This window comes from Squalius cephalus (genome assembly GCF_949319135.1).
Source record: "Squalius cephalus genome assembly, chromosome: 7".
Taxonomy (NCBI): Eukaryota; Metazoa; Chordata; class Actinopteri; order Cypriniformes; family Leuciscidae; genus Squalius; species Squalius cephalus.
Window position 1 is genome coordinate 3,880,024 of NC_137128.1, and position 288,358 is coordinate 4,168,381.

Sequence of the window (288,358 nt, forward strand, 5' to 3'; positions counted from 1 at the left end):
AGCCGGTGGTGCCAGTTCCGGTGCCAGTTCCAGTGCCTGAGCCGGTGGTGCCAGTTCCAGTGCCTGAGCCGGTGGTGCCAGTTCCAGTTCCAGTGCCCGAGCCGATGGTGTCAGTTCCTGAGCCCGAGCCGGTGGTGCCAGTTCCAGTGCCTGAGCCGGTGGTGCCAGTTCCAGTGCCCGAGGGAAAGTCTCCGCCCTGGTCGCCCGAGGGAAAGTCTTCCCCCTGGCCGCCCGAACTCTGTGGCCCGCCCTGGCCTCCCGTACTGTCCATTTCCCCTGCCCTACTCTGGGCTGTCCCTGAGGCCGCTGCTGCGGAGGAGGAAGCTGTCCCTGAAGCCGCCTCTGCGGAGGAGGAGGAAGCTGTCCCTGAGGCCGCTGCTGCTGCGGAGGAGGAGGCTGTTCCTGAGACCTGTCCAGCTAATCCAGAGCCGGAGCCAGTCGCCTGCCTAGTCGATCCAGAGCCGGAGCCAGTCGCCTGCCCAACCGATCCAGAGCCAGAGCGGATTCCAGTCCTTCCACCCTGGCCGCCCGATGGACTGTTCGCTTTGCCCCGACCCCCCGATGGACTGTTCGCTTTTCCCCGACCACCCGATGGATTGTTCGCTTGGCCCCGGCCACCTGAGAAACTTTTGGTTTTCCCCTGTTTCCCCATCCTATTGTCCATGTTTCCCTGGCCCCTGTCTTATCCGTGTTCCCCCGTGTCTGTTCCCCTGCATGGACCTGGCCCCCCGTCCCTCCCCCGGATCCTCCACCGTGCCACCTCCCTCCTGATCTCTTGTTTTGTTCTGTGTTCCGTCTTGGAGTGTCTGGGAGCCACTCCGTAGAGGGGGGGTTATGTCACAGTGTCTGGTTGTGTTTCCCCGGGTACCCACTAGATGTCCTCCTTACCCCCACGGTGTCTGGCACTAGGAACTTCATCTCCTACAATTCTGTCTGTGAATTGCACCCAGGTGTCTGTATTTTGTAATCACCAGCTGTCTCTTGTTATCCCCTTGTCATTCATGTATATAAGCCCTGTTTGTCTTGTGTTCTTTGTGTATCAATGTTTAACGTCACACCGCGTCTGTTGCCCGAGTTTTTCCCTGCCTTGTCTGTTTCTTGTTTTGTTATTTGCCTACCTGGATTCTGACCTTTGCCTGTTTTTGGATTTCGCTTTTTGGATTACCCTTTTTATAATAAACATCTCACCTGCTGCACTTTGGATCCTGTGCTCATTCTCTTTGGCGGTCGTGACATATACAGTGGCAAGTTTACCTTCTGTTTGTTTAGCTCTACAGTCACATCCACGACTCCCAAAAGAGGAACAAGCTCACCTGTGTATGTTTTCAAGGTCAACTTCGCTTCCTTGAGACAGAGGTATGGCCACTTCTCTTGATAAGTTGACTCCGCCATGAGCGATACAGCGGCTCCTGTGTCCACTTGCATGGGATCAGCCTTTCCATCTAGCAGTGGCGTCACCCAGTAGCCATCAGAATTTGAAGACACAGACATTACATGTGAGTATTCATTTTCATCAGATTCATCCTCTTGTTGGTTACCTGTATATTCCACCTGATTTATGTTTTTCTTTTTGAATTTTCTGACATAGCTTTTCTTAAACTCCACAGGTTTAGCTGAATTTACTTTCTCCTTTTGCTTTTTGTTTTGGCATACACGTTCAATATGCCCTTTTTTTCCACAGTTTCTACAGTCTTTGTCTTTGAACCAGCATTCCTGTGCCAGATGACCACTCTTTCCACAATGGTGACAGGCTTTTTTACCATCATGTTTCATTCTTTCACTGTACACTTTGTGGACTTGACTGGATGTGCTTAACTCTTGTGCCTCTTTTGCAGCCATTTCCATGGATACACTGTTTTCCATCGCTCGCTCTAGAGTTAGATTACTTTCGCATAGGAGTCGCTTTTGAATGGTCTCACTACGCAATCCACACACAAATCTGTCTCTTACAAATCTGTGTCACTCAGTGTTGTGCCGAACTCACAGTGTTCTGACAGACGCTTCAGTACAGCAACAAATTGTGCAACCGATTCTCCCTCTAGCTGATTGCGTTTATGAAAGCGGAATCTTTCAGCGATGATGAGAGGTTTTGGTGCATAATGTTCCTGGAGCATTGTTACAATGTCCTTGAATGAGCTATCACCTGGCTTATTGGGCTGGACCAGGCTACGCACTAGATTATATGTCTTACTGCCCATTACACTGAGAAAAGTTGGTACTAGAACCTCATCTGTTATCCCATTAGCTTTGACAAAATAATCAAACCGCTCTGTTTACGAGCTCCACTGCTCAACAGTTTCATCATATGGTCCGATTTGCCCCACTAGACCCGCCATTTTGGTCTGTTTGTCAGTGTACTTTACCACTCACTCTTCTTTTGTGGCTGTCTCTTTTCCCTCCCGTGCCGTTTTGCGTCGTCTTCGTGATGTGCAGCTGTCGTTCCTTTTTCCCCCACGCGACAAGCGAGAAATTTCCCCCACGCGACAAGCTTCGCACTGACGCACTCGTTTTGTCTGTTAGCTTCCGATGACGGACGGCGTCGCGGTTAACGAGCCGATGTCCTCCGAATAGCACGTACTTTTACAAGTATCGCGGAGAGAGAAGAGAATGTTTATCCTCGTCGCCAGTTTTGTTACATTGTTAAACAATGAGCGCACGCTTGAGTGATGACACTGACACGATCATTTTCACATGGCAGCTTTTACTGACTCGTTCACTATACAGGTGACACACACACACCGTTGTTCTGCGCATGTACAATACAACAAGGAACCAGTACGGAGTGTCGTAAGGACAAAACAGGCAACTCTTAGAATGCAATACACAACAGTCTTCATGTACCAGCATCTACAAAGGGAAGAAAACGATTGACAGGATCAGAGGTGATACACTCTAGAAAAATGTCCTGAGTGAGAATCCACATGGAAAGGGCCATAGGAAAACTGAAGACATTCAGAATTCTGCGGAACACCCTGCCAGTCAGTATGGCCAAACGGAGAAATGATAACAGTCTTTGCACAATAGATAAAATATTAATTGTTTGTGCTGCAAAATTTTCATTTTTGGGTGAACAAACCCTTTAATTTGATACTTTTACCTAGGGGATTACTTTTTTTTTTTTTATTAAATATATTAAAATACCAAACACATGCATTATGATATTTGTAGTGCTGAACTTGTATCACAATGTTTCACATGGATTGTAATTATAAAATGAAATGATATATTCAGTAATGAACACCAACAACTATTGATTAACTGATTTATTGACTAATGAATAAAGTACTGTAGACTACGATTTCCGTTTTTAATGTATTTGTGTTTGATGTAAAAAGTGAAAAAGCTTGGTGCTCAAAAAGGCAGGAACAATCTATGCTTTAAGAAAAAAAAGTTTTCTTGTAAAACTGATTTCAGATTTTTTTTATTTTTTTTTATTTTGAGACAGTTTTCATGTAGCTGTCACTCAACTGCAGTCTTCCCTCTACAAATGCATCCACAACTTTTGGCAGCATGTGTTTAAAGTAAAAGCTACGTAGCCTTTGCATATATGTGGAGACAAAAGCATTGTCATAAGGCACATCAAGTTCCAGGTGCTGTACTGGGGTCCAAATAACCAGACAGGATGTTTTCAACCCGAGACAGTGCATCCCTAACTGTATCTGCCTGTAACCTCTGGGGCCTTTAGGGTTCACAATGTACTGCCCGCCCTCCACTCTGATGTCTTGGTTTGTGCCAGTGAGTGCATCATTAAGGGATGTGCAAGCAATGAGTGTGATAGGGCATTTTACAGCAGCTTGTCATCAATGATACCATCAGGGCTTGCTGCCAGCCATGGGTCTCCTGCACACACAACCCTTTGTCCATCACTATGCAGCCCTTCTCCCTAATCTACCCCTTAGCAAGTGCCTCGCTTTCTTTCCCATACCTTGTGGCCACATTCCCCTGGAACTTTGGGTAGAGGTGTTCAGTGAGAAACTTAGCCGGGTCAGTTGTCTCACGCTGAGGCACCTTGCTGGCTGTGCTTGCTGTTATGTGTAGCTTGCGCGCATCATACCAGAGTGGTTCTATGCTCTGTTTTCTAGTGTTTCTCTCTAGTTCCACCACTTGATCTGGGTTCAGTTTAATGAAGGCCTCATAAAATGTTGTGCACTTTGGACAGCTCAGAGCACTACCATGCTCACTGTGGGGCTGAGCTAAGCTGCTGAACACGCTGAGTTCCTCTCCCTGAGCATCCTGCTCTCCCTGACTGCTGGTGAAATCCTGACTAGCTGACTCAGAGGCTGTGTCTGTCTCACATGACGGAAAAGAGAGCACAGCCTGGCACAACTTCCTAAAATAAATGGTGAAAAGACCTTACCTATATATATATATATACACTCACCTAAAGGATTATTAGGAACACCATACTAATACTGTGTTTGACCCCCTTTCGCCTTCAGAACTGCCTTAATTCTACGTGGCATTGATTCAACAAGGTGCTGAAAGCATTCTTTAGAAATGTTGGCCCATATTTATAGGATAGCATCTTGCAGTTAATGGAGATTTGTGGGATGCACATCCAGGGCACGAAGCTCCCGTTCCACCACATCCCAAAGATGCTCTATTGGGTTGAGATCTGGTGACTGTGGGGGCCATTTTAGTACAGTGAACTCACTGTCATGTTCAAGAAACCAATTTGAAATGATTCGAGCTTTGTGACATGGTGCATTATCCTGCTGGAAGTAGCCATCAGAGGATGGGTACATGGTGGTCATAAAGGGATGGACATGGTCAGAAACAATGCTCAGGTAGGCCGTGGCATTTAAACGATGCCCAATTGGCACTAAGGGGCCTAAAGTGTGCCAAGAAAACATCCCCCACACCATTACACCACCAGCACCAGCCTGCACAGTGGTAACAAGGCATGATGGATCCATGTTCTCATTCGGTTTACGCCAAATTCTGACTCTACCATCTGAATGTCTCAACAGAACAGACTCATCAGACCAGGCAACATTTTTCCAGTCTTCAACTGTCCAATTTTGGTGAGCTCGTGCAAATTGTAGCCTCTTTTTCCTATTTGTAGTGGAGATGAGTGGTACCCGGTGGGGTCTTCTGCTGTTGTAGCCCATCCGCCTCAAGGTTGTGCGTGTTGTGGCTTCACAAATGCTTTGCTGCATACCTCGGTTGTAACGAGTGGTTATTTCAGTCAAAGTTGCTCTTCTATCAGCTTGAATCAGTCGGCCCATTCTCCTCTGACCTCTAGCATCAACAAGGCATTTTCGCCCACAGGACTGCCGCATACTGGATGTTTTTCCCTTTTCACACCATTCTTTGTAAACCCTAGAAATGGTTGTGCATGAAAATCCCAGTAACTGAGCAGATTGTGAAATACTCAGACCGGCCCGTCTGGCACCAACAACCATGCCACGCTCAAAATTGCTTAAATCACCTTTCTTTCCCATTCTGACATTCAGTTTGGAGTTCAGGAGATTGTCTTGACCAGGACCACACCCCTAAATGCATTGAAGCAACTGCCATGTGATTGGTTGATTAGATAATTGCATTAATGAGAAATTGAACAGGTGTTCCTAATAATCCTTTATATATATATATATAGTACTGAATTGTTTACATTAGACTAGTTGATTTGTTAGAGATATATGAACTATAACTTACTTTCAGGGCTTTAAAAAGCTTTTTCGGTGACCCATCTGGATTTAGTGGGGGGAGGCAGAGGGGAGCTTGTAGCTTGATCTTCTTGCCAGGTTTCAAGAAATCACACTGAGCTACTGGTTGTCGATCAGCCTGAAAGGATATTTGAAATGTACATAATACATAAATATACATGATAATAAAAAAAATTGGCATATGTAGTGTTGTACAAAATACCACCGATTGTACACTGATATTTGAAAATACTAGGATATAATTGTTGAATACAATAATTGTTAAAATGCTCCCCTTTTCAGTCACCCGTGACCAAACTCTTGGTTTTGAAGTGACAGATGGGCCACTCTGGAGTCCACCAAAACCGTACCCACATGGCTACACACCTCTCCATTGCTGCATAGATCCAGATAGACATTTTATCAACGGGATAAATGCAAGTATTAAAAAAGTGTATCTAAATGCTATTGTAAAATGTAACGTTAGCTAGCCAGCCATACTTACCCTGCCACGCAGGTGCAGTGCCCACTCTGGACTTCGCCGGACTTCTTCGCAATGATCCAGGCGGAGTAGCTCTTTGAAAGCGTCTGACCCGCCTCGATTTCCCCGTAAACGACACAGGTTTTTCCATCCGTGTGTGTTAGAATGTTTTTAACTTTTCCGGAATGAAAATAGTTAAAGGCATCCAAGCTGCGATATGCCTTGAACGCCTTCCTTGTGTTGTACACACATTCCTCCTCGACTAAGTATTCAAAGATATTTACCTGACTGACCTCCGGTAAATCAGACAGGTCTGTAGAAAAAAAAAGTTTGCCTCAAAATTGTGTTGAACGGGTCTGGTAGTGTAACGTTGTCACATTTAAGTTTGGCCAAGTAACGGCTCTTTTCTTCTATTGGTAGTCCCAAATAATACTGACTAGACATTCTTGCTAGCTAATGTAATTTGCTTGTTTCTTCAGATGAACTCTGTTGTTATTGATTCTACCGTAAGTTAAGTTTGGGCCACAAAAGTGTGCATGCGCAGTAACGTTTGTTATGTTGTTGCCGTTGAAACCGTGTATAGCGGCCGTTGGAGCCCTCTGCTGGTAGGGAATTGTAAGATGGCCGCTCGAACACTTCCGGTGGCTTCACTGCCTGCTGGCAGAACGTCATGAGCTATCCAGTCATTATACAGATCAGTGACCCCCACACCCATGAGTTCCCCATTACATGTGCTTCCCCAGACTGAGAACAGGAACGGTAAGTCTGGTCCTGCTCTTCTTCCCGTTCTCTGTCCGAAGCGATGGATGTACTCTTCAATCTCTCCATCAGATGCACTCGCAGTGCTTGCATTTCATTAAACTAAAAAACAAAACAAAAACATTTTCACAAAACAATACACTGTTACCAATCCAGTTTCTATCAACATCAACTAAAGCCATCTTTACCTTTATCTTTACCTTTAGCCATCTGCAAAGGTGGAACAGAAGTTGCATCTGACATGGAATTTATGCTTATTTACAGACTATTTAATGCTGTTCTGTACATGTATTTACATAAAGAATGCATGATGCAAATAAAACAACAACAACAAATCATTAGAGAGTGAAGCTCTAATATCGTCACAAAATCATTATGGTTGATTATTGCTCCTGGTATGGTAATAATGATCATTACTGTCGATTAATAGATTGCTTCTGTGGTGGGAAAAAAGCATGTCATATTCTGGCTACAGGCGAAGCAATACGAACCGTTTATGAATGTATTATAAAATGAAGCCTTCACACTGGTTAGTTTAGCTGGTGTCCTGCGGTGTTGCTCCAGAACTCCTGGAAGCTTTTGGTGGTCCTGGAGACATTGATTAGCTGTGTTTAATTAAGGTTAGAGCTAATGCTAGCACTGTCAGCCAACTCACAATAATAGCGTCATTATAAATAAACATCACTTTGGTATTATATGCGTAGAACGGCTTATAAACATGTTATTATATGTTAGATTATCAAAGGGTTACTCAACACGCTAGCAAGCAGTTCTTCTGGCGATTAGCAGCACAAAAGCCCGTCAGGTGTGTCTCGTATAGCAGAAATAATGTTAAAGTTCCCGTAACCACTTTAAACTGGTTTCATTATATGAATTAAATCATTAATTTACAAATTTAGTTAGTTAACAAAAAAAAAGAGAATGTGGAAAATGATTTTTTTTTTTTTAAATAGGACTTAAAATAGCCTAAACTAAATAGCGTTGACGGTCACTGCTACATAGAATTGACCACATTGTAAAAGGATTGCCATGGAAGGACACAGATGAAGTACATGAACAGACATTCAGTACTGAAAACACAACACAAATCTTCCATTTATTTCTGTTCAGTATGCTGAGATTGAGTGTGTGTGTGTGTGGTTGTGAAAATCACCAGTGACTTCAACAAGATCAAGTATAAATAATCAGAGCCCTTAAAAGTAGTGTGTGTCTCACTGTAGTGTGTACATGTAGTCAGCACATGTATATCATAACAGACTGAAACAGGCTTTACATGTGACAGCCGCTCACCGGCTCAGTTCTGTTAATGTGTAACAGTCCATTAATCCACAGAAGAATACAAGTCATAAAGCCAAGCCCAAATCTCAACAAACTTAATATAGATATTGCTGTACATCACATAACTGCCATCAGTTTATATAAGAAGAAACGATAAGATACACGTATATCTTAGAGCTGTAAGTTCACAATCACAGAAGCAGAAGATGTGAGGACTGACTCTGTCAGCACTGAGGACATTACCAAAGACTTGCACTGAGAAACTAGAGACATTTTAAAACATTTTATATGCATAACATTTCTTTTATATATGAAATATAAACAGTTCTGATTTTTTTTTCTCTAGAAAACTTGGCAAATGGAGATTTACGAGTAAAAAATATGATAAAATACTAAATATATAGACATCTAAAAAGCAATGACATTATAAAGACGTTTTTGGTTTATGTCATCAGTAGTAGAATACATTAAATCACAGAAAACTAAAAAATAATTTTAAAAAGCTCATACACGCATATATTGAGATTTATTTTCAGTAAGAATAATTCCTTTGAGTCTGTGTCCACGATACATACACTTTCAATACAAAAATATACAAAACAATGTACATGTTTCATTACAGAAGGTTGGTCATGTGATCAAAAACGGTCTTTCAGCTCATTGGAGGAAATCTGTTGATCAGCACTAGTCTCGACAGGCCACGCCCTCTTCATGACATCACACCCTCTGTGAGCCAATCATGACTCTGGAGACGAAGTTGACGATGGCGCTGGCGGGCTGCTCGGGGTCGTGCTCCGCGAACACATGACACTCGTTCTCCATGCCACTGCCCGCCTTCCGGGCCACGAACCCAAAGACCCTGCCGGGGGGGGGGGAGAGAGCTGTTACTCCTGTTAACATGATGAAGGATACCTGACCCGTTCTGGGCAACACCTGAAACACAGTCGTACTCACTTCGCTGAGCTGCAGCCGTCTCGTCTCCACCTGTGAATGAACACGGAGAAACAGTGAAAATGCCTATAGAAACTCAAGATGAAGTGCATGAAAGTGCAGAAGGGACTCACTTCCGGTCCTGAGGGTCCAGCGCACAGAATATGACTGTGCCGACAGCATAGTGTCTTCTGAAGAACAGTCTAGAAAGACAACAGGTTTCATCAGCTCCATGAATATTTTTTATATTTCATATCAGCTCCATGAATATTAAACTTTCCTGTAGCTCTAACAGTGGAGCGCTGGCGCTTGCAACGCCAAGGTCATGGGTTCGATTCCCAGGGAAAGCAAGAACTGATAAAAATGTAAATGTGTGTAAATGCTATGTAAGTTGCTGCCAAATGCATAAATGTAATGTAAATCTAATCTAAATTATTCACAAGTGCTGAAGCCCTCGCAAACCACAGCGACTTCAGGAACTACGCATCTAAATGTCTGTTTTGGAGACAGTAGCCACACTTCCATTACCCTTTAAATTGTGCAAATTGAAATTGAAATTGAAAATACACCTAATGGAAACACGTCAATTTAGCAAAAACTCACATAAATCACAAAACAAAATGTTACACTCGCATGAGGTGGTGTTGCAGGCAATTCGATAAAGGAATATTTCGCAAAACTGCAATGGAAACAGATGTTGTGCGTTCACAGGTCACATGACGTAGATGGAGCGGTGTGTTTGGACAGAAGACGAGACAGAGTTCTTCATTAAACTCATAAAAGACAAAAGTATTACGGAATATTGGATTCTAAACTACAAAGAAATGCCATAATTTATCAAGAGCTTGAAGCAGAAATGAGGGAGAAACTCCTCATAAATGCCACTCACAAGTGTAAGACTCTTTCCTGACCATTAATGTTGGAAAATACACCTACCTCTCCTTCCAGTAATCATAATGGTTAGTGGGTTGACTGTAATATACGTAAACCTACCAACATCCGATGCCATGATGTTTGGAATGGCTTATCGTGAGAGGAAAAAATGTAGTTTTAGCCACATAACGTCGGTTAATGGAAACACCGTCATTTCGCGGTAGTTTTTATCGTCATTTAGAAAATATCGCAGAAGTTGTGCGCACATCTGTAATGGAAACACGGCGAGTGTTACGCTACTGTACTGCTCAACACTGTGTGCTGAAGATCAGAGGGCCACGCCTGAACGCTGTATGCCACAGTGATCGACACCCGTCCATCAAGACCATGCTAAATGATGCATGCAACAGAATAATGATTTAGCATAATCAGACATGAATCAAATATTTGACATGAAACAGCAACACGAAATTGTTTATTTATATGTCCTTCTCAAACTGCTGTAAACTCCCCACTTTACTTCTGTTTTCACACTCCTCTTAAACCATGAGAAGTGGTGCAACGGCTGAAGAAACTGATGCTCAACTACACACACATTAAGAAATTAAGAACACAAAGGTTGTGTGTTCGTTTCCCAGGGAATGCATGAACTGGAAAAACGTATATAGTCAAACCAAACATTATTCAGACACCAGATACAATTTTTTACTAGTGTGTGCAGGACACTATAGTTCATTTCTGTAAGTGAGGAGAGCAAAATAAAGTAAACTGTGACATTTTATATCCAAAACAACTTCATACAGTGACTACCAGTGACATTTATACAGATTTGGGAGCAAAACTGATTGGGACACTTTGAGCTGATCATGTTTTGCTGAAGTGTGTTTTCTTTAATTGCTAATGCTCTTTTTACACACAGACTGAACACAATGAAGCATTGCTTGGTGATTGGTTGAGCTAAACTGGTATTATCTAATTGTGTAGTTAAATTTAACAGCTGACAGATATTCAACATAATTCATGTGTGAGACAGTCTAACAGAAGGACGGACAAAACCAGTCAAATATCAGCTGAGTTCTTGTCATCACCATTTTCTAAACTATAGTGAATAAACTGTGATACTGTGAGAAATGTTGAAGGTGTCTGAATAAACTTTGGTTTGACTGCAGCTCGAAAGCAAATCTCTTTGAATAACAGGCATGAGTGCAAGGTAATGTTTGATGTAAGGTAAGGTAAGAGCGAGTTACTTTCTCCGGTTGTCGGTGAGCGTGATTCCCTGCGAGGACACTTTGAAGTGCACTACGGTGGAGGCCGGGAGCGAGTGTGTGTTCAGGATCTCGCTGGTGGCCTTCTGCACCGCCTGATACCCCGTCAGAGACTCCATCTCCACCGAGCCCAGGAACCACACGTTACAGGCTGGGGAACACACATCACACACGCGATCTGAGACTTCAGCAGTCACGAGGACTCGTCGCTGATCCATGCGGTTATCGCTCAGTCATTGTGCTGAATATCGTGTTTTGGACTCACCTGCTCCTTGTTTCAAGAGTTCAGCTGCAGAATTGGTAATGGACTGTGAAGATGCACTAGCAGCCTCCTCTAGAGGATCTGAAGAGACACAACACTCATGTGATTAACCTAGAGCAGCGATGGGTGCTTTGAGGAGCTTCAAAACCTTTGCAAATCATCTGTGTATAAACCAGTGTATAAACTGCCAAAGTCATGTGATTTCAGTGAACAAGGCTTGGTTCGCCGGTAAGAGGCGATGATCTCTGTGAACCAATGAACCAGTGTCAATATGTGATTTTGACCTGATCTTGGATCATTTTTTCCCTTTGTAGACATTTAATTACACATTTGTATAATAAAATGGAAGAGTTGTAGTTATTACTCTCTTATTGGGCTGATTAATCAAGCTCTCCACTATGGAAGCTTGTTTCCGCCACAGAGTGAAAATTAAAAAAGGTAATTGCGACTTTTTAATCTCACAATTCTGACTGTTTATCTCAGAATTACGTGATATAAAGTCGTAATTGCAGGTTATAGTCAGAATTGCGTGATATAAAGTCGTAATTGCAGGTTATAGTCAGAATTGCGTGATATAAAGTCGTAATTGCAGGTTATAAAGTCAGAATTGCGTGATATAAAGTCGCAATTGTGAGAAATATACTTGAAATTCACTTTTTTTCTCAGAATTGCATGTTTGTGATTTTGACCTGATCTTGGATAATTTCACTCATCACTCATGGAAGAGTTGTAGTTATTACTCTCTTATTGGGCTGATTAATCAAGCTCTCCACAAAACAAACAAAAGAAGCCCTACAATTTAATAAAAGAACATTATACAGACACTTTATATTTTATGGTATAGGATGATTTTGTTCATTGCGTTTAGTAGATTACACTGTCAACTAACTATTTTCCATTGGTTTGTAAGAGGTGTTAAATGTGTTTCTGAGCTGCATTTACACTGTTCTGACCAGCAGAGGTCGCCAGCCTGTGGAGTTTCAATGCTTCAAAACTGGGAATTGCTTTGTGAAACAATTGGTTCAATGTTCTGAAAGCTTTGTTTCCCTTTCTGTCACTCGCTTCGACTCCTTGGAGCCCCAAACACCTCTGACGTATTCAGAATATCCGGGGAGTGTCCAGGCATGCAAATTCCACACACCAATTTCATTGGCCTTTTCTGAGTTTCGTCAGAGGTGTTTGAGGGCTCCCAAGAGTGGCCCCTGGTGTCTAACAAGTGGCCCCTGGTGTCTAACAAGTGGCCCCTGGTGTCTAACAAAGTCAAATTTAGTTCAAATTGAATAACATATAAATAAAGTTGTCCTGCTGTACCTCTGTCAGGTATGATGAGTTGGCATGGAAGAGCCAGAGGAGTGATGGAGTGCTGACAGACCAGAGCCGTCAGACTGCCTGAAGAGTAGCACACACACACACACACACACACACACACACAGCTGATGTGAGCAGTACTCGTGTATATATATGTGATTATGCCCATCTGTGGCAGGTTTGGTAGACTCACCGAAGTAGGGTTCATTGGGGCATCCCTTGAGCCGAACGCCCCTCGGGGTGCACTCGATGAGGAAGTGCCGCACCAGCTCGCTGGACGGGTCGGCTCCTGAAACATCACACACATCAGTATGACCCAGAGTGACGGCGGGCTGAGGAATACTGACATCTTCACCATTTACTCAAATATTATTATTTTTTTTGATTTTGTAAGCACATTGCATAGCTGTGCTTGGAGTCGACTGTTTTATTTGTGATAATGTAATGAAACTTTCCAAATTGTGCGATTTTTTGGCCAGAAATTATGAAAGTGCAAAACAAAAGCGAACCAACAAACTTATGTTGTAGTCAATGTTTTTCTCCTGACAGTTTCTTTTTTTTCCTATGATTTTTTTGCATAGTAAAATAAAACCTGTAGCTGTAGTTTGTGATTTTTGCTAAATAATTTTGTCAGATAAATACCTTAGCCAAGTTTAGTAGTGTTTTGTTCTTCCCTCATATTTAAAATAGTTAAAATATAATAAGTATTTTCCTTATATTTTGATGGTTTAATTGAAGTTGTAGGGTCATTATAAACAAACATCCCCTCTGGACACTACACTACACTTTAACTGTTGTATATTATGGAAACGGCACACATCAGTCATGACTAGCAGATCGATATGTTCAGCATGAGCAGGTAACGACGCGCGAGGAAACGCTGGGTCTCTCTGGAGGAGTGTGTGTGTGTGTGTGTGTTTGTGATGTTTCTCTGCTCACCTCTCTTGCCCTGCTGCAGTGTCGATGGAGGAGCTGTGGACACTTTCATGGCCAGGCCGTACGCGCCGCGGAACGAGTGACTGTCCCGAACGATGAAGGAGCCGGGCTCTGTGTCCTTCAGCAACGCTATAGCTGTCAATCACAAGCCAGAGGTCAGATGAGAGTCAGAAACACAAGCCAGAGGTCAGATGAGAGTCAGAAGCACAAGCCAGAGGTCAGATGAGAGTCAGAAACACAAGCCAGAGGTCAGATGAGAGTCAGAAACACAAGCCAGAGGTCAGATGAGAGTCAGAAACACAAGCCAGAGGTCAGATGAGAGTCAGAAACACAAGCCAGAGGTCACGGGGTTCGCTCGTACCTTGGTCTCGTGCGATGTCTGGCTTGTACCAGTATTTGGAGGTGTCCTGGACGAAGTTCACGGTCAGCTGCTTGCTGGAGAGCACCTCTGCCGCATCGGCGCGGGGGTCCGGAGCAGTCGGGGACGAGCCGGTCGGCAGCTCCGGCAGCACGCTGGGAAACGGGACACTGAGCGAGCTCCTGCTGTGAGGACTGGAGCAGCCGCTGGGAGATGTAGACGCTGACCCCTGCGAGGTCTCTCCGTCGAACGGCGGCGGCTGGCAGTCGAGTCCCTCCAGCGCCGGGCCCAGGCTGAACATCTGCTGCAGGGCTCTGGCTCTCGGCCCGCTGAGAGGAGAGCTGTGGGCGTTCGGCACAGGGAGAGAGTGCTGAGACGGGACAGAAGACACTGGGGCCAAGCTCACGGAGTCCGAGGGATGAGCAGAGATGGACTGTGGAGACCTGCATCAACCACAACACACACTATTGTTAGCTATAAAACTAGCACTGCAGGGGCTATTCTGTTACCTCGTCGTAGTGTTCACCTCTAAAGTGGACATACCATGAAAATCAGACTTTTTTCCATTTTTAAGTGCTATAATCGGGAACCCGGTGCTTCTAACAACCCAGAAAATGTAAAAACAGTGAAACCCAGTAACTGTGTCCTGGAGAGCCTTTCTCTGCAAGCATGTTATAAAATAAGCCGATCAGATCTCGCTCTCCTTCTGACGTATGAGGAGGATCTTATTATAATATTACCGGCCCTTAATCTGCACATTTACACACACAGCGCCGCTGAACACACACGACAACAGAGACCAGTTCTAACGCACTGATGAAGATCCAGCAGAGCCTGAAGCTGTTCTGTGGTTGAGCACAGACGAGCACTGAACACTATTGACCAGAACATGTCACCGCTGTCTTATAAAGACCTCAGGAACTGTGGACACTTGTGGAGAAGTTCAACATGATGATGAGATGATCAGTGTAACTCCACAACAACTACAGAAATGTCTCCACTAACATTCAGAAGCTCTTCCTGAGTCTCTCCGTAAGGCTGCACTCGCTACTGGTTATACTGGGATTCTGGATGAGGGAGATTGGCCTGTTCTGTTATTGCCGGAGTTTCTGAAGCTTGTGTAAAGACTCCGCCCTCTTCTGAACGGAGGCGGAGCTAAAGCTCATTTGCATTTAAAGGGACACACACAACAATGGCACGTTTTTGCTCACACCCAAAAAGGGGCAAATTTGACAAGCTGTAATAAACGATCTGGGTGTATTTTGAGCTGAGATTTCACACACACATTCTGGGGACACCATAGATACGTCACCTTTAAAATCATTCAGAGCTGCAATTGGCTCTTCAGGCAGTAAAAGCTCGATTAATGTCATGAAATTATTATGATGGCTCAATTAAAGTAAGTGGTAATTGTAACACAATTCACCAAAAAAAAAAACACATTATGAAAAATATTAAATCTTAACCTTTGAAAAAAAAGAAAGAAACAGTGAAACAAACATAACAAAATTATGACTTTACAAAAACTCATGACAAACATAAAACTTATGAGAGCATTTGAGAAATCTAAACACAGCCTGGATGGAGCGCAACTCTGACCTAAAAGCCAACAAATCCTCCAGTTTCTTCAGGGTTTTCTGCAGAACTGAAGGATCCTCAATCATTTAAAGTCCACGTGAAATCAAAATGGACAATTCTTGTTTATTTTATGGGATATTGTAGTGTTTAATATATATGATTTTGTTGTACACATCATTATATTGTTATAACTTCATTAGGCTCACAGGGGTGTAAAAAGTACAGAAAAAAAATATCCTCAAGTAAAAGTACCATTACTTTCCAAAAAATGTAGTGTGAGTAAAAGACCTTGTCCAAAAAACAACTAGAGTAAGAGTAAGAGAGCAGTTTAAGTACTCGTGAGTAGTGAGTCCTGAGGTGTGGATTCTGCCCTCGGATAATAAACACTGTGCGCACTGTAATTCACATTCTCTTTTGCTGTTTGTCAGAAAGAATAAATAATGAATAATATTGCGGCTACAATACAGCTGTACTGTAATGGACATGAAGACACACACTGTTTCAGTTTGCTCACCATCTTATTCTCAGCTTTTACTTTAGACAAACACACAATAAACAGACAGGCGGTTGATAGCGTGTGAATGATGATGATGATGATGATGATGACCGTACCTGTAGCTGTCGGAGAAGGACATGATGTCCCCGATGGCAGGCTGGACGTACGCTCTGTGCTGTGAAGCTTCATCTGACGCTGTGTGTCCCATAAACCCTGCAGTCTCTCTCGTGTCTGAAAGAAAACATGTGCACTGCTTACATACAGTATAAAACAGTGAAATGTGAAGTGTGTCAATAGTGGAATCACAGCTGTACACGCAGCATCAGTGTGACACTGCATCTGTCACTCCATGCACACAATCGTCTGTTTGAGTGTCACCATCGACCCGACCAATCTGTTCAATCCATCGACCCTGAGCCATTTGCTGGCAGCCAGACCAATGAGGTGATGGTGGGTGGAGCCATCTGTTGGCAGCCCGACCAATGAGGTGAAGGTGGGCGGAGCTATATGTTGACAGCCCGAACAATGAGGTGAGGGTGGGCGGAGCCATCTGTTGGCAGCCCGACCAATGAGGTGAAGGTGGGCGGAGCTATATGTTGGCAGCCCGAACAATGAGGTGAGTGTGGGCGGAACCATCTGTTGGCAGCCCGACCAATGAGGTGAAGGTGGGCGGAGCTATATGTTGGCAGCCCGAACAATGAGGTGAGTGTGGGCGGAACCATCTGTTGGCAGCCCGACCAATGAGGTGAAGGTGGGCGGAGCTATATGTTGGCAGCCCGACCGATGAGGTGAGTGTGGGCGGAGCTATATGTTGGCAGCCCGACCAATGAGGTGAGGGTGGGCGGAGCTATATGTTGGCAGCCCGACCAATGAGGTGATGGTGGGCGGAGCCATCTGTTGACAGCCCGACCAATGATGTGAGGGTGGGCGGAGCTATATGTTGGCAGCCCGAACAATGAGGTGAGGGTGGGCGGAGCCATATGTTGGCTTGTGTTTGAAAGCTTGTTTAAACTGGCTGTAACATGAATTAATGCATTTACTAATATTAATAACAAGCAATACATTTTTTTACAGTATTTAAATAATATTTGTGAACGTTAGGTAATAAAAATGCAACTGTTCATTGTTAGTTCATGTTAGTTCAGATCCATTAAATAATATTAACAGATACGACTTTGATTTTAATAATGCATCAGTAAATATTCAGATTAACATGAATTAATATTAATAAATGCATTTAAAGAAAAAAGTTCCAAGGTACTTCCTCCGGTTCAGAAAAGTTAAAAAGCATTAATTCAGTCATGACTCACTCTGGAAACACTAACAGTGAGTAAAACACTAGTGCATCTCCGCCCTTCAGCCTTCCCTCCTCACAGTGTGTGTCAATGAGTCAGTGTAGCTCACTACTCTACACATACCTTTACAGGGGGGCCTATAATATCATTAACCAGTACAAGTGTAATGTATTTGTTCAAAGTATAATGTATTTGTCTGTATGGGGTGAGCAGTGAGTGTATGAGTGTATGGTGTGTGTGTGACTTACCATGTTCAGCTCTATAGGATCCGAATGAAGGAGACAGAGTCTGTCTGAACGGAGGATAGTTCATCATCACACTCTTCCCTGAATCAACACACACAACAGCAGATCAGTCACACACCAGTGCAGCAGAGTGTGTGTGAGAGTGAGTGTGTGTGTGTGTGTGTGTGTGTGTGTGTGTGTGTGTGTGTGTGTGTGTGTGTGTGTGTGTGTGTGTGTGTGTGAGTGTGTTACCGTAAGGAGTAGATGGTGAGATGGGGAACGCTGGTGTTAAGGGCATCACGTCACTGCCAGTGTGAGAGTGAGTGTGTGTGTGTGTGTGTGTGTGTGTGTGTGTGTGTGTGTGTGTGTTACCGTAAGGAGTGGATGGTGAGATGGGGAACGCTGGTGTTAAGGGCATCACGTCACTGCCAGTGTGAGAGTGAGTGTGTGTGTGTGTGTGTGTGTGTGTGTGTGTGTGTGTGTGTGTGTGTGTGTGAGTGTGTTACCGTAAGGAGTAGATGGTGAGATGGGGAACGCTGGTGTTAAGGGCATCACGTCACTGCCAGTGTGAGAGTGAGTGTGTGTGTGTGTGTGTGTGTGTGTGTATGTGTGTGTGTGTGTGTGTGTGTGTGTGTGTGTGTGTGTTACCGTAAGGAGTGGATGGTGAGATGGGGAACGCTGGTGTTAAGGGCATCACGTCACTGCCAGTGTGAGTGTGTGTGTGTGTGTGTGTGTGTGTGTGTGTGTGAGTGTGTGTGTGTGTTACCGTAAGGAGTGGATGGTGAGATGGGGAACGCTGGTGTTAAGGGCATCACGTCACTGCCAGTGTGAGTGTGTGTGTGTGTGTGTGTGAGTGTGTGTGTGTGTTACCGTAAGGAGTGGATGGTGAGATGGGGAACGCTGGTGTTAAGGGCATCACGTCACTGCCAGTGTGAGTGTGTGTGTGTGTGTGTGTGTGTGTGTGTGTGTGTGTGAGTGTGTGTGTGTGTTACCGTAAGGAGTGGATGGTGAGATGGGGAACGCTGGTGTTAAGGGCATCACGTCACTGCCAGTGTGAGTGTGTGTGTGTGTGTGTGTGTGTGTGTGTGTGTGTGTGTGTGTGTGTGAGTGTGTGTGTGTGTTACCGTAAGGAGTGGATGGTGAGATGGGGAACGCTGGTGTTAAGGGCATCACGTCACTGCCAGTGTGAGTGTGTGTGTGTGTGTGTGTGTGTGTGTGTGTGTGTGTGTGTGAGTGTGTGTGTGTGTTACCGTAAGGAGTGGATGGTGAGATGGGGAACGCTGGTGTTAAGGGCATCACGTCACTGCCAGTGTGAGATGAGAACTGACCACCGTCTGTACTGAACACTGCCGCACACTGACACACACACACACACACACACACACACACACACACACACACAATCACTGGAGTTAACAAGCAATTCACCTAATGCAGGAATAACACAGATGTTATTTGACTGTGTTGGTATTTTCCGAGTGTGTGTGTGAAATGATTGATTACAGAGGGACTTCAACAAATCATTTGAATTACTAGAGGGAATTTCACTGACTCAGAGTGTGTGTTAATTTCTCTGATATTATTATAAATCAGGGAACTGGACGAGTAAATGAGTAAAATAAAGCGTGCGTACGAGTCGACATCCTCTTGATTTGTGCTTATAGGCGAAAGTGCAGTAATTCTGATGAAATGTAACGAAATTTCTCTCATGACAACAATCATGATCAGTATTCAAGATTACAATTTTGAGCAAAATAACTGAGATGATCAGTTTAACCATAATATAGCATGACTAAAACTATTGTAAAAAGCCCAGTCCATGAGGCAACTAGAACTTGACTGAACTTAAGTAAAGGTTATTGCTGTACCTGTGTGTGTGTGTCGCGGTCAGTGCTGGGCGTCAGTGTGTGTGTGAGATCCAGAGTCCAGGACGCGTGTCCACGAGCTGCGCTGGGATGAACACCATCTGAGGAAACACACATGAACACGGACACACACGGCGTTCACACACTCATCTGACATCACAACATCCAGAACTATGAAGACAACACCTATAATAGCGTCCACAACATCCCTCTGTTCACTATAAGCGCTGCAGTTTTATCGTCCGTCTCCTCTTTAAATGCTCGCGCTCTTTAAAGCAGGGTGGACTCTGGCCGGCTGCCATGTTTTATCCTTCATCAGCTGGAAAGAACTGATACCGTGATATCGTTTTCGGGTAAATAAATGCTTTTGCAATGTGCTGCTGTTGCGGCTAGTCAAGCAAATGTTTGTGCTTTGTTTCTGTTCGATATAACTGTAAATATATAAAATACTGATATTCTGGTCTTTAACTGCTCCTCGAACTCCCCGCTGTCCTGTATTGCTCTCTCATTGGCTGTCGGTCATCGCCGATGTAGTTTTCAGTCAGAACACATTCACACAGCAGGATTGAGAACCGCCGACAGCTCCAGATGTTCAGCATGCCGAACATCTCACGGGCGTCTGCGATTCTCTCAGATCGCGTCTTTGATCATTCACACGGCGTGATTGTCAAGATTTGACTTTGATTTCGGGCATTTCTCTGCGATCTCACAAAATCTGTCGGCAAGCGAAAATCGGGCCTAAAATCGTTCAGTGTGGATTCGGCATTAGAAATCAGGAATGCTGAGAGAACATTGTGCTTGGGATGTTTCTCATCTAGCGCTGACCCATAATGTTTCCGCATTAGGCGGAGAGAAGGCGGTCTTTTAGTGGCTGTTTGAACACATTCGACCACATGAGCGTTTACACTACGAAAGCAATCCGGTCGAATGTGTTTCAACCACCTCTGGAAGAGGTGAAAGTGGACAAGCTCAAAACGTTTTAGACCCGCTTACACCTGTCGTCCTCTTGTGATCCGATCAACAGAGACGCATCGTAACACCAGGTGGAAGCGGAGCGTTTGCTAACCGGCTAACCTGAGCAGAGCTGTAATACTGTGGGTCATTACAGATATATGATGTGAAGACGACTGCCAGCACAGGAACAGGGACACTTCTTCACACAGATTCAAAATCATTGTATTTATTAATGCGAGACATCTGCTTCATGTTCCCGATAACTCTTTCAGGCTTATTTTATGATGACCAGATGAATATGAATTATTCTGTGCTTGTTTGTGTCACACTCCGATACACAGGTTTACTAGTTACAGATCTGAGCTGCAACTCAAAGGTTTCCAGGTTAAGCCCCTGAAAAGGCCGTTACTGGACCTCATGCTGAGAGGAAGCACATAACCTCATGCTGAGCATGTTTGATCATGATCTTACCCATGTGCCGACTCCTCTCGCTGTCCTTCTGCGCATCCCCCGGGGCGGAGCTGGGTCTGGTGGAGATGGGCACGAAGCTGGGGTCCAGGTCCAGGATGAGCTGGTTGAGCTGGTGAATGGAGTTGTCGATGTCCAGTGTGAGTGAGCTGAACTCCTCGTCATGTTTGCGGTCCGGCTCCTGGATCCGAGGGGTTTCAGGCCTCACCGCGGGCTCTTTCTGCTCTGAAAACAGCCACATGACCGTCATTTATACTGGTCTAATCCAAAATCATGGTTTAAACCGGTTTTGTTCAGTTTTTCTAAGAGCAAATTAACACTCCCCATAGAAAAAAGGAAAAGAAACAGCTGACTTTAAATAGTATTTTAGCTTGATGTGCACAACAGATACTGGCAGCTTTACTGACTGCAGAAATTATTGCGGGTTTTATTGTATTTTTATGTTTTTTTTTTTGTTAGTCCGTCACAGAACATATGATGCATATTTTGAGAAGAGATCACAAGAAACATTAAAGTCCCCCTGTAGTCATTAATTTTATCCCTTAAAACTCATCTTTGATCACCAAAATGACATCTTTAAACGTTTTCCTTGAAAAAAAAATCTGTCATACCTTAAAATATCTTGAATGTAACTCGACACCCTTGCCTCATTTAGTATGCGTGGTTCTATGAATATGCAAATGAGCCCCGCCTCCACTCACTCACTCAGCTCAGAGATCCACTGGTTGACGATCACACGTTGATCTGATTGGTTACAAGGTAGTTTGTGACGTCAGAAACACCAGCGATTTCAAAGCGTGTTTTTGAGACTGTCTTTGGTTCACTGCAGTTTTAAGGAGGAAATACTCAGCAATGGTGTCGACTTATGAATTTACACATGGTTTGTCTTAAAGCAGATTAAAAACACCACATAAGCCCTATTCGGACGGGATTAGCTTTACAAGGGGAGATGGAGTAATGTAATTTTACCACAGGATGTCTGTAATAATAATGGCCAATTCGCACGGGATAAGATATAAGAATAAAACCAGCAGAAGTGGGAGAGTAACTCGATTTACTTGATTTACACACCGCCGTCACTCCTGTCATGTGTGTATTACATTGCTTCCTCATATCATGTGCGCAAACACATATAACCTATATTTATATATACATATATATATATATATATATTAGGGGTGTAACGGTACGTGTATTCGTACCGAACCGTTTCGGTACAGGGCTTTCGGTTCGGTGCACGTGTGTACCGAATGACCAAATGCAATATTTTGTGTGCGGAACATAGGTACATTTTCGTGTTTCCACACAAACATATTAAGTGGCGGAAGTCTCCGTGTTCAGCGCAAATCCCTCCCTGCAGCTGATTCTAAAGGTTTACCAGTTTTACCCGTCGTCACTCTAACCTAAACCAATGAAATCGACTGCAGGGCGAAAAAAAAGTTTTTCCGCTCCGTGTGCGCCGCCGCACTCTCCGTTCCGCGCGCGCGCGCGTGTGTGTGTGTGTGTGTGTGTGTGTGTGTGTGCGTCTGCGCCATGGTCTGCGCGCTGCGCTCTCTGCTCAATGTTCAATGTTCGACTCCGTGTTTGCGCTGCGCGTTCTGCTCTGTCGTTAACGGCCCAAACACTCCAATCATGTACCGATCACGCACTGGAAAAGCAAAGTCCGCTCAAATAAGGTGAAATTTCTCAGTAGTAGACTTCTGTTTGCTGAGCTGGTATAGTCATGCTGGCAACAATGGTAAAATGACCTGCTCTGATCACATGCTCTGGTAATAATAGCTTTGTAGGAATATATTTTATTTTGATAATTAGTAATAAAAAAAAAGAAAAAGAAAAAAAAATCTTAAATTGATTGTTGATTGATTATTGAAAAATAATAATACATTGATTTATATGTTTAATATTATTTTAATATAGGGCTATTTTCTGTTCCTTTTTTTCCCCGGTGTTTCATTTAATTAGGTGATTATAAGTTTAATTATTGATGATTACAAGCTTGGAGGAATTGCAATTAATTACAGCAAATTGTGCAATTAAAGTTCATTTTTTTTCCCAGTCTTAATTTTTAAATATGAGCAGGCCTACAAGCTGGGATTGGTAATGCTAAACTGTAATCATAGTTATTTATTTATATTTTTCATTAAATTTATTATGTGATATTGGTTTGAGACAGAGTATTTTATTTAGTGGAGAACTTTGCAGCAGTATTTTATTTCTTATTCTTTTTTTTATTTTATATATATTTTATTATATTAAAAAGTGTTTAAAAAAGTGTAAACAAATTGTTAAAAAAGTTTATAGTAATAAACAACCTGCAGTTTAATGTTTGCATTTCTTTTCCTTACTGTACCGAAAATAAACCGAACCGTGACTTTAAAACCGAGGTACGTACCGAACCGTGATTTTTGCGTACCGTTACACCCCTAATATATATATATAAAATAGTTATGTCCGGTCGAACGATATATTAATTAACTTCAGATTGGATTGTGTTGGTAATAGGCACTTATCTAACGCTAAAAGATGTTTCGTGCCTCTAACAAGTGCTTCAATCTTCTTTCTGATCTGAATGGTGTGTGGAAAACACTTGAGTTTTGCCACAGACTCGTCATTTTCAACAGGAAATGACGGAATATTTATTTACGTATTTACAGCGGGTCTATTCGCACAGGATTAGTATTACCTGAGGTCAATTTTTCCAGACCTATTTAATAAAGGTAAAAGTCGCCGTAATCTTTACTGACATTGTCCGTGATGATCACTGAGATGCACATTCGGACGGGATTAAAATCACAGAGAAGCTCTGGTAATTATTACTCTACCCCACCTCTCCATGTTAAACCGTCTGAATAGGGCTGGGCTATAGACATATAAACAACATTAAAAGCTGGATTTTCACCACAGGGGGACTTTAAGGTCTTTCAAAGTTGTCTTTGCTTATAGTAAGTAAACTAAATCAAACAAAATGTTTTTAGTTTTATTTTGAATGGAAACTTTACTTTCGTATTACAGCTAATTTAAGTTTAAGGTGAAATTAAGTTGTAAAAAAGTTATTATATTGACCTGCATTAAGTAACTGTCAAGATTCCCTGTGTTTAGAGTACTTGGACAATTATTTTGATATTCTTTTGTCTTGCTGTGCCTGTGTTCTCTCCCTGCATCTGTATCTGTCTTTGTTTCCATAGTTACTATTGTTTGTTACTATGACAATTAATTAGTCTCACCTGTACCTTGTTACCTTCTTGTTATCCAGTGTTTTAGCCTTTATGTGTTGGCAGGTTTTGTCTTTACTATCCTATGTAAAGCTGTTGAGTTTCTTGCTGTTGAGCTGTTGAATTTTTGCTCAAAATGTTGCTTACGTTCCAAAATTCAACAAAATATTCTGGGGGCCTTTGACGCTTTTGTGAAAAGGTTTAAACCAAAGCATAACTGTAATGAGAGAAAGCTGCGTGTGCTAACCGGCGTGTTTGAGCAGGAGCTCCTGCGTGTGGCTGTGGAAGCGCTGCTCGCCGGCGTCCTCCTCTGGCAGGTACAGGTACTGCTGTGCCGTGACCAGCTGCTGCTGATGGACCCAGGTCTGTGTGGAGTATCCCCCGTGCGGGAACGGGTGCCTGGGGCCCGGAGAGCCGGCGGGGAGGGAAGCGCCTCTGTGAGCGACTCTGCGCTCGTACTCCTCCATGGCTCCCGTGTGCGTCTCCTCCGTACGCCCGGGGCTGCCGAAGCCGTCCGACAGCAGCGAGTTCTGGCTGCTCTTGTGGTAGGACGAGGAGAGCGTGCCCAGGCTGTCCGCGCTGTGCAGGTCGTGCCGCGAGCTCAGGACTTCGTCGTCCAGGATGTCGGTCTCGCGCTCCTTGGGCCGCGGGCGCCCGTTCAGGTGGTTCTGCGGAGGGGCTCGGCTCGCCTCGTCCAGGCCGAAGCCGCTGAGCAGCCGCTTGAGCTCCACCCGCTCCTGCCGGCTGGGCTGCGGCGCTCGGGGCCCCGGGGTGGGCCAGCAGTCGGGGGCGCTGGAGAGGCCGGAGTCGGTGCTGGCCGAGAGCGTGTGGTCCGGGCTCCGCGGGGCTCCCGAGGGGGTGGAGCCTCGGCTGACGTCACGCTTCACCAGTCGCTCCAGGATCGGGCCCGCTGGGGGGGGACAAACACACCTCACTCAACACGCTAAACACTGCATGAAGGAAACAAGCAAGACATCTCACACTGCTCATGCATTTAGGGCCTGTTTATACCTGGTCACTTCATGTGTTTTTACTGATCATATATCTATCTGATTTATCAAAACGATTCCATTTACACCTGGTCACAAATGTGTTTTCGCAAAACGGATATAAATTTGATTTCCAATTCCCACGCTATATGCAGATTTCATGGAGTTCACGTCACCGAAAGCAACAGATATGAGCTGCATTTGATTGATCATCAGCTAATTTCAAGATCAAAGACCGCAATAAGAGAGAGCGGCAACAGCCCTGGTACGATCATTTCGTTTCTTTACTTTTAATGATGATGATTGTGTGTTAAGCATCTGCGACTTTCACTCTGATTTGCGATAGTTTGCGCGTTGGCTTGATGAATAGATGCTCAGCTGCTGTGATGCGTGTTGCAGTAGCGCTGTCATATCTGGCTATAACATGATATATAGCCTAAAACACGCTCTCACACGTTTATTTTTTAGCATTGTTGGGAGGAGTAAAATGTACATATGTGGTTTCAACAACCGGATGGAATGCGGCCCAGACCTCCTCCTGAAGTGGTTTGAGCGATCGGATTTAAATCCGTCTCGTATGTGTTTCGGAGGGTATTTACACCTGGTCTCTTCACGATCAGATAGCTATCCCATCACAGAAAACACATGAAGTGGCCAGGTGTAAACAGCTCCTAAGTGGCATGAAATGAAAACTACATTCCCCCTAATGTGAACCAATGCTGAAGTAAACTGTAACTGCTTTCTGTGATGAAATACTGCTTTTGGTGTCACGTCATCTATGAAATTAGTTGTTCCACCACATTAAATCAGTTTTTCTGTTTTCATTTTTTTTCCAAAGTTTTAATATTTTTGTTAATGCTCATGTTTTTGTCAATCTAAATGACAGTGTTTCTTATGCCTACAAAGACTCCAGTAATGCGCTTCTCATCTTGTCTTCCTCCTGAACTGCTGAAGGTGAATTAGTTGACTGAGACTCAGGGGCGGGGCTGTTCTTCCATTATGGATATTGGAATGTAAAGACAGGGGGAGGGGCATGAGAGAAGAGGGCGGGGCTGTTCTTCCATTATGGAGATTGGAATGTAAGGACAGGGGGCGGGGCATGAGAGAAGAGGGTGTGGCTGTTCTTCCATATATGGGGATTGAATGTAAGGACAAGGGCCGGGGCATGAGAGAAGAGGGTGTGGCTGTTCTTCCATATATGGGGATTGAATGTAAAGACAGGGGGCGGGGCATGAGAGAAGAGGACGGGGCTGTTCTTCCATTATGGAGATTGGAATGTAAGGACAGGGTGTGGGGCATGAGAGAAGAGGGTGTGGCTGTTCTTCCATATATGGGGATTGAATGTAAGGACAGGGGCGGGGCATGAGAGAAGAGGGCGGGCTGCTCTTCCATATATGGAGATAGAATGTCATGAAAGGGGGCGGGGCATGAGCAAAGAGGGCAGAGCTGGTCTTCCATATATGGAGATGGAATGTCATGACAGGGACGGGGAATGAGAGAAGAGGGTGGGGCTGATCTTCCATATTTGGAGATGGAATGTAAGGACAGGGGGCGGGGCATGAGAGAAGAGGGCGGGGCTGTTCTTCCGTATATGGGATGTAAGGACCGGGTGGCGGGGCATGAGAGAAGAGGGCGGGGTTGAGGATGTGTTATATGCAGTTCATTCAGGGTTTTCAAAATTTCTGTGTATTTTTTTTTTAAGCAACATTGAACACTAATATTTATTTAGATTATATTAGATGTTTTATCAGAGTTTGTGTCTATATATTGTACGAGTACTGGCCTTGTTTTATGGACAGGCAACTTTCTATTGTACCACCTGTATTATTATAGTGGTTATCATTACTTTGATCAAGGAGACTGCTATATTAACATTATATAAACTAATAAAATATATTGTTATAACCACACTTATAACTTTTGGTGTATGGCTATAGTAAAATATGCAGGCACTGATATGCCATTCAATAGCAACCTTGAGTGTTGTTTTACTACAGTCAGTCATTCCTTACAATGCCATTACAGTATTCCTTACAGTATCATTGGAAAGAATCGGTTCACAACATTGATTGGTTCATGAATCAGACGTCACTCAAAGGGCCTGAAACATGAGGCTGTCCTGTAAAGCTGAGATGAGAAATGACAAAGCAGAGCAGTTCTTCAATCCGAAGATGAAAGCAGACTTTTTCCACAACTAACAGATCATCCAGGCCTTCAATTAACAGAGGCTGGATCCCTCGCTCATTGCTGAGAGAGCAGATGTGCTCAACGTGTAGAGGAATGTCCAGGTTCAGTGTGAGTTCAGCTCCATCAGTGTTCATTAACAGAAAATACCATTACTGTCCATCAGTGTGAGAACAAGACACTGAGAGCTGAAGACTCTGAGCAGGTTTCAAAGCAGGAATGCCAAGCTCAGATTCTTATTAAAGCACTCTTTAAAAAGTTAATGGGATTGAACCCAGAATATTCTTTAAAGCGCTCACTGAAACATCTCAGCAACGTTCAGTCATTCTAGGATTTCGCCTTAGTCTGCAAAAGAAGTGCATTCATTTCTTGGCTTCCAGACGCATCTTGAGGGAGGCCGTGGGAGGAAGTTATATGGTGTTTTTCTTGTGTTTTGTCATCCGAAGCAGCCAGAATTAGCCAGCGAAAACAAAACACTGTAATTACAGTTCCAGGCCCTCTTCCTGCCGAAGCCTCAGCATCACAACTGTGTGAGTCAACACCAGTTCAGCTAAACACACACTGCGCTGACCAACACACTGCTGTCACTGTACGAAACAAGCAGGACTGAACCGTGTCAAAGCTTCATTACCGTTCTCATAGTGTCTGTCACAATACCAGTCCAATACAAGTCAACAGACATTAGAAACATTTTATGGAGAAAATGGCGTTGGCTTTTTTTTACCCCACTATGATGCTCAGTTGTTGTGGGTGGTTGCCAGGGCGTTGCTATGCAGTTCTGTGTGGTTTCTAGGTGTAAAGAGTCACTCCTGATCCTCTGGTCTGTAGATGTGTCTCGAGTTCCTCTTTCAATGTGCGATTGTGAAGTTTTTCCAGCTGTTTTCTCGTCCAGCGGGTGAAATCACTTATTAAAGCAGTAGCTCATTCTCCTCAACAAGCACACTAGGATTCACACTGGGATTCACACTGGGATTCACACTGGGATTCACACTAGGATTCACACTGGGATTCACACTGGGATTCACACTGGGATTCACTCTAGGATTCACACTGGGATTCACACTGGGATTCACACTAGGATTCACACTGGGATTCACACTGGGATTCACACTGGGATTCACACTAGGTCTGGTGGTCTGTTCAAATCACTTCACTAACTATGAGCAATAGTGGTGCTCTTCCCTAAGGAAGCAGCTTTAAAATCACACTCACAGCATGAGTCTGCCAGTGCTGTTTCCTCTAGCCCTTATTAACAGAGGCAGAGCTCAGGACGAGATGCTGAATTCCTGTGAGCTTTAGGCGTCTGCGTGTGAAAACAAGGCCTGGCGTTTGCCGCAGGAATGCACAGCTGTCTGTTTGTGCTTGATCAAACCCTCTTCATTAAAGGTGCTGCAACTAGTTTCCATCAATGTGTTTTATGCAAAACAGCTGTGAATGTGGCCAAACTATTCCTGTGCCTGCCAGTTTAAGAAGGGTGTGAGTTCTGTCCTGCCATAAGCCTCACCGCAGTCAGGAAAACATGCTGGACTTCTGGGGTGGTTTTAGTGTGTGTGTGTGTGACAGCACAGCCACAGTACAGAAAAAGACTGAGTTCTGCCCAACTATGCAATACAATAAACTGAAGTAGTGTTCAGAGGCAGCTAGTGCTGTACAGTGTACAGTATATATAGGGCTGCCCTCAACTAAAGTTTTTTCTAGTCGACTACTGATCGTTCATTTAATCGATTAGTCGACTAATCACACGTTTATATTAATAAGCCATAAATCATAATAATGAGCCTTTGATTGCCTAAACATGGCCTAATCAGCGCTCTAACGCATGCACACATGTTGCCACAGAGCGCCGGCAAACGTAATAATTATGAAAAAACAGAAGTAGACTGTTTAAACATTTTAACAATTTATTGATAATGTTTTCTGTGTTTTCGGCTGCAGAGATTAAGTCAATGATGCTAACCCGTCATCTATGTGCATGTTCATACGGATTACATAATCTGAGAATATCTATTTTCCATTTGAATGTGTTTATTTAAAAGTAGACAATTCAAGCTTTCTATAGATATATTTCTCATGTCTGTGAGGCAAGTATACCTGAGTTTTGGTTCATTTATGTGATGCGCTCAAGTTCACTGAGAGCGAGACGACAGAACGTGTCATTACTTTACAAAAGCAAAACGTTTTGTAGTTATTGTGAATTTACAGAAATAAAAAGTAGACCAGTTACAGTTTGCATTACTCTTATCTGAATGACGGGGTATTTTAAGTTAAATGCAGGGATGCACCGGCGTCTGAATGCCATGCAGTAAGCGTGCTCTCCACACAAACACAGATATGAACCTAATAACAGCGCACATTTATCTATGTTAGCATTAGAGCGAGCGGACTACTTACATGCTTCAAGTGATATGCCATATTTGAGGATGAACGATAGGCGAATGTTTGTATTTCCTGCCGTTAACGATCTGTCCGTTACAGCCTGCAGGATTTCGCCACTTCCTGTGGAGTGTTTTTTTCTGCAGCTAACCGACTAATAATATTTTGGTCGACCAAACCTCTTCGGTTGCACATGCACTATAAAACTGGAGGAAGTGAGCATGTGCTTCAGTCAGGACCTAAAGGCTCATACAGTAACAATACTAGTATCAGAAATGGCTTAAATAAATATCAAATTACCAGTCCCTCAATAAAAGTCTCTCTTTCAGTGGAGCAAATGACAGCATGAGTGAGTCATTGAATCATTCACTCAACCACATTAGTGTGTTTGTGTAGCCAGAGCTGAAGTGAATGTCCTTTACTAATAATCATTCGGACCATCCCTACCTTCACTGCAGATGTTTCCATACGAGTCCCATTTAGAGAGTGAATCTGTGCTGGTGTAGTCGACGGTCACATCTGGACCGTTCAGCCAGCGTTCTGAACCTGCCAATCACACAACAGAGAGATGCCAATTCAAAGTCAGCTGTAAAGCAGCTCTACTGAAGACAGTAGAGTCATTATTTAGATCAATTCAGTACAAGTTTTGTTCAGGACATGAAGTGCAAACAAGCTCTGATGTGGAGAAACGCTGGCATTCAACAACTTTAGGATTAGCAGTAAATTACAAACGAACCTGACATTGGTTCTGGGCCATCAGAGAACACTAGCTCCACTTTGCCATAATCTGGAAACCTGGCGTCTGAAAGAGAAACATCAGAGCATCGACAGATGCTGAAACACTGACAGAAAACATCTGGAAACCCTCTGATACTGTCGCTCGTGTACTGAACCGAACACCTCAGTTAAGGCCAAGGACAAAATACACTTTACTAACAAGACACTCGCTTTAACATTTAGACAAAGAGAAAATATCATTCATTTATAGCCTATATTCGCTGTATGAATGCTTCATATGTTTGTACTTTAGTTTGAGGCCTTCAGGCTATATATATATATATACATATCACAATCATGTAGAAGCTGTTTTTTGCCACAAAAATAAAAAGGTAAATGCGACTTTTTACCTTTTTACTCAATTCTGACTTTTTTTTTCTTGCAATTCCGAGTTGACATGTAAACTTTGAATTGTGAGATAAAAAGTCCTGGTAATGCTTTATTTTAATGGTCTTCTTTAGACATTCTATGACCTATCAGTAACTTTGCAACTACTATTGGGTTAGGTTATTGCTGTATCATATATTTCACTGCTCCCAGTCTGACTGTGAGATGTCCCCATGGTGATCACACTGTGTGTGTGGTGTTCTTGTGATGCAGTGTAAGCGGTGTGTGCGGTGACCTTCAGGTGACCCTGAAGCTGTCTGACCTTTGTTGGCGTGCTCCATGTCGTCCTTCTGAAACACGAGGCTGTAGGCCTGAACCGCTCCCGTGTGGAACTGAACCCTGAACATGACGTCTCTCTCGGACCGGCTGCTCTGCCGGAAGCCCTTCACCTGCAGACACAGCCATTGTGAGCAACACACAGTCTCTGGCTCGTCTGAGGCACACTCTGAACATCCCTTTATTCTTCAGCTAACTCATAAAGTCCTGTCTATAGGAAGTCTTTATCACCATTATCAGGCGTCTGAAGCTCTGACAGTGTTTGAAACTATCCATCTGTTGGTTGCTTCTCTGTAATGCTTTTAAATTCTGCAATCCTCTGCTCTGATGAACTCTTCCTGTTACTCACTGTTATCCACAGAAGTACAGTATAGAAAGGTGAATGTGTGTTTGGTGTTAGTCAGTACCATGATGTCTCCCTTCAGCATCTGTGCCGGCTCCAGCGCTATACAGATCCTGTCTCTGTGACCGGCTCCCATGTGGCTGAGAAATATCAAATATCATATCATACACGTCATGCCAACAACATGTCAATACAGGTCTGTCAGACCAGAGCTATCGTCCTTAGCTAAAGATACAACTATACACGTCTTTTGCTGTCAAATCGATTAATCACGATTAATCGCATCGAACATAAAAGTTTGAGTTTATATAATATGTATATGTATATATATATATATATATATATATATATATATGTGTGTGTGTGTGTGTGTGTTATAAACACAAACTTTTATGTTAGATGCGATTAATCGATTTGACAGCACTAAAAATACATTTTTAAAATAAAATAAACATCAATTGAAACATAAAAACATACTTTAAAACTATATAGACAATAAATATGACAAACACACACAACAAAAGTTAAATTAAAGTTTAAAATTAAACTAAAATCTAATTCAAAATATGAACAAAAACTATAATAGTACATCAATGACACTAAAATAAGACTGAATCAAATAAGACAGAGTCATTAAATCAAACCTGTAAATGATCGTAATTTTAATGGCAACACTGTAAAAGTGTAATCGGTTAAAAGTAAGTGGGAAAACTGTAATAAATCTAACAGGATATTTCATATAATTGTACAGGTTTTGGAAGTGTAAAACAACAAATCGTCTTATAATTCACAGTGAAAAGCCATAGACTGACACTCCCTGCGACTTCTGGAATTCTGTCTTCAATAATCAAGTTTCTTCTTGTTTTCTGGTCTCAGTGGGTTTTGTGTTGTGAAATCAGTGTGTACTGCAATACTTCAGTGTCGTGTGTGTGTGTGTGCAGTAATGCTGATGTTCAGAGTAACTCACTATATTCCTGAGACGTACACCAGCTGCATCGCCTGATACACCTTCACATACGGCTGACACACTGCAGGAGAAGCACAGGGTTACTGGGAGAATCACACTGGGAACCAGTGTTGAGATGATGCAGGGGTTTCATGGAGTCAGATCCAGCAGCAGTTAGACTGAGACTGAACACGAGTCAGCTTCAGTGTTAATGTAGTGAACTGGTGTTGTGTGAGCGAGTAAACACACACTGACCTGCGGCGCGGTCGAAGCCCTGAAGGATGACGCAGTGCAGGAACAGAGGACACGTGTTCATCTTGATGGAGCCGCTCAGGAGACTGTTGAGGATCCACACGTACCTGCACACACACCAGCACACACAGCTTATGATCATGTGTGTGTGTGTCACAGCTCTTCTCAAAACACTTCCTGTCTACTTACACACACAGAGTTGGGGAAAGTTCCTTTGAAAAGTAATGCATTACAATATTGCGTTACTCCCTTAAAAAGTAACTAATTGTGTTACGTAGTTACTTTTTAAGAAAAGTAATGCGTTACATTATTTGTGCGTTACTTTTTCTCCTCTGGTCTGGGCCTTTTATGATAGAAAAGTTATATTTTTGGGCAAATGTGAAGCCCTTTAACAGCAAAAGTTAAATAATAAGCCTCAGGCTGAAGGAAGTGCAGATTCTCGCGTGTACAGTAGAGGGAGCCGCTCAAACTAACCTTTCAACTTTCAACACTTCACCAATAAAAACTACAAATATTAAGTACATTTATGCATTTGGTAGACGCTTTTATCAAAGCGACTTACATTGCATTTCAAGTACACATTTACATTCTTATCAGTTCTTGCTTTCCCTGGGAATCGAACCCATGACCTTGGCGTTGCAAGCACCAATGCTCTACTGTTTGAGCTACAGGAAAGTAATTTTAGTAATATTTGTTTTATCTAACATATTTAATTTTTAGAGGTTTGCATAGTGTTCTGATTCACTCATTATATTCATTTTGAGGAATATTTAATCTTTTTTTTGTATGCAAGTGAGATGAGTAAATCCACATATTTAGTCTAGAACTACAATAACAAGATAACAATAAAAAGTAATCTAATTACGTAACGTCTCGGTTACCCTATGTTACCCTCGATTCCTATTCGTGGCGCCGGAGTGGCCGACGGAAAGGGAACTCAAGTTATGAGACTTGATAATGTTTTAACATTAACAGTTACTGCAAAACTAATTTCCTAAGGGATAAATAAAACAAACTGGTATATGAGCCATAAAAGCCTGGGGTATGATACATATGATACTCACAAAAAGAAGAAATTATATGTTCTCCTCTCCAGCCCATCAAGACTACCAACAGTTTCCATTATTCACAGAACAAGTGCAACATTTGGTAACACTTTATTTCACAGTGTCCTTGTTACAGTCATATGTTACATGTGCTTACTTACCATAGTAATAACATTTAATTATGCATAATTACATGCAACTAACCCTCAACCAAACCCTAATCCTACCCTAACCCTACAGTAAGTGCATGTAGTTAATTAATATTACTCAGTACTTAAATATATAATTACACTGTAACAATGACATCTTAAAATAAAGTGTGACCCAACATTATTTCAACACCACTACAGAACAGATCAGTGCAATAGTGTGTGTGTGTGTGTGTGTGTGTGTGTGTGTGTGCTCCTGTCAGGACTGATGATCCTCCGTCTACTGGAGTCTCTCCTGCTGTAGATGATTGTGTGTGTGTGTGTGTGTGTGTGTGTGTGTGTGTGTGTGTGTGTGTGTGTGTGTGTGTGTGTGTGTGTGAAGGGCATCACCTCCTCTGAGATGGAGTCATCAACGCAGAAACCTTGTCGTCGTAGAACTTCCTCATGGCGAAGCGGTCCAGCGCCTGATCTGCACTGTCAGGACCAGAACATCCACATCAGCTGGGCTTATCCAACTCATATCAATCAATCAAACTAAATACATTAATAACAGCCACTGAGTTAGATCAGCTAGAGAGAGCTCAGAGTGAAGATGTGATTCTCTACGCCTGTGACTGAAGAAACACTCACTTATTCAAACACTTCAAACGCTGAAGACGTCGTTTACGGACTTTTTAAATTAAATGAAAGTAATTAGAAATTTATTGAAATCACGAAACGTATATAATTTAACAACAATTTATTAAAAGTTTAAAAAAAAATTATTTTAGATCTTTTCCATTTTTAATTGGTTTAATTAAACTTAATAACCACAAATCATGTCTAATCAATTGAATTCATAAAACTCCAACTTAACTATTTAATTATTTTTTACAATAATAATTCCAATGAAGTGCTTTGTTTTCCAGAAATTATGTGTTGTGCATTGGTCATCAAATATGTAATATTAACAATTTATTTAATATTTACAAATGTAATCAAATAGTAAAAAAAATACAATAATAATGCCAATGAAATGTCTTGTTTTCCAGAAATTCTGTGTTGTGCGTTTGAATTTTTTTCTTGATTTATGGTTCAATACAAATTTATTATAAAAATGGTGGTAATCAAGTATATAATATTAACAATTGATTTAATCTTTATTTTTATTTTTTGGCAAACAATGTCTATTAGTAAAATTTAAACATGATAATTCCTTAAAGTTGTAATAATTGTACTACTATTATTATTACTATTGCTTTCAGAGGTACATTTTACTGTATATTTCTGTCATGATTTCTTCTAGTTAAACGTGTTGTGGTGCAGAGCTGTGTGTGTGTGTGTGTGTGTGTGTGTGTATCTGACAGTTTTCTCAGATGAAATGGTGAAATGCTGCTGAAGAGTGTCCATCCCTACGTCTGATTTATTCATCCAAATGTTGTCAGATTCTGTGACAGGTGTGTTTTTCTGACTGGACTGGTGTGTTTTGCTCCTGGCAGAGATCATGTGACACACAGCGTGTGAGTGAAGAGTGTGTGTGAAGAGCGCTAGTACCTGGCAGAGACGTCTGTGAAGTGAACGAATGAGGAGATGACGACTCCGATCCGACCCTTCCCACCCTGGTGGATCAGAGAGAGGAGAAGCGTTACACACACACTGATCTGTGTGTGTGTGTGTGTGTGTGTGTGTGTGTGTGTGTGAGGCGCCTCACCCTGCAGTGAATGACCACCACGTGCAGCGGGTCAGCGCTCAGCCAGTTCTCCATGGCCTTACAGACAGTGCAGATCTTATCCAGAGGAGGAGCGTGGAGGTCCGGCCAGCCCGTGTCCAGCGTCTGAGGAGACACACACACACACACTCTTAACACTCATCCTTCCCACTGGTCAGTCTGACCCGAAACTCATCTTTTCATTTTTTTTTACAAATTGAGTGACCCCTTAGGAATGAATGGAATGTGAGGAATGCTTCAGTTCACATAGAAAAACATAAAAATGCTCAAAATTCAAACTAAAAATCCTAAAACTTTACCAAAAAATTTATAATGTCCTCATGTGTATCTGAATGCACACTGAAGTTGACTGGCTTTAAGACCCAGAGGAACAGCTTATTTGCTCCATATAGAGATATAAGGCCAGCTAGAGTCATGAAATATCATCTTATATATTTATTTCCCACAAGAGGTCGGGAGACTCCCAATGTGAGATATTTAGAGCTGAATTAAAAGGGTTATTTTGAATTTAAGTTGAAAGAATGTGAGGAATGTGCTTAAATTATTATTTATTTATTATTTATTGATCAAATCTAGTAATTTAAAGGTAAATTAAAACAATTATATATAAAAAAAACTTGCATTAAAAAATAATAAAAGTATTAATGAAATAAAATAAGCTTTCTGGACAAAAAGGGCTTTTAGGGCTTCGGGACATTGTGACCCGTGAGGGAAAGTGTGTTACAAAGTGCGAGGGAAGGATGAAGGTTAAAAATAAAGCTTGTTTATTGGCATCGATGGTTCCACGAAGAACCTTAAACATCCAAGGTTCTTTATGATGGTAAAAAAGGTTCTTTAGGTTATTAAAATGTTCGTTGCACTACGAAAACATGGTTCTTTCCGGAGCGGATCCCTGAAATGTTTGGTGTGTGTGTGTGTGCGTGCGTGCGTGCGTGTGTGTGTGTGTGTGTGATTCAGCGGGTGCTCCACACTACCTTCGGGTTCATCTTGGTGAGCTCCTGCTTTCTCTCCGACAGGTTGATCACCTGAAACGCAGCGAGCGAGAGTTAGAAACACTAGCCGTGCCGATGCTCGGGGACACGGCGAAGGGAAAGACAGAAAGCGTGTTCACCAGATAGTTGTCTGCGTGTTTGGAGCGGAGCATGCGCGTGACGTCCCTCAGGTTGCGCAGGTACGTCTCCTCGAAGCAGTCCTGAGGGAAGGACACCGCGATGATGCGCTCCGTCACGTAGGTGAGGTCCAGCTCGTATCCCTCCTCCATCTGCACACAGCGAGACCACCACTGAGCCTCAGATCAGCATCATCTACCACGTGTCCTCTTTAACACTTCCAAAACATTCAGGATTTACCAGTTTAAGTGCAATTCCATTTTCAGGTATATACTTAAAAAGTGAATAAATAGATTATAACTACTACTTTAGTACCATAAAATCCCCGAAAAATACAAAATATTAAGGATTATCAAACTAAAATATAATACAATCATTTCATTGTAATAGAAAAAACTATTTGGTAATATTTGACTAGGGTTAAGTGCACCATCAGTGAGCGTTCATGTGTTCATCTGAACATACGTGTTGGGGGGGGGGGTATATTGTAGATTAAATACATTAATCTAAACAAGTTGTGTTCCAAATTTGAGGTTGATATCTATGGAAGCTTGTTTCCGCCACAGAATAAAACATTTTAAAAGATAATTGCAACTTTTTATCTCACAATTGCGAGTTTACATCTCGCAATTCTGACTTTATTTCTCAGAATTGCGAGATATAAAGTCAGAATTGCGTGAAAAAATGTCGCAATTGCGTGTTATAAAGTCAGAATTGCGTGTTATAAAGTCAGAATTGCGTGTTATAAAGTCAGAATTGTGAGATATAAAGTCAGAATTGCGTGTTATAAAGTCAGAATTGCGAGATATAAAGTCAGAATTGCGAGATATAAAGTCAGAATTCTGACATCTTTTCTCAGAATTGTGAGATATATATAAGTCCAATTCTAAGGGAAAAAAAAGACAGACTTTTTTTTTTTTTTTACCTCAGAATGGTTTATATCTCACAATTCTGACTTTATAACACACAACTGCGACTTTATATCTCACAATTCTGACTTTATATCTCACAATTCTGACTTTATAACACACAACTGCGACTTTATATCATGCGATTCTGACTTTATATCTCACAATTCTGACTTTATAACACACAACTGCGACTTTATATCATGCGATTCTGACTTTATATCTCCCAATTGCGTATTAAAAAGTCAGAATTGTGATATATAAACATGCAATTCTGAGAAAAAAGAATTTTCAGAATTTCAAGTAAATTTCTCGCAATTGCGAGTTTATATCTCATATTTCGGACTTTATAACACGCAATTGCGACTTTATATCACGTAATTCTGAGGTAAAAAGTCAGAATTGTGCGATGTAAACTCGCAATTGTGAGAAAAAAAGTCAGAATTGTGAGATTAAAGAGTCGCAATTGCCTTTTTTATTTTTCACTCTGTGGCTATCTGATAAAATGAGCTTTCAGTGAGGGTTTGTTTGTGCGCAGTACCAAACGCTTCCACTAGAGCAAATTCATTTATAAATGCGCTCATTTGTGAGCGCTAACAATACAAGAGCGACTTTTGTTTTCAGGACCATTAAACCTTTTCGAATCATTTTTTTTTTTTTATATTCACACAGCAAGAGGCAAAACCTTTACCAAGTTATGTACCACTCCAATCAAGTAATACATTCTAAACAACAAAGCGAAATATGTTTCGATCAAAAAACACTGTACCGACTAACATACTAAAGCACATGTAAATTACTTGATTATAATTTTAACTGTACTGTGTTATTCAATATTACATTTACATTTTATGTAGCCTATTTTAAAAGTACTTAATTGCAACATTTTAGTAACACACACACGTTTCAATAGAAATGACATTAAATTATACCATGCTTGTCAGTACATTCAAAGACAATAGAAGTAATTATTAAAATTGCATTTGAGATGTACATGTTAATTTAACTGCAAGTAACATGCTATTAAGTGTCCAAAAGCATTACATTGCCTCCGCACTGTATTATTTCCATAATAAGTAAGTTAGGCTATCCTGTTTTTAAAAGTATGCTAAAGTGCACTTCTTCTTCACAAGGGCAGAGCTTTAGACATATCTGAGTGTAAAACTATGGTAGCCTACTAATATATTCCCAATCATTCTTCTATTAATGTTAAAACCCGTTTGAACTTTATGTAAAGCATTTTGAATAACTGTTTTAATTTTCCTTTTTCTTTTAATTTTTCTTTTATTTTGTGATTATTTTTATTCCTATCTATGTAAAGCACTGTGAATTGCCATAGTATATGCAATATAAATAAACTTGCCTTGCCTTGCCTTATGTTCCACCAGAACAAGACCAAAACATGCTAACGTCTTTGTAGCTTCCCTGAACTCTGGTGTTTTGATGATCTTCTGGTTGTAAACACTCTTTACCTGCAGTCCAGACTCGCTCACACGCGTTGGCAGACGATAGGAGACATTTCCCTGTTTTGCTCACTGAATATACTTTAGTTTCTTATAAAGTATCCCGATTCTATTTCAGCTTGAAGAATCGCTGTAAATGATTCAGTGCGTGAGTGAACTGTCCGAGTGAATCACGAACGATTTCAAATCTTTCTACAAACCCGTTTCGCGAATCTTTTAACCGTCTTTGATTACTTTCAGAATAACTGCATAGCCTTTAGACATGAGATGCCATGATGACAATATTCTACCCAAAACTCAACATCTTCCTGCATTCAATTAAACTTGTAGTTTTACAAAAAAATATCATGTAGACTGAGCATTAGAGTTATGATCACATTTTCAGGGTGTATCATTCTTCACATTAGACTCATATAGGCTTGAGATTTGACCTAACCGATCTCACCAAACTTCACCAGCTGATTAATCACACTACATTCACACTTCATACTTTATATTACAATTTTCAGAAATGTTATGTTTAAATATGCAAATGAGGTATTATCCAATTAAATATGCACTAATTTCCGTACATTTCCAGAACTGAAATCTGAACACTGGATAAATCCAGGTTCCTAATTCATGTTTGATTTTGTTGACATTACAGACTTACAAGTTTTCTGTCAGGGTTAGTGTGTTGGTTAGGATTAGTCTTTACATGCTGTGTATAAAACAGTAGAAGCCTGTGGAATGTACTCATTTAGATAGCTGAGTAAACGTGTGTGTGTGTGTGTGTGTGTGTGGCTCATGTGTTGGGGTCAAGAGGTCATTCAAATGTAACAACCCTAATGTAGGGTGTGCAATATTGACAAAAAATTATATCTTAATATTTTCTGGGATTTTATCGATAACGATAATTGGACAGTATATATTATAGGGATTTTTTTCAAACCTAATTATATGTATGCATAATATTTTGTGTAAAATTCTTACATTTAACCAATAAATTAAATTTTAATAATAAGACACAATAGGGCTTTTACCAATCAAATTAAATCTGTCAACACCAGTAATCTTAGCAGAGGAAACAGAAGCTGCATCTGAAGTGATTTAGATGCATTTACACTGTTTAATGCAGATCAGAGGGACAGCAATGAATAAACTGCAATTACAAATGCATCACGTTTTGATGATTTAAACATGAAACGTTGAATATTGATATTTGAAACGATTTAAAAAATGAACAGCCAGTAGGTGGCAGCAAGTCACTGTTAAAGCTGGGGTAGGTAAGAATGGTCTAAAAAACTTATTTTTCAAATTTGTTTAAACTTTATGTATATATCAATACATAATTAAAATGTAAGTATTCTGAAAAAGAAAGTATAAAAATCGAGTGTATGTAGACCTCTAACGACTGTTTTAAAGACAGCTCATTATTTCCATTCAGTCCACCCTCTCCCTTCTGGGGTCCTTCCAAAGCCACGCCCCCAAAACACATGAACGCGCGACTCCGACCGCTGAGCTGGAAGACGCATTATTTACCTGAGACGAGCGGAGAGGAAGGAGCGCAGTGCATGTAGCATCATGTCAGAATCACATGTAATAAAAAAATCTAACTTTATCATTATGAATATAAACAAATAAGATTTATTTTAGTAGCCTACTCACTATCAAGCTATCATATCGATATTGGTAAAGTTTAAAATATATTTTTTTTGATTCGCTAACGAGCTAGTTATAACTATAAGGCAAAGCTAAAAACAGGTTGCATTGATACACGTTTTTCCATTTCCATTAGTTGCACTGTGATGAAGATGAATTTCGTGTAAGATTCATAACATATAACGTTAGGCCTACTAGCTGTTAAACATGTATTTTGTTATGTAAAGTTCCCCCCACAGCGGAGCCTGCCGTGAACGCGCAGGCTAGTAAACATGCAGGGTCACTGATGACGACGGATAAACAGTTATGGCACATTCACTGGTAGGGACGAAATGCTTTACATTGACTGGCCTGCCCATACTTTGACTACAAACTTGGTCCTCAAATCATTACGTATTATGCAATACATGTATTGTAACTTTATAACGTTGCACTCTTTCTATGAGTTATAAATAGCTAGTAAGATAATATAACGGTAACTAATGTTGCAGTAGGCTATGTAAATAATTATTCTAGCGATATGTAATGCTAAATAAGGTTTGCTAGTACATTATTTCAGCAACATGACAAGCCAGTGAATTAGCAGGTTTCAATTGTTGCTTTGCACAGTGCGTGACATTTTATCTGTATGTTATGCGGCGAGTTTTAACACTGAGTCAATGCGCTCCGACGGGCTTGTTTATCGTCATCGGTCTTTTTCCGTTTACCTGTCTTTGTTGTATGAGCAGGTTCCACTCGAGAAATTGGCAGTTTTGGTTGTTTGTCCGCCATTAGCACAGCTGCGGCACACCGGCAATCTTGATTTTGAATGACGGTACGCGCTGTGCAAGAGAGGGGCGATCAGCGCGTACGCGAACTTGATTGACACTGCTAAGACACTCCTCCTGGCTCTGAAGGCATCTGATTGGTTCTTTACACTCGGACTGAGTGGCTGTGATTGGTCAGAGTTTTTACTGTCCTGCAGCTGCTACAGAGGTCTGATTGTTTTCATTCCTTTTTCTGAACACATAATGTATTAACTACTCTCAGGATGGAAGGACCATTTCACCCAGTATAAAAAAAAGTGTTTCTGAACAGGATTACCTACCCTAGCTTTAATGAGTGAGTCATTGAGATTCAACCGATCCATTCAAACGGCTGATTCATTCAGGAACGAAGCATTTGTCTTAATGAGTGAGTCATTAAATCATTTATTCAACTGATTCGTTCAAAAAGCTGATTCATTCAGTAATTAAACACCGACATGTGTTTTAGAGATGCAATTGCAGTCCTGTGGCTTTGTTTCAAACTATTTCTGTAGGCGAAATAGAGCAAAAAATTTTACTTGTAAAAAATCAATAGTACATTTGTTTTCATGCTGATATCTGGAGAAAAACAGCACTCTTCATGTGATATTGATTAACTATATTAAATTATATAAATATAAAAAAACCATACAGTGGCATTTTTGCAGCCTGATGATGAATTTTGGGGACATTTTAGCATTTCAATAGACTACCTTCTAGTCTAATCTACTAGACTACACATAGTGTATGCGTGCGCTGTCTGGGTGTGTGTGAGGGATTTACTCGATAATGTCAGATTACACACCGTTAAAACAACAGTTACAATATTATGGCAGACGATATATATATCGCACACTCCTGAAGACTGGACCATTAACTGCGCCTTGCAAATAAAATGAGCATTTTGTATTTGTAATGTGATTAAATCCGATCTGACAGCACCTCATACTGGCTCAAATACTCTTACTTGACTTTTATTTCAGTTATCACAACTCTCAAAATATTGTTATTCAATATGGCAATGTTACTGTATTCAGTCTTGTTGGACTAGATCCGCTACACACACACACACACACACACACGCACGCTGCTGTGAGCCTGTAAGATCTGCTGCTGCATCAACAGACACACATCAGTCCTGTATCAGATCTAGACAGGTGGAGGCGTTCAGAGAGACTAGCTCACTGCATACAGCAAACACTGAGCCATGGCAATGTGTCATCGTAATGGTGGGATAACATGTAAAGGACCGAAATCTCTCAGATTTCATCAAAAAGATCTTCATTTGTGTTCTGAAGCTCGAAAGTCTTATGGGTTTGGAACGACATGAGGGTGAGTAAATCACTATCACTGCGAGTGGTGTGAAAATTCTAAATAAAAATAAGGCATGAGAAAACCAGGCATGAGTGGACAGACATCTTTATTGCTGATTCTGCTTATTAAGAGCTGGATCGTGTGAAAACGGCAAGACCTGAAAACCTTCGGCAGAACATTTATAGTCTGAAGACTCTGATATACGTCAAGTAACATCAAAGAATGAACTGCTGTGATGTCATCTCGAACAAAGTCAGGCCAAAACGAAGTTCGTTTGGAGTTTGAAACAACTTGTCAAAACGAACCTTCTGGAAAAGTTGTTGTGTGTCACTAGACACCTTCGAACTCCCAGTGGTTTATGTGTCAATTATGTAATAGGTGGGTGTGGCTTGAGGCTCCGCCTTCTTTGAGGTGTAAATCTTGTCTGGTTAATTTCTTCTGTTCAGACGCGAGTAAGTACATGAACACACTGAGAGCCGCTTTATAGAAGTAACTGAAGCTGTGATAGCAACTGAAAGAGACACTGTTTATCATGTTTAATACTGTGTAAAGCTGCTGCTTTAGATCAATCTATTGTATAAAGTGCTGTATGAATGAACATGACGAGACATTCACGAGGTCAAACATATCTACAGTGCATCTCTATGATCTGATGCTTTCTGAACTGCTGTTCTCTCACCACTGTCATTTCTGTTGTGTTTATTTTGCAGCACATATTTACATATTCATCTAAACGCCGGGATGGACGCCGTCGGGATGTTGGCTAACAGTAAATCACAGTGCAAGAGTATTTCATACTCCTTTTTAACCCTAAGCAAAGAATGAAGAGGAACTTTGCCATGAGAATATCTGTGCTTTGAGGAGACTAAAGCTGAGTGATTCGATCTGAAAGCCCAGGATCAGGGGTTTGTGTCTGAAGCAGAGGAAATCACATTGACTGTGTTGTTTCATTGAGAGGAAGGCCTGATCTGAGGTTGAACAGCAGTGGTGTGTGTTCAGTGACGTGCCTCCGCAGGTCTAACACACATGCCTGGGTGAAGGTGTGTGTGAGGAGCTTCACCTCCTGCAGGCACAGAAACACCAGACCACGTGTGTGTGATCCGGGCCTGTGGAAACAAGCTGCTGCTGGATCAGGTTTCTGTAGCCTTCAGCTAGAAGAAACACACAGGAACACACACACACACACACACACGACTGAGCCGACGAGAGTCACACCCACAGACTGCAGTCAACACCGTGGAGAACAGGGAACAGGGAACAGAGAACAGAGAACGGGAAACGGGGAACAGAGAACAGGGAACATAGAACAGGGAACGGGGAACAGAGAACAGAGAAAAGGGAACAGAGAATGGGAAACAGTGAACAGAGAAAAGGGAACGGGGAACAGAGAACAGCGAACAGAGAAAAGGGAACAGAGAATGGGAAACAGCGAACAGAGAAAAGGGAACGGGGAACAGAGAACAGCGAACAGAGAAAAGGGAACGGGGAACAGGGAACAGCGAACAGAGAAAAGGGAACAGAGAATGGGAAACAGCGAACAGAGAAAAGGGAACGGGGAACAGGGAACAGCGAACAGAGAAAAGGGAACAGAGAATGGGAAACAGCGAACAGAGAAAAGGGAACGGGGAACAGAGAACAGAGAACAGAGAAAAGGGAACAGGGAACGGGGAACAGGGAACAGGGAACAGCGAACAGAGAAAAGGGAACAGAGAATGGGGAACAGCGAACAGAGAAAAGGGAACAGAGAATGGGAAACAGCGAACAGAGAAAAGGGAACGGGGAACAGAGAACAGCGAACAGAGAAAAGGGAACGGGGAACAGGGAACAGCGAACAGAGAAAAGGGAACAGAGAATGGGAAACAGCGAACAGAGAAAAGGGAACGGGGAACGGGGAACAGAGAACAGAGAAAAGGGAACAGGGAACGGGGAACAGGGAACAGCGAACAGAGAAAAGGGAACAGAGAATGGGGAACAGCGAACAGAGAAAAGGGAACAGAGAACAGAGAACACGGAACGGGGAACAGAGAAAAGGGAACAGGGAACAGCGAACAGAGAACGGGGAACAGCGAACAGAGAAAAGGGAACAGAGAACAGAGAACAGGGAACAGGGAACGGGGAACAGAGAAAAGGGAACAGGGAACAGCGAACAGGGAACGGGGAACAGCAACAGAGAAAAGGGAACAGGGAACAGAGAACGGGGAACAGCGAACAGAGAAAAGGGAACAGGGAACAGGGAACAGAGAACGGGGAATAGCGAACAGAGAAAAGGGAACAGGGAACGGGGAACGGGGAACAGGGAACAGCGAACAGAGAAAAGGGAACAGAGAATGGGGAACGGGGAATAGGGAAAAGGGAACGGGGAACAGGGAACAGAGAAAAGGGAACAGGGAACGGGGAACAGCGAACAGAGAAAAGGGAACAGGGAACGGGGAACAGAGAAAAGGGAACAGAGAACGGGGAACAGCGAACAGGGAAAAGGGAACAGGGAACGGGGAACAGAGAACAGAGAAAAGGGAACAGAGAACGGGGAAAAGCGAACAGAGAATGGGGAACGGGGAATAGGGAAAAGGGAACAGAGAACAGGGAACATGGAACAGGGAACAGAGAACGGGGAACAGCAAACAGAGAAAAGGGAACAGAGAACAGGTAACAGAGAACAGAGAAAAAAGAACAGAGAACGGGGAACAGGGAACGGGGAACAGCGAACAGAGAAAAGGGAACAGAGAACAGGGAAAATGGAACGGGGAACAGAGAATGGGGAACAGCGAACAGAGAAAAGGGAACAGGGAACGGGGAACAGCGAACAAAGAAAAGGGAACAGAGAACGGGGAAAAGCGAACAGAGATAAGGGAACAGAGAACAGGGAACACGGAATGGCGAACAGAGAACGGGGAACAGCGAACAGAGAAAAGGGAACAGGGAACGGGGAACAGAGAACGGGGAACAGCGAACAGAGAAAAGGGAACAGGGAGCGGGGAACAGAGAAAAGGGAACAGAATGGAGAAAGGTGAATAGGGAACAAGGAACAGGTAACGGTGAAAGGGGAACAGGTAACGGAGAAATGGGAACAGGGAATGGAGAAAGGTGAACAGGGAATGGAGAACAGGGAACAGGTAGCGGAGAAAGGGGAACAGGGAACGGGGATCGGAGAAAGGGGAACAGGGAACAGAGAACGGAGAATGGGGAATCGGGGAATGTAACAGAGAACGGGGAACAGAGAACGGGGAAGAGAGAATGGGGAACTGGTAACAGAGAACGGGGAACGGAGAATGGGGAACGGAGAAAGGGGAACAGGGAATGGGGAACAGAGAAAGGGAACAGAGAACAGAGAATGGGGAACAGGGAATGGGGAACGGGGATAGGAACAGAGAACGGGGAACAGAGAACGGGGAAGAGAGAATGGGGAACAGGTAACAGAGAACGGGGAATGGAGAATGGGGAACGGAGAAAGGGGAACAGGGAACGGAGAAAGGTGAACAGGGAATGGAGAACAGGGAACAGGTAGCGGAGAAAGGGGAACAGGGAACGGAGAACGGGGATCGGAGAAAGGGGAACAGGGAACAGAGAACGGAGAATGGGGAACGGGGAATGGAACAGAGAACGGGGAACAGAGAACGGGGAAGAGAGAATGGGGAACAGGTAACAGAGAACGGGGAACGGAGAATGGGGAACGGAGAAAGGGGAACAGGGAATGGGGAACAGAGAAAGGGAACAGAGAACGGAGAATGGGGAACAGGGAATGGGGAACGGGGATAGGAACAGAGAACGGGGAACAGAGAACGGGGAAGAGAGAATGGGGAACAGGTAACAGAGAACGGGGAACGGAGAATGGGGAACGGAGAAAGGGGAAGAGAGAATGGGGAACAGGTAACAGAGAACGGGGAACGGAGAATGGGGAACGGAGAAAGGGGAACAGGGAATGGGGAACAGAGAAAGGGAACAGAGAACGGAGAATGGGGAACAGGGAATGGGGAACGGGGATAGGAACAGAGAACGGGGAACAGAGAACGGGGAAGAGAGAATGGGGAACAGGTAACAGAGAACGGGGAACGGAGAATGGGGAACGGAGAAAGGGGAACAGGGAATGGGGAACAGAGAAAGGGAACAGAGAACGGAGAATGGGGAACAGGGAATGGGGAACGGGGATAGGAACAGAGAACGGGGAACAGAGAACGGGGAAGAGAGAATGGGGAACAGGTAACAGAGAACGGGGAATGGAGAATGGGGAACGGAGAAAGGGGAATAGGGAATGGGGAACAGAGAAAGGGAAAGAGGATGGGGGAACAGGGAAAGAGGATGGGGGAACGGGGAAAGAGGATGGGGGAACGGGGAAAGAGGAAGGGGGAACGGGGAAAGAGGAAGGGGGAACGGTGAACAGGGAACAGGGGAAGGGGGAACAGGGAAAGGGGAAAGCGGAAGGGGTAAGGGGGAATGGAAAACGGAGAACAGGGAAAGGGGAAGGGGGAACGGGGAATGGGGAAAGGGGAAAGGGGAACAGAGAGCACGGAACAGGGAACAGAGAATGGGAACTGGGAACAGAGAATGGGAACGGGGAACAGTTAACAGGTAACGGGGAACAGATAACAGGTAACGGGGAACAGAGAATGGGAACTGGGAACAGAGAATGGGAATGGGGAATGGGGAACAGATAACAGGTAACGGGGAACAGAGAATGGGGAACGGGGAACAGTTAACGGGTAATGGGAAATGGGGAACGGGGAACAGAGAATGGGGAAGGAAGAACGGGGAACAGGTAACGCAGAAACGGGGAAAGGGGAACAGAGAACAGGGAACAAGGCAAGGCAAGTTTATTTATATAGCACATTTCATACACTATGGCAGTTTAAAGTGCTTTACAGAAAGGAATTAAAATTATCACAAAATAAAAAGCAAGGAAAATGAAAGCAGTTCTAAAAGAAATTAAAATAGATATATGATACAGTTATAAAATTAATTAAAAGAGTACAAAGATGATACAGGGAACAGAGAACAGAGAACAGAGAACGGGGAACATGGATTACACAATTACTTACATTGTTCATGGAACATTTTGTCCTGAAATATTTTAGTCAGACGTTCATCTAACAGTCTTTAAATTTTGCTACTTGTTTCAAAGATCATACAAATGTAATTTTCCCATAATTTATGAAGAATGATACAATGGAATGTTCCCTTAACAATCATATAACCAAGAAGAAACGCTTTTAAAACATTTAAAAAACTGGACATTTTGAAATGTTCAGAGAACATTCCAAAATAATGTTAATAAAATGTTAGAAAAACGTTGCTAGAATGTAATTTTGTGATCCGGGACGTCCAAGAAGGCCATGGTTGAAGAAATAGGAAACAACCCTTGATAGGATTTGATTCAGACAGGATTTATATTCATAAGAAACAGCAGAGAAGCAGATGGTCAGATCTCTCTCTCTCACACACACACACAACAACCTGCGTTAGATGCTGTGATTGACTGCTCACAATCCTGCTGTCCTACTGAATACACACCTGAAGCAGCTGAGAGAACAGGTGAACACACACACACACACACACACACACACACACACACACACGTTTACATCTGTGCCTCTGACAGACACCTGAACACACACTAACGGTGAACAGTTTGGGGTCGGTAAGATTTTTAATCTGAAAGAGTCTCTTCTGCTCAGCAAAGCTGAGTTTATTTGATCAAAAATACAGTAAAACAGTGAAATATCATTCCAGTGTAAATCATCTGTTTTCTATGTGAATATATAGTAAAGTGTAATTTATTCCAGTGATCAAAGCTGAATGTTCAGCATAATTACTCCAGTCTTCAGTGTCACATGATCCTTCAGAAATCACTCTAATATGAGGATTTGATGCTCAAGAAACATTTATGATTATTATCAGTGTTGACCAGTGTGGATCAGTCCATTTCTCGTTTCAGGGACAGACACTGAACTAGAGCAATAACAGAGTATTTGTAGAATAACTGAAGAATTATAACTTAATGCTTTTTAAATATGATAGAGCACTAAAGCGTTGGATGTGTTTCAGTCAGTGGCGATTTCTTTAAGACTGCAAGGGAAGCTCGGCTTCCCCTATAATGTAAAAAAATGAATGGTCAAATATGTACTATTGTATTAACATTTTATTGACTAAAAATGCGTTAGAAAACGTTCATCTCAAAGACGAGTTCATTCAGAATCAGTTACATACAGCAGGTCGGCTGACTCGATTTCCTTCTCATACATTCCCGTAGCGTCACAGACAGTGCATTTCCCTGTTGAAGCCCAGCGTCCATTGACTTCTATGGGGCTGCTTCGAATAGTTTTTTTCAGCGCTTCGAAACTAGACGGTCATTGGATAAATGCTGCGATTATGTCCCGCCCATGGAAGCTCAGCTTCTCTGGGGTTGAACGGGGAGTGGGCTGGCCTGGACTCCGGGCTTCCGCGTGATGATTGGAGGGTCTGTCGAAAGGCTGTGTCTGCTTTTGATTGACAGCGATTTCATACAATAAAAAGTCGCTGATGTTGAATCTGTTCGAGCTCAGTCCCATCGCGAATTTTTCAAAGACAAACTGCTGCAACCTATTTCTTGGTATTTGCTTGTCGAAATAGCTAGCCAATTTTTATAATACATTTCACGCAATTATACATGTATACCTTATATTATTACTTATATTTTTTATATTATTATTATTATTAGTAGTAATAATTATTAAAATAATAAAAAAAAAATCTCATTATTAGTAGCATTATTATTATAATTTATTATGTTATTTATACCTTTATTATATTATTACATTCATTTTTCACAGAGCATTTTCTTGAAAAGGAACGTAGAATTTACGTATAAATAAATGAATAATTTTATGATGTAGGCCGAAAATGAGCTTCCCCTCTTTGAAAGACCAGCAGCCGCCACTGGTTTCAGTGTATGAGGCGCATGAGCTGAAGCAGATACAGAGATGTGGAGCTGCACACACACACACACACACACACACACACACACACACACACACACACACACACACACAGACACACACACACACACACACACACACACACACTCATGTGTATCTCAGATCAACACTCAATCACAGCCTCATTCACTAGATGATGTATTGATCAGGTTCATACTGTAAAGGATCAGTGATGAAGCTCAGGTGAGGACGTGTTCTGACTGTTGTGTGTGTGTGTGTGTGTGTGTGTAACACACTGGTCAGTTTTCCCGGATGCTTCCCGTAGTGAGCTTCTGCTTCTCCTTCACCAGCTCCAGCTCTTTAACCCTTCAAACTCTCTCTGTATCATCCGCTGCACTGCTGTACATGTGTTTCTCTTTATGTGTGTAAGTGTGTGTGTGTGTGTGTGTGTGAGGGACTGTGATTTATCACTGCAACACAAACACTCGACAGAGTGTTCTTCTTGGGCCAAACTGAGGATCTCCAGTGAGATTTATCAATGAAAGTGGCTGTGATGGCAGTGAAGGGTGTGTGTGTGTGTGTGTGTGTGTGTGTGTGTGTGTGGATGGGTGGGTGGAGACACACTGAACATTCCTGGAGTAAAGCTTCTCGCAGCACTTGTCATTAAATGCCCAACCCTGAGGACACACACACACACACACACATCAACACCGAGCCTCCATTATTCCTCCTGCAGTGAGAGACAGTGAGCGCAAACACACACTTCTGCTCATGTCTCAGATGTTGCTCCTGAGAAACAGAAGCTTGACTCCAACAGAGTCTCCAAACAAACAACTGTGCTCAGATTCACCAAGATCTTAATGATCAGAACTCTATCAGAACTCTATCAGAACTCTAGCAGAACTCTAGCAGAACTCTAGCAGAACTCTATCAGAACTCTATCAGGACTCTATCAGAACTCTATCAGGACTCTAGCAGAACTCTATCAGAACTCTATCAGGACTCTAGCAGAACTCTAGCAGAACTCTAGCAGGACTCTATCAGGACTCTAGCAGAACTCTATCAGGACTCTAGCAGAACTCTAGCAGAACTCTATCAGGACTCTATCAGAACTCTAGCAGAACTCTAACAGAACTCTATCAGGACTCTATCAGAACTCTAGCAGAACTCTAGCAGAACTCTAGCAGAACTCTATCAGGACTCTAGCAGAACTCTATCAGGACTCTATCAGAACTCTATCAGAACTCTATCAGGACTCTAGCAGAACTCTAGCAGAACTCTAGCAGAACTCTATCAGGACTCTAGCAGAAATCTAGCAGAACTCTATCAGGACTCTAGCAGAACTCTATCAGGACTCTATCAGAACTCTATCAGAACTCTATCAGGACTCTAGCAGAACTCTATCAGGACTCTAGCAGAACTCTAGCAGAACTCTATCAGGACTCTAGCAGAACTCTATCAGGACTCTATCAGAACTCTATCAGGACTCTAGCAGAACTCTATCAGGACTCTATCAGAACTCTATCAGAACTCTATCAGGACTCTAGCAGAACTCTAGCAGAACTCTAGCAGAACTCTAGCAGAACTCTATCAGGACTCTAGCAGAAATCTAGCAGAACTCTATCAGGACTCTAGCAGAACTCTATCAGGACTCTATCAGAACTCTATCAGAACTCTAGCAGAACTCTAGCAGAACTCTATCAGGACTCTAGCAGAACTCTAGCAGAACTCTATCAGAACTCTAGCAGAACTCTATCAGGACTCTAGCAGAACTCTAGCAGAACTCTATCAGAACTCTATCAGGACTCTATCAGAACTCTAGCAGAACTCTATCAGGACTCTAGCAGAACTCTAGCAGAACTCTATCAGGACTCTAGCAGAACTCTATCAGAACTCTATCAGAACTCTAGCAGAACTCTAGCAGAACTCTATCAGGACTCTAGCAGAACTCTATCAGAACTCTATCAGAACTCTATCAGGACTCTATCAGAACTCTATCAGAACTCTAGCAGAACTCTATCAGGACTCTATCAGGACTCTAGCAGAACTCTAACAGAACTCTAACAGAACTCTAGCAGGACTCTATCAGGACTCTAGCAGAACTCTATCAGGACTCTATCAGAACTCTAGCAGAACTCTAACAGAACTCTAACAGAACTCTAGCAGGACTCTATCAGAACTCTATCAGAACTCTATCAGGACTCTATCAGAACTCTATCAGAACTCTAGCAGAACTCTATCAGGACTCTATCAGGACTCTAGCAGAACTCTAACAGAACTCTAACAGAACTCTAACAGAACTCTAGCAGGACTCTATCAGGACTCTAGCAGAACTCTATCAGGACTCTATCAGGACTCTAGCAGAACTCTAACAGAACTCTAACAGAACTCTAGCAGGACTCTATCAGAACTCTATCAGAACTCTATCAGGACTCTATCAGAACTCTATCAGAACTCTAGCAGAACTCTATCAGGACTCTATCAGGACTCTAGCAGAACTCTAACAGAACTCTAACAGAACTCTAGCAGGACTCTATCAGGACTCTAGCAGAACTCTATCAGGACTCTATCAGGACTCTAGCAGAACTCTAACAGAACTCTAACAGAACTCTAGCAGGACTCTATCAGAACTCTATCAGAACTCTATCAGGACTCTATCAGAACTCTATCAGAACTCTAGCAGAACTCTATCAGGACTCTATCAGGACTCTAGCAGAACTCTAACAGAACTCTAACAGAACTCTAGCAGAACTCTATCAGAACTCTAGCAGAACTCTATCAGGACTCTATCAGGACTCTAGCAGAACTCTAGCAGAACTCTAGCAGAACTCTAGCAGGACTCTATCAGGACTCTAGCAGAACTCTATCAGGACTCTAGCAGAACTCTAGCAGAACTCTATCAGGACTCTAGCAGAACTCTAGCAGAACTCTATCAGAACTCTATCAGGACTCTATCAGAACTCTATCAGAACTCTATCAGGACTCTAGCAGAACTCTAGCAGAACTCTATCAGGACTCTAGCAGAACTCTATCAGAACTCTAGCAGAACTCTAGCAGAACTCTAGCAGAACTCTATCAGGACTCTAGCAGAACTCTAGCAGAACTCTATCAGAACTCTATCAGGACTCTAGCAGAACTCTAGCAGAACTCTATCAGAACTCTATCAGGACTCTAGCAGAACTCTATCAGAACTCTAACAGAACTCTAGCAGGACTCTAACAGAACTCTAGCAGAACTCTAACAGAACTCTGACAGAACTCTAACAGAACTCTGACAGAACACTAACAGAACTCTAGCAGAACTTTAGCAGAACTCTAGCAGAACTTTAGCAGAACTCTAGCAGAACTCTAGCAGGACTCTATCAGGACTCTAGCAGAACTCTATCAGAACTCTAACAGAACTCTAGCAGGACTCTAACAGAACTCTAGCAGAACTCTAACAGAACTCTGACAGAACTCTAACAGAACTCTAGCAGAACTTTAGCAGAACTCTAGCAGAACTTTAGCAGAACTCTAGCATAACTCTAGCAGAACTTTAGCAGAACTCTAGCAGAACTTTAGCAGAACTCTAGCAGAACTCTAGCAGAACTCTGACAGAACTCTAACAGAACTCTAACAGAACTCTGACAGAACTCTAACAGAACTCTAACAGAACTCTAGCAGAACTTTAGCAGAACTCTAGCAGAACTTTAGCAGAACTCTAGCATAACTCTAGCAGAACTTTAGCAGAACTCTAGCAGAACTTTAGCAGAACTCTAGCAGAACTCTAGCAGAACTCTAGTAGAACTTTAGCTTTACCCCTTTTCCACCAGCATGAACCGGGTGCTATTTCAGAGCCAGAGCTATTGCCAGTTCGGAGTTGGTTCCACTGACGAGCCTTCTCAAAACCGGTTTGCCTTTCCGCAGGCCAGAGAGCCGCCACAGAGCCAGATCTTACGTCACTGAATACATCTCATGTTGCCCAGCAATGCTAGCGCGGCAGTGCCACACACAAACACACCAGGCTTGTTCGAGATGGTTCGGCTTCTCGCAGACCGATCGGCGCATGACATTGAAGCACTGCGAGAGCGGTCCAAAAGCACAAGGAGTCGTATGTTCTCCACACACTCCCGCAGCTCCGATCGGTCCGCGCTGCTCCGATGCATCTCCAACAAGCCTTCCATCAACAATGGCGGTCGTTGCGTTACTATTGATGCTCATGCCTTTGCGAACCTGACATCGGCATCCAAACACGGCGAATCCAGCGCGTTCGTGCAGCTCGCCATAACGTGCATAGATGGAGATTACAATCGAGCTGCTATTAACTCGATTAGCTGCTATTTAAAAAATGGCGTTCACAAGTTTGTGTTCGTCTTGTTGGTCACGATAACTCCGCCCCCAACCCCTGACGCAAGCGGTTCTTACTTCTAGACCAGCAATGTTTTGGGTCTACTTACGAACCACTTTTCGTGGTTCAGAGCTGGTGCTTTGGGAGTCGAAAGACAAATAACTGGTTTGAAACTAGGCTCTGGCTCTGAACCAGCACCAGCACTGCCTTGGTGGAGAAGGGGTAAACCAGAACCCAGAACTCTATCTGGACCATCAGCTAACAGGACTTCACATAACCTTCTCTCAGAGTTATGAACACACGCTCGTCCGCTACTCTTATAGAACATTTGTTCAAAGTTATCTGGCCTTTAATAATGATTTTAAAATGTTAGAACAAAAACATTATTGATGCATCATTCATGGAGTGCTTTATCTGAAACGTTTTAGATGGACATTTGTTTTATGTTTTTTAATTTTTTCTACTTGTTTCAGAACATTTAAAAGTAACGTCCTATAATGTTTGCTGAATAATGGAATGGAATGTTCCCTTTACACTCACATAACCTAGAAAACACGTTTTTTCAAACATTCAGAAATTACATTTTCATAACTTAATAATTTTCATCATGTTCTTAGACCATATATTTTGTTAGCAGGGACACGACTGACTCATTTGTGTCTTGAGATTTTAGGGGGGGAAACCCTCTGATGTGACAAACTCATGAAGCTCTGGAAGAGAACACACACACACACACACACACACACACACACACACACAGATCTGAGCCACTCAATACAGCTGTCATCAGAACCAATAAAAGCCCTGAACGCAGTGTGAAGACTGATTCATGAGAATAGAGAGAGAGAGCGGGCGAGAGAGCTGCTGCTTACCTTGGCTTGCTGGAGAGTTGGCTGGTCTTGTGTTTGTGAGATGAGAGGGAAAGGAATCTCACTTCACGTTGTCATAGTTTAGTTGTAAATCTGCTGAAGGCCGTCTGTGCTGAAGTCTCAAACTTTAGTCCAGATCTCCGAGCAGATCATTGCTTTCTCATTAGTCTCTTCCCAACTCAGATCCAGAGTTAGTGAAAAGAAAGACGGATCCTCCCTCTGCTCTCGTTCTCCCTCCACTGCTGTTCCCATGAGCCTCCCTGCCTCTCTCACACACACACACACACACACACACACGAGGATGGGGGAAGGGACTCCAACAATACCAGCAGATTCCTCCACACACACACTCACACTGATCGGCCGAATGAGATATTCAAGACAAACACAAACGCACTGAACCATCAATATGATGTGCTTAGAAACACACAAGCTCTCATTGTCACATCATTCAACAAGGAACAATCTCACAAAAACTGTCATCTTTTCAGCAACACATCAAAAACTAAGATGAAACTAACAGGAAACAAAAAGTAACAAAATGTTTAACATGAATTTTTAAATATTACTTTAAAATTTTACAAATTATAACTAAAAGGAAACAAACTAAATAAAAAGTTTTGTTTTTTTTAATAAAAAAAAAAAAACCAAACAAAAAAAAAACTATATATTTAAAAAATATTAAAAAGGAAATGTATAAAAATAAAAATGTGACAACATTAAAAATATGTATTTAAAAACTAAGATGAAACTAATAGGAAACAAAAAGTACAATATAACAAAATGTTTAGTTTTTTTTAAATATTACTTTAAAATTGTACAAATTACAACCAAAAGGAAACAAACTAATAAAAATGTATAAAACAAACAAACAAAAAAACTATATATTTAAAAATATTAAAAAGGAAATGTAAAAAAAATAAAAAAAATATATAATAAGAATAAAAATGTGACAACATTAAAAATATGTATTTAAAAAATATATGCAATATAAAAAAATTAACACTTTTTCTAAATTTCTTCCCTACAAAGAAGAAATTTGCAAGTTAGACCTGTAACCTTCCAGTTGTTTGTCAGCACTGAGATCATGTGGAGGCCTCAGATGTGTCTTATAATCTCACATATGTTTCAGAAGATCTCAACAGTGTCTCAAATCTGTGCTCACATTCTAAACTCACTACACATTTTCCATCAGATGAGACTTATTTTATAGCTCTATACACTGCAAAAAAAAAAAAAAAAAAAATTAGTTTCTCAGTATTTTGTCTTGTTTTTCAGTACACATATCTAAACATTTTTAAATCTAGACTTGAGGAGCAAATTTCTTGCGACATTGGGTTTTGTGTTTTGAAAAAATTTATCACAATGAAGTGGTTATGCTTAAAACAAGAAAGCATATCTGCCAATTGAGTCAGAAAAATAAACTTGTTTTCCCTTTGAATTAAGTTTCTTTTCTGACCCCATTGGCAGATATTTGTTCTTATTTTAAGAAGAAACTTTTTTTCTCCAGAAAACAAGACTTGATATCTTCAGTCATTTTTCTTCTCCAGTAAATGTATCTTTACTTAAGAATGTTTGTACTGGAAAACAAGACAAACATTCTGAGGAAGAACATCATTTCGTGCAGTGTAGATGTCATCTGGATGCCAACTATGTCTCATGTCTGTCTATTGTTATTTCCTCAAGGATTAAGTCTCCTGAGGTTTTAAAGAGCAGCATCTCAGTAATACAAGCGTCCTCTGGCTCAATATAACTTTAGCGTTCACATTTTGTTCATTGTTGTAGGTGTAACCGAACGCTGTTAGTCACATGAGCTCGGGCCAGACACTTGAAGACAGCCGTTCATTGGTCTTCCGAAGGCACAGGAATGTGGCATTACATAACATGGCTTTGTGTGTGGTGATCTCTGATAACTGGTCAATGATTTACCGCGGTTCCAGACATCAGAGAACAGCCCATGAGACGCTGATCTGCTTGTGAATGTCTTGTTCCTGCACTGATTCATGTGTAGGCTATAGTTAACCCTGATGAATGAGCTGCTTCTGTGTGCGATACGCCACCTACAGGTGAGCTGACAGCACTGCAGCCGTCAGGTGTTCCTGCCCTGATATTAATGTCTGCTGTGTGCAAGCTAAGACAGGTTTGAGACACGTTTAACACTGCACTCTGTATGAAACTGTACAATGGTCCTCCCTCGCCCTCAGAAGGAAAGTCCATTTATTGATTTGTATTGCTAAAGCACTAATGGGTAAATTACCCCTCTACATTTCAAATTTGCTTACTTACCAAAATAGTGTTTACAGGACAAGGTTGTCAAAAAAAATACTATTAATTATTCCATCAACAAGAACAGAACTTGGTAAAAAAGCTTTCTCATCATATGCACCAAATGTCTGGAATGAAGTCCAAAACACCTTAAATCTAGAATCACTTGCATCTATTAATACTTTTAAAAACCTTTTAAAGTCAACTCTTGACTGAACGGTGTAATTGCTTTTAACTAGGTACCCTTTAAATTGTATGTCTGCATTTGCTTATGTTAAGTATAATGTCTTGTTTGTGTGTGTATAGTGTACAGAGATTTGTGGTGTAGTGTGTAATCTTTGTCCTGTCTTTTATGTATTTTTTTTAAACTTTTTTGGCCGCCTGTCTTGGCTAGGACTCCCTGGGAGAAGAGTTACTGTAACTCAATGGGACTTTTCCTGGTTAAATAAAGGTAAAAAAAAAAAAAAAAAAAAAAGGAATTAAGGGAGTCTTATTTTACTTTTTTTAGTTATTTAATGTGTAAAGTTCTAAAGCACAAAGTCACTCCAAGTGGAGTAATTTTCTATATCAGTGTCAGTGTTTCTGAACTCCCTGAAACGAACACGTCACAATATTCCTCATTATAATAATTAATACGCAGAATAAAGGGGCGGGCCTGGTTGAGTTAGTTAGTAGTGTGTTAAACTGGCGGTTATGGTAAGGGGCGGGACAGTTCCCAAACACAATCAGAGCACAGTGTGCTTTTCAGAAGGAGGGGCTTCATAGAGACAGGTGTGTGGGCCAGTGGGGATTTCTTTAAGACTGCAAGGGAAGCTCGGCTTCCCCTATAATGTCAAAAAAATTAATGGTCAAATTGTACTATTGTATTAACATTTTATTGACTAAAAATGCGTTAGAAAACGTTCATCTCAAAGACGAGTTCGTTCAGAATCAGCTACATACAGCAGGTCAGCTGACTCGATCTCCTTCTCATACATTCCCGTAGCGTCACAGTGCATTTCCCTGTTGAAGCCCAGCGTCCATTGACTTCAGTGGGGCTGCTCTGAACAGTTTTTTTCAGTGCTTCGAAACTAGACGGTCATTGGATAAATGCTGCGATTATGTCCCGCCCACGGAAGCTCAGCGTCTCTGGGGGTGAATGAGGAGTGGGCTGGCCCGGACTCCGGGCTTCCGCGTGATGATTGGAGGGGCTGCATCTCCTTTTGATTGACAGCGATTTCATACAATAAAAAGTCGCTGCCGCTGAAGCTATTCGAGCTCAATCCCATCGCGGATTTTTCAAGAGATAGTCAAAAGACAAACTGCTGCTACCTCTTTCTTGGTATTTGCTTGTCGAAATTGCTAGCCATTTTTCATAATACATTTCACACAATTATACATTTATACCTTTATTATATTATTACTTATCCTATTATATTTTTTATAATATTACTTGTAATAATTAAAACAATAATTATTAAAATAATTAAAAATAGCCTATATATTATTAGTAGTATTATTATTATACTTTATTATATTGTTATTTATTCCTTTATTATATTATTACATTTATACAATTATATTTAACTCTGCTGGCCATTGAGAGGACACTGGTCAAGTCACTGGAAAAGACACCTAGTTGGAACGACAGGGTCACAGAGCATTTTCTTGAAAAGGAACGTTGGGCAGAATTTACGTATAAATAAATGGACAATTTTTATGATGTAGGCCGAAAATGAGCTTCCCCTCTTTGAAAGACCAGCAGCCGCCACTGGTGTGGGCCCTTGGAATCATCCAAACTCCCCTCCCACCTTCAACTCTCGTCTGAAGGAGACACACAGGTAAGCCTAAGGCATGGCAACAAAATGCAGCATCTTGTTCTCCTTCTCAGGGAACCGGGTTGCAGGGGAGCCGCTAGCAATTTGCAAGCCCCCTACCCATTCCATTAATAAAATCTATCTCTAGGGGCCCCAAAGGTGTGTGGGCCCTTGGAATCGTCCAAACTCCTCTCCCACCCCCAGCCCCTTAGCGGTGCCCCTGCCAGGTTGCATAAACAACTTGAGACATTCCCTCTCAAACGTGGATGGCTTCTTCCAGGACTTCTCCATCTCGTTGAGAAGATCTGGAAGAAAAGTAAGGCTCATGGGGGAGGGATGATCATGGCTCACCAGAAATCGCTCATCCAGTCTACCGGAAGTGAGATCCTGTTTTTCACGTGACCAGGTCAGATTCATCCTGGCTATGGCGCAAGCCATTACATCCAACAATTCCTGATATGCGGGGCTGACAGAAGGCTGAGCTCAACAAACTCACTCTCTTCACCCCCTCATACCACGTCAAACTCCTTTAGAGTTAGACGCCGCCAGCAACATGCTCTCTGCTGGATCAGAAGATGCCAAAGAGCAGGCTTCCGGATCCAGAAGATCGGCAGAGCCTATAAGATAGGACTGAGATAGCGAAATCCCTTTCTCAAATTTCTCTGCCAGCCCGACCTGTGAGCGCTATACCCTGCTCCGCTCTCAAGCAGACAATGCAAAAACCATGGGTGTCCTCAGGTGTTATAAAACGAGGACACAGAGACATGGACTTTCTAAAACAACGTGCTACAAACAAACAGCACCTGCAGACGAAATATTTGATGCTTGATATTGATATTCAATATTTGAACTCGGACAGCCATTTATCCTCACAGGCACTCCATGTGCAATGTCCTGGACTACCGTCTGTCAATGAATATCGCTGTGTGTTTACATGTGACACCGGTCATGCTGATGGCGTTCCCCATAGCATCAACACCAAGACGCAGCATCAGAGATCCACTTCGAAAAGTAAACTATTCTAGTAGAGCCCAAAATCAAAATCAAGACTTTGCAAAAGGGCATAATAGATCCCCTTTAAAGACTTAAAAATACGGTTCATTGGTCCAGAGAGCTGACACATACTGCTATGTTACAACTTCTATGTACAAATGCTATTCCAATTGCACATTATTACTTATTGCTTTTAAAACAGCAGCATGGATGTAAGTACAACTAATGAATGAATGGTTTGGCTTGTTGACACACTGTGGCTCTGTTTACAGCTGGTATTAAGATGCGTTTTGGTCGATCGGATCATAAGTAGACGACGCTAAATACAGGTGTAGACAAGGTCTAAAACGTTTTGAGCTTGTCCACTTTCCACAACTTCCAGAGGTAGTCGAAAATGCATTCGACTTGCTTTCATAGTGCAAACACTCATGTGGTCGAATGACCTGCAAACAGCCACAAAAGACCTGCAAAACGCCTACTCTCTGCCTACTGACCTAATGCGTCAACATTACGGGAAGCGTACTAGCCAGACGGGATTTATACTTTGTCGGCTGAAGACCCAAGTTTGGTTTGAAGATGAGAAACTTAAGCTGCTGCTCTCCGTGTGTTTTGTTTTTTTCTCCAGTTGCATTCATGTGTATGGTAATTTGCATGAGATTATTTCGTCCATTAGATCGAAAGATCTAAAAATACCCATACATTAACCCGCCCATAGACCCTTCCCTCGAAGAAATCAGGACAGAAGTGGTTTAAAGTGGACAAAAGAGACGGATTAAAACACCAGGTGTAAACGGGAATGTGTCTCCCTGTGATCCGATCGACCAAAACACATCTTATACCAGCAGTAAACAGGGCCTGTGTTGTGGATGAGTCTCATGACTGTTCTTTGACCCGCACGGGTCCAGTTCATCCACCTCTCTTATCACATCCCTCATTGATTCATCTCCACTGTCATGAGTCTGGCTTACGCTTGGGTTAGTCATTAACATACACCAGTGGAGAGAATCAGCTCTACATCAAAGCATTCTGGGACTCTGTCAGAAAAGATGGCAAAAAACGTCAGCTTGTCATTGGGGCAGAACCCTTAAAGCGACAAGTTTATACTTTATTCACCCTAAAAGTTCATAGTAGCACTTTAACCATATAACGGTATTATAATTGATATGCACATTTCTAAGGCGTCTAAATTACCAACATGATCAAAACTTTGCTGATTAAGCTCTTGCACACAATCTACTACAGCCCTTCTGTGCTTCGATTGATAGTTTAGGCTTTTTTAGCAAGTAAAATGCCTTTTGGTATTACAGTACAAACGTCCTCCTTCAGCGCGTGGTTCACGTGTCTTTTTGCTGTGAAATATTTATTATTTTTTATCCAGCAAATATAAAAATAACTTTGATATTGTTTTTAGTTATATTTCAAGAAGAACACTTACTGGACGGAAGCAACTGAGTTTTACTTGATTATCCATACATCATTTTATAGAAAATGGAGAAATGTTTATTTATTCATCTCTCAATCATCATTGTATTGCATTGCATTACATGTTTTAAAACTACAGAACTTTAATCATAAAACTAAGCATTATAATATCATCTTACTAAGACATATTATTGGCAGATATAAAGTGACTACCAATATGTATATGAATTTTATGTAAGTATCTGCTATACTGTTATAAAGATCTCATTGATTTACATTACAAGCATCAGAAGTTTATATAAATATCAGTATGTGCACCAAATTGCACATTTTTGCTCAGTTTGAGCCTCTAAATAAAATTGAGCTGTTTTCCCTCCATATTCTCAGGATATCAGAATATTTGAGCCATAAAAGCCTGATGTACCAAATATGATATAAAACCTAAACGCATATGCAAACAAATATTTGTCTTTTTCTTTTTTATATATATTTTGCCTAAAGGTTCAACAAACCTTAAATTGAAAAAAACAGTACACTTTTTGCTTTTTTTCTGAGAGTGTATGACGGTTGGTTATTTGCCGTGTGTGCTGTTAAACGAGAGCACTAAGCCGTCCCACTGGAGCATCCGGCAGGCGCTGGCCACTCTTTGCTCACGACTCTTTCTGATTCACTTCCATCCCCAAATTCAAAAAGAGCCTGAAACTTCACGCTGGTGCATTTAGTGAGTTTGCACTGAACGATTGCCTGGCCTTTGAAGTCTCGGAGTGAGCAGTGAACGCCACCATCGCCATCATCGCCATCAACTGGGATCTCGGTAACGTTTGTCTCGGAGGAGCTGGAGTTTTTCCCACAGACGATCCGCTCCTCGTCCACGGACACCAGGCTGTGCCCTCGGATATACTCGGGAGCTTGACAGTAAACCAGCGTCACATCCTCCACGTTCCTGATGTTGTTCCTGATCCAGTCGGAGAGGTAGCGTATCCCGCAGTCGCAGTGCCAGGGGTTCCCGTGGAGCTGAACGAAGCACTGGAAGTCCAGATCGTCGAAGAAGCCGTGCGGGACTCTCCGGAGCCGGTTCATGGACAGGTACAGCTGCTCCATGTCGTGCTGATCCTTCAGCAGATCCTCCTCCAGTGAGCTCAGGTTGTTCTTCTGCAGATGGATGGCTTTCACACCGAACAGCCCTTTGAAGACGGTGCCGGGAAGCGTTGTAATCCGGTTCTCGGACAGATCCAGCTTTTTCAGCGAGATGAGGTTCTGGAAGAGATTCGCAGGAACCTCGGAGAGCCGATTCTGAGACAAGTCCAGATAGGTAACGTGCAGCAGTTTGTGGAAGACCGAGGGGTGGAGCTGCACCAGATTGTTCTTCTTGAGGATCAGCTTCCGGAGGCTGGGCGGGAACACGTCGACGCTCAGGTTGCGTATGCGATTGCCTCGGAGGTTCAGCTCCTCCAGGAGATCCAGGTGGGAGAAGATCCCCTCCGGAAGCTGCGGGATCATGTTGGCCTGCAGCGAGAGCGCTCTCAGGAGAGAGTTGTTCTGGAAAACATCCGCCGAGACCGAGCCTATGTGGTTGAAGGACAGGTCCAGCTCCTGCAGTTTGTGGAGACGATGGAAGGGACGAACGGGAAGAGACAGCAAGTCGTTCCCTCTCAACTGCAGCACCTCCAGCTTCTGCAAAGAGTCAAAGATGCGGGCATCCAGAACGCCGATCTTGTCGTGGTTGAGCATCAGTCTCGTGAGGTTGGCCAGCGAGCCGAAGGTCTGCACTTCAAGCCTCAGCCAGGAGTTCCCGCTGATCTCCAGCTCCCGCAGCTCCGGCAGCCGGTCGAAGGCGTCGCCCGAGACAGACTTCACCTGGCCGTTGAGGAACACCAGTTTGCTGAGTCTGAGGTTCTCTCTGAAGGATTGTCCGTCCAGACGCATGAGGCCCGACGCCACTACGATCAGCTCTCTGACCTGAGCTGAGATGTTGAGCGGTAGTGCTCTCATGGCGTCGTCTGCGCAGACCACCTTAGCAGCCGAGAAGCACTGGCACAGTTCAGGACAGCCACGACTGCAGTGCAGCTGGATCAGGACCAGCAGAAGCGCAGGCCAGGGTTTGCTCATGACTTCTGGGAACAGAAAAGCCACAGGTCAGCTGCAGTCGCTGCGTCTCTTCCAGTTTCCAAAGATAATAGCATTTTCCTCTCATATGCATTTTGCAAATGTTACGTGAGGTCCAAAGATCTCTGCATTTTCATGAAGATTCATTACAGTGAGTAGAAGAAAACACGCTGGATGTCATCTAATGCACATTAGGCCTTGATGATTGAAAGCAAATGACAGGTTTTGCTTAACCTTACAGTATATTCCCTCGGAAATCAGACCCATTACTTTTACACACATTTACACTTCACAATAAGGTTTTACTTGTTAACGTTAGTTAACTACATTGACTGACATGAACTAAGAATGAAAAATACGTCTAAAGCATTTGTTAATCTTAGTTAATGTTAATGTCAACATTTACTAACTTATTGTCAGAAATAACATTTAATAACAATGAACAGTTATTTTTATGAACCAATATTAACAAAGATGACTAAATACTGTAACAGATGTATTGCTCATTGTTAGATAGTGTTTGTTAATGCATTCACTAACTTTAACAGGACCTTATTATTGCGTAAACAATGAATTAACAATGAACAACAGTATATTTATGAACTGACATTAACCTAGATTAATAAAAGCTGTAAAATAATGTTGTCTATTGTTCATGATACCCGACTAATGGTAATGAATTCAGTTTTGAATTGTTAAGATCTCATTTATCGGCTTATTTATTCCAATGAAAAGTATTTATATTAATAGTATCCAAAAAGGACATTTGGTAACACTTTACAATAGGGTTCATTATTTAACATTAGTTAACATTAGTTAACATGAAATAAGAATGAACAATACTTCTTCAGCATTTATTAATCTTAGTTAATATTAATTCCAACATTTACTATTAAAATCAAAGGATGTATTTGTTACCATTAGTTAATGCACTGTGAACTAACATGAACAAACAATAAACAGCTGGATTTTTATAAACTAACATTAACAAATAGAGTAACAAATGTATTGCTCATTGTTAGTTCATGTTAGTTAATACAGTAACTAATGTTAACTAATGAACCTTATTGTAAAGTGTTACCGAACATTTAAATTTGGTTGTAAAATAGGATCAGGGGACTACAAGTAAAAATGCATGAAATAAAGAAACAAAATGCATGAAAGTAATGCCTTGCTCTTCTTTGGAAATAAACAGTGTTGTGACGTACCGCTGTTGCACACATCAGCTCCAGGAGAAATGAGTGACTCTGAGGATCTCCGTCTGATGATATCTCTGTCTGAGGAAGCTCACTGTGATTGGTCGAGTTGATCTATGAGACCGACTGTGATTGGTCGAGTCGATCAGACTGCTGAAACACAATGAGTGCTGGTCAAAATATCATTCATTTAGTTCAGCATTAATGAAGAATTCTCCCGAATCCAGAGCTGATGTGTTGGTAATCCCCGGACAGAGGAAGGTTTGAGCGGAGCGAGACTAATGGATTGACACACACGGACCGTTGAGCAACACCAGATGTGCAGCCTTTGATTTATTTGCTTTTCTACAGTAAACAGAATTCAGGTGGATTTCAGAACTGACAGAAACTCACATAAATCAACATCATGTACAAATTCAATCTCACATTTTCACACGCCAAACATCTGTTAGTTTGTGAAAGTTTAAAGTTTCCCTAAAATGGATTTTTGAGATTGACCTTTCATGTAGTGTGTAACACAGCTCTAAGTGAATGAAAACATCCTGCAAAGTTTTAAATCTGAAAGTTCACCGTATTTAAAGTTATTGTCATTCAAAAGTATGAGTCGACTCTGAGTCAGTGAAGTGAATCGTTTTTCAAATGAGTCATGAGCCGTTTCGTAGTGACGTCAAGACGAAACATTAGCATATTGCCCGCCCACTTATAGCGTGCGCAGACACCAGGGAAAACTCAAACCCCAAACCTGCAGCTGATCCCTGTGGACACTGGAGAGCATCATGTCCAGGAGACGCTGTGCTCTACAATATGAAGGTAAAGACAGTGTTTTCACTGCCCAAGGACGAGCATGCGGAGAATCAGTGGTTAAAGTTCATCTTTACCACAGCAGTGTAATCCTAAACTTTTGCTGTGTTCCCTTTATTTTACTGACGACTGCTTTTCAGATCTCGGAGTTCAATGCAGGATTCGCACACCACTTTCTCGTGAAAAATGGTGTTCAAAATACTTAGTTTTGAGTTTTATATTGTGTAGGTCTCCTGCTAACTGGCTAACTCACGTTATCACTGTCTTACTGAAATACTTCAGCTGATCAGCTGTGGGCCACTATTACCTATAACTGTGTCTATTAATGCAGATCGTCTGTCGTTCTCACTACTTTGAGGAAAGATTAAGCATGGAGCAAGATTTGTTTTACGTTTATGTTACACCAGTCATTCACGCCTGAGCTCGGCTAATGTATGCACTGTTATTAATACAGTTTCCACATGTTCACCACAATATATTAGAAAAATACTCTGTAAATAAATAAGTAGGCCTATAAGTAAAATAATGGGTTTGTTGATGGACATGCACTTGTTAATGCTGATGGTGAGGAATTACAGTTGGAACATCTCATAATGTTCCTCAAACTGAGTAGAGTTTCACTGAGAAACACTGAGTCCTGCTCGAGTCGTCCTGATGGAGGTTCGGGTTGAATGACAGTGTTTCATCATCGGACTCGAGCTCGCACTGATATGGTCAAATCAACGTCCTTGTTCGTTACTGTGTTTAGTTTACAGTGTAGGAAGCCTCAGGACACGCAGAGCTGATGTTGTTATGGCAATGGGCGATTTTGTTTTCTTGTTGTTATTTTGCTGTATGGGTAAACCAATCACAACAGACTGAGCTGTCTGGCCAATCAGAGCAGAGTAGACCAATCACAACAGACTGAGCTGTCTGGCCAATCAGAGCAGAGTAGACCAATCACAACAGACTGAGCTGCTGCTGTCTGGCCAATCAGAGCAGAGTAGACCAATGCAGAGGTCTAATCCTCCAAAATATTTTCCCACCTCAGGCACAAAATCCTTGATAATAATATTATCCTTTTTATTCAGGCAAGGGAGTCTTTCTTGTACCACCCATAGACAGTATATAAACTGGACACAGCGACCCCATAGACTTCAACGGAGACAAGTGTTCGGAGACAATTAGAAGCTCTTCTTCCTGATGGCTGAGCGACTGCGCAGACTCACACTGAGCTTGACGACGTACAGTGCTATGCATAAGTTTAGACACCCATGCTAAAGTTGACTAAAGAGAGGAATAAAAAAATCATCTTTTGGAAATTGAACTTAATGCCCTAATTAAAAAAATTAGGAAAAATCCAACCTTTAAGGACACCAATTTTCTTTGTGAATGAATAATGTATCTTAAATAAATAAATGTTCTTTCTTAAAATACAGGGTGCATAAGTCTGGACACCCCTATGTTAAATTCCCATAGAGGCAGGCAGATTTTTATTTTTAAAGGCCAGTTACTTCATGGATCCAGGATACTATGCATCCTGATAAAGTTCCCTTGGCCTTTGGAATTAAAATAGCCCCACATCATCACATAGCCTTCACCATACCTAGAGATTGGCATACCTTATGCATAGCACTGTAGATGTGACGTGAGCAACCCGTCTGTCTTCTAGTAGCTGTGCCGAGAGAAATCTGAATCATTCCCTTCCGAAACTTGCAGAGACGGAGAGTGTGAGTAGGAGCTGTCCATGAGCTGGAGCAGGAGCAACTTTATGACTCTCTATGGGCTTCTCCCTTGAGTTTATCTGACTTTTTGCCTCCACATCCCCTCGATTGCCCGCAAGCTTCTCCTCCTGTCCATACGGTAATCTCTCTACTGTGCAACAGAGAGTCGCGTGGTTATGACGCAATCGTTAGCCTATATTTACAAAAACTGCTTCTACGGGGCCATAACGTAAGATACAAGGTAATGGAGCCTTTTATACATTTTCGTGTTTCTTTAGAAATAAATAATGGACAAATGGAGTCTTCAAACGCCTCAGATGTAAAGTTATTCGCTGTCAAAGTGTTGCCAAAATGAATGGGAGTCAATGGGATGCTAACAGCAGGTGATGGTCCACTAATCAATGGCGGCGCCCGGGGAAGCTTCGGTTTCTGGCTGATGGATTACCCCCTTGATGCCACCCCGTCACGGACAACATGTGTGCCAGTAGAGTAGTAAAAAAAGAAATGTATTTTTTTAAATCTAATGTTTTCCTAATAGTAAAATGTCCCTTTTTTGGAAACCATCAATAGAAAATCTTCTCATTGTTTGTACTGAAAAAATAAATACACTTAAAAAATACAAATAAAGTTACATTTATTTGATTAGTTCACACAACAAGAGCATCATTCAACATTCATTTATGTAAAATTTAATTTCTTTTACATACATTTTTAACAAAAGGACCCAGTGACGGGGTGGTAACCTATGGTTGACTGTGACGGGGTGGTGTGGAAAAAGTGTTTCTTTATATCATATGCTTGTTTTAAACTTTATAAAACTGGGGGAGGGAAACATTAAAATTGGAGATTTGATGGAGCACATGCAACTAATTTCTGTTTGGTGAGTGAAAGAGATAGTGAGTAATAAGTGAGTGAGTGAATGAACAAAACAGGGTTAAAGGTAAGTAGCTAAGTAACTTTTTTACCTTAACCGAACAGCTTCGGAGTCATTGGAATAGTTATATGACTTTTTTTGGGTTGAATGGTGGTCGTCTCTCAACCCCCCCCCCCCAGCGCCTGTGAGCCGAAAAACCACCCTTGCAACTTTGTCTGTTCCTGGTGCCTTAAGCAGTTTTAATCTTTTCTCCAAAGCTTCTGGATTGGTGATAAATCCTTCGAAAAGTGAAATTTTGTATGTGCATGATTCAGATAAAATTTCTGTTGATGGTATTAAAGTTAAACAGCAGGTAAAATATCTTGGGGTCGATATTTGCAGATCAGGTTCAGATCGTCTTCATAACAATTTTCAACCAAGGTTAGATAAAACCAAAAAAATTCTATGTTGCTGGCTGCAGAGAGACTTGACAATTTATGGGAGAGTCCTGCTGTCTAAGGCTGAGGGCATATCACGGCTAGTTTACCCTGCTCTTTCCTTATTTGTTGATAAAAAAACGATTAAATCTATTGACTCTCTGCTTTTCCGTTTTATTTGGAAAAATAAAGTGGAATGTGTTCAAAGGAAATCTTTGATAAGAAGTTACAAGGAGGGTGGTCTTAACGCTTTAGATTTTCAAACTATCAACCAGACATTCAAAATTAACTGGATTAAGTATTGTATTTCTAATAATAGTTTACCCTGGTTTTGGATCCCTAATTTAATCTTTAAACACTGTGGTGACCTAAAATTTTTATTATCTTGTAATTTTAAGTGCAGCAAATTACCTATTAAACTCTCAAATTTTCATAAACAAGCTCTAGAATCCTGGAAGATTGCTTTCAAACATAATTTCTCCCCACACACGTATATTATTTGGAATAATGAAAATGTACTGTGTGGTAACAAATCTCTTTTTTTCAAAGAATGGGTGGATCAAAATATTCTTTTTGTTTCTGATTTGTTCAGTGCTCAAGGAGACCTTCTTTCTTTTTCTGAGTTTATGTCCATGAGAGATGCTGTGATTTCTGTAAGAGATTTTAATAAGGTGACTAAAAGTATTTCTGTCAGTGTAAGAACTTTGTTTAAAGCTCATTTAAGATACAACTGTTTAAACAACTATACTCCTACACTTGCAATCAATGGTGTTAACATATTAGATAAAAAATGCAACAATCTCTTTATTAGAAATGTTCTTTCTTCAACTACAAGAACCCTTCCTAAAGTACGATCTAAATGGAGTATCTGTTATCCAAACTCTGATTTAAATAACTTATGGGCATTTTCTCACAAACTTTTTATCCCTAATAAAATTAAAGAACTCCATTTCAAAATTGTTCATAGATATTACCCTTGTAATTTATTTTTGAGCAGGTTTTCTGAGAATGTATCTTCTTTATGTTCCTTTTGCAATATTGAAGAAGAATCTATCCTACATTTATTTTATCAGTGCCCATTTTCTAAGTCTTTCTGGTCAGATGTTACCTTGTTAGTTTTTTGCTGTTGTAGCAAATTGGTGCAAATGTCAGAATCTATCATTTTTTTATCTGATTTTCATTCTAATGATGTTAATCTTAATAATACAGTATTATTACTTTGTCTTCTGGGCAAGTTTCATCTTCACAAAGCCAGAACCATTCATTGTAATCCTGATTTTAGAATATTCTCCTCTGATATAAAGTCCCTTTTCTCTTCCTTTAAGAAAATGTCAAAACCTTTAAACTCAAAGGTTTCTAAAACAAATAATATCCTTGAGTCTGTTGTAAAGAATCTTTAATGTGTTTTGACAATTTGTAACATTGTATTGTTGTGTGTAGCCTATCTCATTCTTTTTGATGTCCGTATACCCCCCTTGTTTTTATTTATTTTTATTTTTATTCTCTTCTTACTGTTAATGTATGAATCTTTCAATAAAAAAAAAAAAATAAATAAAAAAAAAAACTTTGTCTGTTTAAAGCAACATCATGTAGTTTTTGCTCTCGGGGTCCCCCTACAGTTGGGAAACAGTATTGTCTTCAATTACTGTCGTAAAATCTGTCATGGTAACACATTTGTTGATAAGCCGATACCCCGAACTCTGCAGAAGGAGTTCTCACGTCTTGGGCAGACTGCCTGCGCTGCGTGTGAAATGTCTTCATCCCAGGTACAGTGGCATATATTTCAGCATGTCGTATGAATATAATTTCATGGGTTTTGTTTTTTCAAACGCCAAAAGATCGCGTAGCTCACGTTTACAAGCCAGCGCCATTATAGTAGCCTATTGGCTACTGTTTTACAGAATGCTAATTCAATTCAATGTTTGTGTGGTAGGTAATAGCCATATATCGTCAATATTATAATATCAACCTACCATAGATGAATCTGCAAAGTTGAAAAATCGATTTGCATTATAGCCTGAGGCAAGACACTTTCACCAGAAAAATAAACAAACAAACATGACTATCAGCCTGCAGTCATTAGGCTAGTTAACCTAAAAGATGATTTTGTCTGTCTAATCATGTATTATTTACTTGCAAGAATGTAGACTCTACCAAACTTGTACACGCCGTTTAGACATACAGTAGGCTTACTTCTGACTTTTTTTTTGTCCGTTGCTGCATCGGCCATGACAAAAACATACGCACGAAAGCCGGAAAACAAATGCTGGTTGGCCTCTCAAGTCCGAATTTGAGGAGGTGGTGGGGGAAGTGACGTATGCAGTCAAGCAGTCGAATTTTGTAGTTCTTTTTGTGCTCGGGTTACTACCTGAACCCCGAAGTTACGTAGTGCCAGTAAAAGCGATACAGACCCCGTCAGGCTATGGCAGACGTGTCATTCAACCTACTGTAAGTCGATGTACCATCACAAGGGTCTTGGAAATATATTATGAAGGTTGAAAAGCTACATAGTGTTCCTTTAATGAACATGACTTTAAACTCATGACTTGTATTATCTTATGGACATTACTTTGCTGCCAGAAGATGCTCTCCAGTGAGTAGCAGTCGCATCTAGCTGATTAAAGGATGTTCTGCTATTGTATAGAGCTGGTAAGTCCCGCCCTTCCGTAAAACCCCGCTGGACCTCAAAGTTGAAAAACCGTCAATGCAAGTGAATGGGAGAAAATAATTATTTTCTGATCCCGTTTGAATTGTGCCATGAATTGAACATATGTTGTCTGTGAATTTTTTATATAACTTTTCATGTTACGAGTTTGACAGTATATGGTATGATTCTTCGGCTAGCAGCTGTGGTAAAGACATAACGAGAAAGACTACATGTCGCCTATGTGACGTCACCCCATAAAGTTGACTTACCCGTGGTTTTCGCCAACCTCAACGATTTTGTTCTCTCCCTGAAAGAAGGCGGTGAAGTGCACCAAAGACACAGCCATGTTTAGCGGGATCCGTGAGCTAGTGTCCGTGTGCTAGTGGTGTTGACGTTTCAAACGCGTCGAGAGTTGTAGTCCACAAAGTGCTCTCACACAAAGTCTAACCGTATCAAACTTCTACCCGCTAAATTGTATCATTCTTTACACGAAAAGTTATATAAAAAATTCACAGACAACATATGTTCACATTCATGGCACAATTCAAACGGGACCAGAAAATAATTATTTTCTCCCATTCACTTGCATTGACGGTTTTTCAACTTTGAGGTCCAGCGGGGTTTTGCGGAAGGGGCGGGACTTACCAGCTCTATAACCTTGAACATGCATTTTCTGTAAAGCTGCTATGAAACCATTTGTATTGTGAAAAGCACTAGGCTATATGGTTTTACTGTGGTAAAACGGTACCAACCATGTTATTGTTTTTTTTGTTTTTTTTCAAACCATGGTTCAATTAGTAATACTGCTGTAATACTAGAGTAAAACTATGGTAATCGTGACTATAACCATAGGTTTTGAAACCATGGTTCATTTTGTTAGCTACAGTACTGTGTTTTTACTGCAAATGCTGTGGTAAACCCATGGTTAATTTTCATAAGGGTACAAATATACTTAAATTCTCCTATAATGTACTTGACCTTATAGTCTTATTAGATAAAAGAATCTGATAAATGTATTCATTCAGCAGACGCTTTTATCCAAAGCGACTTACATTTCAAGGTACACATTTACATTCTTATCAGTTTTTCCCTGGTAATCGAACCCATGACCTTGGCGTTGCAAGCGCCTACTGTTCTCTAGCAAGCGCTCTACTCCGTGAGCGACAGCAAACCTGTAGCTCAAACATTTAATCTGTTCACTGGAAATTTAATACAAATAAATTTGCAACTGCTATTGAAACTGGTGTGCATTGCTTATTTTTTTATCCATTATAGTATCTGCCTTCTGCAAACAACCTCCAGATCATGTTTTCTGGAGAACACAAAACATGAAGATAGACTAAATCTCAGTTCGAGCTGGAACTGAAAACTGCTAATGTGAACACCAGTACACTTCATATTCTAAGCGCTGCAATTATACTGAGAGAATATTTATCTTAATTTAGATTATTCTCACTTTTGTTCGGGTAGATTTCTATGCTTTAGATTCTTTACTGTCTTTAAAGCGTGCACCATGTATTTCCAGTGACCAGTGTTTTTTGTGATACTCTGGAAATGTTGTGTAAATTCTGCGGGGGTGAGTGTAACCGGTACAGAAAGTATACTGTAAAATACATTTAGTAGACTTAACACAATAGTTAAGTCATTTGCAGCTCCTGATCAAAATGAGTGCTTTCCCTATTGTTGTGATGTCACTTCCTGTTCTGGCTCCTCCTCTTCCCTTTTGCATTGTCATCTCATATCTATATGTTCACTCCAATTCATGTGTATAATGTTAATTTACTTACCTATGTGACTGTCTTTGCCATTTCCCCCTGTCTGAGTTATGTTCTTGTCTTCTGCTGAAGATGTGGACATGAAGCACACAGTGACTGGTGTACATCAGATTTATTTAAGAGAGAACAAGTGCAACTCAGTCAGAGGCTGCTGGTTTGTTCTTCTGTATCGGCTATGGTTTCTCTGTTATTGTTTTCTTGTTTATTCAGTACTCATGAACTTATGTTTCATGCTTTTTCCCTTTTGCATTCTTAATGCATGACATAACAAGGGCAGGTTTGCAGGGAACGCTTGTTTGATTGTCTTTAACCCTTTCATGCATGAATTATGATATCCTCAGTCAGGATTTTTTTCCTATGTGTTTTTATTGCTCTTAGGGCATGAAAAACAAGAATTGATTTTTATTTTATTTTTTTACAAATTTTTCAAAGAGATCTTCAGATGTCCACTTGAGTGGACAGCATGCATTTGGTTTAAACTTAAGATATACTAGATTTAATATAAGACAATAATCAAACACATAAAGTATGTGAATTTAACGAACTAATCAATACAATTATATCAAATCATGTGAAAACTATAAAATATATACAAAAAATCTAAATGCAAAATATTGCAAAGGCTTCATACAACTTCATACAAGTTGCACTTGGCGTATCTTTGATATCAGAACATGAGGACATGATTCCATCAGAATTTTCTACAGTCTGTCAAGGTACAACTGTGGAAACCACTCAGATGCTCCCTCCAGTGCACCAGAGTATGGAGATTTACCCTTATTAGCTGATAATTCTGATTATGTTCAAGATGGACATGCACATTTCTATCATAGCCCTCCTCTGAGAAAACCTAGCGATACGTTTTTTCAATCTCATCTGAAATGATCAGTGTTGGGGGTAACGCACTACAACTAACATGCATGACCCATTCAGATTACTTTTTTGATGTTACAAGTAAAGTAATGTGTTACAAGTAACATGCATTACCTAATCAGATTACTTTTTGATCTAACAGGTAATTAACTACAAGTAATGTGCATTACCTAATCAGATTACTTTTTTATGTAACAAGTAAAGAAACGCATTACAAGTAACATGCATTACATAATCAGATTACTTTGTGATGTTATGAGTAAAGAAATGCATTAAAATAATGCATATTACATAATCAGATTACTTTTTGATGTTATGAGTAAAGAAACACATTACAAGTAACATGCATTACGTAATCAGATTACTTTTTGATGTTATGAGTAAAAAAACACATTACAATAACGTGCATTATGAAATCAGATTACTTTTTGATCTAACAAAGTAATGCATTACAAGTGTCATACATATGTAATCACATGACTTTTTTCAATGTCAATGAAAATTACTTTCTAATAATACAAGTACATTTATTTACAGTAAAAAAGTCACTGCAGATTAAGTTTTTAAGTTTTAAATTTCAAAAACAATATTCACATTATAATTATGAATTGTAGCTGAAATATAGCAGTTGATGCATGACGTCCACTACAGTGGACATGTGATTAATCAGATTTTTCTCTCAATCTAAAATCAAAACTTGGAAAATTTTACTGTGATATGACTCATTAGATATTGCTTGATGCTGCAATATTTTTTTTACCTCCAAGAGTCTCCTAGATTCGAAGGAATGGGTGGATATTCTGGAGCAACTTGGCATGTCTGACTGACCCTTGGCCATCTTAGTTTGGAGGGGGGAAAAATCGAAACACAAAGGCTTGCCACTTGATTGCAATTTATAGGATGATGCACAAGGGTCCAATGAAGAGATTGATGTGCAACTTTGCCATAAAAACCCGTGCAAATTCAAGAAAATGCATTTTTAATAGCTGTCCACTGTAGTGACCACTATGCGTGAAAGGGTTAAAGGTGCACTATGTAATTTTTTTTGCCGCTAGGGGTCGCTAACTTCTTACAATAACAAAGGCGTAGGTTGATGACACAAAGCATTAAGCGGAATTATGGATCTTGTCGTCAAGCTGATGGATCTAATAATGTACCGAACTTCCTGCAAGTGCTGAATTACTGCTCACACAGGTCAGTTCATCAGACGAATTAAACTTGTGAGGAAACGCAGCGATGTTTCACTTGGTCTAACGTTACACTATCACTAAACTGCATTTGAGTGTGGTGAAAGCTAAAATTTTATTCTGTGTTAGTTCGTTTGCTATACGAGACTAGCAGTAAGCTAGATCAACATTAGAATAACATACAGATCATATTCTAACATTTCATCATGTTGAGCTTTATAACATTGATTAGTTTTATGTGCATTTGCTCACCTGTCTAATAAAGTACATGCAACACTCTTGACAGACGCCGCTTGCGTCTCTGTCGAGTCGAAGTCAGTCACGGACGCATCACCATGTTTACTATGGCAGTACGAGCGGTAAACCGAGGGTAACGCGGTTTGACGCCATTGACTGGCGACTCCCTCACACGTCCTTGGTTAAAATTGCAATTTTCTCACGGTTTACAAATAGTTGGAAACATTTGGGATATTGTAAGTAATCAATTAAACAAAATATATAACACACACACACACATATATTTATATTTTTATATATATATATATATATATATATACACACACACAAATATAGCCAAGTGGTTTTTGGATATTTTACTTCATTATATTATATTATATATATATTATATTTCAGCCATGAACTTCAGTCCCCATAATCCTTTGCCTGGACTCATCATGAATTATTGCATTCACCTGTTTGTCATTATTGTTTGTCTCAGCCTATTTATACCATGTTCTCTCAGTCATTTCTCATCGAGGTTTTGTAGTTGTCACACTGCACGTCTGAGCGCTCTCCCTTGTCTCTTGTGTTTTTATTGTGGATTGTTTGCAAGTGTTTTGACCCTTTGTCTGGCATATGACTACGATTCTGGATTTTCCAATGAAGCTGCGCTTGGATCTCACTAAAGTCTCAGAGCGATCCGTGACGCGTTCCCCTCCCAGTCTAGGGGTCGGGAGAAGAGGTAACAAAGGAAAAGAAAGTATGATAACGTAGAGATGTAAAAATATGTGCAGAACACACTTCAGCCTCAGGCTCAGAGTGAAAATATAACACAACTTTAAGTAAAAGTAAAAGTATTTATTTCCTTCATATATCAAAAAGGCTTAACAAAAGATGGGAATAAATCTTCAGGAGAGAGTAATACCTAAAATAATAACATAAAAGAAGCAACAACACAAACTTCCCTGAGCTTCCTCTCTACTGAAAAAAAAAAAAAAAAAAAAAAAAAAATTATATATATATATGAAGCGTTCAGATGCAAAAGCCTCTAAGTGCCATCTGAAATTTTCCTCTAGAATGATCATTTTTATCAAGCTTGTATATTTAAGTTCAATAATTTCACTTAAATGGCAATGCAAATGACCTATTAATTGTCATTTAAGTGAAATTACTTAACTTAAATATACAAGCTTTATAAAAATAATCATTCTAGAAGAAAATTTCAGATGGCACTTAGAGGCTTTTGCATCTGAACTCTTCATATATAGACACACAAAAAAACTCGATCCCTACATTTCCCAGATAACCATAATCAAGTGAACCGAGCTAATAAGAAGTTATACAATACATTGTAATTACCAACAGAAAATGAAGTAAATGCCTCCTTTCACAATATCTTTTAGTTATCCACAGGTAAAGAGTCATCACTAAAATGATATATGTTCCAGGTCCCTCACAAGGACAAACTGGCAAGCCAACTAACCGTTGTTGGCACACAGCAAAGTTTGACAGTTTTTTTGACAAACACAGAATTAAAGACAATTATGACAAAAATTAGTCAAGGCAAATCAAACACAGACACAATAGAATTTTATCAGAGAAAATACAAATAGAGAATATCAGCAGCCTAAGCAAACAGAATATTAATATGCACTGTGAGTCAATCAACCAAAGGCTAGATTTAAGGCTTTACAGCAACTTACAGGGACTAATTAGCAGGTAGGTCAGTAGAACAGTAATGTGAAGCAGTGGTAATTATCACAGGAGATTACAGCGATTTCTTCTCTAGTTCATCTTGAAGGATTTCACACTGTTCATACAGTAACTCATATCCATCATGTTCTTCCTCCAGCTTATCCCTGAGAGCCCAAATCTGCTCCTTATACATTTCCTCTGCTTTAGTTCTGCCATCATATTTCTCCCGAATCCTGTATAATTACATTTCATACCATGTTGTTTTCTGTCTTTGAAGATCTGCCATCATCTTCTTCATTTGTTCTCTCCAGGGCCGGATTATCCATAGACGGGATTGGGCGAGTGCCCTGGGGCACCAGCCAATAGGGGGGCACCAAGTGATTAAGAGAATGACTAGACTTTAAAATATTTTTCATGTTTTGTATATATTATTTTGCTGGAAGAGATGCAGATACAAAATGATCAGTTAATAATACAATATACACAGAGAGAATATTAATTATATCCATAAAGAATTGCGATTGGGTCAGGTGACAGGTCACAGTGCATTTGCCCCTCCCCCAGTCCGAGTCGAGCCCGCCGATTTAAAACATTAAATTCAAAATGGATAGGCAGCATCATCTTAGCGGTTGTGCCAAACGTAAACTAAAAAAAGAGAAAATAACACGACAGATAGCCACCCTTCAAAAAGTACCTGCTATATCAAGTTTTTTTCTTCGAAATGAAGAAAAGACAGAGGCATCAGCATCACCAGCAGAAGGCACTAGCAGCAGCGAAACTAATGCCTCAAACGGTCCGACTGAAGCAGCTAATGTGAGCAATAACCAGGTGCTGGAGAGTGGAGGCAACGGAGAGGATGAGGGCGGGTTGGCTCACGGGATTGATGGAAATGCACGTAGGTTGGAGGATCAGGTGCAGCAGTCGCCGGCGCCGCCAGAGGATTTTACCATCTCAACGGACCCTGAACTATGGGGAGCTATCACGGACCACGTCAGGGAAGTTGCTGTTTCTCGAGGTCCTGCAGCCTATCAGAATAGGGCGCCTAAATACCCAGCATCTGTGCGGGACATCGGTATTGGAAGTGAAACGCGATCACTTACCAATGATTTATTGCATTGTTGCCTCCCAAACAACGAGGTAGTGTCTAGAGAGTGGTTAATATACTCACCATCAGCAGGTATGGTTTACTGCTTTGCTTGTAAACTGCTATCCTCACAATGTAATGCTTTTACGTCTGGGTTCTCTGACTGGAGACATCCTGAGTGAATTTCAGACCATGAGAAGAGTGCAAACCACAGGCACAGCATGCTGGATTTATTGCGCCAATCGAAAAATGTGGGCACAGTGGATGCTTCGCTCAGGCGGCAGAGGGATGCTGAGGGAAAATACTGGAAGGAGGTCTTGAGGCGCATTGTGGCTGTAATTAAATTCTTGAGTGAGAAGAGGCCTAGCATTCAGAGGCGATGATGAACTTTTGTGCTCTTCAAGTAATGGCAATTACTTCGGATTACTGGAACTTATTGCACAGTTTGATCCGTTTTTAAGAGAACACATAGAAAAGTATGGTCAAAAGGGACGAGGGACAACATCATACCTGTCATCCACTGTGTGTGAGGATTTCATTTGCTTGATGGGTGAGAAAGTAAAGAAAACAATTGCAGACGAACTACAGCATGCTAAGTATTTCTCAGTCATCGTAGATTCAACCCCTGATATGTCTCACGTTGACCAGTTGACAATCGTTTTTAGATTTGTCAGCGAGGAAGGGAAAGTGGCGGAGAGATTCATTGGTTTCGAGCCTCTTCACAGCCACACTGGAGCAAGTCTTGCTGAATGCGTAATAAAAATGGTTCATGATTTGGGGTTAGACTTGTCAAATTGCCGGGGACAAAGTTACGACAACGCTAGTAATATGGCAGGTAAATATAACGGTCTTCAGGCACATCTGAAAAAAGTTAACCCTCTGATTCATTATGTGCCTTGTGCTGGACATTCACTTAATCTTGTTAGTGTAAACAGCATTGACAACAGCTGTCAAGATGTGAGTGATTTTTTTTATCTTCTTCAGTCACTGTATGCGTTTTGTGCCGCATCCCCTCACCGTTGCAGTCGGATATTTAACAACAAGGATCTGAAGATCAGCTGTACTCTTAAACCACTTTCAAATACTAGATGGAGTTGTAGAGCAGACTCCACCCAAGCTTTGAGAGAAAACTACAGTGCAATAAGAGAGGCCTTGGGAAGGTTCGCCACAGATGCAGAGGAAAAAAATGACGCAAAGCGCGAGGCTGCTGCGCTCGGTCATAAACTTGATAAATTGGAGACTGCAATAATGGCAAATCTATGGGATACTGTGCTGAGTAGGTTCAAAGCCACAAGTGACACGTTGCAGAAGCGTGATATAAACTTGGATACTGCACAGCGTTTGCTAGAATCTCTGCATTTGTTTGTGGCAACACTCAGATCAATTTTCTCAGTTTGAAAAGTCATCACGGGACATGAAGTGTGTGACTCATTTCTATCAACACGAGACACAGCGGGTGAGAAAAAGAAAAATATTTGCAGATGAGTCCACGGAGAATGACGAGATCCTAAATGGAAGTCAGCGATTTAAGGTGGAAACATATAATGTGATCATTGACAACTTGCTGTCCTGTCTTTCTAAACGCATTGATGCATACAGGGACTTGAATGAACTATTTGGGGTTTTGTTTGATACCGATACAGACTGTGATTGTGTGCGCAAACGTGCTGCTGCGCTCTCATCCACATATCCACATGACCTGGACAGAGACTTTGGAGATGAACTTCTTCAGTTCAAGAATTTCGTGCGGGAAGAGAAAAATCGTTCACCAGAGGATATGATGCAAATTCTACGAAAAAATGGGCTACAGACTACTTTCCCAAGTGTATTCGTTGCACTCAGACTGTTCTTAACCCTGCCCGTTACCAACTGCGAGGGAGAGAGATCATTCTCTCAACTTAAAAGAGTGAAAAATGAACTCAGGACAACCATGAGACAGAAGCGACTGTCTGCACTCTCCCTGCTGGCTATTGAATCCGAACTAGTCAAGGGAATGGACTTTGAGGAATTAATTAACGATTTTGCATGCACAAAGTCTAGAAAAAAGATGTTATGCTAAAGGTAAGGCTTATTTGCCATTACTTCTGTGCACATATGTGACGATGTTGTTGAAAAGAAATTTGTGGAATGTTTTTTTTTTCTTTTAGCTGGTTGCTTTAGAGATGCTTGTAAAGTTCAGTATGTGTGTGTTGCTGCCATCCGTCTCTATGGTGCTGAATTCAGCTGTTGATATGGTTGCTTAGTTACAACAGTCTTTCTTGGGCTTGCTTATTTGGTATATGTTTGCAATGTTTTTTAGACATATAGTTTTGCATGTAGTATACATACATACAATTTTCGATGGAAATAAAGATATTTAGTATGACATGTTCATGTTGCACTAGCATTTGAGTTGTGGGGGGTGTGGGGGGCACTTCAAATGTGGTCACCCAGGGGCACTACACGGTGTTAATCCGGGCCTGGTTCTCTCTCACTCTTTTGTTGCTGAACTGAGCAGCTCTTGGACTAAAGATCTTCTTTATCAGGTCTACTGTGTCCATCTCTTCTCTTGTAAATCTTCCCAAACTCAACCCAATGATGAACACATGAGGTCCAGGTGACAACATGGAAATACATTTCAATATTTATTTTACTGCTTGATCATTCGTCAGTGTCGTGTCAATGGCCTCGTTTACACTGTCAGTGAAATGTGAACTAATTCCGATTTTTTGCTCATACGATTTTCTGAGGCATTAGGCGACGTCTCCGCGGTTTAATGATGAGAGAAACCCCGACGCGCGTCTGCAAAGGGACGGATGGCCCGACGAAACGTTGTGTCATCATAGAGGAATGTGGACAGGGGCACGGGAAGTGTTTTCACAGGATTGTAAATGTAACGAAAATTTGTTCATTTACATTTATTTTAAGCATTTAGTAATTTATTTGTAATAAACACTTTAAGTGGGCTATTTAAAAAGTGTTAGGACTATTTACATGTCAATTATATTTTTTAAAACATACAAGTAGAGCAGTGCTTCTCAATTATTTTCTGTTACGCCCCCCCCCTAGGAAGAAGTAAACATTTCGCGCCCCCCAATTCTCCGCCGTGACTGTAAATAGTATAATTTGTCTATAAAATTGTTATAATAAGTACACATCTGCATAACATTGTATCCTTATTAACATTAAAGAAAACAAAAAAGAAAGAAATATAGATCAACTTAAAACAAAGAATAGCTTTATTAACATTGTTTTTTAGTCTGTAACAGAGAAGACTTAGGGCCCTATCTTGCACCCAGCGCAATTGACTTTGTACACCGACGCATGTATCATTCCTATTTTGCACCCGCGCAAAAGCACGCCCTCCACAGAAGCACGTCGCTAAACTAGGGAATGAACTTGCGCTCCCTGGGCGGTTCACCGCAAAAAAGGAGGCGTGTTCCAGCGCAAACGTTCCTTCATGCTATTTTGCAGGTTTAGAAAACAGTTGCGCCACTAACCAGGAAAAAACGGTTTAAAGTCAGTGGCGCGTTGCGCATGTTATTCAGATGCTATTTTAAGGGCGCATGCTTGGCCATAATCAATGTAGCGTGTGCACAACGCGCATACACTTTGATTCTCTCATCTACACAGAAGCAGCAGTTTTCATTTTTGCAAATTATACATTATTACGATAGATAGATAGATAGATATACAATTTATTATAAAAGCATACATCTAGCTTACACATTTACCCAAATTATCATACGCCTTTTTAACCGAAGTTAATTTGGGTGGGTTTCTCCATCCCCAACGTCCCTGACGAGAGCGTTGCTCTCCTCGGCTGTGAACCGCTCCTCGCGTGCGTCTGGCAAATCCGCCGTTATAATAGGAATCCGCTTTAGAACAAGCGTGCCTGCTCTTAAAGGGAATGTGAGATGACGCTCTGATTGGTTTATTTCACGTTACGCCCAAACCACACCTATGAACAGTGGTGTGCCGTCAGAGCCAGCAGGGCCTTCTCTGCTGGCCCTGTCAAAATAAAAAATATATATTTTTTCTATAATTAAATTAATGTGTGTCTGAACATGTCTAAATTCAATTACTGTCTATCAGTACGTTACGATTATATTTTCAGAAAGAATATGGTTATTTTTTGTGAGTCTGAGCTGGATTTTACATATGTCATCTAAACGCAGCTCCGTGGACCAGCACTAGTAGAAGCACTAGCCTTCCGTTGAAGCTGCCGTTTTCCATTTGATCATAACTTTGACTGACGTTTTTTATCAGCCAATCAAATTGTGATGTGTATGACCGAACGCCCCACAGGCCCCGCGATGTGTCGACGGCTAGCCCGCGCTGATGTCATCGACATGGGTGGGCAGATACAATACATGTTTGTGAACAATAACAATTTTCAGGAAAAATAACATTACGATGTCCAGAAATCAATTTCATTAGTACATTGGGTCATTTTGGGTACATTTGTCATTCTAGATCTACTAATATTGTTAGTACCGAGAATTTCCACGTGACAAAATTTATTGATACTCCATTTATTTTGTGTATTGCGATGGTCAAGTGGTAGAACTTTTGCCAAGCGTGTCAGAGGTTCTGGGTTCGAATCCACATTCGTATAGTTTTCTTCTTTTTTTTTTTTTTACCGAATATGTTCATCAGTGGTTGTATATCAAGCAGGGCGTTTGTGTGCATTTTGTTTTGTAAGATTTCAACGAATAGAAAGAAAGTCTCCGCAACGGCGATAGATTGAAGCGAGCATCTGAGTGAAAACTTTGCGCGAGCCACAAGAGAACACTGTATCCGCGCCACTGATAACAGCGGCAACGAGCACTCAGCTTAAACAACACATTTCAGCGCTAGAATACATCTTATTCAACAAACGAAAATTAATGTCCTGCTAGTTGACCGGAGATGTTTTATTTATTTGTATTAGGTACATCCGTGCGCGAGATGTTTCAGCTCAGCTTTTATAATGTACAGTGGTGTGCGTGTGCGCTGAGGTTGAAGATCAGCTGTCTCATCGTTGATGTTACGCAGTAGTGCATACAGTGCATGATTGTATTTTGCATGAATCTGTGTTGTTATTATGTCGATGATGGGGGGGGGGGTTGGGGAGGGGGGGTTTAGATCGTTACTGAAGGCCCTGACTGAAACCCCACGGTACGCTACTGCCTATGAATAATGAAGCTACTTCAGACCAACCCATTTTAGATTTGCGCCTGGCGCAAGAGTCATTTCCCGCCGGGAAAATAGCAACCGCGCCAAGACCCGCCCACAAAGTTACTTGCGCTTTGTGCTTTGACACTTGCGTTTCAGATAGTTAAAATAGGGCCCTTAAAGTGCATCAATTTGCCTGAAATTAAAATATATAATCAATAAATAATTAAAAAAATTCAAATTGATCAGCAACATTAACTCAGGAGCACAATATATAAAACAATTTGATGAATAAAACAATTTGTGAAAATAAAATTAAATATAATCAATAAATAATAATTGGGGTGTAATGTCTTTAAGTGACGCCTTAATTTATTTGGCTTCATGCTGTCCGCTGCCAATATTTTTAGACACAGCAAACATACTGGTCGTTCTTAGTCTCCCACTGTAGTCACGGTGAAGCCAAGCGCAACATACGCTTCGTCATATTTCCTCATCTTAGCTTTCGGGAGACTTACTTTTGTCTCGTTATCTCCGTCTCTCTCCGCCTTTCTTTTCATCCCTGTTAAATATTTGTCCATGTTGTTTGTTATCTGCACTTCATATCTCCTGCTCTGTGCTCTTTTTCGGTGCAAAAAAACCCCCACTTCCTGAAAAAGCATGTTCTTCGGGGTCTCGCGCGCCCCCCCTGGCATCGCTCCGAGCCCCCTCCTGGGGGTCGCGCCCCACTATTTGAGAAGCACTGGCGTAGAGTGTGACAATATTGTGTGTGCATAGAAATAATTCATCAGCAGCCGCTCAAAAAAGAAAAAGAAAACAGCTGCTCTATTCCTGAGCGCTACTCCACTGTCAGTGTTAGGCTATATAAGTACAGGCGTTAGGCTGTTTTTTTGTGTTCATTTCTATTTCCTGTCGCTGTGCATGCTCTTTAATATTTGACAGTGAACAGCCCAATAACCCCTTTATTTTAAGGCTTAATTTATGTCCCGTAGATCAGTCCGTTGCATTGCGAATGAAAGCAGTATCAATAATGTCAAATAGCCATGTGATGTGTGCAGTCAAGTTCGATTGTGTGTGTATTCTGTTTTAACGAGTGTTCTCGCTGATACGCTTGTGATTCGTGGAGTTTAAAAGAGTTTTATAGACAATTTTTTTCTTATTCAAAAGTGGTGTTTGGCAACTTCGCATATCGCAGAGCATGAAGCATATTTCGTGTTCGTCCATCTGTGCAACAGAATTGAACCCTTTAAGCATGCGTGATACTGTATGTTTCAGATAGTAGCCAATGGCAAGTGTAAACTGTAAACACATGAATTGGATATGGGTCACAATTTAAAGAACGTGTAAACAGACAGTCTAGACAACAAATCAGAATTGGGCATCAAGACCTGCAGTGTAAACGAGGCCAAAGAGACCTGGAGTATCAACAACAGTTACTGGTCGACCATCAACTTCACCAACTCTCTTTTCACAAACTGAGTCGTGACTGAATCTAGTCTTAATTCACTGACAAACTTTTCTCTTCCCAGAATACTGTTTCCTGTTGCACTCTTCCCATTTCCTGTCTTCCCGATCAGAGCAATCCTCAGACACTCCTGATCATCTTGTTCATCTTCAGCACCTGAAAATCACAGCGGTAGAAAACTTAGTGAAATGAAGCTCAGAACTTTAATATTGTTATGTTGGATTGTAGAAATTGCAGCTGAATGCTAATTATGAACTGAAAAAAAAACTTGTCAAGTCACTTCCAATAATAATAATAATAATAATAATAATAATAATAAAAGCTGCAAGCAGCATTTATCGGGGTTCAAGCAGTTAAGGCCTTTAAGCACAAAAACATCAAAATACATCAAGTTTTATTTAGCAAGCATGTAACCACTGATATAATAGATGGAAAAGAGCATTTACAGCCAATATAGGCAATGTCCCATAGGAAATATATAGTTTTCAAAGCTTTTCGACAGTTATAGCGCCCATCATGATTCGTTCTGCTCGGCCTCCCTTAACCATGTCTTATAGACGCACAATCTTCATTGGCTGATGGCGGCCAATGTTTTTCGAGATAACTCGAAAACTAAGCATGCTTGAACACTCATGCACACACATTTTGTTGTAGATATAGATATTATATGGAATAAATGATAGGTAACAAAATTATTATTGCAAATCTCCTCTACACCATTTTCAGGTTTCACATTAATCATCAAGAGGCAGAATTGTCGAAACTAAGAGCTCAGTACAAATGGAGTTATAATAGTGATTTTCATGCAAGTCATTTTATATTGTCTAAATATGAATTCCAAAGTACATGTGAAAAGACTTAATTGATAAGTAGAAGGTCCAGGAGAGGGCAGTAGAAGACAACTTATTGGCTCACTTTAATTTTAAACTCCTTGGTTTCCACCAATAAAGCAAAGCAGTTTTTCCATGTGAACTCCATGAAGCATGCTTTCAAGTATGTTTTCAATGTTTTTGGGATATGTTATTGAGAAAATATATTTAATTGCCTATAGGCATTTCTTTGTGATCTAATAATATAAAACTTCATAATCATAATAAAAAAAATGTATACAAATATCATAAAATAAAAAAGCTTTTTAAAGCATTTGTTTGTTTCCCAATACTGAAGGCTAATGAAAAGATCATGTGTAATCTTGCTGCTCCGTCTAGTTGACAACAGTGGTATTACAGCTTACATCTTACAGTTGAAGTGATTGAATGAATGAATGAATGAATGAATGAATGGGAATTTGGTTTTTCATTTATATCTCGGGAACCAGAAGGCGAAAAATTCTGAAACTCAGAGCATAGATAGTGCTTGAGGAGCCCTGTTGAATGAGACCATTGCAGTGTTTTTGGGTGATTGGGGCCGGGAGTTATAACCGTTCAAAGGCATATCTTTTGGGGCTTTTAACTCTGGAATGTCCAGGGCAAATTACACCAAATTTGAATCAAAGCTAGTCAAGGATGGGCCCTTTCCAACGAGCTCTCACCAAGATTCTGGGTGCTGCTCTGGGTCGGGAGTTACGGACCACAGAGAGTCAGGATCTCGGTTTTACGTCTCATCCGAAGGACAGTATAGTGTCCCAGTTACTACACTGGGGCATTAGGACCCACACAGACCAAAGGGTGAGCGCCCCCTGCTGGCCTCACTCACACCAAATCCAGCAGCAACCTGGTTTCCCCAGGAGTCTCCCATCCAGGTACTGACCAGGCTCAGCCCTGCTTAGCTTCAGTGGGAGACCAGTCTTGGGCTACAGGGTGATATGACTGCTGACTCTTTAAGAGAGTCTATCATTCCAATGGCAGTGTCCATCGAGATGTTCACTGCTTGCACTGCCTTGCTGACATGGTGATCTCTGACAATAGATCATACCAAACCAAGAGGCACAAGGAACACCATGCTGACAATCTCGCCAGACAGAGACTTTGCCTCTGAGACAGTTTTGCCATCTTTTTCCACTTCCTCAAGCTTTTCCAAAGCATCAAGAATCAAGAATCAAGAATCCCCCCCCCCCCCCCAACTGGAAACGTACAGCTTTGACGGAGTTTATTTCCCACCAGGTATCACTCAGAGGTTTCAGTGTAATGTCCACAAATTCTTAATCAAGGTTTTTTTTATTGTTTTCAAATTATACAGAAAGAACAAAGATATACAAAACTCAAATCCCCATCCCTCAAACACCAGACAAAAACATAAAGATACTATACATGATCAGGCGTCCATAAAGAGATAGTTACAATAAATAAACAACATGAAGTAAGTGTGAATAATATTCCCCTCCCTCTTTCTTTTACAGTGTCATATTGTCTGCTTTCATTCCCTCCACAAAATTTAGAAAAGGTTGCCAGATATTATAAAATGCCCCAGTAGACCCTCTGACTGTATACCTAATTTTCTCCAGCTTAAGATGGTACATAACTTCTCTTATCCATTGACTAAATGTAGGTGGCAAAGGGTCTTTCCATTTAGTCAGTATCAATCTTCTAGCTAAAAGAGAACAGAAGGCCAATATTTTAATTTTACTTTTAGTAAAACTTGTATTTTCATGGGCCACACCAAACAATGCAATAAATGGAGATGGCTCTACTACCTCTCCAAATAACCCAGAGAAGGTCTCGAAGATATTAGTCCAGAACATGTAAAGTTTTGGACATGTCCAAAACATATGCAGTAGTGTTGCGGGAGCCTGCCTGCATCTATCACATGTGGAATCTATGTTAGCTATAATCTTAGAAAGTCTGACTTTAGACCAATGCAAACGGTGCACAATTTTAAACTGTATTACAGCATGTCTTAGGCAAATGGATGATGTAAAGATTCCCTGTATTATTTTGTGCCAGACTTCCTCTGAGATTAGTTCATCCAAATCTGCCTCCCATTTATTTTTGAGTGAATTTAAAGGTGTTGAATCATGAATGCTGAGTAATTCATAGATCCTACTTATAGCCTGTTTTTGGACTGATTTACATTCAAAAATTGAGTCCAATAAAGAAATTGAAGGGCATGATGGGAAATAATCAGAATTCAATGCTACAAAATTTCTAAGTTGCAAATACCTATAGAAATGTGACTTGGGAATGTTAAATTTCTGTGCCAACTGTTCAAATGATGCAAAATTGCCATCAATATAAAGTTCAGACATTGAGACCACACCCTTTCTTGCCCAAATCTCAAAAGCATCGTCCATCATTGATGGAGCAAACATGAAATTTTTAACAATTGGTGCAGCCTGTGATAAATCTTTAAGCGAAAATGACCGCCTAAACTGATTCCAAATTTTAACTGAATGTATAACAACTGGATTAGAAGACAAGCTAGAGATTGGCTGTGTGAATGGTATTTTAGAACATAATAAAGCTATTAAAGACGTAGACCCAACTGAGGCCCCCTCCAGAGTCGTCCAGGCAGGGACAGTGATGTCATTCCTTAACCAGAACAGCAGTGCCCTTATGTTGGCTGCCCAATAATAATACATGAAATTTGGAAGTGCCATCCCTCCTTTTGTACGAGGTCTCTGCAGTATACTTCTTTTAATTCTCGGTATTTTTTTGTTCCAAATAAAAGTCGATATCTGATTATTTAATTTGGAGAAGAAAGATTTTGTTAAAAAAAACGGAAGGCATTGAAAGATATATAAAAACTTGGGCAGTACATTCATCTTTACTGTGTTAATTCTTCCACCCAATGAGAGAGGGAGGTGATCCCATCGCTCAAAATCTTGCTTTAGATTAGTTAAGAGAGGTGGGTAGTTGGCCCCATATAATGTCCACAAATTCTTTAAGAATGTCCCACCTCTTCACCGAAGACGAACAAATGGCGTACAGTCTTTGGAGAGTGTCAAAAAAGGTTAGACACCCTCTCTTTGATGACGCAGCATCACATAACAGGAGGTTCAGACTGTGGCTACAGCAGGGGATAAATAGTGCCTCTGGACTAGAGGTCTGCACGGGCTTCAAACTTTAGCCCGAACCCGGCCCATACCCGAAATCATTTAACCCGACCCGACCAGAACATTACGATTATATTTTAAGCCCAAGCCCAACCCGAACCTGAGGTCTGTTTCTCACAGTAAATACCTTTTTTTTTTTTGGTGCAATACGCTGTATTTTATGATTGCTTACAACTATATTTAAAATTAAAGCTGCTAGCAGCCTCATAGGGGCCAAGCCTTCCAATGGTTCCCTGGGTTCAAAAAGTAGTTAAAAATACTTTGGTTTTCAAAACTTTATAAGAAACTTTAATAACCAAAGTATTCTTACTTCTTAACTTCTTACCTTACAGAACAAATGAGTTTATCCAGCTGCTGAGGTTCAGTAGGACAAGTGAAAATTAACTCAAAATGAAGATTTTTTATATCAATTTGCTGCATGTTATATTTATGGAGTTCCTTTCTCAGATACACATCATTTGTGGAACTAAAACAACTTTCCCACCACTTAAGGCCTCTTGTACCTAAGGATACTTAAGTACCTCTTGCGGTCTGGGCATGTTCCACACAGGATTCAAACCCACGACCGGAAAGATTCGGGATTCGTGACGTGGTTTAGCAACTTGCACCACTCAGAGGACGTGAACTACAAAGCTGCAGAGGAGAGGCTTCAGAGTAAGAATGAGCACACAAAATCATGTCAACCAGATTAGCATGCTAAGTTAGTTTAATGATAATGTAGCTTATGGTTATCCTGATAGCTGAAGAGCCACATTAGAAAGAATGGCATCTGGTTAGCATGCTAACCAATTATTATGCTAAGCTAAGCAACAAACACATGCTAGGTCAACTTTGCAGATTAATATCTCACGAACGGTAGCGAATATAAAAAAATCTGTTCAGTCATTTCTGTGCGGCTCGGTCCAAAGATCATCTGAGCAAACTTTGGGCAAAATTTAGCAAGATTTGAAGGAGGAGTAGCGAAAAAACTGTTTACCATTTGCTTCAATATGGCGGACAGTCACATTCTTGAAAAATGACAAATGAGATATCGTCAGGATCTGCATAATCCAAGGAACGTAATGACATAAAGAAATCAAATTTTGACCTGTTTTCAAAAGTTATAAGCGTATTTGCAAAACACCTTATACCTCTGAAACACTAGGTGGCGCTGTGTTCAAAGTTCTCAGGTACCTTCAGGCCATGCTAGTGATGATCCTTACCAATTTTTGTGCCGATATGTCAAATATTTTATAAGATATTGCAATTTATGACAAAATTCAAAATGGTGGACACATGGTTCATCCAATCTCAGATAATCCAGTATCCACGGATTCAGCATGACACAATGAATCCATAGATACCACATTTATGATTTTCTGACAAACTGTTCAAAAGTTATTGGCCAAAATAACCATTTTCCATATCTCATGACCCGCTGTTCCCAACTTTGTCATGGAATCTCAGAGCATACTTCCGATGAAGTGTACCAATTTTCGTTTCGATTGATCAATTTTTGGCTGAGATTTGGCTTAGCCAATTTTGGGTCGACCTTGTTAACTTTACGACATCATAACTTTTTTTTCCAGTATAGCAAAAAATTCTGTTCAGTCATTTCTATGCGGCTCAGTCTGAAGATCATTTGAGCACGTTTGGACAAAATTAGACCAATTTTGAAGGAGGAGTAGCGAAAAAACGGAATACTGTACTTTCCAAAATGGCCACTACTGTAATGGGTCGGAGTCTTAATGTAAGGTATTGCTTGTGATCAGCATGATGAGAGGAATCAGGTGTACTAAGTTTCATGTCTCTAGATCAAAGGGTTCAAAAGTTATAACCATTTCAATGTTGAATTTTTGAACTGCTGGTGGCGCTATGGAGTTGGTCCTAGAGACTCAAAAATTGCTACATTTACTATTCATGGCCATCACTACAAGTGTGCCAAATTTCATAATTATCCTACTTACGGTTCATAGGGCTGCCATAGACTTCCATTGGCGGAAGAATAATAATAAGAAAACTAACAGATACAATAGGTGCCTCAGCCCCTTCGGGGCTTGGCCCCTAATAAGAAAACTAACAGATACAATAGGTGCCTTGCCCCTACGGGGCTTGGCCCCTAAATAGGCTACATGTACAAACACCGTTTCACCAAGGCACAGTGGCCCCCTCAGCAGTCAGCAGCACACAAGAAAAAAAAGAGAGAAAAAGCACAGACTTACTAATTACGAAACTTAGATGTGGTTGAACAGGTGAAACAGTCACAAATTCTCCTGGAACCAAAACATTAAACTTCAAAACAAAAGTTTGCGCAGCTACACAACTATTTACACAAATATATCCTTCTCAGTAGGCTACGAGTTATGAAGGAAGAAAACAGCGTTGAGAGTTGATGGTTTCAGCGCCGCCCTCTGATTAGAGTGTTGTGTCTGAAATAGCACGCGCAGGTGCGCAAAACAGTTTTGTAACATGATATAGGCTATGATCAAATAAAAATGATTCATATATCATTTTACAAAACTTTAAGCATGTGCTCCCTTACGCACTATTTCGGTCACAACACCACAATCAGAGGAGGGCGGCTGAAACTGCGCACGCAACCTACTTTCTCTCTTGGGTGCTCATATAAATACGATAACAACACAGCAAGCAGCCAAACACACGGCACGCAAACTGTATACAGTGGGGAGCACAATGTAACCCAGGTCACTAGAGAGATTCTGTTGACGTGAGGAGAGAAAAAAAAAAAGACTAACACTTGTGAATATATAAAACAGTTATTTTATTAATATCTGTGGGGAAAGAAAAAAATATATAAAGTTTAAGATTCTAAGTGAAAATAAGAAAATGCATAAAATAAAATAATAAAACTCATTTAGAAAAGTTATCCAATTTAGCAAGACAAAGATTGGTTCAATTCAACGAGTGGGAGTTAGCCCCGCCTTAATAGGTGGACTCAGGGCAAGGGTGATGCAACACTTTTGACGAGACACTGAAGCGGCTAGTTCAAGTTACAGAAGCTGCTGGTGCGATCCTAAAGAAAGAAACGAGAATTAGAACAAACAAACCAAGATTTAAATCAGAGAAACAATAGAGAAACTTTTAGATTAAAGTGCGGATTGAGATTCATCAGTCAAACGTTACGAGTGAACGTGTTATTGACTGCTACGAAGAGAGTACATATCCAAAGTCGGGATTTTTGCCCTTCATAGCCGAGAATTGAGTTCTCTTGGTGAGTGTTGTAATTAAATAATTCTTTTTGTGTGTAAAATGCTTGATAAATGGTATTAAATTACTAAATTCTGATGTTATATGCAGTTGTATGTAAAAGAGTTAACCCTTTTTGTTTATAATGGGAAGAGTATTGCATGTATGTGTTGAATAATTAATGTTTTAGAGTTAAAAGTCACATCGAGTGGTTAATAGAGGTTATTTTAACGAATTTCGTCGTGTATTTGAGCTATGAGTTAACGCGCGATCATGACGCACATGTAATACGGGCAGATGAGGCCTAAGTGCGTCATCGGAAAAATAGCTCTTTGCACATACAAACTATATGTGCTAAAGTAAAACGGAATTTCAGTAAAAGGAAAAAAATGTTGAATGTTGTTTATATGCAGACTAACTGCTCTAATGATGTATATTTTTGAAAGGAATGTCTAATTGTATTTTTGGCCTTGTCTTTGCAAGGTTGGGTCTTTTCTTTCTTTCCTTTTTCCCCTTTTTCTTGTTTTTTCTTCTTCTTTTCTACTTTTTGTCATTTCTGAGTCGGATGCTGCACATTTCCTGGACACCGGACGATTTTGAAGAAGAATTGTATGTGAATTGTCCCTGCTTGCTTCACATCGAAAAAAAAAAAACCGTTGCGAGCGGGAACTGGCGAGCCATTTGCCCATATAAGGAAGGACCGAGCTTGTGAGTCAAGAAACGAACAGAGTGGTATGATTGTGCACACAACTGAATTGAACTGTGTTGATCTGAGATACATATACGGAAGAAGGATCTCGTGAGAGCGGCATTCAAACTGGAACTGAGAATTAGTGTGTATATACATATATATACATGTATACAAAAAGAGGAATCTGAATTGTATTGAGACTGCTAATAAGCAGTAAACTTTGACCTGTGATTTTATTTTCTCTACTGTTATTTTTTTCAAATCTTTCAAATTCCATTGTATTTCATTTCAATTCATTTTGATTTTATATTTTATTTTTATTTATTTTTCTTGGAGAACGAGAGTAAAAAAAAGGTATTCTTAAAGGGGTAATCATTTTGAAAGATTGTATGTGAATTTAAAACGTTTACTTAACCTTAAATAATCCAATTAGAAACAAATTGAATAAATAGGTAAATAAATAAATAATAGATATTAATAGAATAAGGGTAAATTAAATTTATTAGATTGAAACTAAATAGGTCATAAAAAAGAGAAACAATAATTATAAACTAAATAGGAAAAACAAATTAGGGTTTATTTTAGGGCTTATAAATTATTTGTTCCACGGCAGATCTGCTGTTCTCCTTGCCATTATATATATATATATTTTCTCTTTCCCTCCTGATGTGATGTGATGTATTAAATTTCACTGTTTTATTAATTACATTTTTTTTAAATACATCATCCTAAATTTTCTAACACAATTGTGTTTGTCATAAATTCTTTCTCCCCTTGCTGTTAGCGCAGTCTCTTGAGCGATTCTGGTCTTCTGGTCACTGGTCCAAATTTTAAGCGGTGCACTTCACGCTCATTTGCATATTTCGCTGGTTGTAAGTGAGGGTTGTACTGTCGCCGCGACGCAGGTTACAGAAAGTTGGCGAGCCAGCCAGGAGACTGTTGCTTAGCAACAAGGATAGTAGTAGGAAACAAGCTAATAAGTAACCAAATTTTTCTCAGAAGCGTTGATCTTGCGTTGTGACAATGGAAATCATTGAGAGAGAGAGTGTGGACGTAGCAAATGCGCTTCTTGTCAAAGGTCTCACGTTGACCGAAACAGATGATGAGCTGAGTACTTTCTTGCAAAGGTATGGCTCAGTTAAACGTAATTTGATAATTGACGATCAAACGTCTGAGTTCCATCAGCATGCCATTGTAGAATATGCTCACAGCTCTGCAATGCTGGACTTAGCGCCAATGTTACCCATAACTTTGGGAAGTCTTTCGAATCCAAGTGTCATGTTTCAAGTACGAGCTTTGGCTACAGTCTGTAACCAGACGGCCAGTGAGAAACCTCTTTCAAATGTGTTTCAGGAGGAGTTGAATGAACTCCAGGAAGTTCACTCTACCAACTGTACTCCAGAGAGAGCGCGAAATGTGAGCTATGATGATTCCAGTAAAGCAGAAACAGTAGGAATGCGAGATTTAGAATTCAAAGACCCAATCAAGAGACAGACGGGCCCTATGGCCTTTCCAGAAACCACCGTTGATGGTGTTACAGTGACTACTCGTTCTGGTTTCCCCATGAACGTTGTAGACCCACCAGGTATTCAGAAGATGGTTGTAGAGCACATAGTGAAGTCAGCTGATGCTGCGATGTTACAGCAAACTTCAGTCCGTCTTAGGAATAGCCCGCGTCCTCCAAATGAACCTGACTTTGACACTTGGCGAGTAAGTGTAGAACTCCTGCTAAGTGATCCGGCTATTTCCGATTTGCAAAGAGTACGAAGGATCCTAGATAGCTTGTTGTCTCCTGCCGCAGACGTAGTGAAGCACGTGCGACCTCCAGCTTTGCCTGCGGTGTACCTTGAGTTGCTAGAATCAGTGTATGGTTCCGTAGAGGATGGTGATGAACTATTGGCCAAGTTTATGGGCACTTTACAGAACCAAGGTGAAAAGTCATCCGATTTCTTGCACCGGTTGCAAGTTCTTCTGAGTTCAACGATTAAGAGGGGAGGTATCGCAGAGAAAGATCATGATCGTTGTCTTTTGAAGCAGTTTATGTGGGGATGTTGGGATAATGGTCTCATTGACAGCCTTCAGTTAGGGAAGAGCGGAACCCAGCCACACACTTTCGCTGAGTTGGTTGTGTTAATTCGAACAGAAGAGAATAAACGTAATTCCAAAGAAGAGAGAATGAAAAAGCACCTTGGGTTGCCAAAAACTCCTGTTGGTTACCCGAAACCTCGAGCTGCCACCCAGCAAGTGTCAGTGTATTCCCATGAAACACCAAATGCTAGTAGTTCTGAAACAGATTCTCTGAGAAAGCAACTTGCAGAAGTTCAGGCTCAACTTGCTACTTTAGGTAGAAATTCAGATCGGAAACGCCAGAGCGGATGTTCTGAGAAAACAGAATTTGATGCTTTGAGAAAAGTAGTAGAAGAGTTGCGCGCTCAGATAGCCGCTATGCAAGTTTCCATGACTCAAGAAGCAAAACGTGAAGATTCAGATAGTTTAGAAGTCGCTAACCTACGACGACAGGTAGCTGAACTGCAAGCTCAGAATGTTGCTCAGAGAAATTTTAGAGATCACTCCCGTGTGACTGCTGGTCCTCGAGTTTTTCCGCCTCAGAATTTGATAGAGACAGATACTGGTCGAGATGTTAGAAGGGCCCAACCAATGGTCAATCGGCCTCGTCCCGGATATTGTTTCCGATGCGGAGAGAACGGTCATTTGGCTGTTGCCTGTGATAATCCAGCAAACCCATTGAGAGTTGAAGAAAAGCGTCGTAAGCTGAGAGAGCAGCAGGCCCAGTGGGACTCTCTGCACGGGAATTCTTCCTTGTCTTTAAACTAAGGGGCGTTTCTGTAGCGGGGCATAGAGAGACGAGGTGTAACTTTAACCGCCCTAAGTGTTATAGACAAGCGGCCGTCGCGAGTAATCAGAATAGATCACCCTTAAAGAACCTGCCAGAGGGGTTAGTAGGAGTAAAGTGCACAGCGCATATTGTCATTGGGGGTAAAGAAATTAGTTGTCTCCTAGACACAGGATCTCAGGTTACTACCATTCCCCAGTCGTTTTACGAGTCGCACCTGTCTAATCATCCGTTGAAGTCATTGGGAAACCTACTAGAGGTAGAAGGAGCCAATGGACAAGCAGTTCCATATCTAGGGTACATAGAGTTGGTCTTGAAGTTTCCGAAAGAGTTCGTGGGTGCAGAAGTTGAAATCCCTACCTTAGCTTTGGTAGTTCCGGACCTCAATAGTCTGTCGCAAGTTCTAGTAGGTACCAACTCCTTGGATGTGCTTTATGGTCACTGTATCAACGAGAAACAGAATAATCCTTGTTCAAATCTTCGTGGGTATCAGGCAGTGCTTAAAGTCCTTGAAGCGAGAAGGAGGCAAGCTAGCAGTGAACCATTAGGACATGTGAAATTGATGGGGAGTATCCCTGAGGTTGTGCCTGCCGGAAATACAGTAGTCTTGAATGGCTATGTTCAGCTTCGGGAACCTTGCTTAGAGAAATTGATAGCTCTTGAACCGCCTTCAACCCCAGCGTTCAGCGGTCTTTCGGTGGCGAGTTGTGTACACACTTTGCCATCCAGACGATCCTCTCAGCTGTCAGTTCTGCTTAAGAATGACACTCGGACTGATATAACAATTCCTCCTAAAGCTATACTTGCGGAGATTTACGCTGTAGAGGAAGTGATAGAGAGCACCAAGAGTTTTTGCGGAGTAGAGTCATCAGCACCTACCTCTGCCAACCTTACCTTTGACTTTGGAGATTCTCCTTTGCCTTCACATTGGAAAGAGCGAATTTCGAACCGGCTAAATTCCATGCCTGAAGTTTTCTCTTTGCATGATCTTGACTTTGGTTGTACCAGTCAAGTGAAGCACCAGATTAGATTGGCAGATGAGACACCCTTTAAGCATAGGGCGCGTCCAATTCACCCTCAAGACATCGATGCCGTTCGAAAGCATCTTCAGGAATTGATTTCTGCCGGAGTCATTCGCGAGTCCGAGTCTTCCTTTTCTTCGCCCATAGTGGTGGTCCGGAAGAAAGATGGTTCGGTTCGGCTCTGCATCGACTTTCGGAAGTTGAACTCTCAAACGATTAAGGATGCTTACGCGCTACCAAATCTAGAGGAGGTCTTTTCTGTGCTTACCGGCTCAAAGTGGTTCTCGGTGCTTGATTTAAAGTCTGGGTTCTATCAGATTGAAATGGATGAGGCTGATAAGTGCAAGACTGCTTTCGTGTGCCCTCTTGGATTCTGGGAATTCAATAGAATGCCTCAGGGAATCACAAATGCGCCAAGTACATTCCAGAGGTTAATGGAGCGGTGTATGGGTGATCTTCACAGGAAGCAGGTCTTAGTTTTCATTGATGACTTGATTGTCTTTTCAGAGACTTTAGAAGAACATGAGTCGCGGTTAGTCCAGGTCCTAAACCGGCTTAAGGAGTACGGGTTGAAGCTAGCGCCTGAAAAATGCCGTTTCTTTCAGACATCAGTCAAGTATTTGGGGCATGTTGTTTCAAAGGACGGAGTAAAGACTGACCCGGCTAAGATTGAAGCTCTAAAAACTTGGCCGAAGCCCACAAATTTAAAAGAGTTGAGAGCTTTCTTAGGCTTTGCGGGGTACTATAGGAGGTTCGTGCGTGACTACTCGAAAATGGTCAAGCCTCTCACGGGACTCACTGTAGGGTACCCTCCACTGCGCAGGGGCCGCAGTGGGAAGCGAGAGGGGAGCGAGTATTTTAACACGAAAGAGCAGTTTGGTGATCGATGGACTGATGCATGTCAGAATGCGTTTGATGATGTTATTTCAAAGTTGACCTCTGCTCCTGTCCTGGGCTTTGCTGACCCCAGACTTCCGTATACGCTCCACACTGATGCTAGTACTACGGGGCTGGGTGCGGCATTGTACCAGGAGCAGGAAGGGCAGATGCGAGTGGTAGCGTTCGCCAGTAGGGGATTGACAAAAAGTGAGGCGAAATATCCGGCACATAAGTTGGAATTTCTTGCATTGAAGTGGGCTGTCACAGCTAAGTTTAGTGATTATTTGTATGGTACAGACTTCACTGTTGTAACAGACAGTAATCCCTTGACGTACGTTTTAACATCTGCGAAACTTGATGCTACCAGCTACCGTTGGCTGTCTAGTTTGTCAACCTACACTTTCAAGCTCCAATATAGGGCTGGGAGTCAGAATCAGGATGCGGACGGTCTTTCCCGGCGTCCACATGGTGAGCCTTTTGATGATTTGGTCTCTCAGAAAGAACGAGAAAGAATTGAGAAGTTTGCACTTCATCACCTTGCGGAGCCTGGAAACGAATCTGATTTTCTCATGGCAGATGTTGTGAAAGCCATTTGTGAGAGACATGAGGTGATTAGTTTACCTGAAAGTCTCAGTTTGACACACCCTTCTATTACATTGGTCGAGTCCCTCACTCATTGTGTTGATGCCTTGCCGAATGAGTTGCAGCACGAGGCTGAGCATGGTCTACCTGATCTCCCTAATCTCTCTAAGGCAGCATTGGCAGAATGGCAAGAGAAAGATCCAGAGCTCAAGGTGATAGTTGAGTGGATGAGAAATGGAACTAAGCCAGGTACCCTGAGGGGTCAGCCATCTGATTTAGCATTGTGGTTGAGAGAATGGAGTCGATTTGAGTTGAAGAACGGAGTGTTGTATAGAAAGAAGCAAGAGAACGGAGTCTCTCACTATCAGTTAGTGTTGCCAGTTGGACTAAGAGACATGGTGTTGCGTAGTCTTCACGATGATATGGGGCACTTAGGTATTGAGAGGACTTTAGACTTGGTGAGGTCCAGATTCTTTTGGCCAAGAATGTCCCAAGCCGTGGAGAAGAAGATCAAGACGTGTGAACGTTGCGTGCGTAGAAAAAGACCTCCAGACAGAGCCGCTCCCCTGGTTAACATTCAAACCAGTAGACCCTTGGAGTTGGTCTGTATGGACTTCTTGTCATTAGAGCCAGACCGCAGTAATACCAGTAACATATTGGTTATTACGGACCATTTCACGAAATACGCCGTGGCGATACCAACCCAGAATCAAACGGCTCGTACAGTTGCGAAGAGTTTGTGGGAAAACTTCCTGGTACATTATGGGTTTCCCGAAAAGCTACATAGTGACCAAGGGCCCGATTTTGAATCCCACACCATCAAGGAGTTGTGTCATATTGCGGGTATTCATAAGATTCGTACCACGCCATACCACCCCAGAGGTAACCCGGTAGAGCGTTTTAACCGGACGCTTCTCCAAATGTTGGGAACGCTAGAGAATGAGAAGAAGTCTAGGTGGAAGGAGTTTGTAAAGCCCTTGGTACATGCATACAATTGTACGCGTAATGATACAACAGGGTATGCTCCTTATGAGCTTATGTTTGGACGTCTTCCTCGGTTGCCTGTAGATTTAGCTTTTGGATTGCCAGCAGAATCTCCACCTAAATCTCACTCTCAGTACGTTAAAGATTTGAAAGAACGGTTGCGAGAGAGCTATGAAATAGCTAAGAAGAATTCTGCTAAGATAGCAAAGCGCAACAAGGGAAGGTTTGATAAACGTGTGGTTGATTCAACTTTGGAAGAGGGTGACAGAGTTCTTGTGCGCAATGTTAGGTTGCGAGGAAAGCACAAGCTCGCAGACAAGTGGGAGCAAGGAATTCAAGAAGTGGTTAGGAGAGCGGGCGATTTACCGGTGTACACTGTCCGACCAGTTGGGCAGAGTGGTCCCCTCAGGACATTACATCGTGACTTGTTGTTACCTTGTGGATTTTTGCAGCCGAGTCAACATGAGAAAAAGCCTAAGCAAAGGAATCGCAGGCCCAGAACTAGAGCCTGTGCAGATGATAATGATTCACAAGAGCCAGAATCTGAGTGCGAATACGAGTCTGACACTGATCGATTCATTAATCCTGCATTTAGGGATACATTGGATTTTGAAACCCGAGTTTTGGTGAGCCCCGAGCACTTACCTTGTCGAAATCCTCAGAAAGTCCCAATTGACTTACCTGCTGTTGAACCTGCAAGAGAGAGTATACCTACCTGTGAGTTATTAGAGGAGAATTCAGAGGAACCTGTAAGGGAAAGCTTACCTGAGTCTGGAGAAGTAGAAACGCCTTATGTTGAGCTGGAATCTGGTCATAATGATCCAGGGGTTTCGGTAAGGGAAGAGCCAGGATTGGATCTCTGTCCTAAGTCTGTAGGTGAATTTCCTTCTCAGGAGGTTGAAACAGACGTTGATAGTGAGGTTGAGAACATAAATATGAATGCTGTAGTTGATGAAAGTGAACGAGAGAATGACCCGGAGTCCGAGGAAGGAGTTATTCCCAGGCGTTCGCAAAGAGAGCGAAGACCTGCAAAAAGGTTTGAGTATCCCCAGTTAGGGAATCCACTTACCGTAGTGATTCAATCTCTGTTGCAAGGTCTAAGTATGGCATTCAGTACTTCTTTGGAGGAGGTGAATGCTTCTACTATTGATGATGTGCCTGTAGTTGTGGCTCAACCCAAAAAATATGCAGATGCAGCGAGGACGTGCATGTATTCAGGAGGGGAGGGTGTAACCCAGGTCACTAGAGAGATTCTGTTGACGTGAGGAGAGAAAAAAAAAAAGACTAACACTTGTGAATATATAAAACAGTTATTTTATTAATATCTGTGGGGAAAGAAAAAAATATATAAAGTTTAAGATTCTAAGTGAAAATAAGAAAATGCATAAAATAAAATAATAAAACTCATTTAGAAAAGTTATCCAATTTAGCAAGACAAAGATTGGTTCAATTCAACGAGTGGGAGTTAGCCCCGCCTTAATAGGTGGACTCAGGGCAAGGGTGATGCAACACTTTTGACGAGACACTGAAGCGGCTAGTTCAAGTTACAGAAGCTGCTGGTGCGATCCTAAAGAAAGAAACGAGAATTAGAACAAACAAACCAAGATTTAAATCAGAGAAACAATAGAGAAACTTTTAGATTAAAGTGCGGATTGAGATTCATCAGTCAAACGTTACGAGTGAACGTGTTATTGACTGCTACGAAGAGAGTACATATCCAAAGTCGGGATTTTTGCCCTTCATAGCCGAGAATTGAGTTCTCTTGGTGAGTGTTGTAATTAAATAATTCTTTTTGTGTGTAAAATGCTTGATAAATGGTATTAAATTACTAAATTCTGATGTTATATGCAGTTGTATGTAAAAGAGTTAACCCTTTTTGTTTATAATGGGAAGAGTATTGCATGTATGTGTTGAATAATTAATGTTTTAGAGTTAAAAGTCACCTCGAGTGGTTAATAGAGGTTATTTTAACGAATTTCGTCGTGTATTTGAGCTATGAGTTAACGCGCGATCATGACGCACATGTAATACGGGCAGATGAGGCCTAAGTGCGTCATCGGAAAAATAGCTCTTTGCACATACAAACTATATGTGCTAAAGTAAAACGGAATTTCAGTAAAAGGAAAAAAATGTTGAATGTTGTTTATATGCAGACTAACTGCTCTAATGATGTATATTTTTGAAAGGAATGTCTAATTGTATTTTTGGCCTTGTCTTTGCAAGGTTGGGTCTTTTCTTTCTTTCCTTTTTCCCCTTTTTCTTGTTTTTTCTTCTTCTTTTCTACTTTTTGTCATTTCTGAGTCGGATGCTGCACATTTCCTGGACACCGGACGATTTTGAAGAAAAATTGTATGTGAATTGTCCCTGCTTGCTTCACATCGAAAAAAAAAAAACCGTTGCGAGCGGGAACTGGCGAGCCATTTGCCCATATAAGGAAGGACCAAGCTTGTGAGTCAAGAAACGAACAGAGTGGTATGATTGTGCACACAACTGAATTGAACTGTGTTGATCTGAGATACATATACGGAAGAAGGATCTCGTGAGAGCGGCATTCGAACTGGAACTGAGAATTAGTGTGTATATACATATATATACATGTATACAAAAAGAGGAATCTGAATTGTATTGAGACTGCTAATAAGCAGTAAACTTTGACCTGTGATTTTATTTTCTCTACTGTTATTTTTTTCAAATCTTTCAAATTCCATTGTATTTCATTTCAATTCATTTTGATTTTATATTTTATTTTTATTTATTTTTCTTGGAGAACGAGAGTAAAAAAAAGGTATTCTTAAAGGGGTAATCATTTTGAAAGATTGTATGTGAATTTAAAACGTTTACTTAACCTTAAATAATCCAATTAGAAACAAATTGAATAAATAGGTAAATAAATAAATAATAGATATTAATAGAATAAGGGTAAATTAAATTTATTAGATTGAAACTAAATAGGTCATAAAAAAGAGAAACAATAATTATAAACTAAATAGGAAATACAAATTAGGGTTTATTTTAGGGCTTATAAATTATTTGTTCCACGGCAGATCTGCTGTTCTCCTTGCCATTATATATATATATATTTTCTCTTTCCCTCCTGATGTGATGTGATGTATTAAATTTCACTGTTTTATTAATTACATTTTTTTTAAATACATCATCCTAAATTTTCTAACACAATTGTGTTTGTCATAAATTCTTTCTCCCCTTGCTGTTAGCGCAGTCTCTTGAGCGATTCTGGTCTTCTGGTCACTGGTCCAAATTTTAAGCGGTGCACTTCACGCTCATTTGCATATTTCGCTGGTTGTAAGTGAGGGTTGTACTGTCGCCGCGACGCAGGTTACAACAAGTATTTGATAAATTGCAGATTTTGCAGGTTTTCCCACTTACAAAGCATGTAGAAGTCTGTCATTTTTATCATAGGTACTCTTCAACTGTGAGTGACAGAATCTAAAACAAAAATCCAGAAAATCACATTGTATGATTAAGTAATTAATTTGCATTTTATTGCATGACATAAGTATTTGATACATCAGAAAAGCAGAACTTAATATTTGGTACAGAAACCTTTGTTTGCAATTACAGAGATCATGCGTTTCCTGTAGTTCTTGACCAGGTTTGCACACACTGCAGCAGGGATTCTGGCCCACTCCTCCACACAGACCTTCTCCAGATCCTTCAGGTTTCGGGGCTGTTGCTGGGCAATACGAACTTTCAGCTCCCTCCAAAGATTTTCTATTGGGTTCAGGTCTGGAGACTGGCTAGGCCACTCCAGGACCTTGAGATGCTTCTTACGGAGCCACTCCTTAGTTGCCCTGGCTGTGTGTTTCGGGTCGTTGTCATGCTGGAAGATCCAGCCATGACCCATCTTCAATGCTCTTACTGAGGGAAGGAGGTTGTTGACCAAGATCTCACGATACATGGCTCCGTCCATCCTCCCCTCAATACGGTGCAGTTGTCCTGTCCCCTTTGCAGAAAAGCATCCCCAAAGAATGATGTTTCCACCTCCATGCTTCACGGTTGGGATGGTGTTCTTGGGGTTGTACTCATCCTTCTTCCTCCAAACACGGCGAGTGGAGTTTAGACCAAAAAGCTCTTTTTTTGTCTCATCAGACAACATGACCTTCTCCCATTCCTCCTCTGGATCATCCAGATGGTCATTGGCAAACTTCAGACAGGCCTGGACATGCGCTGGCTTGAGCAGGGGGACCTTGCGTGCGCTGCAGGATTTTAATCCATGATGGCGTAGTGTGTTACTAATGGTTTTCTTTGAGACTGTGGTCCCAGCTCTCTTCAGGTCATTGACCAGGTCCTGTCGTGTAGTTCTGGGCTGATCCCTCACCTTCCTCATGATCATTGATGCCCAACGAGGTGAGATCTTGAATGGTGCCCCAGACCGAGGGAGATTGACCATCATCTTGAACTTCTTCCATATTCTAATAACTGCGCCAACAGTTGTTGCCTTCTCACCAAGCTGCTTGCCTATTGTCCTGTAGCCCATCCCAGCCTTGTGCAGGTCTACAATTTTATCCCTGATATCCTTACACAGCTCTCTGGTCTGTTTGTTTGAGTGTGTGGACAGGTGTCTTTTATACAGGTAACAAGTTCAAACAGGTGCAGTTAATACAGGTAATGAGTGGAGAACAGGAGGGCTTCTTAAAGAAAAACTAACAGGTCTGTGAGAGCCGGAATTCTTACTGGTTAGAAGGTGATCAAATACTTATGTCATGCAATAAAACGCAAATTAATTATTTAAAAATCATACAATGTGATTTTCTGGATTTTTGTTTTAGATTCCATCTCTCACAGTTGAAGAGTACCTATGATAAAAATTACAGACTTCAGGAAAACCTGCAAAATCGGCAGAGTATCAAATACTTGTTCTCCCCACTGTATATGTATAAGCCTATACAGTTTTACTAAGTTATAAACCCGAACCTGACCCGAACCCAAGGCTATTCATTAAACATTAACCCGAACCTGACCCGAAACCCGTGAGCTTTTCGGGACCCGTCGGGCTCGGGTCGGGTAGCAGACCTCTACTCTGGACACTTCTGCTGCACCAATGCTTGCACACCCTTGTGTACCCCTCATATTTGAGCCATTGTCATAGCTCTGCCCCTACAGTTAGCCAACTCCAACCCAAGGTTATCCAGCACCCCAGTCAGTGTTTCTGTGAGGCCTTTACCAGTTGTGTCCTTCACGACTGTGAAGCCAACAAAAGACTCATTGATGGTGGCATTCTTGTTGTCGTCTGTATGAACATACAGGATTATTACGGAGGCCAGCTCCTGCTTTGAAATGTCAGGTGTGCAATCCAACTCCACTTCAAAGTACTTGGAGGCTTTGAGCTGGGCACAAATTTGACCTAGTACACATTCAGAAATTGAATCTAAAAATTAATTTTGAGTGCACCAGGAAAGATATCCTGTGGTTTCTTTAGAGGCTACCTTTCCAAGATGCTCTGCTAGTGTGACAACATATTGTGCTATGACATCAAGGACACCCAGGAAAGTTCCATTTTTAGGATCTCCTAACTTAGCATTCTTCCCCTTCAGTTGCAAGCATTTATGTGATCAACACTGATTTCATGATGCTGCAGCATTTTTTGAAAGACACTGAAAGTTATTGTACCCCACCACAAAGCGTGTCAACAACTCTAGCTCCACCAAAAAGCTTACACGCAAAACAATACACTTTATTTGTCCTTTTGGAGTACAGTAACCAATCCCACTGCACTTTTTCTCCATTACATTGAACAAAAACAGTATGCTTTGGAAAAACACTGTCTACTCTTGTCTGATCTTGGATACGGCCCATCAGGACATTTCTGTGGGCCATTCTCAACCATACAATGCCTAAATGAGTCCCCAATCTGGTGTGGTGGTGGCCAGTCAGATGGATCTTTTGAGTAAGGCCTTGTCTCAGCTCTCTCCTCTTCACCTCTCTGTTCCATTTCCACCTCCCTCTCCTCTTCACCTCAATGTTCCACATTCTCTTCCACCTACTCTGAGCAATGCCTGAACTTTGTATTTTGGAGCACTTCTAGCATAGTTTTTTGCCTCTTCACGATGACTTGCTTGCTTTAGTCCTCAGTTGTAAGTCACTTTGGATAAAAGCGTCTGCTAAATGACTAAATGTAAACCTCATCTTCACCTCTATTTTCCACATTATCCTCCAATTCCTCCTCAGTGGTGAGTGGCTTTCCATCTCTGTCTGCACTATTTTTTTACCCAAAAAGGACAGTGAATAGGTTGGTCAACAGAACTTCAGACCATACTGGACATTTAGTTTTGTGTGGTCTAACTAATAGAACTCCTACCTGATGTCATCACTGGTCTCATCTGTACTTGATGCCTGTGTTCTTCTCCACTAAGACATATTGTCAAACAAACATTATGTAATAGATTTTCCATATTACTTTTTCCATATTAATAATATTAAGAAATTAATCTGTTGGTATCAAGTGGCTCCCCTACACTTCCACCTAATGTTAGACCTACCTGTTGCCTTCCCCTGTCTTTCCTGATCCACCATCCTCACACCTGAATGAAATTAACTCACTGTTAAATATAGCAGCCTAAATTCAATTCTTAAATCAGCCTAGTGATGGCATCAGATCTCTTGAAAGAGTCCTGGCAGAAAGCGATGCATAAGTATGTAGTGTAACGACGCCCAGTTCCAGTAATATTTTGTTTGTTGTACCAGTTTGCAACAATTATTAGTTAACACTAAGTTGTCAACACTTCGGAAAAAAACAATAATTCGTCGTTACACTACATCCTTATGCATCGCTTACTGCCAGGACTTTTACATGCTTTTCCCAAATCACTGAAGTGACCTCGACGTCCGGGTTAGCAGTAGCATGAATCTGCCAGCTCTGTGTAGTAATGGTGTTGCGTGATCGAGATCGGCCCACGAGTAAACCGCTGTCTAGTATTGCTCTGAGCTGAAAAACTTTGCGCTGCACAGCTCAAACAAGTAGCGTGGTTTCATTCTGCTTTCGTTTGCCGTGTGCCAGGAAAAAAAGGTCGCAAAATGAGACCATTTACTCGCAGTCTAGAGCCCTGTATAGTGCTGTATTTCTGCTTTACATGAGCGCCACACACGAATTTGTGTTTTTTTGCATTGATCTGAACTGACAAATTAGACATTCCTGTTGGTTGAACAAGTTAATAGATATCAATCAACAAAGTGTCCTGTGCTCATCACACCGGCTATAGGTGGAGAGGAGAGATTTGGCTATATGGTGATGTGTGGCTAACTTACACAGAAGAGACTTTGTTGCTCAGCACACGAAAATAAACTACTTACTGTGATCTCAGACTGTGCTTAAGTGGTTTCTCCACTGCATGGATCTTCATGTGTAGATTCAAGCGACTTTTAATAGTGAAACTCTTTCCACACTGATCACACGTGTGCGGCTTCTCTCCAGTGTGGATCATCTCATGTGTTTTCAGATGTACTGACTGACTGAATCTCTGGTCACAGTGTGAACACTTGTAAGGTTTTTCTGCAGTGTGGATCATCTCATGTGTTTTCAGATGTTCTGATCGACTGAATCTCTGGTCACAGTGTGAACACTTGTAAGGTTTCTCTCCAGTGTGGATCCTCTCATGTGTTTTCAGAGATGATGAATGACTGAATCTCTTGTCACAGTGTGAACACTTGTAAGGTTTTTCTCCAGTGTGGATCCTCTCATGTGTTTTCAGATGTGCTGAATGACTGAATCTCTTGTCACAGTGTGAACACTTGTAAGGTTGTTCTCCAGTGTGGATCATCTCATGTGTTTTCAGATTTGCTGACAGATTGAATCTCTTGTCACAGTGTGAACACTTGTAAGGTTGTTCTCCAGAGTGGATCCTCTCATGTGTTTTCAGAGATGATGGCTGACTGAATCTCTTGTCGCAGTGTGAACACTTGTAAGGTTGTTCTCCAGTGTGGATCATCTCATGTGTTTTCAGAGTTGATGGCTGACTGAATCTCTTGTCGCAGTGTGAACACTTGTAAGGTTGTTCTCCAGTGTGGATCATCTCATGCGTTTTCAGATTTGATGGCTGATTGAATCTCTTGTCACAGTGTGAACACTTGTAAGGTTGTTCTCCAGTGTGGATCATCTCATGTGTTTTCAGAGTTGATGGCTGATTGAATCTTTTGTCGCAGTGTGAACACTTGTAACGTTGTTCTCCAGTGTGGATCATCTCATGTGTTTTCAGATTTGATGGCTGACTGAATCTCTTGTCACAGTGTGAACACTTGTAAGGTTTTTCTCCAGTGTGGATCCTCTCATGTGTTTTCAGAGATGATGGCTGATTGAATCTCTTGTCACAGTGTGAACACTTGTAAGGTTTTTCTCCAGTGTGAATTCTCTGGTGCAGTTTTAAACTGTTTGCTGTAGTAAAAGTCTTCTCACACTCAAAGCACATGTACTCTCTGACACCAGTGTGAATTTTCTGATGTGCGTGTAAATACAGCAGAAGTGAAAAACTCTTTCCACACACAGAACATAAATGTGGCTTCTCCTTCGTATGAACTTTCAAGTGTGTCTTCAGGACTGATGCCCTAAGAAATGTTTTGTCGCAGTGATCACATGAGAACGGCTTTTCTCCAGTGTGGATCCTCATGTGTTGATTACAATTTGCTCTGTCTTTGAAACTCTTCCCGCATTGATCACATGAGAACGGCTTCTCTCCAGTGTGGATCCTCATGTGAACATTAAGGTATGATGATTGACTGAAACCCTTCCCGCATTGATCGCATGAGAACGGCTTCTCTCCGGTGTGGATCCTCATGTGTTGATTACGATTTGCTCTGTCTTTGAAACTCTTCCCGCATTGATCACATGAGAACGGCTTCTCTCCGGTGTGGATCCTCATGTGATTCTCAAGATTTTGTTTGCTTGTGAAACTCTTTCCACACTGAGTGCAGGTGAAAGATTTCTTGGCTCTTATTTCCTTTAAAAATGTCAGTTCTTCACTCTCCTCCTTCACTTCACTCAGTTCTTCACTCTCCTCCTTCACTTCACTCAGTTCTTCACACTCCTCCTTCACTTCCATCAGTTCATCACTCTCCTCCTTCACTTCCATCAGTTCATCACTCTCCTCCTTCACTTCACTCAGTTCTTCACTCTCCTCCTTCACTTCACTCAGTTCTTCACTCTGCTCCTTCACTTCACTCAGTTCTTCACTCTCCTCCTTCACTTCCATCAGTTCATCACTCTCCTCCTTCACTTCACTCAGTTCTTCACTCTCCTCCTTCACTTCACTCAGTTCTTCACTCTCCTCCTTCACTTCCATCAGGTCTGACATGAAAGAAAAAAAAATATTCAATTTAATTTTCAGTACATCAAAATAATTAACCGAGAGAAATATAAAGTGAAAAGACATGAAAGTGAGCCCTGATGTAATGGTAGAAAGTGGACAACTGCTATAAAATATTATGATAATTTAATGCCTTTTTATAAATTGATTACATGTCCTTGAAACTTTCCATGATTGTGAAGAGGTGGAAAAGTTGGCGTCAAAATTGAATTGATAATTTGCATCTGCCTATTATCATCTGGAGATATACAGTCCCCTCCAAAAGTATTGGAACAGTGGCAATTCCTTTCATTTTTCTGTAGACTGAAAATATTTGGGTTTGACATCAAAAGATGAATATGACGGAAGAGATCAACATTTCAGCTTTTATTTCCAGATATTTTCATCTGGATCTGATACACAACTTAGAAGATATAACCTTTTGTTTGAACCCAACCATTGCTCATGTGACCAAAAGTATTGGAACATGTGACTGGCAGGTGTGTTTTGTTGCCCTGGTGTGTCCTATTACATTGATTATTCAAACAATAAATAGCACTGAATGTCTGCGCTCAGTTTCAGATTTTGATTTTGCCTGTGCAGACTGCATTTATAGTTAGACGTGTAACCAACATGAAAACCAGAGAGCTGTCTATGGGTGAAAAACAAGCAATTGTGAAGCTGAGAGAAGATGGAAAATCAATCAGAGCCATTGCACAAACATTGGCCATAGCCAGTACAACCATTTGGAATGTCCTGAGATTAACCTTTACCAAAGTGATGGAAAGGCTAAAGTTTGGAGAGAAAATAGGATCTGCTCATGACCCTAAACACACAAGCTCATCTGTGAAACACGGTGGAGGTAATGCCATGGCTTGGGCTTGCATGGCTTCTTCTGGGACGGGCTCATTAATCTTCACTGATGATGTAACACATGATGGCGGCAGCAGCAAAATGAACTCAGAAGTGTTTTGTCTGCCAATTTACAGAAAGATGCAACCAAACTGATTGGGAGATCTTTCATCATGCAGCAAGATAATGACCCAAAACACAGTGCCAAAACAACAAAGGAGTTCATCAGGGTCAAGAAGTGGAAAGTTTTAGACTGGCCAAGTATATCTCCAGACTTAAACCCTATAGAGTAGTGGTCGACCGATATGGGATTTTTAATGGTAGATGCCGATGCCGATATTGAGAAAGCAATCTGGCCGATTGGCCGATATGAGGCCGATACAATACATATAATACAGTAAATGAGAGACATAAAGAATATTGGTGAAACTAAATGAACATTTATTGTACATACTATTTATGCAAAATTATTTTTGCAATAAAAAATATTTACTAAGAAATTAAAATGTAGCCTAAACAAAAAGGTAAGGTACACTTCAATAAATAAAGTTTTAGTGCAGCTTCTTGTCTGCTTTAATATTTACAGTCATGTTTTCAGTCACATAAATAATTACTGCTGCTTACTGCAGGTTACAAATAACATTTATCATTAATGAACCAATCGAAACAATATTCATAAATTAATGACAAAATAGTATGTGAAATTACATACATTTTATGTACAATACATAGTTAAATATAAATCTCACATAGTTTATTTACACTATTTACTTTAAACAGGTTGTTTTACTTCAAGTATATTTAATAATGATTTATGTGTTTAGTTTTGCTTGTTTGTTTCTTTAAAACGTTGCAAGCCGTCACATGTATTTGCATGACATACATGAACATATGAAAATGTATACTACACACGATATTACGCCAATCATGGATAAATAAATACAGTAGATAGTGAATAACATTTTCAAAGTTTTATTTTCAAACGTAATATTATTACATAGTGTTCTCCTCTCATCCACCTCACGCGACCACTGATCTGTAATGCACGCGGCCCAGCTTTTCCGTGCACGCGAGTCCGTTGGAAAACAGCGTCTAGTTTAAATGTAACCCGAGAACAACGCGCATATCTGAGGAGCAGCCAGTCACAGGATTTTTGACTGTTTGTGAGGTAAAATGTTTTCAGTTTTGTTTGAATTCGTTTACATCGCATCTGTGACCCCCACTGGAGCTACCGCTGGGCTGCGGATCTGACATATCACGGTACTGTTTGAATAGACTCTGCTGCACGCCGGAGTGTTTTTGTGTGTAACACAGAAAAAGCACGCTTTTCACAGTAGAAAGCGAATGCGAATGGTCATTTACTGTGTCTGTCAGATGTCTGCTTCACTTCTGAGTGGCTTGTCTTATGTTGCTGGGCGGAGCAGAGCGAGTGTATTCAGTTCATTCACGCTCGCTCTGTTCGCGTCAGTGGAAAAAAGCGCTAATGCACAGTCACAAATTGTTTTGAAATATATCGGCCAAACGGAAAGATTTATCAACCGATGCCGATATCTAAAAAATTCCAAATATCAGCCGATATATCAGCCTCGGCGATATATCGGTCGACCACTACTATAGAGCATGCATTTTACCTGCAAAAAAAAAAAAAAAAAAAGAGACTGAAGGGAGTAACCCCCCAAAACAAATAACAACTGAAAAAGGCCCCGGTGAAAGCCTGGAAAACCATTACAAAAGAAGACTGCAGAAGTTTGGTGATGTCAATGGGTCACAGGCTTGATGCAGTTATTGCAAGCAAAGGATTTGCAACTAAATATTAAGTCTTATTCACTTAAAGAATAAGGACCGGGAACACTTCCCATAAATCCTGATGTACTTGGTACATCATAAAAAGGATGCCGTATATGCTAATATTAGTCTCTCTGTTTATCCCGAGGTTTACCGCTGTCCGCCGGATCCAGGCCGTATCCAGACCTGATGAAGGACCAGCGCCAGGACACAAAGACAACGCAGTCCTGAAGTGTCAACTAGTCTCTCCCCTGTGAAGGCCTCCTTCCCTTTACCTCTATACAGATAAAACGGTGTCGGGATCATTTTGGTTTGCGTGGCTACGCAGACGTGACAATTTCTGAATTAAAAATTAAGGCCCAACAAGTAGTTTGTTGAGGGTTGATCTGTGAAGGACTACACGTCTGCGCACATATATATTCAAACGTGCATACTTATCGACCAAACACGTGATGCGCATGTGCGCGCCATCTGCGTTTTTGAGGTTAGCGCAGAGAAAACGGATTGTTTGCTCTTTTGAACCTATTTCAGGGAGTCTGTTCTGGAGACACCAGGCACTTTTTGTGTGGATGGGCGGCCGGAACGCGTTAAGGGTTTTCTGTTAGAACAGTGTCGTGTAAGCGGCCCCTGAGTTAATGACTAATGATCTTCGCAACTTTACTGTTACGCTAATTTCTATTATCACTGTAAAGCTGCTTTGAAACAATCCATACTGTTAAAAGCGCTATATAAATGAAGGTGACTTGACTTGACTTAAAACACAATGGTCGAATGTGTCAAAGGCTTTTTGTAAGTCTAACATGACCATGCCACAGAAGTTTCCATTATCTACCTCCTTTTTTATATAGTCAGTTAGAAACAGTAAACAGGAATCTGTAGTGTGTGATTTACGAAAGCCAGACTGGAACTCATGAAGTAGGTTTTGTGATTTTAAGTAATTATCAATCAGCCCAAAAATGATCCCTTCAATTATCTTTGACAGACAACCGAGAATTGAGACAGGTCTATAATTACCAGGGTCTAGTTTACTCCCTTTCTTATATAATTGAATCACTCTGGCAATCTTGAGGTCATTGGGAAAGTATCCTTGTTCTTATTGACCTGTTTATAGTAATGCTCGGAGTAATGATCTCAGCGGCATCCCTCACGATTCTAGATGGAATCGAATCTAATCCTATGGCTTTAGAGACATCAAGCCTCTTCAGCTTCTCAAGAACAAGTGCCTCCCTCACCAGTTGTTTTGTTACACTTTAGTGCATTGTTATTATATTGTGTCTTTTTTGTGTGGATGTTTTGGTGAGATATGTCTTCGCTATTTATCTAATAATTTCTTCTATATTGTGATTTTTGACTATTCTATATTACGTAACCAGGTGATTGTCACATGACTAACTAATTGCTGCTTAAAAGGACTCTGAGTGTGTTTGCTACCCACACCCTGATGAAGGCTCAATAGCCGCAATGTGTTGGTGTGCGTTTTTGTGTGTAATTTTGTCAAGTCAAGTCATCTTCATTTATATAGCGCTTTGAACAATGTAGAAAAACTCTTTCCACACATAGAACATAAATGTGGCTTCCAATGTAATAGGAAATTAAAGCAACAGTAGGGGTGTGACGGTTAGTATATAACCGTGAGACACACGGTTATAGTTGAACACCGTCATTAGAACTCTATAACCGCCAAAACCGTGTTATTAAAATATTTTTTACAAACATTTTTTTATCATAGAGAATGTTTAAATACTAATTAAAAACAATTGTTAACAGTCTGTGTCATTAATGGTCTACGTCGTTTCCAACTGTATTTGATTCTTTGCCAAGTAGCCTACCAATGCAAGTTTTGTTTTGTAAATCGTCAGACATGATTTTTACCACTTAAGTTTTGCTTTTTAGAAAGCCTTTCTTTTAAGTAAATTTCGTTTTGTACAAATTGTATCTTAATTTTAATAAATGTTTTATCAACCAATTGCATGTATTTAATAAATAAAAAGCAGATATAGCAGACAATATAATAACCGTGACATTGAGGCGCCAACGCACCGCGTTCACTTGTAAGGAAAACACAACAGCCTACATTCATACGGATAAGAGAGAAAACGCCTCTTCTGGTTCAAGAATCTACTTGCTGCACTAACTGCCACAGACTTTTACAAAGGACTGCAGTTCTTGAAACAAAGTTACTTACGGGACCACCAAACCAGATGGAGCACACAACAGAGCTTCGTCTTGGACACCTTCAGCATATAGCCAGTGAGTCCCATGAAACTAGTGCTCCTCGACAGGTAGAGAAACAAGCCGAGCGACTTACAAATCGATGGCACAAACAGGGAGCGAGACCCAAAGGCACTCGAGACACCAGATTGTCACGAGCATCACATATTGCTGCAGTAGCATCCTCTACCCCAGATTCGGCTCTGACAAGGATTGCAAACACTGGTCTCCTACCACCGCCTATACATCTTGAGAACAGATTTAAAGTACTAATGAATGTAAATGAGGAATCCCCAAACGCAATGAATGTGATCGAATACAGACTGAATCAGCCAGTAGCTAACACTGATGCTAACTGGCGCTCAAGGTTGAGCAGACACCACTCAAACAAACTTGGTTCAAGAGTGCTAAAGGACAATATCTAGGCCTACTTCTCCCTCCATCATCCTTCTGCAGTGTGTGCCAATTCACTCAATCTGAACGGCACACACACACACCTGGACACAGTATGAAATCCCAGGACTTCACTTCAGCAGCAGAATGGACATGCGGTTGACATATAACACAAGGACAATGCTAACACCACTCCGCTACAACAACCTCTGCTCACGGACACAATCTCAGCTGAGCCCTGCCCACAGAGCTCACCACAGATAACTCACGCCTCCGATAACACCAGAGCAACAGCCCCTCTCACCAGACACTTTATCCCCCTCTCCAGCATCTCCACTTCTGTGCTTCTCACAGAAAATGGAAGAACTGGTGTATGCTGGAACCAAACTATCCCAGTCTTTTGCTGCAAGCCCCCAGATACCAACCAAAAAACGGCAGGCACCACAACCACCAAAGCCTGTGGCAGCTCGCCCTCCCCCACCTGTGAGAGCTCTTCGGCCTCTGCCACAACGCCAGGGCCCACACCCTCCTCCATCTGCTCGAGGTGAACCAAAAACAACTGATACCAGCTCTCAGTGATATGTGTTGGGTCCCTGCTATGATAACAGTAACTTTCTCAAATGTTTACAGAACAAGCGGGAACCCAGTGTGCCTGTATCTTTCTCTATTGCTGTTCTATTACAAGATAGAAAGTCTAAGGCCTTTAATAGCCGTACAGCAAACCCAACTAATCTGGTGCCTATCACACCTCAAAGATTGCTGTGGGGACAAAAAGTAAGACTGTTAAGTTAGCACTTTTAAACATATGCTCACTTAAAAATAAATCACTTCTAGTCAACAACTTAACCACAAACAACCTGGATTTTATGCTTCTAAATGAAACCTGGCTAGAAGACAGCTGCAGTGCAACAGTCCTCAATGAAACATCCCCTCCTAACTTTACTTTTATGAGTGTCTGCAGAGCTGTTAAGAGAGGTGGGGGTCTAGCTGCTCTTTTTAAAGATATCTATCAATGTAAGCAAATATCATTAGGGCATTACCTTTCGAATATCTGTTAAAAACTGTTTTAAAAACTTTTGATCTGACTCAGCATGTACATGGACCGACACACAATCGTGGGCACACTCTAGATTTACTTATCAGTAAGGGTCTAAACATTTCATCGATTGTTATTAAGGATGTAGCACTGCCCAATCATTTCTGTATTTTCTTTGATGTATTGATCTCTCCTGCCACTGAAGCTAGATCTGTGTCTGTCAAGAAGAGATGCTTAAATGAGAACACTAGTGTACTATTTATGAATTCCTTAACCCTCTGAGGTCGGCAAACGCGCTCGCGCGTTTTGCTGGATTTTCTTCACATTGTAGAACCAAAACTTAAATTACTCCGTCATTTATGGTCATACAGAAAAAATAAATATAAAAAAAGAATCTGTGATATTTCTACTTTTGTATGTCTCCACTTACAATCAAATCAAAACATTGTGCTTTTGTAAAATAAAGAAAATAAACAGGGTGTGCGTTCTGCCTCTCCGTCGCGGTGAACTTTTTTTTCTTGAGCACGTCTATAAACTGAAACAAAACTCAGCGAATACTTGTCACACATTTATGAGCCATATACCTTTATAAACATTTAAGTGTGTACTTTTAAATGATCGGATTCAAACTGAAAACAAATATTCTGTTTAAGTAATTTGTATAAAACCAACAAAATGTCCAGCTTCTCAAACGCTTCCTAATTACTTTTAATTTGAACACGCCCACTCGCGCAAAAGAGATTCACATGCAAATCTCCACATGGAACGCGATCGTGCTCATTACCTCAAAAACAAAACACCAAAACACTTCACAAGTCTCTGCTTTTTGTCGAGTTTCAAAGACGCGCCGTGAGCTTACATTGGATTTAGGCTACCTCAGAAGAAGAAGAATGCGATTTGAAGACAAGAAATATGTAAGGTAAGAAATTCTTACATATTAGTTTGTTATTGTTGCATAAATTTCACATTGCAGTTGAACTGTTGCTAGATATATGGTGAATATTATAATATTTAGACCCGTGTTTACTGTTACTGTGTTTGTGGATATCTGCTCAAACGTAGAAATGTATATGGTAACCATAATGTTTTATATTTGAGCGCGATCGCGTTTGAATGTATCATATTTGATACATTCGAAAAGCAAAACGCACCAAACGGCTTCGTGTTTTTACTTTTATCTCATTTCATATCATCATAACGAATGGAAACATTTGAAGTAACATGATAATCAATATATTTTTCTCTAGCTTAGTTGTTATATTTTGGAAGAATTATAGGCTGCTATGGTTATTGTTAGTATTATTTTATGCAGCACTGCCCATAGCCTATGCCTACAAGGCACAACAAACCTGGTGTTCATTATATTATTGTTGGAAACATTTTTGTGTGTGTGTGTGTGTGTGTGTGTGTGTATTCTGTGAATTTTAAAAAGCAATTTTAACCAGAAAAATCTAAAATGTATTCCCAAAATCGTGCAGGCCTTTCTCTTGATATCAGTATGTTCACTTTTTTTTTTTTTTTCAGGGCCCAGATGCCACTGAGTCCTGCTGACTTCAACATTCACACGGGTCTCTGTACATGAACATGGTAAAGTGAAAATCAAACACCTTGGAAATGAAAGGTATGTACAATGTTTTTAGGAATGGCACAAAGGTCTCTGTCTTTGGATCATTGGTTATCTTTGGATTATGTTGTGTTGTAAATTAATCAAACAATCTAAAAGCCATTCTTTTTTAAATCTCCTCATTGTTTGTGCAAGGTTGCTCAGAATGATAGGGCCTGATAGCTCCTAATAGGGCAGTTAGAGGAGGGTCTTTGTCTTTCTCAGGTGTGAAAAGCTTACATATTAATGAGCTCCCGCATAAAGCTTTGTGGCACAAAACACGTCGTAAAAATTTTAAATCAATATATTGTCTTATCTGAATGAGCAGTCAGGGTGATTTTCACATCGTTTTAGAGCAAATATTCTAAGCTACATCATACAATTTTCAAAAGTCTTGTGAAGAAATAATCAGTATGGGTTTCATGGCCTTATTTCAGTGAGAATTTTTTTTTTTGTATTTTCACAAACCACGCATAAATGTCATTATCTCAAAACTACAAACTTTTACATACATGCTTGTGATATATTATTGTAGCAGAGTTTGTGCTGAATACAGTGTAATTAGACTTTAGCCATGAAAATGTCACAAGTAACAGAAATAAGCAAATGTCAGAGCATGTCAGAACACCTCCAGGGCCCAGAAAACAGCTCAGACCCCAGAGGGTTAAATGAGAACACTAGTGTACTATTTATGAAGGCTATATCCTTAACACCAAGCATATCTGCCGACTCTGTTGATTTTCTCCTTGACTCTTAACTCAAAAGTTAAAAGTGTAATTGATGATATTGCTCCTGTTAAAGTCAGGAAGAAGAGTGGCAGACAAAAAGCACCTTGGAGAAACTCAACAGCAGTGCAAAATATGAGAAGACAATGCAGAAAAGCAGAGTGCATGTGGCAGAAGACAAAACTTGTAGTCCATTATAACATCTACAAAGACAGCATTCATGCTTTCAATATGGAAGTAGGCAAAGCTAGACAGACTTTCTGTTCAAATATTATAAACTGCAATTTAAACAACACACGCACTCTTTTTGCTACTGTAGAGAGACTGACAAACCCCCCAAGCCAGATTGCCAGTGAAATGCTCTCAGACAGCAAGTGCAGTGAGTTTGCTTCTTTCTTCTCTGAGAAAATCAATAATATCAGAAAGGTGATCAGCACATCCCTGAGTTGCTCTGGGGTCAGACAGATCAGACCACCTGAACAAGTAGTAGGGTAAGTGTACCCATTAAGCCCATGTACCCTTTAAGCCCACTTTCAACTCTGAAGTCAAATTAAAAAAAGAGAAAAAAATATTTTATGCTGCTTATTATTTTAACCAATTCAGTGATTTGTTACTTCCCTGGCATTTTTAATTGCATACCAATTACATTTGACAATGTTGAGTTAGCCCCACCCATGTGCATGCTGTCTCAGGGGACCTCACACAAAGTCACCCCAAAACTTTGGTGTTTCGGGACCCTTCAGAAATCAACACATTTCAGCAATTTTCAGCCATTTCTTTGGTAACTACATTGATATTATGTCAAATAAGAGATAAATGTATTGTTTTTTGTGTATGAACAAATAGTACTTTATCATTTTATATCATTTTCCTTTAACCTGTTAACCGTTGCCAGAGCGCGGGCGCACTGAAGCGTTTTTTTTTATAAATAGTTCAAAGTTACTATCAGATTTAATGTTATACCTTGACAAACTATACATCATTACAAAGATATAAGACTCAAGTTTCAGAATTTGACCACTATTGTATTCTGAGAAACTTATAGCGACAGTTATTTCTTAATTTGTGTCAGGAGTTATGAAATGAAAAAATGAGTCGATACCTTTGATATGAATTATGCGCGTCAGCCGCTTTCATTCATAAAAAAACTCCCGTGCCGTCGTCATGACAGCGATACACAAAACAACGTCCTTCCGGGCTTTTAGCTAAAAAATGTGCAGATTTGGAGAAATATTGATATATTCTCATAGGTTTACATCAGATTTCTATAGACAGGAATAATATTTATTGAATTTATACCCAAATGCGTCGATGTAATCATTATGAGCGTTTGTATACTCTGTTAATGTGTTTTCAATTCATACCAATAGCCTGAGGGCGCCCTCGCCGCCCTGTGCACAGTATTAGAACATGAAGAAGTGCCATAATCATGTGACAATCCAGGAAGCCTCGAACACACACACAGCTAACAACAGATCGCGCTGTAACTATGGCTGTAACATGGAGATACAGTCGTTTTGAAGACAATAAACATGTTTGCTATGATATTTGAGTTACCTGTGTTTTTCAATCCATGCCAGGTATTTCCTTAATAATAGATTATATTTATAATGTAATGCTAATCTATATAGACTATCATTGTGCAGAACAGTATACAATAGTATATTTTCTGTCTGATTTTTTTATCTGAAGCCAAATTAGATCACAGAAAATTATTTAAAATACTCGATTTGCTTTATAAAGTAAGTTTTTAAGCACAAACATGGTTTTAATCTCATAAATTGTCGTGTATTGATGGTGTGCTAAGCTAACATGCTAGCTAGCCCTAGGTGCACCTGCCACCTAGAAGTTATATTTTTTATTATTTTTTGAATGCTTACTGAAATGTTTCTTTATTCAAGAAATGTATTTAAAACAGTTTAGAATGTAAGGGTGAACTTTGAGAAAAGAAATTAGTGACTGAAACCATATGAATAGCATGTGAATAGCCAGTCGTTAGTAACTATAATGCAGACAAAAGAAATGCATATTTACAGCCATAACCAGGCTGGAGAGGTGTGAATGTGTGCAGGGGGAGACTGAGACTGAATGGGGCTCGTTTGCACCACAAAACAATAAAGACAATATACTGGATAGATGCTTAGAAGATGGCAATAAACATCAGTAGCATTTTAGCATCAAATCAAAATAAAGTCACATGACATGGTCTTGAAAAACATTTCACTAAATACAGAGTTTTGGACTTATTATCTTAAGATTTTAAACATAAAATGTTTAGACATGTGGCATTAGCTGTAGTGCATTTCTAGATTGCTCCAGGGCCAACTTCAATTTTATTTTCATGAGGATGTTTCATAAAAAATAATTTCTAATAACTTTACAAAACTTTGAAGCTATTTATAACAATTTTTGTCATTATGACAATAATTAATTCTATATTACAATAAACTGCCAGGTGTCAGCTTTCAAATGAGATCATACTTGTGCTTTTAGTACAAAGGGTTCATGAACTGTATCTGTTTCAGTTTGGGTATGTCATTTCTTGGGATTTTTCAAAAGTGGGGTTGCAGCTTAACAGGTTAAATGGAAAGATGAGTTTTATTAGCTTGCGTTCAAAGCTAATCTCTAGGTCAAACCATTAGCCTTACAGAAAGATAGACTGCCAAAAAATTAAGCATGTGAACTGCAAAAAATGAATGTTTTGTGATTCATTTTACATTCCTTTACAAATAAATACATCATAAATTGTTTTGTAGATAAGATTATTTTTATAAATTAACTTTTTTTTAAGATGGGCTTAAATGGTACAGTGCCACAAAACGCATGCAAACTACAGTCAATACAAGCTATCCTTGAATGAAAAAAAATTAACATTTCTCAATGTGGGGACAATGAAAATTACAATGATACTAGTCCACAGTATATTTAAGCTCCATGCATGTATTTGTTAACATATCTTACATTTTTAAAGGAAAACATTACTCACTGTGTACCATTTAAGCCCACCTTATGTGTTTCAATGAGGAATCCCTTTAATTGCAAACTTTGATACATTTTCTGAAAGTGTTTAATGATAACATGTCTTTGTGTGCTTTTACCTTACTAACCTTTTACCCTTACCTTACTTACACACAAATTACACATTCATTCAAATGAGATAGAGCCTGTTTTGTCCTAAAGTCCTTTATGTATAACTGGGCATGATTCGGGAGTCAAGCTGAGTTAACGCTTGTGATTCCGGACATGGAGAGCTCCCAGAGGGACCCTACATTCCCCACAGTCCTGAGCCCCTGGGACTGTTAGGGGGGCCCACTAGGAGGCCCAGAGTATGGAGCCCTAACTCAGCTTGGCTCCCGAGATACACCCAGTCTAACTTCCAGCTTGACTCCAGCTACAACTCCAGTCAAGCCAACTTAAGGCTCCAGACCACCGGCCACTAACACCAACCCATCCCACCAAGGGCTCTAATCAAACATTAGCAAAATGATTTTTTTTAATACTTCCCTGTCACTGAATAAATATATTGATGTTTTACTTCTTTAAAATCATTTATTTTTTTTATATTTTGTGAATCAAAGATGATGTGGGCTTATTTGGAACACATGCGGGCTTAAATGGTGCCAAAGTACCAATTAAGCCCATGCCAGACTTCTGACTTTATTCTTAAATTATCTTAATTTTATATTCTAAAATGTACATCAACTAATTAATATAATTTAAAATGAGAGATTAATCTAGCATTTTAACAAATTATTTTTCTTATAAACTATGTCAATATCTATGAAAAAAACCTAGACTTAGATTTTGGTGGGCTTAATGGGTACACTTACCCTAACTTTGTCTGATTTCAAAGAAATTGATGGCAAAATTTTGGAAGAAACCGTACAGCACCTTAAAACATCAACCCGCGCTCTTGACACACTCCCCACATCTTTTTTCAAAAGTGTGTTAAACAGTTTAGAAGCAGATCTTCTAGAACTGGTAAATGCCTCACTTCTCTCTGGGAGTTTTCCAAACTCCCTGAAAACTGCAGTTGTCAAGCCCCTCCTGAAAAAGAGCAATCTGGATAAGACCATATTAAGCAACTATAGGCCGATCTCAAATCTTCCTTTCATAGGCAAGATCATTGAAAAAGTTGTCTTCAATCAGCTGAACAAATTCTTATGCTCGAATGGATACTTTGACAATTTTCAATCTGGCTTCCGACCGCACCACAGCACAGAGACAGCGCTCATAAAGATAATAAACGATATTCGCTTAAATACTGATTCAGGCAAACTATCAGTGCTGGTACTACTCGACCTCAGTGCTGCATTTGACACTGTCGATCATAACATACTTCTTGACAGGCTGGAAAACTGGGTGGGGCTTTCTGGGATAGTCCTAAAATGGTTCAGGTCATACTTAGATGGGAGAGGTTATTATGTGAGTATAGGAGACCATAAGTCTGAGTGGACATCCATGACATGCAGAGTCCATCAAGGCTCAATTCTTGCGCCACTCCTGTTCAACCTGTATGCTCCCAATGAGCCAAATAATGAGAAAGAACCAAATTGCTTACCACAGCTTAGGGCTGCACGATTATGACAAAAATCATAATTGTCGATTATTCCCTTGAAATTGTAATTGCGATTATTAATTACGATTATCACAATTTACATTGAATATATATATAGGCATATTATTATACATGTTTGCTTAAAAATTGTGAACACACACACTGTCCCCCTTTACTTAACATATTGTAAGAATATGACTAATAGTAAAGACTACTAAGAAATAAACATTAGGCCTATGCTAAAGCTATTAAATATCAGTCCCAAACTAGCTTTTGTTAATACAATGTTGGTATGAGCCACCACAGTCATTTAAAATATAAAAAATAACACAAAGTGAAAATAAAGTGCCATTTTGGGGTTAATACACTGATCTATATAGAATGTCATTATATAGATCAGTGGGTTAATATTAAAACGACAGTTACCATGGTGATACACAATACTAACAAGAACTGTTAATGAAACATGGAAACTGCTCCTGGTGAATAGAATGAAAATCATCCCTGCATGCAAATCCTTCTCAGCTAACACACGACGTACCAGTAACGTGATTTATTGGTATTTTACTTTTGTGACTTACCAATTTACAACGTAACAACGTTGCATGCTCGTAGTTTCCTTTGCACTTTATACACAGCGCACGCCGCCGCATTTGCGCGTGCAATTGAAGAGTGTGCGCTACGAACACAGTAGCCTATAACGGCTGACATGACAGGAACGTCCGTTTTTCTGAGGTGAAAGACTTTTTATTTCAGCGTACAAATACGCCACTGCATGGTAGTTCCTATTGTGCTGGGTTTTCTGAAGTAGTTGTGATTTGCCTCTCACAACATGCTCTAAATGCACGCAGAGTGGATTTTTTTTTTTTTTTTTTTTTTTTGTAATCGCGGCTTTGAACGATTACGTAATCGTGGCATCCATAATCGTAATCGCGATTAGAAATTCGATTAATTGTGCAGCCCTACCACAGCTATGCAGATGACACACAGCTCTACCTAGCCCTATCGCCTAACGATTACAGCCCCATTGACTCCCTGTGCCAATGCATTGATGAAGTCAACAGTTGGATGTGTCAAAACTTTCTTCAGTTAAACAAAGACAAAACTGAAGTCATTGCGTTTGGAAACAAAGATGAAGTTCTCAAGGTGAACGCATACCTTCACTCTAGGGGTCAAACAACTAAAAATCAAGTCAGGAATCTTGGTGTGACACTAGAGTAAGACCTTAGTTTTAGTAGCCATGTCAAAGCAATAACTAAATTAGCATACTATCATCTGAAAAATATTGCAATAATTAGATGCTTTGTTTGCATACAAGACTTAGAGAAACTTGTGCATGCTTTCATCACCAGCAGGGTGGATTATTGTAATGGACTCCTCACTGGCCTTCCCAAAAAGACCATAAGACAGTTGCAGCTCATACAGCGATTTTGATATTCAAGCGTGAGTTAATGAAAGCTGAGGTCGAGTATTTACGTAAGAATAACTTTGCGAGTCCCAGTCAGAGTGCGTGGAGTTCGCCTTGTTTGTTAGTTCCCAAGTAGGGATGTTAACCGATGACCGTTTAACCGATGGTTGACCGTATCAACGTTAACCGATCAAAGCTGTAGGTAGTCAAAAAAAAAAAAAAAAAAAAGGTGATCTCTAAATTAGGCTATTATAGACAGTGGACTAAACGCTACTACAGTTAGCCATCTCATTCCAAGATCTTTTTGTGTGAAGTGAACAAATCCCTCACACTCAATTTTTCATAACTCGCCTGTTTGTAGCCTACTTAATAAACCAATAAAAACATTTGGCGCAGAAAGGCTAGGCTACAGGCTAAAACACTGGAGGTTAGAGCCAGGGCAGCACTAGCGGCGCCAGGATTTTGATTGTAGGTGGGCCTCCAGAAAACTGAATGGGCCAGTAAAAAAAAAGCCAAAAAATAAAAACAGGTTCCCCTTCATCTCCGTTTCAGCGCTTTTCTGCGGCACTGAGGACAGCGACTCAGTGGCCTACCTGAATTTAATGCGTAATTAGCATAGGTAAAAAAATAAAAAAACTTAAACAGGAATTTTTTTGTTGCTTTTTTAATACAATTACACTTTCATTTAATTTATTGTTTAATAAAATTATAGGACTATTATTTTTTGTTTATTAACAGCAACAACAGCTGTAAAGTTCAAGTTGACAATCGCCATCTCCGTAGTGAACGCGCCTATAGAGAGAAATGCACATCATGGATTACATAATCAGAGAGTAGCCTATTTCTTTTCGTTTTAAATTGTTAAAAAGACATTTCAAGCTTTCTTAAGATATATTTCATGTCTGTGAGGCATACGCTGAGTTTTGTTAAGTTAGGATGAGATGCGCTCCAGTTCACGTGCAATGCAAGTGACCGCGCGGGCGCCTCCATGATTATATCGTCTGCTAGGCTATATTTGCTTCTTATTTATTAAATCCAGGCAACTGGTTGATAAAAAAATATTAAAATTAAGATACAATTTATACAAAACGAAATTCGCTTAAAAAAGGCTTTCTACAAAACAAAACTTAATTAAGTGGTCAAAATCATGTCTGACCCACTCCATTCTCTCGAAATAGTGCGCATCCTATCTTACTCGTGTGGTTCACTTTTCATAATCAACAACAGATGAAAAAATAACATTATAATATTTTAACAAATATGAAACTAAAATTAGCTTATTTAATGGCTACAACAGGTAGGCTATAGTAGGACTCTATTTGTACAAATTGCTGCACATTCATTTTATTCTGAATTTTGCACACATAAGTTGAAAGGCATGATAATTTCACTGATAATTGTGCGTGCATTTAATAATTATTATCTTAATGAATAATGTAACAAGGACAAGCATGTAATCTGCGTTGTTTGTTTAGAATGGAATGGATCGCAAATGGATCCGAATGAAGAAACGTACAAAACCATAATAGAAAATGGGTAGCGCCGCGGCTGCAGGGCAGACGCCAGGATGAAGCGTGCAAAGAAAAGTAGTGTGTGGGACCATTTCACCAAAAAGAATGACAGAGATGTAAGTTGCAACTTGTGTGATACAGTGCTATCATCTGAAGCTTATTTACTTTTGTTTAATAAATTCACTTTTTCACTTTAAAGAGTGTTTTTGGTGTTTTGAAGCCTTGGGAGTGAGAGCGGGGACTCCAGGGAGTCTGTTGATTAGATCTCTGTTGATTGTTATGAATGGTTTTAATGCTCTTTGAGTAGAGATTTCACTTAATTCGTAACAGTATTATCAACTGGCTGGAATTTTGAGATCGCAATAGACGTGACGGACTATAATGCGTTAAGAGCTTGCTCAAGTACTGCGGAGCTAAACCATTTATTGCTTTGTAAGTAATCATCAATATTTTAAAATTTATACGATGTTTATTAGGGAGCCAGTGCAGTGTTGACAGAACTGGGCTAATATGGTCATGTATGGGCTAATTTTCTAAGGCCGTTTACACGAGAATGCTCGGGGGTGAAAACGTAAAAATATTTTATCAGATGTGCCTTTCGTTTAGACGGCGACTGCGTTTTTGGGGCTTCAAAACGCAAAAAAGTGAAACCACCCTCCAGAGTGGAAATCTTAAAAACGCTCCACCGGCTCCCAGTGTTTAAATATTACTATTAGGCAGCAAATGCCAGGGCTCTATCATATTGGCAGAGGGGTATTCCTAGTGAAACTTTCTCTGTGGCTGATCCTCTATCTATGGCTTAGGATAGAGACATTTTCTCTTACAACATCTTGTCTCCCAGTTTTACTTTTCTCAAAAGTCTCTCCCTCAACAAAAATAATTGGTACTAATATAATAGTTAAAAATTCAATACGAATATTAAATCAAATAAGGAAACATCTTAAATCTGACGTCTCGATCCTCACACCCATCGCTAACAATCACATGTTTAGACCCTCTCAGCTAGACCGAGGTTTTATTGAATGGAAAAGTAAAGGTCTGATGTCTATTGGGGACCTTTATATAGATGGTAAATTTGCATCTTTTAGCCAATTGCAATCTGCATTTAATCTTCCAAGGTCCGACTTTTTTCGATATCTACAAGTGAGACATTTTGTTCAAACGGTTATTCCACAATTTATTGACAAACCAGAGATTAACACAATTGAGGACACTTTTTTGGTAAATCCAAGCTCTAGACATCAGGTTTCACGCTGTGTTAATTCTTTCCAACTGCCTGTGAACACCAATCATATAAAAGAAGCCTGGACTAGGGATTTTGATGAAGAAGTGTCCGATGAAACCTGGAATGACAGTCTCAAAAAGATCCAAGATTGCTCAATAAATGTGAGACACAGGTTGATTCAGTTAAAAATGGTGCATAGATTGTATTATTCCAAAACGAAGTTGAGTAAAATATACAATTCTATTTCTCCAGTTTGCGACAGATGTAAAATAGAGGAGGGTTCTTTGTCACACATGTTTTGGTTTTGTCACAAACTGTTTAATTTTTGGACTGATATATTTGATTTTTTTTCAAAAGTCTTTCAAAAGGAGGTAAAGCCAGACCATGGTCTCGCAATTCTTGGATCCTCTGAGACATTGAATACTCTTCTAAGATCGCAGCAACGACCTCTATTGATGGGCATGACTCTTGCGAAAAAAACAATACTTCTAAACTGGAAATCTTCAGACTCTCCATCGTTCAAAGCTTGGTTATGTGAATTGTTTCATGTCATACAACTGGAGAGGATACGTTCCTTGGAGTTCCAATCTCATAGGCAATTTCAAACTATATGGCAGCCCTTCTTAGATTTCCTCAAGTCTGAATAGTGTATAATTATTGTTCTCACTGTAATAATTCATCTAGGATTAAGTCTTGTTTATGTTAGTCCAACCCCCCTTGGTTTTGTTTTGTTTTGTTATGGTTGTATTGTTTGGTTTTCTTTGTATTCTTAAATTTGTACACTATGTAAAATGTAAAACACAGAACACACACAGATACAGTCATACGATCTACAGCAAGTGTAAATGTAAATGTATACTGAAATGAATCCCCTTAAAGGTAACGCTATTATTATCAATGTTGAAACCAGTTGTGTACACATTTTTTCAGGATTCTTTGATGAATAGAACGTTCAAAAGAACAGTGTTTATTTGAAATCTTGAATCCGGGACGGGGCATAATTTAATTTTTAATTCATTATTAATTTCTCTGAAATAAAAAACATTTGGAGACTTTTGGGATATTGTAAGTACACAACTGCAGGAAATATAGTGATTTTGGGGATTTATTTTCTTACATATTAAATGAGAACACACACACACAAAAAAAATATATATAATAATAAATAAATAAATATATATACAAACCACTATTGTTATTTAAATTGTTATTCGTACACAACAACATTATGGAAGAAGCTGGATGATCATTTTGCTCATCCAACACATTATAACATGCAACACAACAAATTATATGTTTATTGCATTATGATACTGTAGGCTCAGCCATAAATTCAGCTTTTCTATAATGTCTTATTATGTGTGGGGGTGCTGCTGCTGCTGTACTTATTTGCTTTATATATCCAGATGTATTTCTAATATTCTGACCACCTCATGTAAATAGGGCTGACAAAACAAAACTATGAAGTGCAACATCACATTATTTAACTTTATTACATGGCGTGGCTGAATTCCAATGTAGAATGCGGTCTGTTATTTCTTGATAACAGACCGCTGCGAACTATAACAGACCGTTGCCATGAAAAACAGCGCGTTGCTATGGACGCGGAACGGACTATTTTCTTTGGCGGAAGCAATACAATCGTTTTTAAAACAATAAACGCCCTTTTAAATCAAAAATTTGTGTCAAATTAATTATTTATGTTTTAGGTAGCCATGTAATAAGCGGGATAATGTATAGAGAGGCGGTCGTTATAGCGAATAACAAGCCCTTCAGGCTGTCAAGACCCCGACGCGTCTCGTTCAGCCTGTCTGGCTTGTTATTAACGACCGCCTCTCTATACATTATCCCTTACATGACCTCACGACTGAATTTACACATTCCTGACTGGTAGCGAACATTAGTGTTGGTCACTAAGCTAGCTGCAATTAACTATTATCTTCCAATAAACACAATAAAGCTGGCTACATAGAATAGACTACTGACTAGATTCACGAGAGGACGGCTTAAGTGTTTAAAAGTGAAAAATACAGTAATTTCATCAACTTACCAGCGCGCGTGCTTCGGAAACACTGGAAATGAATGGGGTTCAGTGCTGGAGCTGTCGGTGTTTGCTGGGACTATCGGCTATGCTATCCATAGACAGTAAAAGAAATGGACACAGCGACCCAACGGAGACAAAGTGAAGCCAATTAGAAACTCTTACTTCCTGGGGGTCGAGCGTACTGCGCAGACTCAAACTGAGCTTGACGACGTAGATGTCACGTGAGCAAACCGTCTGTCTTCTAGTAGCTGTGCCGAGATCAATCTGAATCATTACCTTCCGAAACTTGCAGAGACGGAGAGTGTGAATAGGAGATGTCCACGAGCTATGAGCAGGAGAAACTTTTAGTAGGTGTTCTGATTAATTACTGTGTCATTTTGCCTCGACGTCCTCCCGATTGCCCGCGAGCGTCTCCTCCTGTCCATACGGTAATTTCCTACTTTGTGACAGAGAGTCGCGTGGCTATGACGCAATCGTTAGCCTATTTTTTACAAAAATTGCTTCTACGGGGCCATAACGTAAGCTACAAGGTAATGAAGCCTTTTATACATTTTCGTGTTTCTTTAGAAATACATAATGGACAAATGGAGTCTTTAAACGCCTCAGATGTGAAGTTATTCGCTGTCAAAGTGACGCCAAAATGAATGGGAGTCAATGGGATGCTAACAGCAGGTGGGGTTCCGCTAGCCAATGGCGGCGCCCGGGGGTACCTTCAAAATAATAGAAATCCATGCCCCCCTGATGCTATCGGCTGCTCCGCGACACGCGTCACTTCCGCATTCCAAAGTTCCCGCGGCGTTACGTACATGGCCCTGTCCCAAATGGCACACTCCGGACTTGTGGACTTCCTCAGAGTCCACACTTTGGTGACGTCATGTAGTGCAGACCTATAGGGCCCTTGGCGCGAGTCCACGAGGGCGCACTGAGAGGTATTTTTGGGACAGACTCCATCAGCACGCCGGAAATAACGGGCTGTTTTTTTTTTGTTTTTTTTTTTTGCATTACAATATAAATCATTACAATGGAAATAATACAAAACAATGAACATGAACATGTGGGGATACAGAGAAAATGAAAGTAAATAATAACAGTAAAAAAATATTTTTACAATTTATATAAAACTTGTTCTATAATACAGGATATTTTCGAAGCTCTTTTATTGGAGGGGATTTTTTGAAGTGAAGAATAACTGTAAATCATAAGCAAAAAATTTGCAACTAGGTTTGAATTTAAGGTATCTTGCTTTGTGAATATGATATTTACCCATCGTACAGAAAAAGTTTAATATATCATCTAGCTTTTTATTTTCAGAGACATCAGAGTGAAAAATAACCTTACTGACAGAAATATTACAGGCCTGGTTGTTGTTGGACAGGTGAAATCACATGTTTTGCGCTCCAACGTCTTATCTCCATGTCCACTACACAGCCTAATTTTACAGTTCTATATTTTAATATTGTGCATATCACCTGGGCATTAGACAATAGATATATCATGCTTATTTAAATGATGTATACAGTTGTACATAATAATAATGTTCCATTTGAACTAAGATTGCAATTTTAAAACATAATGAAAATGTGCATGAGTTTCAGATTAATTTACAGGTTTCAATATTCATACTATGTTTACATATGACTCAGTAAAGCCCCGACATTCGGTTCTATTTATTTAATGAATCATAATGCGATCGTATTATTAAACGTGCTATTATTATGTTTGAGACATCAACCACTGGTCGATGACCATAATGTTTGTATAAACTGTAGGTAACAACTGGTAAAATGTACATTTAGGTCATAAAAACCGTAATATTTTCTTCTCAGCCATGTCAACAATTATCCGTGAGCTAAATCTCCTCCCATCCGTTGTGTGATTGGCCTTTCGCAAGGATTCCTGGGTAGTTAAAGTGCGTGGAGCCTGCATCTATGCGGGCTTCGCTGAAGACCGCTTCAAGGGTACAAAGGGGGCGCTGCTGAGCACACTTCAGAGTGGTAAAATGCTGAATGGGACGGCCTACGGACTCGTAGACTCGGCGAGCACGCGCAATTCAAGTCCACGAGACCGAAAGTCCACATGAAGTGCGCCATTTGGGACAGGGCCCATGACCGACCGTTCCCTTAGAATTCCACTGGGGGTGATCGCGGGCGAGTGCAGACTGAATGGGAGTCAATGGGGCTAGATGGCTAAATGTGTCTCTTTCACCTGATTGCCTTTGAGAAATCTCAGATTTTATTGTAGATTTTGCAAGTTCAACATCGGTTATAGGTCGAAAGTTGAAGGAACGAGTACTTATTTCTTTTCGATTTCTCACAGGTTGAGTTGTTGTTGCCCATAACACGCTAGCATTCTGCTAATGACGTCAGCATTCTGACGTCATTGACATTTTAAAAGACTTTTTAAAGCAAATAAGTGACTCTAAAAAATCTAACAACCAGCAATGTGTAATTTCTTTGCATCTCCTTTCGAATACAACATTCAAATTACTAGACAAAAAATTATATCCTGAGAAAAGTGGATTTTGAGGGTTTTTCGCCATAGACCTCCATTCATTCTGCACTCGCCTGCAAGCGCCCCCGCATGGACAGAGACGTGTTACTGCAGCCAGTCCAGAAACCGGAAATAAGCAGAGAGTGCCAATTCTCTTCCTATTAGACATTCTCTGACAACACGCTGATTTCACGCAGCCGCCATTTTTAAATCGAAAGCGAGGCTCCGGTGTGAAGAACCCCGGAAGTAAAGATAAACAACAATGCCTTGGACTACCAACCTGAAGCTGCTGCCGCGATTTACACTATTGGATGTTAATATATCCAATATAGGATATTTATACCATGGGCTGTTTAAATACTCGATTCTGATTGGCTGGAAGGTGTGCAGTAAAACCGTTTAATGCACAGGTAGTTCCAGTCAGTTTGATTACAGTTCGAAATTAATCCGCTACATTGGTAACCATAGTAACACAGATACACTTGCAAGCAGAGTGAGAGACGCATATGAAAACGTTTAGGTAGGCTTAAGCAACGAGGGGACTGTAGCTGCTAGACTTTAAAGAAGAGATCGACGCACACAGGTAACGTTAACTCGTGCACGCATCTCTCTCTCTCTCTCTGTTCCTTCTCCTTCAGTTCTCTGTCTCTCTCTTTTAATAATTAATTTAAATAAATGTGAATTCATTCAAATAAAAGCAATCCGATGGCTCTACTTTATTTAAAGCGGACGGAGTGCAAGAACTGACGAGCCTAAACTTAAGAAATAACCGTCATTTTTACACGTCTGTTAAAAAATTACACTGTAAACATCAGTTACAGCTTTAACTTATTTTTAACTTGGCAAATAACCAAGGTATAAGCGGGTGGCTTATACCTTATAAGCGGGTGGCTTATACCTTATAAGCGGGTGGCTTATACCTCCGCTTCGCGTCGGGTGGTTCTTCGCCTCTACGTCGTGCATTAAAATTCTTTAATGCATGGCTAGCCGTGGATTATCCCTTACGTATATAATTCATTACTGCTTCTTTTTTTTTACTTTCTGAATTATATATAAACAAAAATGTTTTCTTTATAATCAGAATCAGAATCAGAAAGAGCTTTATTGCCAAGTGTGCTTGCACCCACAAGGAATTTTTCTTGGTACTGAAGCTTCCAGTGCACATATACAAATACAAATACAAGAAGAAACATAGAAATACAATTCTAAGAATAAAATATATTTAAAAGAATAAAAATAAAAATAGTATAAATAGTAAAAAAGTAGGGTCACAGTTGGGTTTAGTCCGAATAACATTTACATATAATGAACATATTTACAGTATTTGAGTAGTATGAATAATATAAATATAAATATCACCTGAATTAGAGAATATTACACTAGACAGTGGGAGTCTAGTGCATGTTACAGATTATGAACATATTTACAGTATTTTTGTAGTATGAATAATATAGATATAAATATCACCTGAGTTTATTGCACTAGACAGTGGGAGTATTGCACTTACAGGCATATGCTTTGGGGGGCATGTTAAGTGTTCAGGAGGGAAATGGCCTGTGGAAAGAAACTGTTCCTGTGCCTGGATGTTCTTGTGGCCAGTGATCTGTGTCGCCGTCCTGACGGTAACAGTTCAAACAGGAGGTGTCCAGGGTGAGTGGAGTCTGTGATGATTTTACCTGCTCTCTTCCACACTCTGGAAGAGTACAGGTCCTGGAGGGTTGGCAGGGGGGCACCAATAATCCTCTCTGCAGTCCGGACTGTCCGTTGTAGTCTCCTGATGTCCGATTTGGAAGCTGAACCAAACCAGACAGTGATGGAAGTGCTTAAAACAGACTCAATGACGGCTGAGTAGAACTGGATCAGCAGCTCCTGTGGCAGATTGAACTTCTTCAGCTGGCGAAGGAAGTACAGTCTCTGCTGGGCCTTTTTCACAATGGAGTCAATGTGATTTGCCCACTTCAGGTCCTGAGAGATGGTAGAGCCCAGGAACCTGAATGACTCCACTGCTTCCACAGTGCTGTTCATGATGGTGAGAGGGGCGAGTGCTGGGGTGTTTCTCCTGAAGTCCACGATCATCTCCACTGTTTTGAGTGTGTTCAGCTCAAGGTTGTTATAACTGCACCAGACAGCCAACTGTTCAACCCCCAGTCTGTAAGCAGACTCGTCACCATTTTGGATGAGACCGATGACAGTGGTGTCGTCTGCAAATTTCAGGAGCTTGACAGAAGGGTCTTTAGAAGTGCAGTCATTAGTGTACAGGGAGAAGAGCAGTGGGGAGAGAACGCACCCTTGGGGGGCGCCAGTGCTGATGGTGAGGGTCCTGGATGTGAGTTTCCCCAGTCTCACTCGCTGCTGCCGGTCCGTCAGGAAGCTGGAGATCCACTGACAGATGGAGGATGGCATGGAGAGCTGAGTCAGTTTGGCTGTGAGAAGATCAGGGATGATGGTATTGAAGGCCGAACTGAAGTCCACGAATAAGATCCGTGCATAAGTCCCAGGTCTGTCAAGATGTTGCAGGATATAGTGCAGTCCCATGTTGACTGCATCGTCCACAGACCTGTTTGCTCTGTAAGCAAACTGAAGGGGATCCAGCAGGGGTCCAGTGATGTCCTTCAGATAGGCCAACACCAGTCTTTCAAACGACTTCATGACCACAGATGTGAGAGCGACAGGTCTATAGTCATTAAGTCCAGTGATTTTAGTTTTTTTGGGAACCGGAATGATAGTGGAGCGTTTGAAGCAGCAGGGAACTTCACACTGCTCCAATGATCTGTTGAAGATCTGTGTGAAGACTGGGGCCAGTTGGTCAGCGCAAGCTTTTAGACAAGCAGATGAGATGCCGTCTGGGCCTGAAGCTTTCCTAGTCTTCTGTTTTTTGAAGACTCGGCTCACTGAGGAAAGTGAGTCGCTCGCTGAGGAGAGTGAGTCGCTCGCTGAGGAAAGTGAGTCGCTCGCTGAGGAGAGTGAGTCGCTCGCTGAGGAAAGTGAGTCGCTCGCTGAGGAGAGTGAGTCGCTCGCTGAGGAAAGTGAGTCGCTCGCTGAGGAAAGTGAGTCGCTCGCTGAGGAAAGTGAGTCGCTCGCTGTGTGAGGAGAGTGAGTCGTTGCTGAGGAGAGTGAGTCGCTCGCTGAGGAGAGTGAGTCGCTCGCTGAGGAAAGTGAGTCGCTCGCTGAGGAAAGTGAGTCGCTCGCTGAGGAAAGTGAGTCGCTCGCTGAGGAGAGTGAGTCGCTCGCTGAGGAAAGTGAGTCGCTCGCTGAGGAAAGTGAGTCGCTCGCTGAGGAAAGTGAGTCGCTCGCTGTGTGAGGAGAGTGAGTCGTTGCTGAGGAGAGTGAGTCACTCGCTGTGTGAGGAGAGTGAGTCGTTGCTGAGGAGAGTGAGTCGCTCGCTGTGTGAGGAGAGTGAGTCGTTGCTGAGGAGAGTGAGTCGCTCGCTGAGGAGAGTGAGTCGCTCGCTGAGGAAAGTGAGTCGCTCGCTGAGGAGAGTGAGTCGCTCGCTGAGGAGAGTGAGTCGCTCGCTGTGTGAGGAGAGTGAGTCGCTCGCTGAGGAGAGTGAGTCGCTCGCTGAGGAAAGTGAGTCGCTCGCTGAGGAGAGTGAGTCGTTGCTGAGGAGAGTGAGTCACTCGCTGTGTGAGGAGAGTGAGTCGTTGCTGAGGAGAGTGAGTCGCTCGCTGTGTGAGGAGAGTGAGTCGTTGCTGAGGAGAGTGAGTCGCTCGCTGAGGAGAGTGAGTCGCTCGCTGAGGAGAGTGAGTCGCTCGCTGAGGAGAGTGAGTCGCTCGCTGAGGAGAGTGAGTCGCTCGCTGAGGAGAGTGAGTCGCTCGCTGAGGAGAGTGAGTCGCTCGCTGAGGAGAGTGAGTCGCTCGCTGAGGAGAGTGAGTCGCTCGCTGAGGAGAGTGAGTCGCTCGCTGAGGAGAGTGAGTCGCTCGCTGTGTGAGGAGAGTGAGTCGCTCGCTGAGGAGAGTGAGTCGCTCGCTGAGGAGAGTGAGTCGCTCGCTGAGGAGAGTGAGTCGCTCGCTGAGGAGAGTGAGTCGCTCTCTGAGGAGAGTGAGTCGCTCGCTGAGGAAAGTGAGTCGCTCGCTGAGGAAAGTGAGTCGCTCGCTGAGGAAAGTGAGTCGCTCGCTGAGGAAAGTGAGTCGCTCGCTGAGGAAAGTGAGTCGCTCGCTGAGGAGAGTGAGTCGCTCGCTGAGGAAAGTATTGTCGCTCGCTGAGGAGAGTATTGTCGCTCGCTGAGGAGAGTGAGTCGCTCGCTGAGGAAAGTATTGTCGCTCGCTGAGGAGAGTATTGTCGCTCGCTGAGGAGAGTGAGTCGCTCGCTGAGGAAAGTGAGTCGCTCGCTGAGGAAAGTGAGTCGCTCGCTGAGGAGAGTGAGTCGCTCGCTGAGGAAAGTGAGTCGCTCGCTGAGGAGAGTGAGTCGCTCGCTGAGGAAAGTGAGTCGCTCGCTGAGGAAAGTGAGTCGCTCGCTGAGGAGAGTGAGTCGCTCGCTGAGGAGAGTGAGTCGCTCGCTGAGGAAAGTGAGTCGCTCGCTGAGGAAAGTATTGTCGCTCGCTGAGGAGAGTATTGTCGCTCGCTGAGGAGAGTGAGTCGCTCGCTGAGGAGAGTGAGTCGCTCGCTGAGGAAAGTGAGTCGCTCGCTGAGGAAAGTGAGTCGCTCGCTGAGGAAAGTGAGTCGCTCGCTGAGGAGAGTGAGTCGCTCGCTGAGGAGAGTATTGTCGCTCGCTGAGGAGAGTATTGTCGCTCGCTGAGGAGAGTATTGTCGCTCGCTGAGGAGAGTATTGTCGCTCGCTGAGGAGAGTATTGTCGCTCGCTGAGGAGAGTATTGTCGCTCGCTGTGTGAGGAGAGTGAGTCGCTCGCTGAGGAGAGTATTGTCGCTCGCTGAGGAGAGTATTGTCGCTCGCTGAGGAAAGTGAGTCGCTCGCTGAGGAGAGTGAGTCGCTCGCTGAGGAGAGTATTGTCGCTCGCTGAGGAGAGTATTGTCGCTCGCTGTGTGAGGAGAGTGAGTCGCTCGCTGAGGAGAGTATTGTCGCTCGCTGTGTGAGGAGAGTACGTATACAGATCCACCGCTGGCATATCAGTGGGAAAGTGAGTAGCTAGGGGCTATAGTATAGTGACTTCCCACGACAAATCATTAGTCCTATTTTTGAACCTTCCGGCCCGCCATAAGTTTAAAGCCCGTGCAGACCTCTACTGCAGTGAGAGGAGGAGTGAGAAAAGCGCAGGCAAGACGGACAGATCTCTCTTCTCGCAGTGGATCAGACAGACACCTGTGAGATCAAAGATGGATATTGCGGGATTCACGCTCGTGCACAGTGTTGCTAATAAACTGGATGGAATTTAAGTTCTGTTGCTTTTATATGAAAATAAATATAATGAACAAGACACCCAAAGTAGCCTACTTATTCAATTCCATTCCAAATACATGTTTATCAATACAGACATAGGCTATGTGTTTTTTTTCTTTTTTTTTTTTCTTTTTTAATAAAAATTACATTGCATAACCCATAGAGATCGCACTGTCAGATAGTTTGGGAATATTCACACATAACATATACAGATAAAACATGATATCAGAATTTTAAAATCAAACATTTTAAAAGAGAACAATATTTTGCGAGCATTGACAGCGCGTGAAAGGAGAGATGGCGAGGAGGTGGATTTTTGGTTGTGGCACTCACGGAACACTTTTCCCATTCCCTAAAATTCCCTTGTTACGGTCCAGATGGCTCGATTTTTTACATTTCGAGGAAGGAGGGATAACAGAGAGGTCACAGATGTGCTCGAAGCACTTCACGCGTGAATGCTTCAAAAATTGGACAGAACACGAAATGGGGTTTGTGAAATATCTGTCATTAACTGATAACGCGGTCCCGTCAGTGTACACCGTTGGTACCTCACAAAGTTTGACGGTAAGTTGAACTAGCTACAACCAAGCTCTTGAGACGTTGAACATTATACAGGGCTGCCAACATAACTTTCTCATATTATGCTTAATAAACTAAATAAATGTTTAGTGCGCGTGTTTTGGCGCCAACATCACCACTTAAATCAAGACAGAGATTCGACATAACGATCATCTCTTACTCTTTACAAAGGGTAACTTATGTTGAAAAATATAGATCAACTTATTGAAATGAATCATGTCTCATGCAATTGCTCAATTATTTTAAAAATCGACATATAATTGTATACAAGTTGTCAATTTTGATACCAACTGACAGGTTTCCCTGTATAGTTTACAACATTATTTCAGCGAATATTTTTTCCTTGAAAAAAAAATTGTATTGTAGATCCAAATGAATCGATATTGAATCAAGATCAGAATCTCAAGCTTATGAATTGAATCGTAATTCTCAGTCCAAATTGAACTCAAAAGTTGGCAGTCCTCTGCACAATCATCTATTTTGCCCTTGTACCCATATCATAACAAAATGCAATTCCTGTTATACAGCCCGTAACAAGAGACGTGGCCTGTCAATGTCATGCACCATCTTTGAAAAATGTGTCAGTTCAAACGGAAACCCACAAGCAGAAAAGACGGAGTAAAGTTATAGGCTACTAGTAGGGCTTGCATAGACTAGTCGAGTAGTCGATAGATCGACTACTTCAACCACTATTCGACGCTGTCGGAAACAATCGACTACTCGAGCGTCCATTAACCATAAATTAATTAAAAATGACGAACGTCACCAACAGACAACACACGTCAGATGTGTGGAAGTATTTCATCAAGGATGACAAAAATATTGTAATTGGCCAACTCTGCAAGAGGCCGTTCACATATTGCGTCTAAAAACGTGTGGAAAGCGCGCGTGGCCGTGCCGCTGTCTCCTACAAGCGCTTGCGCTCCCGCGGCGTCTGTCGTCGCTATGCAACTGTGACATACTAAAATATGTTAATTTTTTGGTTCTGGCTGAAATCATTTATTTTCTTTAATTTGCTCATTTTAATAGAGCATTATTTGGGTCTGTGAGATCGGGACTTTTATTTTATTTTTTTAAAGTTAAACAAGGACTGGGACTTTTATTCTAAAAAGTGAATTGAGGACTGGGATGGAAGAGCTGTATCGCGCCAGCGCCCTCACAGTTGCTGGAGATTATGTGCGACGCATACACGTTTGCTTCTGTCTCTTCAATTTTTCCTGTTTTCACAGGTATGCCTTTCACAATGACTAAACAATATGCATACAAGTCATGTGAGATCTTTGTGTATGTTCATGTTGTCATTTCATTGTTGTATTTTATGCATTAATGTTCTGGTTGGTGAAAATAGTGAATGTGTGTAGATCGTCCGACATTTTGTGGATGTTGTGATAGCATGTGCTCGTGTAATGCGTTTATTTTGATTCATACAGGCTCCAGTTACCAGGTATAGCGTTCATTCATTAGTTAACTTGTATTAAATTTGTGTTTTGGTTTATTAGAGTTCATGTGTATAAATATCAATGTATTTCTACTGCCAAATGTTTCAAACAGCCATTTCAGTGCAAACGCAGTTAATACTGTTTTATTTCCTGACAATTCAGAGGTAAAAACTAATGTTAATGTAATGTGATGGCAGTGCTGATTTTAAAATCAGTAACTATAATGTTTATGTATGGGTTACATATTTTTCTCAGGTTTCTAGGCCTTACATGTTTAGTCATGTGTTGATTTTATATACATAAAATACCCTTTGGCTCATTCTGAGTAGGTTTAAAAGAGCCATGTGAAAAGCTATAATGTATAATTTTATGTGGAGAGAAAAAAAGGAAAATGTACATGTGAAATGTGCATTGTTGTGATAATAGAGAAAATGAAAGAATGACACTTGTGTACTAATTAGGGAAAAATACTTTATTTGAAAACAATGTGGAAAAAAAACATTGAATAAACAGTTGCTGGAGATTATGTGCGACGCATACACGTTTGCTTCTGTCTCTTCAATTTTTCCTGTTTTCACAGGACTTTCTAATCTGTAAACAAGGCTTTCTGCACGGGGCCTGTAACAGATTTGTGGGGGCTCGTCCGAGATTGACTCCTGATGCCCAGAGAAGTCGATCCATAAAAACTGATCCTGAGGACCAACATAACGTGGACGCTGATGCGGTGATCCAAAAGACAAGGGGACGTCAGTGAGAAGAGGGGTCCCGAGAGCTGGATACTGTGAGAGTGGCTTGAGGGGCTGTGGAAAAGAGGTCATCATGGCTGATCGGGTACGCAAGAGCCTGGTGTGGGACATCAGGAAAAGGCTGCTCAACCTGTCAGCTGTTGAACTGTTTCAAGTTGCCAAAAGCATCGGTCCAGTACCAGAAAGGGACTTATCTGAACTTGACGCGGAAGATCAAGAGGGCTCTCTTGAATACATCAATGCTTTCATGTACAGCACCAACCTGTTAGAATCGGAGGACAGAGGTATGACTGAACTTTTGGTTTTGCAAGGGACTGTGGAGGCTGTTATACAAGAGCATAGTGCTCCAGTGTTCTATCATCATGGTGAAGTTGAGAGTAATGTTAAAGTTGATGTTAATGTAAACCCTGCACCCACTCTATATACACGCACCTCTACAGGCCACATGATCACTGCAGACACTGTACATTTAGAATCACCTAACACTGCAACTGACCTGGGGGGAGCTGGAGGGTTAGATACAGGCCCTAGCACCAATCCTCCTGTCATGCATTCAGATTTCGAAGAGCTGAGCAGGAAACTCCTTCAGTATCTTACACCACATACACAGCATTCCACTCCCAACCCACCCGTGATATACAGTGACACACCTTTGGCTAGTAATAATGTTGAACGTACCTCACAGGGTTTCACTGAGAAGATGGTCTCTTTACGAGATCTCTCCTGCCTGCAACGTCGTGAATTTAAGATACAAGGGGGACAAATTGGTGATTACGCATCTGATATCACATATGCCAGTCTGTGCCGACAAATCGACGATGGAGTCAAAGAGAATGTCAGCGAAGCTGAACTGGTCAGGGGAATATTGCGTGTAATTAAACCAGGTAACTTCAAAGAAATGATTATGAATAAGGAAGATATGACAGTGGAAGAGCTTAAGGGGTTCCTTCAGTCACACCTAGGGGACAAAAGTAGCACAGCGTTATTTCAGGAACTAATGTGTGCAAAACAGATGGAGACTGAAACTCCACAACAGTTTCTGTACAGGGTAATAGGCCTTAAGCAGAAAATACTCTTTGCTATCAAACAGTCTAACACGGATGTGAAGTACAGCCCAGCCACGATCCAAGACGTGTTCCTCCATACTGTATATCAGGGCCTGGGGCACAAGCATAAAGATGTTAGGAGTGAGCTCAAACCCCTGCTGGCTGATCACAGTATCACAGATGAGGCAATCGTGAGAAATGTGATGAAAATCACTAATGATGAAAACGAGCGAGCGCGAAGATTGGGACCGATAACTCGGCCTAAGCAAAACACTGCAAGCTGTGCTCAACTCGAAAGTGATCCAAACAAAGGGGTAAAAGAGACACCTGGTCAGAAAAGTAGGAGTGATCCAATTATGGAACTTACTGCTCGTATTGACGCACTTACCAGTATGGTAGACTCCATGCGACAGTCAACACTGAGGCCACAACCTGAACACACCTGTCAATGTTTTGCAAGAGGTCATCCTCCACAGCAAAGGGCGAGACTCCGTGGTTGCCCCAGATGTGTCGAAGCCGGACAACAGAGCTGCATTCATTGTTTTCTCTGTGGCGAAGAGGGGCACCAGGCTCGAGGATGTCCTGGGAAGCAAAGACTGCAGGGAAACGGGAAACGGTCACTGCCAAGGGACGACCAGTGACCAAACTCCCTATGTCCCAAAGCACTGAGGACCCCATTTCAGGAATTGAACCTCACCTTGTAAAGCTTAAACCCACAAGAATCTCTCCCGGTTGTGAGAATCAAACCCTCAGTGCCAAAGGAATGTATCAGGGTGTGGATGGTCCATTGCCATCCGGAACTAAGAAAGAAACTATTATCAAGTTGATAGGAAAGAAGGCGCTGGCCCAGTGTAATCTCAATGGCCTCGCGGTGACTGCTTTGCTTGATACCGGGGCTCAAGTAAGCATGATTGATCGAACCTGGAAGGACAAATACTTACCCACTGTAGAAGTAAGGCCTCTTGTGGAGCTCATGGGAATGACAGAGAAGTTGGAAGTGTATGCTGTCAATGGAGATCTAATACCCTTTGATGGGTGGGCTGTCATAACTGTCAACTTACAAGGGAACGACAACCCTGACCTCTCAATAAATGTTCCTTTTCTGGTGAGCCACATCCCAATTGAGAGGCCGCTACTCGGCTTTAATGTGGTGGAAGAACTAATTCAGGGCCAACCAGAGCGTCTGGTTCCTACTTTAGTTTCATTGCTCTCCAGTGCAATAGCAGTATCAAGTGAGCAAGCCCAGACCCTGGTTAGTTTTGTACAGACGCCCGAACACAGCGGACAGTGGGGGCGGTTGAGAATAAATCGAGATGGCGTTTTGATACCAGCAGGTCAGGTAGCCTGGGTAAAGTGCAGAGTGCCACCCACAATGGACCAGTCTGGCACAGCAGCCTTGTTTGAGCCAGATGAGGACAATGTGCAGTTGGAGCAGTTGGACCTAGGTGGAGGTCTTTTGGAAGTCAAGAGCTCAGGAAGCCCATACTTCGCAGTCCCTATCGGTAACCATTCTACATGCGACATTACCTTACCTCGCAACACAATCCTAGGATACGTCCATCCTGTTGAAACTGTATTGGAAGCGGACAGATCCACTGAGACAAAGGCAAGTGGGACGAGTCATGAGGCATTGGTGGCAGCGGTGGATGAAAGCTCAGCATTGTGGCACCCACCTGTTGATATTAGCCATCTGAATGAGGATCAGCAAGCAGTGGTTAGGCAAATGCTGAACGAGGAGTCCTCATCCTTTGCCAGGGATGGAAATGATGTTGGCTGCATCCCGAGTCTCCAAATGTCCATCAACCTCAAAGATGACATACCAGTACAACGTGCCTACTCCTCAATACCCAAGCCTTTGTTCAAAGAAGTCAAGGACTATATCCAAGACCTCCTGGCAAAAGGGTGGATTGTGAAATCTAATTCCCCTTACTCCGCCCCTGTAGTCTGTGTTCGAAAAAAGGATGGCTCACTGCGCTTGTGTGTAGACTATCGCCTCCTCAATAAGAAGACGGTACCGGACAGGCACCCTTTGCCGAGGATTCAAGACCTGATTGACACCCTGGGAGGGTATTCTTGGTTTAGCATCCTTGACCAAGGAAAAGCGTACCACCAGGACTTCATAGCCGAGGGTTCTAGACACATGACAGCCTTCATCACTCCATGGGGCCTATATGAGTGGTTAAGAATCCCATTCGGCCTGTCCAATGCACCTGCGGCATTCCAGCGCAGTATGGAGGGGATGCTGGACGATCTCAGAGATGAGTGCTGTGCCCCATACCTTGATGACGTGTTGTGTTATGCCCGGTCATTTGAGGAACATGTAGGAGTAATCCGAAAAGTTCTTCAGACTCTTAGGCACCACGGAGTAAAACTTAGGCCTGAGAAGTGTGAACTCTTCCGTCATGAAGTCCGGTACGTGGGTCGCCTTGTGTCAGCCGAAGGAGTGAGGATAGATCCTCGCGATCTTGAAGCAGTGACCTCACTCAAGAGTAACAAACCTCAGACAGTAGGAGAGGTGAGGAGACTCCTCGGATTCCTCGGATACTATCGGCCATTCCTACAAGACTTTTCACGTGTGGCCAAACCAATTTACGAATTGCTCCAGACTCAGCCGGGGGCAACTATGCATCCGTACAGTCAAAGGAAGAGAAAGTGTCCCCAAATGCCCTCTCGAACACCAGTGGAATGGACCGGTCAGCACCAGAAAACACTCGACCTGCTCATTGACATGCTGGTAAATCCACCGGTCTTGGCTTACCCGGACTTCGACCTCCCATTCGTGCTACACACTGACGCATCAGAAAGGGGACTCGGGGCTATCCTTTATCAGCACCAGGATGGAGGGCTGCGGGTCATCGCCTACGGTTCTAGGACCCTTTCCCCAGCTGAAAAGAACTACAGACTGCATAGTGGGAAGCTGGAGTTCCTTGCATTAAAGTGGGCGGTATGCGAGAAGTTCAGGGACTATTTGTTTTACGCCCCTCACTTTATCATTTACACAGACAATAATCCCTTAACCTATGTTATGAGCACTGCAAAACTAAATGCAGTAGGCCATCGTTGGGTGGGAGAACTGTCAGATTTTCGCTTTGAAATCAAACATCGACCTGGCAAAGCGAACATTGACGCTGACACGCTATCACGCCTCCCTCTTGACATGGAGAAATATGTCACGGAGTGCACGGAGGACCTGTCGGCAGAGGTGATACGAGCGGTCTGGGATGGAACTCATGCTGCTAGGAAGAAGGATGTGGCTTGGATTGCAGCACTCAGTATGGCTCACGAAGGCATGGACCAATTATCCCCTGCCCCCTCATTGCCACCTATAAGCAAGGTCGAACTCGCCAAAGCTCAAAGGGATGATCCAGTGGTCTCTAGGATAATAGAGATGAAAGAGGCGGATGAGGTGCCGGATGAAGACAGGAGGAGAAGTGTGACTGGTCCAGCCAGGAAACTCTTACGAGAATGGAGCAAGCTGTCTTTGCAGGACGGATGCCTAGGCATGTGGCTGGAAGGAAACAGCTCGTCCTGCCGACCAAGTATAGACAACTTGCCCTGGAGTACCTGCATGATAGGATGGGACACCTCGGCCAAGAAAGAGTAATCCACTTAATGAGAGAGAGATTCTACTGGCCCCATATGAAGAGAGAAGTGGAGGAGTATATCACCAAAAGGTGTCCATGCATCAAAGCAAAAAAACCAGTCACTCATGTCCGAGCACCCATGGGATGTATAACTTCCAGCTCGCCATTGGAACTTGTCTGCATCGACTATCTGCACCTGGAGCAGAGTAGGGGAGGATATGAGTACATACTAGTGGTTGTAGATCATTTCACACGATTCGCTCAAGCTTACCCAACGAGAAACAAGTCCGGACGGACAGCGGCTGAACGGTTGTTTAATGACTACATCCCTCGGTTTGGCTATCCAGGGAAGCTACATCATGACCAGGGCAGAGAGTTCGAAAATGAGCTGTTCAGAAATCTCCGACAACTGGCTGGAGTGCGTCATTCAAGAACATCTCCATATCACCCTCAAGGGAACCCAGCTGAGAGATTTAACCGGACGCTCCTGCAGATGCTCCGAACAATGGCTGAGGAAGAAAAAACAAAGTGGAAAGATCACCTACCGCAGATTGTACATGCCTACAATTGCACTCGGCATGAGTCAACTGGGTATTCCCCATTCTACCTGCTGTATGGACGACATCCTCGACTTCCTATTGACTTGATCTTCGGGCTGGTTGAAGAAGACGAGGGGCAAACGCCCAGAGGTTTTGCCGAACAGTGGGCTAGAAAAATGGGTGAGGCATACCATATAGCGAGCGAGAGCAGCAAGCAGGCAAGTGCACGAGGCAAAGCTCAGTACGACCTCAAAGTCAAAGGTGCAGTACTAAGACCTGGAGACAGGGTATTAGTCAGGAACCTCAGTGAGCGTGGAGGCCCGGGAAAACTCAGACCATACTGGGAGAAAACTATCTATGTGGTCAAAGAGCAAGTGGCTGAGAACCCAGTGTATAAGGTGACCCCTGAGAATGGATATAAGAAGGGAGAACGCACTTTACATCGAAACCTGCTGTTGTTGGTAAACGATTTACCTGTGGAAACTCCTTCAGATCTTAGGAAACCTGTGAAGCAGAAGCAAAATGGACAAAAGGACAGAGAAAGACAGAGCAAGGAGCTTACTTACCACGGGGGAGAGGAGACGGACGAGGACGACACTGGAGAGTATTGGTTGAGGATTCCTTCAAGTTGGGCCGAGCCTAGAAGGGAAAATACTTACCGTCCAAGTCCAGAACCAAGTCAGGAGAATCCACTGGTGGAAGTGGAGCCACCAGCGTCTGCAAATGGAGAGCAAGATCAAATACAAGTGCCACTACAAGAAGAATATACTCAAAACAGTAGTCGTTCATTGGATGAACCTGCTCACTGCTCCATACCCTCACAAAGGAGTGAAGAAGATGGTGAAATCGAGAGTCTTTGGATAAATGATACAAGGGACTATCCAGCAGAAGAAGATCCGGTTATACTGAGACGATCTGCACGAGAGAGAAAACCAAAGAACAGGTTCACATATGAGACACTGGGTCAACCTTCGATACAAACTCAGCCTGCACTCCACAGTATAGCAGCTTATACACTACCATACTTACCTGGGTGGACAACACCTTATCCCCTACCACATCCCTTTCAGAGTACACCTTACACTGAAATAAACACATTTACACCTTTCACCTATACAGTGCCAGTATATTGAGCAAAATAAGTGGTATTTTGAACAAAATTTATTGTATTGAATTGTGTGAGTTTCGTAACTGGAGCCTCTTTCATTTTGTCGGGGAGGATGTGACATACTAAAATATGTTAATTTTTTGGTTCTGGCTGAAATCATTTATTTTCTTTAATTTGCTCATTTTAATAGAGCATTATTTGGGTCTGTGAGATCGGGACTTTTATTTTTTTTTAAAAAAGTTAAACAAGGACTGGGACTTTTATTCTAAAAAGTGAATTGAGGACTGGGATGGAAGAGCTGTATCGCGCCAGCGCCCTCACAGTTGCTGGAGATTATGTGCGACGCATACACGTTTGCTTCTGTCTCTTCAATTTTTCCTGTTTTCACAGGTATGCCTTTCACAATGACTAAACAATATGCATACAAGTCATGTGAGATCTTTGTGTATGTTCATGTTGTCATTTCATTGTTGTATTTTATGCATTAATGTTCTGGTTGGTGAAAATAGTGAATGTGTGTAGATCGTCCGACATTTTGTGGATGTTGTGATAGCATGTGCTCGTGTAATGCGTTTATTTTGATTCATACAGGCTCCAGTTACCAGGTATAGCGTTCATTCATTAGTTAACTTGTATTAAATTTGTGTTTTGGTTTATTAGAGTTCATGTGTATAAATATCAATGTATTTCTACTGCCAAATGTTTCAAACAGCCATTTCAGTGCAAACGCAGTTAATACTGTTTTATTTCCTGACAATTCAGAGGTAAAAACTAATGTTAATGTAATGTGATGGCAGTGCTGATTTTAAAATCAGTAACTATAATGTTTATGTATGGGTTACATATTTTTCTCAGGTTTCTAGGCCTTACATGTTTAGTCATGTGTTGATTTTATATACATAAAATACCCTTTGGCTCATTCTGAGTAGGTTTAAAAGAGCCATGTGAAAAGCTATAATGTATAATTTTATGTGGAGAGAAAAAAAGGAAAATGTACATGTGAAATGTGCATTGTTGTGATAATAGAGAAAATGAAAGAATGACACTTGTGTACTAATTAGGGAAAAATACTTTATTTGAAAACAATGTGGAAAAAAACATTGAATAAACAGTTGCTGGAGATTATGTGCGACGCATACACGTTTGCTTCTGTCTCTTCAATTTTTCCTGTTTTCACAGGACTTTCTAATCTGTAAACAAGGCTTTCTGCACGGGGCCTGTAACACAACCAAACTGCGCTCTCCATGATGACGACGAGGAAGTATCATTCAGCAAAGGATTCATTTATTTCTAGCCCTTGCATTAGCTTTACTACTAGATATATTTCTGGAGATGAGAAGGAAAAACCCGCCTGGAAAAACTAGCGCACCATGTTTCTTTCATTATGAGCGCGCTCACCGCGCGCCTACATTTGAAATGACGACCTTGAGCGCGGAAAAGACGCGATATGTGAACGGCCCCTAGAAGCAGACGTCTGAAATGAAAGGAACGGCTATTTATTTGGCTTTAGACTTGTACATGAAAATTTAAAAATGAAATGTCATAATTATAATGTTTTGAGAGTTTACTTATGTAATTGTTGCATTAGGCTATGAATTAATAAATGTTTATTGATAAGATCTAGCTATTTCATTTACAGTAGCATGAACGACGAGTAGTCGAGTAACTCGAGTATTGTTTTGATAAGAAATCGACTAGCAGAAATCAGTAGTCGTGCAACCCCTAGCTACTAGCTATGTTTATCTTCATTGTATTAACTGGTAATAGTCTTCTTGTGTTGTTTCATGTGTTTGATTGTCATATGTGTGTGTTGAAAATTTCAGCTGTTCAGGTGAAGCCTTTAGGCCACTCTGTTGGTGTGAGTGTTGGTACAGGTATTGGAGCTCCGTGTCTCACTTCAACACCAATTAAAAGGCCACGCATGGAAGACACTGTGTTCGATGAGAGCTCAACATACACCTCAAATCAGTGTTCAGATGTCACCTATGAGCCTGACGTCACTCAAGAGAGCATTGAAAAGTAAGTCTAAATGTGGTTATCACTAAAACTTCATACATGTTAAAAAATGTCATGGTATCTAGGTCAGGTTTGAGATGATCAATCAAGATGCCTTGTTAGAAAGTATGATTTGATTTGCTGAGTTATGATTGTCCAGGGTTTGCCAACCACTATACAAAGCCAGGAGATACATGGTGTATGAAGACAATTTGCTACAGCTGTTTCGTAAGTGTCAAGCATGCTGCCATACCTGCACAGTTGATAAATTTGTAAATGGGACATTTGTATCCATCACGCAGGTGATCATAAATTTAGCACTGACAAATTGTTACAAACATAATTTTATTTATTGTATTATTGGCATATTGATACTTTGCAGTCACGTGATATCTGGCGGGCAACAAACGCGGTTAGTACATCCAATCGCACAACAACTATCTGGCATGTCGTGTACACCTCAAAACACCAACTTTTGTATATTAAAACTGGCAACGTCCTGGCAAGATCCTTGATTAGTTTACTGGTTTTCGTTGCTAGAGAATGACGTTCTTGCCCGCCAGCCAGTACAACTGACGTCACGTGCAAAGTATCAATTGTATATTGTTCATATACATTTTATTGCCTCAAAATCGAATAAATCTGTTCACACTGCCTCCAAAAAACAAAGTGGAACAGCCAGCCACACATCCAGAGTACACCAGCTGGGAATTTGCATTTGTCGGCAGCAGTAGCATTCAGTGGGGCTTCATACATACAGATCCACAAGGTTTTGTAAACAAAATAAATTGTATAAATTGGTTATTGTTAAACATTTTTTGTACTTATGTAATGTGATATCTTCCAGGTACTGTCAGCACTCTGTCTGGAATGTATATGTCCCAGGACATTTTTTAATCATCAAAAGACCTTTCTCCAGCCAACAATTTTATGGCACTGGAGGACTGAACAAAACACAATGCTGGAGATGGCAAGGCATTCTGGAAAGGCCGTTGTCTTGGGTGGTGACATGAGAGCTGATTCCCCAGGTTTGTTCATTCTGAGTGAAAAATAAGAACATTCAGTTTCATCTGGTCATTCCAACCACAGTATTATGAAATGTCTGAAGCATTGAAGAATTTTGCATTTTGGAATACACTGTAGAGACATTGGATTAAAATGTTGTTCAATGTGAAAATTTTGGTCAATAAACCAGTAACATCCTAAACTTTTTTCTGTTCTACTCTAATTCCCTGTGAAGGACTCTGTGCCAAGTGTGGAAGCTACACGATGATGAACCTGGAAGAAAACAAGGTGGTGGACATTCAGTTAATCCAGGTAAAAATGCAATTTACTATGGCACTGCAATAATCTATAATGGCATTGTTGTGTATGGCTTTCTCACAATGAGTGTGTATACAAACACAGCAACACTTCGATAACTATCAAAACTTAAAATCATTGTGCATGTAAACATACTCATTGTCTTGGTTTATATTAACTGACAGGATAAAAGTCTAAATGTCGTCTTTTTTTTTTTACATCTCAAAACAAGTCTTTTGTCTGGTAAATTGAGATTTTTTTCATTTCTCAGAGTAATTTCTGGAATCAGCAGGGTTAAGGGTTGGTGCGATCGTCACAGATCGGCATCCTTCGATACAAAAGTATCTGAGGGAGCAGCGACCTGAGATCCAGCATTATTTCGATACTTGGCATGTCTCTAAGGGTAACTGTTTGGCAGCATTTCAGATTAATCAGATATATACACAACAGCAACATAATATCACAACTTGTGACTCAAGTGACAAAAGCACAAATGAAATTGAACTAAGTTATAAGAACTGATAAAAGTATAATATTTTAATTCATTTCATTTTCTGTAATTGCTACTTAAGGTCTCGCCAAGAAGATCGATGCACTAGGGAAAGAGCGTAGTTGTGGAGAGGTTCTGGCCTGGAGGAGAAGTATCATAAACCACCTTTACTGGTGTGCATCCTCTTCCAAGACAGGGGAAGAAGCCGTGGAAAAGTGGAAGTCCATCACCAACCACGTGCAAAATGTGCACCATCACAACAGCGACTTGTTCCCAGTCTGCGCCCACCCACCTCTTGAGATGCGAGCTTGGCTGACACCAAGTAAGGATTTTGTTGATTCCTAATGCTACATGATTAGCCTAGTTTGGTAACAACCATGAAGATAACTATGGCTGGGTTGATAGAGTTTTTATGATTAAATTACTATTTACAAGCTATTGACTCATTTCTAATCTTAATTCAATTTGATATTGAATTTTATTCCCTTTAAATTTTCTATTATGGAAAAAAAATATTTCTTAAATATTGTTTTAAACTATAATACTGAAAAATGCTAAAAACTATAATACTGAAATCTAAAACTAAAATACTGATTCTGCTAAGAGTGAAACGATTGTTTTTTTTTTCTATAAGCCATGACTATAATATTAAAGGTTAAAATTCAAGTGCCATAGTGATATACAGATGCAATGGGATTTAATCATCTATATTGATATTTCCAGCCATAAAAATTACATTACAGTTATATGTTGATAAGGACTCACTGTCTTTATTAGGCACTAAAGCTTGTGAACGGTTTTGCTACCTGATGATAAACCAGCGACTCCTGAAAGACGTGGTAAAACGGAGCCCTCACCATCAGACCTCCTCAGTTAAAGGCTCCCATAGCCTGATATTGAAATTTGCTCCAAAAAATGTGGCTTTCTCTTTTGTGGGAATGTTGAACAGGTGTGACAGTTTAAAAGTTCATAAATAATGCTGTATGTGCATCTGTCACACTGTCCTATATTTGTAAATACATAATTTATCCACATAATTAATCACACTTTAAACAACCCCCCCTTACCAATTTTATCCTTTTCATTTCTTAATTTAACTATGTAGGTTGCACCTTGCTGCTCTTCACTATAATGAAAACTCCAATCGCGAGTATGCATGCAACCAGAGCGGTGAACCGTCTATCAGAGTGAAATGGCCAAAATACAAAAAGGGGGAACATTCCCTTCACTACAGAAAAACAGCACCAACCTACAGTAAGTATAAAAGGATAATGTTACCATACAATAAATATGGAAAATATGTAGATCTTCTGCAAAATTAGATATTCGATTAACACGTACATTATACATGTTGTTTATGGTAAATGCTGTTTGATTGACCACAATGTTGTTTGATCCCAATTGTAGAAAAATATCTACTTAAAAAATGCCAGGTTTATTGTATTGTTTGCATTATAGACTACGTGGAGAGTCTGCTAAGACTGTTTTTTGAGGAGGTGGTCATCAATCCTGGCCCATACCAAGAGCAGATTAATGAACTGAAGGTTCCAGACCACTTATGTGCTGCCTTGACAAGCCCGACCTACAGGAATCTGAAGTCAGACCCTGGTCCTGTTTTACACAGATGGAGTAGGAGCAGGTTTAGATAGAGTGTGTGTGTGTGTGTGTGTGTGTGATAGAGAGATTGTGTGAGAGAGTGTGTGTGAGAGAGAGTGTGTGTGTGTGTGTGTGTAATTTTTAGTGTTAAAATTAATCTTCAAAATGTAATAAATGAAACGTCAAATGTAATTAAAGTCCTTTGTCATTGTTTATTACATACAGTTGTCCATACATATCACTTGCTATTGTGGATGTAGTGAAGGCAGGGTTGCCAGGTGCCAGCAAGGTTTTCCAGCCCAAAACCTCGTCAAAAACCGCCCAAAAAACCGCCCAATTTTTTGTGTGGCTTGTTTCTCGTTTAAACACATTAAAATCATTAACAAGCTTTAAAATGACCCATTTTTCGACTTAGCCTATCCAATTTTAGAAACAATATTCAATCAAATTAACGCAAAAGTAGGCTACTGACCTCAATCAGAATATTCTACTAAACTATAAGCTTATGTTACGGAAAATAATGCGATCAACTTATCGATGAGTCTCTTTATTGTCAATAAAAGTCACTTGGAAAAAAAGCATTCAGTAACATAAAAACAGTGGATATATGGACATAAAAAATAACCCACTTTAACATTTCAGTTATTTCAAATGGCAACATAAAACATGCATATTAGGGCTTGGGGAAAAAAAATCGATTTTTTTTTGTGATTTTAAAATCGATTTTTTTTTTATTACAGATATTAATTCAAATTAAATTGCTTTTTTTTTTGCCCTTGCTTATAGATGAGGTTGACCGAAGTTATAGCCACTTTCGTTTCAACAGGATGAAATGTGTCGTTACAGAGCTGCTGCACCATTCTTTAAAAGTCTGTGATCTCGATTCAAACACTCACGCGTTCTTCTTCCATTTCGTCTGTCTATTAAACCTTTGACAAAATCATATCGCAACATTCAAATCTGTGTTGGCGTGCGTGCGTCACTTTAAGGTAGCGGGAGGGAGTGTTGTGAGGTTAGGGGGCACATCAGCCAGAGTTGTAGTGTGTGTGTGTGTGTGTGTGTGTGCGTGCGTGTGTGAGTGAGTGAGACTGCTGCCTGCTGAACATTGGGTCGCAGGAATAAGGATCTGAAGTGCCGGTGTTTCGGGAACAAAAACCCGCCGAACTGATCCGAAACCAGCCCAACTTTTATCCACCCGCCCAAACCCATTTTTGCCCGCAAAATAGATTGCAAAACCGCCCAATTGGGCGGTAAACCGCCCAATCTGGCAACCCTGAGTGAAGGTAGCTTAAAGCCTGTGTATCTCTCTGATGTGAATGTGGATTTTCACATTCACATCAGAGGACAACACGTATTTTTCTTCCCAAGTAGCCCCAACACCATCTGACAAAGGTCCTGTAGGCGGTGTGACGGCATCGCCTAAAGACAAAAAAAGGAAACTAGATAATAATGCATTGTTTGCAGGACAGAAACTGACTGTTGCAGATATGATTATTCACTTACTCTTCGATAGTAAAAACATCTTGGTCATAGTCGCCATAATACTGGACCAAGGATGCATATTCAACTTGAGGAACCCATGGGTTCAAGCAGACCGCTTCAAAACCTGGGTGTTGAGTCATGCATCCAGGTTGCAATTCTGCTTCTGCACATTTATCAAGAACCTATATACAAAATAATATAACAATTATGTCGTTGTTATGGGAAATTTTGATTTTCATTGATTTACAGTGTTGATTTTCATTATTTTCATTATTAAGACATTGATATGATCTTTGCTGGACTGTACGTAGTCTGCCAACATATGACTAATGTGTGTGTGTTTTTAAACACTGGGAAACAGGTGAGACATCAGGAGGAGGCAGGTTGAAAAGGGGCTCTGACCCCTAGGGTCAGAGGCCGCCCAATTTAGAATTTGTGAGTTTGTAAGAACAAACTTAGCAGTATCAGAAAACTAGCAGGGAAGCCTCTCCTTGTTTAGATAAGGGCCTGTAAGCAGAAGACCTTGAAAGCAGTATAAAGACTTCTCTGCCCTCCCTCTCCTGGTCGCACTTGTTTCACAGACTGTACTTTTGACTTCTGTGTGGCAACTGGGCCTTCTTGCAAGAATAAATACTTTTGAAAGACAATTTGACTCAGACATGTCTCTTACGCAGGTGATGATTGTTTAATGAATATTTTTACCACAACAGTCGTTTTAGTATTTTAGTATTTTACTCTAGTATTAGTAATTTATTTTAGACTGTAGTATATGTTATGTAATGTATTAACACATAGGCACTGTATTACAAATGTTAAGGTTTTTTGAAGTCATAGAGTTTGCTATCTTCAGTTCTACTCTGCTGCTGTGTCATTTATAGGCTGATTAATAACATGATACCCATTCTCTGCACTTCTGTCACAAACCTGCCTAACCTCCCTACAACATAGTCTTTCAGGACCAGTGTCCATGTGCTGGCAGTAGCCACAGGAGCACCTGAATGAAAAGCATAGTACAGTTTAAGTTGACAAATTAAAGTTGTGGTTTAATCGTGGTAAGCTTAATTATCTGTCAGTTATAGATGTAGGCAACTATTCTAGACAATGTACAACATTCAAAAACTTATGAAAACTGTCAAGTTCTGATCTATTTTTTGTGCAATTCCCCACTTGAAAAGGACAGTCCCTCCACATGAAGATCTTAACTGGATTTCACTCAATACACAGCCATGGAATCAGTTGTTTGTCTTTTATTTACCATTCTTTGGTTGGCAGTAAACAGGTGAAAAACCTCAAAAGAGATGAGACAAATACAAGATTATTATTTGAGTTGACAGCCAAATTAAATAAACAAAATTATTCACATTCACCTCAGATAAACACATTACTGCTATTACAAGGTTTCCATTTTTATTCTAATCAGTAGTTTTAAGCAGTATTTTCATAATAAAGAATTATTCTATGGTATCATTGTAGCCACACAACTAGATATGCTTTACCAAAACAAATCAGTTGTCAAAATGTATATTTTCTTATCTTTTAACCAAGTATCTTTAACCAAATAACTTTTTTACCTTCAATTGGTTTAATATTTAGGTTAATTAATAGATCTCATTATATTTTTAGCCAAAGATCTTTAGAGTATACATTTTTAACTAAATTAAGAACTTGGTTTATTAAGATTTCTACAAAGTTTTAATTACTTTTAACCATTTCAAACACATTCTTTGTCAAACAATGAATTTGGCTTTTCTTACTTTTCCTTTATACCCCACTTGTTTGATAAAACCAAACAACATTTGAAGTTACAAATATCAATGTAAAAGTCCTAACAAAGTCAACAAGAGTTAAGAGTCTGTTTTTCCAGAGTATCATTTGCACTGCACTGCTTAAGTCAGTCTAGCCAAACATGGCCAATATGGCGCTTACCGGCTGTCCTTCACTATTTTGTGGAGGGCTTGGTTTTGCACAGTCACCTTGATGACAAAGATGAAGTTTCCTTGGTCTAGTGGTGCTATAAATGCTCCTTTCACTGTGGTCTAAAGACAACAACAGCCAGGTACTGGCACGCCCAGATTGCCTCAGATTTGTTCCACCTGGTTCTCCACTGATTGAAGGAGGAGGAGTTTCACCACTGAGGAGCTCCCAGGCAGTTTGTCAGCACACCTCCCACTCGATCTTCCCACGGGAACCGATGGAAAGATCGTAAATCAGCACCTGCTTACTGCCGGTCAGCTCCGAGTTTGGTCCTCAACTGGTAGCAAGACAACCAGGCGTCGAACATCTCTGTGCAGGACCGTGGTTTGGGTAGCGTCTTTCAGGACTTTGGCCGATGGCCGGTTTAGTGCGGGTTTTGTGACAGGAAGGCATGAGCTCTGGACCACTTTGACGTTCACGTCTCGAACAATGCCCTTAGCATCTGGATTAACGCTCACCACCCGTCCTAGCTTAAATTGGCCCCTCACTGCATTTTGGTCGCACAACCAGACAATATCTCCGACAGCAACGTTGCGATGCAAAGTGTGCCATTTACTTCTCAGAAATAAGTTTGGGCCGGCAAGCTGGCTCCAAGACCTCCAGAACTTGTTGACCTGGTTCTGCATCTCTCTGAGTCTCTTGTAAGGGTAGTTCGCAAAGTCAAATGTTCTGATCTCACCGCTTGGAGAGGCTCGGCCCAGGAGAAGTGTGTTGGGTGACACATACTGCACGCTTTCTTCATGGCTCTGCACCCTGGCATCTATTGGGCATTCGTTGGCAAGGTTTGCAGCAAGTTGTAGTGTTGTCTGAAACTCGCTGTAGCTGAGGCCAGTGTTGTTGCCCAGGCTCTGCAGTGCCTTCTTGAGAATGCGGAAAGCGGCTTCAGCAGCCCCATTGCGGTGAGGTGAGTCAGCAGGGTGAATTGTCCACTCCCATTTGGTACCTTTTTGAGCCGACATCTCTTCTATTGAAGTTCTATTCTGAGAATCCAGGAACTGGTACAGCTCTCTTAGGACAGGTTTGGCGCCGATGAAGTTTGTCCCCGGGTCGGACCAGATCTTTCTTGGGTGCCCTCTAATTGCAGTAAAGCGTTGGTAAGCCATCAAGAAGCTCTCTGTCGACATTGTGTTGACCAGGTCTGCATGAATTGCCCTGCTGGCCATACAGCTGAAGACGACACCCCACACTTTCATTTAGACCCGTTTCTTGATGTCATCTTTGACAAGGTACGGTCCGAAGAGGTCGACTGTAGTGAACTCGAACGGAGCTGCAGGTGTGGCTCTTTCAGGAGGTAGGTCAGCCATTACCTGTTTGCACCTTCTTGCTCTTGACTTTTTGCAGAAAAGGCAGTTCTCCACTACTTTTTGGGCAATTTTCCTCCCTTGGATGACCCAGGCTTTCCTCCTCATTTTCAGCAGGGTTGCAGCCACACCTTCATGACCCTCATCGTGCGCCTCCCGTGCCAATAAAGTAGAGACCCATGCATTGAAAGGCAGAAGGGGAACTGCAGCGCCATCCTCCCTGAAGCCATGGATTCTCCCACCGCAGACTAGTAACCCAGATTCTGGCTCTCTGTACACAACCAAGCGGTCCGTAGTGGTAGCTGGGAACGTCACCCCTTCTTGAGCAGCAAGATAGATGTCTCTTATTGCCTCTTGACGTTCTGTGGCGGTGATAACTCCTTTTGTGGGAATCGCCTCCCACTTTGGGGTCTCGATGGACTTTGTTGCAGCTGTAAACTTTTTGGCGGCTCTTCAGATGAAAGCAACAGTCTTGATTAGACACTTTAGGCTACTAAAGCGCCTCTCATCCACCAAGTTAAGGACAGCTGCACCAGCAGGAAGTCGTCCCACAAGACTTGGAAGACTTCTTTTCGCTTGGGCTCTGGTGAGTGCTGCCACGAATGACTTCTTTTGCATATTGTTAATGCTTTCTCGAGCTGTCACAGACACATCTTTTGACGACATAATTGGCCACTCGCTCTCTGGCAGATGTAGAAACTCTGGCCCTTGCTGCCACTCTGAATGGGCATCAAGTTCCTTTGGCCCAGCTCCTCGAGTGATAATGTCAGCTATGTTGAGTGGTCCAGGGATCCACCACCAGTCCTGTAGCCATGTGCTCTCTTGGATCTCTCCAATTCTATTAGCGAAGAAAGTCTGAAATCCATAGCTTTCACGCTGGATAGCTCCAAGAACAGTCTGACTGTCTAACAAATGGTACCACCTTTTTATCTGGATCTGGGTATGCTGTTCAAAGTACTTTTTCAGGCGGCTTGCAAAGACTGCACCACAAAGTTCTGCTTTGACCGCATCCCCCTTCTGGTCTAGAGGTGTCAGCTTTGCTTTTGACTCCACTAGTCGAACTGTTAATTGTTTGTTGCAGTTCCACCGCAGGTAGAGGACAGCACCATAGGAGCTCTCACTGCCATCTGAAAAAGTGACAGCGACTGGTTCAGTTGTTGCTTTTGGTGGAGTAAGGGCTCTTGGGAACCTTACTTTGCTTAGCTGGACGTACTCCTCAAAAATTCCAATTGCATCTTTGCGGAGCTCATCCGACAGAGGAAGGTCCCATGTGTCCTTGACCATGCTGCACTTTGGTTTTGCCTCTTGGAATGCCCTTCGGACCAAGATAGCCCCTTTTTGCTTTGATGGCGTTGTCAGGCCAACTGGGTCGTACAAACCAGCAACTTGACTCAGCAGTTCACGTCTTGTCAGCGGGTCTGGTGTCTGTGCTCGTACTTCTTCTAGCAGTAAGTCTTTCTCAAGTCTCATCTTTTTCTTCCGCCTGGAGAAGTTGACCCTTACCATGACATGCAACATGTCTTCATCCACAATGTAGCCGAGACCGAGCGCCTTGTTGTCTTCCTCCTTAAGCTGGTTCGGCAGGACAACAATATTTGGTGATGCCTTTTCTCTTTCTCCTTTACCTTGGCCTGAGAAGACCCAAGGCTTCAGTGCAAACCCTCCTGCTTTTAGAATCAGCTCCACATTCTTTGTGATGACTTCGAGTCTTTCACAGCAGTTGTGGGATGTCAAGATGTCATCGACGTAGCTGTGCTCATGTAATACTTGGCATTCATCTGTGAGGTGGCTGAATTGAGGCAGGTTAGCCGTCTCCCTCATGGCAAGTTGTGCTATACAACCTGCTGGCTTGTCCCCGATATTCACTCTGGTTATGGCGTATTGTTCTAGCTCATCGCCCTCTGAATCACGCCACAAGAACCGGAGTAGATGGACTTCCCTCTCCTCGAGCCACACAGAATTGTACATTTTTCTAATGTCTCCTAGAGCAGCGAAGGAGCCTTGGCGGAACTTGAGGAGGACAGCTCGAATCGGGTTGAGAACGTCAGGGCCTTTCATCAGAAGATCATTGAGACTTTGGCCTTTGTACTTCTGACTGCTGTTCCAGACAAGTCTTACCGGAGTTGTAACAGAGTGAGGGTTGGGTGCGATAAGATGACTAATATACCAGACAGGTCCATTCCAGTTGGTTAGATCCTCTTTGGTCAGCTTTTTTGCAGCCCGGCGGTCAACCATTTTGTGGACTTGAGCACTATAGGGTTTTTTCCACTGTGGTTCTTTGGCGAGCTGTCTCTCTGTTCTAAGGAAGGTTGCCTCCACTGCTTTTTTGTTGTTTGGCAATGTAGATGGGTCCATGAGCCATGGATATCTTGCATGCCAGTGTGGACTATCACTATGGTCATCAGCACCAACATAAGTCAGGCCACCCTTTACAACTTCCAGCTCCCTTTCTTCAGCCAGAGTCATTTCTTTGCCACCAGGTTGACAACTGCCGCAGCGACATCCTCCACATTTTGGGGTGCAGGGGGCGCCAATGCTATCCCATCTCCACCACTCAATAAAATCCCGAGTGGTAACAGCAGAACAAGAAGACTTTATGGTAGGTTTGGCACAAATATGTTCTTCATACATCAATGCTGCTGTTCTCATGGACCTGGCGAAGTGCGCTCTGGACTGGTGTGCTGTAACTGTAGCCTCTTCAAAGAGACCAGGGTGTGTCCCTGCAATTGTCTTTCCCAATGGCCTATCCCATAGTACAAGGTCCCCAACGGTGCGTATTTTCTGTGGGACCAGTCGCCCTTCCTTATGGCTTATCAAAAGCTGTATCTGCCTTGGTCTCACAAGTTCATTTTGGGGGACATCTGGAAAGAACTTTTGGAGTCTTTTGGCTGTCACATGTTTGTGGATCTTTGCAATGCTGTCCAAACCATAGCAGAGGAGTTGGTGGGATCTGAAGTTGCCTTGCTCTGTGCGGACCCGGATCTTTAGGAGGTACCGTTTTGTGGTAACTTGAACTTTCATTCCTCCCACACCGTGGACAACAAGGGTTATGGCTTCACTTCTAAGGTTCAAACGATCAGCTGCATCATGAGTTATATAGTTTTTATCCGATGCCAGGTCGATCAAAGTCCCAACTTTTTGTCCTGCATTGGCCGTGACCTCTAAGAGCATCATGATGACTGGCCACTCCACTATTCCATTCTCTGCTAGAAGACTGGGTTGGTTGGACACAAGAGAGGTTCTGGCTATAGTGTTGCAAAAGGCATTGCGACACTTCTCTGCAAGTTCAGGTGAAAGGCTTTTAATGAACTCTTCTTGGGCTTGGGTGTAACGCTCTCTTGTGTCACCTCCCACTTTGCTGTTGTTGTTGGACCTCTGGACGAGATTCCCTTTGGACGTATCAGCTCTCGGGCAAAGGTAATAGTGGTGTTCTGCAGCACGCTGTTCTATGCAGTCTGGCCTCCTGCACAGAAACTCTGATTTACAATAGTCACCTTCATTGTGAATCTCCAAGCATTTTTTGCAGGCTCCCAGCTTCCTGACAGCATCTCTTTTCTCTGACAGCTTAACCCTCTGGGGACCAAAAACGCGCCCGCGCGTTTTGCTCGTTTTTTTTTTTTAGCAACGAAAATAAACACTAAATGCTCTGTTAATTTTGATCTTTCATTTTCGTGTAATACATCAAACAATCCTGTTCAGTTTCTATTTTTTTTCTGTATACTCACAATAAAAATAAAGTGTTTTGCTTTTTGACAAATAAAGAAAAATTAACATGATGCGATTTCTGCCTTCTCACTGTCAGTAAACTCCCATTTGAAACGCGTTCGAAAATGATCTATAACTCCGCGAAAATTCAGTCAAACAGGCAAACAGACCCACGGGCATAAAGCTTGAGATCGCATCTGTTAAATGAAGTAACTTATATAAAAAACAAATATTCTCATCTTCTGTAATCTGTATAAAAAGAGAGCGACTCCAGTCGAGCTCATTACGAGCTAATTCACAGTAATGTGACCACTCCCCGGAGAGCGCGTGCTATTCAAACGCAAATTCTGAGAACTATTGAAGATCTGTGAAACGCCCACATCAGCTGTAAACAAAGCGCGTCGCGATCGAGTGAGGCATAATATAGCCTACCTTATGGAGAAAAGACTCCTCAGAACAGTGCTGATATGAGGAGCAATATATCCTGATATGAGGAGCAGATCCTGCTGAGGAGTGAGGTAGGCTGTTTTCTTTTCTCAAGTGTGGAATAACGTTATGGAATAACGTTAGTGTAGGCCTATGCAAACCGCAAAAAGATGAATCGCATTTCTATAATATGACTCGCCTTTCTGTGAGATGAATGAAGGGTACATATTTGTAAAGACTGTTTAGCCTAAATATAAATCGCGCGTCTGTGTGTGAAAGAATAAACTGCTTTGCTATAGCCTACTGAGATGAGTAAAAATCGACTGGAATATGTTGAAATAAAATGTATTTGTATAAGCAACGTATTAAACTGCAAATTAGCATTTATATGCCCTAATATTTCATAAAAACAACGCTACAGTCAGTCACTTGTTGACTAGATTTGGGTACAGTTTTTAGGCTACTGTAAAATATACTGCCACATAAAATAAGCTTTTGTTTAGCAATTTCTGCTCATATCTAACGTTTTATATATATATATATATATATATATTTGTCAAAAATAAAGTCATAGACTAAGATGTTAGATGTTCCAATGCGGCTATATTCAAACTAATGAATACATATGATAAAATGTAGGCCTATAATCTTTTTTCTTTTTCTTTTTTACAAAGAAAGAGTACACTTGAAATATTGTTGAAATTGTAATTATTGTTGTAATTGTAACATTTTTAATAAAATAGCAAAACATATTTACAAGAGAGATGTAAGCAAAATCTTAAATGGTCAATATAAGTCTTCTTCTAAATACATCCTTTGTCCTTGCATTGTGGCTCAGTCAGTGTCACACCTGAAAGGATGGCTCATTAGGCAGAGTCATTATGCAGAGTGGGTGTGAACTACTCCTCCCCCTCGCATATTGGCTTTCCAAGCAAAACCTGTTTTACACCATTTAAATCAATGTATTTTTTTTTTTGTGAACGATAAAGCAAGACTATTTTCATATAATTTTGAAGCTAGAACTCAAAGGGACCACATCCATTGGTCAAAAGTCTTGTGGACACATATTTAATATGTGTTTTGTGGTCTTAATTCAGCAACTTTCATTTTTATTTTTTCCAATAACCACGCATAAACATTATTCTCTTAAAAATACAAACATCTACATACAAGTTGCTCGCATATTATGGTAGCCCTGTTTGTGCTATATATAGTGAATTTACACCTTTGTCATTAACATGTTTATAAATAACTGAAAAAAGCACAAATGTCAAGGCATGTCAGAACATCTCAAGGGCCCCAAAAACACCTTGGTCCCCAGAGGGTTAAGCGTGCGAAACTTTTGGCAGAAATATAGCCTTTTCTTATGCTTGCCGTCTCCGCAGACCACACATCCTTGAGCCTGGTTGCTTAGTTGGGTGGAGGTTCTGGTTCGAGCTTGCCGAGGTTCAGATTTTGGTTTTGGTTCCTCCTCTCTCAGTTGGTCCAGCTTCTCATAGATGGCTTCTTGACCTTGAAGAAACTTGAGGAGGTAGTCAAATCGCTTGTCTTCTTCAGCTTCATCACCTTTGCCAGCTACATGAAGAAGCCATTCCTTCTTCAGGCCATCAGGAAGTTTACTCTCTATTGTTTTTGTTACAAGAGGGTTCTTTATAGCACCGGTCTTGCCAAGCTCGTTCAGATCGACCAGGGCTTTTCCTACAGATTGTATGAGCTCAACAATCCTCCTGGGCTGGTTACCTTTAACTGCTTGGAGTCTTTGGAGCTCTTCTACTATCTCAAGGGCTATAGTTGTCTTATTTCCAAAGCGGTTCTCCAAGACCCGGAAAACCTCCTCAGCAGTTGTGTAAGTTGTAAGGCGGAGGTCTCGTATTGTCTTCTCATCCACGCTGTCGAGAAGTTGGAACTTTTTAACCTCTTTGGATCCAGTAGGTTCTCCCTGCATCTGGAGTGCTTCCCAATCTTTTTTCCACCGGTGAAACTCTCGGCGGATGCCAGAAAACTTTGGGAGGGCAGCTGGCTTTAATTAAATTGCTGGTGTGGCTACACAACTGATTGAAGTAGTACTCGATCTGCTGACGTGTGCCCCTGTAAAGTCTGCTTGTCTTATTGTGAGTTTTGGCAGGATAGTTTCAAGGCCTTTGATACGACTCTGGAACTGTTGTTGCTCTGCTGGGGGGCCCAGCACTTCCAATGTTTATGCACCTCCTTCGCAGCCTTCACAAGTTTCTCTAGTTGTCCGATCATGAAGAGATATGCATCTGGGTTTTTACTTGGGTCCACAGCTCCCACGTTTTCTGCTTGCGACTCTGCTGTTGTAATTGCTTGTGTCAGTTCATATTCCCCGAAATTGGCCCACAATGTCTTTTGTATGAGGTCCTTTAGCTCTTGCAGTTTTCTCTCACACTCATTGGCTGTTTTGACCAAGTCAGACTTTTGCTGCTCGCTCAACTCCTCTGCATCAGAGTTTTCTTCAATACATTGCCCCTCTACATCATCATTGGCTTCAAGGACTTTGCCAGCTTCTGCAGTGAGCTTCTTAAAAATGTCTCTGAGCTCCTCTTCTGACATCATTGTATGCATTCGTAGCACATTATTGGCCAGACGGGAAAACTGACGCTTCGCTGATGTCCTTGCGGTCTTTAGCTGCTCCAACAGTAATGAATCAGCCATTTCAATCACAGCAGCAGGGCGGGAACAGTCTTTATTTGTCTCTATGGACACGTGTGGTCACTTTTCTGGTCCTTCTCCAGTCTTCAGTGGCGGTTTTTCACTGTCAAGTTCTGATCTATTTTTTGTGCAATTCCCCACTTGAAAAGGACAGTCCCTCCACATGAAGATCTTAACTGGATTACACTCAATAAACAGCCATGGAATCAGTTGTTTGTCTTTTATTTACCATTCTTTGGTTGGCAGTAAACAGGTGAAAAACCTCAAAAGAGATGAGACAAATACAAGATTATTATTTGAGTTGACAGCCAAATTAAATAAACAAAATTATTCACATTCACCTCAGATAAACACATTACTGCTATTACAAGGTTTCCATTTTTATTCTAATCAGTAGTTTTAAGCAGTATTTTCATAATAAAGAATTATTCTATGGTATCATTGTAGCCACACAACTAGATATGCTTTACCAAAACAAATCAGTTGTCAAAATGTATATTTTCTTATCTTTTAACCAAGTATCTTTAACCAAATAACTTTTTTACCTTCAATTGGTTTAATATTTAGGTTAATTAATAGATCTCATTATATTTTTAGCCAAAGATCATTAGAGTATACATTTTTAACTAAATTAAGAACTTGGTTTATTAAGATTTCTACAAAGTTTTAATTACTTTTAACCATTTCAAACACATTCTTTGTCAAACAATGAATTTGGCTTTTCTTACTTTTCCTTTATACCCCACTTGTTTGATAAAACCAAACAACATTTGAAGTTACAAATATCAATGTAAAAGTCCTAACAAAGTCAACGAACGTTACTATCATAACGGTTAAGGTTGCAGCAGTAATATCAAATAAAAATAGTTTTATAATTACAATTAGTGTTACCATTGGGACACATCGAGATGCTCGCGAGTGTGAACTTGCTCCTGAGCCGCCACGTCCAGGTGACCATTCGAACTCTCCGCATGTTCAATTCAAATTTATTTGTATAGCGCTTTTCACAATACACATTGTTTCAAAGCAGCTTTATAGAAAGTGCATTTCAGAAATGTACATAGAAAAATAAAGTTAGTTAATCATGTATTAATTTAGGGCATAACATCGCTGGCGTCGAGTCATCTCTTCACAGGTGTTGGGGCATCTGAAGTCTCCATGAGAGGCTGGAAACAAACTGGAGCTGACGAACTCTATTTACTAGCGTCCCGAGATGACAACAGAAAAGCAGATGGGAAATGATTAGTGTAGCTGCTGTTCATAATATTAATGCATTGGATCCGATTTAACTGTAGTATAAAAGGTAATCTCTATGTGAATGCTTGGCTTAAGAGATGCGTCTTTAATCTAGTTTTAAACTGGGACAGCGAGTCTGAGCCTCGAACAATATCAGGAAGACTATTCCAGAGTTTAGGAGCTAAATGTGAAAACGCTCTCCCTCCTTTGGTGGACTTAGATATCCTAGGAATGACCAGAAGCCTCGAATTAAGTGATCTTAAAGAGCGCGATGGATTGTAAGGTGATAGAAGATCCGTTAAATACCCAGGAGCTAAACCATTTAGGGCTTTATAAGTCAGTAGTAATACTTTGTAATTGATACGGAACTTTATAGGTAACCAATGTTGAGAATTGGTGTTATATGATCATATTTCCTTGACCTAGTAAGAATTCTAGCAGCTGCATTTTGGACTTACTGTAGCTTGTTTATTTATTGTAACGTTTATTGCATGTAACGGCTCAAACATGTAAGGTCTGATTCCCGTGACGAAATGATCCTCCGTGTGCTCCTGTTCTTCTTCATCTTCCTCCTCCTCCTGCTGCAAACTAATTTCTCGATTGAAGGGGAATGCTGACGGTGATTCAGGTGGCGAGTAATCCTCAACAACCGATTGTAAACTTGCGTTTAGATCTGCCTCCATTTCTGAATGAAACACCTACTTTTCTAGATCCAATCAGGTGCTAGTTGGAAAAATAAGCCACGCCCCCTATTTTCCTCATTTAGTATTTCGTTTCTGTCGGAAATACGTCACAACACTGGAGAAAAGTCGTTTGCAACTTCCGGTTCACGGGGACTTTAAGCTGTGTCGTCAGTAAGTCGTTTCCCATCATGCTTTTGATCAGCGCAGTCGGTGGAGAGCAACTGCGCTCGACTGCAGAATCCGACACGTGCGCCTTGTGGTCGCGAGAGATTTCTGACATACGTCAGCATGACATCAGAGCAAGGCGGACCGCACTCGGACACATTTCTAACCGGCATGCATCTCGCGCTGATCACCGGTGATCGATTCTGCACAGATTTTGCTCATCTCAAACAAGCCTAATGAATGAACGGCGACTATATAGAGCTGGTAAGTCCCGCCCATCCGTAAAACCCCACTGGACCTCTAGGTTGAAAAACCGTCAATGCAAGTGAACGGGAGAAAATAATTATTTTCTGGTCCCGTTTGAATTGTGCCATGAATGTGAACATATGTTGTCTGTGAATTTTTTATATAATTTTTCATGTTACGAGTTTGACAGTATATTGTATGATTCTTCGGCTAGCAGTTGTGGAAAAGACATAACGAGAAAGACTACATGTCGCCTATGTGACGTCACCCCATAACACATTTCCCTCCACTTGTCAAATCACGGTGCTAATGCTGCGATAATCTATGGAGACAGATCGAGATGCCTGTGTGTTCTGTACCCAAATGTCACCATTCAAACCAAATGGGCTGTTCTTTCGTATATCAAACGCGTCGAAAGCAGCGAAGAGTTGTAGTCCACAAAGTGCTCTCACACAAAGTCTAACCATATCAAACTTCTACCCGCTAAATTGTAGCATTCTTCACACGAAAAAATATATAAAAAATTCACAGACAACATATGTTCAGATTCATGGCAAAATTTAAACGGGACCAGAAAATAATTATTTTCTCACATTCACTTGAATTGACGATTTTTCAACCTAGAGGTCCAGTGGGGTTAGAGGAAGGGGCGGGACTTACCAGCTCTATAAAGCAAAAGCTAAATCCCGGGCTTTTTGGGCGATCATTTTTTAAGGTCCAAAATTTTTTAAGGTCCAAAAAGAGGACATATCCAGGAAAAGGGGATGTATGGTGGTAGGGATGGGGAAATGAAGCCTCGTGAATCACTGATAGGCCGCTGTCGGTAGCCTAAAAGAGGCCTAGAATTAGGGTTTTGTTCCGACAAACGGGGCACTACTTTTTCTTTTGCTCAATATGTTCAACGTTAATAAAAGGTATCCAAGCAAAAAGTTCTCCACGCATTATCCTGCAGTTAATGGGAAATTGTAATTTATTGGCGCACTATATTGACTGCGTATTGAGACATATAAAACTGTTGAGCTAGATTTTCAACCAATCAGCATCGAAAATGTAAGTAGGTTACAGCCGAAATCAAGCTAATATCACTATGCACATGTAAACAGAGGAGGACGTAAGCAGCGCATCTTCATCTGATAGCGGCGATCAAACTCGATTAACACCCGTAAAGTGTATTCTTCATGTCGGAAAAGATGGTGGGAAAGGTCCGCAGCCCTTTACTGAAGTCCGATGAAAAAAAAAAAAAATCAAGCAATGTGCGTAGGAATGGCTCAAAACGTCGGACACTACGGAGCTAACGTTAGCTATTGCTAATAAACATGTTGCCCTCCTGGACAAACCGGTCTCTGATGTCCCAACAACCGTTCATTTTTCGTTTTTCAATTACGGGTTAAAAAAGGAAAAACGAATGGACACAAAATAGCCTACATGGATCGTTTGGACAGAATACGAGACAGAGTTCTTTATTAAATTCATTAAAAAAAAATACTAATAATTAGACTATAGGAATACTGGATTCTAAATCTCAAAGAAATGCCACAATCAAAACCTCGGAGCAGAAATGAGGGCGAAACACCCAGAAACTCCATGTGTCGTTCGCATTATAAGGGTCTTTCCCTGCCATTAATGCTTGGATAACACGCCACGTCTCCTTCCATTAATAATAATAATGTCTAATGCGGTGGCTGTGATATTATATAAACCAACGTCAGTTGGCGTGATTTTTGGAATGACTTATCGCGAGAGAAAAAAAGGACGTTTTAGTCGCATAACATCGGTTAATGGAAACGCCGTCATTTCGCAATAGTTTTTTATCGATATTTAGATAATAGCGCAAAACACTTGCGCAAATCTGTAATGGAAATGCGGCTAATGAAGTGTTAGCGTCAGATATAGGAGAAAACCAGAAGTAGTTACATTTAACAAACACTCACAGTTTCACTAAACACCATCTCTCTGGCACGACACTTCAGTCACAGTTTCACTAAACACTATCTCTCTGGTACGACACTCTTACTCAATTAAATAAAGGCGAAACGAACAAAGTTAAAGAGAATCACAATCAAATGGTACGAACGCGAAGCACAAAGGCATAAAGCACAAAGTCAACGAGGTGCAAAGGCAACCATTGTGTGTCAGGGGCGGTCCTTATATCCAGGTCAGGTGCATAGCAGGTCCAATGGTTAACAGAGGTAACACCCATCTGAAACACAAACTTGTCTACACACAGAGAGAGAGCGAGCGAGAAACACCCACACACAAGGACACTTGATAAAAACACACAAATATCTCAAGGTCCTAACACATACATACATTGGAAGCTATAAGCTCAAAATATTCCCAGATAGGGGAAGTCTTCCTTTTTTTGGCTGTTGCCATTGCTCTAAATATAAATAAACCCTTCACCAAACACCAACACCCTATCTGACACCCAAAGTGAAACGCGCACGTGATTGGACAGAAAGTGAGGCTTCACAGAGAATGTCTAATAAGGGGAGAACTTCCACTCTCGGTACACTTCCGGCTTCTGAATTGGCTGCAGTTCCACTCTGGCTCCACATGAGGGCGCTCACAGGACGAGTGCAGAATGAATGGAGGTCTAGGGCCCCACAACCCCACGGGCCAGCACTGGCAGTACGAGCGGTAAACCAAGGGTAACGCGGTTTGACGCAATTGACTGGCGACTCCCTCACACGTCCTTGGTTAAAATCGCAATTTTCTCACGGTTTACAAATAGTTGGAAACATTTGGGATATTGTAAGTAATCAAATAAACAAAATATATAACAATGGCCTAGTGGTTTTTTATTTTACTGCAAAAATCTTAAATAGTGCACCTTTAATCTTGTGTTCTGTCTCAGTACCCAGCTGGTGTGCCCTGGTCGGCCACTAGAGGGCACTCCTCCTCTGACCTTTGCCACTCAGCCATGAACTTCAGTCCCCATAATCCTTTGCCTGGACTCGTCATGAATTATTGCATTCACCTGTTTGTCATTATTGTTTGTCTCAGCCTATTTATACCATGTTCTCTCAGTCATTTCTCATCGAGGTTTTGTAGTTGTCACACTGCACGTCTGAGCGCTCTCCCTTGTCTCTTGTGTTTTTATTGTGGATTGTTTGCAAGTGTTTTGACCCTTTGTCTGGCATATGACTACGATTCTGGATTTTCCAATGAAGCTGCGCTTGGATCTCACTAAAGTCTCAGAGCGATCCGTGACGCGTTCCCCTCCCAGTCTAGGGGTCGGGAGAAGAGGTAACGAAGGAAAAGAAAGTATGATAACGTAGAGATGTAAAAATATGTGCAGAACACACTTCAGCCTCAGTCTCAGAGTGAAAACATAACACAACTTTAAAGGGGGGGTGAAATGCTCATTTTCACTCAATCTCCTGTTAATCTTGAGTACCTATAGAGTAGTATTGCATCCTTCATATCTCCAAAAAGTCTTTAGTTTTATTAAATTTATAAAAGAAAGATAGGCTGTACCCGGAAAAACCCGGAAAGACTCGGGTGACTTGAGGGTGAGCGGCGTGTGAGCAGCGTGTGAGCAGCGTGTGAGTTAACAATTTTGCGCAGGCCTGCTGAGAGGGAGCAAAATGCCAAAACCGACAAAAATAGAGGCGAAGCAACAGGCAGATTCGGCGGCGGAAGAGGACTATGTAAGCCTCAGTCGAGTCACGGAACTCATGGAGCAGCAGAGGGTCATGTTCAGGGAATTAATTCAACAACAGCAGGAAAACTTCAAAGGATTCATAAAACTCATCATGGAATCAACAAACACCCGCATGGATTCACAGTTAAAAGACATTCAAGAGCTAAAAACAAGCCTGCAGTTCACGCAAGGTGAGGTGGACACTATAAAAGAAGAGAAAAGGAAACTCACTGAGCGCACGGACACAATACAAAACGATTTCTATAAAGTATGTGACAATCTGCACGTCATCACAGATAAACTGGAGTATCTGGAGGGACAGAGCCGCAGAAAAAACCTGGTCTTTGAGGGAGTGTTGGAGTCGCCTGGGGAGACCTGGGCTGACGCAGAGGAAAAAATCAAACAATTGCTGAGGGTGAAACTACAACTACAACACCCGGTGGAAATGGAGAGAGCCCATCGCGTAGGGAAACCTGGCGGGAGAGACTGGCCGAGACCTATCATCGCCAAACTACTGCGTTGGAAGGATCGAGAAGCAATCCTGCAGCGCGCTAAACAACTCAAAGGAACGAAAATCTACATAAACGAGGACTACACGGACTCCATTAAAAGGAAACGAAAAGAGCTGATGCCGGAGCTGAGAGCTGCCAGGGAACGGGGGGACATAGCCTTCTTGCGATATGATAAACTCATTGTACGTCCGCGAACCAGTACACTAAATCAAGTTTAAACACCGGGAAAACGTATGGATTTTGGTATGTAAAAAAACATAATTTCACATGTCCTGTAATATACTGTATATACTCATACAATGACGTCCAATCATACTTCATATGCTACTGATGGCAGTGACCTAGGATTACAGCAAAGGATTTTGGACTGTGAGCTCTTAGAGCTGAAAGCTTCAGAGTACACCGAACATAATGCACTGGACTTGGAAGATCAGTTAGACCCAGATAACCGGTTCTTAACATCTAACGCAATTAATTGCAAATACTACACTGAGAATGAATTTAACATCTCTGTTAAAACAGAAGGGAAATTCTCAATTATCCATTTCAATAGTAGAAGCATGTACGCGAATTTTGACGCAATCAAAGAATACTTAAAACAGTTTGAGCAACCATTTAGTATCATTGCATTATCAGAAACATGGTTTAATGAGGATAGAGGCATTGTTTTTGAGTTAAACAATTATACATTAAACTATGTAAACAGAACTAATAAAGGGGGAGGAGGAGTTGCTATATATGTCCTCAAGAAATTTAAATTCAAAATATTGGAAAACATGACAGCATCAATAAACAATTTGCTTGAATGCTTATCAATAGAAATTATCAATGAAAAAAAGAAAAACATAATAGTTAGTTGTTTATACAGGTCACCAGGCTCATGCGTGGAAATATTTACAAATTGGACGGAAAAAACATTCTCAGAATTGAGTAATAAGGTATTATTTATCTGTGGGGATTATAACATCGATTTGATAAATCCAAATAAACATAAGACAACTGATGAGCATATTAATAGGATGTACAGTATGAGTTTATACCCGACTATCACAAGACCTAGTAGAATAACAACGCACAGTGCTACCCTCATTGACAACATTTTCACTAATAATATGCAGTTCACAAATACCAGCGGTCTAATGGTATGTGATATAACGGATCATCTGCCCATATTCACGGTGTATGATGATAATGAGTTAGATCAAAAATCACCTCAAAAATATTTTTATAAACGAGCAAGAACTGAGGACTCAATTTACTCACTCTATAGGGACTTAACAAAACAAGATTGGAACGAGGTATATAACAAGAATGATGTAGATAGTGCTTACGATACTTTCATGGAAATTTTCAGTGTAGTATACAATAAAAACTGTCCAATTCAGCAATACAGTAAAAACAGAAAAACGACAAAATGTCCGTGGCTAACCAAGGGTTTACAAAATGCTTGTAAGAAGAAAAACACTCTATATAGACAATTCATTAGACTAAGAACCGAGGATTCTGAAAGTAGATATAAAACATATAAAAATAAACTGACCAATATATTAAGGAAGGCTAAGAAACTATATTATGCCGATCTGTTGTATAAAAGCAAGAACAACATGAAAGGGGTATGGGGAATACTAAACACTATAATCAAGGGTAATGCAACAAATAATTCATATCCAAACTATTTCACTGATGGGATCAATGACAATCATAATATGAATGATATTGTGGAAAATTTTAATAGTTTTTTTGTAAATGTTGGACCGGATCTGGCAGCAGAGATTCCGGAGTGTAGTAACAACGAAATGGAGTCATTGATAGACATTAATTCAAAAACGATGTTTTTGTCTGGAGTAACTGAAACAGAAATAATAGATGTCGTTAACGGGTGTAAGAACAAATCGTCTACAGACTGTTTTGATATAGATATGACATTAGTTAAACAAATTATATATAGTATCGTGAAACCATTAACCTACATATGCAACTTATCGTTTCAAATAGGAACATTTCCAAATAAAATGAAAATTGCAAAAGTTATACCTATACATAAAAATGGGAACAAACACATCTTCACCAACTATAGACCTGTCTCTCTGCTCCCCCAGTTTTCCAAAATCTTAGAGAAACTTTATAACAGTAGAATGGATAATTTCATAGATAAGCATAAACTAATTAATGAAGGTCAGTACGGGTTTCGAGCAACAAGGTCAACTACAATGGCCATCATCGATGCAATAGAAGAGATTACTAATAGCTTAGAGGGAAAGAAACATGCAGCTGGAATATTCATTGACTTGAAAAAAGCATTTGATACACTTAATCATTCTATATTATTAAAAAAATTAGACAGATATGGCATAAGGGGAGTGGCTTTGAGCTGGATTCAAAGCTATTTAACTGGGAGACAACAGTATGTGAAGATGGGGGAGTTTACATCAGGTTATTTGGACATTGGTTGTGGGGTCCCACAGGGATCTGTCTTAGGCCCAAAGTTGTTCAATTTATATATTAATGACATTTTTAATGTGTCTAAATTATTAAAATTAGTGATTTTCGCAGATGACACAAACGTCTTCTATTCCAATGACAATTATAGTACTTTAGTAACTAACATAAACTGTGAACTAAGGAAATTAAAAACATGGATGGACATTAACAAATTGTCCCTCAACCTAAATAAAACAAAAGTAATGTTTTTCGGTAATTATAATAGAAAACCAGACTCAGTAAATATAGACGGTGTGGTTTTAGATACAGTATTAGAAATTAAATTCTTAGGAGTCACCATTGACAGTAAATTAAGCTGGAAACCACACATAAGACACATACAAGGTAAAGTCTCCAAAAGTATCTCAATCATTAATAAAGCAAAGTTTTTCTTAAATTACAATGCATTATTTTTGTTATATAGTTCATTAGTTTTGCCATATCTAAACTACTGTGTAGAAGTTTGGGGCAATAACTATAAAAGCTCATTACACCCCCTTGTTATACTCCAAAAACGGGCTGTAAGAATTATACATAAAGTAGGATATTGTGATCACACTAATATATTATTTCTGCAGTCTAAACTATTAAAAATGCATGACTTAGTTGATTTCTCTACTGCCCAACTTCTGTTTAAAGCAAACAAAAATGTGCTACCTGCAAGGATACAAATGCTTTTTGCACGCACAGAAGGGGGATATAACCTGAGGGGGTGTGATAACTTTAAGGTTCAAGCAGTGTCTTCCACTAGGAAAAGTATGTGTGTGTCTGTATGTGGAGTGAAACTCTGGAACAAATTGGGGGCAGAATATAAACAATGTCCAAATATTCATCATTTCAAATCAAGATATAAAAAAATGGTATGGTCAAAGTACCAGAAGGAGGAAATGGGTACTTGATTGCTGTTACAAAGTGCTGTGTACTTTAAAGGTCAGATCTAATTAATAATGAAGTATATTGTGGTTGTTACTATTATACTATTGCAGTTGTTACTGCCACTGTTATTGCTATTGCTGTTGTGTTGTTATCATCACTATTTTAACTTTAAACTTCAAATGTAAAAGTGTAGAATTAATACCAAACAATCTGTGGATTATTCTTAGAATCAAACTCAATCAATTCAGACAGAGGTATTGCTATTGATGCTGATGATAATATAAAGGAATTAAATTCTTAGAAGTAAAACATGCACATATCTATGTACTCCGCATTCAACATAACCCGTAGTATAGGGCAGACATGTGGGGGCCGGCAGCTCGAGGAAACCCTCTTCTGGCAGCAGACTCCTAAAATTTGTCTCTTTTAATGCATAGTATAGGACACTTAACAAATGATGGTCTGGTTGCTCGGGGGCTGCTCCCCTCTGGCAGCAGGTCCAGTCACAGAAAAGAAGGAAAAGCCCCGAATCCCTTTTAACACATATCATTAAGACTATTCTTGTTATCATGAGCATCAATCGGTCTGAGATTACTGTACCTTTCATGAATAAAAGTGGAGTATTTTATGTACCATTCAAACACTTTGATACAGAGTAATGCTATATGGGTTGTAATGGTGATGATGAATAACGGTAATGCCAACATGGTAATGAATTCTGTATGGGAGACAGAAATAATACACCGGTTGTAGCGTGTGAGATACTGTAAATGTTGACCTGGTATAATGCAGTGTCGCATTTGTTAATATGTAACCAACTCGGTTGATAGTTGTTTTGTAAAATGGTAAGAAATATGCAGTGTTGTTGTCTATTGTTATTTGGGTTTATGAACAGGGGTGGGAGTCAATAAGCTTGTCTTCTTCCCACTCCTTTTCGAGCTGTAATGTAAATTATTTTGTCTTTTTTTTTTTTCTCTTTTATTATGTATATATATATTTCTGTTTTTCTTTTCTTTAGCTCGAAATAAAATATTCAAATCAAATAAAATAAAAAAAACCCGAGCGTCTGGAGGCGGGCCGTGTGGGCGAAGCCAGAGCCATAGAGAGAATCCGTCGATCTGGGCTTTGTTTATAAAACATTCATCGTCGAAATGCAGGGAACAAACAGTCTACACAGCTACACAACAATCTGCATCCACTGTTCCTAATGCTGGGTTCTTTGGGAAGCTTTCCCTCACATCCAAAAACACACTTTGGAGACACTATGCAGCGCTGCCGATGATTTCCTGATGAAGCGCGTTGATGTGCGCGGTCTCGCTCTCCTCTGGTCGACGTGTGCGCGGCCGCGCTTTTCCGGGAGAAATGCTCATATAAGGAGTTCCACTTTGGTCTACGTCATTAGATCCACGGTCGAAAACAAAACAGCCGAAACTTGTACCAACCCGGAAGTAAGATTTTCGGCACAGAAATTCTCCGTTATTCGTCCAAAATATTTTTTAAAAACTTTGGCCATGTTATGCATGAGAATCCATCTCTTTAACACTGTAAACAACTCTGAATACATGAAACACCATTGTACCCCCCCTTTAAGGAAAAGTAAAAGTATTCATTTCCTTCATATATCAAAAAGGCTTAACAAAAGATGGGAATAAATCTTCAGGAGAGAGTAAGGCCTAAAATAATAAACAGAAAAGAAGCAACACAAACTTCCCTAAGCTTCCTCTCTAACCAGAAACTGTAGAGAAAAAATTAAAAAAAAAAAAGTATATATATAAAAACATAAAAAATATAGCTGCAAGCAGCAATACGGGGCCAAGCCGCTGTAGCACAGTAGGGCTGTTGCGCAATGTGGAGCCAGAAGAGCAAAAACAGCAGAAATAGAATGTACATGAAGAACTGATGGGTTCAGAAGTACAGATGAAATCAAAATGAACAGAAGTTCTGATGAGAACGAACACATAATGTAGAAAAAAAAACACTTATTTCTAATCCCAGTGTAGGAAACATTAGTACAGCTCTTATCCAGATAATAAAGGAATTCAAATGACAATTTTATACACAATTTCAAAGTTGCCCCAGATAGGACTCGAACCCACGACCAGAATGGTTCGGGATTCATGACACATGGTTGAACAGATTGCGCCACTCAGAGGATGCGTTTTACAAAGATGCAGAGGAGAGGATTCAGTGTAAGAATAAGCACACAAAATCATGTTAATGAGATTAGCATGCTAAGATAGATTAATGCTAATGTATCTTATGGTTATCCTGATAGCTGAAGAGCCACATTAGAAAGAATGGCATCTGGTTAGCATGCTAACCAATTATTTTGCTAAGCTAACTAGCATAAGGCAAAAAATGCAGGCTAGGTCAACTTTGAAGATGAATATCTCGGGAACGGTAGCGAAAATCAAAAATCTGTTCACTCACTTCTGTGCGGCTTGGTCCAAAGAACATCTGATCAAACTTTGGGCAAAATTGAGCAAGATTTGAAAGAGGAGTAGCGAAAAAACTGTTTTTCATTTGTTCCAATATGGCGGACAGTCACATTGTTGGAAAATGACAAATGAGATGTCGTCGGAATCGGCATAAGCCAAAGAACGTAGTGACGTAAAGAAATCAAAATTTGAACAATGTTTTCAAGAGTTATAAGCGTTTTTGCAAAAGACCTTATATCTCTGGAACACTAGGTGGCGCTGTGCTCAATCTTCTCATGGACCTTCAGGACATTGTGTCGATTATCCATACTAAATTTTGTGAAGATATGTCAAATAGTTTAAAAGTTATTGCAAATTATGACAAAATTCAAAATGGCGGACATGTGGTTCATCCGATCTTGGATAGTTCAGAATCCACGGATTCGGCATGATGCAAGGAATCCATAGATACCACATTTATGATTTTCTGACAAACTGTTCAAAAGTTATTGGCCAAAATAGCAATTTTCCAGATCTCATGACCCGTAGGTGGCGCTGTTCCCAACTTTGGCATGGAACCTCAGATCATGCTTCTGATGAAGTGTACCAATTTTCGTTTCGATTGATCAAAGTTTGGCCGAGATACAGCCTCTTAGACGATTTTGGGTGGACCTTGTTAAGTTTGCAACATCATAACTTTTGAACAGAAATGAATAAAAAAAATCTGTTCACTCACTTCTGTGCGGCTCAGTCCAATGATCATTTGAGCAAATTTTGGAGAAAATTGGACATATTTTGAAGGAGGAGTAATGAATAAACTGAATACTGTACTTTTCAAAATGGCCACTACTGTAATGGGCAGAGTCTTAATGTAAGGTATTGGTTGTGATCATGATGATGAGAGGAATCAGATGTATTAAGTTTCATGTCTCTAGATCAGGTGTCACCAACCCTGCTCCTGGAGGGCTACTGTCCTGCAGACTTTAGGTCCAACCCTGTTCCAACACACCTGCCTGTAATTATCAAGCAACCCTGAACAGCTTGATTAGCTGGTCCAGGTGTGTTTGATTGGGGTTGGAGCTGAAATCTGCAGGACTGTAGCCCTCCAGGAGCAGGGTTGGTGACACCTGCTCTAGATCATGGTGGTGGCGCTATAGAGTTGGTCCTAGAGGCTCAAAAATTGGTCCAATTACTATTCATTAGCATCACTAGAAGTGTACCAAATTTCATAATTTTCCTATGTACGGTTCATAGGGCTGCCATAGACTTCCATTGGCGGAATAATAATAATAATAACCCCCAATTTCCACCAGATGCGGAACGGCTCCGCTGCGTGACAGCTCCGTGTTCCGTCGTCCGTCAATACCCACCAGGTCCGGATTTGTTGCGGAACGGCTGCGTCCATGACTGACAGCTGAAGTCACGAGGACCCACGAGATCTCGCTAATTCACGTATGATCGCGCGATATATAGTTTCTATAAACAGAACGTTATGAGGAATGGCATATTATGACGTTTTCAAGGTGTAGTGTAGGGAAATATGATCCGCCATGATCACGGTGTATTTTATTTAGAAAATTAACCGGATCTTTTATTTTGTTTTGGTTTGTTCTGTTTTTTTGCTCAACTTCCTGTCCTGCGCATTCTGCCCTGTAGTGCTGCGTAGCTCTCCGGCATCCGGCAAAAATAGAAGCTCTGCGTATCTGCTCCGGAGGGCTGCGGATCGCCGGAGTCGGAACGCAGCTGTACCGCATTCAGTGGAAATACAGTCATTGACTTTAATGGAAACCTATTGACTCCGCTGCTGTGCCGGAGCCGTAACGCAGCTGGTGGAAATTGGGGGTTAGAAAACTAACGGATACAATAGGGGCTATCCCCTTCGGGGCTTGGCCCCTAAAAACACACTCGATCCCTACATTTCCCAGATAACCATAATCAAGTGAACAGAGCTAATAAGAAGTTATACAATACATTTTAATTACCAACAGAAAATGAAGTAAATGCCTCCTTTCACAATATCTTTTAGTTATCCACAGGTAAAAAGTCAACACTAAAATGATAAACTGGCAAGCCAACTAACCGTTGTTGGCACACAGCAAATGAGCGTAGGTCTCACACTCAACACACACACAAAAACAGAATTAAAGACAATTATGACAAAAAATCAGTCAAGGCAAATCAAACACAGACACAATAGAATTTTATCAGAGAAAATACAAATAGAGAATATCAGCAGCCTAAGCAAACAGAATATTAATATGCACTGTGTCAATCAGCCAAAGGCTAGATTTAAGGCTTTACAGCAACTTACATTGCGAGTGTGACAATATTGTGTGTGCATAGAAAGAATTCATCGACAGCCGCTCAAAAAAGAAAAAGAAAACAGCTGCTCTACTCCTGAGCGCTACTCCACTGTCAGTGTTAGGCTATATAAGTACAGGCGTTAGGCTGTTTTTTTTGTGTTCATTTCTATTTCCTGTCGCTGTGCATGCTCTTTAATATTTGACAGTGAACAGCCCAATAACCCCTTTATTTTAAGGCTTAGTTTATGTCCCATAGATCGGTCCGTTGCATTGCGAATGAAAGCAGTATCAATAATGTCAAATAGCCATGTGATGTGCAGTCAAGTTCGATTGTGTGTGTATTCTGTTTTAACGAGTGTTCTCGCTGATACACTTGTAATTCGTGGAGTTTAAACGAGTTTTATAGACATTTTTTTCTTATTCAAAAGTGTTTGACAACTTCGCATATCGCAGAGCATGAATTTAACCCTTTAAGCATGCGCAATACTGTATGTTTCAGATAGTAGCCAATTGCAAGTCTAAGCACATGAATCGGATATGGGTCACAATTTAAAGAACGTGTAAACAGACAGTCTAGACAACAAATCAGAATTGGGCATCAAGACCTGCAGTGTAATCGAGGCCAAAGAGACCTGGAGTATCAACAACAGTTACTGGTCGACCATCAACTTCACCAACTCTCTTTTCACAAACTGTCGTGACTGAATCTTGTCTTAATTCACTGACAAACTCATCTCTTCCCAGAATACTGTTTCCTGTTGCACTCTTCTCATTTCCTGTCTTCCTGATCAGAGCAATCCTCAGACACTCCTGATCATCTTGTTCATCTTCAGCACCTGAAAATCACAGCGGTAGAAAGAAAACTTAGTGAAATGAAGCTCAGAACTTTAACATTGTTATGTTGGATTGTAGAAATTGCAGCTGAATGCTAATTATGAACTGAAATAAAACTTGTCAAGTCACTTCCAATAATAATAATAATAATAATAATAATAATTAAAGCTGCAAGCAGCATTTATCGGGGTTCAAGCAGTTAAGGCCTTTAACCCCCTGAGGTCGGCTATCGCGCCGGCGCGATAGGCTCGTTTTTTTTCGTATGAGTGCAAAAAAAAAATAAAAAAAAAATATTAATTTTTATCTTATATGCTTGTGTTATACATCAATCGATCCTGTTTAGTGTGTATTTTTTTTGTGTATGCTCATAATAAAAACAAAGTGTTGTGCTTTTCGCCAAACAAAGAAAAATAAACATGATGCGAGTTCTGCCTACTCTCCGTCAGTGAAGTCAATTCTGAAACGCGTCCGAAAATGAACTGTAACTCAGCGAATACTCAGTCAAACAGGCATACAGTCACACAGGCATGAAGCTTGAATTATCTTCTTTCAAATGAAGTAATTTTTATAAAAAACAAATATTCACAGTTTATATAATATGTATGTAAAGAGAGAGATGTCAGTCGTTCTCATCTCAGCTAATTAAGTTTTAATGTGACTCCGCCTACGGAGACCGCGCTATTCAAACGCAAATGTGAGGCGATCCATACAAACCTGTGAAACGCCCACATCCGCTGGATAAGGCCGGTGAAACACTGTATGCGTGGCGTAAGCGTCTCAGCTGCGTGGCGTGTCCGTTTTTATTTCGGCTCCCATCCATGTTAACAGTTTAGAGTTTGCATACTGCCTGTGTGAGACGCGCGTCTCAGGCGCGGCACGAGCCACGTGGAAAACGCGTGCATTCTAGAAATAGAACCGACGCCTATTTTTCACGCGACACGCAAGCGTCTTGGAAGCGTTTCCATGCAAAATTGAATAGGAAAATCTGTTTATTTGTCATTTTGACACGAATACATATTAATAAATGTCCTTTTGATTTTTAAAAGTGTCTAGGTTTTGACATAAATGCAAATATAAATGTAATTTTACAAAATATGATCGATTTTCAAATACTGCTGTATTGAATGAAAAGCTTTTAGCAAACTCTATTGCTATACTGAGATGAGGAATATATACTGTATGTGTTTTGTCAAAAATAAAGTCATCAACTAACTAATGAATCCTTTACTTTGAAATACGTATGATAAAATGTATACTTTAGTTTTGAAAGACGTTGACTAGTTTTGAAAAGATTATAAAGTATGTATGTGCATGCATATATATATGTGTGTGTGTATATATGAAGAGTTCAGATGCAAAAGCCTCTAAATGCCATCTGAAATTTTCTCCTAGAATGATCATTTTTATGAAGCTTGTATATTTAAGTTAGCTATAGGTGACACGTCACCTGAATGAATGGCTCATTAAGTATGCAGGGACGTAGTCTCACCAGGTGTGAACTACTACATATGCATGATGCTGTTGGAGCGTTTACGCCCCATCCGCATATTGGCTTTCCAAACTAAAAGTGTTTCACAAAACTAAAATCAATGTATCGTTTTTTTGTGGATGATTAGGCAGGATGATTTTCATATCATTTTGAAGAAAAAACACTAGGCGATGAAATCCATTAGTCAAAAGTCTTATTGCCACATATTTAGTATGTGTTTTGTGGCCTTATTTCAGAAACTTTAGTTTTTAGTTTTTTCAATAACCACGCATAAACATTATTCTCTCAAAAATGCAGACATGTACATTCTTGTTGCTCACATATTATGGTAGCCCTGTTTGTGCTAAATAGTGTGTAATTTTTTTTTGCCATTAATATGTTTATAAGCAACTGAAAAAAGCACAAATGTCAGGGCATGTCAGAACATCTCAAGGACCCCAAAAACACCCCAGACCCCAGAGGGTTAAGCACAAAAGCATCAAAAGACATCAAGTTTTATTTAGCAAGCATGTAACCACTGATATAATAGATGGAAAAGAGCATTTACAGCCAATATAGGCAATGTACCATAGGAAATATATTGTTTTCAAAGCTTTTCGACAGTTATAGCGCCCATCATGATTCGTTCTGCTCGGCCTCCCTTAACCATGTCTTATAGGTGCACAATCTTCATTGGCCGAAAACTCGAAAACTAAGCATGCTTGAACACTCATGCACACACATTTTGTTGTAGATATAGATATTAAATGGAATAAATGATAGGTAACAAAATTATTATTGCAAATCTCCTCTACACCATTTTCAGGTTTCACATTAATCATTAAGGGGCAGAATTGTCGAAACTAAGAGCTCAGTACAAATGAAGCGAGTTATAATAATGATTTTCATGCAAGTCATTTTATATTGTCTAAATATGAATGCCAAAGTACCTGTGAAAAGACTTTATTGATAAGTAGAATGTCCAGGAGAGGGCAGTAGAAGACCACTTATTGGCTCACTTTAATTTTAAACTTCTTGGTTTCCACCAATAAAGCAAAGCAGTTTTTCCATGTTAACTTCATGAAGCATGCTTACACGCGCGCGCGCACACACACACACACACACACACACAAATATGTTTTCAATGTTTTTGGGATATGTTATTGAGAAAATATATTTAATTGTCTATAGGCATTTCTTTAAACTTCATCATAATCATAATTAAAAAAAATTATGCCCCTAAATAGGCTACGTACAAACACCATTTCACCAAGGCACAGCGGCCCCCTCAGCAGTCAGCAGCAAGAAAAAAGAGAAAAAAAGCACGGACTTACTAATTACGAAACTTAGATGTGGTTGAACAGGTGAAACAGTCACAAATTCTCCTGGAACCAAAACATTAAAGGAGAACTCCGGTCAATTTTAACAGTGAGCTCATTTTTTTGTACATTTGGAGTGCTGTCAATACAGAGAACAACGACAAAAATCGGTGTTGCCTACACCGTGTTATCCTCTTTTTAAAATTTGCACCCTGTTGACTTCAATGGGGCAAGTTTTAAACCTGCTTTTAGCCTCTCAATATCCTTGATGTGTCATTACAAGTGCACAGGTCATGTGAGTGATTCCTTCGGAGTGAACGCGGGTGAATCTGACTGCAGTAGATGTGAAAGATATGAATAAAAATTGTTTATTCAGCCAGCGCACATACCTGTATTTACATCCTGTTTTCGATCGAAGTCCAAAGTAATCGATTGTCGAGTTCTCGACAATCGTTGTTCTCTGTATTGACAGCACTCCAAATGTACAAAAAAATTAGCTCAATGTTAAAATTGACCAGAGTTCTCCTTTAAACTTCAAAACAAAAGTTTGCGCAGCTACACAACTATTTACACAAATATATCCTTCTCAGTAGGCTACGAGTTATGAAGGAAGAAAACAGCATCGAAAGTTGATGGTTTCAGCGCCGCCCTCTGATTACAGTGTTGTGTCTGAAATAGCGCGCGCAAAACAGTTTTGTAACATGATATAGGCTATGATCAAATAAAAATGATTCATATATCATTTAACAAATCTTTAAGCATGTGCTCCCTTACGCACTATTTCGGTCACAACACCGCAATCAGAGGAGGGCGGCTGAAACTGCGCAAGCAACCTACTTTCTCTCTTGGGTGCTCATATAATTACGATAACACTTCATCCTCGGTATGCATTAGACATGGGCTTTTGCAATTTAAGGTACTTCACATGCTCCATCTTTCTAGGAGCAAGCTGGCTAAAATGTATCCAGGGTCAGACGCAACATGCCCCAGATGTAGTCTGGATCCAGCAGACCTGAGTCACATGTTCTGGGAATGCCCCAGATTAATCAAATTCTGGGCAAGCTTTTTCAGAACGTTTTCATTTATATGTAACAAAGATCTTGATCCCAATCCTCTGACTTCCATCTTTGGGGTAGTGCCAGAAGAATTGCAGCTAACAACCAATCAGATAGAGCTCATAGCTTTCTCCACATTATTGGCTAGACGGCTGATTCTTCTCAGTTGGGAAAAGGCATTGCCACCATCTTACAAACGCTGGGTTGCTGAGGTGATGTCGTGTCTTAAACTTGAGCATCTTAAATACACTATCCGAGGTACCTCTGCAAAGTTTTATGGGGTCTGGCAGCCCTTTTTATCTTATTTGAATCTTCATTGGCCAGTATAGTATAATCAGTACTATTATGTGTATTATTTACTGACTTGAGCAGGGGGACCTTGCGTGCGCTGCAGGATTTTAATTCATGACGGCGTAGTGTGTTACTAATGGTTTTCTTTGAGACTGTGGTCTGTGGCAGCTCTCTTCAGGTCATTGACCAGGTCCTGCCGTGTAGTTCTGGGCTGATCCCTCATCTTCCTCATGATCATTGATGCCCCACGAGCTGAGATCTTGAATGGTGCCCCAGACCGAGGGAGATTGACCGTCATCTTGAACTTCTTCCATATTCTAATAATTGCGCCAACAGTTGTTGCCTTCTCACCAAGCTGCTTGCCTATTGTCCTGTAGCCCATCCCAGCCTTGTGCAGGTCTACAATTTTATCCCCGATATCCTTACACAGCTCTCTGGTCTGTTTGTTTGAGTGTGTGGACAGGTGTCTTTTATACAGGTAACAAGTTCAAACAGGTGCAGTTAATACAGGTAATGAGTGGAGAACAGGAGGGCTTCTTAAAGAAAACCTAACAGGTCTGTGAGAGCCGGAATTCTTACTGGTTGGTAGGTGATCAAATACTTATGTCATGCAATAAAATGCAAATTAATCATTTAAAAATCATACAATGTGATTTTCTGGATTTTTGTTTTATCTCTCATTCCATCTCTCACAGTTGAAGAGTACCTATGATAAACATTACAGACTTCTACATGCTTTGTATGTGGGAAAACCTGCAAAATCGGCAGAGTATCAAATACTTGTTCTCCCCACTGTATATGTATAAGCATATACAGTTTTTCTAAGTTATAAACCCGAACCCAAGGCTATTCATTAAACATTAACCCGAACCTGACCCGAAACCCGTGAGCTTTTAGGGACCCGTCGGGCTCGGGTCTGGTAGCAGACCTCTACACTGGACACTTCTTCTGCACCAATGCTTACACACCCTTGTGTACCCCTCATATTTGAGCCATTGTCATAGCTCTGCCCCTACAGTTAGCCAACTCCAACCCAAGGTTATCCAGCACCCCAGTCAGTGTTTCTGTGAGGCCTTTGCCAGTTGTGTCCTTCACGACTGTGAAGCCAACAAAAGACTCATTGATAGTGGCATTCTTGTTGTCGTCTGTATGAACATACAGGATTATTACGGAGGCCAGCTCCTGCTTTGAAATGTCAGGTGTGCAATCCAACTTCACTTCAAAGTACTTGGAGGCTTTGAGCTGGGCACAAATTTGACCTAGTACACATTCAGAAATTGAATCTAAAAATTAATTTTGAGTGCACCAGGAAAGATATCCTGTGGTTTCTTTAGAGGCTACCTTTCTAAGATGCTCTGCTAGTGTGACAACATATTGTGCTGTGACATCAAGGACACCCAGGAAATTTCCATTTTTAGGATCTCCTAACTTAGCATTCTTCCCCTTCAGTGGCAAGCATTTATGTGATCAACACTGGTTTCATGATGCTGCAGCATTTTTTGAAAGACACTGAAAGTTATTGTACCCCACCACAAAGTGTGTCAACAACTCTAGCTCCACCAAAAAGCTTACACGCAAAACAATACACTTTATTTGTCCTTTTGGAGTACAGTAACCAATCCCACTGCACTTTTTCTCAATTGGACATTGAACGAAAACAGTATGCTTTGGAAAAACACTGTCTACTCTTGTCTGATCTTGGATTCGGCCCATCAGGACATTTCTGTGGGCCATTCTCAACCATACACTGCCTAAATGAGTCCCCAATCTGGTGTGGTGGTGGCCAGTCAGATGGATCTTTTGAGTAAGGCCTTGTCTCAGCCCTCTTCACCTCTCTGTTCCATTTCCACCTCCCTCTCCTCTTCACCTCAATGTTCCACATTCTCTTCCACCTACTCTGAGCAATGCCTGAACTTTGTATTTTGGAGCACTTCTTGCATAGTTTTTTGCCCCTTTACACGATGACTCGCTTGCTTTAGTCCTCAGTTGTAAGTCACTTTGGATAAAAGCGTCTGCTAAATGACTAAATGTAAATGTAAACCTCATCTTCACCTCTATTTTCCACATTCTCCTCCAATTCCTCCTCAGTGGTGAGTGGCTTTCCATCTCTGTCTGCACTATTTTTTACCCAAAAAGGACAGTGAATAGGTTGGTCAACAGAACTTCAGACCATACTGGACATTTAGTTTTGTGTGGTCTAACTAATAGAACTCCTACCTGATGTCATCACCGGTCTCATCTGTACTTGATTTTCCATATTACTTTTTCCATATTAATAATATTAAGAAATTAATCTGTTGGTATCAAGTGGCTCCCCTACACTTCCACCTAATGTTACACCTACTTGTTGCCTTCCCCTGTCTTTCCTGATCCACCATCCTCACACCTGAAATGAAATGAACTCACTGTTAAATATAGCAGCCTAAATTCAATTCTTAAATCAGCCTAGTGATGGCATCAGATCTCTTGAAAGAGTCCTGGCAGAAAGCGATGCATATGTAGTGTAACAACGCCCAGTTCCAGGAATGCACTAATATTTTGTTGGTTGTACCAGTTTGCAACAATTATTAGTTAACACTAAGTTGTCAACATTTCGGAAAAAATAATAATTCGTCGTTCCACTACATCCTTATGCATCGCTTACTGCCAGGACTTTTACATGCTTTTCCCAAATCACTGAAGTGACCTCGACGTCCGGGTTAGCAGTAGCATGAATCTGCCAGCTCTGTGTAGTAATGGTGTTGCGTGATCGAGATCGGCCCATGAGTAAACCGCTGTCTAGTATTGCTCTGAGCTGAAAAACTTTGCGCTGCGCAGCTCAAACAAGTAGTGTGGTTTCATTCTGCTTTCGTTTGCCGTGTGCCAGGAAAAAAAGGTCGCAAAATGAGACCATTTACTCGCAGTCTAGAGCCCTGTATAGTGCTGTATTTCTGCTTTACATGAGCGCCACCTACGGTCAGAGCGAATTTGTGTATTTTTGCATTGATCTGAACTGACAAATTAGACATTCCTGTTGGTTGAACAAGTTAATAGATATCAATCAACAAAGTGTCCTGTGCTCATCACACCGGCTATAGGTGGAGAGGAGAGATTTGGCTATAGGGTGATGTGTGGCTAACTTACACAGAAGAGACTTTGTTGCTCAGCACATGAAAATTAACTACTTACTGTGATCTCAGACTGTGCTTAAGTGGTTTCTCCACTGCATGGATCTTCATGTGTAGATTCAGGCGACTTTTAATAGAGAAACTCTTTCCACACTGATCACACGTGTGCGGCTTCTCTCCAGTGTGGATCATCTCATGTGTTTTCAGATATGCTAAATGACTGAATCTCTTGTCACAGTGTGAACACTTGTAAGGTTTATTTCCAGTGTGGATCATCTCATGTCTTTTCAGATTTGCTGACAGACTGAATCTCTTGTCACAGTGTGAACACTTGTAAGGTTTTTCTCCAGTGTGGATCATCTCATGTCTTTTCAGATATGCTAAATGACTGAATCTCTTGTCACAGTGTGAACACTTGTAAGGTTTATCTCCAGTGTGGATCCCCTCATGTGTTTTCAGATTTGCTGACAGACTGAATCTCTTGTCACAGTGTGAACACTTGTAAGGTTGTTCTCCAGTGTGGATCCTCTCATGTTGTTTCAGATTTGCTGACAGACTGAATCTCTTGTCACAGTGTGAACACTTGTAAGGTTTTTCTCCAGTGTGGTTCATCTCATGTGTTTTCAGATGTACTGATCGACTGAATCTCTTGTCACAGTGTGAACACTTGTAAGGTTGTTCTCCAGTGTGGATCCTCTCATGTGTTTTCAGAGATGATGGCTGACTAAATCTCTTGTCACAGTGTGAACACTTGTAAGGCTTTTCTCCAGTGTGGATCCTCTCATGCGTTTTTAGATTTGCTGACAGACTGAATCTCTTGTCACAGTGTGAACACTTGTAAGGTTTTTCTCCAGTGTGGATCATCTCATGTGTTTTCAGATGTTCTGATCGACTGAATCTCTGGTCACAGTGTGAACACTTGTAAGGTTTCTCTCCAGTGTGGATCCTCTCATGTGTTTTCAGAGATGATGAATGACTGAATCTCTTGTCACAGTGTGAACACTTGTAAGGTTTTTCTCCAGTGTGGATCATCTCATGTGTTTTCAGATGTGCTGAATGACTGAATCTCTTGTCACAGTGTGAACACTTGTAAGGTTTCTCTCCAGTGTGGATCATCTCATGTGTTTTCAGATTTCCTAACAGATTGAATCTCTTGTCACAGTGTGAACACTTGTAAGGTTTTTCTCCAGTGTGGATCCTCTCATGTGTTTTCAGATTTGCTGACAGACTGAATCTCTTGTCACAGTGTGAACACTTATAAGGTTGTTCTCCAGTGTGGATCATCTCATGTGTTTTCAGAGTTGATGGCTGACTGAATCTCTTGTCGCAGTGTGAACACTTGTAAGGTTGTTCTCCAGTGTGGATCATCTCATGTGTTTTCAGATTTGATGGTTGATTGTATCTCTTGTCACAGTGTGAACACTTGTAAGGTTGTTCTCCAGTGTGGATCATCTCATGTGTTTTCAGAGTTGATGGCTGATTGAATCTCTTGTCGCAGTGTGAACACTTGTAAGGTTTTTCTCCAGTGTGGATCCTCTCATGTGTTTTCAGAGTTGATGGCTGATTGAATCTCTTGTCGCAGTGTGAACACTTGTAAGGTTTTTCTCCAGTGTGAATTCTCTGGTGCAGTTTTAAACTGTTTGCTGTAGTAAAAGTCTTCTCACACTCAAAGCACATGTACTCTCTCACACCAGTGTGAATTTTCTGATGCATATGTAAATACAGCAGAAGTGAAAAACTCTTTCCACACACAGAACATAAATGTGGCTTCTCCTTCGTATGAACTGTCAAGTGTGTCTTCAGGACTGATGCCCTAAGAAATGTTTTGTCGCAGTGATCACATGAGAACGGCTTTTCTCCAGTGTGGATCCTCATGTGTTGATTACGATTTGCTCTGTCTTTGAAACTCTTCCCGCATTGATCACATGAGAACGGCTTCTCTCCGGTGTGGATCCTCATGTGAACATTAAGGTATGATGATTGACTGAAACTCTTCCCGCATTGATCACATGAGAACGGCCTCTCTCCGGTGTGGATCCTCATGTGTTGATTACGCTTTGCTCTGTCTTTGAAACTTTTCCCGCATTGATCACATGAGAACGGCTTCTCTCCGGTGTGGATCCTCATGTGATTCTCAAGATTTTGTTTGCTTGTGAAACTCTTTCCACACCGAGTGCAGGTGAAAGATTTCTTGTCTCTTCTCTCCTCCTTCACTTCACTCAGTTCTTCACTCTCCTCCTTCACTTCACTCAGTTCTTCACTCTCCTCCTTCACTTCACTCAGTTCTTCTCTCTCCTCCTTCACTTCCATCAGTTCTTCACTCTCCTCCTTCACTTCACTCAGTTCTTCACTCTCCTCCTTCACTTCCATCAGGTCTGACATGAAAGAAAAAAAATATTAATTTTAATTTTCAGTACATCAAAATAATTAACCGAGAGAAATATAAAGTGAAAGGACATGAAAGTGAGCCCTGATGTAATGGTAGAAAGAGAACAACTGCTATAAAATTTTATGATAATTGAATGCCTTTTTATAAATTGATTATATGTCCTTGAATCTTTCCATGATTGTGAAGAGGTGGAAAAGTTGGCGTCAAAATTGAATTGATAATTTGTATCTGCCTATTAGACTGAAAATATTTGGGTTCATCAAAAGATGAATATGACGGAAGAGATCAACATTTCAGCTTTTATTTCCAGGTATTTTCATCTGGATCTGATACACAACTTAGAAGATATAACCTTTTGTTTGAACCCAACCATTGCTCATGTGACCAAAAGTATTGGAACATGTGACTGGCCGGTGTGTTTTGTTGCCCTGGTGTGTCCTATTACATTGATTATTCAAACAATAAATAGCACTGAATGTCTGCGCTCAGTTTCAGATTTTGATTTTGCCTGTGCAGACTGCATTTATAGTTAGACGTGTAACCAACATGAAAACCAGAGAGCTGTCTATGGGTGAAAAACAGGTAATTGTGAAGCTGAGAGAAGATGGAAAATCAATCAGAGCCATTGCACAAACATTGGCCATAGCCAGTACAACCATTTGGAATGTCCTGAGATTAACCTTTACTAAAGTGATGGAAAGGCTAAAGTTTGGAGAAAAAAATAGGATCTGCTCATGACCCTAAACACACAAGCTCATCTGTGAAACACGGTGGAGGTAATGTCATGGCTTGGGCTTGCATGGCTTCTTCTGGGACGGGCTCATTAATCTTCACTGATGATGTAACACATGATGGCGGCAGCAGCAAAATGAACTCAGAAGTGTTTTGTCTGCCAATTTACAGAAAGATGCAACCAAACTGATTGGGAGATCTTTCATCATGCAGCAAGATAATGACCCAAAACACAGTGCCAAAATAACAAAGGAGTTCATCAGGGTCAAGAAGTGAAAAGTTGTAAAGACTGGCCAAGTATATCTCCAGACTTAAACCCTATAGAGCATTCATTTTACCTGCTGAAAAAAGAGACTGAAGGGAGTAACCCCCCAAAACAAACAACAATTGAAAAAGTGTGAAAGCCTGGAAAAGCATTACAAAAGAAGAATGCAGAAGTTTGGTGATGTCAATGGGTCACAGGCTTGATGCAGTTATTGCAAGCAAAGGATTTGCAACTAAATATTAAGTCTTATTCACTTGATGAATAAGGACCGGGAACACTTCCCATAAATCATGATGTACTTGGTACATCATAAAAAGGATGGCGTATATGCTAATGTTGTATGCTATGTCTCTCTGTTTATCCCGAGGTTTACCGCTGTCCGCCGGATCCAGGCCGTATCTAGATCTGATGAAGGACCAGCGCCAGGACACGATGACAATGCAGTCCTGAAGTGTCAACTAGTCTCTCCCCTGTGAAGGCCTCCTTCCCTTTACCTCTATACAGATACAACGTTGTCGGGATAATTCTGGTTTGCGTGGCTACGGCTACGCAGACGTGACAATTTCTGAATTAAAAATTAAGGCCCAACAAGTAGTTTGTTGAGGGTTGATCTGTGAAGGACTACACGTCTGCGCACATATATATTCAAATGTGCATACTTATCGACCGAACACGTGGTGCTCATGTGCGCGCAGTCTGCGTTTTTGTGGTTAGCGCAGAGAAAACGGATAATCGTTTGCTCTTTCGAACCTATTTCAGGGAGTGCGTTCTGGAGACACCAGGGACTTTTTGTGCGGATGGGCGGCCGGAACGCGTAAAGGGTTTTCTGTTAGAACAGTGTCGTGTTAGCGGCCCCTGAGTTAATGACTAATGATCTTCGCAACTTTACAGTTACGCTAATTTCTATTATCACTGTAAAGCTACTTTGAAACAATCCATACTGTTAAAAGCACTGTATAAATGAAGGTGACTTGACTTAAAACACAGTGGTCGAATGTATCAAAGGCTTTTTGTAAGTCTAACATGACCATGCCACAGAAGTTTCCATTATCTACCTCCTTTTTTATATAGTCAGTAAGAAACAGTAAACAGGAATCTGTAGTGTGTGATTTACGAAAGCCAGACTGGAACTCAAAGTAGGTTTTGTGATTTTAAGTAATTATCAATCTGTTCAAAAATGATCCCTTCAATTATCTTTGACAGACAACCGAGAATTGAGACAGGTCTATAATTACCAGGGTCTAGTTTACTCCCTTTCTTATATAACTGAATCACTCTGGCAATCTTGAGGTCATTGGGAAAGTATCCTTGTTCTTATCGACCTGTTTTGGTAATGCTCGGAGTAATGCTCGGAGCGGCATCCCTCACGATTCTAGATGGAATCGAATCTAATCCTGTGGCTTTAGAGACATCAAGCCTCTTCAGCTTCTCAAGAGCAAGTGCCTCCCTCACCAGTTGTTTTGTTACACTTTAGTGCATTGTTATATTATATTATGTTTTTTTTGTGTGGATGTTTTGGTGAGATATGTCTTCGCTAGATATGTTATATTGTGATTTTTGACTATTCTATATTATGTAACCAGGTGATTGTCACATGACTAACTAATTGCTGCTTAAAAAGACTGAGTGTGTTTGCTACCCACACCCTGATGAAGGCTCAATAGCCGCAACGTGTCGGTGTGCGGTTATTTGTGTAATTTTGTCAAGTCAAGTCATCTTCATTTATATAGCACTTTGAACAATTTAGATTGTTCCAAAGCGACTTTACAGTGATAATAGGAAATTAAAGCAACAGAGATTGTTTTGGCTTTATAGCAGCTCTATAATAAAGTTATTTTCAGCTAAAGTTAGTTTTGATTGATTCACTTCCGTCGCAACGATCATTAGTTATTAACTTAGGGGCCGCTAACACAACACCGTTTTAACAGAAAACTCTATGTTCTTTCTGCACAAACTTAAATGCGAACCCGTAAGAACTAGGGCTGTCACTTTACGTTCGAAAATCGATTGCACAATCGATTGGACCAACCGACGCAAGTTTCAAAAACGAAAATAGGGAATCGATTTTAACGGTCTTTTCTAGGAGCGCGTCCAGCTCGTTACGATATGCCCGCAGCGAACGCGCATCACACAGCAACTGCAGGCTCTGACAAACACGCATAACAGCAAATTATACTTCTGCATAATGCGTCTCTTTTTACTACAAAACTGTGAATTCTGCCGGTATGCAGACAGTCTCATGCATTCAGATACAAATTCGGGCTACGCGTCTACAATCGCCTACGTAGGTGAAATTTGTTTGACATTTCTAATCGTAAACACAGCCATGTTGAAGACTGAGGTAATGTTTTTCATTTATGCTATGGCAGTCCACTCTGCTTATTGTTTTTCGAGAATGTTGCACTCCTGTTTGTCACTGTGTACGAAACTTAATCATCAGAAATATTGCAGACTTGTGCGCGTCTCAAGCGCCCTCTTTACGTTCGTCCTAATGCCTGTTCGTTGTCCGTGGATTTGCCCATATTTTGCGTTTAAAATGGAAATGTCTTTACACATGGAAAATCGATTTTACAATCGATTCAATGAACACTTATGTCTCAAAAATCGAACAGGATTTTTTCACAAAAGTGACAGCCCTAGTAAGAACGCTGATGGCGTGCACATGCGTATTGCGAGTTCAGTCTATAGGTATGTGCGTTTGAATATATGTGAGCAGGTGTGTAGTCCTTACCTACAAACCAACCCTCAACAAACTACTTGTCTGGACTTAATTTGTAATACAGAATTTTAACCGCTTCCGCGTAGCCACGCGAACCGGAATTATCCCGACAACGCTTTATCTGTAGAGAGGTAAAGGGAGGGTAGGGAGGCCTTCACAGGGGAGAGACTAGTTGACACTTCAGGACTGCGTTGTCATCGTGTCCAGGCTAGGGGTGTAACGATACACGTATTCGTATTGAACCGTTCGGTACGAGGCTTTCGGTTCGGTACGCATTACAAACCGAACGATTCGGTGCGACCAAAATTTTGTTAGCAGTCGTGCTGACACCACAACGTTGCCCAACAAGCGGAACGAAACTGTGCTAAGCTTTTTTTGACTTCCTGCTCAGCTACTGTTCGGACGCTCTTGCTTACTGCTCCGCGCTTCTATACTTTTATATTTTATCTCCTTTTATCACCTAATTTTAACTACAACAAATCAGCACAGTGCTCAAATGACAAAGTTTGGATTACTACAAAAACGCAGAATTCTTTCACCCGACCAGCTTACATTCCGTGGAAAGGAAAACACAACTGCCTACATTCATACGGATAAGAGAGAAAACGCCTCTTCTGGTTCAAGAATCTACTTGCTGCACTAACTGCCACAGACTTTTACAAAGGATTGCAGTTCTTGAAACAAAGTTACTTACGGGACCACCAAACCAGATGGAGCACACAACAGAGCTTCGTCTTGGACACCCTCAGCATATAGCCGGTGAGTCCCATGAAACTAGTGCTCCTCGACAGGTAGAGAAACAAGCCGATCGACTTACAAATCGATTGCACAAACAGGGAGCGAGACCCAAAGGCACTCGAGACATCAGATTGTCACGAGCATCACATATTGCCGCAGTAGCATCCTCTACCCCAGATTCGGCTCTGACAAGGATTGCAAACACTGGTCTCCTACCACCGCCTATACATCTTGAGAACAGATTTGAAGTACTAATGAATGTAAATGAGGAATCCCCAAATGCAATGAATGTGATCGAATACAGACTGAATCAGCCAGACTGAATCTGTTGGGTCCCTGCTATGATAACAGTAACTTTCTTCTCAAATGTTTACAGAACAAGCGGGAACCGAGTGTGCCTGTATCTTTCTCTACTGCTGTTCTATTACAAGATAGAAAGTCTAAGGCCTTCAATCGCCGTACAGCAAACCCAACTAATCTGGTGCCTATCACACGTCAAACTAAGATTGCTGTGGGGACAAAAAGTAAGACTGTTAAGTTAGCACTTTTAAACATCCGCTCACTTAAAATTAAATCACTTCTAGTCAACGACTTAACCACAAACAACCTGGATTTTATGCCTGGCTAGAAGACAGCTGCAGTGCAACAGTCCTCAATGAAACATCCCCTCCTAACTTTACTTTTATGAGTGTCTGCAGAGCTGTTAAGAGAGGTGGGGGTCTAGCTGCTCTTTTTAAAGATATCTATCAATGTAAGCAAATATCATTTGGAAATTACCCATCTTTCGAATATGTGTTAAAAACTGTTGATCTCACACAGCATGTACATGGACCGACACACAATCGTGAGCACACTCTAGATACTTATCAGTAAGGGTCTAAACATTTCATCGATTGTTATTAAGGATGTAGCACTTATTAAGGATGTAGCACTGCCCACATTTCTGTATTTTCTTGATATATTGATCTCTCCTGCCACTGAAGCTAGATCTGTGTCTGACAAGAAGAGATGCTTAAATGAGAACACTAGTGTACTATTTATGAAGGCTATATCCTTAACACCAAGCATATCTGGAGACTCTGTTGATTTTCTCCTTGACTCTTTTAACTCCACAACGTGTTAAAAAGTGTTTTAAAGTGTAATTGATGATATTGCTCCTGTTAAAGTCAGGAAGAAGAGTGGCAGACAAAAAGCACCTTGGAGAAACTCAACAGCAGTGCAAAATATGAGAAGACAATGCAGAAAAGCAGAGTGCATGTGGCGGAAGACAAAACCTGTAGTCCATTATAACATCTACAAAGACAGCCTGTCATGCTTTCAATATGGAACTAGGCAAAGCTAGACAGACTTTCTTCTCAAATATTATAAACAGCAATATTAACAACACATTAGGGCTGCAGCTATCGATTCTTTTTGTAATCGATTAATCTAGCACTTAATCGATCGATTAATCGAGTAATCTGATAAAAAAAAATTGTGTGTTTTTAAACAACCAAAACAAATAATGCATAACGCAAATGATGTGGCTGTAAAATGATCAAGCATTTGGCTTTTATTTCTAAAAAAAAAACAGAGGTATTTATTCCAACTCCAACATTTAACTAAGCCTATTTATTGCAATTTTTACCCATTTAGCGTTTATAAGTGCCAGTGCCAACAATTATATAACAATACAGTTAAGTCAACTTACTGTAAAAACATCTTCATTGCAGTTTGGTACGGCAGAAATACATACATTCGTTTTCAACAGAACGCTGCATTTGGCTTGCATCACTTGCATTGCGGTGCATTTTAGATGAAGCATCCGTTCGAAAAATCGAACGGATGCTTCAAATTGCATGCGTTGGAGACACCTACACTTAGTGTAACTTTGAAAAGGGGAATGTTTTATTGCAAATATGCATTTTGTTAAATAGAAAAAGAACAGCATTTTGTTTTTCACTTAGGCTTGCAAAGACTGCAATACAATATTTGTTCTTCCATCACGTCCCGGTGTATACAGTGAATGCATGCTGAATTGTTGCGTGTCTACATAAAAGTTTAAGCATATGTGATGCATTGCCGCAATTGGTCTGACTGGCGCGAGAGAGACGAGGGTGCATGCGTGTGTGTGAAGGGGTTCTCTTTTTTTAGGCAATACTCTCTTGTAATTGAACGTGAATACGTTTACTACTTAAAAACATCAAAGCTAAACATCATATCTAGTCAAACCGCATCACGGCATCGCTACAAATACAGTATGGGATTAAAATCAGCGAACATTGATCAATGCATCTAGGCTTAGGCTAAATTACCTTGTTTCAGCGACGCTTGGTGAAACAGCAAACTTTAGACATTCTCTGCCGTTAATGGACATCTTTACTCTCCGTCTCCGCGCCAACTAAATTCAAAATGTATCACGCGCTATGGTGTGCTTCCTGAACATTGAACAACAGTCCGTGTGAAACAATCAGATCCCTGTGCGTATAGTGCGTATAGTAATAGGAATTTAACGAGGCCTCGAGGAATTTTTGTAATCAAGTAACTCGATGAATCGTTTCAGCCCTACAACACACGCACTCTTTTTGCTACTGTAGAGACTGACAAACCCCCCAAGCCAGATTCCCAGTGAAATGCTCTCAGACAGCAAGTGCAGTGAGTTTGCTTCTTTCTTCTCTGAGAAAATCAATAATATCAGAAAGGTGATCAGCACATCCTTGAGTTGCTCTGGGGTCAGACAGATCAAACCACCTGAAAAAGTAGTAACTTTGTCTGATTTCAAAGTAATTGATGGCAAAATTTTGGAAGAAACCGTACAGCACCTTAAAACATCAACCTGCGCTCTTGACACACTTCCCACATCATTTTTCAAAAGTGTGTTAAACAGTTTAGAAGCAGATCTCCTAGAAGTGGTAAATGCTTCACTTCTCTCTGGGAGTTTTCCAAACTCCCTGAAAACTGCTGTTGTCAAGCCCCTCCTGAAAAAGAGCAATCTGGATAAGACCATATTAAGCAACTATAGGCCGATCTCAAATCTTCCTTTCATAGGCAAGATCATTGAAAAAGTTGTCTTCAATCAGCTGAACAAATTCTTATGCTCGAATGGATACTTTGACAATTTTCAATCTGGTTTCTGACCGCACCACAGCACAGAGACAGCGCTCATAAAGATAATAAACGATATTCGCTTAAATACTGATTCAGGCAAATTATCAGTGCTGGTGCTACTCGACCTCAGTGCTGCATTTGACACTGTCGATCATAACATACTTCTTGACAGGCTGGAAAACTGGGAGGGGCTTTCTGGGATAGTCCTAAAATGGTTCAGGTCATACTTAGATGGGAGAGGTTATTATGTGAGTATAGGAGACCATAAGTCTGAGTGGACATCCATGACATGCGGAGTCCATCAAGGCTCAATTCTTGCACCACTCCTGTTCAACCTGTATATGCTCCCAATGAGCCAAATAATGAGAAAGAACCAAATCTCTTACCACAGCTATGCAGACGACACACAGCTCTACTTAGCCCTATCGCCTAATGATTACAGCCCCATTGACTCCCTGTGCCAATGCATTGACGAAGTCAACAGTTGGATTTGTCAAAACTTTCTTCAGTTAACCCTTGTGTGGTGTTCACAACCCAATTTCCCCCGTGGTGTTCCCGGTCAAAAATGACCGGACTATAAAAAATAGCTTATAAATCACTCGTAATGCAATATTATCACCCAATATTGGATTCAGTCTTTTTGTCCACTTGTTCTCTTCCAATTAGGACTGTTTTTATATTTCTATTTGCATCTGATTAATTGTAGGCCTCATTTAATTTGAAAGTAGGCATCTCATTTTTTTAGTAAAAAAAACACATTATTTTTGAATAATTTTGTAAAATATTAAATAAAATCTGAAGAAAATTGGCACTGTTGATCACACTAGTCAACTTTAATTTTTCACCAGGAATTTTGTTTTGAAAAACTTATATTTTGTACAAAATGGCACAGAATTACACTTGTGGTGTTCCACTGGGCCATTGAGGGCCATTGTTTCAATTGTCCATTGAAAGTGAATGGGAGAGACATGTGTTAGAAGTCCATGAGGAATATCTTTAGATCGGAGTGATGGATTATGGTGAGTTTGGGCTCTTTTTAATCTTAACAATCTTATGTAAATAATGATGTGCTATTTTCCACATGCTTTATTGAGTTATGAGTTAAAACGCGATATAAGTGCTAGGCTACATCTATATTCAAGGCTCTGTGTGCGTCTGTTGGGGTTTGTGTGTTACAACTCCATTAGGAATATCTTTAGATCTGAGTGATGGATTATGCTGTGTTTTTAATCGTGATAGTCTGCTGAAATTAATGATGTACAGTTTTCTACGATCTGTGCATGCTTCGTGAAGTTATGAGCGAAAACCATAGCGAGTGCTTCATGAGTGCGTCTGTGGTATTTTCTGTGTTAGAACGCCATGAGGAATATCTTTAGATCTGATTGATGGAATATATTGAGTTTGGGCTCTTTTTAATCGTGAGCTCCTGCTGTAAATAACGATGTGCCATTTTTTATGATCGATGTATTTTTTATGAAGATACGAGTAAAAAGGCCTAAAAAGTCTAAGCTACCTTGCTTGGCTACGTGAGTCTGTGGATTTTTTTGTGTTAGAACTTTATGAGTAGGGCTGAAACGATTAGTCGACATTGTCGGCAACGCCGACAATAAAAAATTGTCGACAAAATATCTTGTTGTCGAGTAGTCGTTCGATCTCACGTGACCTAATGTAAGGGCCTGCAATATCGCAATTTGACCGCTACGGCGCTGTAACGCTAGAGTGTAATGCAGCCGTTACAAATGCTGTTGCGGTAGAGGAAAACACAGCGTGAATTATGAGTGTAAACGAATGCAAGTAACGAATGTAAAGTTTCACAAAACTTCAAACCAAGAATGCTGTTGTATGCAATACATGCAAGGCTGATCTTGCTTTTCACGTGAACACAACATGCATGTTAAAGCACTTAAAGAGGAAACAAGAGGAGCCGGTGAGAGGTGAATGTTCTCCAGCTGGAGCTAAATAACTAAGTTAGCAGTAAATCTCTTTATTAGAGAATGCAATACAACTAATAATAGTAATAATATTAACAATAATAAATATTACAGTAATGTGATGATTTATTTTTGCATAGAATAAAGCTTGATTGAGTTTAGGAGTCAGGGCTGTTTTTATTATTGTAACACTATTAGGTATTAGTCTCATCACTTGCCTGTATTTTGTTCCATATTCATGAAGACTTACAAAAGGAGATGTTATGAAGAATATCATGTCAGTTACTTTTTCATACTGTAAATTAAAAGGTGAATGAGATTGTCTGTCAGCTCAATTGTCATGTCAATTTTTATTTTATTCTTATAATTGTTTACAGATTAAGTTGGTCTGTAATGCAGCTCATTGATTTTTGTTTATTTTTTTTCTATTGAAAGAGAACAGAATATTTAAACAATGTTTAGAGAGCATTTGTGTGTGATTTGAGTTGGACAGAAATCTGAAAACTTAGAGAATGACCTGTTTAGTTGGCTCAAAGTTCATTAAAACAACCATTTCAAAAGCTGAAGTGATTTTCTTTTTATTATATTATAGTTAGAATATGTATAACTCAGTGTTTCTTTTAACTAATTGAAAAAGCTGAATAATCGTTCCAAACTTGCTGATTAGCCGGCGAAATAATCGATGATTAGTCGATTAATTGCCCTAATAATCGTTAGATTAATCGATTATCAAAATAATCGTTTGTTGCAGCCCTATCCATGAGGAATATATTTAGTTCTGAGAGAGGGATTATGTTGAGGACTCATTTTAATTGTAAGCATCTGCTGTAAATAATAATGTGTCATTTTCCACAATCGGAGCATGTTTTATGAAGTTACGAGCTGAAATGTGTCTAAAATTCAGCATCCATATATGGTTTACACATGGGTCCCTTGAAGGGATTCTTTTACAAAAACCTCGCTCAAGTTTAGTAAAAAGCCTGAAACAATTATGCTTGTTGTATTCTACTCATTGAGACCTTTCAAATGACATATGACACAGGACTATCTGAGCTGTATGATGTATTTGACATATTGCTGAATGTAGTACAAAAAAGTAGTTTATAAATTATGAATTTTATTTTTCTATTTATCAGCAAATAACTCAGCACTACTTAGGAGTTTATCAAATTGGCTACATTCATTGTAAATTTCAGACTCTAAGCTTTCAAATGACACCTATTTTAAGTTGATCAAGGTAATATTTTTGAAAAATATTATGATTATATATTTCACAGCTAGGTGGCGCCTGCAGGGGTACACTCCGTTTTAGAGTGATAACTCAGCACTCGTTAGGATTTGATCAAAGTAATTATGCATTAAAAAGCTGAGATTCTAAGCTTTAAAATGATACATATTTTGTGTTGTTCCATTCATTGATTGCATTGGCCTCTCCCATTCACTTTCAATGGCCCATTGAAACAATGGCCCTCAATGGCCCAGTGGAACACCACAAGTGTAATTCTGTGCCATATTGTACAAAATAAAAGTTTTTCAAAACAAAATTCCTGGTGAAAAATTAAAGTAGACTAGTGTGATCAACAGTGCCAATTTTCTTCAGATTTTATTTTATTTTTCAAAAATTATTCAAAAATGATGGGGTTTTTTTACTCAAAAAATGAGATGCCTACTCTCAAATAAATGAGGCCTACGATTAATCAGATGCAAATAGAAATATAAAACCAGTCCTAACTGAAAGAGAACAAGTTGACAAAAAGATTGAATCCAATATTGGGTGAAAATGTAGCATAATAAGTGATTTATAAGCTATTTTTTGTAGTCCGGTCATTTTTGACCGGGAACACCACAAGAGTGACAAGGTGACAAAACCCGCCCTAAAAAATTAAAGGGACACTGTGTGGGAATTTCTCCCATCTAGTGGTGAAATTGTATTTTGCATTCAAACAAATAGTGCTCTCTAGCGCCTCGCTTTTTCAAATGCGTGTTGCATCTACGGTAGCCGTTATGTACCAAAAAGCTATGACAGGATGTCTTAAAATAGCACTTCATCGAGCTTTCCTTCGGGTGAACTGGTTTGTTATTTCAAACAAACTGCAACTTGACACCACAAACAAACGAATGTTACAGTTTAGAACAAACAAAACTTACAACCTTGTTTTTAGGGCCTTCTCTACTTCACTCAATAGCTGCTATTCATCAAAGAGCCTGTTTAACTTTTAACTATAAATGTTCTACTATCTATATAATAAAGTACACAACCAAGCAATGAAAAAAAGCTTGTAATTAAGACCGTAACATTGACTTACCTGTCGAGAAGAAAGCAGGCAACTTCAGGGTCTCTTTTGAAAGCTTTCTCCTGCATTAGCTATCCCCACATTAACCCTTGTTTTTTGTAATCTCCGGTCACGTTTCCTTTAACGGTCTATTTTGGACTTTTTCGACGACGATGACTCCTTATCCTGTGACTCAGCATATGTATAAATGAACGGTGTATAAATAACTGTGCAGTGCATCCTTTTTAACTTGCCGGGGCAGTGACAAGCGCCTCTCACTGCTCTGCTCCTCCGCTTCTGCTGGCTTCAGTCATGTGACGCTGGTTCTGAATGAAAGCGTGTTGTGGAAACGCGTTGGCCTAGTACTTTTTGTCCCTCTCTGCTATTATAGTTTTTCAAGATGGCGGAACTACATGGAAGCCTCCGTGGACCTACCCGTCCCATGTATATAAAGATAATAAATTCTTCTTTTACGAGGATAAGTCAGATAATTAGCAGAGGTATTTGTACACAATTGAGGACATATTTATGAATAAAAATATTGATTTTAGATAATAAAATACCTAAAAACCTACACATTGTCCCTTTAAGAAAATTGTCACAAAACATTTCAGAAATATTTATACCATTTGTGAATCAAGTCACTAAGTTTCAGTCCAAAGCGATAACATTAACTAGTATTTTCGGGAAAAAGAAAATCTTCTCCGGGTCAAAATGACCCGAACACCACATGAGGGTTAAACAAAGACAAAACTGAAGTCATTGCGTTTGGAAACAAAGATGAAGTTCTCAAGGTGAACGCATACCTTCACTCTAGGGGTCAAGCAACTAAAAATCAAGTCAGGAATCTTGGTGTGACACGAGTCAGACCTTAGTTTCAGTAGTCATGTCAAAGCAATAACTAAATCAGCATACTATCATCTGAAAAATATTGCAAGAATTAGATGCTTTGTTTCCAGACAAGACTTAGAGAAACTTGTGCATGCTTTCATCACCAGCAGGGTGAATTATTGTAATGGACTCCTCACTGGCCTTCCCAAAAAGACCATAAGACAGTTGCAGCTCATACAGCGATTTTGATATTCTAGGTATTATCAACTGGCCGGAATTTTGAGATCGCAATAGACGTGAAGGACTATAATGCGTTAAGAGCTCGCTCAAGTACTGCGGAGCTAAACCATTTAGTGCTTTGTAAGTAATCAGCAATATTTTAAAATGTATACGATGTTTATTAGGGAGCCAATGCTGTGTTGACAGAACTGGGCTAATATGGTCATGTATGGGCTAATTTTCTAAGGCCCTGTTTACACGAGAACGCTCGGGGGTGAAAACTTAAAAATATTTTATCAGATGTGCCTTTCGTTTAGACGGCGACTGCGTTTTTGGGGCTTCAAAACGCAAAAAAGTGAAACCACCCTCCAGAGTGGAAATCTTAAAAACGCTCCACCGTCGCGTTCCCGTCTAAAGGGTAAAAACGCAAAAGTCAGCTAGGGAGAGAAGTAGAAGGAAGGTTGTACGCAGCCGCGCGGACTTGGTGTTGTTGTGTGGCAGTGCTTCACATTGCCGCCTGGAATGTATACGATACTACATCGAATTTCACACACTTTTGCGTCACCATATGCACGCAGATTTCCCCCCCATAACGCTCGTCTAAACGCAGAATAAAAAGTGATAACACAACGCCACTTTTGCGTTTTCTCTTCAGATCGTTTCCGTGTAAACATAGCCTAAGAGTATTTGATGATCTAAAGTGTCGAACGCAGCGCTAAGATCGAGTAAAACTAGTATTGAGATACAGCCTTGGTCAGAAGCTAGAAGTCTTTTTTCATTTTAACGAGTGCAGTTTCTGTGCTATGATGCAGCCTAAATCCAGACTGAAACCTTTCAAACATATTATTTTGCACAAAAAAGAGGCTAATTGAGCAGACACAACTTTTTCTAGTATTTTAGACGTAAATGGAAGATTTGAAATGGGTCTGTAATTTGCTAATTCATTTGGATCTAATTGTGATTTCTTGATGAGAGGCTTAACAACGGCCAGCTTGAACGATCTTGAACATGACCTAGAGATAAAGACGAGTTGATAATATTGAGAAGAGGCTCTTCCACTACAGGGAACAACTCTATCAGGGGTTTAGTGGGTGTTGGATCTGATAAACATGTTTAGGGATGCAATGGTACACGGTAAAATCCCGGACCGTTCGGTCAGCCCTGCACGTGACAATCTACCCTCGTGTCCCGCGGGACTTCGGTTTTGCCATTGAGTTCGTGCTGATCCTTTTAGTTTTTGCTTTAGGCGCCGTTCACATATCGCGCCTAAAAACGCGTAGAAAATGCTAGGCGCGCCGCATTCTCCTTTTTCCAAAGCGCTAGGGCGGTTGCGCTCCGGAGGCGTCGGTCGTTGCTAAAGCAACCATCAGCTGCGCTCTGGTTGGTTCTTGTCACGTGACCTACGGTGCGCTTGCGGCATTCTGAAAAGTTGAGAATTTTCTCCACTGCTGGGGACATCGTTAGTGCCAACCGGTCTCGCCTTGCACCAGACAGTGTTGATAGACTCATCTTTTTGCACAAGAATCTCTCAATAGTGGATGAGTAAATAACATTGCACTTTGTATCCTAAATGCAGTATTTTTTTATTATATTATTTTGCTCTGCTTTTTTTATTCAAAGCACAAGCTAATTTATGTTTGTTAAAGGTAAAAGTGCACTTTTTCTTTCACATTGATCACTTCATATACCAGTTATCAAGGTTTGGAATTGGGATCCACTTGAATATTTTGAAGTGTGTTCGTTTACATTTTGTATTTCATATAAGTGATAGTTGAAGAGGTTGTATTACTTAGTGTTGTTCAGTACAGACTAGAGTGTTAATTTATTCCATACATTGATGTTCTTCCTACTGTGACATTCTGTTTATGCTCATAAGAAAAATAAAACATATTTTTGGGAAGAAATAGCAGTCTCTTTCTGCACAAAACATGTACCGAAACCGAACCGAGACCGTGGCCCAAAAACCGAGGTACGGACCGTACCGTGGGCTATCTGTACCGTTGCACCCCTAAACATGTTGTTGGTTTAGATGCAGAGATTAGTTTATTTAGCTCTTCCTGTCCTATAGTTTAAAGCACTGTAATTGTTCTTTAGGGGTGGTATTAACTATAGGGGTGTAACGGTATGAGATTTTCATGGTATGATAATCGTCTCAGAAAATATCACGTTTTCGGTATTAAATGGTCAAACCGTTTTTGTATTTTTAATTTGTAAAGCATATTATATTTTGTTCTATTTCATTCATCAAAAACATCCAATCAATTAAATTTAATAATTGAATTACAGATTAGTTAAACTACTTATATTTATCATTAATAATTTATAAAAAATTCAGGAATTCTGGTTTGACTGTTTTCTGGCTTCTGTACTGATTTAACAAATACAAAATGGTGGCAATGAAATTAATGCATACTTTAAATAAAGTTTTAAAATGTAATCAAATGAAAATAACTTTTATCCTTTTATATTTTGGCAAAGTGCTGCACAACAGAGATTTACTCAATTAAATTATGGGGTAAAATGTATATTTCTTAAACAATGTTTAAATAAATTTCAATACCCTACTATGATTATTATAATTATTTTGAGAAGTACATTTTATTGAACAATCGCAATTACTGTCAAATTGTTATTCTTACACAACAACATTATGGAAGAACCTGGATGATCATTTTGCTCATCCAACACATTATGCAAATTATATGTTTATTGCATTATGATACTGTATGCTCAGCCATAAATTCAGCTTTTCTATGTCTTATTATTTGTGGGGGTGCTGCTGCTGCTGTACTTATTTGCTTTATATATCCAGATGTATTTCTAATATGTTGACCACCTCATGCATGTAAATAGGGCTGACAAAACAAAACTATGAAGTGCAACATCACATTATTTAACTATGACCTCACGATTGAATTTACACATTCCTGACTGGTAGCGAACATTAGAGAAGTGTTGGTCACTAAGCTAGCTGCAATTAACAATTATCTTCCAATAAACACTAACTAAAGCTGGCTACATAAAATACAACTACTGACTAGATTCACGAGAGGACGGCTGAAGTGTTTAAAAGTGAAAAATACAGTAATTTCATCAACTTACCAGCGCGCGTGCTTCGGAAACACTGGAAATGAATGGGGTTCAGTGCTGGAGCTGTCGGTGTTTGCTGGGACTATCGGCTATGCCATCGGCTGCTCCGCGACACGCGTCACTTCCGCATTCCAAAGTGCTTCTCTTCTTCTTTTCAAGTTTAATGGCGGTTGGCAAACCAAACTTAAATGGTGCTATTCCAAAGTTCCCGCGGCGTTACGTACATGACCGACCGACCAATGGTGGCGTGCGAGAAGGCGGGACCTAAAGCAATGCACGAACGCACACAATGAATGAACGGCGACTATATAAAGCAAAAGCTGAATCCCGGGCATTTTGGGCGATCATTTTTTAAGGTCCAAAAAGAGGACATGTCCGGGAAAAGGGGACGTATGGTGGTAGGGATGGGGAAATGAAGCCTCGTGAATCACTGAGGCTTTCCCCTGACTGTTCCGGGAAAGATTCAAAGCTTCGAGAGTGTGGAGAACAGCGCCACCTGGTGCTTATTTAAAATAAAGCAGCCAGAAGCCTGTGTTAGTTCTGGCAGATGAAGCAACCACAACACACTCCATAGTTTCAATGTTGTGTGTACAAATAAAAGCCAACATGTTTGTGTTTGATTTGTTCATTAAATAAATCATTTTACCCATAAAAGTGTGACAGTAAAATATAAAATGAGCTTATATGATTCAATAAGATCTAACGTAGGCCTACTCACTCTCTCACTCTACACACACACACACACAGTGTGTGTTTGAGCATTGTTTGTGCTGGTCTACAGCACTGTCCAACAGAAGACAAAGGTTTCCACCCCAGAAGTGTGAGGAGAAAAATGAATGTACATGTACATTGACTGAATATAAGACACATCAACGGTCAACAATTATAAAATAAAATAATAAAAAATTAATTAATAATAAATAAATAAATATATTTTAATTTTTTCTTCTTCTTTTTTAGAAATGCATACTGTTACGACCTCTAGGGGTCAGCCGCAACAGGAAAAGGAAGAGAGTCACACTACCAGAGAGATGACGTGTAATATGAATTTTATTGACAATGAAGGGTTAGCGTCAGATATAGGAGAAAACCAGAAGTAGTTACATTTAACAAACACTCACAGTTTCACTAAACACTATCTCTGGCACGACACTTCAATCACAGTTTCACTAAACACTATCTCTCTGGTACGACACTCTTAGGGCCTGTCTGTCCCAATACCTCCCCTTACCCTAGATTTCTGCCCTAACCCTTGTTTTTGCAAGGGTCACGCTTGGGTGTCCCAATACTCTAAAGAGCAAGGGGGAGTGCTATTCTCCCCTTAAAATCAACCCTCAAAACATAGTGCGGTCCAATGCAGGCTTTTGTTGGAGAAACATAAGAGGATTATGATCAGTGAAAATGGTAACAGGTTGTACACTCGAACCAATATACACTTCAAAGTGTTGCAAGGCGAGAATTAATGCGAGTGCCTCTTTCTCTATAGTACTGTAGTTCATTTGATGTTTGAGAAACGTTTTCGAAAAGAAACTGATGGGATGATTCAAATCATCTTCACCGGTCATCGGAAAATCAAGGACAGCTTGAATCTTTGAGTTCAAAGGGCAAATCTGACCACTACCGACCTCCTTACCCAAATATGTAACTGTAGCACAACCGAATTCGCATTTTGCTAGATTCAAGGTAAGATTAGCATCCCTAAGACGTTTGAAGACTTCCTCTAAGATTTTAAGATGTTCTTCCCAAGTGCTAGCATAACACACAACATCATCTAAATAAACTTCACAATTAGATATGTTGGATAACACAATCTTAATAATGTTCCATTAATACAGTGTTTACTTTTTTCTTGATATACACTGAAAGAATGGAAGTGAAATGTGACAACATGCCCCATAGGTGGTGCTCACTGTAACATGGCCATATGACAGATTAAAATGCTATCTGATCTAATCAAAACAATATACAAGACAAACTAAAATATTTTCTCAATAAAACACTATTATTAACTTTTTCATATAAAATGTCATCTTTTAATCATTCAAAATAAACACATTTCTGAGTTTGACAATAAACACATCGCAAAACACAGCTATACAGCATAGTTCAAAACATAATAATAATTCATAATTTCTGAACATTGACTATGAGTCCTTATGCACCTTTTTCTCATGGTTTCTCAATAGAATTAATAGAATCTAATAGCATAGTTCTAATAGGGGCTCATTGTAACACAGTGTGACAACATGCCCCGCCTGAGCAACTGGGGTTTAAACCCGGTGTTCCTGCTGGTTAGATCAGCATTAAACAATTATATCAACTGTTAAATAACAGATTTAAGATTTGTCTAATTAAAAAAAAAATAATAATAATAATAAAAAAAACAGAGATGAAAATTGACACAAGACATTTAGCCAGCTTTTGCTACTGTTTTCTAGTGTTAAATGTTCAGTGATATCTTCCAAAGCTTTCTGAATTTTGGCGCCATGTTTTCTAGTGTTGATATGGAAACTAGTAAACACTGAGTTTCATAATGCTGGCATGTGTGGAAGTATTAAAAAAAAAAAGTGTGTTACAACCCCAACTTAGTTAGTTTGTGCCCCACTCACCCCTAGCCTACTATTTTATTTTATTTATTTATTTATTTTGTCATTTAATTTAATTATGTTTTAATATACAGTACCAGTCAAAAGTTTGGAAACATTACTATTTTTAATGTTTTTGAAAGAAGTCTCTTATGCTCATCAAGCCTGCAGTTAAAAAAACAAAAAAAAAACAAAAAAAACAAAAACAGTAATATTATGAAATATTATTACAATTTAAAATAATGGTTCTCTTTTTTAATATATTTTAAAATGTAATTTATTTTTGTGATGCAAAGCTGAATTTTCATCAGCAAGTACTCCAGTCTTTGGTGTCTTATGATCCTTCAGAAATCATTCTAATATGCTGATTTGATACTCAGTTATTATCAATGATGGAAACAGTTGTGCTGTTTAATATATTTTTTTGGAATACTTTTTTCAGGATTCATTGATGAGTAAAACGTTAACAGCATTTATTCATAAAAACAGCATTTATTCAAAATAAAAACATTTCTAACAATATAAATCGTTACCATCACCTTTTATCAATTTAACGCATCCTTGTTGAATTAAAGTACTAATTTCTTAAAAAAAAAATAGTTATTGTTCCCAAACTTTTGAACGGTAGTGTATATTGTTACAAAAGATTTCTATTCTAAATAAATACAGTTCTTTTTAACTTTTTATTCATCAAATAATCCTGAAAAAAGTATCTCAGGTTATAAAAAAATATTAAGCAGCAGAACTGTTTCCATCATTGATCATAAATCATCATATTAGAATGATTTCTGAAGGATCATAAGACACCAAAGACTGGAGTACTTGCTGATGAAAATTCAGATTTGCATCACACAAATAAATTACATTTTAAAGTATATTAAAAAAGAGAACCATTATTTTAAATTGTAATAATATTTCATAATATTACTGTTTTTTTTTTTTGTTTTTTTTTTAACTGCAGGCTTGATGAGCATAAGAGACTTCTTTCAAAAACATTAAAAATAGTAATGTTTCCAAACTTTTGACTGGTACTGTACGTTTAGTTGTTGTTGTTGTTTTATTAGTGAAGCTAACGGATAAAGTGAGTAGCCTATATGAGTGTCTGTGAGCGGGCGCGAGCGGTAGGAGGCGCAGCGGATCTTCAGGTGTGGCTTCAGAGCTCCAGAGGAGGAGGATGATGATGATGATGATGATGCTGGAGGAGTTTCATTCATGTGTCAGCAGCTCTCAGCTCTTCTCACTCACTCCAGCGGGCTTTAACTCAGCGCACTGATGGCCAACGCGGGTCTGCAGCTCCTCGGGTATATCCTGGCCTCTCTGGGTCTCCTGGGTCTCATCGCTTCCACAGCCATGGCCGAGTGGAAGATCTCCTCCTACGCAGGAGACAACATCATCACAGCCCAGGCCATGTACGAGGGGCTCTGGCAGTCCTGCGTGTCCCAGAGCACGGGCCAGCTCCAGTGTAAAGTCTACGACTCCCTACTGCAGATACCAGGTGCGCGCGCCCGTTCATTCCGTTCCGTTCCGTTCATCAGTGTGTGTGTGTGTGTGTGTGTGTGTGTGTGAGAGAGAGAGCGCTTATTCCTGCGCAGGTTTAGACAAGTCTGGCGAATGCCGCGAATTCTTCAGAAGATTTAGATCACCGGAAAACCTCGGGATGTTTGAGAAAAATAATTTATTTTAACAAGGTTCTCTAAAGTTATGAACAAACGTTCTTCCTGTTACATTTATAGAACGTTCGTTCAAAGATATCTGGTCTTTAATAATGTTCTCTAAACGTTAGCACAAAAAACTCATGGAACGTTTTTCCAAAACCATTTTAGTTGGATTTCGCCAACACTTTTTAAATGTTACTTGTTTCAGAACGTTCAGAGAACATTCCATTTTATCATTATTCAGTCATTATGAGTAATTTAATGTTCTCTGAACGTTCTGAAACAAGTTGCTATATTTAAAAAAGTAACGTCAATCTAAAACGTTTCAGAAAAAAACACATAAACGATGAATAAATGTTTTTATGCTAGTTTTGAGAACATTATTAAAGACCAGATAAGACTTAACGAACGTTCTATTAACATTAACATCACTTGAATAACTTTTGTTCATAACTTTAGCCAAAGTTCACAGAACTTAATTTTTTTTTTATTTAACCCATAAAAATGTATTTTGCTGGAATAAATTAATGTATTTAGGTTGATTCAGCAGTATTAAAATACAATTTTAAACAATATTCTTTACTTGACTAAAACTCAACTAAATTTTGTGAATTTAACCAGTGAATGGTATCATTTTTAAGTTACCATTTTTGATCAGTGCAGCTGGGATATACTATTTTATATATTCAAAAGTAATGTTCCCATAATGTTTGAAGAATGATAAAATGGAATGTTCCCTTATCATTCGCAAAACCAAGATATTTTGAACATTCAGAAATAACATTCTTAAAACATATTTTTATTAGCTGGGCACCAGGTATTTTCAGTAAATGTATCAAATGCAGAGTTGGCAAAAATGATTCTCTTTTATGTTTTATTTCAGCATAACCAATTTAATAAACTGAAAGCAGTCACATGATGAGTGACTCATTTTCTTACATTTGATAAAGCAGGGCTGCCAACTTTTGAGTTTAGCTAGGAGTGAGATTTTTATTTTATTTTTGGCGGGGGTGGGGGGTGGGGGTTATGTAAAAACAAATATTGCATCACAATAAGTGTAATTGTGATTGTCAAAACATTTGGTAACTAAATAGAATTTTATGAAGTTTAGTGACAACATGTTACAATGTTTACATTGTACAATGACTGGTAGGATACAGTTTTTATTATTGCTTGACAAAAATTGCAAGATTTCAATTCCATTCTTGTGATTTGATTCTGATTTTGATTCAATATTGACTAATTTGGATACATGTTTATTTTACATTTTATTTAAAAAAATAATCTCACCTAATGCTGTAAACATAGAGGGCCCAATCTGCTGGTATTATTAAAGGTTGAAAACAACAAATTAAATTAAATATAATGCAGTTTTAAATAACAATTATTTAATGACACAAGTAAAAATATAATAAATATGTAATATAGTGCTCAGCAAAATCTCCTCTCTAGCTATTTTTTCTATTCAGTTAACATGCTATGGTCATTAAATGTCTTTCCTGAGCTAAATGTAACGTTATGTGTTCTCCTGCTGTTACATTGACCTCTTTCCGTGGTTGAAAAACACTAATTGGTCGATATTATGTATACTTTCGGTAAGTTGTACTGCATCTTTAAATAAAAAAGTAACAGATGATCGGTTCACGTGCACTTGAACTGAGGCGCTCAGTGATCTGTCCGAAAATTGACGGAATCTAAGAGCTGAGAATTAGTTTAATATTAAAAGTACCTCTTTGCTCCGCAATTTTTCTGTGTGTGAGAAAATGGATGTGTGGCGTGAGATGTGTGAAAAGTGTCAATTGCGTGAGTCTCACGCTCAATGCGTGAGAGTTGGCAGCCCTGGATAAAGTCATTGTGAAATCAAGATCTTATTTTTTTAACGGAATAGTGTTTCTTGTCAGGTTTAAGTGAACAAGGTTGAAACCATGGTTAAACCACGGTTATTGTAGTAGAACCATGGTTAATTTGCAGTTACTATGGTTTTACTACAAAAACCATAGTTAAACCATGGTAACTACAAAAAAAACACAGTTACCACAAAAAAAACATGGTTAATTTTCATAAGGGACTTGCTGTTAGACTAACGGTAACTTTACATATTATATTCAGCATTTTGGTATAAAAAACATACAAAACAATGGTAGGTGGTTCTTATCTTTATGTTTAATAAGCACATTGCATTATCTTCGTGAAAAATGTAACCTGCAATTTACACTTTAAGTGAACAAGCCTGGACTGTTGATGAAGCAGCCGATGCGATGGGATGGGATGGGATGGGATGTGAAGGGATGGGAAGGAACGGGACGGGACGGGATGCAATGGGATATGATGGGATGGGAAGGGATAGGATGGGATGCGGTGCTATGGGATGGGATATGATAAGGGATGTGATGGCATAGGATGCGATGCTATAGGATGTGATGGGATGCGATTCTATGGGATGGGAAGGGATAGGATGGGATGCGGTGCTATGGGATGGGATGCGGTGCTATGGGATGGGATGTGATGGGATGTTATGGGATAGGATGCGATGCTATAGGATGTGATGGGATGGGAAGGGATAGGATGGGATGCAATGCTATGGGATGGGATGCTATGGGATGGGATGTGATAAGGGATGTGATGGCATAGGATGCGATGCTATAGGATGTGATGGGATGCGATTCTATGGGATGGGAAGGGATAGGATGGGATGCGGTGCTATGGGATGGGATGTGATAAGGGATGTGATGGCATAGGATGCGATGCTATAGGATGTGATGGGATGAGATTCTATGGGATGGGAAGGGATAGGATGGGATGCGATGCTATGGGATGGGATGGTGTGATGTGATGATGTGATGGATGTGCCGATGCGATATGCTGATGTAATGGGATGGTATGCGATGTGATGATGTGATGTCTCTCGGTTCTCTCTCAGGGGAAGTCCAGGGCACCCGCGCCCTCATGATCCTCGCCACCTTCCTGTGTGGCATTGCTCTGTTGATCGCCGCCGTCGGGATGAAGTGCACAACCTGCCTGTCTGACAACAAAGAGCAGAAGAACAAGGTGGCCTTGGCTGGAGGCGTCCTCTTCGTCATCGCAGATATGTTGCTATTATATTCATTACAGAAACGACTCATGTGTGCCATTGCTCAGCTTAACGAGGTCAACAAACTTATGGAATTATTAAAGGGGTCCTATTTTGGTTTTCCACTGTAGTTAGTGTGTAATGTTGCTGTTTGAGCATAAAAAAGATCTACCGGGTTACGAAGCTCAAAGTCCACTCCAAAGGGAGATATTTTATTGAACAGAATCCACTTTCCAAGAACTACAACAAGTGGCTTGTTTGGACTACAACACGATTTTTCCGGATCTTATGAAGTCATAATGTTCCTCATTTAAATAATCCCTGCCCACGGAATACGCAGTAAGGGAGACGAGGCCTGGTTGAGCTGAGGAGACCGTGCTGTCGCTATGTTGAAGAGACGCTGTTTTTTCCATGTTTCCAAAACTCATTTGTTTGACCTTCCTAAGGCTGACGAACTTAGAGTGGTTACATTTTACTTTAAGCACTGTTCCTGAATGTTATAGCCTCAACGTTTATCTGTGCGCTGCACATTTTACGGAGAACAGCTTGTTTTCTGTTGCTTTTTTAAGATAGTTCACCGCTCCTTAGGAAAGTTATCCATGATTTTATGATCAATTACTGTTTCTATTACCACAGTTTTCCGACAAATATGATTAAATGGTGGATAACATTGTATCTATAACGTATAAGAAAATTATAAAAAACGTCCTGTGAAATCAGTGATTGCAAAGTCCATGAAATCTGTTCTGATCCTCTTGTTCGTTAACATTGTCAGGGTCTGAATCAGGCTCGAAATGGTTTTAAATTGACGCCATCATTAATTTTTACATCTGAGTAGAGCTTGCGGTTATGAAGGGGTGGGACATTTCCCAAACACAAGCCAAACACTTCCAATCAGAGGGAGGGGCTTCATCGAAAATAATGCGTTCAACCAGTCTGGGCAGAGAGGAGATACAGTATAATAATGTAAAATATGTGAAAAATAATGTGTTTATTGAACAATCAAGCATGAAAACACATTCTAGTGCACTTGAAAAACAAAATCAAGACTTCATTAAAGGACATAATAGGACCCCTTTGAAACAGGAACTCAGCAGCATGTTCATGTCAAACCTCTTCTTATTTCTACAAGGGTTTGTGCTCTTATCGCCACAAGCTGGTATGGAGAAAACATAAGACGGAAGTTCTTCGATCCGTTCACTCCAACAAATGCGAGGTAAGCGCCAGGAGTCCACGAGACGGGCAGCGTTCACTCTTCAAAATGATACTTTGGATGCTTTTAATTTATTACAGCCAAATGTATGAGTTTTTCTTTACCGTGTTATTGTTTGGTTCAATAATTAGCTTTGTGGCTAATTTGGCTTTACGTCTAATATCTTCATTTTTAACACCTCAATAATACACTGGTAAATCCATCTATTATAGTGCATTTTGTTTTTGATGAATTGAATTGAGTGTTGAAGTCATGTGACGTGTGTGGCTCTAAGTGGTCATGTGGTACAGTGGTCAGGCGCTGATGTTGTTGCTGGTGTGCCGACAGGTATGAGTTCGGCAAGGCTCTGTACGTGGGTTGGGGAGCGTCGGCGCTGACCGTCATCGGTGGAAGCATGCTGTGCTGTAACTGTCCCAGCAAAGCCGCTGGGAAAACCTTCCCGCCTCCCACACGTGCAGCAGCGCGGCCAGGAGCGGAGCGTGTGTGAATCAGGAACGGCAGAACACACACCTCTGCCTGCTTGCCAGTGATGTGCCAATCAGTTTTTGTATGTACTTGTATTACTCTATGTGTTGTAATACCAAAACTTCTCACGAGGTTTCAAAAGATTTAAATCAATGTGTTGCCTCATCAATACTCAATAAAATATTTTAATAAATAAATTTTCTGCCCTAATGTTAATTCATTATTTAGTTTATTATTACGTAAGGCTGAAGTGTGTCATTTCCACTAGTGTCACCAGAGCTGAAATAATGGACACGCCCCCTATCTGCCATTGGTCAGGAAAACTGATAGCTCTCCTCCTTCTTGCTTTCCCTGGGAATCGAACCCATGACCTTGGCGCCAACACTCTACTGTTTGAGCTACAGGAAAGCTCAAGTAATAAGTTTCTGTAATGTGGCTGTTTTTCCCTCCATCATAAACGAGTGTGTCTCGAGCATCAGACGAAACACAATAAACGCTGTCATGTTCTCTTGCGTTCGGATGCTGGTGTTCAGGAACACACTCGTGTGAGACGCTTCTGGAAGGAATTAAACCAAATCATTCTGATCACACAATTCGACTCCGCCGTGTCAGAATCACTAAACCAACATCTGAGATGCAGCGATGCCATTGGTCCGCTGGTTACTCCAGTTATCCAATCACAGCTGACGCTGAGGCAAAGTCACATGAGTGTTTTGAGGGATGTTGTAAGTAGTCCACTGTAGGTGAGTTTGATAGAACAACTGCAGTATTTATTAAATTCCAATGTGAACAGATACAAAATAAACAACTGACTTGACTTGACTGACAATGATTACAGGGACAACACTAGACAAAGTAAAGCTCAATGTATACTTCTGTGTCAAACTCACGCCGTAGCTGTGGTAGCTCGTAGTCTACATGTGTAATTGTGCGTCGACGCGGACAACGACGCAGAAGTATAAATGAGAACCAACGTGTAGGTCCAACGCATAAGTATAAATCAGCCTTAACAAGGCAAATATGAGGGCTAAAATATACAAGGACTGATGACTAAACAAGACACACCTGTGAACAATCAAGACAATGAACCAATGAAAACAACACAAGAGAAGAAGTACATGACGTGACCACATGAGGACAAGGAATCACATGACAAACCAGGGAACATGAAACAAAAACTATACATTCGGTAAATGTGTCTCCATCGTAGTTCATGCGCACGTCTGCTTATCAGAAGAATTGAGCGCACAAGTCTTTCATGCACATTTTAAGATTTCAATCCTATCTCGACTTTCCATCCAGCGTTTTTTTATGTGATATTGCAAAATTCACATTAAAAAATATATATGGACATAAACGCAGCTTGTGTGAGAGTGTCGGGCTGATGGTGACGCTGGAACACACTTCAGCTTTACTCTGTTCTCAGGTGTTGTTCAGCTGATCTGTGATGATAGTGGAAGTGCTTTCAGATGAGTTTATCTGCTAAAGATTCGTTCAGCGGGCTGTGCTGTGAAGTGTTTGTCCTCTATCGAGTGTGTGTGTGTGTGTTTGTACATGCTCCGGGTTGAACCTGTGTGGACCTGCAGCACATTCCTCCCTCATTCTCCCCCGGAATAGCAGCAGAAGAGAGTCAGGATGGAAACATCTCTCTCCACGGATGAGGTCGCGACTCTGATAATGAGGAGAGGTGTGTGTTTCTCCTCAGGCTACAGATGAGTCTCAGCAAACACACCATCAAACAAGCACACTACACATCACAGTGCAGAATAACACACACACACAGAGGTTATGTGGCATTATATTAGTTTATGCTCATTATAATGCAAGGTCAGACACATTAGTGTGTGATTGAGGATCTGATCTGCCTATTATTATGACCAGACTGGGACTGAATCATAAATTGAATCATGAATTTCCTCTTACACTTCCAGATGAAGAAATTCAACATGTATATGATGATCGGATCGTGTTAGTGTTTAGATTTTGCTTCATGCACTGAAGATGATGAAGCTGCTGTTGGTTTGTGTTTCTCAACCCTCTGGTGGCTGGAAAAGATAATTAATTAAATAAATGTAGAATTAAAATAAATTATTTTAAAGTAAAAACAATCAGAAACATAACCACAAGTGACGATCATCGGGGTCCGAACACCAGGATCATGTGGAGGATCACACAGAAAACAGGGGACGCTCTGGCACAGTTATGAACAAACATTCTTCCAGTCAGCCTAGCTATAGGCAGAGCAGGCGATTGCCTCGGGCTTTGAGGAGGGGCCTCCATAACCGTAATTATTTATTTATTTATTTATTTTTCAGACCCAGAGGGATCCATAATACAATACAAGACACATACATAGTAATACATAAAAAAGAAATACGAGTAAAAAAATCAGTACATCAAGTTACGTAAAACTGCAGCACAGGTAGGTACCCCAACACTAACAAACATATGGCTTGCACTGGAGTCTCTTGGATCTCTCAGCAGAAGCCTCATGCTGTCATTATAAGCCACTATGAGCTGTCTAATGCTGCCTTGCTTATAACGACACCACAGATAGGCAGTGTACAGTGGTGTACAGTACGTTCTAAAGAGTGAGATCTTCACAGGGACAGAGCACATACTAAACTTACGACACAACATGTTCGCTTGCACATATAGCTTACGACGCTGCCTATAAATATCCTTGTCATCGGACAGGTCATTTGCAATAATATGGCCCAGATATGTAATATCTGTGCATACATCAAGTACAGTACCAGGTAGACAGAAGTCAGGAAAGTGTGACTGTCTATCTTCTCTACTTCTTATAGTCATAATTTTACTCTTTTTAAAATCCGCACCATACTGTGTGCATAGTCTCAGAAGCTGTTGTATACCAGCACTATATGGGCTAAAAATGACCAAGTCATCAGCGTACATAAGGTGATTAATTAGTAAGTCACCAACCCTACAGCCTGTACCACAAGCATTTAAAAACACAGACAGATCATTCATATACACATTAAAAAGAAAAGGAGACAGAATTCCACCCTGGCGAACCCCATTGGTCACTTGAAAGGGAGCCGATGTTACACTCCCCCATTTAACTCTCATTGTCTGATGAGAATACCAATAGACCAAGATTCTAATCAAAAAACCAGGGATCCAACTTTTAATCAAATTTAAAAACAATTTTTGATGATTAACACGGTCAAATGCTTTAGAAGCATCAATGAAGCACAAGAACATTGTGGAATTTTGTTTATTATATTTATCAAAAATTTCCTTTAGTGCAAAAATACATAAATCAGTACCATGCTTTCGTTTAAAACCAAATTGATTATCAGTAGACAAGACATGCCTCTCAAGTCTACACAATATAACTGTCTCCAGCACTTTTGACATAACACTGGCCAGAGCTATTGGCCTATAGTTATCTGAGCTATTCAACTTCCCCACTTTATCTTTGATAACAGGTACCAGCTCAACAGACAGCATAGAATCAGCATAACCACCAGAGGACACAGTTTCATACTGGCAAGTTTAAGATGTTCAGCTGTAATATGATCCGGACCACATGCCTTATAATCTCTTATACCATGGTCTGGGTGAATACTCGATTCTGATTGGCTGCAGGGTGTCCGTTAAAAAGTGATAGAGGACACCTAGTCAAGGAGTTCTGGTGAAACTGACTGTTTACCGTTCGAAATTAATAAATAAATGCGCTGGCTATATCAGCTGTGAGTAACCATAGCAACAGGCGGTCAAAGTATCTGTCTACAATTTATTGTATCAAAACAAAACTGAAGGGTTCTACGAGCTGAGCGGACTAAATATCTCCGAAACCAAGTTATTGTTTGTAAAAACTTTAGATTTCGATTGTAAAACTAATTAAAATATAAACTAATGTTTTAAAAATGTGTTATTTGGCAAGTGACCATGGTATAAGCGGGTTAATGCCCTTCGAGGTGTCCATTGTCAGGTATTAATGGATCCGCTGCACGTCGGACGGTTCACGCCTCGCCGTCGTCCATTAATACCTGACAATGGACACCTCGTCGGGCATTAACCCTTACTTAAATTCAATATTGCTTCATGGATTTCAGAAGAAGTAATAACAACATCATCATTATACTCCACATTATCCACCACAAACAGATTACTTTTTACACAGTTTAGTAGTTCACAATAATGTTTCCGCCATAACTGTGAAATTTCATCAGGACCACTCACACCATCTATATTAGATGGAAGAAATGTTTTGCAATTATTAATAGTATTAATTTCTTTCCAGAAGTCATTAACATTATTATTTTGCAGCTTCCATGCCAGTGAATCAGACCTCATAATGTTTTCATTTCTTTTAATATAGCGAAGTGCATATTTAAATCTGGCATTAGTGCTTTTTTTTTTTGTTTCAAACAAGGGGCCATGCCTAATTTTGCCTGACTTAGCCCATTTTTTAATCATCGTAACATCGTAACATCCCCTATATATATAGTCCACCAGTCAAGACGGGCAGAAATACTAGCTTCATTGTTCATTGGATATTGTTGAATTGTCACTCATCTGCAGTTAAACCAATTAAGGCTTCCGTTTCAAAGCGGGTGCCGGCTTCTGAAAGTGTGTGTAATGAACGCATCCATCAGGTGCTGCGAAGCAAAAGCCTAAATAGGCACGCAAAGAAGCACAGCTCGTAATGCAGGTGTGTGTGAATTGTCGTCATCTATTTTGGAGTGATTGCAATCAGAGTGCAAATTACCCCACCATAATTGGGGGGTACTGCTCCTTCACTTCTTCTGTGACCATCATGGTCCACTACCATATCAGTGATTGCCAAGTGCAACATGTGTTGTGCAACACACATACAAGGTCTAAACATGCGACAAACTGATAATCAGTAGGCTACAGAATATATCATTGTTATTATATATCCAAAAGAGAACTGTTTTGATCAACTCCCAAAAGTCAGAAGTTAAGTGCACTGAAATAGCATTCTAATTACTAGTAAAAGTAATACCTTTACAAGAAGCCTATTGCCTATTTCAGGGTTTTTCCTGGCTCAAAATGAGGCGGAGGTGGTAAAATCATAATAATGTATTTTAATAATAAGATAATTAAATTATAAAAATGTCCCACATTTTTTTGTTGGTGGAGCTTGGTATCTCTAGGGGGGTCCGGGGACATGGCCCATTTTGTACATTTTAAAGATAAATTCATTAATCCGGTGCACTTTGAGTCACCCGAATCCACTGTTAAAAATAAATAATCCACCCGCAAACCGCCCATATTCTTTGATTTAGATATCTGCATCTGATCATCACATTACAATTGTTCAAATTCTTAGTGTTAAGCATGATAATATGGTAACATATCACACTGAAGTAGGCTGATTTAAAATGAACATTTATTTAAAATAAAAGTTCTTCTTTTGGCAAAATTACATTTCCTTAATAGCCTAAACAGAGGCTTTACTCCCTTCAAGCTTAAATTGTCAATGTTTCATTACATCACTGTTTGAAAACACTGAAAATAATTTTTTGTACCTTTATAAAGGGCATTTTCCCCTAATTTTTTTAAATGTATACTCCATCTTTCATTTCAAATTCTTAAATTTGATAAATATATTCAATTAAAATAATTAGACACTAGGCTGTTACCAATCAAATTAAATAATTTACATTGAAAAATTATAACTGTATTAAATTATATTAGATCGTGTCTTTCTCTTCCACTTGATTTGTGTATAGCATATTTAAGGTAACAATGCAATATATATCATATTACTGATTAATAATATGACAATATATCTGCAGTCAATATTGATTAAATGGGAGGGAGAAATCCTGCCCATACCGCAGCTATGAAAAAAATGATAAAAGCACTTATGTTCATCTACTGAAGTGGTATTCTGGAACTGTGAATAAACTGAATAAAACAGCAAAATAACAACCACAACAATAACATCTTCATTAAACAAAAAAGAGATTACCTTAGGTAAAGTTTGTTTAATATGTACATACAGTACCAGTAAAAAGTCTGGACCCATTACTATTTTTAATGTTTTTGAAAGAAGTTTCATATTATGCTCTACAAGCCTGCATTTATTTGATCAAAAATACAGAAAAAACAGGAATAATCAGCAAGGATGTGTTAAATATATAAAAAGTGATAGTGAAGACTTTTTTTAAAACAACTTTTTAATAATCAAAAAATCTAGAAAAAAAAAAAGTAAAATAAATATTCAGCGCCATTTCTAACATTTGATAATAAATCAGAATATTATAAAGTTTTCTGAAGGATCACGTGACACTAAATTCAGCTATTCATATATTTTAAAGTATAGTAAAATAGAAAACCATTATTTTAAATTTTAATAATATTTCACTATATTATTTTTCTGTATTTTTGATCAAATAAATCCAGGCTTGATGAGCATATGAGACTTTAACAAAAACATTAAAAATAGTAATGTGTCCAAACTTATGTACTGTATAAGTAAAAATATACTACATTTAAAATTAAATGTTGTATAAATAAAAAGGTTAGGAATCATATTTGTTTCAAGTGTTGTTTATTGGGGGTGGGGTGGGGTGGGGGGCTCCAACATCAATTTTGCCTATAGAGAGCCTAAGTCCCGCCCCTCCGCTTCCGGCTCATGGGACCTTATTTCGGAAAAAATATGTATGGAAGTCAATGGCGAGAGATAACTTATCTTTTTATTCTGTCTGAACTGTGCCCTGAACTACATATATGATGTTTGTCAATTTAAAAGGTAATTATGAAAGTCAAGAAAGTCGCAGTTTGTCATAAAACAGAAGAGTAACGTTTAGTTTTATGCGAAAATCGCTCAATGAACTACATCTCTCGTCTCGTACTATGTACGTCACAAGATCCGTTGCTCGTATGTGTGTATTCTGGCTCAAAACACTCAGGCATGACGGCGTAACGTTACGATTATAATGTAAGACTATAGAAAAAATGACAGACGTTAGCTTCAGTAAAGTTAGCTTCATTCATTGAGAGAAAAGGTATGACGTCGCATGTGCGCCTTCTGGGTTTGTAGTCTTTGTAATTACGTATTTTCACAGTCTTATACCTCAGCAGTTTTACATCAAGCTGCGACTTTCTTGACTTTAAAATGTATCTTTTAAATTGACAAACATCATATGTGTAAATCAGGGCACAATTCAAACGAGATCAAAATATTTGTTGTCTCTCGCCATTGACTCCCATACAATATTTTTCCGAAATAAGGTCCCATGGTGGTCGACCGGAAGGGGAGGGACTTAGGCTCTCTATAGGGGCCTCCTAATGTCTAGAACCGGCCCTGCTTCCAGTAACGTTAATAAAACGTTTGTTCAAAGTTATCTGGTCTTTAATAATGTTCTCAAAACATCAGCACAAAAACATTTATAATATCGTTCATGGAGCGTTTTTTTTGTGAAACTTTTAGTAACGTTTTTAAATGTTGCTTCTTGTTTCAGAACGTTCAAAAGTAACATTCCCATAATGTTTGAAGAATGATAAAATGGCATCTTCCCAATCTTCACATAACCAATTCATTTTTTTAAAAAACATTTTAAAACACTGCATGTTTTGAACGCTCAGACAACATTCAGGAATAATAATAATAATAAATTATATATTATGGGATGTCATAGGGATATATATATATATATATATATATATATATATATATATATATATATATATATATATTTGTTCATCTTGAATGTTCAGTGATGGTGTTTGATGCATCATGTCACAGAAACACACACTGCTGTCAGAAGAGACTGATGTTGGACTGAAAGAGAAGCAGTGTGTGTTCTGTGTCTGCGTGAGAAGTGAACATGTGGTGTGAGAGCGTGAGAACAGCGTGATCGTGGGCAGCCCTGCGTTCACCCATATCACTTGCCATAAAACCCACTGCAGAACTTAGACTGAAGAGATACAACAACAAGGTTAGAATCATTTAATGCATTTCACTGCACACTTTAACTAATGTCCAGTTTTGAGCTTCATTTAAAACCTAAGAGTTTACTGACTGAGTTAAACAGTCACAGTCGTGTTTATTTCTAGAGCACATATTTTCCCCTACCTGAAAATGCTAGTTTCTGTTATTACATTGGATTAAAATATACTGATTTTACACCCCCAGAGTCTCACAACTTCCCAAAAATGTTTTGAAACTTTTTGTGGGTTTGTTTCCACATTGTAACACTTGTAATGTTCCTGGTTAATAATGACCGTCCTACAAAAGATTGCTTATAAATCTCTCACTATGCTACATCACCAAAGATTGGATTCAATCTTTTTGTTAACTTGTTTTCTTTCAATTAGGACAGGTTTTGTCCTACACACACACACACACACACACAGTTGTATTTGTATAGCTCTGTAACCTCCAAATCATTCGCATAATCTGTAACGATCATAAATTGTCCTTACCTGCAGGTTAAAGATGCTGGACGTTGTTTCAGGTCCTCGCTGGTGTCCTTTAACCAGCTCAGTCCTGGTATCAATATCTAAACTACAACAAAAACATATTTCTTGAAAAAAAAAAAAAAATCACTCAGACTTGTCTTGAAAGTTTTCCAAATCACCAAAGGATGGCTTCGTTTTACTTAAGAAAAATTCAGAATAATACAAAGACAATAATTCAAAAAGGAGAAAATAACAGAGAAGCGTGTCTTCACCCGAATTGTGGCCCCCAGAAACAGAAAACAAAACCTTTTATTCTGTCCCTGGGGCCGTCTTAAGAGTTTGGGGCTCTCATTACAATGCGGCAATTCCTTACAAGGTGAACAACTGGCCTCGGAAATATCCAAGGGTAAGGCAAGTTTGCAAGAAGCACACATACACACACACATCTTATTTTCTGCAGCTTACGCTTGAAAGCGTACTATACATCTGACTGTTCACTCGCAGCTGTTAAAACCACATCCTAGTTCAGTGGTTCTCAACTCCAGTCCTCGGGACCCGTTGCTCTGCACATTTTGTATGTCTCTCTTATCTGACACACTCAGTTCAGTTCATGGAGTCTCTCTTAACGAGCTGATGATCTGATTCAGGTGTGTTATATAAGGGAGACATACAAAATGTGCAGAGCAGCGGGTCCCGAGGACTGGAGTTGAGAACCACTGAACTAGTTCATGCATCTGGTTTCTCGCCGCCCTCTCTAAGGTCAGAGGACACAAGTCTTTTTAAAGCAATGGCAAAGGTCAGAGAAGCAAGCTGAGCTGTTAGAAAACCACCATCACATGCAGACATTAATAACTACACCTTAGCTGCTAGGCAGGTCTGAGTCATGCCTCAAGCCATCCAAACCTCTCCTGCAAATGTAATATTTCACAATTAGGGCATTCAAATTGGCTTTCTGACATAAACCCTCTCACAAGGATGTTTTAATTGATAGAACCATTCAAGTAAGGGTGGGGTCATCATACTCAAAGATATATGCAATCGAAAATGGTACCCCCCAAGGTAGTGTTTGCAGCCCTATATTTATGAAAAATTATATTTTTGATAGTGTTGGGCCTGGGATTGGAAAATCGTTATATGCAGATGATGGTGCTTTATGGAAAAGAGGTAGAAATGTATCCTATGTAGAAAAAAGCATGCAGAATACTATTAAAGAAGTAGAAATATTAGCCAATAAGTGGGGATTTCGATTATCAGTGGAAAAAACTAAAGTAATATGTTTTTCAAAAAAAATAAGAAAACCCAATCTATCAAATTAAGGTTATATGATCAAGACCTGAAACAGGAATTAGTACTCAGATTTTTAGGTATTTGGATGGATTCAAAAATTACATTTGCAACTCACATCCAAAAGATAATAGATAAAAGTAAGAGGGGAGTGCATGTTTTGAGGTGTTTGGCAGGTATAGATTGGGCTGCTGATCGGCAATCTCTGAACAGAATATACTGTGCACTCATAAGATCTACAGTAGATTATGGGAGTATGAGTTATGGGACAGCATCAGCATCTCTGCTAGATAAAGTAAATATATTACAAAATCAAGCATTACCAATATGTAGTGGAGCATTTCAAACATCACCTACTGTATATCAGCTCTACAGGGTGAAGTGGGCGAGACGCCGTTGGAGTTTCGTAGGTTAAAGCTGGGCAACTGTAAAAGGGCATTCAGAAGTAAAAGATCCAGTTAAAAGAGTTTTAGAAAATTGTTGGGAACACGAGTACACCAATCTGAACAGTTTTGGCTGGAAGGCAAATAAAGAGGCTCATCAAACTGGAATAAGTAAGGCCCAATCCCAATTCTACCCCTTACCCCTTCACTTTCCCTTACCCCTCCGTTGTGCGAACTTCAGAAGAAAAATGTAAAAAAAAATAGCTGTAACCCACGCAATTGAGATGACTACAGCTGACGACGACATCTTGGAAGTTTGTGATAAACATCGGCGCATCTCCTGTGACGTAGGCGCTAGCGACGACGTATAATGACGTGTAACGGTGTAGTAGTGGTGTCCCATTTCCCTGGGGAATAGTTTCACCCCTACGCCTTGCCACTCTGTTTCAAGGGGCAAGGGTTAGAGGTAGGCGAAGGGTAAGGGGTAGGTGAAGGGGTATAAAATACAATTGGGATTGGGCCTAACTGTGAAGTTTGCTCTACTGTAGCATTGCCAGCAACACCTCCATGGCTATTCCCAATGCCTGTAGTTGATTTTCAACTTTTAGTGAGTATAAATGATAAAAACAGACAAGAACCTAAAGGTACAATAGTACATAATTATCTAGATCAGAAATATATATCAGTAATACATATATAATACATTTATACAGATGGATCAAAAGATCCTGAAACAGGACATGCAGCATCAGCAGTGTATATACCAAGGTTTAGGAGCAAAATAGCAAAAGAACATCTAATCATATATCAGTCTATACAACAGAAATGCTTGCAATATTACGGGCTCTTCAGTGGGTGGAAGAGATTACAATATGGTCATATGTTCAGACTCTTTTGCAGCATTATCAAGTTTAAAGAGTGGAAAATCATCCACTAGGCAAGACATTTTATCCGATATTTTACAAAGTTTGTTCAGAATATATCAAACAAGAACAGATATTTCATTTGTATGGGTTCATGTAGGGGTAGAAGGACATGAAGTGGTGGTCCAAATAGTTAAACAAGCATTAAAACACTCAGACATAGAGGTGAATGCTCCAGTGAGCAAATTGGAAATAAAATGGCTAATTAAAGGATCTGTAAAGGATATGTGGCAAAGAAAATGGGACAGTGGAAATAAAGGACAGCATCTATTTAATATTCAGAGAATAGTTGGGAGTGAGAGGAGAAGTCCTGGGAGTAGAAGGGAAGACAGCATAAGATCATGTCTCACAATTGGGTCCATTTCTTCTTCCTCTTCTCCATATTCTTGGCTTTATGGACTTTTCTGGCGTGGTCTTTCTGGAGTCGTTCAACTAAAAGATTGTCCATAAATATTTCAATTTTATCGGTTACTTTTGAGACATGTAAAAAGTCATTTAGGAGAGATCTCAGTTCAGGGCATTTATCAGAAGAATTCAAGTTCACTTCTTCTGGGCCTTCTCCCAACATGACAACACACACACACACACACACACACACACACACTCGTAAAGACAAACAAACTATTTTGAGTATTACAGGCTTTCTTTTTCACAGAGATGAACTTTATGCTAATGATTAATTAACACACACAACTGGAAGTTGAAATACATGGCATTGACCCTTAACACAATAATTTACAGTATTACTTAATACTATGTTATTAAGGAATTAATACATGATGACATTAATCTATTAATCATATATAATGTTTATTAGCAGCAGATGCAGTAGTCATTAATGAATGGTCTAGTTCTTCATGATTATCTGTGCATTAGTTAAATATAATTTGATATAATTCTCCATCATACACACTCCTCTTCAGCTCGCCTGTCATCTGACACCTTTAACCAAAGCTTTTCTGGCTTTCTTTTCTTGCATCACTCCAGGTAAAACAACAGCTTATTACTTCAAATCTGGACACATGATGGAAGTATTGGAGCTGAATGATTGTGAACACAAGAGGGCAGCAGAGCAACACTCGCTGCTGATTAAACCATCTTTCAGCTCTGTTCAGAACAATAACAGCTCAACAAGAAGTACAAACAACAGTAAGCTAAATACAAGAAGATATCAGATATATCATCAGTCCGATGCTTGCTTCAAGCGGTGATTCAGATGATTCAATATGCTTTCAGATGTATATATATTACCCAACATTAGAAGCACGAGTCCAGTGTGAGTTAAGCAGTGTGAAATACTTGATTACTGTAGCCTACTTTAATATTATTGTACGGGATTTGTACTTTACTCAAGTGAAATTTATACTGAATAATAGTGCTTTTACTCACATTTCAGAAGCAAAAAAACAGTAGCCTACACTTTACTCGTACTTTTTACTCCTACAAATGTACTTTGATTTGAAAATAACTGTGGAGCATAAGGTATCCATTGAAGTATTCACATTCAGAGATGAGAGTTGTGAGGGTGAGGGAAGAGAAGATGACACGACAGAGGAAAGATGGGCGGGAGAAAGTGAGCGCAGGTTTCGTCTGAAAGTAACTGGTGGTGGGGTTGGTGGTGCAGGGGTAGAGAGATGTAGACTGAAAGTAATGAGGAAATGATCTGAAACATGGAGGGGTTTCACCAGAATGTTGTCTGTGATGCAGTTGCGTGTGTAAACCAGGTCCAGTTGGTTGCCTGATGTGCGAGTACCTGTGGTGATGAGTCGTTTGAGATCGAAAGAGGCTAGGAGAGAGATGAAGTCTGTTGCACATGTTACACATATAGAAAGGAGCAGGAGTCATTTCTGGTGCAACACATTTAATAGGGAAATATTGCATGCAAACCTGCAAGACATGACAATATACAGTAAATCACAAGTGGAGCATCTCAAATCTGTGTGTATTATCTATCTGCTCGTCTCTGCATTAACTGCTATATTACGCGTTCTTGAGCAGACCTTGGCGAGAGCTCCCTCTAGCGGTTTGGATAGTTTATGCCGGGTTTGAATAATAATCAAACAATTCCCAGCGATCTCGAATAAATTTTTTGCTTGAAATGACCATCCCTACAAAATACGAAATGTCTTAATCAGACAACAGAAAAGCATCATAGCATAAGAAATAAAATATAAACAAAGCTACTGTTTGTACATCACACATGGGAAGAAACCGGCTCCAACATGAGATTGTAGAATTTTGTGAATGTGTTGCCCGCAGATCTGCAGGTGTGTGACAGAGAAACACCACACGCCAACGCTCGGGAGGAACACTCCTTGTAGAGTGAGCCCTCATCTCAAGGGGACACGGCACACCTTGGGACTGATACGCCAAGATGATGGCATCCACTATCCAGTGGCCAACCTCTGTTTGGAGACAGCTTTTTCCTTCTGCTGATCTCCAAAGCAAACGAAGATCTGTTCAGAACTTCTGAAGCTCTGTGTGCGGTCCACGTAAATAGGCAGTGCATGAACAGGACACTGCAACGCAAGGTCTGGGTCTCTGGGTCTGCCTCCTCCATGGGTGGCGCTTGCAAGTTCACCACCTGGTCTAGGAAGGGGGTTGTGAGAACTTTGGGCACATATCCGGGTCGGAGTCTCAGGATTTTGTGCGAGTCAGCCGGTCCAAATTCCAGGCATGTTTCGCTGACTGAAAATGACTACAGGACCCACACCCTCTATGTACATGTGACCACAGTCAGGAGTGCTGTCTTGAGACCCAGTCTTAAATTTAGAGAGATTTCTGGGTTAGTTAGTTTTTTGTTTTGTTTATTTTGTGCTATGCTCTCCCCTAAAGCTATTGTTTCTATTTTCATTATTATTATTATTTTATATTTCTAGTTTAGTTATTGTTGCCTTTGTGCCTTTTTTACCCATTATAACAGAAAATTAAAAGTTAATATTGGTGGAATTGGTGGTTGTGTTGTTGATTCTGGGACAGAAGGTTGAAATCCTCGTACTCTCCTTGGTTTTCTTTTTCTTTCTTTTTTTTGGTAAAATGTAATTCTTCACTTTGTTACCTCCTCATTGTAAATATCCAAATAAGCCTCTCTTTTTTGATCCAGAAACATACAATACAACATGCAATGCTGTAGTAATTTATTGATGTAGAAAGAAGAGAGATAAACAAAGATTTTTTTTGGATCAAACTGGGGTTAAGAGTCAGGTGCATTTTAAAAACCATTTCAAACCTTTACTGAATGTGCACTGAAACTTATCTTTTATCTTAAGAATAAAATTTGCATAGGTAAAATGAAAACAATGAAAAAAGTGCAATATTATTATTGCTCAGAAAAAAACGTAATTTGGTATTTTGCTTGTAGGATCAGTGGACTGTGGCGTAACATCCTCTCATTCCACTTAATCTGCCAATGAAATCAGAAAACATTTATTAAGGCAAAATACACATAAATAGTACAAATGTCTACACATCATGTCTCTCTCCTTTTATTGCTCACCTGAAAACACCTCAATCTCACACATATGGAGATATTCATTACGCCCAGGTATAATAATGTTGACATATTGCCCCTTAATAGGCTTAAACTCAAATGTTTTTGTCTCTCCAAGTGGGATGGACACAACAGTCGCAGCCCTGTGAAGACAGAGAGAGAAATAGAGAGGGGCGAATCAAAACGGCATGAAGCATATTAAATATACTTCAGTCAAAGACAAGTTTGAATGAAAAGGATTTATTCAAAGTAATGTTATCTTATTTACTAATTTTCAAACCATTTATGAAAGTATTAAGAGAGAGACAATACTTACAGCTCATTATTGTTGCCATTATTTTCCAGGCTGTTGCCGATACGGATCTGAGCACCATTTATCCTCGTTGCAGGAGCATCTGCAAGATAAGTGATGCTAACCCTGGTTACCTTGTATTTCTCCCCCAAGTCAACTCTCCACCAGGGGTCCCTGTCCGCATTAGTGTGACTGCATGACCCAGCACTGAACAGTGGATTGCTGTTGCCATCGACAGCCCTTTGAGCTACTGCTCCATTGTATGTGGAAGACTGGACAGCTGTGGCTCCAAGAGCAAGATTCCCTGTTTAACATACAATATTAATCAATAACTTTTTTCTTTTTACTTAATATATTCTCAATATAAATGGGCATAATAATGCTAAGATATGTAATCCAAATTATTATTACACGGCTCTCTGGAATAGTTTATTCTGATTGGTCAGTCGCGACATTCCGAGGTCTGATATTCCCAGATAACGACCGTCATCAACATGTCCATGTATGTCCATGTAATCATTTATTTGGTGTACATGACTGTACATTATCCCTTAAATGTTTTTTCTAGTGCTAGTAATTTATTTTTTTAATTAATAATTTTTGTAATTTTAGTGCTAGTGTTTTTGCGTAGCGCGTCTGTGTTGTACGTCACACGCATCACACACATGACCAGCGTCGGCCAATAGTGAGCCTACGTGTGACGTACAACACAGACGCGCTGCGCTTAAACACTACGTGAAATAGCTTGAGGCCCAGAGAGAAGGAAATGAATAGTGGAATAAAGTCGTTATTTTTGTTTACTTTTTGCGCACAAAAAGTATTCTCGTCGCTTGATAAACTTAAGATTGAGCCACTGATGTCACATGGACTACTTTGATGATGTCTGTATTGCCTTTCTGGACATGGACAGTATGCCGTCCATTGACTTTCAATGGAGGGACAGAAAGCTCTCGGACTCAATCTAAAATATCTTAAACTGTGTTCCGAAGATGAACGGAGGTCTTATGGGCTTGGAACGACATGAGGGTGAGTCATTAATGACATCATTTTCATTTTTGGGTGAACTAACCCTTTAACAACAATATACATTGTTTCAAAGCAGCTTTACAATGATAATAGGAAATTTTAGTAACAGAGATTGTTTTGGCTTTACAGAAGATCTAGAACTATCTATTTACTATCTATTTTACTATTTACTACAATCTAGATCTAGCTGACGGCGTGCACAAGTGTATTGCGCGTTTGGTCTTTAGGTATGCGCGTCTAAATATATATGTGTGCAGGCGTGTATAATTTATATATTTATAATTTATAATTTAATAATACATAATTTTATTTAAACTAATTAATGCTTTAATTTAGCCATGTAATAATAATCTGGAGTCCTGATCATCCTGTCAGGGTTTATTTTGCTATAACAACCATCTTGATATTATCCCTTATTGGTTAACAAAAATCAAGAAGAATATTAAACATGTGTTACCGACAACATTGAAAGTAATGAAGAACACTCACTTGGACCACAAATGTACGATGGTGTGTCACTTACTGTTAACAAAATAATAACAGTTACACACACATTAATAAGTACATCAATTCTATCCCAGTCTTCTCTCTGTCCCTTACCTGCCATCACCTCGACTTCACACAGAGTGAGGATTTCATCATTCCCAGGTAAAAGAATGTTGACATATCGGCCATTAACAGACTCAAATGAAAATGTTTGTGTGCCATTAGGAGCAGTGAGAATAGTTGCAACCCTGCAAATACATCAAGAACAGTGTTAAAATGAAAACGTACTCGGTTACCTAACGTAACCTCTGTTCTCTCTAGAGAGGGAACGAGTATTGCGTAAGTATAGCTTACGCTACGGGTAAAGTAATCTTTTCTCGAGATATGAAGCCAAAAAATTATCCTTAATTTTAAAATCTTGTCAACGCAGTGCAGCAGCAAGCAGACCTGGAGCAGGCATATTCGCGTGCTCATTGGCTGCCCTGCGGCAACTGCAGCAGCCTATCGCTGAGCCCTTGGCGTGACATCACGCCCAATGAGCGCGCTGGGCGCGCTCACGCGTCACGGCCCGTCAGAAGGGGCGTGGTTTAGCGTATAAAAAGAAGGCTCAGAGGCTGCTTTCTCTGATTTTTGTCTCTTCAGCGAAGCTCTACGCATCGCTGGACTCTGAGGAAGCCGCCAAGGTCTGCTTGCTGCTGCACTGCGTTGACAAGATTTTAAAATTAAGGATAATTTTTTGGCTTCATATCTCGAGAAAAGATGACTTTACCCGTAGCGTAAGCTATACTTACGCAATACGAGAGAACCTCTCGTAAGAGAACCAGAAGCTACACAACACAATTCACACGTCTAACAAATTCAATTCAGCTGTATTGAAATCAAATGGTTTTGTATAGCACTGCTACAAGAAACAATGGTCTAAATTTACCAATGTCAATCACAATCTGAATAAAATGTTGAAGTAAAGTACATCTCCATGGCTGTGGCTCGATGAGTGGTTGGTGTGTGGAAGATCTACAATATTGCCTCCTGTTTTATTAAACCAGACTGAACATCATAAACATGGGAAGATGATAGAAACATTTCTTACAGCTCATTGTTGTTTCCGTTGTTGTCCAGCTTGTTCCCAATACGAATCTGAGCTCCTCTAAGCCGCTCTTTGCAACAGTCTCCACGATTAGTGATGGTAACATTGCTTACACTGTAGACATTTCCGAGGTCAACTCTCCACCATGGATTAAACTCAGTTTTAGTGAAAGTGCATGACTCCTTCTTGTAATCTGAGTCTCTGTTTCCATCTATTGCATTCTGAGCATCTCCCTGTGGGTGGCCTAAGGAGGACTGCACAGCCATGCCATTAAGAGCAAGATTCCCTGTTCAATACCATATGAAATCGACAAAAAAAAAAAAGAAAAAAAAAAAAGGATAAGACAGGTTCAAAGCATTACAAATGCATATAAATAAATAAAACATTTTCAGTTACCATATTTCAGAGTATAATTTTAATAAATCAATCTGATCAAAATATAATACACAATGGTTAGAGATTTTTACTAGTATTATTCTAAACGTACCTTTGGAATCAGCGACGCACATCCCGGTAAAAAGTGTTAGAAACAAAATCACACGCATGTCCATCCTGATATACTACAGAACATAACACATCTCATATCAGCATATGAAGGAATCATTTTCAATTTCTCCTCCTCATTCAAACAAAGAAACATATATATATATTGCTATTGTAATGATAAAATGATATAGAAGAACCCCATGATTAATGTGACTAACCTGCCTCGTTCTTTGGATTTTAAATGCCTTTGTTGAGTTTGTTCTATTTTTAATTTATTTCATCTTCTACGCCCATGATATTAAGACAATTTGGTAAAATTTTACACTGTTATTAAAGTTAACTGAAACTTTCCTCTTCTTTCTTATGGTGCTGTATTGTTATTTTGTTATGCTTAAATCATCGCTGTATAATAATTAACTTCCTCCTTTCAGATTCCTCAGAGTCATTTTCAGATCGTGGTTCCGATTAAACGTGCCAGTTTTCATTTCGATTGATCAAAGTTCGGCCGAGATACAGCCTCTGAACCAATTCTGGGTCGACCTCGTTAAGTACACTTTTGAACAAATATACATTTAAAAAAAAAAACTGTTCAGTCATTTCTGTGCGGCTCGGTCCAAATGTCATCTTATCAGATTTTGGACAAGATTTGAAGGAGTGGTGAAAAACCAGAATACTGTACTTTTCAAAATTGCTGCTACTGTAATCGGTGGAGTCTTGATGTAAGATGTTTAATGTGATCAGCATCAGATGTATTGTGTTTTATTTTTCTAGATCAAATGGTTCAAAAATTACAATCGTTTGAATGTAACATTTTTAACATTTTTTTACTTTTCTTTACCATCACTAGAAGTGTGCCATATTTCATAATTTTCCTATTTATGGTTCATATGGCTGACATTGACTCCCATTAGGGAAAAATAATAATAAGAAAACTAATGGATTCCAATTATAATGTTTTCCCGCTGTAGAGAGTGCATAACCCAGATAGCATGTAACCATTGAAACAATGTTGAGTCAGTGTTGATGCGTCAACGCTGATTACATTGAAATAACGTTAGAAAGTGATGTTGTTTCAATGTCACTTTTGCACCCTCAGTTAATGCTGAAGCAATGTTGAGATTTCAACCAAAAATCAACGGTAATAGTATTGATTCAACATTACAAAGTGATTTTTTATCAACATCACTTTTGCACCCTCAGTTAATGTTGAATCAACATTACACTATGATTGATTCTACATCACCAATGCTGAATCAATACTGAAATTAACACAAATAATCAATGGTAATATTGAATCAACGTTACACTAAGATGTTGAATCTACATCACTGCTATTGAATCAACACTGAAATTAACTAAAATAAATCGATGGTAATATTGTTGAATCAACGTTACACTATGATGTTGAATCTACATCACTGCTGTTGAATCAACACTGAAATTAACTTAAATTAATCAATGGTATTGTTGAATCAATGTTACACTATGATGTTGAATCTACATCACTGCTGTTGAATCAACTCTGAAATTAACTAAAATAAATCAATGGTAATATTGTTGAATCAATGTTACACTATGATGTTGAATCTACATCACTGCTGTTGAATCAACACTGAAATTAACAGAAATAATCTTTGGTAATATGGTTTGATCAATGTTACAATGTGATGTTGATTCTAAATACATTTTGTTGAAACACTGAAAATACAACTGAAAAGGAATGTCAACCAATGTTGCCATCTGATGTACTAAGTTAATGTTGAAACAACATTAATATTTCAACTACACTTCAATGATGCGTCAACAAATTCCTGACCAAAAATTTGGCAAAAACCTTTTAAAATATAAATGACACCTTTCCAGCAGTTGAGTTAATTTATTTTATTCAATCAATCAATGACAAAAATATATTAAAAGATCATTCTTTAAAAAAAGAAAGGGGGAGAAATAGGACAAAAGCATTTCAACCTTTAAAAATAAAATTGGCTTCAGAAGTCTGATGTCATAACTACAGGTGGTCCAACGGTTCAGGTTTTTAAAAATCTGTCATACATCAGACTATATACTGCCTCTTTTCCTCTGGGTTCTCTGAAATCTGAAAAAGAAAGCATGATGTTACTCGAGAACAAGTCAATTCAGTTGCCACATTCAAGAATGTTAATATACTAAACACAATACGATTCACTTTTTAAAAAAAGTTGCTGAACACAAAATATTCTAACTATGATTAAAGTATCGTTAAATTCTGATTATTTCATTTATTTTTTTTAAATCTATTAATGCTTCAATACAAAAAAAAAATCACTACGGCAGGGGTGTCCGATTTTATCTCCAGCCCTAATTAAACACACCTGAAGCAGCTAATCAAGCTAATCAAGGTCATTGGGATCAATGGAAACTTCCAGGCAGGTGTTGGAGCTAAACTCATGACTTCATGAAGAGGAACAAACACCTATGGGCTATAGCCATTAACAACATCTCAGTTCAATTTCTGTGAAACTACATAGCATTCAAGTAACACGTTTATCTTGTAGAATAAAAGAACTTTGGTTTTAACAATGAAAATTTCTTTAAAGGGATGGTTCAGCCCAAAATGAAAATTCTGTCATCATTTACTCACCCTCAAGTTGTTCCAAACCTGTATGAGTTTCTTTCTTCTGTTGAACACAAAAGAAGATATTTTAAAGAATGCTGGTAACCAGAAAGTTGACGATGGCCATTGATTTCCATAGTAGAAAATAAATACCATGGAAGTCAATGGCTACCCTCAACTGTCTGGTTACCAACATTCTTCACTCTCTTCTTTTGTGTGCAGCAGAAGAAAGAAATTCATACAGGTTTGGAACAACTTGAGGATGAGTAAATAATGACAGAATTTTCATTTCGGGATGAACTATCCCTTTGAAACTGCAGATTCACCTTATGTAGACCTTAATCTATTTAAATATCACAAAATAAAATAGCCATGTCAGTCACTTTCTTAATAAACACAAGATGTTTTTTGTTATTGTGTTTCAGTGGAAATTTCTCAAATTTAATACAGATTCAGGAATATGAATGATTACCTGATTAAGCAGTGATAAGGCACAGGATATCATCAAGTCCCAGGTCAGGTGATTATGCTGTCGACAACAACTCGGTGTATAATCAATGTCAGCATTATCAGGAGGGGGGTGCTTTCTATTTATTTATTGTCCATCTTCGTCGGCCTTCATTCCTACTAAAGGAGCAATGTGCTCTGCATGCAAGCACTGATGGATGCAAGACATGGGCTATGTTTGCAGTGTAACTTTCTTGCTCATGTTCATGTCTTCTGCACTTCAAGAAATGTGTTAAATGACGTTAGAACTTTATTCAGGAAATTCGTAATAAACTTTACTAAAGTAATGTGCATTTTTTAAGTATGTAGATGCACCATTGTTTGAAACTGTGCTAGAGAAGTCATGTAAGTATGTCAGGTGCTTCAACAAACCAGACTTCTGTATAGGATGCACCTGTGTTTTCTCTCTAATGAGGAAGCATTACACTACTGAGAAGTGCACATGAGAAGTGCACATGCAAAACCAAAATGGGCGTTTACCAATCAGTGGCCAATTTCAAACTACAATAAATGTTTTTCAACCATTTTTCAACAGACTTGCTAAACCACCCCACCCCTAAACCAAGCCCCCAGTGGATTAGAGCATATCGGGTAAAGCGGTTGAAAATGCCCATTGTGGTTTGAAAACGCCCCACTGATAGACAAACACCCACTAGTGTTCTGCAGAGATACCTGCCTGAATGATCTTGTGCTCATCAACTACAAATCACTGTTAGTTCAATGTCACTGTCTCCACCCATGTGTGCTGTTGGCTTTCATCAAAATTTCAATGCTGATCCAACACACTTTAAACACTGAAATGTCAATCTCAACCAAAATTATGGTTTGGATCAAAACTCAACATTGTATTAATGTTCCCATGCTATCTGTGCGATTTATTTCAACACTTTACTTACTTTGAAAATTAATGAATGTTAGTAGATTTAGTAACAATAAATAAAATGCAAGTAAAAAGCATGCTAAAAACAGAAATACATTATATGCACCATTGTTTGAAACTCGGAGAGTTCATGCATGTCAAACACACAAGACTTCCGTATAGGATGCACCTTGTGTTTTCTCTCTAATAAGGAAGCATCAATTAACTACTGAGAAGCCCACTTGCAAAACCAAAATGGGCGTATACCAATTAGTGCCAACTTTTAGTGCAAACTACAATTGGTTTTTCAAAAGACTTGGGGCACGTTCAAGATCAAAACGGTGCGCAACGTTTTGCTACGGTTTCCGGGTTGAACGTCATGTTTCCTGGAAACGGCGTGCACCGGTGTGCAACGGGGTTTGAGATACGTTTTCTCTTGTTTGGTGGGTGTGTCAGAACTGCAGTCCAATCAGCAGCAACATGTAGCTATATAAAGCACGCGGTATTAAAGTGAATTGCACAATGGGTTCAATGACAGTAATTTACAAATGTGTTCGATGCAGCTCGGTATACGCAACAACTGAGGATATTAGAAGACATGTTTGTCGTAAGTTTTATTGTAAAAATATAGGATATCAACATAATGATGTAGTTGTTTATATTTTTAGCTTCATTGCAAGTGTATGACATTGGTATAGAGAAATAAACAATGGTAATTAAGTGCTTTTCCTAAAAATGAGAAAGAAAATACAGGGTATTAAAACAGTATGAACTACAAATAAAGTCTAAAGTGAGGCTAAATAGATGTTTTAGTCTGAATAAGGTAAGATGTGTGCTTCCATTTCAGTTTCAGCAATCCCTTCACTCGATTGGGATGTTCTCTTTTGTTCTGGGCGGCAAGTGCAGTAACTGTAACATCGGGCATATTTTGTAGTGTTAAACACATATTTATACCGACTTCATCAGTCTCAGAAAATTCTTCACAAAGAACACAAGAATGGCCTTCTCAGCTGCCATAGTTGCAGCTCTTGCGTCATCAGAACAGTGTGTTCAACGCATCACCGTTTCTGTTTAAAAAACGTTGTGCAACGTTTTGTCGGGGCTGAACGCAGCCCTGCTAAAATCATGAGGGCCCACCCCTAAACCAAACCCCCAGTGTATTAGAACAAATGAGGTAACACCACTGAAAGTGCCCATCATGAACTGAAACGCCCCACTGATTGGGAAACACCCAGTAGTGTTTTGCACAGATACATGCCTGCAAGATCTTGTGCTCATAAACTAAGACTCACTGTTAGTTCAATGTCACTGTCTTCAACCATGTGTGCTGTTCCCTTTCATCAACATTTCAATGCTGATCCAACACACTTTAAACATTGAAATTTTGATGTCAACCAAAATGATGGTTTGGATCAAAACTCAATATTGAATCAATGTTACCATGCTGTCTGGGAAACCTTCAACTCACCTGGAATTCGTCAATGTCTCAACCTCACAGAAGACCTTCACGATTCAGCAGGTATCTGCTTTTAAACTAAATATTACGTTTTTAAATAAACAACAAATAGCATTATTAATATTTTTTTATAAACAATTGCTATATTTATAGATTTATTTTTTATCCAATATATTAATCATGAGCAATATTATGCCGTCAAAACATTTCAAACCAAAAACGTGCTATTAAACATAGATATGAATATTGATACGAACCAGCAGTCTGAAGAAGGTCTAGTTGAATAATATTGAGCTCAGAAATGATGCTCTATTTATTGTTGAATTAAGGCCCTCCCAACCAAATAAATGAATCTGATATCTGTAAAATAAACATCAAATGGACACATTACTGTCAGGGTTATGTTTGTTTTTGATCTATTTCCCTGTTCTGGGGTGCGTTTTCCGTACGTCGCTAGCTCAGTTAGCTGGATTTGATTGTTGGCGATTTGGCATGATCTTGGTTTGTTTGGTTCTTCCTGAATTTGCTGTCATAGTAACATGTGCGTAAGCTTAAACCTGCTCACGAGCAGCTTATTTCATGTCTACAAGATTAGATTGCGGCTTTATAAGCGGAGCTGATGCGGGAAGTCCTTTAGCACAGCATGATAGTACTTTTTGATAGATAATGAGGGTCTCTACATAATTTGTTGGAACAACACATTCAATGTTCGACTTGTCGGAACGGCACAAACTGTGCATTGCTCTGCAGTTTTTTTTGCAAGTGGCACTTTCCTTTACACTATTAGAGAGAACTTGGTGAAAAGTGCTGTCTGTCGTGCCATTCGCAGAGTTTACCTGGTGCTCAAGCTGTTTTAGGGGTATTTCCAAGCCACTTAAGACCCAAGGTTGTAAAGCAGATTTTTTTTGCCAACGCAGCTAAACTATATTATCATTTTTAATGAAGATCATGCAATCATGGCAATGCCAGTAAGTATGACTTACATATGACTTATGTGTCCCTCAGGCTTCACTAATGTGATTGGTGCCAAAGACTGCACACACGAAAGGGGGTTCACAATGTAAATGTGCAGGCAAGTTTCTATTACGATTCTTAATATTCCAGATTAGTAATATATATATATATATATATATATATATATATATATATTTTAAAGGAATAAAATTGCAGTGGACTGACCAAATTCTCTTAGCTGGTGTGTAACCATATTACAAATGTGGAACTTCTCATCATGTAATCAGATACTTAATGTGTGATCTTGTGATCAGGATATGATCTGTGTAATTTTAGCTTTGTTTGCATTATGCCACGTGTTTTACAGGAATATCACGAATACTTTGGTCTCAGAATTTTTGGCAAACTTTTTTCAATAATCACCACTTTTATTTATATTAAAATAAATAACATTGGCCTGCACTTTTTTTTGTCACTTTCTGTCTTTTTTCGGGAAATAGTCTAGGACTGACAAACTTGAAGGCAAGTACAATTTTATAACATATTTGTCAGAACAAGACATCTAAAACACTGCAAATACTTTTGCTGCAAGTTCAGGTTACTTAATGAAATGAGACAACATTTAATTTCATTACACTCTATTTACTTTGTTTAAGAATCATGCTTTTGAGTTGGAATTACAAGAATAATTTTTTGTTGACAGCTGAAACTGTACAGTCAATTTCCCAGCATGCTCCACACGGGATTGGGATGCTAAACTTGGGATGCTAAACTAAAAACATCCTCCATTACATTCATGTTTGTCAATATATTATGATCTTACAATGCAAATTAACTTACAAAACACTTTGTTAGTGTGAAGTTCTTTCAACATGTACATGTTAACAGGATTTGAGTTAAAATCAGGTACAGTTCTATGAGGCGCCACGTAGGATTTAAATCAAACTTCGCTTATCAATACATACATAACACACGTGCATATACACCTATAAATTACTCGCATTTACATGTATACTATTGGATGTTCAAAATACATATATGAAATACACGTGCACACTAATATGAAATCCATACCAATACATATTATGTTAGTCATGAATGCATATACACTTGTGAATAACTCGCATATACATATAAACTTGACGCACGCATACACCTATAAACACTCGCATATACATATAAACTTGACGCACGCATACACCTATAAACACTCGCATATACATATAAACTTGACGCACGCATACACCTATAAACACTCGCATATACATATAAACTTGACGCACGCATACACCTATAAACACTCGCATATACATATAAACTTCCATGCATATACACCTATAAACACTCGCACATACATATACACTCGCTGCACGCATACACACCTATAAACACTCTTGTCAAGCATTGTCATTTTTTTACCATTGTTTAATATAATTATTATTATTATTATTATTACTGCGTTTAAGTGTGGAAAAGTTTCTGTCGCGGCTTATAGGTTTGGGATTATTTAATTTTTTTTTGCCTGACTTCACTGTATCCTGCAAAGTCTCCTCCTTTCTGGTGTTATAGAAATGGCCATTAGTGATCTCTCTCTCCACTTCCATGTCCCCCTTTGCTGCTCCTCCACGTGTACGTTTTACAGCGCTCACTTCATCGTAATCAAGAAAGGCAGTGGGTTACGACTGTTCTTGGATCTGCATGTCTTGAATCGGGCCTTTCACAAGCTTCCGTTTAAGATACTAAAGTGGAACACTTCCCACAAATCATGATGTACTCGTCTACGCTAATATTAGTCTCTTTGTTTATCCCGAGGTTTACCGCAGTCCGCCGGATCCAGGCCGTATCTAGATCTGATGAAGGACCTGCGACTGGACACAACGAAAACGCAGTCCTGAAGTGTCAACTAGTCTCTCCCCTGTGAAGGCCTCCTTCCCTTTACGTCTATACAGATAAAAAGTTGTCAAATAATTCCATTCACATGGATATGCGGAAGTGATAAAAAATACATGTTTAAGGCCAGACAAGTAATTTGTTGAGGTCAATTTGTAAAGAAAGAGTACAATGCCTGCGCACATATATATTCAAACGTGCATACCTATAGACTAAACACGCAATACACATGTGCACATCGTCAGTGTTCTCACAGGTTCGCACTTTTTAAGTTTGTGCAGAGATAACTTTTTTTTTTTTTTTTTTTTACATTTTTCAAGGCTTGAACCTTGGAATCTATTTCAAGGTTTGCGTTCTCGAGCCCTAAACACTGCTGTCGTGCGAATGAGCGTCTCTCCGGCAGATATTTGCAGAGCTGCAGGCTGGGCGATTCGCGAGATTCTACAATCAAGCATGAATTTTTGTTGACAGCTGAAACTGGACAGTGGACTTCCCAGCATGCTCTGCATGAGATTGGATTGGGATGCTAAACTCAAAACATCCTCCAATTACATTCATGCATGTCCTACACATTATATTATGATATTAAATGAAACCAAATAAATGAATCTGATATCTGTAAAATAAACATCACATGGATCCATTACAAAAGAGTCCTCATTTTAATAAGCTGTAACCCTAACCTTTACATGTCCTCCTACAATATTAGTCTTGGTTAAAGAGAGATGATTACATCATGATTGTCTATAATCAAACCCTCTCTATGGGGGTTAATCTCTAAGGTTAATCTTAATTATTAACCTTAATTACACACTTTTGTGATTTATTTTCTCCATTAAATAGAAAGACTTAATATATGCGAACAAAGTTAACTTTATATTAAGAGACACACAAACACATTATTCCATTATTGCATCTGCAGAAAGTGTCCGTTACACATTTTCCCTGTGTGTTATATCAATATTTATGTCGACTGTCGGACTTCTTGTCTAATGGATAGATTTCCTCTATTTTCTCGTCTTTTACCATACCTTAACACAACAAACTAACACAAACGCTTGTGCTTTCTGTTTTTTGTACAATGATTTTAAGTAATTACAAAAAAAACCCAGTATTTACTGATCAGTATAATAATGTGCTACCGTATTGTTTGGAATTAAAAACAAAACAAAACAATTGAAACCCTTTTCCTGGCATACAAGACAGAAACATGATTAATATGTTGTTTTGTAGATTTCCCATATCAATATAAAAAGGGTGTGCTCAGTGTAAACAGTTTTCATTTTCATTTGTCCAGTTAGGTACTTTTTGGTTGTGTTTACCATCTCGTTTAGCAAGGAAGAACCATATGGAACTCAGTAAATATAACGCAGTGTAAATAGAAACTAGTTTCACTTAGTATTTGCATTGTTTAAATAGCAATATATTGTATTTACACTATGTAAACTGTTTTATGGTGCATATTTCTAAACACCTTTTACCTTATTTTGATTATTCTCAGGTTAGGCAGAGTAAGTTAAATCTATTCTAAATCATAAGCATCTGAATTTTAAGACTTCTCCGTGGTCTGGTCAACTCACTTTTGTAGAAATCCAAGACTTTTGGCAGGCGAGCTTCTTAGTTTCAATTAAATATAGTTTTATTATTTACATGTTAACTGGTTTGCATATTGCATATTTTCCACAACAAAACATAGCAGTATTTTCTTTGCAATATGTGTAAATAGCAGTTAGATGTTTTTTATACTTATAAACTGGCAAAACAGTGCCGTAATATTTTAAAAATAGTGTTTTGAGCAGTTTAGGACATAAAAGGTTTTCACCCAACAGCTTCAAATAGCCTAAGTTCGACTGTATAAAACTGTCACGATCTGTTTGAATTCGACCTGTCTTTGCATTCTTCTGTTTCGTGACAAATACATTTTTCATCTCTCATTTGGCATCTTCTCCTGTCGGCCACCGTAACTTCTGTTGGTTGCACTTCGCAACCTCACCAATAGATGCTGCTAAATATTACACAGTGCACCTTTAGGGGACAGGACAAGCTTGACTGACTCCAGTAGCTCAAGCACTACAAAGGGGTCCCAGGAGAGGATGAGGTGCTGCTGAGGAGGATTTACCCCCCTGGCGCCTCTTAGGAACCTGATGATCAGGTCGTGCTTTACCAAGGACATACCGTCCATCTGCGATCACAGCAACATACACTTTGAATGTGGAGGGAGGCTGCCTTTGCTCCAACCTCTCCTGCAGGAAAGAAAGCACAGAGCTGATCTGGCATTTGTGGGGGTATTCCTAGCGGAAGGAACACCAATCAGCAAGCAGACTTCACTTCAAGGAATAATCTAGCCTAGTAGAAGGAGCTTAAGACTGCCGCGTCCCATCAAGAAGCCACACATGGAGGTTCCAGAGATCTGGACAGGGGTGCCATATGGTGCCCCGTCCCTGAGAAAGCAAGTCCTTCTCAGAGGAAGGTGGGCCAGTAAGGCGAAACCATCAAGACCTGCTCCTCTTCCTCCCTGATCTTGCACATTGTGCTAGTAGGCCCCGGGGCCAACTGTGTGCCAGTGCACCCATGCCGAGAGTCTCCTCGGTCAGGGAATAAAACATTTCATCTCAACTCCAGATATCTGGGGATGGAGTCTCCATTCTGCCAGGAGCGCGAGCTGTCGTGAGAGTGTGTCAGCCTCAGACGTCACGCCCACGGACACACACACTTTTCTGGAAACACTTCAGGAGTTTCAAAGTCGTGATCTGATTGGTTGAATTCTACAGGATGTCCATTAGATGTGTGTGTCGCGTCCTTTAACGGTCCGCCTGGAAACAAATGCGTGACACCAAAACCCCTCGTGGAAGGAAGCCATTGTGTTTACAACTGAGACAAATGAGCGCTTACCAGGATCAACTAAACGCTGGATTGTCAAAAGTATGTGAAGTTCGCGGCTCCACTGTTGCAGTAAACTTGCACAACGTTCTTGAATTAATCATTTATTAGATGCACGCCGGTCTGTTATTGTAGCGACATCAACATTATATTGCCGAACTGATTCAATTAAAATTGTAAAATAGAAATTAATTTATGGTGTTTTTGAGTTGGGAAAACCTGAACCATTTTTGTTGACAGCTGAAACTGGACAGTGGACTTCCCAGCATGCTCTGCATGAGATTGGATTGAGATGCTAAACTCAAAACATCCTCCAATTACATTCATGCATGTCCTACACATTATATTATGATATTACAAAGCAAGGTGAATTTTCTATACAAAAAACTTATACATGTTGTACAATTTAACAGGATCTGAGTTGAATCCAGGCAAATTTTTGTAGTATTCACAGATCAATGTAATAATAGTTATGCTATCATTGCAATTTTCAAATAATGATACCATTATGTTCTTCTAACAAAACACTTTTCCTTTTCTTTTCCAAAAAACATGACACGGATGTTGTGTAGTTTTGTCATGTCAGTATGAAAAGTATGTGTGCTTAATGTAAACAGTACTCTTTCATTTGTGCAGTTAGGTACTTTTGGGTTGTGTTTACTTTTAATAAAGGAAGGAATGTAGCGCTCAGTAAATATAACATGAGCACAAAGTACACAACATTGCCTTATCAAGACTTTGGATATGCAAAATCTCCAAGCCTTATCTTTAAGCCTCTCTATGTTTTCTTTAATTGCAATATATTCACAAATTTGTTAACTATACTGTGAAATAAATGATATTCTGATTTTCAAATATGTGCAAGACTATGCATCTTGTGGTAGTTACAATCTAGGTAGTTTACATGATAAAAAAAGAATCTTAATATTAAGATATACCTTTACAGGCCTTTGAATTTTGGGGGAATTAAAGTCCTGGCAATGTGTTTTCATGCATTTTTTTTTTTTTCCACAGCGTTGATGTGAGCTCGGTGATGAGACCGTTCACTCATCTGTATGTTTATTAATGTTTATTTTTTATTTGTTTATATTAATATGAAATAACATTGACTGTGCTTTTGGTTTTATTTGTGAACTTCTGTCTTTTGAGAAATACTTGTCAGCACAAGACACTTAAAACACAATAAAAAATGTATATTTGCTGCTTGTTCAGTTTCATTAAAATGAGCAATTGCAACATTTGATTTTATAGAATTAAATTCAATTAAAATTGTGAATTTTACAATGAAGTCCTACACATTATATTATGATCTTACAAAGCAAGGTGAATTTTCTATACAACACACTTTGTAAGTGTGAAGGTTTTACAACATATTCATGTTGTACAATTTAACACGATTTGAGTTGAATCCAGGCACATTTCAGTAGTATTCACAGATTAATGTAATAATAGTTATGCTATCATTGCAATTTTACAATAATAATATCTTAACGTTCTTGTATCAAAACCCTTTTCCTGGCTTATAGGAAAAATATGATAGAAATGTTGTGTAGTTTTGTCATGTCAGTATGAAAAGTATGTGTGCTTAATGTAAACAGTACTCTTTCATTTGTGCAGTTAGGCACTTTTGGGTTGTGTTTACTTTTAATAAAGGAAGGAATGTAGCGCTCAGTAAACATAACATGAGCACAAAGTACACAACATTGTCTTATCAAGACTTTGGATATGCAATTCAATCTTCAAGCCTCTCGGTTTTCTTTCTATACTAACTTTATAACTATACTTTGAAATAAATGATATTCTGATTTTTTAAATATGTGCAAGACTATACATCTTGTGTTTTAAACAGGCTACCTTTGTCACGTGTCTGTTCTGTCTTGTGCTGCACATGGGTGTTTGTTGTTTTGTGCCATGTGCTCTCCTGTCTATTGTCTAGCCCCTCCCATCTTGTTATCTGATTATTGGTTAATTTGTCCCACCTGTCTGTCTCGTTACCCTCCTTTGTTGTTCCCCTATTTAGCCTCCTTGTGTTTGTAGTCTTGGGCTGGTTCGTTCTGTCACGGGGCGAGTGAGCGAGAGACGAGGATTCAAGTGCAGAGGAGATTTAATTAACAAACACAGACAAAAAATACAGAAAACTCAGAACTCAGATAATCAACAGACAGGAACATCAAAGACAGGTAACTCGGACAACGAACCAGCACAAGACTACAAACACAAGGAGGCTAAATAGGGGAACAACAAAGGAGGGTAACGAGACAGACAAGATGGGAGGGGCTAGACAATAGACAGGAGAGCACATGGCACAAAACAACAAACACCCATGTGCAGCACAAGACAGAACAGACACGTGACAACCTTTATAATGAACATGTTAGTTGATCGCGCTGTGGGAGTGTTAGTTACACTGCATCACTGTTGAGGACAACATGCAAATTCATCTATTTCTCTCAAAATACATTACTATGAGTGGCTGGTAAAGTCCAGAGCTGCCAACTCTCACGCATTCACCGTGAGACTCACACAATTGACACTTTTCTGATTCTGTCAATTCTATTACCAAATTCAAACAATAAATACCGTTAAGCTAGTAGTAAATAAACACGAATGAACAATGTTGAAAGATACAGTATGACTTACCGAAATGTATATTCCTCATACATAATATCCATCAATCAGTGTTTTTCAACCGCGGAAAGGGTCAGTAAAACAGCTGGAGAACAATTGTCACATAACATTTACCTCAGGAAAGTCATTTGACCATAGATATGGGCTATAGCGCGTTAGTTGGCTAGAAAAAAGAGCTATAGAGAGTATTTAGCTAAATATGTGTAGGCTACTATATTACATATTTATTATATTTTTAATATCATTAAATAAAGTTGTTATAATAAAAAACACATTATTTAATTTGAGTTTTAACCCTAAATAATACTACCAGCTGATAGTGCTCTCTGTGTGTTTACAGCATTAGGTGATTTTTTTTTTTTTTTCTTGAGAAAAATTTCAGCCTATCTTGTGTCCCTAATATTTATACAAATGAGTCAATATTAAAGTAAATCACAATAATTTAATTGAATTGAAATCGTGATATTTGTGTCAAGCAATAATAGAAACCCATAGCTTACCAGAAATTGTCAACATGTAACATGTTGTCGCTAAACCTAATACAATTCTGTTTAGTTACTAAAATGTTTTCACATATCACAACACACTTATTTTGTTGCAAGATTTTTTTACACCCCCCAGTTTTACAAATTGTTTGCACTTCTAGTTGAATAGTGTTAATTTTACATTTGCACATAAGCTACCTCTAAAAACAAACAAACTGTAAGTGTTACAAATGTTGTTTACAATAGTTTTGTTTACATTTTGCACATTTAATCTCATTTACCTCCTTATGTCACAACTTTTGACTTTTTATTTATTTTAGGAAAGTTGCATCACAGAAATAATGACAGTAAGAGGCTGAAAAGACCTTTATGATGACTCTCTCCGGGTCAGCGGCCGGCAGAGCCAACACTGACTGAATGTTGCGATATGATTTTGTCAAAGTTTACAGAATGACTAGATAGAGTTTTAATGGTATAAAAGTGATATGATAAACTCTAGAAATAAATTCAAAAGGAAAACGTGTGAAAAAAAGACATGCATTACGGAGTGGAAATGGCTAATGAGCCAATAAGTGCTCCCCTGCTGCTTAATAAAGTTAATATATATAATATATACTTAATTATCTACTGGTAATAGTGGAAATTTCATGTCTTTTTTACATTTTAAAATAAGTGTTTGTTTTCCTCCAAAATGCTAGTTTTCCTACATCATGAAACTTTTATTTGTACAAATGGGGACATTTTTTGAAAGATGAACAAAAAACGTTTTTGGTCATTATATTAAAAGTAACATTTAGATGGAATAATATTCAAACTTTTGAGCTTTGAAGTGCTGGGAAAGGTTGTGTGAAGTCCTTCATTCTTAACAGTGGTCTGTAACGGTCTAATTTGCTGGATCATGATCAGAAATATAGTCTCATGTGACTCATCTTTAGACTCACCACACACACACCTGTGGTCTCATCAAGGGAATAAGATTTGATGACGCCATCTCAGTTCACCATAGCTTGGCTTTTGGTGAATTGACCTGTATCAAAACATTACAGACACCATCAGACTCTAACAAGGAGAATCTCTGGTCTATACATGAATATCAGTCACGTGACCTCTTACGTCATCCGCTCTTTTTCCAGGTGACTGCCGCCATCTTGAGTACCTACAAGCATTAGCTAGCTAGCTTGCTACGATTTACAGCTTCGTACGGATACAGTAAATGGCTACGAAAGACAATATCTCGCACCTCGACTGCCATGAAAAGAAACGCTACTTTCATAAAATATCATTGTTAGGGTGTGATCCCTACGTGATACCAGATGCGTACTTCCAGCCTCTGTCCGCTGCTACCAATCCTGATATCAATGATATTATAAGTTGATCCGACTACTTTAAGCGTGTATTTAAATGGTCCAGGGGCAGAACTTTTGCCAAGCGTGTCCGAGGTTCTGGGCTCTAATCCGCACTCATGGTTTTTTCTCTTTTTCTTATCAAAACCGATTATGTTTATCAGTGGTTGCTCAGCACAGAATCAAATTTGTAACTGCACTGCAATTATAGCAAAAGTATTGATCGTTGAACAAAGCAACATGCTTCAGAGTATTAATACATACAGTTATTCACAACCTAACCATAAGCCCTACTCTTCTGACCAATGATAACGATCTGAACTTTAACATAATAGAAACCTTTTCAAATGTCAAACATAATAACTGAACATTAAACATGAACAGATGTTTCCCTTTACTCAGAAACACTTAATTCCAGTATTTCCATTTCCAGCCATGTGCAAAGCATGCTGGGAACTAACAATGGTGTCTCTAAATCAAACTGCATAATTGAGCTAATTCTCTTAAAATAAATAGGTAGTCTTTTCCCCTTCATTTTATCAGCTTAATCGGTTCCTCAAATCAAGCCTCAAAATTGTGTGTTTACTTGAAAAAATAGGAAAATGTATCTCTTGGTTTTATTAGTGAGATGTTCTCAATATTTTCTATACAACACTGAACCACAATTTTCTTAATAAAATATACACAATATTTTTAATGATCACCTTATTTTTTTAAATGAATATTACAAGACGCATGATTCATTTTTTACAGTGTACTTTTTGTAATTTTTTGTGTTTTTTTTCCCCCACATTGTCATCAAAAATTATATTTGGTGACAACATCACCTAATATTGGATTCAATATTTTTTGTCAACTTGTTTTCTTTCATTTAGAACCGGTTTTGTATTTCTTTTTGGAAGTGATCGATTGTAGGCCTTATTTATCCGAGCTTACATACCCCAGTTGAGTGAAAAAAAGCTTATTTGTGGATCATTTGGTAAATTTGACATAAAATACAAAAAATTTGCACTGTTTATCACACTAGTGTGCTTTCATGTTTTACCAGGAAGTTTGTTTTAAAATGCTTTTATTTTGTACAAAATGGCACAAAGTCACACATGTGATGTTCCTGGTCAATAATCTGCAAAAAAACAACAAAAAAAAAACCTTATAAATCACTCGTTACGCTATTTTATCACCAAATATTGGATTTAATCTTTCTGTCAACTCTTTAAATTAGGACAGGATTTGGATACTTTTTTTAAACGGATTGCTTGTAGGCCTCATTTATATGAGCTTATATTTGTCAGGTTCTGTAAGAGAGAGAGAGAGGACCCAGACGCAGAACGAACGTGAAGGGAAGTTTTATTAACACTGTAGACAGGGCACAACAAGGAGAGTGAGGTGTGAAATAGTTCAAACAGTAGGGCAAGGCAGATGACACGACGACAGGCAGGAAGAATGATCACAGAAACCAAAACTGGGGTGACGAAGAGCTTGAAGACTGCAGAAGAGGCCAGCACCAGGTGGGATGATGGTGTGGAAAACAAACAGGAACACAAGGATCCAGAGGCTTGATGATCTCTTCGATGTGGAAGGTGGTACAGTCTAGCTGTCAGACAGTGGGGTTCAATGGTCAGTAAATCTCAGGATGCAAGGCCGGGCAGGAACACACACAAGACTCACAATGAACAAGAAAAGACAAGATAAACAGACAAGGCACAAGAGTATAATTAAATAGGCAAATAAGGAATTAAAACTAAAACAGAACAAAGACTAGAAGAAAAAGAAAAGAGCTAGGACTAAAACAAAGTGAACTTGCAATCAAAAAATAAATAAAACAAAATAACTAACTTATAGGGAACTAGAAACTGGAGAAGATAACCTAGAGAAGAAATAAAACTAAAAGAGAGAAAAACAAAGCAAAGCCTAACTAGAACAAAACATGAAGGAAAAAGCAAAAGGATACACAACTGCTAGAAACGATCAAATACTCAACTAGACCAGGAACTATGTTTAACCATACAAAAGGCAGGCAAACAAGACTACACCACAAAGCACACAAAACGAACCAGCAAAGACATGAGGGAAAAAGGCACAATATAAAGGGACCAGAGCACACGAGGAACAGGTGAGCACAATTATTGAAACGAGGGCAAGATGTGGACTAAACAAGGGGGCGTGGTAACAGGAAACAAGGAGGCAGGACAAGAGGAGCACATGGCAAACACAAACAAAGACAGAGCCATGTGCTCAGACACAAGACAAACAAGGAAACATTAAACAGTGACAAAACAGACAAGACTGTCAGAGCAGGACCCTTACAGTACCCCTCCCCCAATGGACGCCTCCTGGCGTCCAAACTAGCCAATGGAGTCGAAGGAGGTACTATCTGGAAGGGTGGGTGGAATGGAGACCTGGAAGCCCCATACTGGCCAGGAAACACAGAGGGTGGAACTGGGTGGGTGGGAATAGGACCGGGTAAAAAGTTCAAGGTTGACCAGGGAGGCACTGGCTTAGGGAAACTGAGATGACCATGAAAAACAGAGGGTGGGATAAGAGGGGTGGGGACACGGTTAGTGGGGCCTCTAAAAACAGGCACCCTCTCTACTGGTGAGGACTTCTTACTGAACTTGGTGTCGGGGGCAGACTTGGACTTGGGAATAAACTCAGGGACAGTCTCTGTGGGCATGGCATGACTGTCAAATGACTCCAAGGTGGCCTCCATAGCCTTAATGGGCAGGTTAGAGTACTCAGGGAAGGCCTCTGTGGCCAGAACAGGAACAATCTCTGGAAAAACACAATCAAAAACAGGAACAGTCTCTGAGAGCACGACATGACTGACAGGATCAACTTCTGTTGGCATGACCTGACTGGTTAGCAGCTCAGATAGGGCCTCCGTGGCCATAGCAGGCAGATTAGAATGCTCTGGGCAGGCCTCTGTAGGCTCTGAGGAGACATGACTGACAAGACAGGCTCCTGTGGGCCTAACACAGCTGAGTAGAACCTCAGGGGTGGCCTCTGTGGCCAAAACAGGCAAAACAGGATGCTCTGGAATGGTCCCCGTGGCCAACACAGGAACAGACTCGGGGGACATGACATGACTAGTATGATTGCCCTCCTCAGATGTGACAGGACTAACAGGTGGTTCTGGTAAAGTTACACTGACAGTCTCTGATTCCTTCACTAGGCCAAAGACTACTGGTGAAGTAGGCAGCTTTGGGTGTGGTTCCACCAGACTATGTGCTTCTGGGACCACTGGATATGGGACCATTGGAGTCGGATCCTCCAGGACCACTGGATTTGTGACCTCCTGACTCTGGTCCTCCAAGACCATATAACTTAGGGCCTCTTGATTCAAGTCCCCCTGGAGCACTGGACTCGGGGCCTCCTGACTCGGGTCCTCTTGGATCACTAGACTCGGGGCCTCCTGACTTGGACCCTCTTGGATGACTGGACTTGGGGTCTCCTGACTCGGGACCTCCCGGACCAATGGGCTTAGGACCTTCTTACTACAAGGAGTGTAAAACGGCACAATATGGGCCCTCCTAGGCTTCTGCTTTCGGGGGCACGACAATGCACGATCGACCGATTCTAAGGTGAATGCAGTAAACTTGACTGCCCTTGGGGTGACTGCTGCTATCCTGTCGGGCTCTGGAAGGACTGGAGCGGGCTCGGGCTCTGGCAGGACTGGAGCGGGCTCGGGCTCTGGCAGGACTGGAGCGGGCTCGGGCTCTGGAAGGACTGGAGCGGGCTCGGGCTCTGGAAGGACTGGAGCGGGCTCGGGCTCTGGAAGGACTGGAGCGGGCTCGGGCTCTGGAAGGACTGGAGCGGGCTCGGGCTCTGGAAGGACTGGAGCGGGCTCGGGCTCTGGAAGGACTGGAGCGGGCTCGGGCTCTGGAAGGACTGGAGCGGGCTCGGGCTCTGGAAGGACTGGAGCGGGCTCGGGCTCTGGAAGGACTGGAGCGGGCTCGGGCTCTGGAAGGACTGGAGCGGGCTCGGGCTCTGGAAGGACTGGAGCGGGCTCGGGCTCTGGAAGGACTGGAGCGGGCTCGGGCTCTGGAAGGACTGGAGCGGGCTCGGGCTCTGGAAGGACTGGAGCGGGCTCTGGACCTGGAATGACTGGAGCGGGCTCGGGAAGGACTGGAGCGGGCTCGGGAAGGACTGGAGCGGGCTCGGGCTCTGGAAGGGCTGGAGCGGTCTCGGGCTCTGGAAGGGCTGGAGCGGGCTCGGGCTCTGGAAGGGCTGGAGCGGGCTCGGGCTCTGGAAGGGCTGGAGCGGGCTCGGGCTCTGGAAGGGCTGGAGCGGGCTCGGGCTCTGAAAGGACTGGAGCGGGCTCGGGCTCTGGAAGGACTGGAGCGACTGCCTCAAACTTAACCACCTCTGAAGTAACTGCAGCTGTCTTGTCTGATTTAGGGGTGACTGCAGCAGTCTGGGCTGCCCTCCTCCTTCTCAATCGTCGCTTGAGCGTGGGAGTCAGTGTAGAATCCTGAGCTTTACTTAAGGTAAGAGGGGTGTGATGGTCCCTGAAGACAGATTCTGGAGGTGTTGTCGTCTTCCCCTCTTTGCGAAAACACAGGTATCTGGAGAAGCCCCAGAAATCCAAACTCCTCAGCAGCTCCATCTCCCACTGAGGTAGTGGGTCATCCAGACAGAGGTTAAATACATCCTTAAGGGCTGCGTTATTATAATCAAGGCCCCTGGCCATTGTCCAGAAAAATTGGGCAAAGGACTGAACATCCCTTCCCTCCTGGCGAAGTGATCCCAGCCCACGCTGGAGAGCCTTTCTCTCCCGGGCAGTAGTAGGAGGAACTATCTTGAAACTCATTCCGCTGGGTCCTGTGGGGCTGGTTCGTTATGTCAGGTTCTGTAAGAGAGAGAGAGGACCCAGACGCAGAACGAACGTGAAGGGAAGTTTTATTAACACTGTAGACAGGGCACAACAAGGAGAGTGAGGTGTGAAATAGTTCAAACAGTAGGGCAAGGCAGATGACACGACGACAGGCAGGAAGAATGATCACAGAAACCAAAACTGGGGTGACGAAGAGCTTGAAGACTGCAGAAGAAGAGGCCAGCACCAGGTGGGATGATGGTGTGGAAAACAAACAGGAACACAAGGATCCAGAGGCTTGATGATCTCTTCGATGTGGAAGGTGGTACAGTCTAGCTGTCAGACAGTGGGGTTCAATGGTCAGTAAATCTCAGGATGCAAGGCCGGGCAGGAACACACACAAGACTCACAATGAACAAGAAAAGACAAGATAAACAGACAAGGCACAAGAGTATAATTAAATAGGCAAATAAGGAATTAAAACTAAAACAGAACAAAGACTAGAAGAAAAAGAAAAGAGCTAGGACTAAAACAAAGTGAACTTGCAATCAAAAAATAAATAAAACAAAATAACTAACTTATAGGGAACTAGAAACTGGAGAAGATAACCTAGAGAAGAAATAAAACTAAAAGAGAGAAAAACAAAGCAAAGCCTAACTAGAACAAAACATGAAGGAAAAAGCAAAAGGATACACAACTGCTAGAAACGATCAAATACTCAACTAGACCAGGAACTATGTTTAACCATACAAAAGGCAGGCAAACAAGACTACACCACAAAGCACACAAAACGAACCAGCAAAGACATGAGGGAAAAAGGCACAATATAAAGGGACCAGAGCACACGAGGAACAGGTGAGCACAATTATTGAAACGAGGGCAAGATGTGGACTAAACAAGGGGGCGTGGTAACAGGAAACAAGGAGGCAGGACAAGAGGAGCACATGGCAAACACAAACAAAGACAGAGCCATGTGCTCAGACACAAGACAAACAAGGAAACATTAAACAGTGACAAAACAGACAAGACTGTCAGAGCAGGACCCTTACAATATTGGTCAGAAACGACCACCCATTGAAAATTAATGAGAGGAGGGGCCCTATTTTAACGATCTAAAACGTATCAAGCGCGAAACGCAAGTAACTTTGTGGGCGGATCTCAGGCGCTGTTGCTATTGTACCGGTGGGATAAATGACGCAAATCTAAAATGTGTTGGTCTGAAGTAGCTTCATTACTCATAGGTGTGGTTTGGGCGTAACGTGAAATAAACCAATCAGAGCATCATCTCACATTCCCTTTAAGAGCAGGCGCGCTTGTTCCATGGCGGATTGCTATTATAACGGCGGATTTGCAGGAGCGGTTCACAGCCGAGGAGACCGACGTTCTCGTCAGGGCCGTAAAACACAGAGAAGTGACATTGGGGATGGAGAAACACACCCAGATTAGCTTCGGTTAAAAAGGCGTATAATAATTTGGGTAAATGTGTAAGCTAGATGTATGCTTTTATAATAAACTGTCTATCTATCTATCTATCTATCTATCTATCTATCTATCTAGCTTCAAACCTTATCTATCCATCTATCTATCTATCTATCTTCAAACCTTATCTATCTATCTATCTATCTATCTATCTATCTATCTTCAAACCTTATCTATCTATCTATCTATCTATCTATCTATCTATCTTCAAACCTTATCTATCTATCTATCGTAATAATGTATGATTTGCAAAAATGAAAACCGCTGCTTCTGTGTAGATGAGAGAATCAAAGTGTATGTGCGTTGTGCACACGCTACATTGATTATGGCCAAGCATGCGCCCTTAAAATAGCATATGAATAACATGCGCAACGCGCCACTGACTTTAGACAAGTTTTTTTCTGTCAGAGGCGGAATTGTTTTCTAAAACTGCAAAATAGCACCAGGGAACGTTTGTGTCGGAACACGCCTCCTCTTTGCGCTGAACCGCCCCGGGGAGCGCAAGTGTATTTCCTAGTTAACCGACGTGCGTCTGTGGAGGGAAAAGTCCGCTGTGCGCGGGTGCAAAATAGGAATGATACATGTGTCGCTGTACAAAGCCAATTGCGCTGGGTGCAAGATAGGGCCCGAGATGTTGAAAATCAGAAGAACATTTAGTGTTCATCATGTTCATCTTCACGTATGTTCATGTGGGCTTGTAGAAATAAAGGCCTCGGACCTGTGCTCCGAACACACACACACACACACACACACGTTCACGTTTTTTTGAAGGCCGGTCATTTAGACCGGTTTAAAGTGAGACTTTGCGCCATTTTGTAAAAAAAAGGCATTTTTCCTAGTTAAAAACAAAAGAGAAAACACATTTCCTAGTTAAACATTAACGCACACTAGTGTGATAAACAGTGCATTTTTTTCCATTTTTTATGTAAAATTAAATAACTCTTTTTTCACTCAAAAACGGAGGTAAGCTCGGATAAATAAGGCCTATGATTAATCAGTTCAAAAAATAAATACAAAATCCATCCTAATTGAAAGAAAACAAGTTGACAAAAAGATTGAATCCAATATTTGGTGATGATGAAGCATAACGAGAGATTTATAAGGTTAAGAAAACAGAAGTTGACCAAAGTGATGTACATCATACAGAATCATGAAATGAACAAAGAAGCCAAAACAGACCACAGCTCTCAAACTGAACTAAATGCCAAAGAATAAAAATATGTGTTTCATGATTATCTGTGCATTAAGTATGAATTAATAGTGTTTCCACACACAGCAGCTTGAGATAATTCTCCATCATACACACTCCAGCATGATGGAAGTATTGGAGCTGAATGATTGTGAACACAAGAGGGCAGCAGAGCAACACTCGCTGCTGATTAAACCATCTTTCAGCTCTGTTCAGAACAATAACAGCTCAACAAGAAGTACAAACAGCAATAAACTAAATACAATAAGATATCAGATATATCATCAGTCCGATGCTTGCTTCAACCGGTGATTCAGATGATTCAATATGCTTTCAGATATATATATTACCCAACATTAGAAGCACGAGTCCAGTGTGAGTTAAACAGTGTGAAATACTTGATTACTGTAGCCTACTTTAATATTATTGTACGGGATTTGTACTTTACTCAAGTGAAATTTAGACTGAATAATAGTGCTTTTACTCACATTTCAGAAGCAAAAAACAGTAGCCTACACTTTACTCGTACTTTCTCCTCCTACACATGTACTTTGATTTGAGAGTGCTGTGGTGTTCAGAGGTTTTACAGTCAGGTCTTTATTACACAACCAGGTTTTTTGGGACATTAAGCCTGAGCAAAATACAGCAGCAACATGATTTCTGGAAGTAAAAAATAATTCTTTATTCTTTATTTTATTCTTTATTCTTTGGCAGAAACAAGGGATAACAGAACTGCAGTTTGTCTTTACAGCTGTAAAAGTGCACAACGATCCTCATAACATCACTGATCAGTGTTTGCCAGTGTCGTGATCTGGAGCGTCATGTTTAGTTGTGATGAATCTGCTCAGATCTACGGTTAACTCCATGTCTGATGATAGACTGACCGTCTGAATAAGATCATTTCTCATTTCCTCAGGCCTCTCTGTGTTTGAACGTTCAGCTTGACAGGAATAAATGAACGACTCTCTGAAACGCTGAAGTAAAAGCACGTTTACTGGGACACAACCGGCTACAGGACAGCAGAGTCCTGCTTATTCCAGTGTATCATGTCTAATATTTCAGAAAGACTTTATAATAAAGTGTATAGGTATAAGGAACTTGTTGCCACATGATGTGTGAAACAGTGAAAGTCTTGTTTTCAAATCTCATGTTTTAAAATCTCGCCTTAAAGGAACACGCCGACTTTTTGGGACTCGCCGTATCCCCCAGAGTTAGATAAGTCCACACACACCCTTCTCATCTCCGTGCGTGCCGTAACTCTGTCTGACGCACCCACCGCTAGCCTAGCTTAGCACAAAGACTGGAGGTAAATGGCTCCAGCTAGCGTAGGAGGAGCAGAGAGTTCCTCAGAGCTGGAGTAAATCCCTCCGCAGAAGTAGCAGTGCTTCGCCTTCTGAGAATATAGTTCCCAGTGTGTGTACGGTTAGAAGACGGCTGTGTCTCATCTAGGGTTGGGTACCGAAACCCGGTTCTAATAGGGAACCGGTTCCGACGTAAACGGTAGTAACCAGACCGAATAAGAACGAAACTTTCGGTGCCTGATTTCGGTGACTGACGTTTTTTACCGCCCCCTATAAAACATCTCGCGGCACGAATGATCCAATAATAAAACATCAGTAAACCAGCAGAGCATTCATTTAGTTCGTTTGTTAAATAAGAGAGGATCTAACGCTGAAATGTGTTTTTTAAATCAAGTGATCAAAGTGCTCGTTGCCGCTGCGATCAGTGGCTCGGATACAGTGTTTTCTCTTGGCTCGCGCATCGCACTGTCTTCACTCGGACGCGCGCTTCAATACGTTGCGGAGATCGATCTATTTATGAGGCGCCGTCTATATGATTATGTGCGCGGAGTGTTTGTGTGTGCGTGCTCGCGTCTCAGATGAGTATTTGCGCGGAGAGTTTGTGTGTGTGTTTGTGTGTGTGTGCTCGCGTCTCAGATGAGTAGCCTATGTGCGCGGAGAGTTCCGCGCGTCTCGTGTGTGTAGAGTTTGCGTGTGTGTGCGTGAGCATTGTGCATTTCATATGTATTAGTTTGAGCATTCAGCAGTATACATGTATGTGTGACTAGTATATGTGTATGCAAGGGTTTCATATGTGCGTGAATGAAGTTTGATTTAAGCCCTAGACGGCACCTCATATCTATTCGTTCTGGTGAAATCTCAAAATATAATGGACACGAAGTGTCCCTGCTTGATATACAACCACTGATGAGCATAATCGGTTTAAAAAATAAATTAAAAAAATAAATAAAAAAATTACGAATGCGGATTAGAACCCAAAACCTCTGACACGCTTGACTAAAGTTCAAGTTCAGCTGCCAGTGTTCCTCTTCGGGTAAGTCTAGCATTTTAATGCCAACTGCAAATCTTGCATATCAAGTATGAAGTATATCAATATCAAGTATATTTATATGAGGCTATACTGTGTGTGTTAAATATTTCTGCTCAGTGTCAGATATTTCTCTGTTTTGTAAAAGTCATAATATGAGAAGACAAAATTTTGATCCTAACTCAAGTGTTTTGTGCTACATCAGTAGCCTTTTAAAGGGCACAATTTTTAATTTAATCAGAAATCAGAAAATCTTTTTCACACACACACACACACACACACACACACACACACACACACACACACACACAGAGGTATTATTTTTTTGATAAAGTGTGTGCAGTTTAGTTTTCTTAAGTACCGTTTCAAGAACCGTTTAAGCACCGGAACCGTTTGAAAAATACCGAGTAGGTACTGGTATCGGATAAAACCCAACCGATACCCAACCCTAGTCTCATCTGACCTTGTTATTCGTACACACTGTGACTATACAAATCACAACATGCAAATAGGAGAATTATTTTGTCACTTATTGGGAGCGGTGTGCTAGCTGGAGCCGTTTACCTCCAGTCTCTGTGCCACCATGTTCTTACATTACTATTTCTGTGGTTAATACATTTATGAAGACAATGTTCTTCATTCATTGTCACTGTAATTAACACACACTCACACTCTCTCACACACACACACACACACACACACACACACACACACACACACACACTCGTCTGCAGCAGGAGAGACTCCAGTAGTCGGAGGATCCTGACAGAAGGAACACACACACGCACACACACACACACGCACACACACACACACTCACACACACACACTCGTCTGCAGCAGGAGAGACTCCAGTAGTCGGAGGATCCTGACAGAAGGAACACACACACACACACACACGCACACACACACACACACACACGCACACACACACACACACACACACACACGCACGCACACACACACACACACACACACACACACACACACTCATCTACAGCAGTAGTCGGAGGATCATCTACAGAGGTCAGTGACTGTAACTTGATTTCTGCTGCTTTACTCTCTAATCTTTACTCTGTTGATACTTCTGTTGTCATAGACATATAAATGAATTATTACACACATCTAAATATACACACTTTTATTAATGTTGGATTGCATAACACAGTGAAGTCATGAATGATGGCTGATGACTGTAGAAACAGAAGAACATTTATCTGCATAATAATCCTCTGAATGCTCGATAACACACCCTATAAAGTCCAGATGTGTCTAGACTGGGAGGAATGCTGGAGGAGTGGATGTTGTGGAGCCGCCGTTCACCTCACGCCTCAGACACATGTAGAGTGAAATGTTTGCACTGCTTGTCTATGGGTGTATTAGATGCATGTCAGCCTTTATGCAGAAGGACAAACTGTCCCTTCATCACGTGATCTTCAGAAACCAGAATGAAAGTATTAGTTCTTGTGTGAGTTTAAAAGCAAGCCTTGAACCGGCTTCAGGCGGACGTAACCTCATCCGACTGGGGTTTTCCAGCGAGACCGTGCAGATTCCTCACAGCTCTCAAACACGGCTACTGTGAGTAACTTTTTCCACCCTGGTTCAGAGTCTGCTAGCGCATGGATACGCTTTACATGTCTCACATGTTCATGTGCAGATGAAGAGGCTTCATGGCTGTACGTGTAGAGTAGTTCACTCCTGACAAATCTGCACATGCTTAAGCAGGATTACTAGTGTTGTTGAAATTAACAAAAAGTGACATGCAAAACTTCTGAATGTGTGTGTTTTTAACAGTTAATTTTCCATATTCTCCAGGTGTTTTTTATTATTATTCATACTCAACAAATGTAAACAATACAAGTCTGAAAAGTGTCAGTGTTTTGCTAATTTTTGTGAATAATTGGATCATAGTTTTATAATATCCAGCTGCATGCACACAAGCCCAAACATCCTTTATTCTTCAACAATGTGCATTTATTCTCAAGTGCTTCTTTACTTCAGCAGCAACTGAGTTCCAGAGCATCTCAAAAAAATATTTATTATTTGACTTTTCCATCCCTGTATGACAGAGAACTACAAGAAAATCTGACCTAACTTATTTTCTTTTTCTTTGACTCGGGATGGATCCGTTCCCTCCCTCGTTCTGTTTTCCGGACATTGTGAAAGAGCAGTGTTCGTGATGGAAAATCCTGAAGCAGCCAGTCACCAAACCGCTGGAATAATGTTCACATTACTGTGACTGAACTCATCAGTCGTGCCAGGCGCTATTTAAGGCTGCAGTTCTGCTCACGACAAACACATTTCTATTTCCCTGTACAGACTATCCTTCAGACTCAATATGACAAACACACAGCCTACACTTACAGTAAAAGCTCTTGTTGTAATGTCATGTCCTTCATTTCTAAGTAAAGCTGCATTAAAGAAGCTAAAGCATCACTGGCATTTAGAAAGCAAGTATAAATGAAGCAGCACTGAAGCCTGAAGCCACTGTGAATGACAGCGATCGCTACCTATGCTGAAGGAGTCACTGGGTTTCTTATGAGAAACCAAACCTTTCATGAGCAGAGAAGGGAAAACTGGACCACTAATAAGATGGAAAGCAAACTCACCTGACCGTGAGCTGACATGCGACGGCCAAGCGCTCCTCACAGAAACTCCAACACTAAATGGTAAATGGACTGCATTTATATAGCGCTTTCACAGACCCAATGGCCACCAAAGCGCTTTACAATATTGCCTCACATTCACCCATTCACTCACTCATTCGTACACCGACGGCGGTGTCAGCCATGCAAGGCGATCCAGCTCGTCGGGAGCAGCTGGGGTTAGGTGTCTTGCTCAAGGACACCTCGACACTTGGTCAGGTGGAACCGGGGATTGAACCACCAACCTTCCAGTTTGTAGACAATCTACATGAACCACTGAGCCACTGCCGCCCCACTAATACTGCATTCAGACTCACTGCCCCTGACTGTGTGATGTTAGAGGAGTAGTAAAATCTCCTGATAATTTACTCTCCCGCCACGCCATCCAAGATGTCGATGTCTTTCTTTCTTCAGGCAAAAGGAAACTAAGGTTTTTGAGGAAAACACTCCAGGATTTTTCTCCATATAGTGTCTTCGATGGGGTCCAACGGGTTGAAGGTCCAAATGTGAGTTTCAGTGCAGCTTCAAAGTCTCTACATGAGACTCTTATTCCTCGGCTGGATCGTGTCGAGACTTTGAAGCTGCACTGAAACTCACATTTGGACCTTCAACCCGTTGGACCCCATTGAAGACACTATATGGAGAAACATCCTGGAGTGTTTTCCTCAAAAACCTTAATTTCTGTGCGACTAAAGAAAGAAAGTAAATTATCAGGAGATTTTACTTCTGAAGTGAACTACTCCTCTAATCACACTGATGCTTCTTATAACTGACATAGCAAATCTTTCATAGTGTTTCTGTTATTTCGGAAGTGTGTCACTGAATGGAAAACATACAGATGTGCAGCATCATCCAGTAAGTGCAGTGTGTGTGTCTCTGTGGTGTGTGTGTCTCAGGGTCGGTCTCCTCCTCTGCTGTGATGAGTCCTCATGCCTGGCTCTTGTGCGCTCTTCTCTGGGTCCTCACCGGTGAACGGAGCCAGAGCGCTTCCAGGGGGCCCGTCCCGAGCCGAAAGAGGAGGCTCGCAGAAGACGGGGAGCCCAAAAAGTGCTCTTACACGTTCTTGGTCCCAGAGCAGAAGATCACAGGGCCGATCTGTGCCAGCCAGGGTCCGTCTCTGCCCGATGGAGAGCGCGTGACGCAGACGGACGTGGCCAACGTCCGCGAGATCTTGACCAAGCAGAGGCGTGAGATGGACACGCTGCGGTTGATCGTGGACGTGGATGGAAACATGGTCAACGAAATGAAGCTTTTGCGTAAAGAGTCGCGCAACATGAACTCGCGCGTCACCCAGCTGTACATGCAGCTGCTGCACGAGATCATCCGCAAGCGGGATAACTCCCTGGAGCTGGCGGCGCTGGAGGGCCGGGTCCTGAACGGCACGGCGGAGGCGCTGCGGGTGTCCGGCCTCTACCGGGAGCTGGAGCAGCGCTTCTCCACGCTGGCGGCGCTGGTCAACAACCAGTCTCTGCTGATCGCCGCTCTGGAGGAGCGATGCCTGCAGGTGTACGGGAATCACCCACGGGAGCCGCCGCCTCCGCCGCTCCTGCAGGTCGTGCCGGAGAACCTCCCCGTGTACGTGCCCCGCCTCTCCAACGAGATCCAGAGGAGCCCCGGCGTGCCCGCTCCAGAGGACAGGCCAGCTCGTCAGGCCAACGCCAGTCTGGAGGGTAACACATCACTGATCAACTCATTACACACTCATCATTTCCATGACACCCATGACCAGACGCCACGACACACATGATACAAGGTGTCTTTTATTTAATGTTAAAAGCATCTGATGTGAGTTTGAATATCATTTATAACCGTACTGAAAGAGACAATGAATAACTCACCTCAGATCCTCAAAATAAATTAAAGGAAGCGAGAACATTCAAACTGTGAACAAACAAGTGTAATATATGATTGATTCAGTCACTCAGTATGTATTTTTTATAATGTTAAAATGGTGTAATATTTTTGAATTTAATTATTTATCCATTTGGTTGTACTCGCCCACACTCTCTTCTGATTGGCAGTGATTTTGGATTGATTTGGTTGCCAGTGCAGTGCGCTTGGAGAGAGACTTCGCCCACACTTTCTTCTGATTGGCTGGGATTTAGATTTTAGATTTCGTTTAGATTTCTAAGACGTGCACAATAAATTGAGATTAATCATAAATAGTAGGTGGTGGCGCTTGCAACGCCAGTGTCATAGGCTGATGTGGCGTGAAGCAGGGCGGGGCCGAGAGCAGTGAGATTGGAGTGAGGAATGTTAATGAGCATCACCTGCGTGACACAGCGGTCTCGAGTCCTACGGAGGAGCTCTGGAAGGATAAAAGGAGGAGTGATGACAGTGGAAGACGACAGAGGACCAGGCCTGGACTTTATGTTGTTGTTTTGTTTTCGTTATGCGGCAGTCGTCCGTAAGGGGCTCTCGCTTTACTTTCACTTTGTTGTTTGTTTAGTTTGTAATTAAACATTCACCGCTTCCCTCCTCCTTCTTCCCTGAACCTTTTCCCCTTCTTTTCCCCGCCATTGACTGAATTTTCCATCTTTCCGTGTTTTCACTGTTATAGGGGGAGCTATTATGCATCGACTGAAAGAGTACAGAATCTCCTGTGCTTTGATCAGGAGATTCTGTACTCTTTCAGTACAGAATCCACCGAGATCCACCGAGTAGATCGAGTCCATCAACACATCAAAACTGCCTGATGTCACAGAATGAAATGTCGACCCAGGACGAGCTACAGGACTGCGAAGCTTTGAGGTGTTGATGGACTCGATCTACTCGGTGGTGTTGTTGCTATGGTGTCCTAGGTTGGCGCAAGTGATATGATGTCACGAGAGGGCGACAATGAAGCGCCAGTGAGTTGTATAACATTGCCTAAAGAAAGTAAAGAAACACGTTTACACAGTTTGAATCCAGAGTCATTATTCAAAAGACACGATATACTCCATCAGTGTTTTGATCATCGCTCTGAATCTGATCTGATCAGCTCAGCTCTTTGCTCAAAATGTAGATTTTTATTTATTTTACTTACCCACATTTAAGTGTTGATAAAAAAAGAAGAACACTTTGAATGAAATGCAAGTCGCTTTAGGTAAAAGAGTCTGCCAAATGGATGAATGTAAGTCAAGCATATCAGAACTGTACAATATAAAATGTACCAAAGCCTAATCAGACCCAATAAAACCTTTAATACAATAGGCCTATGCAGACTAATAACTCGATCTAGAAAACTGAGCTAGTACACTCCCTTGTTAACTGTTATCCTTAGGCATGTTAAGCTGTATCTGGTAATCTACAGAGAACAAAAGGACAGTCTGAAAAGAACAACAGCACGAATGGAGACTACTGTCAGTATTGAAGAGCACCTTTAAGCTTGGTTTATACTCGCCGCGTCCGCACGAGCAAAAATGTTGTCATCGTGATGTGAGCGTCGTGCGCGTTGAGTGCGCGATACCTCTTTTCGCTTGACGCCATTTTTTAACTTTCCGCGCGGCTCTGCATCCGAAGATGCACGACTTTGAGCACAATCTGGTCGAGCATATACATATCACCGCACCGGCACCCAGTTTGTGCGTCTCATATCCATTTAAATTTTGTTCTAATGTCACAAGTAATAATCTCAAGGTTTACTGCTTTACACGACTCTTTTGGAGTGTGGTTTTGGTGAAGTGTACTAAAATAAACATTCAGGTGTGTACCTTACTTCTTCTCACCGATGATTCCTGATGAGGACAATTACTCCGAGTCGCCCCCTGTGGTTTCAAAGAATAGTACAGCGGCGAGCGCATTAGGTATAAACGGCGCGTGTGTTTGGGGGGGTGCGCGCGGAGGCTTGCGCTGCAGTGCTAGGCTAAAGTATAAACAAGGCTTTACTGCTCCTTCCCTCCTCATCAGCACTCATTAGTGTGTTCTGGTGTCCCGAGGTCCGTTCCGGGACTGTGTGCAGGTGTTGCAGGCGGGACACACCGCCAGCGGGGCGTACCTGCTGACGCCGGAGGGCTCGGAGACACCTGTACAGGCCTGGTGTGAGCATGACGTGGACCGAGGCGGCTGGACCCTCATCCAGAGGAGGAAGGACGGGTCCGTCAACTTCTTCAGGAACTGGGACAGCTATAAGGTATAGCGATGGCCAATGCATCAATGAAACGCTGAGTTAAATGATTCTGTAACGGATGAATTATCCAGGAATAAAACTAGAGGTGGAGGCCCCTCTGTGCTAACAACACTGGTAAATAATATTAAAGAGGTCATATTCTACTTCTTTTCCCCCATCTTCATCTCTCTTTAGTGTGTAATGTTGCTGTTTGATCATGAAAAAGCTCCAGTTCTTCTCTATATCAGTGTTAGTGTTTCTGAACTCCTGAAACGCCTCCATTGTAGTCTTGAGTTTCTTCCGGGAATGAACAGTCATTATAATAATTCATGCGCAGAATAAAGGGGCGGGGCCTGGTTGAGTTAGTTAGTAGTGTGTTGAAACTGGCGGTTATGGTTCCCAAACACACTCGAAGCGCTCGGCCAATCACAACACACTGATCCAACTGGCCAATCAGAGCACAGTGTGCTTTTCAGAAGAAGGGGCTCCTGTATAACAGTCTTTTGGGTATATTGGTAAAGTTATACAGAATATAATAATTGCTTGATCTGGATCACGTCTTTCTGAGCTGCGATATTATTAGAGGCTTTCAGAGAATCACAGACGCTGAGCGTGTCTCAGAGAGGCGTACGCTAACATTAGAGATAAACAGCTGGATCTGGTTCATGTCCGTTTGTTGTGATTGCGCTCATGTGTCAGCGGTCCTTTCGCCTCGGGCGCCACACACACACACACAGTGAAGTCTCTTAAACCTCACCGTAACACACATCCCAGTGTTGACGAGCCGCTTCGGGGGTGTTTGAGTTGTAACTAAACTCGTGCACTCGTTCACTCATGAAATAATAATACGCCGCAGTATGTGCTGAAATCAGCAGGGTAAGGTCTGGTGATATCTGAAACATCCATCATCAGCTAAGCCCAGCTGATCAAAGAAGCCTTTCCAGTGCTTCAAAGGCCAGTGCGATGGTAAAGAAAACAGCGTTTTCAACGGCTCTCTTTTCCTTTTCCTCCAGAAAGGCTTTGGCAGCGTGGACGGCGAACACTGGCTGGGTCTGGAGAACATCTATAACCTGGGCAAGCAGGACGACTACAAGCTGCTGGTGGAGCTGGAGGACTGGATGGGGAAGAAGGTTTACGCGGCGTACAGCAGCTTCTACCTGGAGCCGGAGAGACAGGCGTACCGTCTGCGTCTGGGCTCGTACCAGGGCAACGCTGGAGACTCACTGACCAGCAACAACGGCAAACCCTTCACCACGCTGGACCACGACCACGACGCCTTCTCAGGTGCTTTCACACGCCACACGGCTAACGTTGTGTCGAACCAGATCCATGCTGTTCACACAGTTACACTCACTACACCTGAACACCCCGGGTGGAGGATTGTGAAGTCTTGTGTTCCAGTACAAATACTGGACCTGTTAGCAGGGTGTGGCCTCCGCTTGTACATGTTCGTGAAGCCCATGCGGTCATTTTATGACTCAAAGCAAGACTAAAGCTCCTTGCACACTGAGTCTGAAATTTTCGTATGCGTTCTTTGTATTTGTCATCCGAAAAATCTGTCCCACACAGAAACCTTGCACACAATAGTCCAATGCCTATTAATTAATCAGTTGCGGGGAAAAAATTGCAAAACAATACAAAATAGAGTCTTCAAGCAGTGAGGATGATTTTGTGGTCCTCTCTCTTCTTAAAGAGAGGAAAAGAAAGAGGAAATATTGGGAGGAAGGAGAGTTCGCGGCGGGATTATCCCGAGAGATTCAAAGCTTACTTCAGATGTCAGTGGCTCAGTTTGATGCTTTGCTAGCAATACTGGAGACGCATATTAAAAACAAGACCACCAATTGTCCGCTTGTACGGTGGCTCTGAATTGTCAAAACACATCTCAAAATGCTTGTTACGGATGCGAAAAACACAGAAAATTGAACCCAATCAATCAAATTTTTTTTTTTTAATGACGAACGAAAGTTTCGGAGGCAGTGTGTAAACGTGATTGACACGACGTGAGATCGTATTTATTTTTTAATGTGCGAGAATCCCGGGCTCAGTGTTCAAGGACCGTAAAGCACATTTATGAGTGAAATGCCCACACTGACGTCATCAGTCCATGTTTATCCACCAGTCGTTCAGACAGCGCTGACTACGGGTCTTATTCAGGGTCTGAAATTAACTTTTTCACTCACCGGCCAATTTGTATTTGTATTTGGACAATCAACTAGATTTTTAAGTTACAGACCATTTAGAATTTCTGCTACCAAAAAAAAAGAAAAAGAAATGAGCCAGATTAACTATGTCACGGCTTATATACAGGTGCTGGTCATAAAATTAGAATATCATCAAAAAGTTGATTTATTTCAAGAATTCAACTTAACAGGTGAAACTAATATATTATATAGACTTATTACATGGCTTGGCTGATTTCCAATGTAGAATGCGGTCTGTTATTTCTTGATAACAGACCGCTGCGAACTATAACAGACCGTTGCCATGAAAAACAGCGCGTTGCTATGGACGCGGAACGGACTATTTTCTTTGGCGGAAGCAATACAATCGTTTTTAAATCAATAAACTCCTTTTTAAATCAATAATTCGTGTCAAATTATTTATTTATTTTGTAGGTAGCCATGTAATAAGCGGGATAATGTATAGAGAGGCGGTCTTTATAGCGAATAACAAGCCCTTCAGGCTGTCTCGTTCAGCCTGTCGGGCTTGTTATTCGCTATAACAACCGCCTCTCTATACATTATCCCTTACTCATTACATGCAAAGTGAGATATTTCAAACCTTTATTTGTTATAATTTTGATGATTATGGCTTACAGTTTATGAAACCCATGAAATCAAAATCCCAGAAAATTAGAATATTCCATGAAATCACACAGTAATTACACAGTGATACCATGGTCATTGAACCAGGTTTTGGTTATTTTGGCAGTGTGGGCCGGTGCAAATCCTGCTGGAAAATGAAGTCAGCATCTCCATAAAGCTTGTCTGCTGAAGGAAGCATGAAGTGCTCTGGAAATGTCCTGGTAGACGGCTGCGTTGAGTGGACGGCACAGTGGACCAACACCAGCCGATGACATGGCTCCCCAAACCAACACAGACTGTGGAAACTTCACACTGGACTTCAAGCATCTTAGATTGTGTGCCTCTCCATTCTTCCTCCAGACTCTGGGACCTTGGTTTCCAAATGAGTTGCGACATTTGCTCTCATCAGAAAAGAGGACTTTGGTCCACTGTGCTTTATTAAATCCAGAGTCAACACAGCCGTCTACCAGGACATTTTCCAGCAGGATTTGCACCTGCCCACACTGCCAAAAGAACCAAAACCTGGTTCAATGACCATGGTATTACTGTGTAATTACTGTGTGATTTCATGTAATATTCTAATTTTCTGGGATTTTGATTTCGTGGGTTTCATAATCTGTAAGCCATAATCATCAAAATTATAACAAATAAAGGCTTGAAATATCTCACTTTGCATGTAATGAGTCTATATAATATATTAGTTTCACCTGTTAAGTTGAATTCTTGAAATAAATCAACTTTTTGATGATATTCTAATTTTATGACCAGCACCTGTATATATATATAAAGTTTTGGATTTCATACATTCATTTCTTATTCAAACTAAACCCTGTCATTACAGCATCTCCTCTCTTCTTCTTTCATCCTCTCACCATAAATGTGTTTAGATGGACAGATCAATAGAACAACAAAAAATGTAGGATATCAATGTCTTTTCTGTGAACCAAACTCTTTTTAATCTCCGCTATTGCTTCAGTGCAAATGAACAAGCGCGCCGTTATGTGTTGTGTAGTGACGTGTGTGTTCAAGTAAGCCAGATATGAGCAGATTCTGCACAATACGCTGTATTTAATATATCATGACGACTATTTGCGCTAAATCTGCACAGATTTGGCTCACACGAACTTCCCCAGCACAGTGAGTAAATATAATAGCGTGCCAACTTGGCCCGTGATTCGACAGCGTTTCCCGCCACAGGTGATCTTTATCCGCATTTGGCAGGTGTTGATGTGAAACCCTGTCGTCTTGTCTTCCAGGGAACTGTGCTCATTTCCACAAGGCCGGCTGGTGGTTCAGCGCCTGCGGTCAGACCAACCTGAACGGCGTGTGGTATTCAGGAGGAGTGTATCGCAGCAGGTTTCAGGACGGCATCTTCTGGGCCGATTACGGAGGGGGGTTTTACTCCATGAAGTCTGTGCGTATGATGATCAGGCCCGTTGACTGAAGCTCACACAGGTCGTACTTCATCTTCATCAGGGTCCAGCGGGAAACACCAGTGATGAATTCATCTGTCCTCGTGCCTCCGGTCTCAACCAGTCTGTGTTAGGAATGTTTGAGGTTAACTTGAGATGAAAGATTGATGAAAGAAGAGTTTTTGTAATGAAACTGAAATAAAATAAAAGAGATTTCTAACATCTGTTACAACTATTATGAGCTTTCCATCCAGAAGAACAAGTAGAAGACTTGGACTTCACATGGGAACCTGTCATGTAAATGTTCTTATTGCTACAGTACACCTACATATATCCCGCTGCTTATGAAGCATTCCCGGAAAACAGGGAACGTCTTCTGAGAGTTATGATCAAACACTCTTCCAGCAACATTAATAAAACGTTCATTCAAAGTTATCCCGTTTTTAATAATGTTCTCAAAACGTTAGGAAAAAAACATTGTTGTTGGAACTTTTTTCTGAAATTTTTTAGATGGATGTTCATCTAATGTTTTAAATGCAAGTTGTTTTAGAACATCATCCAGATTGAAGAATGATACAGTGGAATGTCCTCTTGACGATCACGTGAGCAAGAGAAAACATTTTTAAAACATTAATAAACTGGACGTTTTGAATGTTCACAGAACGTTCAGAAATAATAGCTCAATGGGAATGTTCTCAAATTATAGTTTTGTAGGCTTGGTTACCCTTGATTTCTGAACACATCATAACTCATGTGTCTTGAGGTTCCTCTCTGCGTCAGCATTGTGTCAAGCTGTTCATTCAGACTCAGGGAACGTCCAGACGTGCAGACGACACACAGCTTTAATACACACACAGCTTTAATACACACACAGCTTTAACACATACAGCTTTAATACACACACAGCTTTAATACACATACAGGTGAAATAAAGCGTTGGTTTCTCCCGTCTGGAGGAGTCAGAGGTTCTTCAGGTGAGCAGAAGAACAGATCAAGCACAATGAGAAACATATTGCTGAGACCCAGTCGCCGCAGGGGAGTGTGTGTAAGGGGAACCGCTGGCAGGGAAATGGGCCAAATGTCTGTGGTTGTTGTGTGTGTTTTCCTTCTGCTCCATCAGTCCAGGACTGGCTAAAGCACACGTTCCCTGCTTTACCTCACTAACTCAGTGTCAGATCCATCGACCGCAACCACCCAATAAAACACAGAAGAGGCAACTGCGACGTTTAATCTCACAATTCAGACTTTTTTCTCAGAATTGTGAGAAAAAAACACATATAATATGAGGTATAAAGTCACATTTATCATATTCTTTACCATATTTTTCAAGCTTCCATACTTTGTAAATGCAGACAAGCTGATAATGTTAATGTATCGTCTAAAACCCCATCCTGTTCCTGTCATGTGACCCTCGCTACCGTATTAGTGTCTGTGCTTCCCAACCGCACACATTCACATGACGAGAGTTGGCTCGGTTTCACCGCTGCCATAATCACACGTTACAAGAGGCTTTTGATTAGATCTTGACATTCTTTTTCATTCTCTGGCTCTCAGAAACGCAAAGACACTCTCGATAGCTTGGCAGGAAAGCTGACGCCCTGAGGGATCCAGAGCAGTGTTGTTCTCGGCGTGAGAAACACTGAAGGAGAAGGAGTCATACGTGCTGTCAGAGGGTTTATCTCGTAGAAAGATGACCATCATCCCAGCGCCTCGACGGGGAAACACTCGGCCAGTCCATCACAGCTGATTTACAGTCACAGACCATCTGGGAAGAGTACAGACACTTTAAACTAAAGGAAACTTGAGCATTTTAACAGCTTCTTCTCACACTGACAATCACATGGACGAAGAAACAGCCAAGAGACCAATAACACACACCACGGAAACTTCAACACGCCTTTACAGAGTGTTTATTGCAGTATAAATGGTGGAGAGAAATCCCACAATAGGGTTTATAGGTTATATTCTGCGTTTTTATTAAACTGGAGCTTTTTTTTCTTGCTTTTTTTAACTGCTTACACACAAAATCCTCACTTGTCACACAATTTCTGAAACCTGACACTCAAACACCAGAACCACACACCAAATCTGCAAAACCACAACACACACTTCTCTATGTAACACACAACAATTTAACAGACAGTCTCTTGATTTCCTTTTTCAAACACAACCTATCAAAACACCACACTAATCAGAGCCTCACACACACACACACACTCCTCACATGTGCAAACACTCATTGCTTTACTGAACACCAACCAATCGTGACTTTAGAATAGGTTTATACATTATGTTTGGTTTCTGTCCAACTAAACATGGCTGATGTATTTCTCTTTTCCTTCGGACTGTGTATTACTCTATTCACAACCACAAACGCTACAGTAAAGAAGTAAATACTCTGGTTTCAATCTTGCTTTCGTTTTTACCAGGAATTTTTCAACATCTCTCTGCCAATTACTGTCAGTCTTGTCCAGAAATGTACAGAGGAGCTCATGAAAGAAGAGCTTTATGTTCTGAATAACTGTGTGTATATGATATATCCAGAAATATAATATTATGGCAAAGGTGTTTGAAACGTAACACAAGTGTTTGCTTCTGAGATGTGTTTGCGATTATTCTGAATGCAGTGCTTCATTTTGCAAGAGTTGTGAGGCATTTTGCATTTTGTGTGTGCAATTCTTGGATTTGTGTGTAAAAGTTGAAAAACTGTAATAAGCAGTGCCGTGTGTGTGTGTGTGTGTGTTATTCCTGTGTGTCCGGAGTGAAAGAGTTGCTCCTGATCTTCTTCTGTCTGTGGCGTTTCTCTGTGTTTCTCAGTATCCGCCGGTGAAAGTGTTCTTCTGATCAACACACCTGACCTGAGGACAACATCACACACTGTTTCTTCACTACTGTCCGTCTCAATGGTTCTCCTGTCTGTCCGCAGCACACGAGTGACGCTCGCAGTCATGTACACACACACCTGAGAGCGTCCGCATGCAGAAGTGCTAACCTCAGATTAGCATAGCCGTGTTGAGCCTCAGCACACAGTGAGATCCAGTGTGTCCGAGAGGAAAAGCCTCTTTCAGGAGAGCCGGTGGCAGACGCTGGACTCTCGGGAGCTGATGCTGCGAGCAAGGTGACATCTTTGGCCCGTATGCAGAGACCACACACACACACACACGCTTCTGAACGGGCTGAAGAGAGCCTTTGTGTGTGTAAGAGCTGAGAGATGCTGTGGAAACACTCGTGGTCTCTCTGGAGTCTGTGGAAGACGTGTGTTAACACACAGATGAGGAGATGATAATGAAGTCACTCACTCCTGAACTGATCCCACAGCAGTTTATAACTGATGGAAACAGTGTAGAGATCAGTCCAGTTCCTCCTCAGCATGATCATCACAGGATTAGTCAGTCACAGCTGCATCGGACACCCCTGTTACTGCTGTCAGTGGACTGATGCATCACACAATATGGAGAGCGGGACGGGATTTATCATGAGGAATCCAATCGAATTCATAAAAATTGTGCTTGAGTCACTTACAAGATAAAAATCCACAAACCTGTGGTGAGTGCGTGTGTGTGTGTGTGTGTGATTGTGTGTGTGTGTGAGTGTGTGTGTGTATGATTGTGTGTGTGTGTGTGTGTGTGTGTGTGTGTGATTGTGTGTGAGATGTGTGTGTGTGTGTGTGTGTGTGTGTGTGTGTGTGTTTGTGTGTGAGATGTGTGTGTGTGTGTGTGTGTGTGTGTGTGAGGCTCACCTCTGTGAATTCAGACCACTGACAAGAACCTGCCCACAAAAGTGGGAAAGAAATGATGTACTATGCGATGTAATCTATGAAAGCTTGTTTCTGCCATGGAATAAAAACATAAAAAAGGTAATTGTGACTTTTTACATTGTTATCAGTTCTTGTAATCACTTAACTTTAAGTGAGTTTCTCAAACTCGGTCCTGAAGGGCCACTGTTCTGCACAGTTTAGCTCCAACCCTACTCAAACACACCTAGCTGTGAGTTTCTAGTGATCCTGAAGACATTGCTCAGGTGTGTTTGATCAGGGTTGGAACTGTGCAGGACAGTGGCCCTCCAGGACCGAGTTTGAGAAACCCTGGTCAGAGCCTGACTCCACCCATTTGAAAAATGCTGGAAAAGTGGGCAGAGCCCAGCGGAGATGTAGGGGACGAACCGAGGACAGGGCTGAGTGAAATCATCCGCCCATCTGCACAACAACAGTGCCTGGCGGCTCGAGAGCGCAAACTTTGAAATAGGTTCCAAGGCACAAGCGTTGAGAAATTAAAAAAAACGTTATCATCTTCGCGTAAACTTTAAAACGTAAACTATGAAAACGCTGATGGCGTGCACACGCATATTATGTGTGTAGTCTATAGGTATGTGCGTTTGAATATATATGTTTCTTTACATATTGACCTCAGCAAATGACTTGCCTGGCCTTAATAATTCATAATACAGAATTTCCAGAACTTCCACGTATCCTTGTGAACTGGAATCATTTTGACAACATTTTATCTGTAAAGAGGTGAAGGGAAGGAAGGAGGCCTTCACAAGGGGGAGACTAGTGACACTTCAGGACTGCGCTGTCGTCGTGTCCAGGAGCAGGTCCTTCATCAGATCTGGATCCGGGCGGACTGCGGTAAACCTCTGGATAAACAGAGAGTCTAATATTAGCGTAGATGCCATTGGTGAGAGCGAGGAGGATCTAAATCCACCAATATCTGCAGTCTACCCAGTGCACTCCTCTGAGCCAATCCAGCCCTTCCCTGAACCCGACATGATCATGAGCATGAGCCGACTGCAGACACAGAGCCAGAGCCTGGAGCCACGTCCGTACCGGAGTCAATGCCCACTGCCACGTCTGACCAGCTGTGTGAGCCAGTACCAATGTCCATCCCAGTGATTTCCTCCTGTTCCCAAACCCTTCCTCCTCCACTGCTTCCATCTGGCCTCCAAGTCTCCTTGTGTCTGCCATTCCCTCCCAGCTTCCAAGACTCTTCGTCTCTGGTGGATTTAACCAAGCTCCAAGTCTCCTTCATCGGCACCAGTCTTGTCAAACTTCCAAGTCTCTTCGTCTCCGCTGGTTTGCCCAAGTTTCTAAGTCACCTTCGTCACCTCATTACTGCATCAGTCGGCTCCACTTTGGCTCCTTGCTCCTTCGGCTCCACCGGGGGCCGTCGTCCTTCTGGCTCTACCAGACTCCCTTGTCTCTCCGGCTTCTCCTCAGTCCTCACTCCGACTGGCTCCACCGGGGACCGTCGTCCTTCTGGCTCCACCAGGCTCCCTCGTCTCTCCGGCTTCTCCTCAGTCCTCACTCCGACTGGCTCCACCGGGGACCGTCGTCCTTCTGGCTCCACCAGACTCCCTCGTCTCTCCAGCTTCTCCTCAGTCCTCACTCTGACTGGCTCCACCGGGGACCGTCGTCCTTCTGGCTCCACCAGACTCCCTCGTCTCTCCAGCTTCTCCTCAGTCCTCACTCTGACTGGCTCCACCGGGGACCGTCGTCCTTCTGGCTCCACCAGACTCCCTCGTCTCTCCAGCTTCTCCTCAGTCCTCACTCTGACTGGCTCCACCGGGGACCGTCGTCCTTCTGGCTTCACCAGACTCCTTCGTCTCTCCGGCTTCTCCTCAGTCCTCACTCCGACTGGCTCCACCTCGGTCGCTCAAATTGTGAGATAAAAATTTGCAATTAAGTTAAGTACGATCCTGCTTCTTCTTTTTCATCCTGATATTTCAGACCATTTAGATAATTTATTTAGCGATTTTTTTTTTTTTTTTTAAATCAATTTTGTACACTGAGGAATTACAATATTTTCCAAACACTGTCTTTGTCACAAAAGCATACGTTGAAAAAACGTCCACTGAGGGGCCAGAATGAAAGTTTTTTAAAAAATGAAAGTCTTTTTTTTTCCGTGTTCTGCACATCAGATACAGGCATTCACGGAACCTCCATACAAGGTTAAAAACTAGTTCAAATGTGGTCATTGTGGACATATTTACAGGGTCATTTAAGGTCTCATTTAGACAATTTATACTGTTTCTGGACCAAATAAACACTCTCAGGATGCATTCAATTAAAACTCACGTTTATTTCAATGTAATTCCCATCTGTAATTGCAAAGCAACTCCGAGACAGTGTGTGTTTGTTCAAAAATCAGGAAAATAAAATAAACCACACACCCCTTTAGACAACTTAGCATCTATTTTGAAATCACCATTGTAGTGGGAAGTGTTTGCTTTAGTTGGTCCCTGTACTTCTTTGTTAGCTTTTCTTTGGCTGCTATAGCTGTTATCAGCTCCTTGTTGATGATGACAAAATAATCACAAAACGAGCATCCAATGTGTTTTATAATTGGCATTTATAGCAAGATTATGCATATGAATTACAACAGTGACAATCAAAACAAAAAAGCATTGGAATCAGGGATGAGTTTTGTACTATAAAGCCACCCATCATACATTGTAGCATGACGCTTTTTTGTTTTGATTGTCACCGTTGTTGTGATTTATATGCAAAATCTTGATGTCTGTGTGTGACTACATGGTACACTTGCTCAAAACTTTATATCCACCTTCAGATAAGTGCAGTATTGGCACTAATAGCATTAAAATGATCAGTTTCACAAGGTTGGCAGCTATAAATTCCAAATATAATCACAAAAATAAAACCACAACATTTGATGCTCTTGTTGTGATGATTTCGTCACATGATTGTTGTGAACACCTGATCTCACTTGATCTTGGCTTTCTTTGCCACAGCAATTGTGTTTTACAAACACACAGTTACAGCAGCCAAAGAAAAGCAAACACAAGAAGTATAGGGACCAAGAGTAACCTTGTAACCTACAAGAGTAACCTTTTAACCTTGTACAGAGGGTCCATGAACATCTATATCAGATGCAGTGGCGGCTCCTGCAAAATCTCTCGGGGGGGCAAATGTTTGGATGATTGATAAGGATAAGGTTCACCCATGCAATGGATAAATTAACAGCTTAAGCATGTAAAGGCAACTTCACTACTTTAATATTAATGAAAAATAAAGTGACTCTTACAAATAAATAAATCTTTATTTACAATAAATAAATCTCCTTGTTTGTTTCTATATGAGTGTTAACAATTCAGCAGCAAGTCAAAATCAATTCAAACAAAGCCCAGCCAGGATGCGAATTTCCAAAAACATTTACTCCAATTTCAATTTAATAAGAAACACCTGAAATCACATAACTCACTATTTACGCTACTTGCTCTGGCCAGCGTAGCGCTAATCGCTCTGAATGTGAAGGGCTACATTTTATTTCTCCATTTAATAAACAAACTATTCCGTCAGATAAATATTTGTTGTGAAAGAAATAGTTACATTTTCAAGCATTTTATCCAAAATTTAAGCACTTTTCAAACCTTAAACACATCAAAATTCAAGCACTTTCAAGGATTTCAAGCACCCGTACGAACCCTGCACATTACTCACTAGTTACACTAACTGTTACTCACTATTATTACACTGCTTACATCACATTACTCGCTTAATACACTGCTTACTTACTGAAAATTTGCTCTTCTCTCTTTCAAAGTAGCAAAGTGATCAATTACTCTCTCGTTGAAAACAGGCATGTTCCTGACTAGTTCCCTCTCCATGGAAAGCATAGCCAGTGCAGACAATAGAACTAACTGCGTACGCCATGTTCAAGTTCAACTGGCCTCAACTCGCGAGATGTCCTAACAGTCTCTCTCGCTCTCGCTCTCGCTCTCGTTCTCTTTTTTATTTTTTTAATCACATTTGATAAAGATATTAAAGTAGTGTTTCATTTTTTCTTGTTGTTCAAATTCAAAATTGTTTTCAAATATTATTTGTCACTTAATCTTAAAGATTTTAATAGTGTATGTTTGTTCCCACCAATCGCTGCACAAGGGTACGTATGATGACGTAAGCACGTTAGTGCGAGCCCTCCCGGAACCCATAGAGAATGCATTGCAGTGCCTGCAGTTCGAAAAAAACATCTTTGAATGTAAGTCTATGGGAAGACTCTGGGCGATTCTCAGCCAGAGTGAAATCGCCCAAAAAGAGGCGGTACCCCACAGAACGTGACTTGGCGCTGATTGGACTATATCCAGAGGCAGAACATACAGTGACGGCTAGCGTAACTCTGTGGTTGAATGAGATTGTGAATGTCCCTTTCACACTTTGGTGGTGCGTCGCCCGATCGCCCTAATGAAGAAACCGCCCCTGATCAGATGTGCAGAACACGTAAAAAAAAAGTAAAAACATAAAAACTGTAATTCTGGCTCCTCAGTGGACGTCTGCTTTTGTGACAAAGACGTCTTTTGAACATAATTTTGCTTAGTGGGTTTCTGCAAACAGTGAACTTTCTGCAAACTCATGTGTCTGACATCATTCCTCTCACAAAATCTTCATGTCACAGCAAATTAACTTCAGGATTAGCTCACCTCACAGAAGCTTCTTTAATACAGACTTCACCAGATCACGAAATCCTAAAAGATGCTTCAGCTGAGGCCACTGAGCCGCTTTTACAGCACAAGAGCTTCAACACTGAACAGCTCAGACTTACAACTCATTCTGCTTTCCGAAATGATAGATATGTGCACAAATACACACATTTTTAATTAACAACCATGTTGATATGTCTGTTCAGACAGCCCTCATCAGTCACTCAGGAGCAGTGCGCCCTCCGCTGGCACAGATGAGCAATGCCCTCCTACAAGCTGGTTACTCTGACACCTTCAGTTTAAGCCTACAAATCTGTAGTTCTGTAACTGCAAATCTTCAGGTTATATTGTGTCATGCAGGTGTAGTTAAAAAACATGTTTATGTTTAACGACATCCAACTTTTGCTATTTGTTTTCCATTATAATATATCATTTTTATGAGCTGCTTTCATACATTAGGCTTGTTAAATTACTGTCAAGCTGACGAGTAAACACACACAAGCAGCGCCAGCACCATGTCAATCAAAAGAGAAGGGGGAGAAACACATATGCTATTTACAAATGTACAAATAAATCGTGGGAAATTTAGGGAAGAAAGAGAAGAGTGGTTTATCAAAACCGGAAGGAAATGGGATTTTAAAGACTAGATACTAGAAACAAGAAATCAGTTGGTATATTTAATATAGTCCCTTATTTTTTGTTCAAGAGACTTGGGGGATTAAACTTGTTGTTGCAGTGTCCTTATATGACCGGTAAACTTCCAATTGCTTTAGCTAACTATCACAAACAAACATTACTTTTCTGGTCCCTTTTGTACAAACACAATTTTTCTCCCAGTAGGTGTTTTATATGGAACAATAGTAATATCATTCATAATAAAAAATCTTTGTACATGTAGAATTGGGTCCAACACAACATTTTAATTGTTAGCCAACTAATTGACAAAAATGGGCAATTTTACACCTACCCTAATTTTATTTCAAAATATGTTTTTTTTGTAAATGAAAAAGAATTTAACAAAGTAATTAAGGCTATTCCTAATGGCATACTAATATTAAACAAATTTTCAGATGTAGATATCAATAATACATCTTTACAAAATCCTCAACTCTTTGTAAATGGTCTCTCTTTATTTGATAAAGGTTTTAATAACAACTTTATAAGAAACTCCTTTAATGTTGGATCCAGTCCTCCATGTAAATCAAAGTGGCTTAAACCTTATTGTATATCTTGGCGCAACATTTGGACTATGCCCTATAAGTTTATTATTTCTAATAAAGTCAAAGAAGTAATGTACAAAATTATCCATAGATGCTATCCTGTAAATGCAACCATTAGTAGATATATTCACGCTGTTTGTGATAAGTGCACTTTTTGTAACACATCACTTGAAGACATTGAACATTTATTTTTATATTGCCCTTTTTCTATTTCTTTTTGGACTGACTTTAAAATAGATATGACAAAAAAATTGAACAGATGTCTAAATTTAGACCCTCATGACATTTTACTTTGTTTCCAAAACCCATATTTTTCTGAAAAACAAAATTATATAATTAATCTTTTTATCATTTTGGCGAAATTTTATATTCATAAGACAAAAATAACTCAAAAGAAACCCTCCTATATTGCCTTCTATAACACTGATCTAACAATATATTTTGAAACTCTTTCAAACATGAGATCACAAAATAAAAAGCTTATAAAAACAATACAAATATTAAAGCTTTTCAAATACATATAACTGCCCTGATATTTTATACTTATATTTTTGTATTTGCTCTTAAGTTTATGTTTATTTATTTTTATTTTTTTTTTATCTGGTAAAATATTTTGAGCTGTATTGTTAATACTTTGTAACCTTTTTTTTTTTTTTTTTTTTTTTTTTTTGCATTGTACTGAAATGTTTTTGTATTTGAACTGACTAAATAAAAAAGAAGAAAAAAAAAGATTAAAATAAGTTCAAATAACTGACAAAAAAAAAAAAAAAAAAAATCATTTGGAAGTTATAAGAGCATTAGTTGAATGTTTACATGAAACTGGAGAATAAAACTAGGGATTAATAAAGCCATGCTTTTACACACATGAATACAGTAGGTGGCGGTGTGAACCTTGCGATGGTCTGTAACGCGCCAAGAAACGAACAGCGGAAGAAGAAGAACGCGTCATCGCAGCTTCCGGTGCAACAATGGCCGCTCACGCGAGTGAACTAGAGATCGCCAAGAAGAATTTAACCGATGCTATCGGAGATAATGTCAAACAGTGAGTGTTTGTGAGCGGTAAATAATGTCAAACAGTGAGTGTTTATGAGCGATCAAACAGTGAGTGTTTATGAGCGATCAAACAGTGAGTGTTTATGAGCGGTCGCTGGCTCAGCAATACTAACATGTGAGCTGTTCAGAATGAGCGATGACTGTAAACACTGACCGAGTAACTGTTATAAGGTTTATTAACACTTTTCTTTTGTGTCTTCAGATGCTTCAGAGTTATTTTAATGACAGCATTTGAATATTCGGTGAATATGAGCTTTTCTGCTATATGTTTTGCAGAATATTGAGCTGCAAACTTTGTTTTGAAGATCATTTTAGCACTTTTATGACATTTCAAATAAAAAATCTGTAAATCTCAGTTTGACTCTATATTGTTTGGGTTTTAATATAACTCAAATAGAAATGTAATTTCACTGCTTCATTTGATGGTAATCTAGTTTTTAAAAAACATTGTCATTATCCTCAGTTCTGAATCTGTCAGACTGACTGTGATCGCAGTGCTGGTTTTGAGTCACAGCACAGAATAATACTATTAAAACATCAATATTTCACGTATATTCTTTTATTAATGTGTTCAAATAAAGTGAATTAAATCATGTTTTGGCAAATCATAACTAATTAAAAATGAAGATATAACACATTGAAATTGCGACTTAACTCAATTATGACTAGTTGAATTTCTAACGTACTAGTCAAAATTATGAGATATAAAGAGAAAATCATGATATTCTAAGTCATAACTATAAGCTAAAAAACGTTTTGACAGTCATAATTGACAAAAAGCTGAATTTATGATATACTTTTAGGTCATAATTATGAGATAAAAAGACAAAATAGGCCTACATTTTTCTTACTAATAATTATGAGATAAAGATTTGAAATTGACACACTAAGTCATAATTGACAAAGAGTCATAATTATGAGATAAAGTGTCGAAATATGATAAATTCCAAATTGACATAATAAGTTATGAGATTGAAATATTGAAATTAATGTCCACAATGTCATATTTTTGATGCGTGTCACAGTTATGATTTATAGAAGCCTGGTTATTTTCTCATGTGATCATGTGCGTTCTGCTGCTGCTGATTTATCTGTGCGTGTGTGTGTGATTGTCCATTCACACTGATGTTTCTCTGCGTGTGTGTTCATGAGCTGCTCTCGTTCACAGTTACTGGGCCAATCTGAAGCTGTGGTTCAAGCAGAAGATCAGCAAGGAGGAGTTTGACACGGAGGCCCGGCGTCTGCTGGCCCAGGACCACGGTAAGGTCACGCAGGACCACGGTAAGGTCACGCGTGTGTCACGCCTGCAGGGCTCGTGCTGACCTCAGCTCACGCTCGTGTGTTTCCCTCCACAGTCCATGTGCACAATGACTTCCTCCTGGCCATTCTCACGCGCTGCCAGATCATCGTCTCCACCTCAGGTACTCCGGCACTCGCACATCTGCTGGCTCAGCAGGGGTTTACTGTGTGTGTGTGTGTGGCTGATGTGTGTGTGTGTGTGCAGAGGGCGCGGGGGCGCTGCAGTGGACTGGTGGATCCGCATCTAAACCAGGCAAACCCAACCGAGGCAAGAAGAAGTTCCCCTCCGTTCGGCAGAAATTCGATGTTAGTTCTGTTTTCTCACTCACATCATTACCATATTCACAAATATAGGTCTCACTTAGTTAAAAAGAAATGGTACTGTGCATAAAGGAGTTGAACCCTCATGATTTGGTGCAATGTGAGTTTATTCTCATGACAGTTAAGCTCATATTTACTAATATCTGCCTGAACGTAATGTGGCTTTATTTCCTCTTATTTTCGATGATTCTGTCTTTTATTGCCTGTAGTACTAAAGTTACTGTAACTTTATAAAACTACTCTTACAGATAATTTTAATTAAGTTATTTCTTTAGCGCTTTATACAATACAGATTGTTTCAAAGCAGCTTCACAGTGATAAATATGAAAATAACAGTGTTAATGATGCAAACTTCATCAAACATTGCCGCATTTCCACCTATATTACCCAGAATAATCTGTCCCAGGATCTTTTTCCCCCAGACCTGTCGCTGTCTGTGTTTCCACCGTGGTCTAATGTACCGTGAAGATTAGGCAATTAGTCCGGTGACGTAGGACTGTGTGTGACTTTCCAGTTCCCGCTGGATTTCGTCCTCCTCATATAAGCTTAATAAAGCCTGAACCTCATCGTCGGCCCATCGGTCGTATTTTTTAAACTCCATTGTGGATTCGGATAGCAAACAACTCTTACTGCACGCACCGCCACAGATGAAATGCTGCGTGGAGTTAACCAATCAAAATACGGCATGAACGCAACCAGTTAGCAAGTCCCACCCCTGAAATGTCCTGAACTTTGAAAAAGTACTACCTCACAAGCAGGGACTTTGAGAGGGGGAAATATTTACCCGGAACTTCATTTAGACCCTTTACACCGAGTCCCAGCCCAAAGTCCCTAGTTCCTGGGGAAAGTTCCTGCGGTGCAAACCCGGCTTTTGAGACAAATTCTATTTCAGCTGTAAAGCAGCTCTACAGAAGATGATTGTGTTATTATTCAGATCAAGTTTTGTTCTCATCTGAGAGCTATGGAAGCTTGTTTCTGCCATATTTGCGAGGTGTAAAGGCAGAATTGCGAGATATAAACTCGCAATCGAGAGAAAAGTAGGAATTGTGAGAGAAACTTGGAATCATGAGGAAAAAAGTCGTAATAACGAGGTATCAAATCGGAACCATGAGGAGAAAAGTCGGAATAACGAGATATAAACTCGGAATCACAAGAAAAAGTCGGAATTACGAGATAAAAACTCGGAATCACCAGAAAAAAGTCGGAATAACGGGATATAAAATTGGAACCATGAGGAAAAAAGTTGGAATAACGAGATATAAATTCGGAATCACGAGAAAAAAGTCGGAAAAGCGAGATATAAAATCGGAAACCATGAGGAAAAAAGTCGGAATAACGAGATATAAACTCGGAATCACGAGAAAAAAGTCGGAATAGTGAGATATAAAATCGGAACCATGAGGAAAAAAGTCGCAATGGCTAGATATAAACTCGGAATCACGAGAAAAAGTCGGAATAGCGAGATATAAACTCGGAATCACGAGAAAAAAGTCGGAATAGCGAGATATAAACTCGGAATCACGAGAAAAAAGTCGGAATAGCGAGATATAAAATCGGAACCTTGAGGAAAAAAGTCGGAATAACGAGATATAAACTCGGAATCACGAGAAAAAAGTCGGAATAGCGAGATATAAAATCGGAACCATGAGGAAAAAAGTCGGAATAACGAGATATAAACTCGGAATCACGAGAAAAAAGTCGGAATAACGGGATATAAAATCGGAACCATGAGGAAAAAAGTCGCAATGGCTAGATATAAACTAGATCTATAAACTTTATTTTTTTGTTCTGTGTCAGAAACGAGCTTCCAGAGTGTCAGTGCTGTCAAACTGATATTACTGAAGTGTGTCTTAAAGCAGCAGATGTTATCACAGTGGTGTATTACTGTACTGTATATACGTATCATGATGTGCTTTGGCGTTATAGTCATGAGGACGAGAATTGTTGCTGGTCTAGAGTAGTCTTGTCGTAGTAAGCGTGGTCTGTGTGTGTGTCGCTGTAAGCGTGGTCTGTGTGTGTGTGTCGCAGCACCGCTTCCAGCCCCAGAACCCCCTGCAGGCGGCGCAGGCGTTCAGCCCTCGGGAGGCGGAGGACGATGAGCTACGGCTCAGCGCACAGACGCTGCTGCTGCCCACTAGAGGACAGATGGAGGCGCGCATGATGGTCAGCGCCTTCGAGATGGGCCTGGACAACGTGAGCGAGGACGCCGTCAGCAGCCTGCTGTGTGCTCTGGAGGTCAGCAGTCGTAACAGCTCCTGCACTCATAACTCATGCATTCATAACAGCTCCTGCATTCAATAACAGCCTGTGCATTCATAACAGCATGCTTGTGCATTTATAACTCGTAGATTCATAACAGCTCATGCATTCATAACAACTTGTGCATTCAGAACAGCTCATACATTCATAACTCATACATTCATAACAGCTCGTACATTCATAACTCTTAGATACATAACTCATGCATTCATAACTACATGCATAACAACTCGTTGATTCATAACAGCTCAAACATTCATCACAGCTTGTGCGTTCATAACTCGTAGATTCATAACAGCTCATGCATTCAATAACAACTACATTCATCACAGCTTGTGGATTCATTACAACTTGTACATTCATAACAACTCAGTGATTCATTAGGGCTCGTACATTTGTAACTCATGCATTCATAACTCGTAGGTTCATAACAGCTCGTGAGTCATAACTCATCTATTCATAACTCATGCATTCATAACAGCTCCTGCATTCATAACTCATGCTCTTCATGGGTCGATCTTGCTAAAACGTCTCATGGACTTAAAAAATATATATATACTTTGCATACAGAAAATAAAGCCTCTTTTAGCCCCATTGTGATTTGCATGTTTTGTTTAGGGAGGAATTGTGCCGACTTGTCATGAAAATAGTAAAACAACCCAAGCATTTTCAATGTTGTTCTGGCTGTCTTGTGCAGGTCCATCTGAAGGATATCCTGACAGCGCTGGTCTCGCGGAGGAAAGCCTATCGTCTGCGCGACGGACACTTCCAGTACGCGTTCGGCAGTGACGTCACGCCGCGGCCGTACCTGAAGAACAGTCTGCCGGCCTACCTCAGCGTCACAGAGCGGCACGTCCTCCTCCTCCTCTTAGCTCTCACTCAGCACCAGTGTTCAGGACACTTACTTTAACAGTCATGCATTACAATAGTGCCTAACTTCATTACAATAGTGCCTAACTTCATTACAATAGGGCCTTACTTCATTACAATAGGGCCTTACTTCATTACAATAGTGCCTTACTTCATTACAATAGTGCCTTACTTCATTACAATAGTGCCTTACTTCATTACAATAGGGCCTTACTTCATTACAATAGTGCCTTACTTCATTACAATAGGGCCTTACTTCATTACAATAGTGCCTTACTTCATTACAATAGTGCCTTACTTCATTACAATAGTGCCTTACTTCATTACAATAGTGCCTTACTTCATTACAATAGGGCCTTACTTCATTACAATAGTGCCTTACTTCATTACAATAGTGCCTTACTTCATTACAATAGTGCCTTACTTCATTACAATAGTGCCTTACTTCATTACAATAGTGCCTTACTTCATTACAATAGTGCCTTACTTCATTACAATAGTGCCTTACTTCATTACAATAGTGCCTTACTTCATTACAATAGGGCCTTACTTCATTACAATAGGGCCTTACTTCATTACAATAGTGCCTTACTTCATTACAATAGGGCCTTACTTCATTACAATAGGGCCTTACTTCATTACAATATGGTGCCTTACTTCATTACAATAGGGCCTTACTTCATTACAATAGTGCCTTACTTCATTACAATAGTGCCTTACTTCATTACAATAGTGCCTTACTTCATTACAATAGGGCCTTACTTCATTACAATAGGGCCTTACTTCATTACAATAGGGCCTTACTTCATTACAATAGGGCCTTACTTCATTACAATAGTGCCTTACTTCATTACAATAGGGCCTTACTTCATTACAATAGTGCCTTACTTCATTACAATAGTGCCTTACTTCATTACAATAGGGCCTTACTTCATTACAATAGGGCCTTACTTCATTACAATAGGGCCTTACTTCATTACAATAGGGCCTTACTTCATTACAATAGGGCCTTACTTCATTACAATAGTGCCTTACTTCATTACAATAGGGCCTTACTTCATTACAATAGTGCCTTACTTCATTACAATAGTGCCTTACTTCATTACAATAGTGCCTTACTTCATTACAATAGGGCCTTACTTCATTACAATAGGGCCTTACTTCATTACAATAGTGCCTTACTTCATTACAATAGTGCCTTACTTCATTACAATAGGGCCTTACTTCATTACAATAGGGCCTTACTTCATTACAATAGGGCCTTACTTCATTACAATAGGGCCTTACTTCATTACAATAGTGCCTTACTTCATTACAATAGGGCCTTACTTCATTACAATAGGGCCTTACTTCATTACAATAGTGCCTTACTTCATTACAATAGTGCCTTACTTCATTACAATAGGGCCTTACTTCATTACAATAGTGCCTTACTTCATTACAATAGTGCCTTACTTCATTACAATAGTGCCTTACTTCATTACAATAGTGCCTTACTTCATTACAATAGGGCCTTACTTCATTACAATAGTGCCTTACTTCATTACAATAGTGCCTTACTTCATTACAATAGGGCCTTACTTCATTACAATAGTGCCTTACTTCATTACAATAGTGCCTTACTTCATTACAATAGTGCCTTACTTCATTACAATAGGGCCTTACTTCATTACAATAGTGCCTTACTTCATTACAATAGTGCCTTACTTCATTACAATAGTGCCTTACTTCATTACAATAGTGCCTTACTTCATTACAATAGTGCCTTACTTCATTACAATAGGGCCTTACTTCATTACAATAGGGCCTTACTTCATTACAATAGTGCCTTACTTCATTACAATAGGGCCTTACTTCATTACAATAGTGCCTTACTTCATTACAATAGGGCCTTACTTCATTACAATAGTGCCTTACTTCATTACAATAGTGCCTTACTTCATTACAATAGGGCCTTACTTCATTACAATAGTGCCTTACTTCATTACAATAGGGCCTTACTTCATTACAATAGGGCCTTACTTCATTACAATAGGGCCTTACTTCATTACAATAGTGCCTTACTTCATTACAATAGTGCCTTACTTCATTACAATAGGGCCTTACTTCATTACAATAGGGCCTTACTTCATTACAATAGTGCCTTACTTCATTACAATAGGGCCTTACTTCATTACAATAGGGCCTTACTTCATTACAATAGTGCCTTACTTCATTACAATAGGGCCTTACTTCATTACAATATGGTGCCTTACTCCCAAAAAAAGTTCTAATTTTGGCGAATGTTAAGGCCCTTTCACACCAAAAGTGAAATGAATAATCCTCAGGCTGAAGGAAATGCATATTTACTCCAGTACAGTAGAGTACAGTAGAGGTGGAGTACAGTAGAGTACAGTATAGTACAGTAGTGTACAGTAGAGGTGGAGTACAGTAGAGTACAGTATAGTACAGTAGTGTACAGTAGAGGTATAGTACAGTAGTGTACAGTATATAGTAGAGGTAGGGTACAGTAGTGTACAGTATAGGACAGTAGAGGGCAGTAGAGGTGGAGTACAGTAGTGTACAGTAGAGGTATAGTACAGTAGTGTACAGTATATAGTAGAGGTAGGGTACAGTAGTGTACAGTATAGGACAGTAGAGGGCAGTAGAGGTGGAGTACAGTAGTGTACAGTAGAGGTATAGTACAGTAGTGTACAGTATATAGTAGAGGTAGGGTACAGTAGTGTACAGTATAGGACAGTAGAGGGCGCCACTCAAACAAACCTTTCAGCTTCTGTTCTGGATTAAAGATCAATAGGATACAGGAGAAGGAAGTTCAACACTCTTATTTCTAAATCTAATCTAAAGTAATTTTTGCTTATTAGTATGGCATGGTGGAATTAGATCATTGAAGGTCAGCAGCAAAGACATTGGTTAATAAAGTGAGATTAAATACTTAAAGTATATTTGTGTAATTTAATATAGTTAATTATAAAAGATTTGAGTAAAATTCTGAGTTTGCATTTTACTGTTTTTATTCATTTTGAGGAACACTGAATGTTTCTGTGCGAGTGAGACGAGTAAATGCATGTTCACATTTAGTCTAGAGCTACAATAACATCATATTTACACACAACAGCTCCTCACTTTGTTTCTCTCAGCAAGAGAGCTGTCAGTCAATAAATGTGTGGGAAAGTAACTTGGATATTTTGTTGTAAACTGAAAAAATAATGCGTTACTTTACTAGTTACTAGAAAAAGTAATCGGATTACGTAACTCGAGTTACTTGTAATGAGCTACCCCCGTCACTGCAGCTCGTGATGTAAACGTGTGTGTGTGTGTGGCAGGCCTCCCCCGAGCGCATCACTTCCTGCCGGCCCTCCTCCTCAGGTGTCTCCGGATGATGCGGAGCAACAGGCCGCTCTCCTGCTGGCGTGTTCAGGAGACCGTGTCCCGCCTCCACTGCCGCCCATCAGCGGATACGACCTGCTGGAAGCCCTTCAGGTGCGCCGAACACACACCAGTAGTTCATAACTCTAATTCATACTGTGGTCAGTGTGTGCTTTATTCATACTGTACCTCTGTGCCACAGTAAACCAGGGACTGATGTCACTAGCTGTGTTTCCAGACAACTGCTTTTATGAGCATTTTGGGATATCGCATTAAAAAAAAAACCCTGCCAAGATCTGCATCAGTTCTGAACATGCACATACAAACGTCTGCAATTAAAGCTGATACTTGTTTTATCCGATAACACACACATAAACTAAGATGGAAACACATTTGCTGAATAAATTCCTCAAACTCACATGACTTAGCGTGAGCTGTGATTGGATAACTGATCTAACCAGTGGACCAATGGCATCTCAGCGTCTCAGATGTTGGTTTGGTGTTTCTGAAACGCCGGAGTCGAAGTGTGTGATCAGAATGATCTGGTGTAATTCCCTCCAGAAGCGTCTCACACACGAGTGTGTTCCCGAACACCAGCATCCGAACGCAGGAGAACATGACTGTGTTTCGCCTGACACTCGAGACACACTCGTTTATGATGGAGGGAAAAACAGCCACATTACAGAAACTTACACTGTTATTACTGATATTTTGAGCCAGTTTCCCAGGAAGTGATGATTTTGTTCTCTTGAACACATGGGATGGAAACACTGCTTTATTCACAAATGTTTTATGCCATATTCCAAACCCTTCTGAACTGAGTTTTAGCTGAGAAATGTCGCCTTATAATATAGGCTTTCATCTGTAGACTAAATGCGTAATATGCATGTGCACGCCATCATCATTTTCACAGATTCGTGTTTTTGTAAGTTTACATGGAGATGATAACGTTTTATCACTTTTCCTAAACTTGCACCGTTGAACCTGTTTCAAGGTGTGTGTTCTCGATCACCAAACATGGTTGTTGTGCAAGTGAACGGCCAGAACACATTAAAAGTTTCTGTTTTCTGGGAGAACGGTGTCGTGTTAGCGGCCCCTAAGTTAATAACTAATGATCGTTGCGACGGAAGTGGTTCGATCAAAACTAACTTTAGCTGGACAATAACTTTATTAAAGCCGAACAATCTCTGTTACTGTAATCTCCTGTTATCACTGTATAAATGAAGGCGACGATGTATTTCTGCATCCGTCCAGCGGACCTTCAGTGACTGTGACTTTGCTCAGGTTTTCCGCTGTTGTTCTTCACAGACGCCTGGTTTCTGTGGCGAGTCGAGCTTTCAGACTGGGTGTGTGTAGTTAGAGTGATATTGTGTGTGTGTGTGTGTGTGTGTGTGCAGGTCCAGCGCAGGGTGATGCCGTCTCACAGCATGTACGCGCTCAACATGGAGCGGATCCTGACCCGACTCTGGCATCCCAGTCACGAGGAGCTGGAGCAGGACCACATCCACCGCCAGCACCTCACCATGCTCAGCTGAGACACGAGTGTGTGTGTGTGTGTGTGTGTGTGTGTGTGTGTGTGTGTGTGTGTGTGTGTGTGTGTGTGTGTGTGTGTGTGTGTGGAGCTGGAGCAGGACCACATCCACCGCCAGCACCTCACCATGCTCAGCTGAGACACGAGTGTGTGTGTGTGTCTGTGTGTGTGTGTGTGTGTGTGTGTGTGTGTGTGGAGCTGGAGCAGGACCACATCCACCGCCAGCACCTCACCATGCTCAGCTGAGACACGAGTGTGTGTGTGTGTGTGTGTGGAGCTGGAGCAGGACCACATCCACCGCCAGCACCTCACCATGCTCAGCTGAGACACGAGTGTGTGTGTGTGTGTGTGAGAACGTCTGTACCATGTACAGCAGTGACCAGAAGAGAGAGAGAGAGAGAGAGTGTGTGTGTGTGTGTGTGTGTGTGTGTGTGTGTGTGTGTGAGAGAGAGAGAGAGAAAGAGAGTTGGGTCTGTCCTTCACATGAGCACAGACTGACACGAGACGCTGGATTTTCAATATTTCTGGGCATTAATATGTTGAAAGGCAGTAAATGTGATTTTGTAAATATTTGTTCTCAAGTCTAGTTTTTGTATGTAAGTTCAGGACATCTCAGTGTTTTATATCTCTGAATAAACCTCATGAGTTCCTTGTGAACTGGTGCAGCACAGCTTAAGAGTCTGAATGAACTGAATGAACATTTAACTCAAGATGGAAAGAAATTGAAGAGAATCTCTTACAGTCTCATTCAGTAATTTAAAAGAAGACTGATACGACTTTCAGACTGGAGTCTGGGGGAAGGTTGAGGGAAAAAGTGTGAAATTGTAAAAAAAAAAAGATTAAATACTGTACATTTTATTATAATAAAAATTATTTAAATTAGCATTGTTTAAATGCAACATTAAAATGAATTAAATTGGTGTAAATACATTTTAGTTTAAACAAATAATAAATTTCAAAAATAAAATTTGATTTAAATAAAAAATAACTACATTTAACATTTGATTAAAAAATAAATCTTGATTTGAATAAAAACAAAAGCAGTAAGTGGTTTCTGAGAAACACTGTTGATGTTTGAAATCACCCCAACATGTCTATGAAGCTGAAGTGAAGTGAAGTAAACTGTCCTGTTACTGGAGCCAACATCTCAACAACAGCTTTCTATCGCTGAAGCTCTTGCCTGATCATAACCCGTCTGAAGTCTTACTCCAAACAGCACTTTCAAGAGACAGACATGTGTCTGGGGTTTCATTCACTTCAGTCATGACTGATTTGATTATTGCCTCCTGAAAATGTCAGAATCAGCCAATTTCCAAGAGAGAACATTCCCTAGCGTTAGCATTTGGTTATTTTATAAATAAATAACGTTGTAAATAACCTCAAAAGAACGTGTACAGAACGTTCGCTATTGACCATGTAAACTAACCTTCTAGTTAAAACCTTGCAGATGTTTTAGTGTAATGACCTATAAAGAGCTCTAATTAGTTTAATACAGCACATCTGATCTCCCGTCTTCACACAGAAAGCTGCAGACGATCGCAATTTACAATTAGCAGTCATTTTGTTACTATAATGTGTGAGAAACGTTAGATAACATTAATATTAGATAACAAATATTAATGTTCCATTTCTGTTGAGAAAACTTTCCTGGCTTACCAGAAACAAGCCTAAAAACCCCTATTGTAAATGCTCTACAAATAAAACCATGTTAACCATTTGTATTTTTGAAATTCAATTTAAAAATTAAAAATAAAGTTATGCACTGTTTGCTCTTCAAAGCTTTTTGTAACCAACTCTTTTCCAAAGTTCACCAAAGTTACCCTACGACAACATCAACTTGAAGTTCAAGTCTTGATGTTTTGATAAAAACACAGGTTATGAGCCATATGAGTCTTGAGATCTATTACAGTTTTTTCAAATTGCTTACAATTTCTGAAACTATAGCTCCATTTCTTAAAACCACACAAAACGTCTCGGGTTACGACTGTAACCCTTGTTCCCTGAGAACAGGGAACGAGACACTGTCGATGACTCTGGGGAACGCCTCAGCGTGACCGCTAGTGCGACCAGGAGGTAAAAGAGGGACACCTAGAGAACAAGTCATCCTCTTCTTCGTCTGAAGGGACAGCAGCCCGGAGGCATGGGACGCACAAGCACAAAACACAAAACTCAGAGTTAAATCCCCCTGCTGGTACACATCAGGCTGTCAGTAGCACTACACCCCACGGCTGCTGTCCGAGCTTCATGGTCAGTGAGGAAGCACCTTTGTGGTTTTACACGAAGGACTTGGACACCAGCTCAAGGCCTGGACACCACAGCCCGACTCAGAGGAGTCTTTCAGGGAGTGTGGCCCAGACCCGTTGGGCCCTAGCCTGCTACTTCCAGGGGGACCAGTGTCAACCCCTGTACCAGGAGGCTGTCCTACTTTATCAGCTGAAGCCAACAACCTGTGTTTTTGAAAAATGAACCTGACCACAGTCTCTAACCAGAGATTGATAGCTCCTCCACAGGGCTATGGGATATAGATAGATATATATATATAGATAGATAGATAGATAGATAGATATAGATATATAGATTGATGCCTTTATAGATATAGATATATAGATTGATGATTTTATGCTCAAAAAAACATTCACTATTATTTTCAA

General features: G+C 40.5%; 8 protein-coding genes across 15 annotated transcripts; 4 read left to right on the plus strand and 4 right to left on the minus strand.

The window, feature by feature from the left end:
• Positions 1 to 8,170: 8,170 nt before the first annotated feature.
• On the minus strand, positions 8,171 to 55,210 carry tns3 (tensin 3). Of its 2 annotated transcripts, none has more exons than XM_079875971.1 (27): positions 54,947 to 55,210; positions 36,732 to 36,881; positions 36,595 to 36,645; positions 35,603 to 35,725; positions 35,446 to 35,510; positions 34,303 to 34,386; positions 32,721 to 32,824; positions 32,487 to 32,547; positions 31,584 to 31,659; positions 31,163 to 31,289; positions 30,473 to 30,538; positions 30,184 to 30,282; positions 24,438 to 25,100; positions 20,982 to 21,203; positions 19,560 to 19,657; positions 18,942 to 19,047; positions 17,716 to 17,793; positions 16,289 to 16,403; positions 14,102 to 14,541; positions 13,744 to 13,875; positions 12,998 to 13,093; positions 12,808 to 12,885; positions 11,500 to 11,577; positions 11,217 to 11,385; positions 9,231 to 9,299; positions 9,121 to 9,150; positions 8,171 to 9,025 (listed from the first exon to the last, which is right to left on the minus strand). In XM_079875971.1, the coding sequence occupies exons 2-27, from the start codon at positions 36,879 to 36,881 to the stop codon at positions 8,884 to 8,886; spliced, it is 3,522 nt and encodes a 1,173-aa protein (XP_079732097.1). In that variant the 5' UTR covers positions 54,947 to 55,210; the 3' UTR covers positions 8,171 to 8,883. The 2 variants fall into 2 exon arrangements, with proteins under 2 accessions (XP_079732097.1, XP_079732098.1); XM_079875972.1 differs by lacking the exon at positions 54,947 to 55,210 and adding an exon at positions 39,110 to 39,167.
• A 5,853-nt stretch (positions 55,211 to 61,063) lies between these two features.
• Positions 61,064 to 65,030, minus strand: LOC307162152 (uncharacterized protein). The gene is made up of 2 exons (XM_079877253.1): positions 64,734 to 65,030; positions 61,064 to 63,533 (listed from the first exon to the last, which is right to left on the minus strand). Exon 2 carries the CDS (start codon positions 63,526 to 63,528, stop codon positions 62,023 to 62,025), a length of 1,506 nt encoding a protein of 501 aa, XP_079733379.1. The 5' UTR covers positions 63,529 to 63,533; positions 64,734 to 65,030; the 3' UTR covers positions 61,064 to 62,022.
• Positions 65,031 to 76,496: 11,466 nt separating this feature from the next.
• LOC307161636 (uncharacterized protein) lies at positions 76,497 to 202,287 on the minus strand. 3 transcript variants are annotated; one of them, XM_079876496.1, is made up of 4 exons: positions 202,162 to 202,287; positions 186,107 to 186,250; positions 106,097 to 108,071; positions 76,497 to 84,752 (listed from the first exon to the last, which is right to left on the minus strand). In XM_079876496.1, exons 2-4 carry the CDS (start codon positions 186,243 to 186,245, stop codon positions 84,746 to 84,748), a joined length of 2,121 nt encoding a protein of 706 aa, XP_079732622.1. In that variant the 5' UTR covers positions 186,246 to 186,250; positions 202,162 to 202,287; the 3' UTR covers positions 76,497 to 84,745. The 3 variants fall into 3 exon arrangements, with proteins under 3 accessions (XP_079732622.1, XP_079732624.1, XP_079732623.1); XM_079876498.1 differs by lacking the exons at positions 186,107 to 186,250; positions 202,162 to 202,287 and adding an exon at positions 127,439 to 127,599 and having other exon boundaries at positions 106,097 to 108,083; XM_079876497.1 differs by lacking the exons at positions 76,497 to 84,752; positions 186,107 to 186,250; positions 202,162 to 202,287 and adding exons at positions 100,079 to 100,352; positions 127,439 to 127,599 and having other exon boundaries at positions 106,097 to 108,083.
• Positions 91,491 to 96,388, plus strand: LOC307161638 (uncharacterized protein). Its single transcript, XM_079876501.1, has 2 exons — positions 91,491 to 91,798; positions 92,257 to 96,388. The coding sequence occupies exon 2, from the start codon at positions 93,488 to 93,490 to the stop codon at positions 95,297 to 95,299; it is 1,812 nt and encodes a 603-aa protein (XP_079732627.1). The 5' UTR covers positions 91,491 to 91,798; positions 92,257 to 93,487; the 3' UTR covers positions 95,300 to 96,388.
• Positions 202,288 to 205,913: 3,626 nt separating the features above from the next.
• cldn1 (claudin 1) lies at positions 205,914 to 211,338 on the plus strand. The gene is made up of 4 exons (XM_079875276.1): positions 205,914 to 206,229; positions 209,310 to 209,474; positions 210,591 to 210,675; positions 211,000 to 211,338. Exons 1-4 carry the CDS (start codon positions 206,007 to 206,009, stop codon positions 211,157 to 211,159), a joined length of 633 nt encoding a protein of 210 aa, XP_079731402.1. The 5' UTR covers positions 205,914 to 206,006; the 3' UTR covers positions 211,160 to 211,338.
• Positions 211,339 to 223,988: 12,650 nt separating this feature from the next.
• LOC307161643 (uncharacterized protein) lies at positions 223,989 to 234,756 on the minus strand. 2 transcript variants are annotated; one of them, XM_079876511.1, is made up of 9 exons: positions 234,673 to 234,756; positions 234,428 to 234,493; positions 229,002 to 229,074; positions 228,518 to 228,800; positions 227,542 to 227,675; positions 227,431 to 227,463; positions 225,940 to 226,219; positions 225,630 to 225,766; positions 223,989 to 225,536 (listed from the first exon to the last, which is right to left on the minus strand). In XM_079876511.1, the coding sequence occupies exons 3-9, from the start codon at positions 229,063 to 229,065 to the stop codon at positions 225,532 to 225,534; spliced, it is 936 nt and encodes a 311-aa protein (XP_079732637.1). In that variant the 5' UTR covers positions 229,066 to 229,074; positions 234,428 to 234,493; positions 234,673 to 234,756; the 3' UTR covers positions 223,989 to 225,531. The 2 variants fall into 2 exon arrangements, with proteins under 2 accessions (XP_079732637.1, XP_079732638.1); XM_079876512.1 differs by having other exon boundaries at positions 234,428 to 234,482; positions 234,673 to 234,717.
• Positions 234,757 to 255,115: 20,359 nt separating this feature from the next.
• angptl1b (angiopoietin-like 1b) lies at positions 255,116 to 265,786 on the plus strand. 2 transcript variants are annotated; one of them, XM_079876503.1, is made up of 5 exons: positions 255,116 to 255,430; positions 257,946 to 258,719; positions 260,967 to 261,160; positions 262,150 to 262,420; positions 265,197 to 265,786. In XM_079876503.1, exons 2-5 carry the CDS (start codon positions 257,969 to 257,971, stop codon positions 265,382 to 265,384), a joined length of 1,404 nt encoding a protein of 467 aa, XP_079732629.1. In that variant the 5' UTR covers positions 255,116 to 255,430; positions 257,946 to 257,968; the 3' UTR covers positions 265,385 to 265,786. The 2 variants fall into 2 exon arrangements, with proteins under 2 accessions (XP_079732629.1, XP_079732628.1); XM_079876502.1 differs by lacking the exon at positions 255,116 to 255,430 and adding an exon at positions 255,486 to 255,982.
• A 10,127-nt stretch (positions 265,787 to 275,913) lies between these two features.
• tada1 (transcriptional adaptor 1) lies at positions 275,914 to 286,388 on the plus strand. 3 transcript variants are annotated; one of them, XM_079876509.1, is made up of 9 exons: positions 275,914 to 276,047; positions 277,227 to 277,318; positions 277,414 to 277,479; positions 277,563 to 277,663; positions 279,707 to 279,913; positions 280,635 to 280,786; positions 284,134 to 284,290; positions 285,574 to 285,742; positions 285,799 to 286,388. In XM_079876509.1, exons 1-8 carry the CDS (start codon positions 275,974 to 275,976, stop codon positions 285,709 to 285,711), a joined length of 987 nt encoding a protein of 328 aa, XP_079732635.1. In that variant the 5' UTR covers positions 275,914 to 275,973; the 3' UTR covers positions 285,712 to 285,742; positions 285,799 to 286,388. The 3 variants fall into 3 exon arrangements, with proteins under 3 accessions (XP_079732635.1, XP_079732636.1, XP_079732634.1); XM_079876510.1 differs by having other exon boundaries at positions 285,574 to 285,738; XM_079876508.1 differs by having other exon boundaries at positions 285,574 to 286,388.
• The last annotated feature ends 1,970 nt before the right edge of the window (positions 286,389 to 288,358 follow it).

Bases quoted from the DNA above. Each gene is read 5' to 3' on its own strand.
- tns3 (XM_079875971.1), bottom strand. From the start codon at position 36,881: ATGGAGGAGGGATACGAGCTGGACCTCACCTACGTGACGGAGCGCATC. The intron at 14,542-16,288 runs GTACGGTCATCA...TGGTTGATGCAG, and splicing joins TCCTTCTCCGACAGCTACAG to GTCTCCACAGTCCATCTCTG. The intron at 9,151-9,230 runs GTGAGTCCCTTC...GTTCATTCACAG, and splicing joins CTGGACCCTCAGGACCGGAA to GTGGAGACGAGACGGCTGCA.
- LOC307162152 (XM_079877253.1), bottom strand. From the start codon at position 63,528: ATGAGCAAACCCTGGCCTGCGCTTCTGCTGGTCCTGATCCAGCTGCAC.
- LOC307161638 (XM_079876501.1), top strand. From the start codon at position 93,488: ATGGAAATCATTGAGAGAGAGAGTGTGGACGTAGCAAATGCGCTTCTT.
- LOC307161636 (XM_079876496.1), bottom strand. From the start codon at position 186,245: ATGGAAGTGAAGGAGGAGAGTGAAGAACTGAGTGAAGTGAAGGAGGAG. The intron at 108,072-186,106 runs GTGAAGAACTGA...ACCTGATGGAAG, and splicing joins GAGTGAAGTGAAGGAGGAGA to TGAAGGAGGAGAGTGAAGAA.
- cldn1 (XM_079875276.1), top strand. From the start codon at position 206,007: ATGGCCAACGCGGGTCTGCAGCTCCTCGGGTATATCCTGGCCTCTCTG. The intron at 206,230-209,309 runs GTGCGCGCGCCC...GTTCTCTCTCAG, and splicing joins CTCCCTACTGCAGATACCAG to GGGAAGTCCAGGGCACCCGC. The intron at 210,676-210,999 runs GTAAGCGCCAGG...GTGTGCCGACAG, and splicing joins TTCACTCCAACAAATGCGAG to GTATGAGTTCGGCAAGGCTC.
- LOC307161643 (XM_079876511.1), bottom strand. From the start codon at position 229,065: ATGGACATGCGTGTGATTTTGTTTCTAACACTTTTTACCGGGATGTGC. The intron at 228,801-229,001 runs GTACGTTTAGAA...GGTATTGAACAG, and splicing joins GTGCGTCGCTGATTCCAAAG to GGAATCTTGCTCTTAATGGC. The intron at 227,676-228,517 runs GTAAGAAATGTT...ATGTATTTGCAG, and splicing joins AACGGAAACAACAATGAGCT to GGTTGCAACTATTCTCACTG.
- angptl1b (XM_079876503.1), top strand. From the start codon at position 257,969: ATGAGTCCTCATGCCTGGCTCTTGTGCGCTCTTCTCTGGGTCCTCACC. The intron at 258,720-260,966 runs GTAACACATCAC...TGGTGTCCCGAG, and splicing joins GGCCAACGCCAGTCTGGAGG to GTCCGTTCCGGGACTGTGTG. The intron at 262,421-265,196 runs GTGCTTTCACAC...CTTGTCTTCCAG, and splicing joins CGACCACGACGCCTTCTCAG to GGAACTGTGCTCATTTCCAC.
- tada1 (XM_079876508.1), top strand. From the start codon at position 275,974: ATGGCCGCTCACGCGAGTGAACTAGAGATCGCCAAGAAGAATTTAACC. The intron at 279,914-280,634 runs GTCAGCAGTCGT...TGTCTTGTGCAG, and splicing joins GCCTGCTGTGTGCTCTGGAG to GTCCATCTGAAGGATATCCT. The intron at 284,291-285,573 runs GTGCGCCGAACA...GTGTGTGTGCAG, and splicing joins ACCTGCTGGAAGCCCTTCAG to GTCCAGCGCAGGGTGATGCC.